The sequence below is a fragment of the Mauremys mutica genome, chromosome 22 (assembly GCF_020497125.1).
Source record: "Mauremys mutica isolate MM-2020 ecotype Southern chromosome 22, ASM2049712v1, whole genome shotgun sequence".
Taxonomy (NCBI): Eukaryota; Metazoa; Chordata; order Testudines; family Geoemydidae; genus Mauremys; species Mauremys mutica.
Window position 1 is genome coordinate 17,538,484 of NC_059093.1, and position 234,570 is coordinate 17,773,053.

The 234,570-nt window shown below is 55.9% G+C and overlaps 1 protein-coding gene across 2 annotated transcripts; it reads left to right on the forward strand.

The window, feature by feature from the left end:
- Positions 1-27,501: 27,501 nt before the first annotated feature.
- ROBO3 (roundabout guidance receptor 3) lies at positions 27,502-218,159 on the forward strand. 2 transcript variants are annotated; one of them, XM_044997243.1, is made up of 28 exons: positions 27,502-27,529; positions 109,649-109,975; positions 163,205-163,362; positions 163,955-164,075; positions 167,123-167,261; positions 167,973-168,100; positions 176,003-176,127; positions 180,186-180,357; positions 197,339-197,544; positions 202,685-202,766; positions 203,449-203,617; positions 203,982-204,148; positions 204,778-204,899; positions 205,270-205,486; positions 206,107-206,225; positions 206,437-206,608; positions 207,131-207,325; positions 209,578-209,601; positions 210,335-210,377; positions 210,483-210,637; positions 210,990-211,265; positions 211,605-211,767; positions 213,005-213,232; positions 215,114-215,295; positions 215,593-215,700; positions 215,988-216,164; positions 216,771-216,925; positions 217,731-218,159. In XM_044997243.1, exons 1-28 carry the CDS (start codon positions 27,517-27,519, stop codon positions 217,740-217,742), a joined length of 4,155 nt encoding a protein of 1,384 aa, XP_044853178.1. In that variant the 5' UTR covers positions 27,502-27,516; the 3' UTR covers positions 217,743-218,159. The 2 variants fall into 2 exon arrangements, with proteins under 2 accessions (XP_044853178.1, XP_044853177.1); XM_044997242.1 differs by lacking the exon at positions 27,502-27,529 and adding an exon at positions 81,821-81,973.
- The last annotated feature ends 16,411 nt before the right edge of the window (positions 218,160-234,570 follow it).

The following is a 234,570-nucleotide window of genomic DNA, read 5'->3' on the forward strand; positions in this document are numbered from 1 at the left end:
AACCTGACTTTTGGGAGAGATTACAGTGATGGGGATGCAGGTAAAGGGGGAATTTTACCCGGCCTGGCAGATCAGAGGAGTAGGAACAATAGCAGTCAGGGGGCTCTTTTCTCATTGGAAGCGCCACTAAAGAGTGTTTGGACATTGGAGGAGAATGGTCACCGCTCCTGCTTACACACGGTCCCCTGCCCTGCACCTGCTGCTCAGAATGCCCTTTCCTCTTTCAATGATTACTGAGGAGGTGTATACTGGGCACAGGCCCTTTATCCATCTTCTCCCGCAGTGTGAGCATCCAGCCACATCAGACCGATGACTCTAGGGTCCTAGGCCAACCTGGGTATTCCACAGCTGCTGAGTTTGTCACTGATTCCACTTCTGGCCCCAACATGAAGCTCCTCTAATTGTTTTCCTAAAAAAAAACCCTGGACCTGATCCTCTGTGTCCGTGAGCATAAATCAGCACATTGACTTCAGTGGTGCTGTGGTGATCTACACCAGCTGAGGCTCTGGGAACCAGCTCTAAGCAATGCAGTGTGACCTGCCTGAGCCAGCAGCCAGCCAGAAACAACAGGTGTGAGCAGTGTGACTAGACCGGGGGTGAAAGTAACTCACAGGACTTACCAGTACGGCCGGAGTCCTGGGTGGGGTGGCCTCATCTGGAAGAGGTGGGGCCTCAAGATTTAAAGCCCCTGGGGCACCAGCTGTGGCTGGGAGTCCCAGGGCCTTTAAATCACCCAGGGGGCTCCCAGCTGCAGAGGTGGCTGGTAGCCCCCAGGGCGAACTAAAGGGCCCAAGACTCCAGCCGCCATGGAGCTCCGGGGCCTTTAAATGCTGGCCCGAGCCCGCCCGCCCTCTAAATCCCTGCCACAGAAGCTGATGCGGTCCGGCACGGCGTACTGGCTCCTGCCGGTATGCCATACCGGACCGGACCAGCTTACTTTCACCTCTGCCCTTTCAGGTTGCTGGGGTGTTAACGCTGCAGCCCAGGGATATTAGTGGTGAGCTTTACATGGTCAGCTGTTTCACTGATGGCCTTTCAGCCGTGACACAGCCAGTGGTTTTCTTCCACAATCCCAGATGACCTCCCCAGGCTGCCCCTGCCCAGCTGCTTAACCTTGCTGTTTCTGCGGCGCAGTTAATGTCTTTAAGGACCGAAATGGGTTTGTTATCTTGCTACAATTTCTCATCCCCGGCTCATCCTTAAGGTCCCATGGGAGATCCTTTGGTACTAGTTGCAAAAGTCTGAAGCTCCAGCATGGGGCGGGGATGGTAGATCTCTAGGGGAACCTGCCCTGTAGCTGTAGAGGGGTCTGGGTCGTTGCCCTTGTAAACTCCAGGCGTAATGCTGCTCCTGCTCCTGGCCAGTGTCTGTTAGGGGAGAGAGGAAGGCAGGAGGTCTGTGACTAAGAAGTGTCTGGTACAATACAAGGGGCAGCAATGCTGCCAGTTAGCCCTGCAGCCTCCTACTGAGCTGCTTCTGTTCCCGCAGTGAACAGCGAAGCCGCTCCAAAGGGCTGGCAAAGCTTCATGCATGGGGGTTGTGTGGCACAAGTGGGGAATGCTGGCGTCACCTTTAGCATAAGCTTTTTATTAGGGTGATTTGGCAGCTTTTCTGGACAGTTGGAATAACAGAGCTGGGAGCTGTCTGTGGAAACCATTAACCTTAGGGAAGGAAGAAGAACTGCATGAAGACCCTTTGCAGACCTGGCCTGGCTCCTGCGGAGCCAAATTCCCAGCAGTCTTTCTGTTGGGCCCATGGTGGGCTCCCCTTGGGGACATGCCACAGCAAACTGAACAAGACCTGCAATTCCTAAAACAGGGAGGAAATGGCTCCTGCCACCTGTCCAAATTGGCAAAGGGTCACATTAGCTGAGGCCTTGTCTACCCAGAAAAGTTGCACTAGATGTACTTAAGGTGTGAATTTAAACTGGTTTAATTAAATCAGTGCAAACCCCTGTGTGGACACATTTGACTTTAGTTTAGTCAGGAGTTGTTTAAGAATGATTTACTAGAGGTCCAAAAAGCTACAATCAAGGAAGAAGGCCGGACTGGTTAACAAGCTGACCTGGTTTAGAGGGGACGTCAAGAGACACACACACACACACACACACCCCACCCCACCCACACACACCCCCCACACACACCCCCAAATGGAAGAAGGGAGAAGTCGGTAGTAATAAATATAAATCAGAAGCTGGGAATTGTAGAAAATTGATAAAGGAAGCAAGGGGACAGAAGCAGAACTCTATGGCCAGCAGAGTTATGGACAATAAGAAGGAGCTTTTAAAATATCTTAGGAACAAAAAGAGTCCTAACAATGGCATCGGTCCCTTACTAGATGGAAATGTAGAATTACTAGTGATAATTCAGAAAAGGCAGAAGTGTTCAGCAAATCCAGATAACTTGCATCCAAGAGTTTTTAAAAAAAAAAAAAGCTGTCTGAGAAACTTGCTGGACCATTCATGTCGATTTTTTTTTTAAATAAATCTTGGAACACTGGACAAGTTCCAGAAGACTGGAGGAAAGATAATGTTGTGTCAATATTCAAAAAGGGTAAACAGGATGACCCAGGTAATTCTAGGCCTGTCAGTCTGACATGGATTCTGGGCAAGATAATGGAGCAGTTGATAAGGACTCGATTATTAAAGAAAGGTTATATAATTGATGCCAATCAACATGGGTTTATGGAAAATAGATCATGTCAAACTAAGTTGGTCTCTTTTTCTGATGAGATTATAAGTTAGGTCGATAAAGGTAATAGTGTTGATGTAATATACATAGACTTCTGACTTGGAACTGCATAACATTTTGATTAATAAAACTAGAACAATATAAAATTAACATGGTACACATTAAATGGATTAAAAACTGGCTAACTGATAGGTCTCAAAATTTAACTGTAAACGGGGAATCATTGACTGGGTGTGTTTTGAGTGGGGTTTCGCAGGGATCGATTTTTGGCCCTACGCTATTTAACATTTTTATTAATGACCCAGAAGAAAACATAAAATCATCACTGATAAAGTTTGCAGATGGCCCCAAAATTGGGGGAGTGGTAAATAATGAAGAGGACAGCTCACTGAGACAGCGTGATCTGGATCGCTTGGGAATCTGGGCGCAAGCCAACAGTCTGTGTTTTAATGTGGCTAAATGTAAATGTACTGGAACAAAGAATGTAGGCCATACTTACAGGATGGGGGACTCAGTGACTCTGAAAAAGATTTGGGGGTCACGATGGATAATCAACTGAGCATGAGCTCCCAGTGCGATGTTGTGGCCAAAAGGGCTAATGCGATCCTTGGATTTATAAACGGGGGAATCTCTAGGGTAGGAGGAGAGAGGGTTTTTAACCTCTGTATTTGGCACTGGTACACCTGCTACTAGAATACCGTTTCCAGTTCTGGTGCCCACAGTTCAAGAAGGGTGTTGATAAGTTGGAGAGGGTTCAGAGAAGAGCCATGAGAATGATTAAAGGATCAGAAAACATGTTCTTGGGGCCACACTGCTGCGGATCTGGGAAGGTGCGACCTGCTCAGGGAGAGTGCAGGGGCCTTCCTGGCTTTGAGGAGAGCAGGGCTGCTCCCAGTGCAGCCAGGTGACCTGTTCTGTTGCAGGCAGGATGTTGTAATGAAGAGTATTTCTTCCATCGCCTTGGAAACTGCTTCCCTCCTGCTGGCGCCTCTCGGCAGGAGGCAGCTAATCAGAAGGCGCCATGTTGAGCCGCCTTTGCAGCCCTCTCACACGGAACTTGCACGGATGCTGCCCAGGTTACGACTGCACGTGGCAGAGGTGAGGGCCAGGAGGGTGAGGTCAGACATCAGGCCTATTGGCCTGGGAGGCCAGAGGCTAACAGCACGTGGGCTGCCTGCTTCCAGCTTTGTGTGCGTGGATCAGTGGGACAGGAGGGAGGAGCTGAGCATGCTGGGTGGAGACTCCCACGTTTCCCTGCCTCAGGAGGTCTCATCAGGGCTGCGGGAATTGGAGAGCCAGGAACCAGCTGGGGCAGCAGCCAAGGGGGGTGTGTGCAGGCAGGGAGGAGCGATTCCCGGCCATCTGCAATGCACCCAAGGGCATGAATGTGTCACAAGTGCCCCAGGCCCTGTTAGGGAGCTGCACTGGGGGCCCCTGGCAGAGATTCTCTAAATCATCCACTTCTGAAAACCTACAGCCTGCGGCTTGGCCCTGACTGAGGGCAGGGGGAGCCGTCGGTCTTTCTATTAAAAGAGCTAAACTGCCTGAGAGCCAGGTCTGCACAGAGAACAAACTGTTCTCTGTTCCCGCAGGGGCAGGAAAGGGTTAATGTTCACACTAGGATAAGGGGAAGCCGCTGACCTGCCCTGGAGAAATGAACTGAGCTGCTAGGCCTGGGCTCAGCCAGAGCTGGTTGTCTGCTGCTGAAGAGCATCAGAACTGACCAGTCCTGGGGAGAGAGGAAGAATGGCCCCATCGTGTATGGCCCATCCCCTAGGGAATTGACTCAGGGTTTCCTGCTCTGCCACAGACTCCCTCTGTGGCCTTGGGCAAGGCTTTTAATCTGTCTGCACTCAGCTCCCCCTCTGCATGGTGGGGGCAATGGCCTTGCCCTGCCCCACAGGGGTTGTGTGATGGTTGTGAGGTGATGGGAGCCGTGAAGGTACCACTTATGCTCTGGTGACAGCTTGAATTGCCAGGGGAGGCAGATGTGATTTCCTGGCTCCATCCCTGCATGGTCTAGGACAAGCCACTGCCCCTCTCTGGGCAACTGATCCCCATGTGTACAGCATGCCTGGTGAGGGCCAGTTTAATTAGTGTCTCAGGTGCTTTGAGATCTCTGGAGGGAAGGGCAGAGTGTTGTCATCCCCAATGACAGTGCGTCTTGGGGAGTTAATTTCTGTGCCATTATGGAGGAGAGCAGGGTTTGCTTGACAAGCTGAAGCTGGGGGGAATTGTTGTTTTCCTTTGCGGGGGAAGGAGGGTGTTATCTCCAGCAGGGAGCAGATGCTGGTTTGACATGCAGCATGGAAAGCAGGGCCGGACCCGGGATCTCTCCCGCATCCTCTGTGCTGGACATTGATGCAAAGAAACCGTTTCACCTCTTAACAGTGTCCTCATCCTCCTTAACTGTGCCCTTTGTCCCTAGCTGTCCAGTGCCTGCAGGCTCTCTCGCGTGTTTCTAGCTTCTGATAGAGATTTTCTTGTCTGCTCATTTTTATGTCTTTTGGTGATTTGCTGGTCAGATTCCCTGTTACGTCCTAATTTCCACCTTTGATTTCCCCTGGCTGGTGATCCAGAACTCAGGGCACGTGCCTTTGGTCATCTGATTAGTGACCCTAGAGCTTGATCTCTGGGTTTGGCTCTTCAGCTTCACATGGAACCAGGCAGGTGTGTCTCTGGTCTACATGCCTCCTTCCGTGTGTGGGTGTGTGTGCGCCTCCAGGACTCGGGGATGGGTCCTTATGTCACCTTCATACTAGACCCAAGTTTTTAATTCCCTCACTTTTGCCTTCAGGACTTTCTGATGAACCTCCTCCTGTTCTGGAGTCATGTGGCTCCTGACTACACTGGTCCCTTCCTCCCCCATCCCTGTTGAGCTTAGACCTTGGCCGCACGAGGAAATGAGGTTGGTCTAACCACGTCACTTGGGGTGTGAAGAGTCCACACCCCTGAGCGACACAGTTAAACTGACTTCACCCCGGTGTAGACGGGGAGAATTCCCCATCGCCCTAGCCATCACCTCTTGGGGGAGCGCAGCGGGAGCATGTCAAGTGTAGACCAGTCCTTAGTTATACTGTGGGAACTGGTGTTTAGTGGCTCAACAATTGTCACCTCTTGAGCCAACTCCTCTGCATGGTTCTTAGGACTGAGTTGCGTGTCCCCTGCCCGCTCTGGAGAGCTGTTCCAAGGGGCAATCCTTTAAAGTGTCATAGAATCATAGATCATTAGAGTTGGAAGGGACCTCAAGAGATCATCTAGTCCAACCCCCTGCTCAAAGCAGGACCAATCCCCAAATCCCTAAATGGCCCCTCAAGAATTGAATTTACAACCCTGGGTTTAGCAGGCCAATGCTCAAACCACTGAGCTATCCTGAGCTGCTTCTCCAGCTCCTGTCCTGCTGTGAGGTTCGACCCCTGTATAGGTGCTATGTGAACTCCTCCGTTGCTGTCACTTTATTCAACTCTGCCTCCAATCTCTCCAGCGTTGCAGCCTCAGTCTCCGGTCCTTGGTTTGCAGGCTGGCAGTACAACCCCATGCGGTATTTCAATTCCTAGGACTTGGGATTTGCCTCCCTACAGATTCTACTGTGGGATCCAAATGGGATTTCATTAAAGTCTATGGAAACTTCTAGGTACAGTGACAGCCCCACCCCCAACCCCAAACCTGTCCCTGGGATAGCTCATAGCCAGGTATTGCAGTTCCCACTGAAGTTTGTCATTCATGGGTGCAGCCAGCTGCAGTCTGGTGGGGTATGTATGGGGTTGTGTTAGTAAAGGAAATGCTGGCTGCCAGCCTCCTCATTCTCCTGGCATGGAGAAGGGGTTGGATTAGCCCCGGGGGGACTGCCAGGAACATAGGCTGGTAAATCACTGCTCCCAGGGGGGCTGTTATCCCCCAGCACATGCTGGCCCGTGGGCCAGCCCCACTGGCACACAGATCAGCTAGGCTGGGGCAGGAGGAGCCAGGAGGCAGGCACAGCACCCCTGGGGCAGGTGTGGGGTTTCCTGCTCTGCTGTGTGAGGGCAGAGTATTGACAAAGGGTCAGATGATCCCCAGCTGCTGTGAATCAGCCTCCCGCGGTGTTTGCTGTGTTGCTTTACACCCGGTGGGATCTGGCCCTATATGCCCCTCCGTAGGGCTGGCTGCGTGGGACTCAGCTAGCCCAGAGATGGGGCTGGGCAAGAACCGAGACCGACTGGAGAGAAAGCCAGCGGATCTGGGGGATTAGCTGCCATGGCAGGGCTCCTTCCACGGGAGCTGGCCGCTTCCCTCGGCAGCGGCGGGGTTAATGGGCTGCCGGTCAGGTGCTGAGGGCCCTGCTGGTGCTGTGTCATGGGGGTCCCTGTGGTGGCTCTGCGTGGGGCACAGGTGTGCCTGAGGCCAGGCCTCTCCGACCTGGCTGAGCAGGTCCCCTCCGAAGGGCCTGTTAGTGAGAGGCTGCTGAGGCACTGGGCTCGGCAGCTGGATTACAGCCCCCCCTCCCCGGTGAACTTTCTCACTAATTAGCTCCAGCAGCAGGAGTGGAGCCGAGGTGGCGCTGGGCTGGTGGGGGTGAGGAGATAGCAGGGCCGAGGGGGAGCACCAGCCCCTGGCACGTGCAGCGCGCTGGGCCTGGCTTTGAGCAAGGGCCCTGCAGGGGCTGCCTTTGCCCAGGGCTGTGCTCTCTGCTCCCCTCTGGTGCCAGGGTAACACTGCTCATTCACTGCCCCACCTGGGCTGGTGCCTGCCCTGCCGGGGTCTGGAGCAGGTGTGTGCAGCGCCGGGGGGTGAAAATCACATCAGGCTCTGAAAACCATGAGAGTGGCTGAAAACTGCCAGCTTGGAAATGCCAACGTAGAGCTCATCCCTCTGGGGCCATGAGCTCGCCGGGCTCCAGCTTCACATCCCAGCCCCCAGGGCTAAAACATATTAAAATTTGAAATGGAAGCCAGGGTTCTCCCAGGATCTCCTGACTCCAGATGGATGGAGCTAGGCTGTTCTCAGTGGTGGCAGATGACAGAACAAGGAGTAATGGTCTCAAGTTGCAGAGGGGGAGGTCTAGGTTGGATATTAGGAAAAGCTTTTTCACTAGGAGGGTGGTGAAGCACTGCAATGGGTTACCTAGGGAGGTGGTGGAATCTCCTTCCTTTGAGGTTTTTAAGGCCCAGCTTGACAAAGCCCTGGCTGGGATGATTTAGTTGGGGTTGGTCCTGCTTTGAGCAGGGGGTTGGACTAGATGACCTCCTGAGGTCCCTTCCAACCTTGATAGTCTATGACACTGAGCGTTTCAGCCTGGCCTCATTGCTGCGCTCTGGGGCACAGAGGAAGAGCCCAGCTCCCCAGAGTGCTGGGGGTGGAGGCCCCCAATCTGGGCTGAGCTGCGCTTCCCACCGGCTCTCTCTGGGATCTGCATGCTGGACTGTGGCTGCAAGCCCCTTTTCCTGCAGCTGGACTCCTGGCAGTGCCGCCCAGTGGTGAGCCAGCCCCGGCACAGAGGCACAGCTCAGCCACATCTGCAAGCAGAAGCACTGGGCTGGGTCAGTCGGGGCTGAGGTTGACACTAATGCAGCCTCATAAAAGTGCCTGTCCCACTGGGACCCAGCCAGGAGCCTCACCCCGCCCACCCTCCCCTGCCCTCATGCCAGCCCTGCCCCACTCCCTGCCCTGTTCCACACTCCCCAGCTGTCCCTGGCTGAGCCCAGGAGCTGCTGGCCAGACTGCAGGGTTAGGGGTGTCGCAGCGGGAGTGAGGGGAGAGGTGAGGGGTGCTGGGGGTGAGTGGGGGGCACTCGGGCACCACAGGACACAGCAGTGGTGTGGGGGTCTGGGTGGGGCAGCGGCCTGTCCCATGCTCTAGGGGCCAGAGTGGTGCTCCCCAGGCGCTCTCACCCTGACACCTGCCAGTGGCCCCCATAGATGTCTGGGGCCTGGCTCTCTCCTGCTGCATCTCACGGGGATCAGCTGCGGTAGCGTGACCAGAGACTAAGTGTGAAAAAATGGGATGGGGGTGGGGGGTGATAAACGCCTCTATAAGCCAAAGCCCTGGATAGTGGGACTGTCCCTATAAAATCAGCTCATCTTGGTGCCGTGAGCGGGGGGTGGGTTTCACTTCCCCAGACAAGGAGCCGAGCCTGCCCCGGGGCACATGACACCCATTCCCTGTGAGGAGAACCCAGCTGGGCTCTAGGGGCACCTGAGTGGGAGTCCCCCAACTCGCCCCCCAGGGGAGCCTGGTTGGGCCCATGCAGGTGCCCCCAGTGGGTGGAGCTTGGGCAAATACTGTCCCTTATGTTTGCACTCCCCCCGCCCCCAATCTGGGACAGCCCCTGTGAACCCACGTCACTAGGGCCCGCATGAATGTCCAGCAGCTGCGGTGATGGGAGCTGTAGGAGTGTGTCTGTGACATAACCCTGGAGGCTCAAACATTTATTGCTCCAGCCAACTCCTGGGCTGCACATCCACTGCGGGGTGCCCCATGCCCCACAGGAATGGGCCTTTGCCAAGCGGTGTCCTCCCAGAAGGGGGGGGGGTTGAGGGGGGATGGCCCTCGCTTGCCAGCCCCATCATGTCCCGCCCACAGCATTTCCTGTGCTGGAAATGGGACCGGGAGCCTGGATTCCTTTGGAAGGGGAGGGGTGAGTGTGAGCATGCACGTGAGTGGTGTGCGTGGATGAGCACATGTGTGTGTATATGCGAGTGAGAGCACACAAGTGTGAGCATGCACGAGATTGGTGCGTGGGTGAGCATGAGCGTGAGCATGCGTATGTGTGATTGGTGCCTGTGTATGAGTGTAGGGTGACCAGACAGCAAGTGTGAAAAATCGGGATGGGAGGTGGGGGGTAATAGGAGCCTCTATAAGAAAAAGACCCCCAAATCGGGACTTTCCCTATAAAATCGGGACATCTGGTCACCCTAGTATGAGCGTGAGCACGTGCATGTGCGTCTGCATCTGTCCCACTGAGCCCAGGTCACTTGGCGGGACCTGAGAGAACGGAGCAGTCACCATTGCCATAGCCGGGGAGGTATGTTGGGTAATGGTGACACCCAGTGGCCATTTGGGGTAATTACAGCACCCTGCTCGGGTGTATTGGGAATGCTGTGCTGGGATAGTTCAAGGAAGGAGACCCCCCTACCCCCCAAGCATGGAGTGCAGATTCCCAGAACACCTTGAACTAATGAGAACGGTCTCTTTAAGAAGAGAGGAAGACTGGCCCAGTGGTTAAGGTGTTGAGCTGGGAGACCAGGCCTGTCTGTGCCTCAGTTCCCTCTGTGTGCAGCCGAGAAGCCAGCACGGCCTTGTTGCACCGGGTGTGAGGCTAAATCTAGCAGTGACTGTGAGGTGCACGCACTGCAGCAGCGGGGCCCATGTCACTAGAGCCCTAGAAATCCACGGAGATCTGCTTTATATCTGCGGGTATCCGCATCCACGGAGGCGAATATCCGCAGATCCTTTTTGCGGATCGGATGCGGATACAAATTTTGTATCTGCACAGGGCTCCACATGCCACTGCCTCTGAGAGATAAGCCCAGGGTGTGGCACTTCCCTGGAGAGGGGGCTTGAGGCTGTGAGTGCCATGCCTGTGTGCGCTCAGATCCCGACTGTCACGCTTTCTCGGGGGGGCCAGGACTGTGAGTCACTTGTTACCCCTCCCCCCCCAGTGAGAGAGAGAGAGACTGCTGGTGCTGAGCTGGGTGCCAGCTCCTGGATCCCCCCCCCACACACACACACACTTTCAATCACCCAAACAATCTCCTTTGGGCTCTGCCAGCCCTTACATTGCTTTGCAGGGTAACAACAAATGCACCTCTGGGTCCCTCTCGCTCCACTGAGAGGATCCCCCGGCATCCAGCCCTTACCCACTAGTCACCCACAGCAATGACCAGGTAAACTGTCCCTGAAAGAGATGGCGTATGCACAGCGTGATTGGCACAGCTCTGGGCAGGTCCATTGGCACAGCACGCAGATATGCGTACAGTGAATCAATCATACCTTTAGTCTCAAAGGTTAAGTGTTAGTGAGGGAAGATGAGACGTGGAAAGAGAAATGGTGACACACACAAACCCAAACACAAATGCAACCCTCGCTCTGCACTTGTCAGTGGTTACCTCTCTGCTTCCTAAGGGCCATTTTCTCCTAAAGATTCAGCCTCTGGTAGGGCTGCCAGTTTCCATGAATACCCCACACCCTTCCAGGGGTTTCCTCAGTCAATGTGTCCTTTTGCCTTCCCCTTATATTACCCCCGAGTCAGCAAAATCCACTAATGCTTCTTCTCTGGTGCCTGTTGACGTGTCATATCCCTGTTCTTTCTTCGCACTTGGTTCAAGCTGGGGATGGAAGCATGTGAGTGAGCTAGATGGCCTGGTCTGGGAGAAAACCTGTCCCTGCTAGAGGCTCAGACCTTGACACAGGCTATATTTTTTGCTACGTACACATAACTTTTAGTCTCATCTGTATATACAACTCGCAGTGACATTGAAGACTAGTGTGGCATCGGCTTTCCTTTGGCAGCTTACACGGCATTCTGTCTGGATAAATATTATGACAGCAATGTGCTGGGCATAGTGAGTTTGTCAGGCCTGTTAGAAATTCCTGCTGCTGAGCAGTGAACCCTTTGCCAGCTGGCTCCACTGTCTTGCACTGATGTGATGCATGTCTCTGCCCGGGAGTGAGCTGGTGTGAAGAACTGGCCTTCTCAGTGCACGAGAGGCCAGAACTCTGCTCTGTGTGCTCGAGTGCCACCTGGTGGCTATGTACAGCCATACAAGCTATCAAGCCCCCGGTAACCTAACCCCAGCTCGGGCAGGTCTTGCATTAGCTGCCTCAGGGTCTCACTAATGCAGTGTGGAGCCTTTCCTCTGTAGGGCACCGCTTTGAAACCAGCCTAGCGCAGCAGGGGTACTAGCCCTGCCTAGCTAACAGCCACTGGTGGGTCCCAGGTGCAGCTCCCCCATGCCAGACTCACCCCCGGGCTTTGCACTGGATTATGAGCTCTGCCAGGGCCATGCCCAGCAGAATGGGGCCCTGATCTCAGCTGGGGGCTCCTCCTGCAGGGGCCAGCATCATTGCCACATCCATGGGGGCGGTCAGTGCAAACAGCCCATCACACAAACCCCACCCATCTGCTTTGGTTTGCAGTGTTGGCCACAGCATATGAAATACTTTGATATGCGGGGGGCTGAGCTGGATATTGAAGGTTTGGGACTGGTGATGCGGCAGCAGAAAGACATTGCTCCTGCCACAGCTCTAGGTGCGGTTCTGCCAGCAAACCCCCCCCCCCCCGGCCCTGAGGTCATTCTGCCCCGATTACCTGTGCCACCAGCTGTGACACCTGTAAGCCCCCTCCACAAAGCAGGTCCCTGTCCTGTCCCTGGCGCAGTGCTGTCCCCTGGTGGCCATGCAGTGCCACTCACTCCTCACCACAATTCCTTTTGCAGGGTACATCTACACACTGAGCTGGAGGGGTAAATTCCCGCTGGTGGAGACGTACCTGTGATAGCTCTCATCCAGTAGTGCGCTAACAACAGAGTGTTGCCGCAGCAGCGCACCGGGCTGGCCACCAAGGACAATCCTGGCCCTTGGTGAATCCGTGCTGACTGTTCTTGATCACTTTCCTCTCCTCTAAGTGCTTCAGAATTGATTCCTTGAGGACCTGCGCCATGATTTTTCCAGGGACTGAGGTGAGGCTGACTGACCTGTAGTTCCCTGGATCCTCCTTCTTCCCTTTTTTAAAGGTAGGCACTACAGTAGCCTTTTTCCAGTCATCCGAGACCTCCCCCAGTCTCCATGAGTTTTCAAAGATAATGGCCAATGGCTCTGCAGTCACATCCACCAACTCCTTTAGCACCCTCGGATGCATCACATCCGGCCCCATGGACTTGTGCTCATCCAGCTTTTCTAAATAGTCCCGAAGCACTTCTTTCTCCACAGAGGGCTGGTCACCTCCTCCCCCTACTGTGCCGCCCAGTGTAGTAGTTTGGGATCTGACCTTGTTGGTGAATATAGAGGCAAAAAAATCATTGAGTACATTAGCTTTTTCCACATCCTCTGTCACTAGGTTGCCTCCCCCATTCAGTAAGGGGTCCACGCTTTCCTTGACCTTCTTCTTGTTGCTAACATACCTGAAGAAACCCTTCTTGTTACTCTTAACATCCCTTGCTAGCTGCAACTCCAAGTGTGATTTGGCTTTCCTGATTTCACTCCTGCATGCCTGAGCAATATTTTTATACTCCTCCCTGGTCATTTGTCCAATCTTCCACTTCTTGTAAGCTGCTTTTTTGTGTTTAAGATCAGCAGGGATTTCACTGTTAAGCCAAGCTGGTCGCCTGCCACATTTACTATTCTTTCTACACATCAAGATGGTTTGTTCCTGCAACCTCAATAAGGCTTCTTTAAAATACAGCCAGCTCTCCTGGACTCCTTTCCCCCTCATGTTATTCTCCCAGGGGATCCTGCCCATCAGTTCCCTGAGGACTGTTAGTCTTTAAGGTGCCACCGGACTCCTCGTTTTTGTGGACACAGACTAACATGGTACAGTGTTCCCCTCTAATTTTTCCCACCCATGTGCGGAATGAATTTGGTGATATGCACCAATATGGAGATGATGTGTGACAGATCATCTTCATATTGATGGACATAACAAAAGTCATGGGGTGGGGGTGGGACCCGGGCTCAGCTCTGGGGCAGAGGTTTGGGGTAGAGGGGTGTGAAGGCTCCAGCTGGGAGTGTGGGCTCTGGGCTGGGGGGAAGAGGCACCTATGCCTGGGGCCGGCCTGGGCCACACCACCCTGGCCACAGCTGGGGCCATGCCTGGGCCCGATCTGGCCAGAGCTGGGGCCGGGCTGCTCCGGCTGTGGCAGGTCCGGGCTGCAGCGTGAGTTGTGGCTGGGGGAGGGGTGCCCCTCCCGTGGCAGGTTGGGGACCAGGCTAGGTGGGGTCCGGGGGAGGGCGTCCCTCCCCTGGCTGCAGCAGGTCTCTGAGCAGGTTCCCTAAGCGTGGCGCTAAATAGCCTGCTGCGTAGCCGCGCAGCTTACAGGGAACTTAGTCTGGCACCTCAAGCTGGCGTGACCCCCTGCTCAGTGCAGGCGCGCCCAGGGAAGAGGGTTATCCCACCTCACGGGAGAGCAGGTCCACAGGTACCCAGGTGCCTGGCTCCAGCTCATAGGGCCTCTGTGAGGGGAGGGAGGGGCAGCGGAGGCTGGTGCCAGGGTCGAGTTGGAACAGAAGAAACAGACAGGGCAGCCTGGCCTCTGGCCAAGCCCAGCCTGTTTCTCCTCCCACAATGCCACCGGGCCACATGCTCCATTTGCTGCAGCAGGGAGCCAGTTCCTGCTGGCCAGTGGGTCACAGCAGGGCAGGGCTTCCAAGGTGCTGCCTCTGCCAGAATCTTGCTTGACCTGGAGAGTCTCCATGGATTGGATTGTGCCCTGTCCCTGTCCCTGTCGGAGGGCCAGACAATCTCCCAGTCCCAGAAGAGCCCCTGAGCTGGGCTGGGGGAGCAGACACAGGCCAGCTGAAGATAACCCCCAAGAGCCCCTGCCCTGTGTGCTGGTGCTGGCCCCTGGACCAGCTCCCACTCAGCGGGTGCCCAGCCAGAGCACCAGACCCCACTGGCTCTATGGGGGGAGGAGCGTTATTGTGAGCTGATGTGAGAATGATTTTTCTTTACATGCAATTTCCTTAAAATCCCCCATGGGTCCTTGGCGATGCACACCTGGGCCCTTAGCCTTGCACGCTTGGGCCCTTAGCATCACATTCCCGGGCCCTCGGCCTTGCACTCCCGGGCCCTCAGCCTTGCACGCTCGGGCCCTTAGCATCACATTCCCGGGCCCTCGGCCTTGCACTCCCGGGCCCTCAGCCTTGCACGCTCGGGCCCTTAGCATCACATTCCCGGGCCCTCGGCCTTGCACGCCCGGGCCCTCAGCCTTGCATCTCCAGGCCCTTGGCTAGAGAGAAGGTGCCTGCCATCCATGTGCTCCTACTCTAGTGCCCTTCATCCCTGGGGCGCCCTGCTGTTGCCATGGCCGACCTGCTTGTGCCACATCCCCTGGGCGAGAGCAGGAGGCCCCACCTTTGAAATGCAAAAAAGCCAGTATCCCCACCCCCGACAAGGCAAGCCTTCCGCCACCCCAGCCCCCAACCACAAGGCAACTCCGCAGTTCCCCCTTCACCAGCCCTTAGAGAGAGAACACGTATAGATCCGATTGATAACAGTGCACGTCTCCGCGCTCTTTCCTGACTCAAACCCTCGCTCGCATGCACACATGTGGTGCACGTGTGTGTTGGTGGGCAGGCAGCTGCTGTATTTTCAACCGTTTTGATTGGTTATCGCTTAAACTGCGGAAGCGGGAACACTGCAGCATCTTTAGCTGGACACAGAAACTGTTCACAGTAGCTATTCCAGTGTATTATTATAATAATGCAAATCTTTAGACCCGCATTAAAAAACCCCCAGCAGATTAAGTTATTTTTCTTGCCGCTAGCCAGGCCGTAACCCTAGCTCCACCGGCTCGGGTATGACCTGGAACCAGCACTCCAAACCTGGGCTGGGATTTCACAGCCATTCGTATTGATCACAGTGGCTGGGAGCAGAGGCTGGCTGCATGCAGCAAGTGAACCGGGGAGCAAGGGGAGACAAAGGCATTTGCCCAACTGGGTGCCTGATGCCCACGGGAGTAGTGGAAGCAGTCTGGCAGGCGCGGTGCATGGGGGAAAACTGGGAGTGTGCTGGGGGCAGGTGTCAGTGATCCGGTTGTTACCCAGAGCCTCTTGCACATCGAGTTTCTGAGGCCCAGAACTTCAAGGGTTCCACTAAGTTTGAACCCTGGATCCCCTGGAGGCTGGGCCAGAGAGGTTGAGGAGCCAGCTCCGGCTGGCCCCGGGGGTCTTGGCGGATGACTGAGCTACGTGAGCAATGAGCGTTCAAACCCTGGGGCTGCCGGGGTAGCCACAGGGCTCCAGGAGTCTGACGTGGGGCAGCTCCGTGGAGCCCACCTGCTCCAGTGCTGAACTGCCTCAGTCCGGCCTCCCTCCTGGACCAGGGCTACCTCTGCCCCCCACTCTGAGCCCATCCATAGCACAGGCTAATGGACAGTGCTGATGACAGTCCTCCCCTCCTGCCTGCCCTCACTCTGCGCCGCTCCCAGAAGCGGCCGGAACGGCCCTACAGCCTGGGGGAGGGGAGGGGGGCAGGGGGTCTCCAAGTGCTGTCCCCGCCCCGAGCACCGACTCTGCAGCTCCCATTAGCTGGGAACTGCAGCCAATGGGAGCTGCAGGGGCAGTGCCTGTGGGCAGTGGCATGCGGAGACCCTTGGGCCACTCACCTAATTGCTGCTGCCAGAAGGGTGTGCCAGTCATTTTTGGGAGCCGCCTGAGGTAAGCACTGAACCCCTGACCTCCTCCTGCACCCCAACCCCCTCCCCTAGTCTAGAGCCACACCCAAACTCCCTCCCAGAGCCCGCACCCTCTCCTGGACCCCAACTCACTCCCAGAGTCTGACTCCTCATCTCCTCCTGCACCCCAACCCCCTGCCTCAGCCCAGAGCATGGGGTGCACCCAAACTCCCTCCCAGAGCCCGACCTCTCACCCTCTCCTGCACTCAAACCCTCCCAGAACCTGCACCCCGCACTGCTTCCTGCAACCCCCTGCCCCAGCCCAGAGCATGTACTCTGCACCCAAACTCCTTCCCAGAGCCCAACCTCTCACCCCCTCCTAAACCCAAACTCACTCCCAGAGCCTGACTCCTCACTGCCTCCTGCGCCCCAACCTGGTGAAAATGAGTCTGGGTGGGGGAGAGTGAGTGACAGAGCGACGGGGAGGGAGTGAGCAGGGGGTAGGGCCTTGGAGAAAGAGCGGGGTGGGGGGCAGGGCAGGGGTCTTTGGGTTTGCACAGTTAGACAGTTGGCAACCCTACCGGGCGGGCATGTGGAACTTAGCCCTGGCCGTGCCGGAAGAGCGCGCCCAGCAGTGCAGCCGGCAGCTCGCCGGGCACCAGCCAGCACAGGCGCAGCACCGCCCAAATGTCAGGCGGCCTGCGTCTGGGCGGGTGTGGGGGCCCGGCATTGCTGTCGGCGGGCCTGATTGCAGTAACGAGCGCAGAAGCTGCTGCCGTCCAGCCGCCTTCCCGTTCCCAGGTGGAGCCACCCACGCTGTGCAACTGGACCCACGCAGCGGTCCCAGACACGCCCAGCTCCCGCGTCCGTCCTTTCCAAAGGGCGAGAGCAGGCAGCAAAGAGCCTCTCTCTCTCTCTACCCAGCTGCACCCCAGGGGAGCAAATGCTGCTGTCTCCACATCCCACAGCAGAGGGCGCCAAAGCCTCACCAAGTGGTTTCCTTACCACTCTCTGGAGCAGGGCTCATTGCTGGACTAAGAAAGGAAGCGTTGGCCGTTTACTGTTACTTTTCCTGCATATAAAATTCATGGTGAATTCTTATCCCCTGTGGTCAGCCAGGCGCTCCGTTAATGCGACAGGGGCCCGAACTGTGTCGATGCAGGGACAGGTATCAGAGGGGGAGCCGTGATCATCCGGATCTGTAAAAAGCAACAGCGAGTCCTGTGGCACCTTATAGACTAACAGCCGTATTGGAGCATGAGCTTTCGTGGGTGAATCCCCACTTCGTGTGACGCACGTCTGATGCAGGGACAGAGTGACGGAAAGGGAATGCCCGGAGCAGAGCTGGGCAAAGAGGATGAGGCTTGGCAGGGACGGCAACACCAGTTTGTGAACAAAACGCTTTGCTGTCTGCATCCTTGTTTGCCCTGTGCTGCAGGTCAGCGCAGCCGAGCCCCCCCGTCGCTCCCACGGAAGCAGTGCATATAGCCTGGGGGAGGGGGGGGGTTAGCAGGCGGGAATGCTCCTGGGAACAAAGAATGGAAAGCTGGTTTTGCAGGATAGTCACTGAAAGTGAATTTTAGTCCCGTGGCTCTAGGCATTCCCCAAGGGGAGCTGGAGCCAAGAGCGTATCCCCCTGGGTGAAGGAACAGCTCACCTGAGCTGTCCCCACCCAGCGCCGAGCCCAGACCCCTGACATGGCCTGTCCCCACCCAGCTCTGATCCCAGACCCCTGACATGGCCTGTAGCCACCCAGCACCGAGCCCAGACCCCTGACATGGCCTGTAGCCACCCAGCACCGAGCCCAGACCCCTGACATGGCCTGTCCCCACCCAGCGCCGAGCCCAGACCCCTGACATGGCCTGTAGCCACCCAGCACCGAACCCAGACCCGTGACGTGGCCTGTCCCCACCCAGCTCTGATCCCAGACCCCTGACGTGGCCTGTAGCCACCCAGCACCGAGCCCAGACCCCTGACGTGGCCTGTAGCCACCCAGCACCGAGCCCAGACCCGTGACGTGGCCTGTCGCCACCCAACTCTGAGCCCAGACCCCTGACATGGCCTGGGGTGTGGGGATCCCCCCAGGCATAGAGGGAGCTTGCTAGGCCCCAGGGCCGCCTAGAGGATTCAGGGAGCCTGGGGCAAAGCGGGGGAGCTGCGGCACTTGTACTCACCCGGCAGTGGTCCGGGTCTTCAGTGACATTTCAGCGGCGGGGGGCCTTTCAGTGCTGCCGAAGATGCGGAGTGACTGAAGGGCCCCCTGCCGCCAAAATGCCACCAAAGACCTCGACCGCCGCTGGGCCAGGGCTCGTGTGGCCCCTGCGGGGCCTGGGGCAAATTGCCCCACTTGCCCCCCCCCCGGCGGCCCTGCTAGGCCCAGGGTATGGGGGAGCCCCACGGGCGCAGCGGGAGCTGCCAGGAGCAGGGTGTGGGGAGCCCCATGGGCACAGATAGATGCTCTGGAATCAATGATCTGGAAGAATATATAAAGTTTCTGGTAAAGTTTGCAGCTGACAAATGAGTGGGGCGGTGAATAAGGACAGATGGGTTCTACAAAAGCAATCTGTCACGTGGGAAACAGACATTTCAACAACACAGAGCAAAGCAAGGTCATACATCTGGGACCAAAGAATATGGGTCACGCCTGGGGGAGGGGAGCCCGCACCCTGGACTCTGAAAAGGCCGTCAGGGTCACATGCTCCTAGCGCAATGCTGTGGAGAAGAGAGCAAACGCGATCCTTGGATGTACAGTGTAATGTTGGGTAGGGAGGTGGCACCAACTGCATGATCTTAGTGAGACTGCTACCGGATACTGGGTTCAGTTCTGGTGTCAGCCCTCTGAGATAAGGAGGAGGTTTTAAAATGTATTAGGAACAGAAAGAACCCTGACAATGGTACGGTCCATTACTAGCTGGAAATGGTAGAATTATCAATCATAATGCAGAAAAGGCAGAAGTGTTCACTACATATTTCCGTTCTGTATTTGGGGAAAAAACAGCTGATAGTCTCATCAAATGGTGATGTTAACGCTCTTTCCATCCCACCAGTATCTCTGGAGGATGTGAAACAGAAGCGACTACAGTTGGACATTTTAAAATTAATAGGTTCAGATCATTTGCATCCAAGAGTTTTCAAAGAACTGGCTGGATTTCCAATGAGTCTTGGCGCACTGGGGACATTCCAGAAGACTGGATGAAAGCTAACGTGGCAATTTTAAAAAATGGTAAACGGGATGACCAGGGTAATTACAGATCTGCCAGCCTGACATTGATCTTGGGCAACATAAGGGAGCGGTTGATGATAGGATTTGATTAATAAAGAATTAAAGGAGCATAATATAATTAATGCAAATCAACATGGGGTTATGGAAAATAGAGCCCGTCAAACTAACTTGACATCTGGTTTGATGAGATTACAAATTTGGCTGATAAAGTAAGTGTTGATGTAATGAACTTGTGCTCCCTGTGTGCCCCCACTCCGCTGGCTGCTCCAGCCGGGAGGGTAATGCAGACCCCTACTCTAAAAGACCAGCTAGGTGGCCCGGCTGCCTTCTGTTGCTCCTGGCGTGGAGCAGATACACCTCTCCCCAAAACCTCCCTCCCTGCTCAAGGCCCCTGATCTGCATTTGTTCTCCGCTGATTAATTTCTCCCCGTGCTTCCAGGAGGAGGGCAAATGCCAGTGATGAATTGCAGACTCTGACCTTCAGGATGACCTGTCAATAACTGCACTCTGTGATCACCCATGATCTCGCATGGCACCTAGAGCTCCCAGGGACCCCGATTCCCCCTTCCCACCCACTCTCCCCTCCCAGCAATAACCAGATGTTTCCCGGAGCAGGTGCCCCCATCTGCGGGTCATCGTCTGGCCCGCAGGCTCTGTCCCACCTAGCCATGGAGGGGGGCTGCACTGACCACTGGGCCAAGCTGCCTCCTGCGGACCTGATCCAGAAACACAGAGTAGGTGTGGAGAGAAAGGGGAGGGGGGAAGCACCAGAGAGAGGGCACCATCCTCACTACAAGCAGCCGTACCCCCAGGGCGGGCTCCGTCGCCCATCTGACCCCCCAGTCAGGCTCCATCACCCCTCTGTGGGCACTCCTCCCTCCACCCCCACTTGGCCGCCTCACCTGGTTCCACTATTCCACGTCCCACCTGTTCCCTGCTGGCAGGAGCGAGTGGCAGCTGCCCCTGCCGTGCCAGCACTGGACGAGCGGCAGAGCAGCTCTGCTGGGAAAGTTACCCCTTGTTCCCCGTTGCTGGCCAGGGCATGGAGCTGATACCTTATGGGCAGTGGAATCTCCTCTGCAGGCTGCATTTGTCCTGGGGCTCCCACTTTCTCTGGCTAGCCCGTTGGTTTGGAGGTGGGGTGTGGAGGGCCTGCTCCCTACTAGCCCAGACTGCTTCTAGCAGCCCCAGAGCTAGCTGGGCTCCTTGCCTTGGGAGCAGGGTCTCTCCTGCAGCTCTAGGCCTGGGGTGTGGGCAGGAGCTGGGGCTCCCTGGGATTGGAATTGGAGCTGGGCCACGGGGCCCCCTGAGAACAATCAGAGCTGGAGTTTCAGGCTGCTGCTCTCTGTTCCCATGGAGGCCATTAGGTGACAGTTTAGTGACCTCTAACCGGGGTGTAGCTATGCAGATGCCTGCCCCAGCCCACCTGCCCTTCGCTCTCCCTCCCTCCTCTGCTGTGCTGCTCTGGTCCCTGGTAAAGATGGGGGAAGGTGTCAGCGAGGTGCAGCCCAGACATAGCTGCTGCATCATCTTTTATCTCCTCTAACAGGGGCCTGGGACTCCGAGCACATCTATTATCGAGCTGCTCAGAGACAACAGAGCAGCACCGGCCAATCTCCAGTGCAGGCCCAGCCTGGCAGAGGTGTGTCCCCTGGGAGGGGTCGCTGTCTGTATTGAGCATGGGCTGGGGCCTCACCAGCCTTGCCGTGCTGCCCAGCCCAGGGAAGGGGCTGATGTGAGGGTCGGGGGGTGGAGGGCTGCTTGGAGGGACTGAGTGTCTGGCTGGGGCTCCTCACCCATAATCCCGCTCCGCTCTCAGGCCTGTGTGGGGCAGGGACACAAGACTACCATAGGGCACTGGCACTGCAAGTCCACAGAGGTGCCAGCTGGGTACCTCCCACCTCTCGAGGTACCTGGCATTTACACAGGGCCAGCGTGATGGGTCAAACCATTCTGAGATAGTACTTTGCAGTGGTTCACAATCAAGCTGGAAGGGCATATCAAGTGGGGTCCTGCAGGCACCAGCTCTGGATCTGGTTCTGTTCAATATCTTCATCAGTGATTTAGATAGTGGCATAGAGAGTACACTTATGAAGTCTGCAGACAATACCAAGTTGGGAGTGGTTACAAGTGCGTTGTAGGATAGGGTTAAAATTCAAAATGGTCTGGACAAACTGGAGAAATGGTCTGAAGTCAATAGGATGAAATTCAATAAGGACAAATGCAAAGTGCTCCACTTAGGAAGGAACAATCAGTTGCACACTTACAAAATGGGAAATGACTGCCTAGGAAGGGGTACTGCGGAAAAGGATCTGGGGGTCAGAGTGGATCACAAGCTAAATATGAGTCAACAATGTAACGCTGTTGCAAAAAAAGCAAACATCATTCTGGGATGAATTAGCAGGAGTGTTGTAAGCAAGACATGAGAAGTCATTCTTCCGCTCTATTCCACGCTGATTAGGCCTCAGCTGGCGTATTGCGTCCAGTTCTGGGCATCACATTTCAGGAAAGATGTGGACAAATTGGAGAAAGTCCAGAGAAGAGCAACGAAATGATTAAAGGTCTAGAAATCATCACCTATGAGGGAAGACTGAAAAAAACTGGGTTTGTTCAGTCTGGAGAAGAGAAGACTGAGAGGGGACGTGATAACAGTTTAAGTACATAAAAGTTTGTTACAAGAAGGAGGGACAAAAATTGTTTTTAACCTCTGAGGCTATGACAAGAAGCAATGGGCTTGAATTGCAGCAAGGACAGTATAGGTTGGATATTAGGAAAAACTTCCTAAATGTCAGGGTGGTTAAGCATTGGAATAAATTGCTTAGGGAGGTTGTGGAATCTCCATCATTGGAGAGTTTTAAGAACAGGGTAGGCAAACACCTGCCAGGAATGGCCTGGATAATACTTAGTCCTGCCATGAGTGCAGGGGACAGGACTAGATGACTTCTTGAGGTCCCTACCAGTCCTACGATTCTAGGTGTCAGAGCCTCAGTCTGGGACAGCTCTTCAGATTTGGCACCTAAAAAGAATGGTTCAGGTGTGGGAATCTCCCTCATGTTCTCTGCAGTGAAGACTGATGCAAAGAATTCATTTAATTGCTCTGCAATGGCCTTGTCTCCCTGGAGTGCTCCTTTAGCATCTCGATCGTCCAATGGCTGCACTGACTTTTTTTGGCAGGCTTCCTGCTTCTGATATTGCTGTTAGTATTTGAGTCTTTTGCTAGTTGATCTGCAAATTCTTTTTTGGCCTGCCTGATTGTACTGGTCCACTGGACTTGCCAGAGATTATGCTCCTTTCTAAGTGAAAGAATAAAATGGATCTAAAATCTGAGCAGAGAGGCTGGTCTCCACATTGCTCAGGTAGGTGAGTGCGGCCAGCGCTGGGCTCACTCTTTTGGGCACCAGGGTGCGTAGGGTGTGCCGGTCTGAGCACCGGGCTGCACAGTCTCACCAGGTGATGCCAGGGGCAGGGCAAGGCTAGCTAGAGAGGCAAGGTGAGGAGAGAGAAGAAATGGAAGGAGGAAGGATGGAGCTTGCCATTAGGGCAGGGACTGGCAACAAAGGTTGGGGGGGGGCAAAATCTGAAACTGAGGCCCTGCCCTTCCAAAAAAGTGACCATGGATATGAAAGAGTTTAAGAAGAGGGGAGCGGAGGGCAGGGGAAGGGGTCAGAGAGGGCCCAGGCCTGTGGGGTTGCTCCAGCAAAATGTCGGTGAATTTGAACCAAAGTAACCAACATGTCCCCACTGGCATAGCAGGTGTCCAGTCTGGCCAACTCCCATAATGCCTTCCATGAGTGACGGGATTGGCTGCAGCTGGAGCCAGTGTCATGAGGGCAAGTGACATTCCAACCTTCTAGCCAATTTGAGCCATCTGATAGGCTGCCTGCTTCATTTGCCCAGCTCTTGGGGGCAGAGTAACCGAGCTGCTGCAGGGAGAGTCCCCGTCCCCGCTGCCCCCTGAGCAGCCCCAAGCAGTTCCCAGAGGAGGGAGGGTGAAGAAGGAGCTAAAGAGCCCAGCAGTTCGGGGCAGCCCTGCACCCTCCTTTCCCTCCCCCAGAAGGTATCTCTGCTCCTCCCCTCTGCAGAACTTGATCTTGAACAGGGCAGAGGGGGGTGAAGATCCCCTGAAACTGCCCCCCCGTCTGGAAATGGGGAGGCCTGGGATAAAGGGGTAAAAAGCTCCGAGAGGAGCAGAAGTGTGCGTGTGTGGGGCGGGGAGGCTGAGCTAAGGGGAGGGGCTGGGGAAGCAGAATTAACTACTGGGCAAGGGATGGGCAGATGTGGGGTGAGATCTGCAGCAGGGACAAAAATCACCTCACCCACTAACGTTGGGATTGGGGGCAAGACATTGTCACTCACGCACTGGGGATGGGCAGGAGGGTCGTTCCTCAAAAGACCGGTAAAAACCCACAATATCATGTGTGTAAAAAACCTTGAGATTTTTTGAGCCATTCATGAATTTTGGGGGGTGTCTGACTCTTGGTTTTTGATCTCTTGAGGTTGGCAGTACTAGGTGTCACCCATGCAAATTAAGTCTGGTTAATTCAATTTTTTTCCTCCGGTTCATCAATAGATGTCAGCAGAGAGCTCCTTCCTCTGAGAGCTCCAGGCCACAGGGCTACATAGTAGATAGATTAGAAACTGGCTAACTGATAGATCTCAAAAGGTCATTATGAATGAGGAATCATCCTCCAGTGGAGGTACTTCTAGTGAGATCCCACAAGGTTCTGTTCTCAACCCAGTGCTATTGAATATCTAGATCAATGATCTTGAAGAAAATATAAAATCATTGCTGGTGACATTTGCAGGTGACATAAAAATCATGGAATGGGGAATAGTGATAAGCACAGGCCAGTTCTACAGAGCAATTGGGATTACTTGGTAAACTAGGTACATCCGAACATGTTTTAATACAGTCGTGTACGGTTGTACATCTAGGAACAAAGAATACAAGTCACAGACATAGGATGGGGGACAGGCAGTGATTCTGAAAAGGACTTTGTGGAAACATGAGCTCCCAATGTGATGCCAAAAGAGGTCATCCACAATCGTTGGCTGAATCAGCCGAGGAATATGAGTAGGGAGGTGTTATTACCTCTGCATATGGCATTAACGAGACTGTTGCTTGATACTGTATCCAGTTCTGGAGTCCACACTGCAAATAGGATGTTGAAAAGAGCTACAAGAATGTTTCCGAGTCTGGAAAACCTGCCCCAGAGTGAGACTTAGGAAGCTCGGTCTGTTTAATGGCCCAAGAGAAGGTTAACCTTAACGAAGAAGTGACTTGATCGTGGTCTGTGACTGAACACCTACATGGGGAGATGTTTCTGATAGCAGAGGGCTCTTTGGTCTAGCAGACAAAGGTCTAATGAGATCCAGTGGCTGGAAATTGAAGTTAGTTACAATCAGCCTAAAAATAAGGCACAATTTTTTAATGGTGAGGGTAATCAACCCTGGCACCGCTTACCCAGAGCTGAGGTGGAGTCTCCATCACTTGATGTCTTTACATCAAGACTTGGCTATCTTTCTAAAGGATACCCTGTAACTGGGCCTGATGCAGGAATCACTGGGTGAGATTCTCTGGCCTGTGTGATGCCGGAGGTCAGGCTCATGATTGGGGCCATTCTGACTTAAGCTCTGTGAATCTCTGAGCATTTGTATAAAGTTTTGACAAGGTACCGTATGATCTTATCTCTAAATGACTGCCTTGTGGGCAAGACATTGGAGCTGAGATGAAGGGTAATGGCTACACTGTGTTTAAAAGCCCACAGCTGGCCCGTGCCAGCTGACTCGGGCTAAGGGGCTGTTTAATTGCAGTGTAGCTATTTGGACTCAGGCTGGAGTTCTAGGACCCTGCGATGTGGGCAGGTCCCACTGAAGCCCGCGCTGAATGACTACACCGCAAATAGCCCTATGATCCCGAGTCAGCTGGCACGGGCCAACCGCAGGTGTCTGTCCTCTGCCACAAACTCACTATGCAGCCTTGGACAAGTAACGTTGCCTCTTTTGCCTCCGTTTTTCCATTGTAAAACAGGAATAAATTCCCGACCCCGTAGGAGTGTAGCGAGGCCAAATCCATTGCTTGGGAGGCAATAAATGGTTCTGGATGGCACAGGAGCATCCAAAATCAGCACAGGCCTTATTGAACCTCTCAGGAGCCCCTTCTGCCATCGGCTGGGATGTGCTGTCCTTTGGCAGCAGCAGAGAATGAGAGGTGCAGTATATCTGCCAAGAATGTCACAGACCTCGGGGAATTACTGACAAACCGGCTTTGCTGACAGGCTGTGACCTCTGACCTCAAGTCATGGATTAAATTTGGGACATATCTGTTATTCCACCTGGGAAATATGTAAAGGTCAAATGACAAATGGAGAGATTTTTCTCTTCCCCCTCCCCACTTCAAAGCTCATTAGAGTGATGCCTGCCAGGCTCCTAAGACAACAGCACGAGATTTCACAGAGAACATACGAGGCGTTTAACAAGGGTCCCCATGGAGCACTGGGGTCGGTGCCCCTCTGCCAACAGGCCATGCCCATGGGAGTGGAATTCTTGTTCGAATGAGTTGCATGTGCTGACTCGGTGGCAGTGAAATGGCATTCCCTGCTCTATCCTTCGCAGCCTAGTGACTAGGCTACGCTAGGGATGGGGGGGTCCTTGTCCCATCTGGGGGTGAGGGGATGTTTGGGAGAGGAAGGACGGTGCAGTGGTTCGTGTGCTGGCCTTGGGAGACCTGGATTCAGTTCCTGCTCTGCCATAGCCGTCCTCTTACCTTGGGCAAGTCACTTATGTCTCTATGTGCCTCTCTTCCCCGTTAGCAAAATGGGGACAAGAGCACCGCCCTACCCCCCACAGTGCTGTGAGAGTTAATACAGTAAAGATTGTGAGACGCTCCGATACCACCGTGACGGGGAAGTACCGAATTGAGATGGACTGCGGTGTCTGTGGAGCAGTCACCACACGCTTGGTTTGTTGGCACCTCTAAGTCCTCGCAGTAGGAAGTTTCATGTTCCTTGTTGCTTGAAGTAAATGCTGACTTGGGTTAGTTCTTGATCTCTGATTTCTGGAACGAGATCCTGGGATTTAGAATAAACAGGATGGCAGAACCCAACTAGGAACTGCAAGGCAGAGACTATAGTCTAATGGAACACGGGAAGATTGCTTCATTGTGTTCAGACCAGCGGCCCAGCTACTCTGTATCCTGTCTCTGATTGTGGCTGGTATCAGATGCTGCCCACAGGGAAAAGCTCTCTGTAGCTTTCAGCAATGAAATCTGGATGTTCTCATTCTGCATATAAAAGTCCAATCCTTTTTTCAAACTTGCCAGCTCTTTCCCTCACAAATATCTTGTGGTAGTGAGTTCCACAGACTAACCTTGCATTGGGTGAAAAAGCAGTTCCTTGTCCCAGTTTTAAATGTGCTGCCTTTCATTTTAATTGAATAGTCCCTCTGCCTTCTATCAGGTGTCAGGGCAGATCTAGGCACACAAATGATCTTCTCTCCCATTCATTAGTGTTTGTACCTTTATCAAGTCCCTTCTTATTTGTCTCCTCTCTGACGTAAATGGTCTCAATTGCCTACAGTTCCTCTCCATAGGGAGCCTCCGAATCCCCTGAATTCATGCTCTAGCCTTTTGGAGCCGGGATGGCTACAATGGCACATAGTGTTCATGGAGAGGGGATACCCATGATTTATAGAATGGCATTATTTGGAGCGGCGAGCGCTGCTGATTATTAAGGTTGCCTGACATTTTCCACAGTAATACTCTACTTTTACTTGCTTAAAACACTGCCAAACTCTAACTGTTCAGGCTGAAATTTTCCATGCTGAGTGTCTGCCTCAGGCCGCTATTTATTTATTTTTAGTGTCAGCCAAAATGGTTCAGCCATTTCCAAGAATAAGGCTGGGAAAAAAATACATTGTTTTGCCATGTTAAAAAACTTGCTTTGAAAAACATTCCCCCTGCCTTTGCCTGCCCCAGTGAATATCCACCCAAATCTGGCCAAGTGATAAGCCTTTGAAAAATTACCATTTGCACACGCTCGGCAGAGACTTCTTGGAGCTTTGCAGATGTCTCAGAAGATTCCATCCACACTGAGCATTCTCAGTCTCCTCACCGCTCCTGGTGCTGAGCAGACTGTGTGCACCATCCCCACAGAATGACTGAGCCCCAGATCCTGGGGCCAGATGGGACTTTCCCTGCAATTGCTGCTGCGGACGGGAGCTGGGCACTGAAACTGAGAACAGGGAGCCTGGCTCTCCTGTGCTCTCAATGACCCCCTGCTGGCATCCAGGCAGCATGAAGGAGGAAGGTACTGTACCACTCGTCAGCACTGCGGGGGACATGAGTCAGATTGTGGGGAGGCAGGAATCGTTTGGGACAAGGAGCTTGGCAGACTGGGGGTGGGGAGAGTGACTGGGAGCTGAGGGGGTTAGGTAGGGGCAGAGGGAGACTGGGAGTGGCTGGGCAAGGAGACTGGGAACCCATGTGTTAGGGAAGGAAATGGGATTGTGGGTGAGGGGACACAGATCTGATCAGGAGCCAGGGTTGCAGGGAGAGAACAGGGACTGGCTGGACAAAGAGGCCGAGACAAGGAACCAGGGACAGGGTGGATGTGGGAGACAGAGCTTGGGTGAGGAGCCCTGGGAGAGAGACTGGGAGTGGGAGGGAGGGGGATGAGGAGGATAACTGGGAGCCAAGCCAACGGGGTAGAGAGACAGACCAGAAGAGGATCTGGGAGGAACTTGAACTGGCTGGGCTGGAGACTGGGATGGGGGGGGGGGGCTGTGATGGGGTGTCTACCCCACACAAGACCTGAAAAGGTTCTGGGGGCCCAAGGGGCCAATTAACCACCTCGGCTATGCCTGGAGGAGGAGCCAGGGGGCAACGAGGACTAATTAAAGTTGAGGCTCAGCTGCAGAGGGACAGGAGGGGCCTGTCGAAAGCCCAGTAGCAAAGAGCAGAAGGGGGCTGCAGAGAGAGAGGCTGCAGGGACACTCAGGGTGAGCGAAGACAAGGTGGGAGGTAGCCCAGGGATACAGCGGTGAGGGTCAGGACAGTGCAGACCCTGATTGCTTGTTGTAGGGTCCCTGGGCTGGAACCCAGTGTAGAGGGCGGGGTCTGGGTTCCCCTTCCAGCCACTGGCTGTGGTGCTGTTAATGGGCAGTGAAAGGGAAGACTGCCTGGGACAGATACACGCACCATCCCCCGGAAGGAGAGGACTCCAGGGACCTGCCCAGAGGGCCAAGCCACGAAGCAGGAGCAGATGAGTCCCAAGAGAGCGAGACTGAGAGTGACGGAGAGCAGCTGCAGGAAGGGGTGTCGGCCTGGCGGAGCTAATCCCCAGGCCTGGCCAGAAGGAGGCGCTGGAGTGGTGACCGGGCCCCAAGGGGGAGACTAGGACTGGCTGGGGAATGAAACTGGGACTGGGATAAGACGCCTGAGGAGTGGAGACTAGGGCTGGCTAGGTGAGAAGCCAGGGGTGGGAAGGGACAGGTTGGAGGCTGTGCCCACTAGAGCACACTCCTTTCCAAGGAGGAGAGGAACCCAGCTCCCCTGAGTCTCTCCATTCCTCTGCTGTCAGCAAACATCTGTGAGCTCCCGGCAAAGCACATCTCATCTTCTCCCGGTGCTGCTCCACGCAGGGAATGACGAGCTACATCTGTTCTCTTAGCTCAGGTGGCAGAGGGCTGCGTGGTGGGTGTAGATGCTCCAGTCCTGTAGATGGCCCATCCTGGCATCCGTATGAAGCCACATGGTGTTTCCCTGTTTGCTTTTTTAAAAACCTAGGAAATCACACACACACACACACACACACAATTATTATATTAAGGTTGCAACGTCAAGCACTCAAAAGCTGGGAAATGCCAGCATGAGGACGGCCTGTGTAACTTATGTCTGGCATTGTGATATAGGCTTGATACAGTGATGGGGAGGGAGGCAGAGAGCTGTCACGTACCAGAGAGTGGCTTATTGATAGAACACAAAAGGCGTCGGTTTTCGTGGTCAATTTTCATTGTGGCCAAAGGGCCGGGGACCATGCGGTCACAAGCTTTGAGCTCACCTGAGAGGCAAAACAGAAGGAATCAGCAGTGTCAGGGTGCAATCAGGGGCGCTGGAATGGGTGGGAGGGGGAAACCAGGGGGCAATGGGCGATGACCTCCCCCTTTTTACCCGCCATAAGGACAAGCGAGGGGGAGGGGTGGTGTGGGGATTGGCCCTTGGGGGAGGAGTGGTGTGAGGATGGGGTATGAGAGAGCAGGGGTGGAGCAGGGGGTGGGGCCAGGGTTCAGGCCCTCATTCCCTCCCCCCCTCCCCCCCTCCCACACACACACTGATAGGAAGCTTCCGCTGCTCCTGGATGCAATACACCCAGCTGCAGGGGGTGCCTGCCTGTGCAGTGCAGTCAGAGAAGGGTTAAAGGAGGTTGTGGTTGATGGGGAGCATGTGGGTTTCGGAATCAGGTCTACCTTGCCAGGCAGAATGGTTTCCATAGACTTGCTTTTGCAAAGACAGGAAAACCACGTACATTATTTTCTCTGGGGGTGTCAGGCTCTTTTGCGTTGTTTCCTTCCCCTCTCCCCTGCTTTCTCCAGCTCTGACACCACCTTCCTTCACAGCCCTGCAAAGGTCAGTCTGAGCAGTGTAACTGTTGGGATGGCAGGCTCTATTAAGCAGAACAACATGATTTAGTTAGGGATTGGTCCTGCTTTGAGCAGGGGGTTGGACTAGATGACCTCCTGAGGTCCCTTCCAACCCTGAGATTCTATGATTCTATGAACAGTCACTGTGGATTCCTGTGACCCCACAGCCTGCTGTGAGCTGTTGGGTTCTAGGCCAGCACCGCAGAATACTGTCATGTGTAATTATGGCTCATAGGGCTGATAGTCGCTCTGATAAAAATGTTACATAGTGTTGGACCAAGAACCAATCTGTGCTGGATCCCACTGGAAACATACCTGCTTGATAAGGAATCCCCATTCACTGTTACACGTTGAGAGCTATTGGTTAGCCAGTTTTTTAATCCATTTAATGGGTGCTATCTTAATTTTATAGTGTTCTAGTTTTCTTTTAATCAAAATTTCATGTCGAACCAAATCAAACATCTTACAGAAGTCTAAGTTTATGATGTCACCGCTATTACCTTTATCAAAAAAGATATCAAGTTAGTTTGACAGGCTCTATTTTCCTTAAACCATGTTGACTGACATCGATTACATTGCCCTCCTTTAATTCTTTATTGACTGAGTTCCATATCAGCCGCTCTATCATCCTGCCCAGATATGATGTGAGATTGACAGGCAATAATTACCTGGGTTATCCCATTTACCCCTTTTAAAAATTACCACAACAATAGCTTTCTTCCAGTTGTTGGGAACCTCCCCAGTGCTCTCAGACGTATTGAAAATTAACATTAACACTCCAGTCAGCTCCTCAGCCAGCTCTTTTAGAACTCTTGGTTGCAAGTTCTCTGGGTCGGCTAATTTAAAAATGTCTAACTTTAGTAGCATGCAGTGTTGTTGTTTAGCAGGCCACTTCAAACTGAATGGTCTCTTGAAATATGTGTTAGCTACTTATGCTAAACAGTCTGTTCCACTTGACACTCTGAGTAGGTTTCCCAGACCTGAAGAGCTCTGTGTAAGCTCAAAACCTTCTCTGTTTGACCGACAGATGTTCCAATAAAATATATTACCTCACCCACCTTGTCGCTCTAACTGTAGTCGCTTCTGTTTAGCATCCCCCAGAGATACTGGTGGAATGGGAAGAGCATTAACATCACCATTTGATGAGACTGTATCAGCTGTTTTTTCCCCAAATACAGAATGGAAATATGTAGTGAACACTTCTGCCTTTTCTGCATTATGATTGATAATTCTACCATTTCCAGCTAGTAATGGACCGTACCATTGTCAGGATTCTTTCTGTTCCTAATACATTTTAAAACTTCCTTCTTATCTCAGAGGGCTGACACCAGAACTGGACACAGTATCCGGTAGCGGTCTCACTAAGATCATGCAGTTGGTGCCATCTCCCTACATTACACTATGCATCCAAGGATCGTGTTTGCTCTCTTATCCCCAGGCATGACCCATATTTTTTGGTCCCAGATGTATGACCTTGCTTTTGGCTGTGTTGTCCAAATGTCCCTGTTTCCCATGCAGGGTGGATAAAAATCAATAATATATTTTTAAAAAACCTAAAAAAATTGATTTTTTAAATTTAAATCAGATTTTTTTTATAAAATACTTTTTAAAGAAAAAACCTATCTAAAGATAGTTTTAATTAAGATACATTATAGCTCAAAGATATCTAGTCATGGAATAGGGATTATAAATTCCAATTCTATAGTATGAGACAATATATTCATGTAATGTTTAAGAAAAGTTTTGTAAATGAGTTCCAATAGTTCATGGATTAAGGACCCAATTTTATGGGGTTCCACAGACTTCTGTATAGATTATTTAGGTTAATCTTTCTATCTACCCAATGGGACTCAGGGCTCAGTCTAGAAGATTCCATCAGAGATGCTTAGTTTTGCAGTTCTCAAACTGCGGATTTGTGTCTCCAGAGATAACATGCTTGTAAACAGCAAAAATGTTTTAAAATAAATAATATAGAGGTGAGAAATAACAGACCTCAACCCTATTGTCCCTCTGCAAATTTGTGTACACAGAGTCTATCCCTTACCTCTCTCAAAGTGCAAAAAATTCAAAAAGTTCAATGAATAGAAGATCGTTGGGGGCGGAATAGATCTGGACAAGGAGAAGTCTTGAGATAAATGTGAGGAGTGAGGAACATATGCTTGTTTTGTTAAAATATTATATGTTTGCTGTTGAAGAAAAAAATCCAGAATACATAACGTTGTTGTTTTAGTTAAATAAAACAATTTAAATGTCTATCTGGTGACATTCTCCTCCTAATACAGCCTGGCAAGAAAATCCTCCAAATATTAATGATTAATCTGTTGAATTGGAGATAGTTCACCTCTCAATGACTTCATAAATATCTGCTTCAATTACCTTTGGTAAATGAAATAACCAATCATTCATTTTCTGATATAGCTGCAAAACTAATCTGAAAGGATTTCAAAATAAATCCCTGTTTAAAAATGTATAGTGTGTACCTTCTAAAAATGAAACCTGCATCTATCTCTGAGTTGTGAAGAATATGTATTAAGGTTATAACAACCAACAAGAATGCACTTTTATGTAGAAAACCATGATTAAATCGAGTCTTCCTGACTAGTGATTTAAATCATGATTTAAGTCAATTTGATTTAAATCAAATCCACCCTGTTCCCATGTGACCCAGAACTGACCTGTCTTTATTCACCGCCCCATCAATTTGTCATCCACAAATTTTACCAGCAATTTTATATATTCTTCCAGAACATTGATAAAGGTACTGAATAGCATCTGTCCATCTGTACCCATGGGGCTCCTGCACACCCTGCTCTTGGCAGCTCCCTCTGTGCCCATGGAGTTTCCCATACTGTGTTCGGAGTGTGGGAGGGGGTCAGGGCTGGTGCAGAGGGTTGGGGTGCAGGGGGTGAGGGCTCTGGATGGGGGTGTGGGCTCAGGAGTGGGGCCAGGGATGAGGGGATCAGGGTTGGAGAGAAAGGACTCCCCACCCCCCAGCTCTGTATCCCTGCAGCAGCACCTGAGCTGCAGGGGAGAGGCACCTCTCCCCCGGCCGAGCCAGGCCTGGGCCAGGCTGGGTTGGGGCTGAGGCACTGTGACAGGTCCAGGGCTTGGGGAGAAGCGTCACAGCTCTGAGCACCTGCGCGGTGCTTAATAGGCAGCTGCATGGCAGCGCAGCTGAGAGGGAACTTAGCTCAGGAGTCCCGGCCCAGGCAGCTGTCTCTGCTGCTGTTGGAATACACGAGCTGTGTCAGAACCCTATGGAGCTGCAGGGTCTTGTAGGGTTTAGTGTCTTCACAGCCACAGGACCCAGACTTGTGCCCCTCAGCCAGCTCAGAGCCTCCCCACATTCCAGATGCTCTGCTGGGTTGGACGCAAAGTTCAAGAAGTTCACGTCTTGCAGCAGCTGATTCTGGCAAATACAGGCTGTGGAGACCAGCAACTCTGCAGAGTTCTCATAGAGTGGAATAGCTCTAAAATGAACCTACCAAAGTCTCCAGAACGTGTCCAAAGCACCAGTCCTCCCAGAGCAGAAGAGCATAAGCCTTCTGTAGATTTCACAGTGCAGGAAATGTTGGCAAGGCATTCGCTCAGTTACCCCAGGCTGTAGGAACATATGACAGAGGAGCACATAAGAGAAAGATCAGGATGGTTGATTAGAACCTGGGAAGGGGTCAGAACAGAGGGGCAACCAGAGCAGGAAAGAAAACTGATCTCAACACCACCCTTCTCCTGTCCTCTCTTGGAGGCTCTGATCTCCATTTGCTCCGCAGATCCTCACCAGACTCACACAAAGACTCTGTTGAACAGACCGAGGATGGGGTTAGCAGGGCAAGACTGAGTTTGTATTTCCTCTCATTGTCATCAAGACTTCTGTCATACAGCATCACTACAGGCCTTGGTGGTAGGGCCTGCGTGTTGCATGATCAAATCAGCTGCTGTTTGTGCTGCAGCCAGGGTCAGATTGGCCCATTGTGGGCCAGGCGCAGTTTCCCACGTACCAGTATTAAGGAGTTAGGCCTGGAGAACTGATGTGACTAGAAAAACAAACACGTGTTGGCCTGTGAGTTCAGGAGGCTCAGGAAGGAGGCGCTATGGATCCATGATGGGTAGGAGTCAAGGAAGGATGCTGGGGTATTGCTTGTGGGCTCACTGGGGCAGGGGGGTTGTTGTGGGACCATTGCATGATGCTCTGAGCTCACAGGGCCATGAGATGGCTCTGTGGACAAGCTTGCACTGCCATAAGTGGACCTGATAGTTCTTCTCCATCTCTAAGGTCTATAGCTCCGGGAGCAGCTGGCCTCTGGGGGTCAGCGAGCTGTGGGGTGCTGGGTGGGCTCTGGAGCCAACATTAGCTCAGCCCCATTGCATGATGTTTGCCCAACTGTCAATTTAACAGAGTCAACAGTCATGGAAAATTCCCACTCTGTGCAATGAGGGCAGGTCCCTGTTAACTTCCCAGTACCCTCACATGGATGTCCTAGCTTTAGTGTTTCTGGATGTCGCCCGATGGGAAAATGCTCCTGCTTATTATCCATCCTTTTAATATAAGTGGAGTGGTACCCTGGGTAATATTAAGGGTGTCTAACACTTCCTATTGCAATCCCCCCTTTTCATGACTTTGGCAAACTAACTGGGCTGAAATTTCCCGGGTTTGGTCACTGTTTCAGGTTGAATTTGTTTGGGACGCTTGAGCCAATGCAGCTGCACTGTTCAGCTCCTGCCATCTCTCCACTCACATCCCCACTATCCCACTTCATCCCAACACAGTACTACCCGTCTTCTCACACTCCTTTGGCAAATCCTCTCCCTGCCCCAATCCCCGGCATCCCTGCTCCCAGACCATCTATTCCTGCTCCCACCTCCCACTCCCTTTCCCTTCCAGCCCAGTCCTCGCTTAGCAGCTTTTCTAAAGAAACAATGTCTCGCTTTAGGGCAGGATTCCCACCCCTGATCTTGCCAAGTGGCAGGAGCAGAGGTGTCCTGGTGTATCAATCACATGGTGAGATTTCCTCTCCTTTTATAGGCTAGGAGACTAACCTGCCTAGGGAGCAGATTGGCTTTAGTCCCTAGGCATTATGATTGCTTTGGGATTTATTCTCTAGGCTGATGAAAAATGGCTTTTGCCCGTAGGGGGTGGAGAGATTGTTCAGTGACAATTGTGCCTGGTGGGAGGCCCCCAGGACTTGCTCCATAGAGGTTACACCAGGGAATAACAATGGAAATTCCTTTGGGGAATGTCCCTAGCAGCATCCGCTGTACTTCGCTGGGTGAGCCTGCAGCTGAAAGGTTCCCTCTGCTTGGCTAATGTGCCACACATCAGACTCACTTCCAGACTGATTGCAAATGTAGCCCTTGAAAAGAGAAGCTGCCACTTCAAAGGCCCATTGCAGCCCATTTGCATTGGGCCAGGTGGTATTATTGACCTTCTCTCCTTCAGGATGTATCTCTGTAATCACAGCCAGGGCAGGCATCACAGGTGTGACCTTTCCCCACTGCCAGCTAATGAGGTTTATTCTAGTCAAGAAACAGCGTTGGCAATCCAATCAGTATTGATGCTTGTAAGTAAAAGCTCCCTCCAAATCCCTCACCAAACTCTTTGTCTCTGGCAGCCCAAGGGAGATTAAAGGCTGGAGGATTCCACGCTGCACAGTGCAAAGCAAATGAGCTTCTTGTAAACAGACGTTTCTCTTGCTCTCAGCCTGGATGGGGTTGGGGTGAGGTGCACATGCTGCTCCAGCTCCCACCTGAGAAGCCGAGGAGTTTGGCAGAGGTGCCAATCAAAGCATTTTCTCTCCTTCAGCGATCAGTTTCTCCAGCTCAAGGATATTTCCAGGGATTCAGTAGCTTCCTCTGTGGGAGAAGAATGTACAGACTGTCTGACCGAGGGCACAGGACAGCGGCAGGGTCCATGTAACCCATGAAATGAGTCTGGCTAGTCGCTTCTCCGGCTCCCCTCACTACAATGTCTGAGCACCTCACAAAGGCCCATGAAATTATCCTCCTAGTCCCCAGGAGGCAGGAAAAGACCATTGCCCCCACGGCACAGATAGTAACAGAGGCAAAGCAGAGTCTAGTGACTCGAAACGTTGGGGGGAACCATTGTTGAGTGAATGGAGGGCGAAATGTGTGAATTGGCGTTTGAACCTGGAAGTGAATTGCAATGTGACCCGGGTGTGCACGTCCCTAAACATCCTCCGCGCTCTCCAACAGGAATGCTGAATGTCAGCTTGACTTTGCGGATATTTGCTGAAACCAAATTGGCAGCAACACAGCGCCAGTTGTGAATATCCTAATCAATACAGCATTCAAAATTCAGGCTTTAAGGCACATAACTAACATGCACTGCTATTACACTCTGAAAAGTACACGTCTTAGTTACATGCGCTGGGGCACACGTTTTGAATTGTGCATTGGATTGTAATTTTTGCAAGTCAATGAACCAAGAACACAGTGCTGAAGAAATTTGCAAATACACTGGAATAACAAATACACTCAAGAATTTCTCAATCTGTTCATGGATAATTCAACAACAGAAAAAAATGGCAAAGTTAATGGAGAAAGATGTCATTTTGGATTATTCACTCAAGTCTAGCAGACATTATTCACTGCAATGCATTGTGTATCCATCTGTTATATATGACAATAAAAGAAACTGCTCTCCGGATAGTGCTGTTTGTGAGCTCATCATTATATTTTATAATACCTCCTCTAGCTATGGCTTGTTGGAACTCACAAGCTAAGCAGGGTCAGGCTGGGTAGGTACTTGCATAGGAGGTCTCCAGGGAACACCTAGGAGTGGTGGAGAGATATTAGTCATGGAGCACAGTTCCCCAGAGTGGAGGAGACGTCTTTCAGATGAGACAGAAGAGTGATGTACTCTTTAAAGATTCCATAGTGCCCTTAGGAAGAGCAGGGCCTGATATTTTGCCAGATTCTGATTTGCTGCTCACCACCACAGAATAGGCTGAATTTCTGCAATAGGGGTAGTGATTCCTAGTGTTAAAATCTCCGTCACTTGGACTCTTTAAACCAAGACTTGGCATTTTTCTATAAAGTCTTCTCTAGTGCACCAAGGTATTCATCTCAGTGCAGGAGTCAGGGGCTGAAGTTCTGCAGGAGGTCAGACTGGATCAGTGGTTCTCAACCCGGGACCTGCTTGCAGCCCAATCATCTCACAGCCCATGTCACATCGTCAGAGCCATACAGGTAGCATATATGTTGTGTGGCTGCAGACCGCATAACACACAGAGAGCTGCATGTGCAGCCCACAACGGTCGATAGGTTGAGAACCACTGGACTAGATGATCACAATGGTCCCTTCTGACCGTCTAGGCATCTGTGAATTAAGAATAAGAATACCTAGCTGCTCTTATACAGCACTCTCCATCCATAGAGCCCAAAACATCTTACCAAGGAGATAAGTATCACAATTATGCCAGGAAGTGGCTACTAATTTAGGTGCCTTCTGTTTTTGGATGCCCAAGTTGAGAAACCAAAGATCTTATTTTCACAAATTTTAGCACGCACATCTCCAGCTGAAGTCAATGGGAGGCCGGCCAAAATTTACAAATTTGCTTTCATTCCAATTCAAAACGAGATCAAATTCACCAGCATTTCCCAGTGAGACAGCGAAATGTCATTTCAGAAACACCACAATAATGCTGTTCCTGACATGAAATGTACAAATGGCATTCTTGTCAATTTCATGTCTGCTATTCTCCGAATCAGTTTCATTGCTGGCATGCCCTCTGTGCAGGGTGGGGGGGATGGCAGCAGGATGGTGGGATACTGTGTTAGGGGGTGGGATATAGTGTGTGATGTCAATGAGATGGTAGGATACATTGTTAGGTTAGGTGTGCATTAGAATAATAGAATCATAGAATATCAGGGTGGAAGGAACCTCAGGAGGTCATCTAGTCCAACACCAACTAAATCATCCCAGCCAGGGCTTTGTCAAGCCTGACCTTAAAAACCTTTAAGGACGAAGATTCCACCACCTCCCTAGGTAACCCATTCCAGTGCTTCACCACCCTCCTAGTGAAAAAGTTTTTCCTAATGTCCAACCCTAGACCTCCCCCACTGCAACTTGAAACCATTGCTCCTTGTTCTGTCATCTGCCACCACTGAGAACAGCTGAGCTCCATCCTCTTTGGAACCCCCCTTCAGGTAGTTGAAAGCAGCTATCAAATCCCCCCTCATTCTTCTCTTCTGCAGACTAAACAATCCCAGTTCCCTCAGCCTCTCCTCATAAGTCATGTGCTCCAGACCCTTAATTGTTTTCATAGCCCTCCACTGGACTCTCCAATTTGTCCACATCCCTTCTGTAGTGGGGGGGGGGGGACCAAAACTGGATGCAATACACAAGATGTGGCCTCATCAGTGCCAAATAGAGGGGAATAATCACGTCCCTCGATATGCTGGCAATGCTCCGACTAATGCAGTCCAATATGGCGTTAGCCTTCTTGGCAACAAGGGCACACTGCTGACTTATAGCCACTTCTCATCCACTGTAATCCCCAGGTCCTCTTCTGCAGAACTGCTGCTTAGCCAGTTGGTCCCCAGATAGGGTGACCAGGTGTCCAGTTTTCGACCAGAACACCCGGTAGAAAAGGGATCCTGGCCAGTCTGGTTAGCTCTGCTGACTGGACCATTGACTGTCCAGTTGGTAGCACCGCACACCAGGGCTGGAAGGCTTCCTGCTAGTCTCCATGATGCGTGGCTACCGGGAAGCAGCCGGCATGTCCCTCCTCTGGCTCCTATGCATAGGGGCAGCCAGAGTGCTCTGCACACTGTCCCCGCCCCAAGCGCCAGCTCTACAGCTCCCATTGGCTGAGAACCATGGCCAATGGGAGCTGCAGGGGCAGCGCCTGCAGATGGGACAGTGCACAGAGCCACCTGGTGCGCCTCTGCGTAGGAGCCGGAGGGGGGACATCCAGCTGCTTCTGGGAGCTGCTTGAGGTAAGTGCCTCCTGGACTCTGCCCCCCTGACCTCCTCCTGCGACCCAACCCTCTGCCCCAGCCCTGATCCCCCTCCCACCATCTGAACCCCTCAGTCCCAGCCCATAGCACCCTTCTTCACCCCAAACCCCTCATTCCCGGCCCCACCCCAGAGCCCACACCCCCAGCTGGAGCCCTCACCCCCTCCTGTACACCAGCCCCCTGAGCCAGCCTGGTTAAAATTAGTGAGTGACTGACTGACTGAGGGTGGGGAGAGTGAGCGACGGGGAGGATGGAGTGAAAGGGGGTGGGGCTTCGGAGAAGGGGCAGGGCATGGGCGGAGCCTCAGAGGAGGGGTAGGGGGAGGGGCAAGGATGTTCGGTTTTGTGCGAGTAGAAAGTGGGCAACCCTATCCCCAGATCAATATACTTTGGAAGTGTACTAAGCTAAACTCCCTGAGCGCACTTAGCGTGCACCCGGGGAGTTAGTGCACTTTAAATTCACACCCTAGCTTAGGGCGCACTGACGTCTCCGTGTAGACAAAGCCCTTGGTCAGGTTTCCCCTGTGGAGAGGTGGCCTTTTAGGGAGTCTCCCCTCAGCCTGCCATGTAGTGGTGTTGTGATAAGGCACAAGTAGCAGCCTGGACAGGAATTGAGTAGCATCCCTCTGAATAGTTTGTGAACCTTCCAGTGGTGCTCGCCGGGTTCTGCTTCAGAAGCCACCAGAACCCAACCAGAGCAGCAGTACCTGGGTAGTTAGGCCAGGTGTGGCTTGTATAGTTAGTGAACAGGTTATTGGGGGCCCCTTTCCTGCGGCGCTCCTGCATATTGGGCATGTTGGGTACAAGACACACCAGGTTAGGGGCTCCCTGCCTGTTGCAGGAAGGGTGTGTCGTCCCCCCAGCCCCACCCTGCTGGCGGTGGAAAGGACCCTGACTGACAGGGAAGAGGCCGAGGAATAGCCCCAGAGAGGGTGGGAGATTGGTGTTTCTGGAAAGGACAATTTGGACTTTTAGCTTGAACAATTGTGACCCTGGAAGGGGTGGCCTAAAGAGTGTGACTGGCCAGAGGGCTGAGTTACCAGACAGAGAAACCCCCATGATCCAGGTTTTTTGCCACCTCCGAGAGGGACCGAGGGACCCACCCCCAAATTACCGCCGAAGAGCCCGACATGCCGCCCCTTCCCCTCGGCCGCCCCAAGCACCTGCTTGTTCAGCTGGTGCCTGGAGCCGGCCCGGCCCATGATGCAGGTCAGGAACACCCATCCACAGGGGTGCCAGCCTGCAAGAAGCTGCTCTGCCACGCCTGGCCATGGCGGCAGGGGTGGGTGGAATCATGGTGAGTAGGTTCTTACACTGTGATGTTATAGGAACTCCAGGGCCGCCATGTGAACCCTACCTTCCATCGGGGAGCAGTTACTCACCTGAGTAGTGCCACTGCCATGTATAACTGCTGGCCAGAGCTAGGCAATGGCATTGCGCTTCCTTCTGTGCACCTTCGCCTCCAAGGCCATGGCATTTCTGTGATGTGCAAACAAAGACGAGCTGCAGCCCTGTTTGCCTTTGGTTTTCATCTGGTGCAAATGGTCCCATCTGCATTCCCCGTCCCCTCCTGCCTTAGCTGCTTTTCCAGGACTGCCTCAGCCCAGCCTCCCTGCGGAAGCCGAGGACATTATCCCACCAGCTCTCAGGGCTTTAGGCGGATGCTAATGATCCCTTTAATTACTAGTTTGACTCTTGGCATGACCAGCTTTTTGGGTGGCTGTTCATCATTCCAGCCGTTTGCAACTGATGTAACATTGACTTTTGCAGCCGCCGCTTTGCCCACTAATTTCATTAATATTTGTTTGTTTTCCCACTCGGAACAGTTTGTTCATTCCACAGGGAGCCTGGTTCGGGGCTCGGATCTCCGCTGCCTGTGCACCGCTGTCTCACAAGCTTCAAATGCCATTTGTATTTCGCTCAGGGCTCTCACTGACTATCAAGCTGCTGTTATTTAAACAACAGCATATTTCTTATCCCACTGAGTACTGGGCATGTGAGATGAACCTCTGGGAGACCTGTGCAGGATTTCCTATGTGAGGGGGGATCATTAGGAGGGCTGGGACTCAGTCATCAAACAGAATAATTGGTGGGAAATAAGTGGGATTGGAGTGGGGCTTGCAAGCTGAAGCCAGCTTTGATGTATAGGGAGAGCAGTGCCCAAAGACACATCTAACCCAGTGCTGGGAGAGCTGGTCTGATGGCTCTGCTCTGAATGATGCCTATTTTTTATCTTGTGTGTCAGCGCTCAGCCCTCATTATCCGTGTGTGTGTGTGTGTGTGAGGAGCTCAAGCACATTACCACGGGCTGCTCTCGGGCCCCACAAGCGCACTCGTCTTGCAAGCCATCGATAAACAGCCCCATTGTCCACACGGCTGACAGTTTGTCTCGAAATCGTTTAGAAGCGAACGTAGTCTGAAAGCAGCTCAGCGGTGCACACACGTCCTGTCTGCTTGTAAAGATCAGCACCTCATCCTCTCGTGGTGGTTGTGGAACGGATGTTCAAATTCCAAGGGGCTTGGTTGCCCACCGTGTCCTCCTAGAAAAGGAGTTATACCATGGGGGCTTATTACTTCACATCAAATAGCCTCACGGGGCAAGAGCTCCACATAAAGCAATTACCCAGACTGTTAAAGGGATTGATGTACTGGTAGTTGTGCAAACATTTTCAGCAGCGTTAACAACGCTGCTGGGGAAGAAAAATCTAACCACTATGTTCCTGCTTAGGAATAGTTCCGATATTTCTGTTGCAGGCCAGATGAAGGCTCCTGGTTAACGCTATCGAAGTCTCATTTGTTACCTGTCCAGAGCAACCTGCTCACTGGCAGATGCTGGCTGTGGTGTGCACCTGCCGTCTTCCATCTTTTCCAGCAGAACCCGTTATTAAGCTGCATCAGGATGAGGTGATGGCAGATCTTCCCCCCAGCTGCTCCTTGTCTGAAACACAACTTGGGAGATTTCTGCCCGGAGTGGTTTAAACACAGGAAATAACCCAGTGTTCTTCTTCGAGTGATTGCTCATGTGTATTCCACAATAGGTGTGCGTGCTCGCCACGTGCACTGGTGCCGGAAGTTTTCCCCCTAGCAGTACCCACAGGGGAGCGCCCCTAGCGACACCTGGAGTGGTGCCTCCATGGCGCGGTATAAGGGGCGCTGCGTGCTCCCCTCACCCTCAGTTCCTTCTTGCCACCAGTGAAGGTGCTTCTGAACTGCTCTGCTCCAGCTTGGCTGCAGGTTGCCTCTAGAACTCTCGTTCACTCATCCAGGGGCAGCTCTAGGGTTTTTGCTGCCCCAAGCAAACAAATTTTTGCCCGCCCCGCCTTTTTTGTTTTTTTGGCTTTTACACATGATTGCACTTTGCAATTTTTTTTTTGACTGTTTAAAATTTAAAGAAAAGAAAAGGGAATTTGTAGTTAGCGAAATAAAACAATTTCCTACTAGTGCACTCATTTCATTTTAACAAAATCACAATTACAAACACTGATACTGGTAATGTGAACAGAACGCGTAATGCTATCGCAGTGTTGGGAGGGAAAGAAATCATTTCTTGCTATAAATTCTAATACTTTTAGAGGAGAAGTTTTAGGACTTATTAGCTCAGCTAAAGCTATGTCTGGTTCAGACGCAAGCAGCTGCCAGCAACTCCGGACCCAGAGAGGCAGCAGCGCACACAGATTCCCTCTGTCCTGTCACCCCGGCTTAGTGGAAATCGGCTATATGGGTGGGGGGAGGGGGACACCCCGCCATTAATCAGCTCCCACCCCCACACCCCGCAGAGCAGACAGGAGGACGCTCCCAGTCTAGAGTGGTCAGGGGTGACTCCAGGGATGAACAGAGGACTGGGGGGAGGGAAGAGGACAGGAACAGCAGCGGCTACACATGGAGCAGGGCGGAGGAGGGGCTCCCCCTGCTCTGGAGCAGTCACCTGGCTCCGATGGCTGGTTGTCCAATTGCCCCCTGCAGCTCAGGTCTCTCCCCCTCCCCCACGCTGCCAGCCAAGCAAGCCTCTCGGCAGCAGGTCCGTGGGAATGCAAACCCTCTGCAGGGCAGAATGCCGCCCCTGGAAATGTGCCGCCCCAAGCACGTGCTTGCTTTGCTGGTGCCTAGACCCGGTCCTGCGTTCATTGTGGTAGGACCTGTAGCTGAAGTAGTTAGATTAGTGTAGTTTAGTGCACTCGGGTCAGGGCAGGCCCTGTGCCCTGGGCTTTAAGTCGTGTGACACTTGTAGGCAGCCGATACGCTGTTGGGTGAAACCCATCTCAGCGATCGCTGCAAGATTTGCAGGTCTTTCAAGCCTTGGTCCAAGAGAGAAAGGGACATTCGGCTCCGGGCTATCCTGATGGAGTCGGCGCTGACCCCGACTCCAGTGCTCCGCTCCGAGTCGGCACCGGGTACGGCGGTGTCGGTGCACGGTGACCCCTTGGTGCCATTTACCAGTCGGCACCGCTCCCTGTCCACGGGCACGCCAAGAAGGCTAAGAAGAGGCCTTCTCTGCAGCAGCACCGGAGCAAGACTGGGTGAGAGGCTAGAGCCATGTTGGGCAGTCCTCAGTCCCCATCAGCCTTCAGGCCTCCGACTCAGGTCGAGCAGAGTAGCCCGGCCCAGTTGGAGCAGGCTTCCCCGGATGTCAGGATGCCCTCCACGCTGGAGTCCTGGGATGTTATGTCCCTGCAGGATTCAAAAAGGGGTTGGACATTTGTCTGAATAACAAGACTATCCAGAAGTATCATGGTTGATGCAGTCTTAGATTTTTGAAGGGATATTAACCCTCATACCTCAGGGTTTAAACCAATCTCTAGTTACTAGCAATAATGATGGGACCTAATGTGGGGGGCTGTTTATCCCAGATCCCACTGCATGCTACTGTGGGGTTCTTGCATCTTCCTCTGAAACATCTGGCATTGGCCGCTGTCAGAGACAGGAGACTGGGCTGTATGGACCCGGGGTTTGATCCACTGTAGCAAGTCATGCATTGCCTATAAAGAAACAAGGGAGTGCATTTTCAAAGGGGCCTATGCCAGCCCTCTTCAGGGGTAAACATGCACACATGCACCTGTACTTGGTGCCTGCAAAAACCTGTGCGTACGCTTTCATTGGTGCAACTCAAGCCCAGCATGCAGGAGTCATAGCATTGTGCTGGTATGTGCCTGGGCCAGTCTGAGCACAAGGAGCAGCAACCCAGAAAAAGTACCCAAAAAAGGAGAGAGCTGCAGGAAAGAAAACGTACAGAGGAAAATAAAAGTCACTATCCCTATGAAATCAGTGTCACAGCAATTTCACACCCATTTTTCTCCAATGAAGGCGCCCTGAAAAAGCGTTCAATATTATAGACAAAGAGGCAAAGCAGGCGATTAGCACTGTACACAGTCCCCAGCCAATCGATCAAATGATACATTAAAAATCCATATGGCATTTCCAAAGAAAGGGGAAGGGGGCGCTTTCTAGTCATGGGCTGCAGCGTTAGTATTATTCTCAGTGACACGAACACGGTGAAAAACAAAGGAAACCCAGGTCGTTTTAAGCCACAAACACCCTGGCAGCTTGGGTACTAGCTGCTGAGCTGAAATTCAGTAGGTTTAGCAATTCCTCTCCCTTACGTTTTCAGGTGCTTTTATCTGAGCGATGCAGAAACTCAGTGATTCTTCGGAATTCATAAAACAAACTTTATCATGGAGATAGCAATGTTAAGCTCTTTTGTGCAGCGCTTTTCCCACACAGATCTCAGCATGGTTTAGGAAAGAAGGCTCCAGTCAGCGCCATTTCACAGACCCAGAAACTGATCATTTAAAGAAAAATATGTTTAAAAACCCCAAGAAGTAGTTTTAGTTCTGCAGGGCATCATCTGTACTGCCGTGATCTTAGCTAGTTCTGGTTTGACCCAATGTGCAGGAGGTGACGTGAAGAACCATTTATTTCTTCTCATTCTAAATTGTGTTTATTACAGGAGTGCTAGGTTCTGTACAAAACCTGAGTAGCAAACAGTTCCTGGTCCGAAGAGCTTGCAATCTAAAGAGACCCAGGGAAGGGGAGGGGAGATGTATAGCACATCAGCAGAGTGATGGCAAGAAACCTGGCACGTTGGTGCCATGACTTTTTGGGGAGAGGGTTACTTAAAAGGGGATCAGCAAACAGGAGCAGCTAACGGGAGTTTTGTGAAGGAGTTTAGAGCAGGAATGTGAGGGGTGGACTAGATACACTTACATTCTTTAAACTTAAGGCCCAAAACGCCCCCTGATAAAAACAAAACATCAAGAAAGGAACAAGCTGCAGGAGTAAAAAGAGAATGCAGGCAGAAGTCCAGCAACAGAGTGGGGGCTATCCAATTTATTGCACCCAATGCAGCATGTGTGATTACCTGCCCTATGGGCAGGTGGCGTATGTGTGCATTCGGTGCAAGGAGCTCCTGGCCCTCAGAGACCACGTATGGGCTTTGGAGACCAGAGTGGCTGACTTGAAGGAGCTAAGGGAGACAGAGAGGTACATAGATGAGACTTTCCAGTCCCACCCCTGGTCTGACAGCCTCTGTGCTGTTGAGAAGGGTGAAAGTCTTGGGGAAGGAGACCGTCCAACTTGGAGCAGAGGGAAACGATCCCATGGTTGGAACCCTCCTTCCAGATGATGTTGTGGTGTCCTCTCTCACTGAGGATACCCCTCTGGGGGAGGGAACTGCAGTTATTAGGAAGAGACAGGTATTAGTAATGGGCAATTTGAGCATTAGAAACATAGATAGCTGGGTTTGCGATGACTGGGAGAACCGTAGGGTGACTTGCCTGCCGGTTGCAAAGGTTGTAGATCTCTCAAGACATCTAGTTAGGCATATGTGTAGTGCTAGGGAGGAACAAGTGGTTGTGGTACATGTAGGTACCACTGACATAGGGAAGGATAGAGAGAGGTCCTGGCGGCCAAATTTAGGCTGCTAGGTAAGAGATTGAAGTCCAGGACCTCCATGATAGCATTCTCTGAAATGCTTCCAGTTCCACATGCAGGGCCAGTTAGACAGGCAGAACTGCAGGGTCTCAATGAGTGGATGAGACAATGGTGTAGGGAGGAGGGGTTTCAATTTATTACAAACTGGGGAAACTTTTAGGAAAGGGGGAGCCTATACAGGAAGGATGGGCTCCACCTAAACCAAACCAGAACCAGATTGTTGGCCCTTAAAATTAAAAAGGTCGTAGGTTTTAAACTAAAGGCTGGGGGAAAGCCAACAGGTACAGAGGAGCACATGGTTCAGACAGAGACATCCCTTAGGGGAGGATCTATTAATGGAGATTCTCTATGTTCCATTAAGGAGGAGAGGATGGAAGATGATAAAATACAGGTAGAATCTGATGAGAAACAGTCAAATGAAAAAAGAATCCCATTCAATTACATCACATAAGGCAGAAAGCTAAGAAGTGACAAGTTTTTAAAGTTCTTATAGACAAATGCTAGAAGTCTAAATAATAAGATGGGTGAACTAGAGTGCCTTGTTTTAAATGAGGATATTGATATAACGGGCATCACAGAAACTTGGTGGAATGAGGATAATCAATGGGACACAGTAATACCAGGTACAAAATATATCGGAAGGACAGAACAGGTTGTGCTGGTGGGGGAGTGGCACTGTATGTGAAAGAAAGCGTAGAATCAAATGAAGTAAAAATCTTAAATGAACCAAACTGTGCCATAGAATCTCTATGGATAGTAATTCCATGCTCGAATAATAAGACTATAGCAGCAGGGATATACTGCCGACCACCTGACCAGGATGCTGATAGTGACTGCCAAATACACAAGGAGATTAGAGAAATTTGAAAATAAATTTATAAATAAGTAAATAAAAAAGTTTTAAAAAATCAATAATAATGGGGGATTTCAACTATCCCCATATTGACTGGGTACATGTCACCTCAGAACGGGATGCAGCTATAAAGTTTCTTGACACCTTAAATGTCTGCTTCTTGGAGCAGCTAGTCCTGGAACCCATGAGAGGAGAGGCAATTCTTGATTTAGTCCTCAGTGAAACACAGGATCTGGTCCAAGAGGTGAATATAGTTGGACTGCTGGGTAATAGTGACCATAATATAATTAAATTTAACACCCCCGTGGTGGGGAAAACACCACAGTAGCCCAACACTGTAGCATTTAATTTCAGAAAGGGGAACTACACAAAAATGGGGTTGTTAGTTCAACAGAAATTAAAAAGTACAGCGCCAAAAGTGAAATCCCTGCAAGCTGCGTGGAAACTTTTTAAAGACACCATAATAGAGGCTCAACTTAAATGTATACCCCAAATTAAAAAACAAAGTAAGAGAACCAAAAATGTTCCACCATGGCTAAACAACGAAGTAAAAGAAGCAGTGAGAGGCAAAAAGGCATCCTTTAAAAAGTGGAAGTTAAATCCTAGTGAGGAAAATAGAAAGGAGAACATAAGAATGGCCATACTGGTTCAGACCAAAGGTCCATCAAGACCAGTATCCTGTCCTCTGACAGTGGCCAATGGCAGGTGCCACAAAGGGAATGAACAGACAGGGTTATTATCAAGTGAGAGGAGTGGTAGATACGCTGGAGGGTAGGGCTAGGATACAGAGGGACCAAGACAAATTGGAAGATTGGGCCAAAAGAAACCTGATGAGGTTCAACAAAGACAAGTGTAGAGTCCTGCACTTAGGAAGGAAGAATCCCATTCTCTGTTACAGACTAGGGACCGAATGGCTAGGAAGCAGTTCTGCAGAAAAAGACCTAGGGGTTACAGTGGACGAGAAGCTGGATATGAGTCAACAGTGTGCCCTTGTTGCCAAGAAGGCTAATGGCATTTTGGGCTGTATAAGTAAGGGCATTGCTAGCAGATCGAGGGACGTGATCATTCCCCTCTATTCGACATTGGTGAGGCCTCCTTTGGAGTACTGTGTCCAGTTTTGGGCCCCACACTACAAGAAGGATGTGGAAAACTTGGAAAGAGTCCAATGGAGGGCAACAAAAATGATTAGGGGTCTGGAGCACATGATTTATGAGGAGAGGCTGAGGGAACTGGGATTGTTTAGTCTGCAGAAGAGAAGAATGAGGAGGGATTTGATAGCTGCTTTCAACTACCTGAAAGGGGGTTCCAAAGAGGATGGATCTAGACTGTTCTCAGTGGTACCTGATGTCAGAACAAGAAGCAATGATCTCAAGTTGCAGTGGAGGAGGTTTAGGTTGGATATTAGGAAAAACTTTTTCACTCGGAGTGTGGTGATGAAGCACTGGAATGGGTTACCTAGGGAGGTGGTGGACTCTCCTTCCTTCGAGATTTTTAAGGTCAGGCTTGACAAAGCCCTGGCTGGGATGATTTAGTTGGGAACTGGTCCTGCTTTGAGGAGGAGGTTGGACTAGATGACCTCCTGAGGTCCCTTCCAACCCTGATACTCTATGATTCTATGATTCTATGATAAGTGATCCATCCCCTGTCACCCATTCCCAGCTTCTGGCAAGCAGAGGCTAGGGACACCATTCCTGCCCATCCTGGCTAATAGCCATCGATGGACCTATCTTCCATGAATCTATCTAGCTCCCTTTTGAACCCCATTATAGCATTGGCCTTCACAACACCCTCTGGCAAGTAGTTCCAGAGGTTGACAGTGCGTTGCATGAAAAAACACTTTCTTGTGTTTGTTTTAAACCTGCTACCTATTAATTTCATTTGGTGGCCCCTTGTTCTTGTATTATGAGAAGGAGTAAATAACACTTCCTGATTTACTTTCTCTATACCACTCATGATTTTATAGATCCTTATCATATCCCCCCCAGTCGCCTCTTTTCCAAGCTGAAAAGTCTCAGTCTTATTAATCTCTCCACATACGGAAGCTGTTCTATACTCCTAATCATTTTTGTTGCCCTTTTCTGAACCTTTTTCAATTCCAATATATCTTTTTTGAGATGGGGTGACCACATCTGTACACAGTATTCAAGTTGTGGGCGTGCCATGGATTTATATAGCGGCAATATGAGATTTTCTGTCTTATTATCTATCCCTTTCTTAATGATTCCCAACATTCTGTTCACTTTTTTGACTGCCACTGCATATTGAGTGGATGTTTTCAGAGAACTATCCACAATGACTCCAAGATCTTTCTTGAGTGATAACAGCGAATTTAGACCCCATCATTGTATATGTTTGGTTGGGATTATGTTTTCCAATGTGCATTACTTTGCATTTATCAACATTAAATTTCATCTGCCATTTTGTTGCCCACTCACCCAGTTTTGTGAGATCCTTTTGTAGCTCTTCGCAGTCTGCCTGGGACTTAACTATCTTGAGTAGTTTTGTATCATCTGCAAATTTTGCCCCCTCACTGTTTACCCCTTTTTCCAGATTGTTTATGAATATGTTAAATAGGACTGATCCCAGTACAGATCTCTGGGAGACACCATTATTTACCTCTCTCCATTCTGAAAACTGACCATTTATTCTTACCCTGTCTTTCCTATCTTTTAACCAGTTACCAATCCATGAGAGAACCTTCCCTCTTATCCCATGACTGCTTATTTTGCTCAAGACCCTTTGGTGAGGGACCTCGTCAAAGGCTTTCTGAAAATCTAAATACACTATATCCACTGGATCTCCTTTGTCTGCATGCTTGTTGACCCCCTCAAAGAATTCTAGTAGATTGGTGAGGCATGATTTACCTTTTCAAAAACCATGTTGACTATTTCCCAACAAATTATGTCCATCTATGTGTCTCACAATTTTGTTCTTTATGATAGTTTCAACCAATTTGGCCAGTACTGAAGTGAGGCTTACTGGCCTGTAGTTGCCAGGGTCACCTCTGGAGCCCTTTTTAAAAATTGGCATCACATTAGCTATTCTCCAGTCATTTGGTACAGAAGCTGATTTAAATGATGAGTTACAGACGGCAGTTAGTAGTCCTGCAATTTCACATTTGAGTTCCTTCAGAACTCTTGGGTGAATACCACCAGGTCCTGGAGACTTATTACTGTTTAGTTTATCAATTTGTTCCAAAACCTCCTCTAATGACTCCTCAGTCTGGGACAGTTCCTCAGATTTATCACCTAAAAAGAATGGCTCAGGTTTGGGAATCTCCCTCACATCCTCAACAGTGAAGACCAATGCAAAGAATTAATTTTGTTTCTCCGCAATGGCCTTATCGTCTTTGACTGCTCCTTTAGCACCTCGATCATCCAGTGGCCCCACTGGTTGTTTAGCAGGCTTCCTGCTTCTGATGCATTTAAAAAAAATGTTGCCGTTACTTTTGGAGTCTTTGGCTAGCTGTTCTTCAAATTCTTTTTTGGTCTTTCTAATTATATTTTTACACTTCATTTGCCAGAGTTTCTGCTCTTTTCTATTTTCCTCATTAGGATTTATCTTCTACTTTTTAAAGGATGCCTTTTGGCCTCTCACTGCTTCATCTGGTCCGAGCTAGGGTGACCAGATGTCCTGATTTTATAGGGACAGTCCCGATATTCGGGGCTTTGTCTTATAAAGGCACTTATTCCCCCCTCCCTCCCCCAGGCCTGATTTTTAACATTTCCTATCTAGTCCCCATGCTCTGAACAGCTATTTGAATCTGAGGGGCTCACTGCAGGTGTAACTTGCAGCTGGCTGGCCTCCCTCTGCTCCCAGGAAGCAAGCAGGTGGCTGCGCTCTGGCTGATGCACAGCCCCTCTCTCCGTGGGCTTATGGACACAAACAATTTTGACACCATGTTTATTATTAAAATGCACGTCCCAAATCATCTGAATGCAAAATAATCTCCAGTGGACTGCTTCTATAAAGGCCACGGCACTCACCCTGTACCCCGTGCACGGAGCAAGGAGATAAAGTGCTCTGATTATTCCTTGCTAATGGTCTGTGACCTGCTCCAAAGGACGAACTTCAAACGTGCCATTTGAAAAAGAAAAGCAGCCCTTTGCTTGTGTGTGAAGTGGAAATTCGCATGCCCTGAAAACTTCTGGGGAAAGGCCTGGCTGCAGGACGGGAGCCCTGACAACCACTGCCTCATACAAAATGAATGGGGCTATTGATTGGGAGCTCCTTGTGCTGGAAGCAAACAGATGAGGGTGGCCAAAGGGTCACTTGGACCCTAAAGGCAACGGGCAGCAGTGGCGGTGTTGTCAATTCTTGCAAATAAAAGTTAATGCACTGACTGTAGCCGCAGTGGTTTGATAGTGCAGAGCACTGAATTGAGAAGTGAATGTGGCTGTTGGTTTACTGTATTTTTAGTGTTGGTATTTTGGCTGGTGGGAGCTGTTCCTTTATGAACAGGGTGGAGAAGAGAACTGTACCGGAGAGCATGTCTGAGGCTGAGAGCGCCATAGGGGAGATGTTGTCCACCAGGGTTGCCCGGGGGGTTGGGGGGGAGTGGGTCAATTTGCCCCAGGCCCCGGGTCCTCCAGGGGTCCCCACGAGAATATAATATTCTATAGTATTGCAGCTTTTTTTTATGGAAGGGGCCCCTGAAATTGCTTTGCCCCGGGCCTCCCGAATCCTCTGGGCGGCCCTGTTGTCCGCAGCTCCAGGAAGATCAAACTTGATTTAATAAATGTATCTTTCCAGAAGGCAGCCTCATTCTCCCATTCTTTCCCAGGGCGGGGGAACTGCCACACCAGCATGCTGTGCCGTCCCTGGAGCAATCTGTATGGTTCAGAGCCAGCTTCTAGAAAGCATCTGCAGGGAGCTGCACAGCTGGGGTCACCCATTTGTGCAGAGGTGAGCACTCCACGAAGGGTACAGATGGGTAAATATTCAGTATTGCTCCACACTAACGAGGCCTGGCTAGACCCAGGAGGCAAACCCTGTAACTGTAGACAGAGAGACACGCTGGTGCTCACGGTACATTGTCACGTGTGAGCAGCAATCGGGCGTCGGCAATGGGGGTGGCACTGGTATGTGGCGGAGGCCCTGAGCCCAGGGGAGGGTGGCTCTGTGGCATGGGCATGGCCTGTGACTCCAGAGACAGCCGTTCAATGCCTTGCTCTTCTACGTACTTCTAGCTGGAGCTTGGGCAAGCAGCTTGATGCTCCAGTAAAATGGGGTGATAATAGCACATGCCGACCTTGTGGGGTTACAGGGAGGTTGAGTTTGAGGGGTGCAGCTGTTGTGGTAACAAGGGGCCATGCAGCTCCCTTAGATCTTTGCTTTTGTTTCTTGTGTGTTCTCTGCTCCCTCTAGCAAGGGGGACCCTTGTCTGATTCCTCTGGAGTGTGAAAGGGGTCTGAGGGCACCGGAGATGGGACTTCAGCCCAGTCTATGGCTTTGCTGTCACACCCCATGCAGGGCAATAGCGTAAGCATGGGAGTCCATTCCCCTGGTCACACATCTCACCCACGCTTCACTCTCACAAAGGTTTTGTGTGGGAATTTCCTTGTTTATTAATGAGCCTAGTGCCAGCTGGATAGGAGCCCTCTTCCTGCAAGCCATAGGAGGCTGCCAGAGGGGCTCATCTTGGGGAAGACGCTGGTGCTCTTCCAAGCGCCACCCACAAAGTAAGGTCCGCCCACGTGAGTTGCCAGAATGAGGCGCCACTCCCAGTCAATTGTTCAGAATCGGAGTGTGCAGCTCCCAGAGCTGGCCCCCTTGCTGGGGCGTGACTGTGTCCATGGGCTCTTGATTGGTGGGGGGCGAAGAAGTGGCAGAACTCTCCCCAGTGTGACTCACTCGGGCACCAAAATGAGTGGGTTTCACCACGCTGCGACCCTCCTGCTCTCTTCTCACAGGGGATGGCAGAGAGAACACTGAGTGTGACGGGCGGCTGGGCTAGCTCCCGCTCAGAGATCCAGCAGATGCTGAGAGGGGCTCAGGGGTGCGGCGGGAAATCTCCTGGTCCCGTTGGCTGTCCAAGCCCTACTCCCCTGTCCCCAGGCACTGTCCTGGGGAGGGGTTGTTTTCACATGGGAGGCAGGCTTGGTTCTAGCTCTAACTCTCTGGAGCACTGTCAAGCAGCCCCACCTCTTACAGCCTTAACTGCCCCCTAGCGACGGATTTCGCGGAGGAATCGGCCTGAGAGCCAGAGCCAGAAACTGAGCAATGCAACGGAGTTGCACGGTTACTGTCAGCTGCTTTGTTTCCCGATGGAGGACATTAACAGGTTACGTTCTGCGCTTAGCGTGCACCACCTGGGGCCCAGGAACCACTGTCCCCAAGGCAATGCTTTCCTGTAGCTGCCATTCCTCCTCCTTAACCTCCCCTCTCGGCTCCTCCTGCAGTCCCCAGTGATGCGCGCCAGTTCCACTAATTGAAATGGCCTCCCCAGTCAGGAACGATCAGGAGCTGGTGGAACAGGGCTCCGGCCAGGGTGACGCTGGGGAGGTGGAAGGAGCCATACATATTTATGAAGCTCTGATGAGGGATCTGATCTGTAATCCCACCTCGTTTATGGGGAGGATTCTGGCAGAGTCCGGTGACAGGGGCTGGAACCATCCCCGTGTAGCAGTTTGTGGTTTATTGCGGTTACGGCGCTCTGTGAAACCCCAAGTTCTGTTTCTCTAACGCACTAAGGCCTTGCTGAGGACTTTCAGAGAGCAAATGCAGAGTACTCGCCGGATGCCCCAGGGAGGTGACAGTGAGGCCGTATTCCCCTCTTATCCAGGGCTAACACCAGCACACCCTGGGGAAATCCAGAACCTGAGCTGCAGCTAAGAAGTGACCAGCTGAGGGTCCCCCATCAGCATTCAGCCCCACAGCCAGAGCGGGGAGTGGGGCGGAGGGGCAGAGCCTGCGCCTGAGGGTGATGGATGGGAGGCAGCTTGCTGTGCTTTAACTCACCAGCCAACCCCGGGCCCAACAAGGGATAAGATGTTAATTAAACAATTGTTCACTCTTACAGCTAGAGCTGGTCAAACATTATCTGACAGTGCAGGTTTCTGTTGGGAGATGCCAACTGGATGGAATTAACACATTCCACAGGAGTGTGTCAATCCCATCAAACTTCCAGTGGAGACCAGGCAGGCAGACTGGATCCCTGAGCTCCCCAGCTAGATGGCTCCTGGGATGTCTGGCAGGCAGGCTCCCTGGGCTGCCCGGCTTCCGGGCTGACAGGCTCCCTGGGCACTTGGCTTTCGGGCTCACAGGCTCCCTGGGCACCCGGCTTTCGGGCTGGCAGGCTCCTTGAACTGCCCAGCTTTCAGGCTGGCAGGCTCCCTGGGCACTCGGCTTTTGGGCTGGCAGGCTCCCTGGGCACCCGGCTTTCAATCCAATCCCGTTTTCTTTAAGACAAAACAAGAGAAACACGCAAAAGGGGAGAGAGAAGAACAGCCCAGAGAAAAGGCAGCTTCTGTCTCTGGTGCTGACTTCCCTTGCAGCCTCACTGCTGCAGAGAAGCACAGACCCAGCCCTCGGTTGGCTCAGCCGCTCTGAGACCTGGCAAATCTGTACCGGGGTCGGGCTGTTTAAGATGTTGCTTTTAGCTGCCTCTCTGGTCGCAGGCTCGCAGCAGTGCCGCGGAGGGAGGCGTTGTCGTGTCAGGGCAGCCGGACTCTGACTAGACAGAGGCAGAAAGAGGAGATAGGAAAGAGGAGAAATAAGGTGGGGATGGAGAGTGACACACGGGAGGAAAGTGGGGGTGGGGTAACAGCAGGAACCCAAGGTGCTCACATCCTGGATGTTCGTCGGGATTTAGCTGCAGCTGGTGGAGGTGGTGATGTCATCTGGGTCCCTCCCTCTGGCCCCGTCTGGACAGGACAGTTCTCAGGATCAGGACAATGAAGGCCCAGTGGTGTCATGGTGGATCCCGGTGTCATGCTGGCAGCCATGATGGAAAAGCTCCTTCTCCTTCTCCTTCTAGGCCACATGTCCCCCTGCTCCCTACTAGTGACCCCAGGTAAACAATGTCCAGGCAGAAGTGGCAGCCCCATCACATCACATTAACCAATCACAGCACGTTTCGGTCATTTCTGCTATAAACATTTCCTCCCCCTTCTAGACCCCTTCAGCTCATTGCAGTGCCAACCCCCGACTGCACCAGAAGCCTTGCAGACCCCTTGGCACAGCTCCTTTATCTAGACCCGTCCCATCTGTTTGCCTCCAACTTTTGCTGCCTCTTCTGAACAGTTTTCGATCCCAGGCAGAGATGGATTTTTGTTCCCTTGGACACCTTAGGGTGCAGGCCCCTGCACACCAGTATGGCCACTCTGGCACCAGGAGTGAGATGGGACATTGAGTGTTGGGAAGGAAGTAACCCTTGTGGAGGAAAAGTGTCTCTGAGCGCTCTAGTGAGCACAGGTTTGGATCTGGCCAGTTCTGAGCCTTGGAGGGTCTCGTTTCATGAAGGCACAGTACAGTCGATAGGATTTTTAGCCGGTTTTGAAGTGAAGATTGGCTCCATTGCAGATGCTCCTAGTTTTTGAGTCCCTAGTCTGAGCCCAGCTGGACCTTATTTCTCAGAAGAGCTGAGCATCCACATCTCTCACTGACTTCATGTAGAGCCAGGTGTGCTCAGCAGTTCCAGACATCAGGCCCCAGGTGCCTCAAGTTGGGCACCCAAGAACTGAGGCCTCCAAAACGAAGGCCACTTGGAAATGTGAGCTTTAGTATTGATACTCAGCCTACCCTGGCTGGGCTGGAAATGACACTGCTGCTTGCCTTTCTAGCAAAGAGAACTGGCTTTGAATTACCTGTTTGTAACTGGAAAGCCCAGACCCAATGTCTCCCCGCCCCCAGTCACCACAGACCTCTGCCCAGGTCACTAAGGCTGCACATTCTGAGGGAGGCTCCTCCTCCAGCTCTCCCAGCTGTGCCCTCTGATGCCCGCCTCAACCAAGTGCTCAGAGATGTGCAGAGAAACCACTGCTGTGTAGCTCCAGGTGCAGTTTACATTTGAAGAACTGAGACATTCGGGCAACAGGAGCAGCGCTGAGGGGCACAGCTTTGACATGGCCGAGGACCCTGGTTTTTGGTAGTATTGTAACATCTCGGCCCCATCATTCTAACCACTGCACTGATAGTCGCTGCCCCAAAGAGCTTATCGTCAAAACAGACAGGTGGAGTGATTTGACTAAAGCCACGTGGCAAATAATTATAGCAGAGCTGGGACCAGAACCCAGAGTTCTCACCACGCCCCCTCTCCTCTGGACCACGCCATAGCCCTTGAATGGCGGTAGCCAAAGGTAACTTTCCAATGGTATTCAAAGAGCCTCCTTTCTTCATCAGCCAGTCCTTCTCACGGCCCCTGCTCAGTCCTGTTGCTCCGGAATGAACTTCCTCCGGGAGTCTGCCAAGTGCTACATACTGATCAGGTGGCTGGAGCACATGACTTATGAGGAGAGGCTGAGGGAACTGGGATTGTTTAGTCTGCAGAAGAGAAGAGTGAAGGGGGATTTGCAGGGCCGATGAGAAGGGGGGGAAGCCGGTACAAATTACCGGGGCCCGGTGGTCTGGAAGGGGGCCCAGGGCCTGGCTTCCCTGGTTTCGTCGGCCCTGTTTAGCTGGTCCGCCCTTACTGGGGGGCCCGACATTTTTTTTTCAACCGGGGCCCGAACCCGCTCTCGGCTGCCCTGGGGATTTGATAGCTGCTTTCAACTACCTGAAAGGGGGTTCCAAAGAGGATGGATCTAGACTGTTCTCAGTGGTAGAAGATGACAGAACAAGGAGTAATGGTCTCAAGTTGCAGTGGGAGAGGTTTCAGTTGGATATTAGGAAAAACTTTATCACTAGGAGGGTGGTGAAGCACTGGAATGGGTTCCCTAGGGAGGTGGTGGAATCTTCTTCCCTAGAGGTTTTTAAGGTCAGGCTTGACAAAGCCCTGGCTGGGATGATTTAGTTGGGTTTGGTTCTGCTTTGAGCAGGGGGTGGGACTAGATGACCTCCGGAGGTCCCTTCCAACCCTGATATTTTATGATTCTATGTTTGCACCCTGCCTGATCCAGGACGTGAGGCCTCGTGCATCCAGCCACGCATTCTGTCACTTTTTTTTTCTGACGTATCACATCCCAAACTGATGTCTAATTAGATGTCCACTCACAGCCCTAGGTCTTTTACAGCAACCCTGTTTCCTGGGTTCCTTCCATCCACTGAAGGTCTGTGTTTCAGATCGTTCTTCCCCAGGCATATCAGCTGCATTTTGCTAAGTCCCCCTAATTTTGTTATTTCCTGTCCATTCTCTGGTCTCTGCAGGTGGCTTGGAATTATGTCTCTGTCCCAAGTTGGTGCCCATAGCTCCTGCTAAGTTAATATCATCGGTGACTTTCATTAATGTGTCCTTTCCTCCCTCTGCCAAATCATTAATGAGGATATTAAATCCAGTGGCTCTTAGCACTGAACACTGTCATTTATCATTGCCCTTTGTTATTGGTCTTTTATCCAGTTTTTGATCCACACTTGTTCCTGTCCAAGCCAATTTTAATTACATTTTTCATTAAGATTTCATGAGACTCCACTTCAAATGCATTAATAAAACAGATACAGCATATCCACAGCATGCCCTTTGTCGATTCATTTTGTAATTCAGGCCAGAAAAGTAATCACATTTGTCTGGCAAGACGTACTTTTTATGTCCCTCTGTTACTGTGGAGCAAAGTTCCGTTTCTTTCAAGATGAGTTTCCTTCTGGTTTGCTTCCTCCTTTCCCTAGGGATGGGGGTCCTGGGTTGCTATCTGCCGGGATTGCATTGTTTCCGTGGCTGGAGTATTGGTGTTTGTTATTTCCTCTGCCAGCATGGGCACTCATTCCCTTAGCACACAGGGGTACGTGACACACTGTGTCATAGAATCATAGATTATCAGGGTTGGAAGGGACCTCAGGAGGTCATCTAGTCCAATCCCCAGCTCAAAGCAAGACCAATTCCCAACTAAATCATCCCTGCCAGGGATTTGTCGCCGGGCCTTAAAAACCTCTAAGGAAGGAGATTCCACCACCTCCCTAGGTAACCCATTCCAGTGCTTCACCTCCCTCCTAGTGAAAAAGTTTTTCCTAATATCCAACCTAGCCCTCCCAAACTGCAACTTGAGACCATTACTCCTTGTTCCGTCATCTAGTCTCACCAATGTTGAATAGAGGGGAATGATCATGTCCCTCGATCTGCTGGCAATGCCCCTACTTATACAGCCCAAAATGCCGTTAGCCTTCTTGGCAACAAGGGCACACTGTTGACTCATATCCAGCTTCTCGTCCACTGGAACCCCTAGGTCCTTTTCTGCAGAACTGCTGCCTAGCCGCTCGGTCCCTAGTCTGTAGCAGTGCATGGGATGCACTGGCTGATTCATGTGAGAACCATTCCAGGAGTGCTGTGTAACCGTGTATCTGTAATCAGGTCGTCAAAGCTTCCAGGTGCCAGCGGGTGTCGCTAGAGGGCAGGTAGCAGAGTTCATGGGGGGGTGTAAAATCTTGGTTTTACCTGCAAATGGCTTCCTCTGTGCCACTGTGAACAGAGGACAGACCTGCTTGCCAGCCACAGTTGTTTACATGGGGCTTCCCAGATAGGGCTAAATCCTCGGCAAGGGTGAATTTCACCCAATGCAGAGAGGCCAGCACAAGGCCTAGGCCACACCTCATCCCCTTAAACCCTGTTTTGAGGCCCTCTGCCCGGGATCAGTTTCACCCGCTGGGACCCAGCTCGTTGCTTGCTGTGTGTGCAATGCCTGGCACTGACACTATGGTGCTGGGCCCGGGGCATGAGTGACACCCAGGTCTCGGCCTTGGCTCCTGAGCTGGGGCGCAGCGGCTGCACTGCCCTGAGCAGGAGTGACCCCGAGGCAGCCTGCAGCGCCTGGCTCCTGCAGGAGCCCGGTGCACTCAGGCAGTTTAGGACTCTCTCCTGGGTTTGTGTCATGTCAGGGACTGTGCCTGTGATGGCACAGGGCACCGGCCAGCCCCCGGAGAACCTCTTGCTGTGTCTCAAGCGTGCGGTGCTCAGAAGAACTCCTGGCTTTAGGCGCTTCCTGTACCATTCTGCTTCGTTGCGCCGATGAGCTCCGTTTGCATGTGCCTTGCTGAGAGGAGCTGGCGCAGAGAGAGAGCAGCAGTCCCCACGATTGTGCAATCAGAGAGAAACTGGGGATGAGAAGAAGCAGCTGCCACGTGCTGTGAGTGTGATGGGGACAGGGACAAGAGCAGCAATGGCCGCTGAGTCACACAGCCGGGGGCTGTGCTCCCCTCACTCCATGCGGGTGGGTGGCGGGGAAGCCATCGCAACCCTGGGCAGTGGCTGGTGCAAGGGCGGGATGTAGCTGTGTGTGGCAAAGGGCTGCCAATGGGAGCAGTTTGATTCATGGCAGGAGGGCAGAAGCCTGCAAGTGGCCTGGAATGAAATGAGCGAGTGGGGAGCCCGGAGAGCCCTGCCTGGGAAGGGCGGGTGCTCTGAGAGGTGGAAATACCATCTGAAATCAAAGCTAGCGATGGAAAGGAGCTGCTATATCGCCAAGCCCCTCTGTGTCCAGCAGCAGCATATGCTGGGTGACCTGGGTAGGTGGCTGGATAGATGGTGACAGTGGCTGCATTTGCTCCCCTGACGCTACATGTAGCTCATGAGCCGAGAGGAAGCAGTGCAGGGCTCTAGCCGTTGGCAGAGTAACATTCCAGCAAAGAGCCGAGGAGACCCGGCTGGGGATAGAGAATAAGACTGAGAATATATGATTGCCCTTATATAAATCCATGGTACGCCCACATCTCGAATACTGTGTACAGATGTGGTCTCCTCACCTCAAAAAAGATATTCTAGCACTAGAAAAGGTTCAGAAAAGGGCAACTAAAATGATTAGGGGTTTAGAGAGCGTCCCATACAAGGAAAGGTTAAAGAGGCTAGGACTCTTCAGCTTGGAAAAGAGGAGACTAAGGGGGGACATGATAGAGGTCTATAAAATCATGAGTGATGTTGAGAAAGTGGATAAGGAAAAGTTATTCACTTATTCCCATAATACAAGAACTAGGGGTCACCAAATGAAATTAATAGGCAGCAGGTTTAAAACAAATAAAAGGAAGTTCTTCACGCAGCGCACAGTCAACTTGTGGAACTCCTTACCTGAGGAGGTTGTGAAGGCTAGGACTATAACAATGTTTAAAAGGGGACTGGATAAATTCATGGTGGCTAAGTCCATAAATGGCTATTAGCTAGGATGGGTAAGAATGGTGTCCCTAGCCTCTGTTTGTCAGAGGATGGAGATGGATGGCAGAAGAGAGATCACTTGATCATTGCCTGTTAGGTTCACTCCCTCTGAGGCACCTGGCATTGGCCACTGTCGGTAGACAGATACTGGGCTAGATGGACCTTTGGTCTGACCCGGTACGGCCGTTCTTATGTTCTTATGTATGTTCTTATGAGACCAGGTCCTCATTTGTAACAACAGCTTCCCGAGCATTGACTGGAGCTTGAGAACAGCCCCACCACCGTAGGGTGACCAGACAGCAAGTGTGAAAAATCAAGATGGGAGTGGGGGGTAATAGGAGCCTATATAAGAAAAAGACCCCAAAATTGGGACATCTAGAACTGGGTGAAGTCCTCTCTGAATGCAAACATGAGCTGTGCATTGATTAATGCTCCCGGGAGCCAGCGAGCAGGTGAGAGGGCCAGCAGAGGGCTGGTCCCAGCCTCAGGGTGCGGCCTCCTCCCCTGGAATATTGACTAGGCTCCTCCTGGCCCCTCTCCAGGGCTGCATCGGTCGGGTTGGAGTGTGCAAGAAGCTGCTGTTTGCCAGCAGATTACGTCAGCTGGTATTGATCATCCCGCCCATTTATTACCCCATCGTTCACTGGGAAGAAAATGACTTTGCTGCACATTATGGAGTAGTTCCAATTCCTGAGCCGGGCTCCAGGCCAGGAGAGTGGGACACCAATGGTGAAGCTTAGGGGAGCTCTAGGTCTCCCCCTGCTCCTGCAGTGATAATAGAGCACACATCCGACTCCAGGGGGATTTGCACGCACTGTGCAGGGTGGGGCAGGAATCTGGGGTCCCCACTTATGCACAACAGCTTGGCAGCCCTCTCTGTGCACACAGCTCTTGCTCTCCTGCCCTGTGCATAGCAACATGGCTCCTTGCTGGGGCAGGCAGGAGTGAGTGGAGGAGCTGGCGTCCCCAGACACTTGGGAGAATTGCTCCTTCCACCCAGGCTTAGAGCCCCTGGGTTGACCAGGTCCCCAGGTGCTGGCAGGGGGCTGGAGCCCAGTTCAGCCCATGCAGAGCAGCCGTCCCCATCTGCTCACGTCTCTCCCATTTGCTGCTGCTGTGCCCAGCTGGGCAGGCAGCTCTTTGGTGATGTGCGATGGGAACCCAGTGGGAGTGAAGTCCAGCCCCGGAGCTCCCCTGCTCTGCCCAGGCCTCAGGCCGTTTGCACCCCATTGCAGCCTGTCCTGCACCCGCCACCCGGGTCCCGCAGCTCTGCATCCCCTTTCTGACCGGTCACAGAGGTTCCCTGCGGGCGGGAGGGGGGACTCTTCCCACGCTCAGGGCGATGAAGTTCCTTCCTCCCCATTGGCTGCTTGGCGGGGGGACACCTGCGCCACATGGCTGGGGAGGGGAGTGCCATCTCGGGGGACATGGGGCATTCGGCCACCTGCTCTGCCTGATGTGTCTGCCTCAGGCAGGCGGCTCTGGGGCCTGGTGCTCTGGGTACAGCCAGCTGCCCCAGTGGTGCTCTGGACCCTGACAGGGCAGGGTGGCTTGTGGCGACCGTGAGCACTGTGCTGCCTTCCCAGCTGCCCCAGAGCAGAGCAGCGTGCGAGGAACCGGGGTGAGGTGACAGGGAATCCAGAGCCTGGTGGGGGCTGAGGAACTGGACAGGCCCGGCCGGGGGCATTGGCACACCTGGCTGGCATTTCAGGCATGAACGATTCTCCAGGCCGTTCCTGTGGCCTTGAGCTCACCACATCTTTCTAGATCTCGGTAGAGGTTTCACAAGACAACCGCTCTCATCAGCGGGCGTGACCAGGAGCTCCCCACCCCCCGTGAGCGGAGACGCCTCAGAACAGGCTGGAATTGGACCAGCTGGGAATATACAGCAATAATGATAATTGGATAAAAATCGGCCCAGTGTCAGTTCTAATGGCCCAGGGTTGACACATGCATAGACTGAGCCTGGCTGCTTGGAGCTGAATAGAAACTGACTTTCCATTTGCTGAGTCCCTGGAGAGGACAGGCCCCCTCGCACGTATGACGTGGTGTTTGTGTGCCTGAGTCGGTGTGGGTGTGTGACAGAGTCCGTGGGTGGCAATGCCATTGTGGGTGGGTGAACAGCTCCGGGGGCTGCTGGGAGGTAATGGAACAGGGCGTGGAGGTTGTAACGATGCTGCCTTTGGTGAGACACTTCTGAGAGTATCAATTCAGGACAAATTGCTTAGAGCGGGGCAGTTACAGCCCAAGGCTGGGAGTCCTTCACTACTAAGGCAAACCAAACCAGCCAGCCAGAAAGGACTTTGGTTTTACCCCACTGGCTAACCAGAAGTCATACAAGTAATTTCCTTAGACACTCCAGTTTCCCAGTATCACCATCAGTGCCACTTGTTATGGGGACGAATGGTTATGAAAACCAACACCCCAGTAAAAGGGAAAAAGGTTCTTCTGATCCGAAAGGACCAAGCCCCAGACCCAGGTCAATATACAAATCAGATCTTACCCACAAATCACGCTGTTGCCAATCCTTTAGAATCTAAAATCTAAAGGTTTATTCATAAAAGGAAAAAGATAGAGATGAGAGCTAGAATTGGTTAAATGGAATCAATTACATACAGTAATGGCAAAGTTTTTGGTTCAGGCTTGTAGCAGTGATGGAATAAACTGCAGGTTCAAATCAAGTCTCTGGAGTACATCCCCCGCTGGATGGGTCATTCAGTCCTTTGTTCAGAGCTTCAGTTTGTAGCAAAGTTCCTCCAGAGGTTAGAAGCAGGACTGAAGACAAAATGGAAATGATGCAGTTGCCTTTAATCTTTTTGCCATGTGGCTTGTGCTTTCTTTGTTCCAACCACAAGCCGCCCAGCACTTGGCATGGAAAAACCTTAGAGTTCTGTTCATAGCCATGTCCCTGCATGCCTTGCTGAGTCACAAGGTGTGTCTGCCTTCTCAGTGGGTCAGTTGTATAGCTGATGGTCCTTAATGGGCCACCAAGCAGGCTAGGCGGTGCTGACGCCACATTGTCTGGGGTGTCACCCAGAAGCAGAGCACAAGTTTGAAATACAGACAGTATAGAGCCAATACTTATAACTTTAAATACAAAAATGGTACATGCATACAGATAGCATAATCCTACATAACCTTGTCATAGACACCTTACTTAACCTCCTTTGTACAAGATTTGGTGCCACTATATGACCTTGGTTGCAACAATGATCTATACGGTTACAGTCCATGTCAATAACATCACAGAGGTGGAGCTGCATGTTACTGCGACCATAGATCTGAATATAGCTCTATCTGTGTGCACGGGAATCAGTTTCCACTAGCTGAGGATTGAGCCCATGAGTGGGAGGGTCTGTCTAGATTAGGGAGAGTGGCTGAGGGTCAGTCGGGGTAGCTATCCTGTCTCGGCCCTGCTCCCGCTGGGTCAGCCTTCAGAGTGATGGGTGTTAACCTGTGTCCACACTAGGGAAAATGCTGAGGTTCTGCCAGAGCCCAACTGCCCAAGTATCTCTTCTCGGTTCCCATGGTGCTCTGTTCCCCCATGAGAAAGTGCCTGCAGCCCAGCCCCATGGAGCCATCACAGGACACCACTCTTCCAGCGCAAGCCTATGGAGGATGGGACAGAGGTGACGTGTGGGGGGGCATGTGGTGTCATGTGCCGCACCCATTTGCTGATTGGCTTGTACTGAGCACGCTCACACGGATTGAACATGCTCAGTAACACTGCTGAAGCCAGCTGCCTTCACTCTGCCCCCTCCTCCCCCACAATCATCTCTCCAGGGGAGTGGGTGGAGAAGTGGCTGGATTCTCTCCTGCCTTGTGGCCTCAGGCTCACTTAAACTTGTGCAAAGTGAGTACAACAGGCGGCTGAAGCAGCGTGGTTGCACTTTACATGCACTTTGCACAGCAATGAGTGGCGGGTGGGGGAGCGGGACAGGGAGAATCCAGCCAAAGGAAAAGAACAAAGGAGCTGGAAAAGTGGGACAGAACAATAGAGAGAACAGCAGACAGACTGAGCCTTGTCTACATTAGGAAGGGTTTGCTGGTATAGCTATACCTTCCTAGTGCAGACACATACTGTCGAAAGAGTGCTTTTGTAGAACTTAAACCAGTTCCCCAAATGGAGTTAGGGACTTTTTTTTCCTGGAATAAGTGTGTCTACAGCAGAGCTTCTGCCAGCACAGCTGTGGCGATCAAGTGTGTGTGTGTGTGTGTGTTGGGGGAGGGGGATCACACCCCAACAGACATAGCTTTGCCACCAAATTATATAAGTGTAGACCAAGCTTAAAACAGATGAGAGAGAGAGTTTGTACAGAAGAAAACACAAATGGAAGCAACAGAGCCTGGACTGAGGGTAGCCTGTGGCACTCACTGTCACAGCTCCTTGAGGCCAAGAGCTTAGCATAGTTTTGAGAAGGTCCGGACAGCTCTGTGGGTGATGAGAGAGTATCCACCACTACATGAGCAGGCTTAACATTTCAGGATTTACAGCCATAAAGCAACCTGTAACTGCTTAGGGTTGGGAGGGAACGTCCTTGTACAGGTTATTCCACCATTGTCCACTAGGGGGTCTCGGTCACCTTCCTCCAAACATCTGGTGCTGGCCATTGACAGAGACAGGATGCTGGTCTGATCTGGTCTGGCAATTCCTGGCATCCTTTCAGGAGTCCATGGCAAGGGGGCCTCCAGCAAAGCTGGTTTGCAGGCGCAGGCTGAAATGTCCCGGCCCATGCTGGGGAGGGGCCCAGAGAAGTGTCACAGGGATCAGAGCTATGGCAGCTTCACTTCCTCTTCCAGATCATTCATAAAGAGAATGAGGCCGTTCGCAGATCACAGCACATTGGAAGGTGTTGGGGGCAGCAGTGAGCACGTGGAAATAATACGAAGAGACACAGGCAGGAAATCCCACGCACCCACGGAGCTCTCTGGGGGAAGTGATACGCTGACACGCTCCCTTTCCGCCAGCAGTGATGTTGAAAGAAGCCAGGGCTGGAGGCTGGAGAGCCTGCAGCAGGACATGGGCACCAAAAAAAATAAATAAGATAAAAGCAAATTTGGGCCCATGGGCCTGAGGCAAAGTCCACTGCACTCAATGGGAAACCCCTGGGTAGACGCATCAGACCACAGAGCCAGACTGTCTGTGTCTGCTGGGACCCAGTTCTGGGCACCTCAGGGAGAAACAACTACTGACGTTTGCTGGAGGGCCTGGCTCAGGTGGGGTGGGGGCACGTCACTGAAAGAGCTCTGGTAGTTTGGCTAAGACTGGACGAGATCCTGCTAGCGGCTGAAAGGATAATCCCCAAGGAGGAGATAGCTGGGCTGGGGGAGTTGAAGGGGAGCAATGAGGATGGAATTAAGGAAGACACAGGGCAAATACAAGGAGACCTCCCAGGCAGAGGGCTTGCTACTGATGATGTAGTCTAGGAAATGTACAGGGTGCGTCACTGTCCACGGAACAGGGCACATCCCGGCACCAAGAAGCTGATAGATCCGAGCGCTGACCCACTCCCAGCAATGTTCATAGAATCACTGGAATATCAGTGTTGGAAGGGACCTCAGGAGGTCATCTAGTCCAACCCCCTGCTCAAAGCAGGACCAATCCCCACTGTTGCAGCTGGGGGAGGCTGTGGAGACCCTAGTGAAGGGAGGAAGTCACATGGAGGTGATATTTCAAGGAGGAAGGAAGATGCCTAGCAGATGTGTGTGTGTGTGGGGGGGATTGTTCCAGGTGCAGAGGTTCAGGCTGACAGAGCGATCCCAAGCTGGGGCAGGGGGTGTAGGGAGAGCCCGAGGAAATGAGCCCAGAGGTAGGTGTGGTGAGGGGAGACTGGCAGGGCCTGGGGGGGTGAAGATAAGGAGCTTGGCTTTGATGCAGTAAAGGACAGGAACGTGGAGAAGGGGGCGCTGTGTGGGAGCCGTGGCTGAGTGGGACAGTCCTGTAGCGTTCAGCACAGACAGGCAGGGTTGCAGAGCTGTGGAATCATCTCCCAAGGGAAGTCCTGGAAACCGCATCCCTCGGGACCCGTAGCCACAGGCTGGATGCCCCCCTCAGAAGTGCCGTATGGAGCAGTCCTGCATTGGCTAGCTGAGCTTACTGGCCTTTTCCATCTCTAGCACGCCGATCCTCTGCATGAGCAAGGGCCAGGGCCGGCTGCGATGGGAACGCAGCAGCTGGTGCCCGAGTGCGGAACACTTGCGCCGACGGACAAATAGACATGGAGCTGCCAGAGTGAAAAGCCCAGGAGGATGCAGAAAGGCTGGAGCAATGAGGAGAGGAGGGAGGACACAGAAGGAGAAAGGGGTCCTCAGAGCATAGAGAGACCAGGGACCACCTTTGCTTCTCTGGGGATTCACAGGCCAGTGCCTCTGCTGGACTGATTTTACCAACCGCCCTATTTTTTGCTCCCTGCCTGTCACCAGTTTCTCTCCTCCACTAGGGGGAGCTGCTGTTGTCACCACAAAACCCCTCTGACGACTCCATTCCTACTGCCTGTCCCCAGGCAGAGACCCTGCTTCCAACAGCCCTTTCTTGTGAGTGTGAAGGTCTGTGGGGGTAGGCGGTGTGTGCCTGTGTGCATACACGTATATACGTCGGGGTGTGTGTAGGTTTTAGCACCAAAAGTATCCTACAAGGTAATGGCAGTTTTCTGGCTTACGGACAGATTTCCCCCATGCAGTCAATGGAATGGCAAACCCACCTTTGATAATGACAGGGTTAGCACCACCCCAAAGCGACCGATCGAAGCCACAGTCACACTGCGTTCTAGGCTGGGATTTCCAAGGCAGCCGAGGCCAGATGCCTGCCTGCCCTCCCTCCCCTGACTCCATTAGAGCGATCAGCTGCTATTAATATCCTTGATCACAAAAGGCCATTGATGGGCTCTGGCAGAGTCACACTTCAGTAGCTCCGTTCTTTTACCTCTGGGATGCCCGAGCCGCTAGCACCCTAGTGCTGGGTGATGGCCCGTTTACCGCAAAGGCTCTCTCATGCGGGGTCTCTTTAGCTGCTCCTGTGCAGCACTCATGCATGTAAGGCTGCTAGGGCTTGCAGTGTGACAGGCTTGGTTCCAGAGCACTCAGCTCCGTGTCTCTGTTTCCTCTGAACTGGTTGGTGAGGTTGGGCCACTTCCCATCTGACTGGGTCTTATGTGAGGCAGCACTGGGTTAATCCCCCGCACCTCCACCCCGGCAGGGGCCTTTCCAGCTGGGAATTGCAGATTCAGGCCTGGCCAGGCTGGATTAGCTCTGTGTGCTCTGCTCGGGGCTTCCCCCTCTCCTGCCCCTGCCCTGCAGAGATTGCGCCGACTGCCACATCACTTCCCCGGGCAGCCATAAAAGCCCTTTGGGACTTGGGCCCTGTGTGCCGTGCTGCCTCTCCTCTCCCTCCGCACTGGGCCCCCACAGCGGAGATCGGAAGCTGCTTGTGCCTCCTCCGCAGACCTGTCGCCTCATGGGCCGGGCGCTCTGGTATTCATCCCCACTTGCAGCCCCTGCTGTTGTTGACCTCCTGGGCATGCACCAGGCCTCTCTCTCTCCCCCCCCCCCCAGGCTCTTTGGGAGCAGGGGAGGACATTTAGGGGGTCCTTGGGGTGGCAGAAGAGCATCTGATTGCAATTGCTGATGCTGGGGGGCGGAGGTTCCATCCTATTAGGTTGTCACTCTAAGTGCACATGGACACTGCTGGGGCATCATAAACTGCGTAAATAAATCAGAACCAGGCCCTGATTTCCAGCCTGACCCCAGTCTTGTTAGAGATCATAGAATCATAGAATCTCAGGGTTGGAAGGGACCTCAGGAGGTCATCTAGTCCAACCCCCTGCTCAAAGCAGGACCAAACCCAACTAAATCATCCCAGATCAAAGCAGGCTCAATGGCTTGTTAGCCATCCTGCTGCTCTCAGGCACATTGCAGGCCATTGGGGGGATGGATGCTGCTTGGCTCCTCAGTGCCCTGCCTTTCTGTGCTCTGTGTGCAGAGGGCGCCCTTTCTCCACCTTCTTTTATCTGAGTCTTAATTGTGCTGGGCTCCTTCCCTCTGGATCTCTGGATGCAGTTAACAAGTCTCCTTCCACGGGCGTCCCCTGCAGCTGATCATTGATTGCAGCCACCCAGCACATGTTGCCTTAGGGGAAGTCCGCCGGAACTCACAACAATTTCTCCGTTATCTCCCTCAGAATCCTCTCCATCTCCTTACAGGAAATAGACTCTGGGCTCCAATTCTGAAATATCCTGAACAGAGAGAGAGGGGGGAAAAACTTCTTAGCAAAGAATGTGGCCCAGGGGTCAGCTGGCTACGCAACCAATGGAAAAGTTTTCAATCTCATCTCTAAGAATCATAGAACAGTAGCCGACGAAGGGAGACCCTTGAATTCTCCCGTTAGACCCCGTGGCTTTTTCTCCCGCTGCCAGGATGTCACTTTAAAAGAAGAGAATCTCTTAAATGAATTTCTTTGTACATGTGGATTTGATCAGGCAAGGTGTAAAACCTCACCTGCTTTCTGATCCCAGTGGTTGAAAGCAGCCCATGAGGAGCCCAGCCAGCCAGGGACAAGGGAATTTTGGCAAAATTGCCAACAAAAATGTGCAGTGGTCTGATCCTGTCTCTTTAGACTTCCTGCTGAGTGTTTTACCCACAGGAGTGGGGTTTCTCCCTTCTCTCTCCTGTTCTGCTTGCCCTCATTCTTCCCAGGAGAAATCATCCCATTGTAATTTGTAGGAGATGGGAGGGGGGTATTAGTTTAATAGCATAAACAGTAATCCAGCCCAACCTCTCATCGCATTCAGGTTGTAAACCCTCCCTCCCGCAGTACGCAATGAGAACTTGTAGCAAACTGTCCCCGTTTGCAGGGCAAGTCCTATCGCACACTCAATTAACCTCCCCAGGGCCCTTGATATAACTGACTTTGCAGCAGGCGTGAGGAACGAACGAGAGATTTCTACGCTGCTTGAGAATGATGAACCCATCAATAATAGCACATTGCTTGCTCCCCAGACCTGAGGCTGGGCCTGGGAGCTTACTAATTAAATATCTCTCTTCACATTTGTAAGTGCCCAGGTTAATAGCATTAAATGGTTGGTGAGTTTCATTAATGTGCCCGCAATGTAGTAGCTGTGCAGGTCCCAGGGTATGAGAGAGACAAGGGGGTGATAGCTTGTATTGGACCCACTTCTGTTGGTGAGAGAGACCAGCTGCGGAGCCGCACCCAGCTCGTCTTCAGAGTTATGTTGTGTCGTTTAGCAGAAGTAGTTAAGTAACTGCTCATCTCTCCCACCTTCTATTGAGCTGTGACACTCCCGTACCCGAAGCAGAGCTCTGCATAGTTCGAAAGCGTGTCTCTCTCACCAGGAGAAGATACTCCCTACCCCGCCATGTCTCATTAAAGAGGTAGGTATTTTAGCCTTGGACAAACTGGCTTGGAAACGTGGGTGATGGGATGTGGTGGGATCTGCGGGGGGCACTCGCCTTTTTCGGTAGAAGAAACAAACAAGCCTTTGTGAGCGGCTCCACCAGCTGTAGGCTTTGCATCCAGTTATGCGCCATGCCCCTGACAGCAGGAAGGTTAGATGTGGCAGCATGAATACAGGTGTCCCTGGAGACTGCTGGCAACATGGACCCAAAGAGCACTGAATGGGCTGATGTGCCAGTTGATGGGGGTTCCTATGTGAAATGAGATTCAGGTACCGAGTCCAAATAAACCCAGATCTGAGCCTCGGTCCTCCCACCCTTCACCCTAGATACCCTCTTTCCAACAGGCCCAGACGCTTCTTAGGGTACCTGCCATGGGCCAGTGGCCTTGCCTTCCACATCTATCCAGATGTCTTTGGACCCCCTCTCCTTGCCTGAGCTCTTCCGGATACTGGGCTGGCCACTCCTTCAGCCTCTGTCTTTGAAGGAGATGGCAAGGAGAGCCTGGCCTCTCCCCTAAGTCCTCTGGCTCTTCTGGCAGCCTCGCCCCCACACCCTGCAGCAGTGAGGTGGAGGCTGCTGAATGGGGGATGTGGCCTGCTGCCCAGAAGATGCCAGGGGGCTTGAGGGGGGTGTCTTACCTTGCTGCCTCCCAATGATAGAAGATGGAGGAGAAAGCCAGCCAGCCCCCTCCAGCCCACCTAATGAGGCACATTGAGAGACGGCTGGAGGCTTCTTCTTGTTAAAATAAACTCAGTAGCCCAAGCTGGAGAGCTGGGAGGGCTTTGGAGACCCTGGAACCTCTGGAGACCTGGAGTTTGGCTAAGCAGGCCCAGTGCCTGAGGCTGCATGGCAGCCTGAAAGCTGGTGCCGTGAGGGATGAAAGGAAGGGGGGGGATCTGGTACAGGTTTGCCATTTGTGCTCCACTGATGGGTTCCCACGGGCGGTGGGACATGGCTGACAGTGCTGGCTTTAGAACGAGGGCCCTGGTGAGATGAAAGGACGACCTTGTGACAGCTGTTCCCAGATGTGGCAGTGGATCCCAGAGAAAGGCTCTGTGTGTGTGTTGTTGTTCCAGCACAAAGGCATGATGTTCAGTAAAGGCGGCTCACATCCAACTGCCACCAGCCACGTTAAAGCATTAGGAAATTCACAGCGCCTATGGGAATCATGATCTTCATGTGACCCCACCCCTGTGCCATCCATCTCAAACATAAGCAAACATACCGCGACAACCTTAACCACCCCCGTAGTGAGGCCAGCCTCCAGACTTCAAGTCTTTGTTCCTTTCATACCTGCAGTCTTGTTTTAAAATGACTGTTTTCACAATTAAGGATTTCCATAAAATCATAGAATATCAGGGTTGGAGGGGACCTCAGGAGGTCATCTAGTCCCACCACCTGCTCAGAGCAGAACCAATCCCCAACTAAATCATCCCAGCCAGGGCTTTGTCAAGCCTGACCTTAAAAACCTCTAAGGAAGGAGATTCCACCACCTCCTTAGGTAACCCATTCCAGTGCTTCACCACCCTCCTAGTGAAAAAGTTTTTCCTAATATCCAACCTAAACCTCTCCCTCTGCAACTTGAGACCATTGCTCCTTGTTCTGTCATCAGGTACCACTGAGAACAGTCTAGATCCATCCTCTTTGGAACCCCCTTTCAGATAGTTGAAAACAGCTACCAAATCCTCCCTCATTCTTCTCTTCTGCAGACTAAATATCCCAGTTCCCTCAGCCTCCCCTCGTAAATCATGTGCTCCAGCCCCCTAATAATTTTTGTTGCCCTCCACTGGACTCTTTCCAAGTTTTCCACATCCTTCTTATAGTGTGGGGCCCAAAACTGGATACAGTACTCCAGAGGAGGCCTCACCGATGCCGAATAGAGGGGAACGATCACGTCCCTCAATCTGCTGGCAATGCCCCTACTTATACAGCCCAAAATGCCATTAGCTTTCTTGGCAACAAGGGCACGCTGTTGACGCATATCTAGCTTCTCGTCCACTGTAACCCCTAGGTCCTTTTCTGCAGAACTGCTGCCTAGCCGCTCGGTCCCTAGTCTGTAGCAGTGCATGGGATTCTTCCGTCCTAAGTGCAGGACTCTGCACTTGTCCTTGTTGAACCTCATCAGATTTCCTTTGGCCCAATCCTCTAATTTGTCTAGGTCCCTCTGTATCCTATCCCAACCCTCCAGCGTGTCTACCACTCCTCCCAGTTTAGTATCGTCTGCAAATTTGCCGAGGATGCAGTCCACGCCATGATCATGGGTAAAACTTTCCAGCGTACCCAAGTGACTTAGGAGCTGAAGTCCCATTAACTGTCAATGACAATTAGACTCTTTCATGCCCGAGTCACTTTTGAAAATGAGACTTCAGCCCTTAGTCATTTAGACACTTTAGAAAATTGTGGCCCATGCCTCCAGTGCTATTTCCTAGATTCATAGAGGATCCATTGGGCTTATCTAGTCTGAACCCCGGTAGAACACGGGCTAGAGAACTTCACCCAATGACCTCTACATCAAGTCCATAAGACCTGGTTGAGCTTGATGGCTCTACTAATGGTTTTGGATATTTATGGGTCTAGTAATTTTTCAGAGGGGCATTTGGCTCTGTGCAACACAGAAATCTGCTCCCTGCCCAGCAGGACTTAGAAGTGCTAAAAAGCTAACGCCCTGGGTTCTGGAACCGTCATCCAAGAATTTCTCCCACTCCTCGAGGCAACTCAGCTCCATCCTAGTAATTATGAATGTTAGAGAAATATGGCTGTGATTTATGCAAATCCAATAAGGGCTCCCTAATGCCTTTTAGATCTGAATCAGGATGATGTTGAGATGTGTTTTTTCAGGCTGAACGGTGCCCATCTAACATTAATCCCCTGCAACAATCCCCTGGTGTGCTTTCAAAGATTCACATACATAACAACCCTATTCATGAGGGATAGTCAGGAGAGGATAGATTATGCTGGAGCAAGTTGGGGCTCTTCTGATTAGAATTTAAAAGTCAGGAAAGTCTGTTGTTAACTATGCTAATTAGCTGCCTCTTTTTCTTGATCCAAATTCTACAAAGCAGCCTAAAGTTCTCCCAGGCCTGTGTGATGTCTAATGAGGGGATATTTGTGTTTTTGAATTAAGAAGTTAGCATGCTACAGTAAGCATTTTACAAAACAAATCAACAATTACCATGCTACGGTGTTTGACCTCACTGTGGCATCTGCAGTGTTCCCTATACACCTCTACCTCGATATAACGCTGTCCTTGGGAGCCAAAAAATCTTACCACGTTATAGGTGAAACCGCGTTATATTGAACTTGCTTTGATCCACCGGAGTGCGCAGCCCCTGCCCCCCCGGAGCGCTGCTTTACCGCGTTATATCCAAATTCGTGTTAGATCAGGTAGCGGTGTATTTTGAAGGAGAAATACTGCCACATATTTAACTGCCACAGGTGGGATAGATTTTTGTATTGCATTTGGGATATACAAATATAGAAACATTTAGGGGATGATCAGAACTTGCTGAATATTCTATCAGAGAACAGAAGTAAAAGGAACAGGGAGTTATATTATATTTTAAGATGCTAAGAAACCATGACTACCAAATTTGATCTGTCTTCTACAAATCAATCATATTTAACACAGGAATTAGAAGTGACAATAGAAGACTTTCCCTTACATTCAGCTAATCTGCATTACAGATTTCAATACCAAATACTAGCAATAGTTTAGGCAGCAGATTTGATTGGCTGGAACACAACACAGGTATCTCTTGAGTACGGCAATGGAGTTACCGCTTAGTAACGTCTCAAGACACGTAAATCTAGGCCCCTAGTTTAGCAAAACTTTGTCACCTGGGGTTGTTATGGTGCTTTTGCTCTCAGCAAGTTACAGTAAGGTTGACTCCATTTTCCCATCTCGGTAATGTGGCCTTTGTCGGTACAGTCAATAGACTGCAGATAACCTTCGATCCACCATAGACATCAAGTTCTGTATCCTAACCCTGTGCCAGAGACTTGGTCCTGTGGGTTGTTTCCAGAATGTACAAAAAAGGGTTAAACATAGAGGGTGAAATCTTGGCCCAATGACAAAATGCCCATTGACTAGGGGTTTTCTCCGAGTCCTTTGCCAACTTGGGGTGTATGAAATGGTGGCTCAATGTCCAGAACAGCAGCTGCCTAGACAATATATGTGTCGAGGTGACTGATAATCACATAGGAGCATTTTTAATGTAGATCTGGCTTCATTTTGTTCAAAACTGGAGGGAAATGATCAAGTCTGTGCAGTGTGAAGTTGCAGATAGAGACTTCAGAGGGCTGTTGAATTGGTTTCTGCCACTGATTACCCATAAGAGGAATTTGAAACTTCTGGAGTCGGTGTTTGGAACGTGGGATATATACGCACAAGAGTTCTCAGTGAAGAAACTCTGCCATGGTGATAGCTTGTGTGGGCTCAGTGCCTGTTGAAGTGTTTCTACTAAATGCTGTTCCTTGATCAGCAAATGATCTAGGGTGTTTCTGACTTGTAGGCACATAGAGAAGTCCCTGAAGGCAGACTACAACTGATTGTGAGCTGGTTTAGGCCCCGGAAAAAGTCTCCAATGGTCACCAGACTTTGGGCCCATCCCACCTTGTAACACAAATGACTTCCTGACCAGGAGGGGAACCTGGTACCTGGCATCTTGGAAAGTCAATGAGAATGTTGGCACTGGACCAGGTATCTGATTACCTCCTTCCATAGTTAGAGAGTGCTCTCTTGGTCAGGGTGTTGTCTGGTCTCCTGAGGGAGCAAAGTGTCTTTGCCAGACACCAGGTTGGAAGGACTAGAAGAAGGGGAGCGTAGAAGAAGGTTCAGAGCGTTGCCATGTGGGACTCCAATTTTGGAGTTTCTGTAAAATAGAACCAGCTTCACACATACCAAGTGACAATGTTCCAGTTATGGAATTCCCGCTTGGGAAGGCCAATACCTCCTTAGGTTTTCTGTCTTTGGAGCCTCAGTAAACTAATTCCTGTCTCTCGTCATTCCTTTTAAAACTTCTGCCTCTTCTCTCTCGCTCTGTTTTATACCAAGTAGCTAAAGGTGCTGGCAGGACTTGTAGGCAGAGCAGCACTCAGGAATGCCCCTCCCTTTGGACTGAGTTGACTCAGTCAAACAGAGGGAACGGTGAGCTGTATCCCTCGAGGGCTTAGCGTTAAGCTGGGTCAAAGGGGCTGTGCATTTAGCAATATTAGTTTAGGTGGAAAACGCTGATGTCTCTTTTTATGGGATGGATAAAATCTCATCTGATGAACTTAGTGCTCTCCAAGCCCTGAGAGTGATGCTAGCCCACGCTGTATGTAAAATCCGCCTCAGGAAGGAGCCGGCCAGTGTTGCTGGAAAAAACTTTCCATGGAGCTAGATGGTAGGAATCCTAGTTGCGGGTTTCCAGGATTTTTGACATCTGCCCAGGTGCCGTGTGCCTGATTCAGCTGAGGAGCCAGGCAGTGATGTACGGAATACCCAAGGGAAGGGGCAATGGGTGGCAGTCGGATTACATGGTGGGCCTCCACGACAGGGTGTCAATTTAACTGAGCGACAGAGTTTATGTTAATGCTCTTCATATTCTTCATTTCCTGCAAGTCCATCTTCCCCCTTAGTGTGCCTGTTGTCAGCATATGCCAGAGCCTCTGCTCACTGCTCGCTCCTGGAGAAGCTTAGAAACAATCCCGAAGCAGCACTTTTGTAGGGCCTGTAGTGTCGTGGGCTGTGCTGCCAGAGAGGCAGCAGCTTAGCTAGCGTACGCTCACAGATGCCGGTCCCACACTGGCTCTGTCATAGTCCTGGACTATGGAACTAAAGGGAGCAGAGACACGTTGGCTTGTGCTCCACAAACAGAGCAGGAAAAAGATCAATGTCGGTCAAGTGGGAAAGGATGAGAGCAAGAGAGAGAAAAAGGCTCCTAGGAGACAGTTCCCTTATACTATGACTCAATTAAAGAAGCCTCTGAAAAGGTCTGTGGGTGCCTCTCCTTTAATTAGTGGTGTCTTAAACCACAGAATTTTCGGCTTGCTAATTTGTGCTCCGGAGGCCAGCAGCAGTGGGAGTCCAGGAAGAGTCTGAGTGGGTGAACAGGCCGGGCGTATGTAGAGGTGTAAGCTAGCCAGGTGAGAACAGAAGCTCTCTGGCGCCTTCTGTAGGTGAAATGAGAGAACTGAAGGGTGCATCCTACCTGCTGCCAGGTATAATTTGCCTGCACTTCAGAGGAGTCCCATGAAGTGCCCAGCGGCACCGTCTGGAATTTCCCTGTGTCCCACTAACCAGGCTGTGTAGCTGCAGATGTATGCGAGGGTGAGAATTCCTGGTGCTTGTTCAGAGGGAAGCGGAACCATCCTGAGCTGGAAGCTGGGCCCAACATGGCAAGTAGGAAGAGTGGTGATTTCGTGTGGAGTCCAAGTTTGGCTCTGGCAAACGACGCTCTGATTAAGCACCTTGGACTCCATCGGCCAATCGGACGGGACCTGGCAGTGGGAGCTGAGCTGAGCAGGGAAGTGGTAGCAGCAAACTGGAGGGGAACGGTCCACGGGTTGCTGCGGGCCAGAGAAGACCAGATGGAGCCAGTATCAGCAGGCTGGAGCCCATCCCGCTCTGCTCCTGGGGACACTTGCCTGAGGTGGGATTGGATGGAGTGGTGGGGGAGGGCTCCCACTCTCCCCCAACGCAGCAGGGTGCTTCAGAGTTAATTCCTAGAGCGGCAGTGTGAATGGGGTTCCAGATGGGGCCAAAGGCCCCACTGCAGCAGGGACCTCAGACACCCTGTTGAACCTGTCCCTTGCTGCTATTGAAGGTCACTTAGCACGACCTGAGCAGTGAGGAGGAAGCTGCAGAAAGGGGTCCCGGAGGCAGCCAAACACCTTACTTTGTTTCTATTTTAAACGCATTAAAGCAGCCAGCATGTTCGCTGGCTGCTGAACAATTAAATTACACACCCGACTGGGCGGCCACTCAGCACGGCTTTGACACAGTCAAGGTCCAGCGAGCCGAGGAAGCAGCACTTGCGATGCAGGCTGATCAGAACTAGAGATGGGGTCTCTCCCCTGGGGAGGGCCAGGTACATGGCGAGGTTGGTTAGAGATTAAAACATATTTTCCAGAAGTCATTTCCTACTGGCATTAGACAAGCAGCCCTTGCCTGTGCTGATCAGGCCGGCATCTGGGCTGAAGGGTGAGCCTGGGAGTCATTTTTAAATGGATATTTTTGACGCCTCTGTAAGAATTCCTTACCATTCTGAGTGCCACTGGGACACAAGCAAACGACATTGCAGCACATGACAATGCCAAGTAAAGTCACTTGTAGCCTGACTGACTGGCCTTAGCATTAACATATTCTCTAGGAATTAAGTCAGGGCAGGTCTCTGGCCCGTGTCCTACGGGAGGGCAGATTAGCTGGTCACAGTGGTCCCTTCTGGCTAATCTGAGCCTGGTAGGACTTGCTCTGCCCTGGCAAAGTGGAGATTTGGGTCTGTGTGTGTCTGACTGGGGAAGCTCATGATTTTATAGACCTGCTTGTAGTGATCTGGCTCGAGTCACTGCTGCTTTTGACTGGCTTTGGGCGGTGGAACCCAGGCATAGGACCTCTGGCAGCAGCAGGTCTGTGTGGAGGAGGATACAGTGGCACTGCCAGTTGTTTGGTGGGGCCCATTGGTGCCTCCCAGGCCATGAGTCAAATCTGCCCTCCCCGGGTAGAGGCCTCTGTGAAGACAGCAGTCCAAGCATTCCCTGCCCTCCGCAGAGGGAAAGCCCCCAGAGATGCAGCTGCCCCCATTGGCACAGGGAATGCCAGGTGCAAGATACCAATAGAGGCAGACTATGGGAAGCATGGAGGTGCTTAGCAGGTAGGATCTCAGCTGCGTTAGATGTGCACAAGGAGGAAGGATGGAGAACTGTGGCATTGAGGAACACCAAGAGGAGCTGGAAAAACCAATGTGAAATGTGTGTGTGAGCCTAGAAGCCTGCTGTCGGGCCAGGGCCGGCTCCAGACCCCAGCACGCCAAGCACGCGCTTGGGGCGGCGTGCCGCGGGAGGTCCGCTGGTCCCGCGGCTCTGGTGGACCTCCTGCAGGCGTGCCTGCGGAGGGTCCATTGGTCCTGCGGCTTCGGTGGAGCATCCGCAGGCGTGCCTGCGGGAGGTCCACCGGAGCCGCGGGACCAGCGGACCCTCCGCAGGCACATCTGCAGGAGGTCCACCGGAGCCGCGGGACTGGCAACTGCCAGAGTGCCCCCCACGGCATGCTGCCCTGCTTGGGGCAGTGCAATTCCTAGAGCCGCCCCTGTGTCGGGCCCCTCCCTTGACAAGATGAGCGGGGATCAGGCTGAGAAAGTCCCAAGGGAATTTATTAATTCCCCAGGAAGAAACAGCCAACGATTCTGATCAGTGGCTCCATAATGGAGAACCAGGCAGGAAATATGAGGAGGAGGAGGAGGAGGATGAAGCTTATCTTGGAGGATGCTGGGAAATTCATGCTTATTATAGATCATGTGGAAACAACTCATTCCCCGCCCCCAATGAAGGGAGTTTTAGTACAATCAATAATAGCTGCAGGGAAGTAAAGACAGGATTGGCAAGTGCCAAAGAATGGCTGATACTGGAGAACAATTGGTGGCTGTGGTGATGGTACAGACATGTAGGTGCTCTGGATTCACGGAGTGAAGTGTGTCTGCTGTTCAGAGTGGACAGTCACTGTTTATGCAGAAGGGTTATGCTCAGAGCCTGCAGGGCTAACTGGGTGGGCTGTAAACCAGACAGGAAAAGGGCATTAAAGATCATAGAATATCAAGGTTGGAAGGGACCTCAGGAGGTCATCTAGTCCAACCCCCTGCTCAAAGCAGGACCAATCCCCAGACAGATTTTTACCCCAGTTCCCTAAATGTCCCACTTGAGGGCTGAACTCACCACCCTGGGTTTAGCAGGCCAATGCTCAAACCATTGAGCTATCCCTCCCCCCTCTGATCATGTTTAGATCAGATAATCCAGCATACCAAACATACCAACATACCAGCTGAGACTCAAGATGACATCACTCTGCAACAAATTCAATAAATAATAAGACCAGGTGTGTCAGTGGACTTAGGCGCATGTACACAAATGACAGGAGGGTGGGAAGCAAACAAGAGCTAGAAGTGGATCTAAAGGACAGCGACCCTCCCTCTGGGCATGAAACCTGGGTGGGGGGAGAGCAGGGGCATGGAAACAGAGGCAGAGGAGTGAGACTTTCCTTCCAAAGTATCTGCTAAGCCAGCGGATGGTAATGAAATGCTTTTGATAATGATACAAGGGATTTGGCACCGAGGAGGAATTCCAGACAGCATCTGCACCAGGTCTGACAGAGTAAGAGAACCACAGGACACGTGTTAGATTATTAGGGTTGGAAGGGACCTCAGGAGATCATCTAGTCCAACCCCCTGCTCAAAGCAGGACCAATCCCCAAATGGCCCCCTCAAGGATTGAACTCACAACCCTGGGTTTAGTAGGCCAATGCTCAAACCACTGAGCTATCCCTCCCCCAGTTCTCCTGGGGGACTACCTGCGCTAACAGTTGGGCATGTGCCATCAAGAGGTTCTTAGGATCCATGGAGGGCTGCGTTCTGACCCAGAAAGAGGAGGAAGCCACCTTGCCCTTTCCTCCTCACAGTGAGAAGGAGAGAGGACAGAAGACTGTTCCCACCGCTCACTCACCAATACTGTAAAAGCAGCAGAGTGTCCTGTGGCACCTTATAAACTAACAGATGTTTTGCAGCATGAGCTTTCGTGGGTGAATACTCACTTCGTCGGATGCAAGTCAATACCGCAATACCGATACTGGTGCTCAATGCAGTAAGGAATTATTACACAGAATGCCACCGTACATGGATGTTGGGTTTCAGGAGGGAAAATTGGGGGGAATTAAAAAAATCCCATTAAGAAGAAAAGAATCAGGACAGGTAGGAGACCAGCGCGCCTCGGCCTGCGTGTCGCTGTGTCTGAATGCCACTTCCTGTGACTGGTTCAGACTGGGAGCTTGTTGGAGTGGGAACGTATTTTCTTCCATGTTTGTGCAGTGCCACTCGGACAGCGCTGGTCTATGAATTCACCAACCCCCCGAGGAGGGCTTGGGTATGAGCACAGCTGAGTACAATGAAAACTGCCCCAAAGACCCCAAACAAAAGCAGTGTATGGAGTTCCCATACAGAGGAGAGGTGCCTCAGGGTCACAGCAGCTCTGGCTTAATGCTTTCCTGGGTCATCAGGAAGAGGGAGTAGGATGCACAAGAATTAATCTTGCAGATGATGCTAACCTGGGAGTAGCTCAAAACAGGACCAATCCCCAGACAGATTTTTACCCCAGTTCTCTAAATGGCCCCCTCAAGGATTGAGCTCACAACCTTGGGTTTAGTAGGCCAATGCTCAACCACTAAGGTATCCCTCTCTCCCAAGTCCCTAACTGCAGGAGCTCCTTACATCAAGGGCTGGATTCTGGGCTCTGCTAAAGCCACCTTGACTCGCATGAAGGAGTTTACACCAGTGCTGACCCGGCACAGCTCTAGCTTTCTCCAAGGGTGGGCAGGGAGCCCTGACTGGCTCACTTGGATGCAGTGGAGAAGTGGAACCTTTGGATTAGGGTGCTGCATAGCTATAGAAGGTAACATTCATAATGGGCAGTCACCGCTCTCCAATAGGAGTGTGCATGCTGCAGGGTCAGCTCACCTACAGCCTGTGTAAACATCAAACCAGGCTCTTGACCCTGCCATAGTGCTGGGAACGGGCCCACGGTAACACTCACTTCCGTGTACGCATTCCACATGCTCCTGCCCGTAGTATCCGAGAGCCTCACAAACACCCAGGGGCTTCCCAAGGGCTGCTGAGAACTGGGGGTCTTGGGCCATTGATGTGGCCTGAGGTCACTCACCCAACTGCTGTGGCATGTGAGTTTGTTTTCAAGTGCTGCTAGCAAGCCAGGGTGTAAAGCTGTCACAGCTCCCTATACCCCCGCCAGGCTGGTGCCCCTTCAGGTATTAGCAGGTTTGCCTTTTCAGCACTTCCTTGGCTCGGGGATGAACATCCATTCTGTGCAAGTTTCACCCATTGCTGGATATTTAATTATTTGCTCAAAACCTGCGGAGAATGTTGTACTACAAAGGGCCATTTCCATCTCAATCTCTTTCAGTCTGCCTCCCAGACAGCGGCTTTGCTGCAGCAGGATCTCTTAGGCAGGGCTGGCAGCAGAGGAGGAATGAATGAACTGTCTGCTCTCCTGTGCCGATGAATGTCACCATCATCTCTATAGTCGAGCCAGGCAGCATTGCAACCGATTTCATCTTTGCCTCCCTTCATTAAGAGCTCCTCGCTTCCTCTCCATCACTCTTGCCCTTCATTTTAGGGTGAGAGGCTCCGGGAAAACGTTCTCCTTATCGCTGTGAGAACCTGCCATTAGTATGTCTCCTTGCTGGGCGATCTGCCGCTGCCCTCTTGCCACTGAAGGGTGCATCAAAGGCCAATCCATCACTTGGCAGAGCCAGAGCGCGGGGCGGCTCCTCCCCAGGGCCAAAGGGCACAGGAGCTGCGGTGACACGTTTAAAAAGTGATCGCGCTGGTTCGGAGCGGATCAATCAAGGACAGGACCCTCCCGGCTGGAGCTGCTGTCCGCCCCGGTGCCAGGCTCGCTTGGCACAGCCTGCGGCTAAGGCGCACGTGGGGAGATCAGCTGGGGAGCCTGGCATGGGGCTGGGCCAAAAAGGAAGCAGCAGCTCTGCAGGGCAGGGGGTTCCCGTGTGTGCACGGGGAACGGGGCTGCCGCCCTGGCCTCGCTCATTGAGATGCAAATGCCCGTGTGCCCGGGAGGCTCCTCGCCTCGTGCGCAAAGCAGGCGCGGTCTCCAAGCGTGCCCGGGGCGCCAAGCCCCTAGTGCACCCCCGGGGTGTGTGGGATACCCCGGCCCCAGGGGGGGCCAGAGGCAGAACCGCCCCTACCCAGCAGCTCACGCCCCCTGCCCGGCTCCCGAGACTCCTGCCTTGCCCCTGCGCGCTGGGGGGCTGGTCACACACACCCCGGAGCAGGCTCCGGGGCTGGTGCGTGGCCCTGCGGCGAGGAGAACAGACCCCCCCCCCGCCCCGGCCCTGCAGGCGGAGCCCCCGCCCCTCCCCGCGCGCCGCTCCTGCCCGGCAGGTCGGTGTCTCTTTAAGGCGGCGGGGGAGGGCTCAGCCTGACAATGGGCCGGGGCAGCCGAGTTGGAGCAAGTTCCCGGCGCGGCAGCCGCCCGGGCGCGGGCTGAGCGGCTGCGCCTCTGCGGTGGATCCTCGCCGGGAGCCCCCGGGAGCAGCGGATCCTGGTGCGGGAACGGGGCTGGCGGCGAAAGGATGAATTAATCCCCTGCCCCCACCCCCTCCCCCCGGAGTCCCCCCCCTCCAGTGCGCGCCGCCCCCTCCCGCCCGACCCCCGGGACCGATCAGCAGCCCCCGGGCTCCAGATCCTTCCACCCGCCAGTGCGCCTCGCCCCCCCACACGCGCGCCCCTCTGCTGGGTCTCCCGTGCGCCCTTCTTGCCGCCCGGCTCCCGGCGCTGTCTGCGCCCCGCCCGGATCAACGGGGCTGAGGATTTCCCGGCTCGGCTCGCCCTGCCCCTCGGGCTGCGGCCCTGGAAGGACGGGGCCATGCGGCGGCGGCTGCTCTTGCTGCGGAGCCTCCTGTGTCTGGTGCCGGCCCTGGTGGGACCAACTTTCGGTAAGACCCCGCCGGAGCGGCTCGTGCGCCCTGTGTCTGGGGAGGGGCCCGGAGCGCCCGGCCCGCCGGGTGCAGCTCCCCGGCCCGGCCTGAGCACCCTTCAGGCCGCCCTGGGGCTGGGCACCTCTCCCGCGCCCTGAACGCCGCACCCAAAGGTGCCCTGAGTCGGGCTGGTGTCGGCTCCCGGCTGCGCCTCCGGTCTGCGGGCTCCGGGCCAGGCGGGAGGGAAGCCGAGAGCTGCCGCCAGCTCCGGGCAGCGGCTGCAGCGAGTGGGACCCCCCCGCCTCGTGTGCGAGCTGAGTGGGCACAAGCCCTGTGCAGCTGCTCTGTTCCCTGCGTACCGACCCCGGCTCTTGCCTGGCGCCCATCACCGTCTTCTCTGAGCCTGGGCTAGGCTGGATGGGGCCCTGTGCGCAGCACCCGGTGAGCCTGTCAATGCTCAGCTTGTGCAGGTGGGGAAACTGAGTCATGGGGCAATGAAGTGACTTGTCTCAGGTCACGCTGTGGGTCAGTGGCAGTAGAACCAGCTCCCCCCAAGTCCCACCTGCGAGGCCGCCCGTCTGCCCCGGGGAGTTGCCTGTGAGGCCGCCCGTCTGCCCCGGGGAGCTGGCTGTTGTGGCTCTGCCCCTCCCTTGGCCATCGGTACTGAGCACCTTTCCTTCGCTTGGGCTGCTGGCTGTACATTCACCAAGAGGCGGGAGGGTTTGGCTGGTGCGGTGCCATGGGCAATGTGCCCTGCCCCCAGGCAGTCCTGTGCTTCTTTGCTGGCAAGGAGGGAGGGTTGCCAGCGCAGGGCCAGCACTGCCCTAGGGCTGGGTCCTGGTGTGATAAAGGCTCATGTAGGGTGTGGGTCATGCGAGGAGGCCTGGAGTGGTGGAGTCAAGGGAACTCTCTTCTCCTGCTCCCCCACCCCCTGAAATCCGAGCCATTGACACTGAAATGTCCCCACTCCAAGCCTTTGATTTGTTGCCTTTTTTACTGAATTTACCATCACTGGATCATAACCAACCTATTTCCAGTGTCAGCGGCTGCGCTGGCCTTGTCAGTTCTCAGGCTGGAAAAGACTCTGGCTGCCCTCAGCAGTACAGAGGACAGCAGTTCTCCCACTGGCTGCATCTTACCAACAGTGTCACTGCAGCTTGAGTGGCAGCAGCAGCGGGGCTCTGCAGCATTTCTAGGGGGATGTGTGAACTCAGGAGCCAGGAGGTCCCCTTTACACTGTCTCTGCAAGTCCCTCAAGGGGAGCGTGTCTCCTTTTAAAAGAGATGGTACTGAGAGCAAAAGTGACTGAATCCATCCACTAGAGGAAGTAACAAGATCAGTGCCTCCTAGAGCTCATCAGCCAGAAAAGCCCAATTAGTCAAAACGAAAACTTTTCCCCGGGAGCGTCTGGGTTTTGCCAAAGCTTCCTCAGGTCCAGGATGGAGTTTCGGACAGATAGGTAGACGGACCCGCACCCCAGAATAGCCAGGAGTCCAGCCGTTGTGACACTCGCCTGAGCTGAGTTTGCCCAGTTCAGAGCAGGGACTTGATCCTGAGTCTCCTACAGCCGAGCTGAGTGTCCTGACCATTGGGCTAGAGTCTGTCTCTCTGGCTCAATGAATATTTCATTATTTATACCGAGTCGGGGGAAGGGGCGAAATACAGGTTCAGTTCCCTGCTCTGACATGGCCTGTTTTTTGTTCCAACGAAGAAGGAAAACAAATGCTGAAACCTCAACATTTTTTTGCAAAACATAATTATTGTTTTCTGACCAGCCCTAGCTTCAACCCTGTCATTTCTGGGAGCTAGTGCTCCACCAGCACCAGAGGCAAGCCTGAAATGTAGTGCTTGAAACAAAGCTGGAAACCAGGTCATTATTCCAACCAGGGCCAGTCGTTTACCATAAATAGAGGAACATGCAAGGGGGAGGGGATCTGGGGGGATGATGACATTGAGTGACATGAAGTCTAGGCAGGATTCCTCTGCCACCATCCTCCCCATCCCCCACTCCCCCAAGACCCTCAACAATTAAAATGATTTCAGCACGGAGTTAGTCTATGCTCCAGATGTTGCTCTCACTAGTATCAGTGCTTCTATTCTGTGTATGACGAGCCCGAGAGGAGCACTGTTAATCTTGAAGGGTAACGTTCTCTCTATCAAAAAGGCCTGATGAATTCGCTCTAGCATTCAGAGAACAAGCAGTGACTCTCTGGTACAGCTGTATGTATGTGAGCAAACATTCAGGAGTTTGCAGTAGTTCATTAATGTTTGCGTGCAGGAAGCGATCCAAATAGATGGTACAATGACCAGCGCAGAGTCTGTAGGCAAACCTGTTAGAATGAGCTAGCATGCATGTTTATAAAGTCACATCTTAATGTGATGGAACTGGTACATCTTCCTCTGCAACTTCTAGGCTGCTGTATTGTTTGCAAGAGTTTTTGCATGTTTTTTTAGATAAGATATAGGGGAAGACGGGGCTCTCACAACAACAAACATCATGCAGGGAGGTTGTTTGTGAGCATCAAGACACAAGAGTGTCATTCATTATAAATGCTGCCAGTTCTCAATAATCGTTTCTTTCCAAACCAGTCTCCTTTTGAAATCACAGTCCATCCCTTGGCCTCCGAGGTTATTCACTGAGTTACATCTCTGGGTTTGATTGTCCTTGCAGCTCGTTGTATTTATTTATTGATGTCTTCAAAAATACCCCAAGGGAATCTGGTGCTGATGAAAGTGCAGCCTGCAAGCTCTGCCCCAGGTAATTTGTGTAGGCAAGTGCTGTGCACATCCCCTTATGCATTGCCAGTGCACCTCAGTCCTGACCTGTAGCACCCCCCATTGATCTAGACATAGACAACTCTTGCCATGGGCTAGTTGGGCTGGATTATGCAATAGTTTTGGGATGTGGATTATAGGAGTCTAGGATGAGATGATCAAACTTCTGCTCCTAACCACCTCCAGGATCTGATCTTGAGCTTTCTAGCAGTGAACCATTGGGGCCAGATTCTTTCAAAGGAGCTCAGTGCATTGGGTGCAGGTTGGGGGCTGAGCTCTGAAAATCTGACCCTGTGGGCACTAACCCTTGCTGTCCTGCCCAGTACACCCCTCCTAGAGGAGCTGGTTTCTTGTTGTTTGTAAATATCACTGCATTGGGATTGGGATAGCCCTGAATGTTGCAGCTGTTGGTTCAAGACAGTGTCTTCTGTTGGATGCTGGTAGGTTTGTATGGTTTCCTACCATACCAGGGAAAGAGAGCAGATACAGTTGGTGCTGAGTTAGTTCATTATGTACTTATTCCATGGAATATCAGGGTTGGAAGGGACCTCAGGAGGTCATCTAGTCCAACCCTCTGCTCAAAGCAGGACCAATCCCCAGACAGATTTTTGTCCCCAATCCCTAAGTGGCCCCCTCAAGGATTGAACTCATAACTCTGGGTTTAGCAGGCTAATGCTCAAACCACTGAGCTATCCCTCCCCAGTAAAGACAGCTGCTGTGTTAATGAAACTCAGTCATTCTAAGGTCCCAGGTTGCTTCGCAAACTACGGAGGAATCTCTTCACTCCCTCAGAAATGCAGCCATCTGCTGCGCTTTCAAGTCGCCAAGCCACGCTCCGGGACTTTCCCCACACTGGAGCAGTGTCCACACAGGTCATTACTGCACAGCAAGCTGATGCGCTGTAGATTCACACACCTGACTTGCCGTGTAGACAAGCCCGAAGCACCCTGGCCAAATTCTAACTTGGGTAGTTACAGTCCTCTTTAAACTAGAACAGGAAATGAAGGAGAATCCTGTAGCCAGGGGAAATTTAAGGAGGCAGATTTGGCTGGGATGCCAAGGTTAATGCTGCTACTCTTATGGCATGGCCTAGCTAAGACCACATCATTTTGATGGCTGGCTTACGTCTAAATCAGACTTTTCCCCACCCCAGGAGCACAGGGTCTCCGAGTCCCGGGCTCGGCACGGAGCAGGGCTTTCACCATAGCAAAGACCACATCTTAAGAGAGCTCACCACACCTCTCCCATATCAGCCCTTTGTCACCTAGATCAAATCACTTATAGGGAAGGTCATATCGGGAAAGCGACTGTGTCTTGTGCTGACTTTAAAGCGCTGAGTGTTTGGTCCTTTTTGGAGTGAAAACATTCTTTTTGCTCTTCATTTCTTCTCCTTTAATCTGCAGCAGAAGCCCATGCTAAGGGCAGCGGGGCTGGCTCGTCTGTGTTTTCAGTTGCTTTCACAGGCCTTTTAATTGCAGTGAAAAGCTTGGACAGCTGTAGAAGCCAAGGAGCCAGGACCATGTTACCAGCCAGCTTCCCAGGGACCATCAACAATTACTCCATGGATCGATGTGGTCTGTGAATAACAATTGAGGCGTTGCTTATATAAAGCAATAATAGAAACCCCCTGATTCTTTCGCTTCAAATCTACAAAGATCCAAACACACACACACACACACACACACACACTCCCATCCCGTTTGGAAGATCCAGAGAGAAACCTGGGGTGTATCTGGATGTTTTACATCTCAGCGGTGCTGGGTTGTCCTGGCTCTGCAGTTTACGATGGTGGCAGATTAACCTTGGTGAGATGACGGGGAGGAATGATGTGGCAGCCCTGAATTTCTCTTTAATCACTCGCCAATACTTTTGGGTCGCTTTCCGAGGCTGACGGGGGGACTCCAGGATGGCTGCTGGCTGGGAGACAGGAAGATCCCCCCTGTATGTGTTTTATTGGGGTGGTGCCCAAGGCAGCAGAGGCTGAGACCTAGTCACTGATGTTCTTGGCACCCTTTTTTTTCTGGATAGTGCTCACACTCTGCGCTCGTTCTCCTCTGCTCTGACAGCAGGAGTCCAGGCTCTGTCGGGGGATTGATTGGTACCAAACAAGAAATGACAGTCGGCAGAGGCTGCAAGTTGTCTGGTCTTTTTTTTTTTAATGTCACCCTTAATTAATTTAAAATCTTCTAGAGGCTGAACCCTGATTTCTAGAGTGTTGACGTCCGATCCCTAAGTGTGTGAGAGTCATTTGTAATGTGCCTTGTGACTCTTCAGGAAGAAAAGCTGGTAAGAAGCACCAGCTGTGGGAGACTGCTCATGTGACAGCAGGAGCCAAACAGTGGCTTTGATGTCGCTCCAGAAGGAAGAAATACGCACTGCTCAGGACAACAGCTTTTCGCTGGGCTCGGGCCTGTCTGATGGGGACACACGTGGGGTGTGCTCGGTGAGGAAGCTGATTGCATGAATGGCTGGTTCTTTTGTGCATCATCGCGCCGTTCAGCGCAGCCCACGCGGCAGCACTCTTTGTGTCTGACCCCTTCGGGCACGTCCACGTGGAGCTGTGTCTGTGCTGCTGCATGCTGGGACTCCCGTGCATCACCCATAGTGCTCAGCCCCGCTGCATGCTGGGATGCGGCCGTACTGAATCCATAGGAGCCAGCTATGTTGCCGGGAGTGTGGAGGCTTTGGAGAGATTTCAGACTGCCAGGCCCTGTACTCTGGGACGGAGCTGAGGCTGGTTTGCGGCGCTCTCTGCAGCTGGGCAGTAATGGGGCGTCCCAGTGGCCTGTGGTGGCTGGCGTGGGTAGGAAAGCGCTCAGCATGGCTCTCGGCTTCTGGGGGCAGGTGAGGCCGGCTAGGGCCTCGGGCCCCGGCTCCTGGAATCGGGATCCCAGTGGAGTCGCTGCTTAAAAACAAAGTTTCCAGCCTTCAGGGCTGTGACGAAAGGCTTGAGAAGGAGCCCCGTGTTACCGAGGTAGTTTGTCCGTGAAGCCTGTGAGCATAGCTCTGAGTGGTAAAGAGTCCTGTGGCACCTTATAGACTAACAGATGTATCGGATCATGAGCTTTTGTGGGTGAATACCCACTTCGTCGGATGCATGACGTGATGTGACCTGCTTCATTCCTCTCTGGGGGTGCTGGCTCCGAGCCCTGAACCCCTGATGGCCCAGCCAACCCCCAGCAGAGGGCTCCCCGGTCCGGTCTTCACCAGGGAAAGTGGGTGACTTTAGGCTGGGTTTAGATAACTCAACCCCTTCTCCTAGTCAGGGCAAACCCTGGTGTGGCAGGAGGGGAAGGGTGCAGCCCCTCCCAGCAGAGCCCTCCCAGCAGCTGGGATGTAAGTATTGGGGGTACACCTCCTGCCTCTCTGTGCAGGGGAGGAGGCGTCTGCTGCCACTCCTGGGGAATAAGTAGGTTCTGTGCAGCTGCCCTTGCTTCTGTGGGAGGCGACCACCCACCCACACACACTGCTGCCAGCGTGGTGTCCCCACAGTTATTGTCTAGAGCCCCACTTCGGGGGGACCCACGCCCGCCATGCTGCCAGCGGCTCCAGCAAGCAGCACAGCTGGGTCGGAGCAGAGCACTGGTTCTCTAACACTTGACACTATCAAAACTCTCTCACTCAGCCACACCTACTGTCCTGCCCCAGTCCAGCCGCAGCTGGTGTGAGTCGGCCCAGCAAGAGCTTCAGTACGGCACTTCGGTGCCTACGGAGGGTCACCGAGCCTGGCCTGGGAGCACAGGCTCAGGGGTTTGGGGCATTCCCACAGACCCAAGGGAATATTTCTGCAGTGTTCTGAAGGGGGAACTGAGGAGGATCGGGCAGAGCAGATAGCTATGCTGTGTCTGAGCTGAAGCATTGCAGAGGACAGCTCTCCCCACTGTGGAATGTCCCACCACAGAGTCCATTAAACCTTCTCCTCGGTTCTAGAGGCTGGGAGCTGCCAGAGCCTTGTCTGCACTGGGGCTCTCGCTGCCCCCATCACCGCTGGGGGACCCCTGTAGAGCTCCCTCATGGAGGCACTGCCTTGGGCCTCGCCTGTGCCTGCCACTGACAGTGCCCCGGCACCCTGTGCCACTGAGCTCATGTTGAGCCCCACTTGCCCTGGCTAACGCTCTCAGTTGGACTGTGATGCTGGGCACCAATTCAGCTGTGCCTGCCACTGGCGCCCGCGGCTGGGAATGGGCAGCTCCCTTCCCCCAAGAACACTCCTCCCCTCCTGGGGCAGGGCGAGGAAAGTGCTTTTAAAATAAAGGGACTGTTCCTTTGGCCAGAGGTGCTGGGTGACCTGGAGCTGTAAGCGGGTCCGGGCGTGGCTCTGGTCTGAGGGACACCACTAGACAGAACAGAGAAGGGACGTAACATTCAGGGCAGGGCTGCGGACGTCGCCCTGGAGTGGACTCGCTGGCTCCTAGCAGCCAGCGATGGCAGTTTGTGCCGGAACTCAGTTCCCTAGTGCCAGTTCCCCCTGCCTGGCGCCTGCGCGTGCTCCCACAGTTCAGGATTGGGCCCCACCCTTAAGCTGCTTTCTAAACCGCCAGCTTCCCTTGTGAAGGGAGTTGGGAGGAGGGGATTCCTGTGGTGTAAAAACTGCGGAGGGGATAACCCAGCCCTCCTATTGAGAGTGGCCTTCTCTGTGTTCTCCAGGGAGTACGGCCCAGAGCCCCTCAGCAGTGTGAGTTGCCTTCTTCCCATGCTAAGAGTTTGCTCTGCTCCCTGTACGATGCCTGCGCAGCTGACAGCAAAGGTGCAGGGGAGATGTTGGAAATAAATTGAATTGGTCATAAACCCAGGGTTGCGAGTTCAATCCTTGAGGGGGCCATTGAGGGATCTGGGGCAAAAATCTGTCTGGGGATTGGTCCTGCTTTGAGCAGGGGGTTGGACTAGATGACCTCCCTGAGGTCCCTTCCAACCCTGACATTCTATGATAAATCACCCAATCTGTCCACACTATGTCATGCCAGTCCCAAAACAACTGCGAGTGGAGCCCGGTCAGCTCTCTCCCCTGCTGAGCAGGGGATGCTGGGGGTGGGGGAGCTGGGTAGGGCTATCTCCTGCTTGTTCTCTGGGAACCCCCGTTTTGTCTGCCCTTAGTTGTTGGCGGAGGGGGGGTGCTCTATTGAGAAGCCCATTCTATTTCCGCTGCTCTAATCAGGGAAGGTGAATTTGCAACTGAATTCCCAGGCTCAGTTAGGGACAGTAAAGAGGTGGGGGGGGGTGTAAGGGGGTAGGTTGACTTTTTTTCAAGAGGAAAGCAGCATTGTTGTGGGGTCGGCGCATTCTTTGGCCGTTGGGATCAAGACAGATTAGCTGGTTTAGGGGCTTTTTTGAGACATGGCTATAGCAACAGCTGCAGTCGGGATCAGAATGTGCGAGGGCTCCAGGACCCTGAATGCCGAAGCACCAAACAAGTTGAAATTTACATGGGAGCAACAATGGGGGTCAGCTAATGAGTAACCAAGGGCGTCCCTCTCAGATGCGACTGTTTCCTTCAAGGACTCCACGGGGAGGTGGGGAGAGCCAGGGCTGCAGAGGTGGCGAGGGCCAGGGTGGAGTTTGTTAGCTTTAAAATCAATGTAGGTGCTCTCGGGGATGCAGGCCCAAGCTGGCTGGGATCTGAGCTCTGTGCTGCAAAGTCCTTCCCGGGCCTGAAGGGTTAATACGCTGGAGTCCTCTTGATTTCATTTTCATAAACATCTGCTAAAAGCAGGCGATTTAGCTTTCCTGTTCCTAGGGGATTTACGGGGCAGGAGTCAGATCTCTGGGGAGGTTTATTCTCATCCCGGGATTAACCATCTCCAGAGTTCTGATAGCTTTGCCCATGTGACGTACTTAGCAATCAGCTGTGGTTAACGGGCTGGGCAGAGGTTCTTTAATGCAAAGCGTTTCATCCCAAAGGGCTGTGGGTGTTGCTGGGGGAGTGTGCAGGAGTAGAGCCCCTGGGATACGCCATCCTGCCAGAAATCTCCAGGTGCTGCTGGGTGGGGATTGCAGGGCTCCGGCAGGAGCCATGCTTGTTCCACAAGGCCAGCGTGGGCGCTCGCCAGCATGGGGTCACTCTTAGAAGAGCTTTCTCGTTCAGACCGCACCAAAACGCTCTCCGTGCCAGAGTGCCGCTCGCTGCCAAGCTGGCCCGTGGGCAGGCCCTCTGGGAACCTGCAGCCAGACCCCCTGAGGCTGGCGCGACGCAGGCTCAGCTGGAGTGGGGTCCCCACAGAAAACCCAGGTGTGCAAATTGCCCGGAGCTGCATCAAGTGCCCTTGTTGAGACCTTCTCCTCAGTCACTGCTCTACCCAGGAGCAGCAGGCGTGTTGGGTAGAACAGTAGTGACCGTGCCCCACATGCTCCACAAGTACCAGGAGCCTGATTCTACCTCTCCCAGTCTGGCGGCCGGACGGTGGGTGGGTGGGTGTCCCTAGGGCAGGCACTCCCATTAGGAGGTGAAGACCCTGGTGGTCACAGTGCTGGCCTGGAGGATGAGAGGGGCTGAGCAATATTCTCTCTGTCCCCTCGTCCCTCTGGGCGTGTGCTGCAAGCAGTTTGTATTTCTCTCCTCCTCTGTCCAGCACTGACCTTCCCCTCCCAAGCGCTGGCTCTTCCTGGGGGGTGGCCTTTCCCCTTCCACTGGCGGCTGTGGGGCTGAGCTGGTGCTGAGGACACTGTCCCATGCTCTCCTGAGTCTGGGTTCCTTCCCACGCGGGGCTGCCTGGAGACCACCTCAGCCCTGTCAGGCCTGCCTTAGCACCATTTCTGCAGCTACGCCCTCGCCTCCCACAATCCCCTCCCCTTGCTTCAGCTCAGGGATGGGCCCTGGCTGCTCCTGCTGAAGATCCCTTCCCTCTGAGCTGGCACTGGTCCCAATGCCGCTTTGTGGTGGTACAATGGCGCCGTCAGCCACCCAGTGCCCCCTAAATTCAGATGTAAATCCTAGGCCCTAACCACCTGTGGCCACTGGAGCGCACCTGTCACTTTTCATCAGCCGGGGCTGCTAACTCTGGTGCCCAGCTAATTCCACTGTGCCTCCCTCAGTTCCTCTTGTGCTTTGCCTTGGACGCAGGGGTGCTCGGTGCCTGCCCTAAAATGGTTTCCAAATCTAAAATAAATGCTAGCTGCATATTGTCAGAGGGCTGCAGCAGAAGGCTGGACGCACCCTACAAAGTAGAGGAGGACAGTAAGTCTGTCAGCGCTGTGGAAGGGAAGGCATACTGTGTGCGTGGCCAAGTGGATTGCATGGTTCCTGAAAGGTGCTGACTTCGAATGTTTGTGACATCAAGTTACTCAACCAGTTTCCTTCAAACTTGGCTTCTTTTGTAGATTCGTTGAGGCCATCAAGCCAACCAAGTTAAGAGCTTTTTTTTTTTTTAAACCCTGTTCATGGTTTAAGCAGGCCTCGGGGTTCACCTGAGCTCATTTGTCCTCGTGGTATGCACAGTAAACTCAGATGAGTAGAAGACTTTCCCTGGCGAGTGGGGACCTAAACCATTGCCTTCTTCAAGACTTCATTCGCTCTTCAATGAAAGCTCAGGTTTCTGTCGCTGGGGATTGGGGTGAGAGCTGATGCAGTGCCTCCTTCCAAGTCTGCAGACAGATCGCGCCGCTGCTGCTGCTTGCTGATCTGGCAAATGGCAGCTGGGTGAGATTAGCAAGACTCGAGTTCTGCTGCTCCTCTGTTGGACCCTGTGGGCAGCCAGGAAGCTGGATAAGGCCGTGAGCAGCAGCAGAGAGGCAGATGTTGAGCTCTCAATGGAGGAGAAGGGCACAATAGGGGGATTAGAATGGCGGAGCCCCTCCCTCCTGTTCCATTTCCAGAGTGGCAGCAGCTGGAAGGCCCCAGGGGAAAGGCTCTCCCTTGCAGGAGCCCGAGGGAAGGTGGGCATTGGATTTCGGAGAGCCACCCGCCGGAGAGTGCAATGGAAATGTTGGATAGTCCGTGCGCAGGGCTCAGAGACCGCACCTGGCAGGAGCCCCAGCACCTCCCTCCCAACAGCTGGGCTTTCGTCCTTGAGCATTGCCTTGGCCCTTGCTGTTGGGAGGGCGTGTCCGGTGAGCCCTTCAAGCCTTGGAAGTCCACCCTCAGCCTACAGGACTTGGACCATATTCAGCCTCTGCCTGAGCGCCGAGGGGTACGGCCATGCTGCAGCTGGAGAGTGAGCCTCCCACAATCCCCTCCCCTTGCTTCAGCTCAGGGATGGGCCCTGGCTGCTCCTGCCGAAGATCCCTTCCCTCTGAGCTGGCACTGGTCCCAATGCCGCTTTGTGGTGGTACAATGGCGCCGTCAGCCACCCAGTGCCCCCTAAATTCAGATGTAAATCCTAGGCCCTAACCACCTGTAGCCACTGGAGCGCACCTGTCACTTTTCATCAGTCGAGGCTGCTAACTCTGGTGCCCAGCTAATTCCACTGTGCCTCCCTCAGTTCCTCTTGTGCTTTGCCTTGGACGCAGGGGTGCTCGGTGCCTGCCCTAAAATGGTTTCCGAATCTAAAATAAATGCTAGCTGCATATTGTCAGAGGGCTGCAGCAGAAGGCTGGACGCACCCTACAAAGGAGAGGAGGACAGTAAGTCTGTCCGCACTGTTTTGAACTAGCTGGGCTGAGCTAGTGGCTGCACCGGTGGAGGCTTGGGCTAGCTTGGGTGGCCACACTCTCTTTTTAGCCCAGCTGGAGCGAGTCTGTCCACCCCGGCTGGGAGGCTTGCTCCAGCTGCAGTGTGGATGTTCCCTGGGTGGCCTGCAAGCCCAGGGCTGCTGATGGGCACCGGCTGGAAACTAGGCCTTGTTGGTTGTAGAACTGGGGACTCTGGGTTCCCCACCTTTCTAAAACAACCCCGGTTACAGCAGCAGTGGGAGACCTGGGAGTTCAGGGCAGGGTTTTGTGCCAAGCCTGCTCCCCAGTTTACATTCATCCCCGCGTGCTGCAGCTCAGCGCTCTCAGCTTCCCTACATGTGCGTTTAAGGCTGGAGAAGGAACAGAGCTCTCCATGCAACGTGTGCTCACGTATCGTCGTTCGTGCCTGCGCTAATACGGATGCGATGAGATGATGGCGTTAAAGGCTGGATATGCGCCACAGTCTCCTCTCCCGCTGCTGGGCAGAACCACTGAACCTAGTGTCTGTGTCTTTGGATCGCATGTGGAGGAGAATGGAGGTCTGAAGGGATGATGCTGCAGACCTTGCAGTCTGGTAGAGCGACTAGTATGTAGCCCTGCCAGGGTGAAGGATTGGCTGCATCTTGGGTTCAGGATCCATTGATCAAGTCACCAGAGATTCAGTTGTGTCCTTCGGGGCGGCTCTCAGATAGAGAAGGCCCAGGAAATGGATAAATCAGCTCGTTCGCTGGGGTATGCGGAAGCCTGGGAAGCTAGTGGGGCCTCGCTGTAACCTGGGGCTGTTACTAAAACCCTGATTCCTGCAGCAGTCCAGCCCCCAGTGCTTGTTCTCTTCTGGCTCTGTTCACCCAGTCGGATGCAAAGACTCCAGGTGACGCAGGAGGATGCGTGCTCTGGTGTCAGCTGGTTCTACTGTCGGAGTAGCCCAGGCGAATCCCATAACTCGGCAGAGCTGACATTCCTTGCCGTTGCTTTGAGATGACGACGTCTAAGAGTTCACACAGATGCTGCCAAAGGGAAAACCTCCAGACGGGCTGTTTTTGTGCTAGTGATTCTGAGCGGCTGGCAGAGTTCATTAGCGGAGCGAAAGGTTGGCTGGAGGAGGGGCACTGTGATAGCCTCCTACTTGGGATGCTAATTGGACAGTCACAGAGTGCAAGCCGCTGGCTCCAGCAGCAAGCCCTGCTTGGAGCAGGCCTGCCTCCCTTGCTGTAGCTGCGTGTGTTTGAAACTGCGTCGTTCCGTTAATGAGAACTTTGCTTCTGTGTGGGTCTCTGTTATCAGCAACGGCAGCAGTTTAATCACTATCAAACTTTGCAAACTATGGCAGGTACATTTATAGCCTTCTGGGATCCTAACGGCTCCCACATGTGGCTAATTTGAAACCTGTTCTGCTCCCCGTCACTTGTCACTTTGAAACTGCTTGTGTAGGACCGTGCGGTGTCTACGTGGCTGCTTTGCAAATGTGCCCTCAGCTTCCCGTCTCCAGGTGAGACTCACTAAGAGAAGGCAGCGTGGAGCCCAGGTGCTACATGAGAGAGCATGGCCTTTCTGGTAAGGTGCCGGACTGGGACCCAGAATACCTGATATCAATGCCTGGCTCTGCCACAGACTCTCTGTGGGACCCTGGTCAAGTCACCAAGTCTCTGTGTCTTAGCACCCGTCCGGCTGGGAAGAGCCAGCCTTCCTTTCTCCCACCCTTTGTCTTGTCTATTTAGATCACCAGCAAGTTGGAGCAGGGATTGGCTCTTGCTCTGTCTGTGCAGCGCCAGGCGCAATGATCCCCTGCTGGCAGCTGGAGCCTAGATGCTGCTGTAATATGGTGTCTGGTCTGAGGGAAGAGTGCTGCTAGCAGAGCGTCACTGGCCCCTGCGCTCAGCAGCTGCAGTTGCTGCCCTGAGTCGGGGTTCCGGGGTGACGTTCACGCTGGCTGTAGGTGTGTGAAAGGGGGAATGTCACTTCTTCAGCCCGGTGATGGACCCTCCTCCCTGGCATTCTGTGAACTCTAAGGCAAAGTAAAGGATCCAGGTGATCCTGAACTCCTGCGGGGGGACGAGATTATAAACAGCTGCCAAGACGGCGATGCCCCTGCTGGAACATGGCTTCTCTTTGCAAATGTAGTAACCCTTGAAAGGGCTGGAGCAGCAAAATAGCCAGTTACATCCTCACCAAAGCTCCAGAGAAGCACGTTGGAGTCTCCATCCTGGGTTCTCTGCTGTCCCAGCCACCCAGCTGCTGGTGCCTTTCGTAGCTGGGGCGTCCCGAGTCTGTCAGACAGGAGCAGGAGTGCTGGGGCTGGGCCTTGAAATGGCACCCTGGAGAGTCCTGACTCCTCTTTGTAATTGAAGGGTCTCTAACCTTCACCCGGGCAGTCCTCTGGGCATAGGAGGAGGGTGTATCATACAGAGACCCCCACAAAAAGGGGTCAGAGGGCTGGGATTAGAAACCCCGAGCTCCCTGGGAGGACTCCAGGACACATGGGGGCATCCCTTCAACTCCTTAGCACTTGTGGGCAATTCATCAGCTGTCTGCAGAGCTCACACATGGCTGCTAAGTTCTGGGCCCGCCATTGGACAGGGTATGCAAATGACTTAGTTTGAGTTAACTTGGCTATTTGGATAGCCACAGCCCTCACTCAGCCTGCGGGGGGTGGGGGGCGAAGGAGTACGGCTGGGAGGTGCCTGTCTGACAGCCCTCTGGTCACCCCACAGACCCAGTCCTGCCAGCCGGCTTCACCCCTATTGGGGGATACTGGGGTAATGGGTGACTCTCTCTCCAGTTAGCTCTTGGCCTCTGCTTGCTAACTGGCCCACTCAGCAAAGCGTGATGAGGAGTTTGTGACATGGGAGCTGGGCCTGAGAACCACCAAACTCATCTCATCTCAGGGCCACCCAGCATTGGTCAGATGGGAACAGGGCGGATTTGATTTAAATCAAGTCAGGAATACTTGATTTAATCATGGCTTTCTACATAAAAGTGCATTCTTGTTGGTTGTTATATCCCTTAATACAGATTCTTCACAACTCAGAGACAGATGTAGGTTTCATTTTTAGAAGATACACACTATACATTTTTAAAGTGATTTATTTTGAAAACTTTTCAGATGAGTTTTACAGCGATCTCAGAAAATGACTGACTGTCTGATTATTTCACTTACCAAAGGTAATTGAAGCAGATAGTTCACCTCCCAATGACTTCATAAATATCTCCAATTCAACAGGTTAATCATTAATATGTGGAGGATTTTCTTGCCAGGCTGTATTAGGAGGAGAACATCACCAGACAGACACTTAAATTGTGTATTTAACTAAAACAGCAACGTTAAGTATTCTGGATTTTTTTCTTCAACAGCAAACATATAATATTTTAACAAAACAAGCACCTGAGTTTTTGAATTTAGTAAAACATTCAAGTTTTTTTTTTAAATCGGGTTTGTTTTTGTTAAAATTATTTTTAACTAAAATAGTTAAATGAAATAGTAAAAAAAAAAATTAAATTGACTATGTCAGCCAGGTCAACATGAGAAACTTAAAATATTGGCTTCTGCAGCTAACTTAGTCACCTTCACCTTCATTTTCCTGTTTGTTCATAATCTGGAAAAGAAAAACAAGCTTTCCTGCTTTTTCAGGTCCCAAACGATTTTGTCAGTTTGGAATGAATTAGTCCAAAGGAAGAAAATATTCTTTCTACACCGGCAGAAGCAGCTACTGCTGTTAAAAGTGAGATTATCACTTCAACAGTCTCTGAGTCCAAGTGCTTAAGTGACTTCCACCAGTTCACTGGTGTGACTTGCTTTAAAACATCATCAGCAAACCTATATTTCTTGAATGGTTCTTATTCCCAAACTGGGTCTCTCTCATGGCCTGCTGCCATTATAGGTTTTCCCTTCCAGTGAGAGAATGGAATGGTAGATCTCAAATCAATGAAGGCTGCACTCAGAAAGACCTCAAGACTTCTGGAATATGCTGCTCAAACAGTTTCAATTTTGTTTTTACTGCCTGTCCCTCCCTTCTCACATTTATCTCCAGACTTCTCCTTGTCCAGATCTATTCTGCCCCCAACGATCTTCTGTTCATTGAACTTTTTGAAACTTTGCACTTTGAGAGAGAGGTAAGGGATTGACTCTGTGTACACAAATTTGCAGAGGGACAATAGGGTTCAGGTCTGTTATTTCTCACCTCTGTTTATTTATTTATTTAAAAACATTTTTGCTGTTAACAAGCATGTTATCTCTGGAGACACAAATCCACAGTTTGAGAACTGCAAAACTAAACATCTCTGATGGTATCTTCTAGACTGAGCACTGAGTCCCATTGGGTAGATAGGAAGATTAACCTAAATAATCTATACAGAAGCCCCTGGAACCCCATAAAATTGGGTCCCTAATCCATGAACTATTGGAACTCATTTACAAAACTTTTCTTAAACATGACATGACTATATTGTCTCATACTATAGAATTGGAATTTATAATCCCTATTCCATGATGAGATAGCTTTGAGCTATAATGTATCTTAATTAAAACTATCTTAAGATAGATTTTTCCCTCAAAAAGCATTTTATCAAAAAAATCTGATTTAAATAAAAAAAATCCGATTTTTTTTTATGTTTTTTAAAAAGAAATTGTTGATTTTTATCCATCCTGGATGGGAACAGTGTCTAATCCTGGCTGGGCTGGATTCAAACCGGTGACCTGCAGGGTCCCTCCATAGCACATTAGCAGGGCCCCCAGTGGGAGAGCTGGGGTGGGGACACAGTTCTATTCGGGGGCAGGAGCCGTGCCCTCAAGGCTTTGTCCTGGGCACCCCAGGGTCACAAGTTGGCTGGCCCATTCCTGGCACGCTGCCGCTCCATGGCCCAGCTGTGCTTATTGACGCTGGCAGTGAGGTTTTTTTTGGCCCACTGCGTCTGCCTGTTAACCACGCTCAGCTCCCAGCCGTGGTGGTGCCACGAAGCCCTAATCCGGCTGCGTCTCTTTGGACGCAGCTGCTGAGCCTCTAATCACTCTTGGGGAGGAAAGGGAGGTGCTCTGTAATTCTCCCTCTCGCCAACGGGTTTAGCCCGGATTTGCTGGGGGTTTCCAGCAGCACTCGGTCGCCCCATGAAGCAGGGAGGTTGCTCTTTGGGCCGCTGTTCCAATATCAGTGGCAGCGTGACGGTGTCTCTGGGAGCCCTGCAGAGGGGGTTCATGATAACTGCATAGCCCGCGCCGTGCAGTGCCTCCTGCAGGCAGATGGGGGCACTGGGTTCGCAGGAGGACTTTGCGGGGAGTTACGGGAAATCCAAACTAGAAGCCAGAAGGAAATTCCCTTTCCGAGCAGGACAGGCTGAACTGCAGCTCCCAGGAGTGAATGACCCTCCCAGCCAGCCTCGGAGCTGCCAGACCAGGATTGCCAGGCGCAGGAGAGGAGCAGGAGGATCCAGAGCGGGGTCGGGTGCGAGGGCTGTGGGGTGGGGCATGGGAGCGGCTGTGATTGCTCTAGCTGGCAGCCTGGTCTCTCTGCGGCTGATGGGAACGGCCCAGGGGGGAGCCGGGCACTGGCCTGCATGTGTCGGTGGGCAGGTGATGCCCCCTTGCTGTGTACAGTCTGGGCTGGGACCGAGTATGTTGCTGCCCTTGGATCATTCCACTCCCCCAAACACACTTTCAGGGGGAGGGGACAGTGGCTGGGCTGGAGCCGCACTCATAGTGGGGGGAGGGCATCATTCAAGGGGCAGACTTCCCCCGAAGCTGCATGGCCAGGCCAGGGCTGTGCTGCTGCAGCAGGTCCTGGGGGAGATGGGAGCTGCTTGGGGGACGAGGACACTGCCAGGCTGGCGCGTCTCAGAGGCGTTCCTCCAGAATGAGCGCTCAAGGCCTGACGCCAGCCCGTCTGGAGTGTGGTCTCACCCCCAAGTGAGCAATAAACAAACCAAGCTAAGCTCAGCCCTTCTCCCCATGCTCCTCCCTCAGGTCTGCTCAGCCCACACCCTAGGTCCCCTCTCCACAGGGATCTAATGCCAACTCTGCAATATCTGGGAGGGGTATTGAGTCAACAGAACTCACGGGCTGGGGTGCTGCAGGCAAATACTGCTGACTTGTTAGAGTCTGGCTGGGGGAGGGAATGGCACCCGGAATTTAATTAGCCAAACCTTCTGTCTTGCTCACGAGAAGTGTCCTCCAGTTGAGCATAACACAGGGATGGGCAAACTACAGCCCATGGGACCATCCTGCCCGGCCCCCGAGCTCCTGGTCTGGGAGGCTCGCCCCCGGCCCCTCCCTTGCTGTTCTCCCTTCCCCGCAGCCTCAGCTTGCTCGCTCCGCCGCTGGCGCAAGGCTCTGGCCGGCAGGGCTGTGAGCTCCTGGGGCAGCGCAGCTGCAGAGCCCAGCCTGACCTGGTGCTCTGTGCTGCGTGGTGGCGTGGCTGGCTCCAGCCGGGCAGTGCGGCTGTAGCACCGCCAGCCACTGGTGCTCCAGGCAGCGCGGTAAGGGGGCAGGGAGCTGGGGGGTTGGATAGAGGGCAGGGGAGTTTGGGGTGGTGGTTGGGGTGTGGATGATGGTTGGGGGGGAAGAAAGGGTTGAATGGGGGCAGAGGTTCTGGGGGGCAGTCAGGAAGGAGGGGGATTGGATGGGGTGGCAGGGGGCAGTCAGGGTCAGGGGTTCCAGGGGCCATCAGAGGACAGGGAGAAGGGGTGTTTCGATGAGGCAGGGGTCCTGGGGGGGCCATCAGGAATGAGAGGAGGCATTGGATGGGGCAGTAGGGGTCTGGGGGCAGTCAGGGAACAGGGGTCCCAGAGGGGCCGTCAGGGAACGGGGGGGTTAGATGGGGCAGGAGTTCCGGGGTCGGGGTGGGGCCAGATAGGAGGTGGGGGCCAGACCACGACTCCCTCCCCTAACTGGCCCTTCATACAATTTACGAAACCTGATGCGGCCCTCAAGCCAAAAAGTTTGCCCGCCCCTGGTGTAACAGCTCACCCCTGGTGTAACAGCTCACCCCTGGTGTAACAGCCCGCCCCTGGTGTAACAGCCCGCCCCTGGTGTAACAGCTCGTGAGCTCTGCCAGTTGAGGAAAAAGCTTTTCTGCACAACGGAATCTGGAAGCGCTCACTTCGGGAAAAACCTCCCTACCAGCGCAGGCTCCTGTAAAGGCCTCCGAAAACACAGCTGCTCACTGTGATCCGTGCCGCTGGGACACGGTACCGCTTGCTGTCCCCCCCTGATTCGGCGTGTATTTAAGGAAGCTGCTCCCTTTAACGCTGTGAAATTTGAGGCAGGCCACTGGCAGCAGCATGCTGTTGAGATGATTTTGGTGGGCTACAGTAAGCTTAGGCCTTAACGTGGGTTGTCGTCATTTCAAGTTGGAATCGGTTTATTTTTCAGCTCCCGGCCCGCCGGGTTGGTATGACTCGGTAGCTCTGCTAGCCGCCTCCAGCGGTCACTGGTGCTTGGCACTGTGCGGCTGGCCCCTCGGTGCCCAGGGCCTTGCTGTGCCGGAGGAGGAAGGGTCCCAGCGCATGGCGGGTGGGAGAGCCCGGCCGGGGTGGGGCGAGGCTGAGCGTGGGAGCAGGCAGAGGAGAGGTTCTGGAGGAAGGTGCTGCGTGAGTTGTGGAGCCCGGCGGCTGCAGCATTGGGCGGGACGGCTGTTCCAAGCAGGCAGCAGGGAAGGTAGGCTCAGTGCACGAGTGGGGCTGTGCCTGGCGGGAGGCACCCGCCCTTCTGGCCTGGCCCAGAGCAGGGACAGGCCGGCCCCGTGACCTCACGGAGAAAAAATGCTTTAAGTAAATATTTAGCCTTGGCCCTGCCATGGTGCAGGGGGATGGGGATGCGGGGAGGGGGGGTTGTTTCCTGTATTCCCAGCTGGAGGGCCACATCCGGCATCTGACCCACTGAGGGAGGCGGGAGCAGCGGGGAGCATCTGCTCTCGGCAGCTGGGAGCCCTCTCTGACGCTGTCAGCCCGGCCCCACAGTGCAGAGCTTGGCGAGGGGCTGGGGACTGGCTCACGTGCCGAGGAGATTGGGCCGGCTGAAGCCAAGTGCGGTGTGTCTGAGAGAGGGAGCAGGAAGGGAGGGGCCCAGGTGTTCTCTTGGAGACTGGCTCGTTTGTCCCCCGGCCAAACCTCTGTGCCTGGCACTGCAGGAGGATTCACAGCATCTGGCGAACGTGGGCCGCTGGAAGCAGACAGGCTACGGAAGCGGCTAGTGCAGCATTCTGAGCCAGCCCTGATGGCGTGGGCCAGCCCCACCGAGCTGCTGTGGGAGCTGGCAGTGCCTGGGGCGGTCTGGTCCGTGCTCAGTGGGGACTGTGAGATCTGACAGTCCTGCAGGGCTGATGCCGTGTTATGTGCTCTTGCTTCTGAACACGCCAAGCTCTGGGGCTCTGACCACCTTCTCCTGGAGGGGATGCTGCAGCCTGATGCATCTCGCTTTCAGGGCGTTTTTCCCAGTGTCTTAGCGCAAACTGTGTTACTCCCAACTCTTACCCAGCTGATCCTTCTGCCTTTGGGATTAGCACTGCTCCAATCCTGTGGGTTCCCACCGTATGCCCGCCATGCCCTAGCTGTCTGTCTGCTGTGCTGGCTTCCCATTGTACCTGCTTCTCCTGCCCACTGACTGTGGGTCCGATTCTTTCCCCAGAGGCATTGGTTGCACTGGTTTCTAATCTCTCCCGTCCCTGTGCTACTTCATCCATCTCGCAAGTTTCCACCACTCCTCCCACTTCAACTCTTGTCTTTTGCTCATTCCACAACTAATAGACTACGAAGAACCCACCTAGGCGCTGGGCTGTGGGGGGGGAGGTGTGCCATGTCAAAGGAGCTACTGCCTCCAGCTGGGATCAGACCGATGTTTGCTCCCCTCCCTGTCTGTGAAACACAGTGCGCCCGACCGCTGCTCCCCGTAGACCCTCCCTGCAGTTTTCACTCCATGTCCCGGTCCAGGCCTGCTTGAATTAATTTGTCCAGGGTGATGTGCGCTGCAACAGCACATGCTTGGCTAATGTATCCCACATGCAGCCGCTTCACGGCAGAATTGTGACGTTCCCGACTCCGTCTGGCAGAAGCTGTTCTTCTCAAAGGCCTCAGATCCGCATCTGCTTCCTATTTCCTGGCCCTCCTGTCTCTCTCCCCGGGTTTGCTCTGGTCTGTTATTAGTAGCAGAAGTTAGAGGCAATTGTCAGGATTGTGCTGCTCCAGGGTTTGAAAACTGGACCACCCCACTGAGCCCTGCACCTCCCGGCTGTCTGATGTTTCCGCAGGGGCCGTGTGTCCGGGAGCTTGTGAACAGGCTCCTTGTCGGGCAGGAGAAGTGGCAACAAAGACGCTTGAGCTTGAAGCAGAAAATCCGTATTAAAGTCTGAGGCTTTGGGCTGGAAAGCTGGTTCTCGGCTATTCCCAAAGCTGGGCTGGGGCCAGTGCAAAAACAGCCTGCGGGGCTCCGAATCTGCACCCCAGGGCTCCACATCGGCTGTACTCAGTGAAACCGAAAGCTGCCTTGTGTAGCTGCTGGCCCTGCAGTCTCTGCCAGGCTCGGAGAGTCACGCTGGGTGCTCTCGTCCTCGCGTGTTCTCCCCACCGCTATGAGGCTTTGCAGGCTGGATGCAGCCCTGGGGGATCTCCGTGCCTCCAGCCATCATAGCGGAGGGCATAATTCTGAGCCCATGGGCCCCACCGGGATGGAGCCGTAATTCATCCTGCGGCTCCCTTCCTGCTGGCGAGGATGCTGGAGAAGGAAAAAGTCCAGCGTGACTCTCGGATGCCCGGCTGAGTCTGCAGGGCTGGTGGCTAGAAACATGCCTGTTTCCCTGCTCCCAGATCCAGTGTGTGAAGCCAAAAACCTTAGGAGCCAGCAGTGCTATTGCTAGAGAAACTTCCTGAGTGAATACGTCACTAGGGAAACCCCACTGCTTTCCTGGCTTGTTCCACTCGCCTCCGAACATTCCCTCCTTCTGGGATGTCCCGTGAAGGGGGTTAGCGCCCACACTGTATTAGGGCTCTGTTTATAAAGAGTTAATGCGTGGCTGAGATCTCTTTCCAAGCACAGAGGTGAGCGGTAGGATGTGCTCTAGGTATAAGCAGCCTGTTGGAGTCTCACAATTGATGAACCGTTTATTAAAACATCCATAAATAGTTTATTAACCTGGGGTATCTGGGCCCTCAGCTGGCAGCATGCCCTCGTCAATTACAGCATTAATGTATACAGCACCAGCTCTGCCCTTCCCCGGGGGCCCAGCTCACTAGCCCGGGACCTGGCTTTAAGGCTGGATCTTGCCCAGCACCGAGCACGTTGGCACTCAATCGACGTGGTGTATTTTGTGTGTTGTGAGAGGCGTGTGCCGTGCTCCTGGGGGAGCCGCGTGACGCGCAGGTGGAGGGACACGTTCCCCGCGGACGGGCTGGTTGAGTAAACATATGGTGAACTGGTGTGGATGATGGCTTGGCACAGATGCAGACGCCAGCTTCTCCTTCCAGCCCGGGACAGTAGGAAAGCTATTGCTCTCTCTTGCCATGAGAGACGCAGAGCCCAGTCCCACCCCCTGGGCGTCCCTGGGGCTGGGTGGTTGGCAAGCTCCTTGGCTGCCGTTCGCCGGTGAGACGCCAGCGCAGCTGGGAGGCGCTGGCAGGCCCCCAGGGGCGAGGCAGTCAGTGGCTGTGGGTTTCTCAGCCTTTTTGTTTCCAAGCAGATCCTGGGGATGTTTTTCAGGCTGTTGTGGGTCCTGGTGGAAGGATGTGAGATTTGGGAGGGGGAGGGGATGCAGGAACAGAGGAAATAAAACGGGGGGTGGGGAGAGGAGCAGGAAGGAAGGGGACGTCACAGGCGCGGGGGTGGGGAGCAGAGGGGAGAGTGAGGAACTGGTGACTGAGCTGACTCGTGGGAGGCCTGGATTTCATTCTCTTCTCTGCCACTGACCTGCTGTGACCTTGGGCAAGTCCCTTCCCGGCCCTCCAACTTTGTCTGACTTGTCTAGTTAGGGTGGGATTTTCCGAAGTCCCTGAGTCACTTGGAGCATGTGGCTCAATGGGACCTGTTCTGAGGAGCCTGGGAGCTCCTGGAAATCTGACTTTGGACCAGAAGGGAGTCTGTCATTGTCTGTGCAACCCCCAGCACCGGGAGGCCCGCTGGACATTCCTGTAGTGCACAGAATTAGCAATAAAAACGAGAGGGGCCAGGTTCTCTGGCGTTAACGCTGAGTTGAGTGTTGGAATTTGGGCAGGTCAGAGAACGTGGATTGCTTGGCTTAAGGTGATTGAATGCCCCACCCCTGCCCTGATCTCCCAGGCAGAGGGTCTAAGACTTCCCTGGCATGAGGTGGCCAGTCTGTAGCCGAGATGGGAACCGACAGCTCACTGCTGGGTGAGTCCAGGTCAGACGTGCTCCATCCATGGGTCATCGCCACAAACTGGGCTGGGGCTCTGGCTCTGAGTTCCTCTGGATTCTGTCCGCCGGTGCATCCTCACCAGGGACAGGCTCTGCTCTCAATTATCTCCCTGTCTTCAGTAGGGCTCGGAGGGCTGAGGGCAGAACTGGGCTCAGCAGTGGGAGCTGAGTTAACCGCTCACCTAGGGGTTCTCAGGGCTGAATGGATCCAGCTTGCGATGGCAGTCGCAGTGGCTCTTCGGTTTTCAGGTGTGTCCCCGGGAGGTCCCCGCCGGAGTGCGACCCCTCGTGCTGAGCTCTGTGCAGCTGCTGGGGATGACGCAGGCCTTGCCAAGGAGCTGGCAGTCTGGGCTACACACGCCCACCTAGCAAGGGGCGGGGTAAGGGCTAGATCTAAAACATGCCCCTGGTGTGTGTGTGTGTGTGTGTGTGTGTGTGTGTGTGTGAAGACAGACACGTACGTTTGCCGTGCCCTACCGTGCTTTAGCCAGCTGATGATTGGGTGGGCTCGAGGAGGACTCTGCAGGGCTACCAGGAGGAAGAATCAGAGCGGTGGCCCTGTGGCCACAGAAGCAGCTCTGAGACACAAGCAGCAGGCTGGGCTGGGCTGAGCTGGGCTGGTGTCCCAGGGAGAGCAGCATGCACTTTCGGGCCAGAGGAAGGAACAGACTGAGCCGTCTCACCACAAGGGGCCCATGAGCGGGGAGGGAGCAGGGCTTGGTGTGAATGGATCAGGGCTGCGGGGTGGGGGGATGCTGAAGAGGGGACGAGCCAGAGACCCTCAGCTGACGTCTCTGGCAGGGACCCAGTGGGGCTCCAGGTGGTGGCTGTTCCTACAGCCCGACTGGGGACCAGGCTGCCCGCGCACTCTGGCGACGTCTCCAGCCAGCCAATTGTTTCTGAGCTGGGGCCCTGCCGTGGGAGTCCCTGAGTGGGAGCCTGGTGTCGACAGGGCCGGGGGCCCTCGGATGTTGTGAGGCTTTTAAACGGACTCATTTCCAAACAAACTTTCTGAGAGAGCCCCTTTAAACAGCCCATCCCAGATCGTGTCCACAGAACTCCTTCACTGCTCAGCAGGGATCTTGGCTCCTAATGAGGGGTGATTAGATGAGGCAGAAACTGGCTAGACAGGGCAGACAGTGCCCCAGTTCCACGCCCGCTGCTTCCTAATGCCCAGCGCGAGCAAAGCAGATGAGTTGAGAGGTGTCGATCTCTCACCAGTACAGCCCTGTGACCCATGGCTGGGGTTCCTAGGCATTACCCCAATGCAAGAAGAGCAGGTGCAGGCTTTGCAGACAGCAACGTGGCTGGTTGTGTTAGGTGGTTGATGTCCCTTTAAAAACACCCTGGCTAGGGATGTAGCTTGTTTAGGGTCAGCGAAGCCCTTCTGGCGCTGGCGCTGGAATCCCTGGGTCAGGCCGGGGATGCAAGCAGGCCGTTGGCGTTGCTTGTGATGAGCAGGGGGGAGGTGGAGGGAATGGGGTGTTAAAAGGTGTCTGCCCTAAGTCCTCCCCCTCAGTGAATCTCCACGCGCTCCTAGCTAGCGCTGCACTTCCGGTGGGTGCGGGGACCAGAGCTGTTCACTATGTCAGCCTCGGGTGGCTGGGAAGGAAGGAAGTGGCCGCAGAGTCAGCTGGTGACGCTGTGCTGTGCAATGCTCTGTCTAAGGTGCTGAAAACGTCTCGGCGTAGGCTCATAACCACCGACTAACAGGGTTAGTACAGTCTGGAGCGCCCCTCGGACTCTCCTACTCCAGTCGCACAGCTGTCTGGTGAACGGGGCACACCCCACACAGCGAGACACCAGCGTGTTACATGCCGTGTCACATGGCGTCATGTGTCACAAAGGGGACCCAACAGACATCCTGTCGCTTACGTGCGTGGGCAGCACTCCGCACAGGGAGGGATCCCGGAGAACCGCACCGATCCGCCCCCTGCGGTGCCTTAGCCAGCTGCCCAGATACCTCGCACGGCAAACGGCTCCTGCGAGTGGGTATGTTTGGCCGACAACGTCTCAGCAGGAAGGCCTGGCTAGTGGTGTAGATACCAGAAGTAAGGGCCAGCCTGAGGCAGGGGGAGGGGCACCGAGATCTCCGGCGAGGTGGGCAGAAAAGGTTTTGTAAAATTATGGTTTTGTTTGAAAAGGCATTTTCTTGGGGGGGGCGGGTTGGTTGACCATTACCGCAGCCCTGCTAGGTTTTCCCGTGTGCTGAGCTGTACTGCCTGTCACACACTGCCATCAGCCCGGCAGCACTGAGCTTACTGGGTAATTATGCCTTGATAGTAATCAGAGGTTAACTTTCAATAAGAACAATAATTTCTCCTTTGTGGGGACATGAGGAGACCATGTGGGGCCAGCAGGAGCGGCCCCAAGCATCCTAAAAGTGGGGGGAGCATAGACCTGACAACGGAGTTCCCTCTCCCCTGAGCTGGCTGTGATGTTCTCAGTGCTCCGACAGCAATGGCCAGGTGCAGGGAGCAGTAGGGATGCCCCATCCTAACCGGCGTCCAGACTTTGCTGGCACTGACGTGCCACAGGCTGAGGGTGCAGTCTCCAAGGCAGGTTGCAGGCATGAGCCGGAGACTGGAAGCAGCCTGGAGCGGTCGAGAGCTTTCCCCATGAATCCTATCAGGGAAGCGAATAAAATGCTCCTGTCTGAGCATGTCCCAACCAGCCAGCTTGCTAGGCTCTTCCTGGGAGCTCGGGCAGTGTGGTTCTCCGCTGCCATGGAGCAAACGGGGCAAGATGGCTGAGCAGGCTGTGAACCTTGAGGGGCCACTCGCTTGGCCTAGCCCGGTGTGTTGGGCCCATAAGAGTCAGCCGTTGCCCTGCTGGCTGGGGGAGCCTGTATTCCAGCCTGGCTGAGCTGGGGTGTCGGAGGAGGACGATGCAGTGAGAGCTGGAGCTGTCGAAGGAAGTGCTCATCTGCAAGCTGCTTGTGCGTGCGACTTCCCGGCCCCTCTCTTGTAATGCCCCCGGGGGTTTGCCCGGAGCTCAGCAGATGACTGGTGTGACGATTGCCGTGCTAAGAAAGGCCTCCTGGTGTAAAGGGGTTGAGGCTCCCGCTCTGCCCTCAACAGGGCAGGACGCTGTAGGGCAGCCAGCTCAGTGACGGTACTTGGGACACTGAGTTCCTGGGGTGACTCCTCCGGGCACACCTGTGCTGTGGTGCTGTTTCCCAGGCTGGGTGCAAGACAGGGCTAAATATAGATCCAGAGCCACCAGCTGCAGACAGCCAACTTCCACCAGGGCTCCTGGTCGCCACCCAAGGACTTATCGATACTGGTCAGCTCTTCCAGCCCCTTCACAGGATCCCTGTGCACTGGCCCCGCCTGCCTTGGGGTTCCCCTTCTGCCCCCCTCCCCAAGCTGGAAAAGCTCCTTTCCCCGTCTCCGAGTCTGGGCTGTAGCGTGTTCTCCCAGAAGGGGTCAGGAGAACTTGGCTTCAGTGAGACAGTAGGTCAGAAAGCGAAACGAACGATAAAAGGAACAAAGAGCTCCCCAGGTCCCGGGCCCCAGGATTCCAGCATGCAGAGAGGCCATCGGGAAATGGTACAGAACCCCTGGGAACGTGAGCCTCTCTCTCAGTGTTTAGTGTTTTTGGCACTGCCTGGGTAGACTCCTGGAGTCCCAGCCCCTTGTGATGGGATCCCCCGGGATACAGCCTGAAACTGGGATACTGCTGTGCCCCCTTAACTCTCCAGCCTGGGCTGGCTCTCACAATGCTTTGCTAGTGACAAGCAGCAAACCCCTCCAGGCGCTGTTATCACTCAGTACAGCAGCATGGGGAGCCCCACACCCAGCTAGCTCGCATGAATGCTCCCAGAGCCACCCACACACAGAAAGGCACCAGCCAAATCCCCCCCCACCCCAGCTCTGCAGCCTTACACCCCAGAGCGGTACTACCGTCTTGCCCTGGTCAGAAGCCTGACCAGTGTAAGTTTATTACCCAGTCCGCCCCTCCCTCAATGTGGAGAGGACAATGCACCGGCCTTTGTAAACTGAGCTGAGATTGCCCAAGCTCTTCAACCAAGACACACTGTTTTAGGTAAAATAGAAACCAAATTTTTAACCACAGAAAGACAGATTTAAGTGATTATAAGTGGTAGGTATGAAAGGTCAGAGAGCGTTACCAAAGAAAATAAAAGGTAAGCGCACAGTCTAAATCTTAACCCTTATTACACTAGGCAGCATTTGGATCAAGCAGTTTTCTCTCCCCGCTGGATGTTACAGTTCTTAATACTCAGGCTTCTCCCGTAAGCCTGGGACCAGTCCCCTCAGCTGAAGTCTTTGTCTTCCCAGCATTCTTGTTGCTTCCAGCATTGGTGGGGGGAGGAGAAAAGCCGTGGCATGATGCCACTGGCCCTTATTTTATACCCTCAGTCCACGTGCCTGGAAAATTCTGGCCCAGACGTGTGCTGGTGGGCTTTGCAGAGTCACAGGTTGGAGCTATCCCCCGGCTTGGTCTTCTGCAACTGAGTCCGAGTTGAGCAGTTCCCATTGCCTGATGCTCATGCCACTGTCATTGAATTGTAAATCCTTTGATTATGACTCCACTGCTGATTAATTATCATTGAACACCCTCCTGGGAGTGGTTCATCTCCTTTGTATGGCGCTAGCAAATTACAACATATTTCAGTAACACTGGCAACATACATACTTGGACAGAGCAATGGGTTTCAGCAGATCCTGACTTTTCATAAGATATTTTACATGGTATGCTTTGTATGAAATATACATAATTGTATGACAGGGTGAATATTGGTGTTCCAGGGGGCTGCTTTGAGGTACAGAGTGCCACATCCCCTACTCCAGCCATGTGGCCGCACAGCCCTGTGAGCTCAGGACTGCGGAGGGCCATTATCTCCATTCCCAACAGCGTGGCTGTTAATCCCCTTGGGAGCTCTGCCCTTCCCAGCTGGAGCCCTCACCCTGATCTCTGCTCTCTCTTCTGCCTCTCAGGCTCCCGCCCTCGGCTCGAAGACTTTTCTCCAAGGCTAGTCGAGCACCCCTCCGACCTCATCGTTTCCAAGGGGGAGCCGGCGACGCTGAACTGCAAGGCGGAGGGGCGCCCCACCCCGATAATCGAATGGTACAAGGATGGGGAGCGGGTGGAGACGGACAAGGAGGACCCACGATCCCATCGCATGCTGCTGCCTAGTGGCTCCCTCTTCTTCCTGCGCATCGTCCACGGCAGGAGGAGCAAGCCCGACGAGGGCGTGTACGTGTGCGTGGCCAGGAACTACGTGGGCGAGGCTGTGAGCCGGAACGCGTCGCTGGAGGTGGCCAGTGAGTGGGGTTCTGGGCACACTCTCAGGGGGTTAACACATGTGATGCTTTGCTGGGTCTGCACCGTGCAGAGGGCCCGGGCTGTGGAAAGTCGTGTTCTGGGCTCCAGGGCAGAAATCAGCTGTTTCGCGGTGCAAGCGCTGGGAGCTAGGGGGAAAAAGCGGGCATGCAGCGTGCTCAGGGGAGGAGGCAGAGCAGAGGCGGAGGTGAGTTGGGCGGGGGAGTAGGGATCTGCCGGTGGGTGCTGAGCACCCACCAATTTTTCCCCATGACCCGGAGCTCCCACGGAGTCGGCGCCTATGACTTATGCAACAGACCAAAACAATAAAAGAATCAGACAGAGACCACACAGATAAACAATAGAAAAGTAGGGTCCACAAAGGCCAAACAATAGAAGTAGATTTCACAAATACAACTGTTGATAAGTGGTTCCTGGCCAGGCAGAATGCTGTCAAACAAAGTTTTCTTTAAACGCCTTAAGATCTGTTTCTTTATCCGGTGACGGTGGGTACTCTTAGGACAGGAGTGCCTTCCTAACAGCCCGATAATACACTGGTTTGGTGCAATTTAGATGGAACGTGAGGATGTGACTCTCTGCACCTTAGCTCATGGCTGCTGTTTTCACTGCAGAAAAAGGCCTCAAACCTGATGGGGGGGTGAGCATCCTGCAGGAACCTGCCTATCTCACATGCGCAGCTCCATCCCTGCCCTACTCTCTGCCTCTGGAAAGCAGAGGATGCTTCCTCCCTGGGCATCCTGAGTGCAGATATCCAAGGGGCTCTTCTCCACTACAGTCCTGCAGCCTCATCAGTCCTTGTGCCTGCTTGGGACAAAGCTTAACCCCATCCCTGCCACAACCCAAGCGGGACCCTTCGTTACGTCGCCCCATTACCCTGTTCCCGAGATCTGCACTGATGCTAGTTGGAGGCCTCTGTGTTCCATGGGATAGGCTGCAGAATCCATTCCTCGCCGAGGGGCCAGGTTCCATTTTGCAAAAACATCTGTTCCTAGCCTTTGTGGCTGTTCACACTTGATTCCAGACAGGATGTGAACTGATGCAGTGCTGTCTGCCTGAGTCTGCAGCCAGCCTGAAACAATAGCTTTCAGAGAGCTGTGACTGCCCTATTCATTTCAGTGGGACGTTAACGCTGAAACCTGAAGGGAGTCGTTTCAGTGTCGTTCAGCTCCAGTATTTCTCCTACTGTCTCAAGATGCCCTCTCCCCAGCGGCCTGACCCTCCACGGCTCCCTGCCGCTGGCTCCTGCCGTGCCTCTGCGTGTTGCGCACACCAGCTCTGCCGCGTGTTACAAACTGACCATGGGGGTAGGGGCTGCGTAAAGCGAACAGAACGAGGTATCAAAGCAATAACAGCGGCTGCTAAGCTGACTGAGTCGCGTTCTGTTCTGTAGAACCCGCCAGTTCAAACTTCAACGAAGCAGGTACAGACTCTCCCGCCAGTGCAGAACCCAGGGGCCTTGCCCTGGGAACTGTGGGATAAGCAGGGCTTTGGTGAGCGCGAACTATAAGAAAGACAATGGCAGCTGACAGCACCTGGAAGCTAAAAGGACCTTGCCGGCTTGAAAAGTCGTCAGTTTCAAGAAGTGAGCTGAATGTGGTTTCAGAGCTGCGCCTGTCCTGAGACCCCCCACACTCCTCTGGCTTTAACAGTCCCATTGACTGTGTTGATCTCACTCACACACGGAGGTAACTGACAATTAACCACACACAGGGGCGAGGCAGCGCCTGTGCCTCCTCTGATGGGTCTAGTGTGCTGGTGCTGGCACGGCGACCTGCTTTGTGGGTCCCGCTCGAAGCTGGGCGCGCTGCACAACTGGAACAGGGTCACAGATTACACTGGAGTCTGTCGGTCTCTTGGCTGCTGGGGTGCTGGTGCTGCTTGGTGACCTGAGAGCTGCTGGGGTGGGTTACTGATCTGCTTGCTCTTCCCTCATCGCTCTAAGAGCTGCAGATCTGACATGCTGCTCCTAATTGGCAGAGGCAGCCTCTGCTCTTTAGCCTCGGTTAGGGGAAGGGTTTATCCTGGTTAGATTCCTTTGTGCTCCTGAGCTGTCGGCGTATGACCAGCCCAGTCCATCAGTCACCCGCTCCTGACGTGGGGTCTTTGCACATGCCTTCAGGATTAGCCTCCGAGAATTCCCCCAGCCCGATAATGGGCCAGAGCCTTGGGAATATCTCTGTCCCCAGGCACCCAGGTATGCGCTCCCCTTTGGCTGGAAACACCAACCCTACAGAGAGAGGGACTCCTATCTGCGATCAGATTCTTTTCTCTGGCCTATCTGCAGCTGTTCCTTTGTGCTCCTGACTCTGAGGTGAACAAACACTCCTGATTAGTCAGCTTTGTCCACAGCCGTCAATGGCAGGCTGCATTCCAGGCAGGCTGGGATGTGTCTTTTCTAGCTCTCTGAGGGGATTCTGGGCTCCTCCAGCCAAAGAGACCCTGGCTGTATTTATCTGCCCTGACCTCCCACCCAGTCTCCTCTGTGCTGTTCCTTGGTGCCCTGACCCCATTGTCTTCCCTAATGGCTCGACAGAGACAAAGATCTGCAAACAAACAGTGCAAACCCCAGCCCGGGGACCGTGGCACAAGATGAATGGCCATGTTACCTGTGACAAGGCCTTGTAAAGTCACCCGCCGCATAGGAAATGAAATGTCATTTCTGCTAAGCCCTTGAGTCGCTGACATTACAGGCTGGGACCCGGCATTAGCAGAGCTCAGGAGCAGACAGGGCTGATAGGAACCCAGGTGATTTGTGGCTGGGCTGATAAGTCACAGTCTAAATAAAGCTATCAAAGGAGCGTGCTGCAGCCAGGGTAATTGTTCAAAATGCAGCCATCAGATAAGGGAGATCTATAAAAGGCTCCCGAGAAGCAAGCGGTAAGGAGCAAGGACTTGCGTGCAGCAGCTTTGGAGGTGCTTGGATTTGCTCCCAGCAGTTAGTTTGTAGAACCCGAATCCTTTGGAACGTGGAAGCGTCCAATAAATAAGCGAAACGGACACTGAGTCAAATGAGGCTGCGATTCCTCCAGCTGCCCCTCAGAGCGGGGCACATGCCCCAGCCCTGAGCCCGTTACAGCTTTACAAACCAGCTCGATTCCCGTCACTTCCCCAGTGCCCCAGTATCAGGGAGGGGACAGATAATAAGAGAGAAAATCTAATGCCACTATATAAATCCCCGGTACGCCCATAGCTTGAATACCGGGTGCCGTTCTCGTCACCCCGTCTCAAAAAGGATATATTAGAATTGAAAAAGGTGCAGAGAAGGGCAACAAAAATGATTGGGGGTATGGAACAGCTTCCATCTGAGGAGAGATTAAAAAGACTGGGACTGTTCAGCTTGGAAAAGAGGCGACTAAGGGGGGAGATGATCCAGGGCTGTAAAATCCTGGCTGGTGTGACGAAAGTAAATAAGGAAGTGTTATTTATCCCTTCCCATAACACAAGAACTAGGGGGCACCAGCTGAGGTTTAAAACAAACACAAGGAAGTATTTCTTCACACAATGCCCAGGCAACCTGTGGAACTCATCGCCAGGGGACGTTCTGAAGGCCAGAAGTATAACAGGATTCAAAGAAGACTTCGATGAGTTCATGGGTGATAGGTCCATTAATGGCTATTAGCCAGGATAGTCAGGGACACAGCCCCACGCTCTGGGTGTCCCTACGCCTCTGACTGGCAGGAGCTGGGACTGGATGACTGGGGATGGATCCGTTGGAAGCCCCTGGCACTGGGTTAGGTGGATTCTAATGTTCTTAATATGGGCATGATGCAGCAGTGCTCCGCCACTCCCCACCCCCTCCAAGGCAGCGGTGCCTCTCTCTCCTGGCTGGCTGCCTGCAGGGCAGGGCATGCTCTCTCCTGGCTGTGTGGGCCTGAGCTGTTCTCTTTGCAGGATACAGGTGGGGGGGTTCCCGATGTCCCTCATCTACCACATGCTCCTCTGGGGAGCTGAGCCGAGAACCATGGACCTTCTGCTCCAAAAGCAAGGCCCCTCTTGCCTGCGTGAGCCGTGGGAGAGTCCCTGTTTTCACTAGTGCGTGTTGACTGGTCTCCTGGAGTGCAGCGAACGCAGCAGCCCCGGAGTTACAAAGTGCTGGATCCAACAGTCCTGCCCGAAGGCTGGAGAGGCCTGGCTTTCATGTTCAGGGGAGTCCTGCCATGCCCTGAGCCTGCTGCAGCTGCTCCTGGCAGGGGGGGGGAATAGACCGGCCCTCTCGAGGTAATGGGCTCCAAGCGCGTTAGGCCAGTAAAAGCGAAGAGGAAAGGAGCTGCTGGGGGTGTTGTGGGGGGAGGGCAGGGGAGGGGAGGAGCGTGTGGGTGGCCAGATGAAGAGAGAGCTGGAAATCTGGGTCCGGCTAGTATCCCAAGTGAGCAGTTGGGACTAGGGTGGGGGTTCTTAGCTCAGGCCTTCAGTGCACCGGCCCCTGGCTTCCCAGGCCGTGCTAGCCCCCACCTGCCAGTACTGACGCAGCCAGGTGGGGCAAGCCCAGCGAGCACCTCTGACCTTCTGGCCTTTGCCTGGTGCCAGAAGCTCACCGGGTTAGATTTGGGGCTGGGGGAAGGGAAGCCGGGAAGGGCTGTGTGTGACTGAGGACACGCTGACAGCTCCAGGCAGAGCTGCCCAAGCAGCGGCTCGGAACAGCAGCCGGCCATCTCCAAACGGGAATTATTTATTGATTTTTGTGTCACGTCTCAGTCCATTACCCAGACAGGAGGCGTTTATGTAATTTGGAGAGGGGGCAGCTGCGGGGCAAACAGAATAGCAGCAGCTCCCCCCCCCCCCGCCCCCGGCCGGGGCTGCCCTGGGAGAGGAGGGAGCTGGGGGACAGAAGCAGTCTCGGGGGGGGCTGGGGGGAGCCGTGACTCGGTGCCGACAGCCCGTCAGGGCGTTGGCGCTGGCGCTGGAAGCAGCGGCTGGAACCTTGCACGGACAGGCTAATTTTAGAAATTCCTAATGGATTTCAGATGTTCCGACCTTGTGATTTTGAAATTGGGGGCTGTGGAGCTGGCTGAAGATAACAACAAACCAGTGCTGCAAACACCCCGGAGCGCTCTGTCTTCCCCTGGCGCAGTCACAGGCAGGGCTCTGGCAGGAATTACTGTCTAGCGCGGCCACTTACCAAGCCTTGTAATCAGGCGGCCGCCTCGCTGACAAGCTCTTCTCCCACTTGGCCAGCAGTTTCGCTTCCCAGTGCTTACAGGACCTCCCAGTGGTAAAGTGCAGCCGCTCCAGGAGGGGCGAGTGGAGGAGAGCATGTTATTAGAGCTCTTCCTTGAAGGGCTTTCAAACCAGGGGGAATGGGAAGAGAGCTGCTTAGCTGGGGCCTGCGCTAGGAAATGAGCGCTGGCTACCAGGGGGAAGGAATTAAGTCATTTCCTAAGTAACGGGAGCCCTTTGGGTGACCCTCTTAGCCTCCCGTCCGCAGGCAGAATGTGCTTGGGCAGATTAGACGCTTTGTGTTTGAAACGTGAAAGGGTCACTTGGGTTCCGAGTTAGAAACTCGGAAAAACTCCTTTCCCTCGTGGCCACAGATTGTGGTTGTTACTGAGAGAGGGGCAGATGTGGCTTGATGATTTTCGCCTGTTACATTTGGGCCAGAGTGGTCCGGTCTCGCTCTTCTCTTGCACGTTCCAGCCGAGGATGAGAAATGGTGGGGCTGTTATTTGCATTACAGATTTCCACTGCTTGATAAATCCACCCTCTCCCCTGGCTCCGAACCACCAAAGTTGTTGTGTGCGCGCTCAGGTTTGGGGGGGTGCCGCTCCTGCTAGCCAATGGGAAAATCATTTGCATAGAGTTAATCAGCGTTTCCAATGGTGGGTGAAATTGATTGTGCTGCAGCCATGCAATCCCATTCTCCTTAAAGAGGCTCAAAGATGTGTTGATCTGGTGCCTGCATTGATTGCCACAAAGGCTTGATCCCATGCGAACTCTTCCGGCACAGGTCCGCACAATGGCTGGGCTCCCAAAGGCTGCTTTCTAGCTGAAATGTTTTCAAGGTCAGTGTAACGTGTCCCAGAGGTTGCAGATGCTCCTGTTAGCTCAGAGGCATCCACTTGCATCCGACGAAGTGGGTATTCACCCACGAAAGCTCATGCTCCAAAACGTCTGTTAGTCTATAAGGTGCCACAGGATTCTTTGCTGCTTTTGGAGATGTAAGCCATTCCCAGTGCCCGGTGGATTTGATGCACAGAGCTATAAGTGATTCGGTGGTGGGCATTTGCAGCTATTGATTATAAAGTAAATCTGAGTAGAAGACCAGGTCCTGTCTACCCTGGAAGACTCTCTGGCTGAGCAGAGAGCTGGTGGGGTTAGAACATTGGAACCTGCAGGAGAGGGGAAGGAATTTATTCAGGTTGTGTGCAACTCTTCTTGTTCTTAACGCCTCTGCAATGCTTGTCTTAGCTCAGGGCTAAGCACGACCCCCTCTGCACCTGCACCGGGCGAGCGCGAATCATATTTCGTTCAATCTGTTTAAAGTTGCCCCGTTGGTTAAACTGGTGCAACTGTCTCCTGTCGGCGAGGCCTGAGCAAGCCCGGAGTTTCGCCAGCACCAGCGGGGAGAGCAGGCGTCGTGTTCTGAGAGTTTCTAAGGCAGTAAGACGAGCAAAATGAATGTAAAGGGGGAATCAGGAGTAGAACTGGCCATTGTGATGGATCTCAGGGTACCCAGAACTCTGAGTCGCCTTGTTATCCCCCTGCCTCCAGCGTGAGGGAGTTTTGTCTGTGGTGACTGGGTGTCCGCTCCCTGGTAGCGCCAGCCTTTCAGCACTCCTGAGGGTTCAAAAAAGAACTAGAGAAGTTCATGGAGGATAGGTCTATCAATGACTATTAGCCAGGATGGGCAGGGATGGTATCCCTAGCCTCTGTTTGCCAGAAGCTGGGAATGGGCAGCAGGGGATGGATCACTTGATGATTATCTGCTCTGTTCATTCCCTCTGGGGCATCTGGCATTGGCCACTGTCGGAAGACAGGATACTGGGCTGGATGGACCTTTGGTCTGACACAGTATGGCCGTTCTTATGTTCTCCTCTGGGCTGTGCCAGTCCTGACTTCACCTTGCAGTTAGCAATAGGTGCACCCCAGTCGCCGACTCCCCTTGAAGCACGCCCCTGTGATATCCAGCCCCTGACACTGATTACTCAGAGAAATCCCAGAGCCTCTGACCCCAAAGGTGCAGGGACCCCAGTTAAACCACAGCTCCTGTATAACGCATGGCACTGGTACTGAAACAAACGAAGGGTTAGTTAAGGAAGGACAGAGATTCTACTAGAAACAAGAGCGTGATGGAAACAAATGGCTGCAATACAAAACAAAATAATAAAACACGAACTAGGGCCGACACTTATTAACGGTTCCCTCTTCTAGCTGATAGAGCGGGTTTCCCGCATCCCCAAAGCTCAGTCTGTTGCAGAGCTGGCTAGCTTCACGGGAACCAGGATCTGATCTTCCATGAAACACGCCCCGCTCCACAAGCTGTCTCCTCAGCGAATGGACCCACTCGATGTTACACTGAAACAGTCTTTTTCTGAGTCCACAGTCAGGCGACCCCCATCTGGTACCATGTCCCTTCTTCACCTCCAAGTGGTTTTGGTTGTTTGCAGTTGTCTGTGATGGTTTTCCATTGACTGTCCTGGGATGGGGCAGCGGTGGAGAACTGAGCCTAGCATACCATCACCAGCTGACAGGGAGGGGTGGCAGCTCTGCCTGCATACAGGCCGTCCCCTAGTGATATCACTGCCTGCTGATGCCCCTTAGCTTTAAGCCCATAAGAGTATAAACCTTGATATAGATACATTATTCCTTAAGGGTCACCCATGCACACATCCTGCCATGGTTACGAGCATCAGAAAGTTCAATAACCTCAACTTTCGGTAGAGATCGTCCATGTTGTCCTTTATGGACGAATCCCCTGCAAGCCATGTATTTGATGTAGTGAATTTGTCAGGTCTGAGACAAGAGTTGTTTGCAAAGACCAGGGGACCCTTTGTCAAGGGGCCTGTTTGTCACAGTCGGAAACTTGGTTTAGTCAGAAAATGCTGGTTCACGGTGTTGGCCAGCTATAGATACAACTTCCAGGCTTTTGTTCTCCAGCCTACAGAAGCCTAAAAAAGTACACACCCATTTCTCCCCTTTGCAGGGCGCATCACAGTCCCAGGAAACGCCCGCTGCAGACATGCCTCGGACCTCGCTTTTAGGGATCTGAGCACTTCTCATCTGGGCTCAGCTTCTTAGAAATCCCATTGAAGAGCTTGGCAGTTTGGTGTCGCACCAGAGATGCAGCAGCACCATGGTGCTGGCCTCCGGCCACCTGGCAGCAGGCTGAGATGCTGTCTTGGGGGGTGCGCTCTGTTCCGGCAGTGAAGGAGAGCAGTAGCTGGTACTGGAAGCCACATGTGCATGTGGGGACTGCATGTTGAGCACCCCTATATGCAGTGCTAGGTGATTTCCAGTAAGTAAACAGATAAAGGACAAGAAAAGGCCGCGGGGGGCAGGGGCCTGGGGGGAGGCTTTGGCAGACTAGCAGTCCTTGATTGTTCTTGCAGCGCTAGCCTGTCTCAGCGCTAACGATTGCCTCTCAAGGGGAAGCTTGCTCAGGTTCTGCCCGACACCCCCAATCCTGCCAGCCTGTTCACATGGCTGCCCCCACCCGAGGTGTGGACGGGGTTTGAATTAAAGGAGCATTTCACTGTCTTGCACGTGTGTGTGTGGGGGGGAGACGAGGGGGGGAGGGGAATGAAGAGACCTGACTCAAGCAATTTCTCCTTTTGAATCACACAAATGGGAAGCGCATTCTGCTTTTCTCACTTCAAATATTTCTCTAGCGGGGCTTTTTTTTTTGGTTCCCTAAAAACATCCTTAGGCTGCTGAATGTTAAAATGTGCAGCCAGGTTTGCAGCAAAAAGGCAGCGAAGGGCAGTCGTTGTGAGGGGGAAACGGAAAGCAGCGAAGACAAAGCAGTTTGATTTTTGCTTGTATGCACATTAGGAAACATCTTCGCTGAGTTTGGATTTGGGCAGCCGCTGCTGGCACAGTGGAATTGTCTCTCAGCAGTGAGTGGTGGTGGACTATGGGGGAGGAGTGTATTTTAAAAAAAAAAAAAATCTGGATTTTTTTTTTTTTTGGCATACTGTTGACCTTACAATGTGGCCTTTGTTCCTGGTGTTGTGCTGTGCTCGGTTTTGGAAAACAAACAAAAATCTGTTGTGGGGAAGCAAACTGGAGCTGGCCACATTTTTTCAAATGAAAAGGGTTTTTTTTTTGTTTTTGTTTTTAAAGGCCTTTTTTTCAAAAATGAAATTTTTCACCAAAAAAACCATTTGTGAACATGTTTTGTGCCTTTCACAATTAAAAAACCACATTAGCAAACAGACAATTGAAAAGTTTTGTTCACCAAAAATCTGGTTTTAGGTCAACCAAAAAATTAATAGTCATTTTGAATGAAAAATATCAGGTAAACCTGCCTGAACCCCCGCAATTGGGTCTGTTTTGACCCTTTCTGAACAAAAATAACGTAGGAACAAGGCCGGCTTTAGCAAGTGCGGGGCCCAATTTGAACAGTTTCGACGGGGCCCCGGCAGGGATGACTTAAAAAAACCAACCAAACAAAAAACCAAATACCACACACACGTAAAAAAACACGTGAGGCTTGTACTCACCGGCCGGTGCTCCGAGTCTTCGGCGGCACTTCAGCGGTGGGTCCTTCACTCGCTCCAGGTATTTGGCGGCACTGAAGGACCCACTGGTGAAGTTCCACTGAAGACCCGGAGAGAGTGAAGGACTCGCCGCCGAAGTGCCGCCGAAGACCCGAAGCGCCGCCAGGTGAGTAAAAATTAAAAAGGCGCCTCCTGCCAGGGAAGGGATTCTCACTGGGTGCGGGGCCCTCTTAGGCGTGGGGCCCTATTTGGGGGAATTGGTAGAATAGGCCTAAAGCCGGCCCTGCATAGGAAACTTTTGCAAAACTAGTTTTTCGGGCTGGCTCTCTTGGGAAGAGACAGTTGTATTCTCACTTAGCCCTTGGCAGCAGGCTCTGGGACATTTTCAGAACTGTTTGTTTCTCTGCAAGTTCTGTCTGACTATTTCTAAGCTGCTGGCAGGAATGTTGAGTGCTCTGGACTCAGAGTTTATGGGGTGGGAAGAAAACCACCTTTTTTTGAGAGCAGAGAGGGGAGCATCCCTTGCCCTCCTGCCAAAAAAAAAAAAAAAGCAGGGAGCAGCAGGAGAGCAATGGCACTGCACAAGCTCCCAGAGTCGGTGAGCAGGAAATTCTTGCCTCATCCAGGGTATCTTACACCATTGCCCAGCTATCCGATCATGTGTGAGGATTTCCATCAGGGAGCTACAGCTCTCTGCACAAATACATGAAATCTGCATGTGCGTGACGTGTCCTTCCTGTGAGAGGAATCAAAGGGGAGCGAATCTGGGGTGCTGGAGGCAGCTACCACACAGTCTCTTTCCTATCTCTGTGCCTATGGCTGATGTCTGTTAATTCACTGGGGCAACTGCTGCTGGAATCTGTGCCTGGTTCTGCTGCCCGGTTCTGCTACCCACAGTTCAAGAAGGATGTTGATAAATGGGAGGAGGTCAGAGAAAAGCGACAAGAATGGTTAAAGGGTTAGAAAACCTGCCTTAGAGTGATATGCTCAAAGACCTTGATAGGTTTAACTTAACAAAGAGAAGGTTTGACTTTAGATCTTGACTTTAGCAAAGCTTTTGATACGGTTTCCCACAGTATTCTTGCCAGCAAGTTAAAGTAGTATGGGCTGGATGAATGGACTAGAAGGTGGATAAAAAGCTGGCTAGATTGTCAGGCTCAACAGGTAGTGATCAATGGCTCCATGTCTAGTTGGCAGCCGGTATCAAGCGGAGTGCCCCAGGGGTTGGTGCTGGGGCCGGTTTTGTTCAATATCTTTATTAATGATCTGGATGATGGGATGGATTGTACCCTCAGCAAGTTGGTGGATGACACTAAGCTGGGGGGAGAGGTAGATATGATGGAGGGTAGGGATAGGATACAGAGGGACCTAGACAAATTAGAGGATTGGACCAAAAGAAATCTGATGAGGTTCAACAAGGACAAGTGCAGAGTCCTGCACTTAGGATGGAAGAATCCCATGCACCACTACAAACTGGGGACCAACCGGCTAAGCAGCAGTTCTGCAGAAAAGGACCTGGGGATTACAGTGGATGAGAAGCAGGATATGACTTAGCAGTGTGCCCTTTTTGCCAAGAAGACCAATGGCATATTGGCCTGCATTAGTAGGACCATTGCCAGCAGATTAAGGGAAGTGATTATTTCCCTCTATTCAGCACTGGTGAGGCCACACCTGGAGTATTGTGTCCAGTTTTGGTCCCCCCACTACAGAAGGGACGTGGACAAACTGGAGACTCCAGCGGAGGGCAGCGAAAACGATTAGGGGTCTGGAGCAGATGACTTACAAGGAGACGCTGAGGAAACTGAGATTGTTTAGTCTGCAGAAGAGAAGAGTGAGGAGGGATTTGAGAGCAGCCTTCAACTACCTGAATGGGGGTTCCAAAGAAGATGGAGCTCGGCTGTTCTCAGTGGTGGCAGATGACAGAACAAGGAGCAATGCTCTCAAGTTGCAGTGGGGGAGGTCTAGGTTGGATATTAGGAAACACTATTTCACTAGGAGGGTGGTGAAGCACTGGAATGGGTTACCTAGGGAGGTGGTGGAATCTCCTTCCTCAGAGGTTTTTAAGGTCAGGCTTGACAAAGCCCTGGCTGGGATGATTTAGTTGGGTTTGGTCCTGCTTTGAGCAGGGGGTTGGACTAGATGACCTCCTGAGGTCCCTTCCAACCCTGATATTCTATGATTCTATGACTTGATCACAGCCTATCGAAGGGGTGGGCAAACTTTTTTTGGCCTGGGGGCCACATCTGGGTATGGGGTGCAGGCTCCGGGTGGCGCTTACTGTAAGCAGCTCCCGGAAGCAGTGGCATGTCCCCCCTTCAGCTCCTATGTGGAGGTGCAGCCAGGTGGCTCGGCATGCTGCCCCATCCACAGGCACCACTTCTGCAGCTCCCATTGGCCACAGTTCCTGACCGATGGGAGCTGCAGAGCTGGCGCTTGGGGCAGGGATAGCGTGAGGAGCCCCCTGGCTGCCCCAACGCATAGGAGCCGGAGTGAGGACATGCCGCTGCTTCTGGGAGCCACACAGAGTCATGGCATGGACCCTGCTCCCCAGTCAGAGCTCAAGGTCTGAATTAAAAGGACTGATGGGCCAGATGCAGCCCACGGGCCATAGTTTGCTCACCCCTGGGCTAAATGAACACAATGGTCCCTTCAGGCCTTGGAATCTATGACTTTATGAGTGTGACTGGCTTTTACGAAAGCCACACTGCAGTATGGAGGAGAGACAGTCCCTGTGGGAGCCAGGCTGCAGAACCTGCGGGTAAAGTTATCCCTGTCTGAGTGTGGTGGTTGTCAGTGCAAAGGAAGGAGGGCGAAGCAACAGAACAGTGAAGGGTCAGCCGTGATCATGAGCAGTGGGGACAGACTGAGCCTAGGGCCTGGGGAGATGCACCAGGAACATCTGTTTCCTTTTTAAAAGGAGCTTAAAATAGCAGCTATCAAAGCCCATGTCTCATGCTCCAGTGGGGGTTACACAGAGATGCCAGGGAGGAGCGTTGAGTGATGCCCAGGCGCTGGAAAACCCAGGCATCCCACCTGGAACAGCAGCCCCTGCTCTCCTGGCAGATCCCTGGCCACAGGAAAATGCCCAGTGAAAGGCGGCCCGCGAAGGGAATACAAGGCTGGCGCCTTTTTCTGCTCCTCTCCGATGTCGGCGACAGCCTGCTTTTCTTAGGAGCGGTTTGGAATTTGGAAACCTTGGGCAGAGCACCAGCCGGTAACGAGCCACGCTGAGCCTGGGAGATCCTGGCCGGGATTCTAGCTCCACAGACACCGGTAGCACCCGGGCGAGATGTTAAACATCCCTGCGTAGCAACAGCCGCAGCCTCACTGAGTGCAGAGCACCCCAGGGCACCCTGCAGCTGCGCTGCTTGGAATGGGTGCCGGTCTCCTGGCTCCCAGCGCCCCGGCTGAGGAGGTGTGTCCAGCCATGCCCTTGCTGGAGCAAACCTCTAGCCATCCTGCCACTAGAGTGCGGTATATGCCATGCCCAGGGCCGGCTCCAGGCACCAGCTAAGGAAGCAGGTGCTTGGGGCAGCCAATACAAAGGGGCGGCACATCCGGGTCTTCAGCGGGAATTCGGCAGCGGGTCCCTCAGTCCCTCTCTTCTTCTTTGAGCTGCCGCCAAAGTGCTGCCAAAGAGGAAGAGAGGGAGTGAAGGACCCGCCGCCGAACTGCTACTGAAGAACGGAGCTGCGCGCTTGAGCTGCTGCTGAAGTGCCACCGACTGGGTTTTTTTTTTGCCGCTTGGGGCGGCAGAAAACCACCTGCATTAACTCCACCTCTCCCCGTGTGCATGTAGCAGGCTCTGCTCACCCTGCACGTGCTGCCATTTGGTGCAGGCCCCAGGCATGGCCTCATGGCCCGTTTCTCTTCTTTACATTTTCCTGTTTTGTGGTTTTTAAATAAAAGAATCCCCCTGTCATGTTGAGGGGCACTGTTAAGCATGGAATCATAGAATATCAGGGTTGGGAGGGACCATAGGAGGTCATCTAGTCCAACCCCCTGCTCAAAGCCGGACTAATCCCCAAACATAATCTTACTCCAGTTCCCTAAATGGCCTCCTCAAAGATTGAACTCACAACCCTGGGTTTAGCAGGCCAATGCTCAAACCACTGAGCTATCCCTCCTCCCCAAACATGTGCCCAAGGAGACACTGCAGCTAAGGTCCAATGTTCAGCACGAAGCCAGATCTCTGATGTGCCTTCCTGGCCTGTCAGGCTGGGCGGGGCACTGCACGCTGGCACTGGGGGAGATTAGGATCTGCTAAAACCTTAACAGGTGCCTACTTTACCCACTGAATGCCTTTAACTGGCTGCCTTCACGGCTTGCCCAGGGCCTGTGAGCAACCAGCCTTCCAGTGCTCCACACCCAGCTCGCTTTCCATGAACTCCACGAAGGCTGCAGGGATTTTCCTCAGGCTTCCCACCAGAGCTGGGCCCTGGGCCTGGAGCCAGCAGCAGAAGCTCTAGAGCCAAGGCGCAGAGTGAGCCAGAGCCATGAGCATGTGGAGACAGGTTCGAATGGGAGGCCCAGCACATGGGTGGGAAAAGCCTGGCGTGGCCCATCTATCCTGCGGGGCCTACACCACATTCTGCTGCCTGGCTGGTGCTTTGCTCAAGGCTGCTAAGTGTCCTGGGGCTCCCATCAGTCGCTTGGGAGGTTACTTCAGAGCCCGCTATGCCTTGCCGTGTGGGATCACGCCAAAAGGCCCAGCATAAACAGTTCCTTCCCTGGTACACGTCTGGGCACTGCCCACAATATCTCAGCCCTGCAGGTCCCTGTCCTGCACAAGCTAGACACAAATTTAGCTCTTCCTCCTAAACCAGCCCTTCCAGGACCTGCTGCTGCTTTCTTGTGGTTCTCACTCTGCTCTGCACTCCCCCCGGTTGGTCAGTATTCCCCGTGCAGTCATGCCAGGGCCACCTGGACCAGGTGTCCCCTCCCTGCCAGTCATCTGCTACCCAAGAGCACCTTGGTCTTTAATGCACTTGTGCAAACTCCCCAAACCTGCTTTTGCACTCGGTCTCTCTGTTGGCCATTCCCGTTCCCTCTGCCATAGGATCATGTCTCTTCCCCCTCCAACACCATTCACGCCTGGGAGGTGCCTGACTCATAGAACTACATGTAAATGCAAGCCTTTTTCCTGCTGTTTTCCACACTGGGAGCCTTGGTTCATGGTGATGGAATCCTGCCCGGTCAGGTAGGACAAGGATCTGCTGAAGGGGGAAGGTGGAGCCTGGCAGCTTGGTGGGCCATGAGGGTTTATTACAGGGTTCTTGGCGGCTGCCTCTTCCGTCCCCACCCGCGCTGCAGCAGGGCTCCAGGCTGCACTTGCGTTAAAGGGAATGGCAGATTGGCTTGGAAGTGAGGCTCTGGTCCATGTGGGCTCAGGAAATGCAACCATGCATTGCAGTCATGGTGGATGCCTGGTGGAAAGAAAGCAGGTGCAGTGCAGACTCCTGCCTTTAGGGGGCTGCTCTGTGCCCAGCTGTGTGGGTGTGAGGCTGCAGCTGGCTCTGCCCCTCCCTGCCTAGACCTGATGCCCATTCATGGCTGGCCTGGAGTGGGCAGGGCAGGGGTGCAGGCAGCCAATCTCCTCCCTTTAGACAAGGGAGAGGTGACAGTGGGGCTCTGGGGTGGGTGGGCAGGGGGATGGGAGGGGGAGAGGGAAACGAGGTCACAGCTGTTGGAATGAGACTCCTGTGCCCCACTCCTGGATTTCCCCGTCTGGGGCTGGCAAAGGCTGTGGGGGAAGTTTCCTTTACTAGTCTCACCTGCTCACCACTCTACATCTCACCTGTCTGGCTGAAATACACCAGGTCTTCCTGCTCTCCGGCCACATGGAGGGGTTTTATTGGCAAGTTTGGAGAAGCCTCCTGGGCCGTCGCTGACCCTTCCCCGTGTCAAAATTATTCAAGCTGTTGCATTGTATTGTGCTTGGCATGACTCAACAGTGGCTCAAGTGTGAGGCATGAAACTTGGCAGGGGACAAGTTCCCGGGGCCGCTTAGGGCACTGCCGTGTTCTCAACCAGGGCTGTAAATCAAGTGAGGAGTGTCTGAATGGAGCAGGGTGGCAGGCCCTGCACTCTGCACCTGAGCTGGGGGCTTAACTCCATGCACCCCGCCCAGCAGCTACTCCAGTGCCTCCTCCACGAGCCCCTCTTGATCTGCCAGGACTCCTGGTTATAGAATCTGGCCTCTGCCTGATTTGAAACCATCCTCCCCCAGCAATCGCCGCTGCTCTCACTAAGGAGAGATGCCGCCTCTCCTACTGCTCTGAAACAGTGGCCCCCGTCCTGCCCCATCTGCCCCACTGAGTGCAGTGTGACGCAGTTATTGACATGTTCCAGACCGAAGGCCAACACCTCTCCAGTTCCTTCTTACTGCCCTGTGGCCTGAGTCGGACTCTCTGTGTCCAAAGATTTCTCCAGCTTTCATCTTTGGCCTCTAAATACATTTGTAAATAATCACATTACCGTAGTGAGTTTTTAGTGTAGTTAGTATAAGTCATTTTTCTCCCCATACAGGGACTCCATCCCTGCAGTCTGGGACTATGCCCAGAGTCCTGGGTTTCAGGAGCTGTCTCCTGCTCTCACTCCTTCTCCACAAGGGCCGAGCACCAACGCTGTCACTACTGTTTGGGTGAGACGCATGTTGCTGCAAAGTGCAGTGTCTGTCGCTCTTTTCTGCTGCAAACTTGCAGTGCTTCTGAGCTTAGATTAAGAAAAGTCCTTATGGAGCATGCTCTGAGGCCTCACTCTGATCTGTGCCAAGGAGACACCCGGCACGTCAGCCCAGTGGTGTAGCCAGGTTTTCGGCTTAGGGGGAGCACAAAACATAAAAAAGTGCCCCCCCTTGGCTCCCCCTCTGGCCATGCCCCCAGACTGGACCCTCCCCCCCCCCACTCACCTTCCCTCCTGCGCTTCCGAGCCGGCCTGCCGCCCTGCAGCTCTCCGCGCCGGGCTGCTGCTGCCGCCCCGCAGCTCCTCCAGCCATGTGGCCGGCAGGTGCCGCTTCTGCGCCTGCCGGCCTGAGCGGAAGCAGCTGCTTCCACTGAATCCCACCAGCTACGCTACTGCGTCAGCCCCATCAGATGAACAGCTCTCTGCCAAGCACAAGCCCCTCACTCTGATCTGCCAGGAGAGGGTTAAAGACAGGACAGAGCTCCCAGCTGGCCCAGACCATTTTGGTTCACGGAGCTCCTGAGGATGTCAATCCGTTCTATCAGGATTCGCCCCATCCCGGGTCTCCTTACTGTGGAAGGTGGAAGAATCAGATGCCCCAGTCCAGAGCCACTCCAGCTCATGGCCTGGTGTTTGGATGAGCATCAGAACTAGAACACTTATGCTCAGCACCCGTCTGAGCTATTCTTACTTGGAGTAGGAAAGACTCAGCTAGAACCTGCTACCCAGCTAAGGGGAGATGCTTCTCAGCCGGGGCTAGGATAAGCTGCTGTCTCCACGTTCTGCAGATATCCCAGTCATTTTAGAGCTCCTCCTGTTTATACAGAACTCGGGAGTTTCCATTAGCTCACTGCAGGTCCATCGTGCAGCGATCGGTGCCTTCCTTCCTCCAGTAGATGGACGTTCCATCTTTCCTCACCTTACAACAGCGAGGTTTAGGAAAGGCCTGGTTAGGGCCTTTCCACCAGTCATCAAACCTACAGCGCAATGGGACCTCAGTCTCATCCTATCACCACTCACTGGGCCGCCATTTGAACCCTTGGCAACAGGCTCCAGGTCCCACCTGTCTAGGGAGGTCAGGTTCTTAGTGGCTATTACCTCAGCCGGAAAGGTGGGCAAGATGGGAGCCCTCATGACACTCACCATGTACTTCACAAGGGAAAGCTCTTTTCATTTGCCTTCTGAATTCCTCCCCCACGCCAGCCAAGCTATCCACTTTCCTGTTCTCCTCCCCAAGCCTCTGCCTCTGGTGAGGAGAGGAAGCGTCCTTCCCTGGATGTCAGGCGTGCCTGGGCGTTCTACCTGCAGAGAACCAAATCTCTCCAAGGCTCCAAGGCTATTTCTTGCCATAGCTGAGAGGTCGTGGGACGAGCTATCCGCTCAGGGGATCTCTGAATGGATTGCTGGGCATATCACCCATGCCACCAGTTAGTGCGTATCCCTCCCCCTAACGGGGTAAGGGCACCCTCCACTAAAGGACTCCTGAAGGACCATCACCAGACATATGCAGGGCGGTGGCCTCGCGTTCCAGTCACACACTCATCAAACACTACCTGCTAGTCAAGCCTCCGCTGCGGACGCAGCACTGGGAACTGCCATATTTCCAGCATCATCCTTGCCAGCATCTTCACCGCCCTCCAGTCTGAACACTGCGTGTCCGTCACCCATGGTGTGAATACACCATGAATACACACCCAGAGAGGAAACGGAGTAACCGGAGATTCTCTGTGGTGCGCAGTTCCTATCTGTGTTCCTCTACCTACCTTCTATTTCTCTGTTTCACGTCCGGTTGGATTGCAGTGAGGAGGAACTGGAGAGGCGTTGGCCTGCATGGCCTCTCACGCCCGCGGTCTGGAGTGCGAGGTGAAGTACTGTGCATGTGCGAGCCAGCGGACACCACTGGAGCCTCCGCACTCGGGTGCGTGGAGCACAGATAGGGCCCACACCCCTCGAAGCACTTCCAGGTACACAGCCCCACAGGAGTGGTTGGCCTGCTATCAAAGGGGCTGAGCAACTGCACTTCTTACTGGCTTCCCTGGAGTTTACAAGGGCTCGGCCAAAATGGTGTGACAGGCTGGAACTGTGTTTGCTTTTTTTAAACTTGGGGGTCGCCCACTTTCTCACTCCAGTTCATTGAACAGCCCGGGGGCTTGTTGCCCTCTCCATGGCTCCCTGCGTGCCACCCTCCCCTCTCCCCCCAACCCTGCCATACCAGCTGTGACAGACTGGTAATGTCCTGACTGAACGTACTGGCTGGAGTTAGGGTTAACACCTTTGGGGTGCGTTGTACTGGAAATGCAAATGTTTATATGCTAGTGTGAGATTGTGTGGAACTTCTTTAGCAGTTAGACAAGATCACTGGAATCTCTGGAAGTTAGGGGGAAGTTCACAGGACTTTTTGGAGCAGTGTGTGGGAGGTGGATTTCCTTGGAAATACCTTGAGGTGAGAGGAATGCAAAAGGATGCCCTCCAAAGCAACCTTTGGAAGAGACGCCCTGGGGAGAGAGACCCTGGGCAACTCCAGGTCAAAGACCCCGGATCAGTGTAAAAGGGTGGACTGCCTGTGTCATGGGTGTGCTTGTTCTGAGCTGAAGCGGTGGTGAACTGGTCACCCCAGGGGCTCGCCTAGGGTGCGGGTCTGTGTGGGTGAGAAGGGTTTATCCTGCAAGAATCCAGGTTGGGGTTGGGGTGAGCGCTGGTAAGCTGATCAGCATGCCTGCAGGTTCCTTTAGTGCTGTTAGCATGTTTTCTCTGTAATGCTGTTATCCTAAGAATAAGTAGGCCTGCCGAGAAAGAGCTGTGCAGTGACTTATATCCGTAGCCTCTGTTATCAGTCTCTGCAGGGAAGTCAAGCGGGTCTGTGCCGGGAAGCAGGCAGGGAACTGTACAGCCTGGGGATTTCCCAGTAGGAAGGGAGAGACGCGCGTCTGCCCCCGGAAAGGCGCTGGCTGGGGAGCTGAGAGTGGGTGCCCTTGCTGTACGTGGAGAGGCAATATAGGTGCAGTTGCCCTGACTTGTGTCAGCAGGGGCGCTGTGGGCCTCTCATTACACACAACCTCCCCACATGCCAGGGGCTCTGTGTGCCGGAGAAACGCCATAAGGCGGGTGGGTAGGGCCTTGGTTGGCTCAGACCAAAAATGATATGGGCCATAAGTCGCCATGGGTGTGACCGTTAGGTTGCTGGAAGGGAAGGGTGGCCTTGTGGTTAAGGCAGGGGCTGGGAGTCAGGAGACTGGGGTTCTCCATCTAGTTCTGCCTGACTCCCGGTGTGTGACCTCGGGCACGCTTCCTCTGTGAAATGCCGGTTCCCTCCCAGCGGGGTGTGATGGAAATCAGCTCCACAGTCTGGAAACGGCCCCTTGAGCACACCTGCGTTTCCCTTTAGAGGGTCGCATGGTATTCCTCAAATGATGCAGGGAGCAGTTTGCTTTGGCCGCAAGTGCAGCGTCGTGTAGCGCATTTGTCATTCCCTGCAGTGCACGCGTGCAGGAATCTTCTGTACGCTGCAGGAACCTGACTTAAATGAGTGTGTCGCCTCTGCTGTTGTGTGACCAGGGTGACTTTCCATGCTGTGCACAGAGAGACCCCTCATTCATTAGATTGCTCTCCACACGTTCGTTAGAGAAATACCCCTGGAGCTTGGCAGCTTGTGTGGTTTCCCTAGGAATACTCTGCCATTGGTCATCCTTTAGTTACCTCCGGGGTCTAACCCCAGAATCTCTCCCTAAAGGATGAGCTTTAGCGTCCCCGAGGACTGGATGCTCTTTCTTTAGAGCCTGGAAAATCATTTCTTTTACTTTCCATTTCAAAACCTGTCTCAAATTGACCCTTGGGCCCAACTGCTAGGGAGGCGATGCTGGACCTCTGCTCTGGGCATGCCTCGAAAAAGGAACCAAAATCCTGTGTGTAGGTACCTAAATGAAAGTGGCCTGCATTTCTGAGCTACTGAGCTCCCCCAGCCGCACTCTGGCTTGGGGAAGGAGTGCCGGAGCTCGGTCAGTCGCGCCAGTAATAGTGACACTGGGCTAGCTGAACAGTAGTTAGTTGAAATTGGCGAGCACGCCGTGCATAGGCGCCTACTCCATGGGTGCTCCGGGGCTGGAGCACCCACGGGGAAAAATTCGTGGGTGCTCTGCACCCACCGGCAGCTCCCAGCCCTGCTCCCCACCCCAGCTCACCTCTGCCTCCGTTCCCTCTCTGCCGCCTCCTCCTCCCCTGAGCGAGCCGCTGCGTCCTGCTTCTCCCCCCTCCCTCCCAGTGCTTGCGCCGTGAGACAGCTGTTTTGCACAGCAAGCCTGGGAGGGAGAGGGGAGGCGGGGGAACATGGCATGCTTGGGAGGAGGCGGGGCTGGGGTGGGGATTTGGGGAAGGGTCCAATAGGAACAGGGAGGGGTGGAGTTAGGGCGGGGACTTTATGGCAGGGGTGGAGTCGGGGCAGAGGCGCGAGCACTCACCGGCGCAGAAAAAAGTTGGCGTCTGTGATGCTGTGAGACCTGATGCTGCCAGGCCTGAGGGCTGGGTGTTTGCTATTCCAGCCCAACCTGGCGACTCAGGTTGCTGTTTGCATGGCTGGAAATCACTCAGGGATGGAAAAGATCACTACCATGAGGCAGGCCCTTTGCTGGAGCAGGTTTGTTCCATACTCTCTGTGTTTCAGGATTTAATTCCGGCTCCTTCTAACTGGCCAAGGCCCAGGGGTTCCACCTTTCCCTCTGAGATGCTGCTGAGCACCTCAGAACTCCCGCCCTGTGCACCTCATTCCTGACATTCGCCCAAATGCAGGGTCCCTTGATTTAATCTCATTTTCCATCATGTGGAGCCCGCTTTTCCAATTTAACTGTTTGCCGCGGGTAAGGGTCACACCCTCCCTGTCTTCTGAATGGCTGGGCAGCAGTTCTGCAGAAAAGGACCTAGGGGTTACAGTGGACGAGAAGCTGGATATGAGTCAACAGTGTGCCCTTGTTGCCAAGAAGGCTAACGGCATTTTGGGCTGTATAAGTAGGGGCACTGCCAGCAGATCAAGGGACATGATTATTCCCCTCTATTCAACATTGGTGAGGCCTCATCTGGAGTACAGTGTCCAGTTTTGGGCCCCACACAACAAGAAGGATGTGGAAAAATTAGAAAGAGTCCAGCGGAGGGCAACAAAAATGATTAGGGGGCTGGAGCACATGACTTATGAGGAGAGGCTGAAGGAACTGGGCTTGTTTAGTCTGCAGAAGAGAAGAATGAGGGGGGATTTGGTAGCTGCTTTCAACTATCTGAAGGGGGGTTCCAAAGAGGATGGATCTAGACTGTTCTCAATGGTACCAGATGACAGAACAAGATGTAATCGTCTCAAGTCGCAGTGAGGGCGGTTTAGGTTGGATATTAGGAAAAAACTTTTTCACTAGAAGGGTGATGAAGCACTGCAATGGGTTACCTAGGGAGGTGGTGGAATCTCCATCCTTAGAGGTTTTTAAGGCCGAACTTGACAAAGCCCTGGCTGGGATGATTTAGTTGGGGATTGGTCCTGCTTTGAGCAGGGGGTTGGACTAGATGACCTCCTGAGGTCCCTTCCAACCCTGAGATTCTATGATTCCTGGGTGTTTCCCCCAATACACGCGGCCTGGGGCCCTTGTGTAGCCAAGCAGCACATACTTAGCTCTGCTAATTTCTCCTCCTGGACCAATCCCTCCAGCCCTTTGATGAGTTGTGTGAAACCTACCTGGGAACATCTCCATCTCCTTCCCTCCTCAGGAGGAGCCGAGAGTGGACACCACTGTGCTGTGCTGGTTGGAGCTCTGGTTCAGTACAGGTCTGCCCTGGGCATGCTGGAAAGGCAGCACTGCTGTTTGTGGGGGGGGAGGGAACATGCTTTGTTAGCAGGTGCTGCTGGAGGCAGGGAGGGGGTTAATGAATAGCTTCCAGCTGGGGTTTTGCTCATCCCAGATTAGAGCCATGCAGAGGGCAGGGCTCGCTGGCGGCCATGGTACAGCTGCTGCTGGAGCTGAGCTGCCAGCCCCAGGGAGCTAAGGAATGTGCCCCTCCTCTTTCGCTAGGCACCCCTGGCTGCAGCATCTGCCTTGGGATGCTTCCAGTGCCACCATGTGCAGCGCTGCATGGGGCAGCCTGGCTATGCTCTTGGTAGGGACACACACCATGCAGATGCCTCCCCAGGGGCCTGGCCCACGCACCTGGGCAGCAAGGGGCCTGACTCTGCTCTCCCCACTTCTCACACGCAAATTGAGGCTTTTGCCCCTGGCTCCCCGTCAGCCTGCCCAGGTGTGTGCTAGGAGTGGCTGTTCCACGGGGCCGCGGCCTCCTGCGCTACCACCCACTGGGAGCCGCTGGGGAGCCAGCGCTCACCACCAGGCAGTGCTGCCTTGGGAACAGCCCCCGGGTCAGGCTGCCCTGCAGCTCTGGTCTAGCGGGGCTGGGAGGAAGCAAGCCCCTGCTAATGCCCACAAGAGCTGCAGGTTTTAAGCCTCCCTCTTTTCTTTGCAGTGTCTCTAAATGAAGTGGCGAAGCCCATGGGCTTACCATGCCCGTCTGCTTTGCTGCTGGGATCTTCCTGGATGAGATTAGCTGTAGAGCTCGGCACTGTTAACTAACTCCCTGAGGAGTAATTAGAAGTGTCTCCCCGTCCCCCGAGCTGGGATCCCACCAAGCAGCTCTCCTGCTGGAGGGCTCCTCTCTCCAGGAGGGGCACGGGGAGCTGGGGAGGGTGGGGACGTGCTGCCAACACAGGGCAGTAACGTGACTGGCCGGTGCTTCGAAGCATGGCTGAAGTCCAGTGTTGGTGTGATTAACTATAAGCCAGCGCTGGCAGCAGCCGCAATCACTACAGCTAAGAGGAGACTGGTGGGTAAAAGCCTCTGAGCCGTGGAGCAGTCCTGAGCCAGAAGGGCAGTGCCGCCAAAGCCCAGCCACGCAGAGCTTGGATCTGGCTCCCACACCCTGGCCAGCCACGGGTGCCTCTGCAGGCAGCTGGGATGTAAGAATGGGAGAGGGAGGGAGAATGGCCTGATCCTAGGAAGGGGGAAGAGAGCCCCAGGGACTGATTGAGCGTGTCTGTTTTAGCCTCTGCTGCGTAGCTGGGTTCTGAGCCTGCCATGGCTTTGCTGGGCCGGGCCAGCCCTCTGCCTCGTGCCTGGGATTCGAGAGGCTGGCTGCCATGGTAACTGATCATTCCCCGAGCCAGTGTGATGTCAGGAGGCCATGAAACGCATCCTGCACCAGGGGATAAGCTGAGCTGTAAGTGAAGGGGCTAAGGAGACCTTCCTCTGAAGCGTCGGTGCTACCACTGTCGGCAGGAGCATGGGCTAGACAGACGTAGGGTCTGGTCTGGCAGGCCGAGGGAGGCTGAGCACACATGGGCTCTGGTCTGGCACTTCCTAGGTTCTGTCCCGAAGGATCCAAAGCTTAAATCGATACCGAATGCAGCCGCTGTCTGAGCGCGACTCAGGACATAGTGTGTTCTGAGAATTTCCTTAGTTCTCCTTCTAAACATCTCTTTGCTGAGCCAGTTCTCTGCTCCACCCACCAGGGCTTTGATCTTGACACCGGGAAACTCCAGTGAAGGGGAAGATCTACCCAACCCAGCCAAGGAATCCACCCTATTCCTTTGCAGTCTCTAAACCAATTCTTTCCTTGGATTTCAGTGCCTGCCAGGTGACTGAGCTAAGCACTGCCTGCCGGACTCCTTGCTGGCTGGAGCATTTAATTGTTTACAGTCCAGCCAGCTAGGGAATTGCGGTGTCCTCTGTCTCCTTCCTTCTCAGAGGGCCTGGGCCCCTTTCTCCTGCTCTCCCAATCTCCTTGTGCCAGGGCTGCAGCTGGCAGTGAAATGGCAGTGTCTGTGCAGTGCTGACGCTGGAAAGCCTGCCCCCGGCCCTGCGCGTCTGGAGCCTGGGGCCTTATGGGGTTGCATGGAACTTTCTGAGGCGCCAAAAACACAATTGAAAAATTAGCCCTTGTCCTCTCCCACCGGCCCTGCAGTGACTAGTCCTCACTGAGACCAGCGCGATAAACCAGGCTGGGGACCCAAGCGCTTTGGGAGACAGGAATTCCTGCAAAGTATATATTGGAGCACAAAGAGGGAAGAGTCAGTTAGAGCACTGGAGTTAGAAGAGGGAAAATTCTTACCTGGCCCAGCAATCTAGGGGTTACCGAGGGAGGTGGTGGAATCTCCTTCCTTACAGGTTTTAAGGTCAGGCTTGACAAAGCCCTGGCTGGGATGGTTTAGTTGGGGATTGGTCCTGCTTTGAGCAGGGGGTTGGACTAGATGACTCCTGAGGTCCCTTCCAACCCTGATATTCTATGATTCTAACCCTCAAATATCAGAGGGGTAGCCGTGTTAGTCTGGATCTGTAAAAGCAGTATCCGAAGAAGTGGGTATTCACCCACGAAAGCTCATGCTGCAAAACGTCTGTTAGTCTATAAGGTGCCACAGGATTCTTTGCTGCTAACCCTCAAATGTCCCTTAAATCTCTGCTCTAGCAGGGGAGCCCTGGGATTTCTCTCTAGCGAAGGGACACGGAGTGGGGCAGAAATCGAGAGCTGGCTGGTTCACTCACTTCTCTGGTTCTATGCTGCTGTAACTCTTTGCATCCATGGAGCTGTGTGGCACAGCAGTGCAGTAACGGGGCCTCAGGCCTCGTCATCACGTAACAATTGTGTCCCCGTGCCATGGTGTGAGGAACGTTTGCTGCATGAGCGCTAGGCGTTGAGTGGGATGTAGGGGCTCATGAGCCTGTCTCCCTGCACCTGCCTTTATTGCTCTCTATGGGAGGGGCAGGGTGGCAGCGGTCACACCAGCCCCTCAGGCTCCCCAGCCACGAGCCTCTCCCACTGCCAGCGAGCTGGAACGAGCAGGAGAAGGACCTTTTGCTGGGCTTGGAAAGTGAGCACTGGGGGTTGTTTCTGTTGGGGGTGACGGGCAGTTCCCACTGCAAGCAGGGAAGCTGTCATCTCACATCTGCGGGGCGGGAGGGATGGGGACCCTTCTCCCCCGAACCACTCATTCAGCTGCGGGGCACGTTCCAGCAGGGCCCCAAGGTGGGAGTTGAGAGAGATGCAGGGCAGTGATTAAGCCCAGGGATGTCTGAAGGGTTGGGACAGGAGCCAGGGAGGTGAGGCCGCTGGAGGGTGTGCCTGGCTCTCAGGAGGGAGAGCTGGCCTGCAGGTCTCACACTGAGCATGCACCTAGGGACCCCAGCATTGGGGCAGTGGCTGGATTTCTCCTAGGATCCCGGCTGGGCATTCCCCAGCTCACAGCAGGAAGGCTGGGGTGTGTGGAAAGGCATCCCGTGGCATCTGGCAGCCCTTCCAGCATGTGAAGGGATCCGGGAACACACAGCATGCAGTGCTGCTCTCCTCAGCTCCTGCTGCCTCGAGGCAGGAACGTACTGGCCAGCAGAGCATTTCCAGGCTGGTTTCTTTCTGGGTTGGGTTTCTCCCCCCCGCTGAGCAGCACTTAAGCCTGTGGTGCCAGGAAGCGACACGTGTCAGACAGCAGGCATGCTGCTGCCAACCTGGGCAGGGCACGGTGCCAGATGGCAGCGCCGGCTGCATTCCTAGCCAGGCCCGAGAACATCCATCACTGCAAATGGCATCTGTCCTGCGGGTAGTGCGCTCCCTCCCCAAATCAAACCTCGCCACCTCGCCACCCCCACCGCCCTTTCTTTGCGCTCCTCCCTCGGGGCACAGCAGGCGCTGCTGGGCTGAAGGGGAGCAGCTGGCCTGGGTGGCACGCTGCAGAGCAGATCGTGCGATTCCCCTGGAGTCCTGCTTGCCAGCTCTCATGCACCAAGTCACGGTGCATAGGAAGATACAAATCCCGGCTTCGAGGGGCTGTCAGCCCCTGCCAGGCTGTTGGGATGTGGCATAGGAGGCTGCTGCAGTTGCCTGGCCAGAGCTGCTCTCCCTCTGCTCCCCCCATGGAAGGAGCTCTTAGCAGATCAGGGTGGGACTTATCCTTTTCTCTCCACCACTGACGTTGTTAGTGGCCGACCCCAGGAGATTGCTGGGCAGCCAGCAGGATGGTCCCGGAGACGAGCACACAATGCTGCGGAGCAGGGCAGGGCCCGGCCAGGGACGTTCCTGTTCAGAGGTCAGGCCATTCACATAACTGTGGAGTTCGTCAATGGCTAGCGGAGAAGAAAGCACATTCCACAGCCCGGCTCCTGCTGGGAGCAGTCCCGCCACAAGGAGCTGGCTCCTTTTCACAGCCGCCTGCCTGGGCCCTTTGAACGAACTAAGGGAGCCCAAGGGCTGGCATGTCTTTGCAGCACCCCTGCCACTGGCAGGGGGATGTTTTCATCCGGGGCCGCGCAGAAAGGGCTCTGTAATGTTTAAAACCCTCGTGTGCCAGGGCCGCTGGAGTCTCTGGCTGCCCAGCGTGAGCTGCTCCCAGTCCAGGGGTGTGTGTATAGGGGGAGGGGGGAATACAGCCCCATCTGTGCCTGCTGCATGCCCGACACTCTGCAACTCTCTCCTTCCAGAGATGGTTCACACCCCAATTCCCGTCCTTGCGCGTCCAAACCGGCGGTACCCCTCCCTTCAGCATTAGCCAGCCAGATTGGATCCTGCCCTTTTAACCTCTCCAGGGGGGTCGCAGGGTCATTTTGTAGAAGCTGAATTCCCCTGACTGCTCCTGGGGTGCAGCCTGGCCCGCTGGCTCCAGCTCTCACATTCCTGAGCTAGGAGCGCTGGGGAGAGTCGCCCGGCTGGCTCTGCAGGAGGGGCAGCAGCTTGCTTCATCCTTCTCCAATCCCCCATCTATTAACAGGGCTATGCAGGTGCCTGCGACATGAGGGGGGCTTCCCTGGGCTTGGGGACGCAGCTCCCCCGGCCTCCTGCATAGCTGTGAGTTCTCCCACAAGGCAGGTCCCCACCTCTCCCCTCCAGCCACCCTCCCTCTGGCTGCAAACTCTGCTTCTTAAACTGCAAAAAGTGACTCACACTTCCCCTTTCATTGCCACTAACCGAAACTGAAGCACTGCAGGCAGGGCGAGCTCCACGCGGTGTGCGTAGCTGCTCCGTAAAACCAGTGGTCACTCTGCCTAGCGAGTGAGTGGTGGAACGGGCTAATGTGCACTCTGCAGCTTCCCGCACAGACCTGCCGCCCACTGCTCCGCTTGGCTAGCCATTGCCCCTCACTCCTGATCCGCTGCACTCGCTACTCCCAGCCCTGAGCCCTCACCCACCTCCCTGCCGATTCTGCCTGCAGCCCTGGGCTCCCCGCTGTGTCTCCGTCCCTCTCCGCTGCTCTGCTCCTGGGCTGGTAGGGAGCAGTGCCACGGGGCCCGGCTAGCTTTGTGTGAGCTGGACTCATGGCTGTTGCATGGTGTAAATCCCAGCCCTGCAGATGGGCCACCCTGGCTAGGCCGAATACGCTGTACCCGCTCGGCCTCCCCTTTGCAGATCAAGGACACGAACAGCCAGCACGTTTCCACTGAATGGGAACTGCTGTCTGTGTGGCCTGTGCTCTGCAGCCCGGGCCTGGGCCGAGGGGCCAGTGTTTGCTGATCCAGGTATTGCATCTGCTCTGGGGCTCAGGTGCTTGAATCAAAGAATCATAGAATCTCAGGGTTGGAAGGGACCTTAGGAGGTCATCTAGTCCAACCCCCTGCTCAAAGCAGGACCAAACCCAACTAAATCATCCCAGCCAGGGCTTTGTCAAGCCTGACCTTAAAAACCTCTAGGGAAGGAGATTCCACCACCTCCCTAGATAACCCATTCCAGGGCTTCACCACCCTACTAGTGAAAAAGTTTTTCCTAATGTCCAACCTAGACCTCCTGCTCTGCAACTTGAGACCATTATTCCTTGTTCTGTCCTTGGGAACCTGTTCCCTGCACCCCTCCACTGAGCGGCGATGGCGTAAAGGGGCTTGTGTCGGCTCTGCAGGCGGAGGGGAAGGGCTCTGCGCCCACCCAGCCCTTTGCCTCAAGGAGACCAGCTGCTAGTGCAGCAGGCTCCTCTCCTCCCGCCTCTCACTGGAGCCCTTGGCAGGAGGGAGGCGTGAGGGGCACAGTGGCGGCGTGGAGGGAGCAAGGGGAGCTGGAGACAGACAAACGTGTCGGCTCTCCCCCTCCCCGCACGCCCAGCCCCGCCCCGTCCCTGCTCCTTCGGCTCAGCCCATCTCCTGCCCTGGATCCCCTTCATTTGCTCTCTCACTCTGCAGTCTGGAGCCCTCTCGGCCGCAGGTGCAAGGCGCTGCTGGGGGCCCTGCAGGCCGGGACACGCACCGGGCAGGTCTCATCGCCTTGTGCCCAGCGCGGGGGCGGCCAGTGTCGTGCGGCCTTCTCCTCCCGTGTTCCTGGCAGTCCCAACGGTCTGGCTTGGGTTTGTCGGTGACATGGTGGAAACGGGGCCTGCAGCCGGGACAGCTTCTGGCTCCGCTGTGTGTCTGGGGGCCCCAGGGAGGAGGAGGTGGGGGGGGACCAGCTCAGAGTCCACACCTGCAATGCTGTTGTGCTGGCAGCAGGCAATGGGCATTCTCATCCCCCCCGGCCCTGGCTAAGGGGGGCACAGGGGAGGGTCACTGCTGCCCGCACCATCAGCCTCCAGGGCATCATGTGCTCTGGCCAGGGAGCGGTTCCGAGCTGGTTGGGCTGCCAGGGGATCAGGCTGGCATGGGAGGGCAGGGTCAGGGAAGTGCCACCCCTCGCTGCCCACCTGCTTAGTGCTTGGAAAGGGAATGGCCCCTCCAATCAGCCCTGACTTCCGTGGGTCGCTGCCCTGTGCTGTGCCAAGCACAGGCATCCACCCTCCCACCGCACAGCACAACCTCGTAGTTGTGGGGCTCCGGCTGTAGTCGCTGAGGAGCTGCAGGGAGGCAGGTATTTGGGAGTGCAGGCCCCAGTCCCTCTGCAGGGCCTGGCAGGGGAAGCCATGGGTTCCATGGGACCATAACAGGCTGGGTCCCATAGCTGCCTCCAGCTCCCAGCACGTCCCCTCCTTCAACTGTGCAGCCTGGCGGGAGCCTGGGAGCTGAGGGGCCACGCATGGAGGGCGGGGAGAGCAGGTTCTGCCCCTGGAGCAGAGAGCACTCCCAGCAGGGCATGAGTCACCACCAGCTGAGAGCATGGACCTGGGCACGGCCCGCCCGGACCCTGCAGTGCGATGGGCCAGGGCTCATCGATTGAGAGGCAGTGGAAGGGTGAGGGACCGAGAGAAACTTGCACACGGGGATGTGCCACACCACGGGGACCCGTGCAAGCACCCAGCAGTGTCCCCAGCTGGTGGGGACCGTCCCGTCCCGTCCCCCTCCAGGTGAGGCCTCTCTATTGTTGGAGCCGCTGTGGTTTTTGGCAGTGGGCACGGCCCAGTCGTGCTCAGCCCCGTTGGCTCGCCAGGAAGCGCCGCTAGCGCAGACACAGGATGTGAGCGGAGCTGCTGCTCACTCGCTCTCCCCGCCCCCGGGCCAGCCCGTCAGCTTGTCCTCCGGTGTGTCAGCTCTGAAGGAATGCCACTGTTTGTGTGCGACTCCTTGATGGCTGGGCTGCTAATTAAAGGGCTACTTCCCTCAAGGAAGTGAGCTGAGTGGCTGTCTTGGCCTGAGCGCGCCCGGGGTCCCCGGGGGCGTGGGGCCATCTGCTGCCGCTCGCGCTAATGAAGGCCTGTTCCTGTAACAGTGGGACGTATTGATTGGAATGTAATAGTCACACATCAGCCGACCTTTGTCTGACAGGCCACCTTCTGCCTGCCCCGAGCAGAAACCCAACCGCAACATGGGCTGGGCTGTTCTGGGTCCAGGGCTGCAGGCTCTGCCCTGGGGGCCGTGTCTTTGTGCTAAGGGAGCACAGCCCTTCTAGGGGGCTGGGATAGCCTGGGACAGGCCCGTGCTGCGGCCGGTGCCCTGCAGGGAGAGCTCAGAGGTGGCATACAGTGCCCTGTTCTATCCCCAAAACTCCTCCAGAGGAGCTGCCTGCATCGCGTGCATCACAGCGGGCAGGAGCCCAAGTCCTGGATTAGGGCCAGGTTATGCTACAGCCTCCTGGCCTGAGGGCAAGACAGGGAAAGTCCCTGATCCTGCTGTGCTGTTAAAATGGCTAGGAAGTTACAACTTGGGGCCGGCCAGAGTTCTGTGCCCCAGGCCCTCTAGCCGCAGCCCCGGCTGCTGGCTCTGCAGACCCCGTGTGAGGAAGTGGGAATGTTCCTGCTGTGTTATGTGAATGCTGAGTGGGGAGCATTGACCTGGGAAGGTTGCAGGGGAGTTGGGCTGGGATGTGCCTTGGGGAAGGGAGCATACCTGAGCGTGTAACCTGAGAACCCAGGAGGGGGGTTGGAGGCCAGGTGACACCTCTGCCCCGAAACTGGACAAAGGACACAAAGGCTGGGGGAGGAGCCGGGGGGAGGCTGAGTGAGAGGGCCGGAGGGAGTGTCAGTATGGAGCTGGCTGGGAAATGGAGAGGGGCGCCCCCACGGGGCTTGGGCTTCCCAACGGGGCTGTGGCTTCCGTGGGACCCCCAGGTGGACCTAACTAAAGGGGGTCCTGTTTGTACCGTCAAGCTCTGTTTTAGAGCGTGTTCCTGTCTAAATAAACCTCTGTTTTACTGGCTGGCTGAGAGTCACGTCTGACTGCAAAGTGGGGGGGGGGGCAGGACCCTCTGGCTTCCCCAGGACCCTGCCTGGGCGGACTCACTGTGGGAAGCGCACGGAGGGGCAAAGGATGCCGAATGCTCCAAGGAGAGACCCAGGAGGTGAAGCCGTGTGAGTTTCTTGCCCTGAAGACAGTCTGCTCCAAGGGAGAGGAGGCTCCCCAAAGTCCTGCCTGGCTTTGTGGGGAGCAGTTCCAGAGCATCGCCCGGGGATTCCGTGACACCCCTCCCCACAGACTCACTGCTCTCTGGCCAGTTGGGAGCTGCAGCTCCTAGCACCAGCCAGCTGGCATGCTGCTTGCAGTCTGCTGGCAGCCTGCAGCACCCTCACTCCCCCAAGCTTCCCCATCTGATCAGCTGAGGGCGCAGCCGGGACCCCAGCCTGGATGGCAGGGCTGATGCCTCCAGTGCTCCCGGCACCCTGTTGGGTTCCCGGCCAACCTGAGCTGCAGCCCGGCTCCTCCCATCCTAGGAAGCTGCCAGCATGGCTCCTAGCCCCTTTAATGATCCAGCTGCACGTCAGCAGATTGTGGGGAGGACACATGGCCATGGACAGATAAGAGGGGTGCAAAGCCCACGCGCTGGGGAGTCAGCAGCACTAGGCCTAGGGGAGAGCTCAGGGGAGGGGTGTCAGAAAGAACAAGGAACAGTCCAGGGGAGGGGAGCAGTGACAGGCCACATGGCCATTTCCCTTGGGTCCCAGGTCCTGCCTGTATCGGGAGCCCTGGTGGTCACTAGCACTCAGTAGAGTTAGTGTGATGAGTTGGGCAGGGCAGCAGCTGTGCTCCCAGACTGCACTGCGCTTTGGGAACGTGGTGACCTGCAGTCGTGTCCCGAGAGCCGCACAGCAGATCCAGTGGGTGGATGGCACAGGGTGTGGGAGAATACAGGAGGAATGTAATGGGGGAGGCGCTGTCTGGGGTGGATCCCCCGAATCCAGGAGGGGGCAGTCTGGGAGGGGAATGTTGGAGGGCACATTGTGATTTGGGAGGTGCCCGCAGAGTATGGCCGGGCCCACGATCCAGGAGGTGCATGTGGAGTGCAATAGGGGGTGCTGCTGTCTGGAAGGCAGGTGAAAACAGGGAGAGCAGGGGGCGGGGCCACTTGGTTGTAGGGCTTGTCTGCGTGGCAAGTTACACCGGCATAATTACCCAGCTCGTTGAACTGCTCTAGTTCCGCCTGTCTAACCCCCGGCTGGGTGCTCTGATCAGCTTGTTCCAGTTCATCCCCAGATTCCAAGACCAGAAGGAACCTTTGTGATCCAGAGCAGATAATTCCCGGAGCAGAGCTTTTAGAAAAAACATCCAGTCTTGATTTAAATCTTTCCCATGGCGGAGAATCCATCACAATCCTCGGGAAATTGTTCCCGTGGTTAATGACTCTCACTGTCAAAAAGGCGCAGCTTATTTCATGTCTGAATGTGTCTAGCTTCAACATCCAGCCATTGGATCACGTTAGACCTTTCTCTGCTAGACTGAAGAGCCCATTAGTAAATATTTGTTCTCCATGCAGGTACCTATAGACTGTGATCACATCACCCCTTCACCTTCTCTTTGTTAAGCTAAACAGACTGAGCTCTTTGAATCTCTCACTATTAGGCAAGTTTTCTAATCCTTTGTCATTCTGGTGGCTCTTCTCTGACCCCTCTCCAATTTATCAACATCCTTCTTAAACTGTGGACACAGGATTCCAGCAGTGGTTGCACCAGTGCCAAATACAGAGGTAAAATAAGCTCTCTATTCCTACTCAAGATTATGCATCCCAGGATCGCATTCGGCCTTTTGGCCACATTGGGAGCTCACATTGGGCTGATTATCCACCACAACCCCCAATCTTTTTCAGAGTCACTGACAGCTTAAACAACGTCCAAAGTGCCACAAATAAACCAAAGAAAGGCCTCTTTGACTGCACTGGTTGCTCTTGCAGCTGCAGATAGGGTGATCTTACACCCTGGCCCCCTCCCTGCTGTCCTGTATCAATCTCTTCCAGCCCAGAGCCCCTGGCTGCAGTCAGGGGTGTGCTGCAGCTGGATAGATGTGTGCATTCTCCCCTGGCCAGGCACTGCACAGCTGGAGCTAATGCAGCGCTTTCTGCATTTGGATTAGCCGCTCCTTACAGGAGCCTTTGGGGAAGCGGGTCTCTGCAAACCCATGGAGATGCAGAGAGGAGTAGGAGCAGGATGGAATGAGCAGGAGATTTGGGGGTGAATAAGCAGTGGCGCGGTGCCTTCTGCTGCAGAGCAGGGAGGAGGTGCCCCAAGGCCTGGGATATTTAACACCAAGCTGACCCAGCTGGGCTCCTTAACCCTGCAGGCCTGAGACTTGCCAGTGGGCAGATGCAGAGGCAGATTTGTCCCAGGGCGTTGATAGGAATTTGAACACTGCTTTTCATTGGTTTATCCATACTGGGCTCGGTGCTGCTAGCGGGGTGACTGAATGAGCATTCGGGATGAGTCTTGTCCAGGGAGCCTGCTCTGTCCCCTCCATCCTTTCCAAGCCCGGATTGGGGCCTGGGGATGGGATCTTGGAAAGATTTAGTCCACCCATCGGAAGGCAGCTGGTTGTTTTAATCAATTCTAATTGGCCATTCTGGAGAGGGATTAAACCACATTTTTTTGCATTTAGCAGGGAAAGCCCGGGGGAGAGGGGGGCAGAGGTCAGACTCATAACCCACCAGGGTCTGCAAGGCATTGTGGGTAATGGCAGAGCCCATAAGGACTGTGCCTAATACATTTTGGATGAGGAGAGCTGAGCCGGGAATGGAGCTGTACCACGTGCGGTGCTGTACCAGTGCCATGGTGCTGCTCAGCACTCGCTCGCCTGTAGCTCTTCCTGTGTGTCTGAGTAACCCCTGCGGGAGCGGGCAGGCGTGCCAAGGACTCAGCTGGCGCTGCCAGCCTGGGGTGACCCGAATGAGGGAAAGGAAAAGCACCCAAGGGCCTCACACTCCCACTGTCAACACAGCCCCACTTTCCACCATGCCGGGGCAGGTGGGAGATCCATGCTAAGGTGGCAGGGTCCTGGCTCTCCAGGGGGCCGTGTCTGAAGGTCCCAAAGGGCCCTCACCAGTGACTGCTGCCTTTGCAGTGGGAATCCAAGGGCATGTTCAGTGCAGGGGTTTCAGTAGGGTCCCTGGCCATTGCTACGCCAGGTTAGCCTGGGTGGTAGGACTGAGGAAGGTTGCTGGTGATGAGGAGATTCTGCTCGGCGCGGGTTCAGCTGGCTGCCTGGGCACTGAGGGGGAAGAGGGCTCCCCTCCCTAGGAGCTGGTGCCTGTTGTTTTGCCATCCGGGCGTGCAGGGAGGTTAGAGCGACACCGAGGGGTGAGGAAAGAATTTGGACCTGTTGTGTTGGCGATTCACAGCCAACCCTTATATCCCTACGGCCGGTCATAGAATCATAGAATAGAATCATAGAATCTCAGGGTTGGAAGGGACCTCAGGAGATTATCTAGTCCCACCCCCTGCTCAAAGCAGGACCAAACCCAACTAAATCATCCCAGCCAGGGCTTTGTCAAGCCTGACCTTAAAATCCTCTAAGGAAGGAGATTCCACTACCTCCCTAGGTAACCCATTCCAGTGCTTCACCACCCTACTAGTGAAAAAGTTTTTCCTAATGTCCAACCTAAACCTCCCCCTCTGCAACTTGAGACCATTGCTCCTTGTTCTGTCATCTTCTACCACTGAGAACAGTCTAGATCCATCCTCTTTGGAATCCCCTTTCAGGTAGTTGAAAGCAGCTATCAAATCCCACCTCATTCTTCTCTTCTGCAGACTAAATAATCCCAGTTCCCTCAGCCTCTCCTCGTAAGTCATGTGCTCCAGCCCCCTAATCATTTTTGTTGCCCTCCGCTGGACTCTCTCCAATGTATCCACATCCTTCTTGTAGTGTGGGGCCCAAAACTGGACACAGTACTCCAGATGAGGCCTCACCAGTGCTGAATAGAGGGGAACGATCACGTCCCTAGATCTGCTGGAAATGCCCCTACTTATACAACCCAAAATGCCGTTAGCCTTCTTGACAACAAGGGCACGCTGTTGACTCATATTCAACTTTTCGTCCACCGTAACCCCTAGGTCCCTTTCTGTCCTGGGGCTGGAGCCTGGCCTCGGGAATTCACAGCCCGTCGCCTCCTGTCCGGCCCAAAACCTCACAGTCTATGGGGCCGCAAAGGGACTCGCAGCCAGTGCAGAACACAGGCCCTGCCCAGCCACGCCGAGCCCTGACCCCTGCCCTCCGCTCACCCGCAGGGACTCTGAAAAGCCAGCCTGAAGGCAAGATTTCCAGGCCCTCAGCAACCCCAGGCTTTGGCGCCTACAAGGTGCCTGAGGCGCCGGGCCTTTGGCCACTCCTCAGGCTGAAAGGAATGACCCTGAAGCTCATCTGGGTCAGGGACGGGGCAAACTCGAGCCAGTCCAAAGGTGGATTGAATGATCCAGGACCGCAGGGACCTCAACCCTGTTGCTTTTCGGTCAGAGTCCTGGGGCCAGTTCACCCGGCCTGCGCTAAGCAGAGCACTGGCATAGCCTTTAAAGAGAAGCCCCTTGAGAAGAGAATGGCAGTTATTAGCCACGTGGCTTTGTGCATGGCTGAAAGGCACCCGCACCCCCGGTGGCGGGACCAGGATAGACAGAGAATGCTACAGCTCAGCCCACAGACCGCGGCAGGCGGGTTTGTAACCCACCAGAGCCCATGCTGTGTGCGTCCAGCAGCAGCCCTGGTCTGCGGAGCAGCGCTCAGCACAGGCCTGCGCATGCTGCCAAGAGAAACCCTCCCCTCGTTAGCAGAGCCTGTTTCACCGGGAGGTTAATTTGTAACCAGCAGGAGCCAGACCCTCCATTGTTACTAACTCTATCTGTGAGGCCTGCATCCAAGAATGCTTGTCCCTGGTGCCTTTTGCATGGATCGGTCCCCTTTTCTAACCAGGTCTTTGCACCTGCTCATGTGAAGGCTTGTTTGTCACTCTGTCCCCAAGGAAGTGCTACGGTTGGGTGGTTTAATAACCCCCAGGTGACTGCTGGAGCCCAGTGGCATTTGCCAACAATACTGGGTGCACAGGAGCGCCGGTCCGACCCTCTTGTTCCTGGCTGTGTCTGGGAAGACAGCGCAGCTCACCTTATTTTACAAATACTTTACTCCAGTGCGGGACATGTGCTGGGATGATGCTACATTGGCGTCTCTGCCGCTGAGTGTCGGAAGGGCTCTGGGGGCCCTGGCTGCTCTTTGAGGCAGAGAGGTCCAAGGCGGAGCAGGCAGCTTTACAAGCCTTGCTCTACATGAAGAGAATGGGCGTCTCTCCTCTAGCCCCAGAGCAAGGGCAGAAGGGCTGGCTGGGGGCACCCCGCTGCCCTGGCGATAGGCTCAGAACAACCCATCCCAGGCGGGATTTATCCAGCAGTGAATGGGGTGGCAGTTGGTGCTTTGATGACTCTCTCTGGGCATGGTGGCATCTGGGCCTGTGCTACATACCAAAGACAAGCAAGGCATCCCAATGGCCCAGGGCCGCCCAGAGGATTCAGGGGGCCTGGGGTCCCTGCCGCCGAATTGCCGCTGAAGACCCACCCCGGGACCTGCTGCTGAAGTGCCGGAAGGACCCCCCGCCACAGGTCTTCGGGGCACTTCAGCGGCGGGTCCCAGAGCAGAAGGACCCCCCACCACCAAATTGCCGATGACGACTCGGAGCGGAAGAAGCTCCGGGGGCCCGGGCCCCCGGAGTGACTGAAGGACCCCGCTCCAGGGGCCCCAAAAATTCTTGTGGGGGCCCCTGCAGGGCCCGGGGCCGGGGGCAAATTGCCCCTTTTGCCCCCCCCCGGGCAGCCCTGCAAAGGCTGCCCAGGTCAGTGCAGCCTGCCCCCTACCCCTCCCTGCCCCAAGCACAGATCTCTGGGTGCCTATCCGCATGCCTGGTAGGCTGGTAAGTTCACTCTCTGGCTAGCACCTTCTGTGCTTAGGGGCACACACCAGGCTGTCAGCAGAAGCCCCTCGTCTGGGCTGAGCTGAGTCCATAGTGCCTGAGGGGGGAGGGAAAGGGGAGCTCCTGAAGGCAGGTGGGCTCCCAACACGGAAAGCTTCAGACCTGCCCCTTGAATGGCTGGCATGAAGCTGGTGCCATGCAAGGAATCCCAAGGGGATGGGCTAATGCCAACCTGACCTGCTGAGCAGCCCAGGCTGCTGCAGTCCCTGCTGGAGCCGCCTTCCAGGGCAGCCCGCGGGAGCCCCCGCTGAGTGCTGCACTAGGCCAGTCTGCAGGGCAGATGGAACGAGCCCCACCAGCCCTTATTGCTGCCTGGGAATCCAACAGCTGGAACCTCCTTGGCACGGGCATGGCACACCCGACTGACAGACGGAGCAGCCACAACCGCTGCCAGTCTGCCAAATTGCTTCCCCACCCACCCCCATGATCACCGTCCTGTGCGGAGCAGCCTCCCGCCAGACCCTTCCCCAGGCCTCGGCTAAGTGACTGGGACAGCAAGGCCGTAGGAGCAGCCCCCAGCACCTCGGAGGGACAGCTCTGCTCAGGTCCGCCCTGTGCTGCACAGTCACCTCTGCCAGTGACAGCTGCTGAGGGCTGTGTGTTTGGGGGCGCTTGGCCTCGTGCGTGTCTGCAGGGAGAGCAAAGTGCAGTGGACACCAGGGCCGCCCAGAGGATTCAGGGGACCCGGGGCAAAGCAGGGCAGCTGCGGCGCTTGTACTCACCCGGCGGCGGTCCGGGTCTTTGGCGGCATTTTGGCGGCGGGGGGCCCTTCAGTGGCTCTGTGTCTTCGGCAGCACTGAAGGGCCCCCCACCGCCGAAATGCCGCCGAAGACCTGGAGCGACTGAAGGGCCCCCAGCCGCCGAAGACCCAGACCCCTGCCGGGCCAGGGCTCGCGGGGGCCCTGCGGGGCCTGGGGCAAATTGCTCTACTTTCGCCTCCCTCTGGGCGGCCCTGGTGGACACGGTGACCAGCGCAGAGGCCTTGGGGAGTGGGTTCTGGTCTCTCCTCTGTGACCGAGCTGCGGTGGGAGCAGGCAGGGCAGCCCCTGAGAACGCACTGAGGGCACTCGCCCGGGAGGGAGGCTGTGAGGGCGTGTGTGCGAAAGAGCCTGGCATTCCCAGGGGCTCGGGGAGGCTTTGGAGTCCCAGCGTCGCTCAGCAGCCCCTCGTGTCGGAGGGTGAAATCCCAGCACGTTTGGCTGGGCGCCTGAGGAAAAGTGCGTCCTTGAAAAGTCCCATAGCAGGAACAGCCATTCCCATCAGCCCTGTTGAGCACTCATGGGACAGGGTGTGATCCCTGCCGGGAGCTGGGGCCGTGCTCTCCCTAGCAAACTGGAGCCCAGCCTACTCAGGGCCTGGATAGCTCTGCTCACTCCATCCATGTTGGCCAGCTGCCCCATCGTGGCGGGGAGGCATTGTGCTAGGGGGTCATAACCCCCCCCGAGAGCACTTTCATAGGAAAACACCCATCACCACTGGCCTCCTGGCTGCCTGTCAAGTTGTGTGCTTCATTTCTGCCTCTGTGTAATCCCCCCTGTGCTTTCTGCCGGACATAGTGCTCCTAGCTCTCTGCTGTGTAGCGATGCTGTGCGCTGGTAAACAGCTGCTGCGTGGCACCCTAGAGGTGGCTGCATTTCAGGCTGGCCTGATGTGCTAGCCCTGGCAACGAAAGGTGTAAGACTCTGGCAAACGTGGATTGCTAACAATCCCTGCCCGTGGTGGAAAGCTGATTGGAGCCCAGGGATTCAGAGTTCCCATTCATCACTCCTTTCCCTGGAGTTCACGCCAGCCCTCCCCTCCCCCATTAATCTCAGGGTCCCTTACGCTCTGCGGCGGTTGTGCCGTCTGCGGGAGAGCGATGCTGCTGGGCGTGCGTGGTTTGAATAATTCCGGGCATTAGCCCCCACCCCGGCGTGGGACAGAAGGAATTATTGACTGAAAGGTCAAGTGGCCGCTCCGTCAGGATCTCACAATTCAATTACACAAGGGCAGAGTGAACCCAACGAGCGACCCGGCCATGCTGCGCTGAGCCGGCCTCCCCTCTCCTGGGGGATGCTCAGGGAAGCTCCCTGCCCCAGCAGCACAGGACACGCAGCTGCCCACGAACGCTGTCCCCTTCTCTCCAGTGGCAAGACGCCTTCAATTTGCACAGCCAATTAAGCAACTCATGCTAATGACACCCGGACCTCATTAAGAAAGATGATTAGCACTTTGCATAATGATCCCCATTACGGAGGGAGCCTTCCTCCCAGCACCCTGCAATTATGGAGAAAAACAGGATTGTGTAGCGTTTAGTTCTGCTAATCAGGGAAAATTGAACTCTGAACAAAGGCCAGCCCTGGCCTGGCCCCTCCTATCTGAGCAGCCCCCCGGCCTAGCCCCCTGGCAAGCGCTCTGCGGTGATACTGAAGGACCTCACAGGCAAACAGGTTTGGGCTGGCTCCGTTTCTGCCTGGGGAGGCTCCAAGGAGCAGGCAGGGAGTGGAGTTGGTGATGTAGCAGGTGACATCTTCCCTCGCCAGGGCTACCCCGGTGCCTTATGGGGTCTGTGCTGCCCAGCGCGTTTACAATGAGGGCTCTGACAAAGGGGACGTCTACACTTCCAGCAGGAGGGGCCGTTCCCAGCTCGCCACCACACACCTGTCATCACTGTGCTGGAGCTGGCATGCTAAACAGAGCATGTGGCCATGGCAGCGAGTGGCCAGAGGGGCCAGCCGCCCCGCATGCTTACCGGTAGCTATGCTCTGCTTTTAGCACACTAGCTCCCTCCAAGTGAGTGCAAGTGTCTCCTTGAGCTGGGAATTACACCTCCAGCTCACAGTGGGGACTGTCCCCAAAACGTGTCCCTGAAAACTCCCGGGGGGCTGTCTGCAGAGCCCAGGTGTTACTGCCAGGGACCTGGCTGCATTGGAACGCAGGGATCCGGGTTCTGCCCCTCCCTGAGGGGGTCGGGAAGCTCCCGTGTTGCTCCTGCTGTCATTTGACCTGTGCATGGGACGTGTGTGGTGGCCATGTGGACCTCATCTATCCTGGGAAGATGCCTGGTGCTAGGTCATAGAATATGAGGGTTGGAAGGGACCTCAGGAGGTCATCTACTCCAACCCCCTGCTCAAAGCAGGACCAATCCCCAACTAAATCATCCCAGCCAGGGCTTTGTCAAGCCGGGCCTTAAAAACCTCTAAGGAAGGAGATTCCACCACCTCCCTAGGTAACCTAGGTCCTGCCCATGTCCCTCGCTCACTTCTCCTCCTCGACAGTGGCCTTTGCCTTTGCAAGCCCAGACCTTCTCCTCTCCCAACAGACCATCTCCTCTCGCTGCCTCCTGTGCTGAGTCTGAGCTGGGTGCCTCCCGGCCGGTGGCTAGGGGAGCCCGACAATCCTGCTTCTCTGTCATGTTCTGCAAATTCTGCCGCAGTCTTTGATGCATTAAGCACAGGGAGCGTTGGCATTAATCATCTCTGAGGGGCTCTCTCCCTCGCTGACAGCGTGGTGACACAGCCCCGGAGAGGGGCTGGAATTCGGTGTAATGAACAATTAGAAGCTGACTGGGAAGGTTGAACTGTCATAAAGCAACTGTGTTTATTGCTTTGAATCTGAATAATTCAGCTGGCGCTCACTGCGGCACAAATGGCAGCAGAGCTCTCAGGGAGTCAGCTTGTGAGGACACAGCACGCAGAACAAGTGCTCTAACGTGTTCCTGAGGCTCGTGGTGCCCGGCAGTGCCCTACATGGTGAGAGGCAGCCACAGGCTGGCTGGGAGTTTGATCCGAGACAATGCAGGGAGTGGGAGGGTGAAGGTGGAGAATGTGCCGCTGCTTTTCTTGCCCTGGCACTGGGATGAGAAGCAAAAGAGGAGTCGGAGTCGGTGTGTATCCACACCCTTCGTGCATGCACGTGCCCACGGGAATGTCACACTAACCCATCCCCATCCAGAACTTGCTTATCTACATGAGGCCATCCAGCCCTGAGTGATTCCTGCTGTTAGTAGGAGACCGGGGATTTCTTCCAGTTTGATTAAAATAAGCGGATTTCCTCCCAATTATCCCTTGAATTCTTCAGTTACTAAGTGGGCTTGCTGGAAATGATGGACCCAGCTGTGCACATGTCTGGGGCTGTGTGTGGGGAGGCAATGGGCCAGGTTTTGCGTGTCTGGCGCTGCATGTGAACATAAGAACGTCTATACTGGGTCAGACCAAAGGTCAGATACTAGCCCAGTATCCTGTCTTCTGACCGTAGCCAATGCCGGGTGCCCCAGAGGGAATGAACAGAACAGGGAATCATCAAGAGATTCATCCCCTGTCACTCATTCCCAGCTTCTGGCAAACAGAGGCTAAGGACACCATCCCCGTCCATCTTGGCTAATGGCCATTGATGGTCCTATCCTACATGAATTTATCTAGTTCTTTTTTGAACCCTGTTATACCCTTGGCCTTCACAGCATCTTCTGGCAAGGAGTTCCAAAGGTTGACTGTGTGTGGTGTGAAGAAATACTTCCTTTTGTTTATTTTAAATCTGCCGCCTATCAATTTCATTTGGTGACCCCTAGTTCTTGTGTTAGAAGGAGTAAATAACACTTCCTTATTTACTTCCTCCACACCAGTCATGATTTTATAGACCTCTATCATATCCCCCCCTAGTCGTCTCTTTTCCAAGCTGAAAAGTCCCAGTCTGGTTAATCTCTCCTCATATGGCAGCTGTTCCATACCCCTAATCATTTTTGTTGCCCCTCTCTGAACCTTTTCCAATTCCAATATATCTTTCTTGAGACGAGGCGACCACGTTTGCACGCAGTATTCAAGATGTGGATGTACCGTGGATTTACATAGAATCAATATGATATTTTCTGTTTTATTATCCATCCATTTCTTAATGACGCCCTACATTCTGTTCGCTTTTTTTGCGCAGCACACTGAGTGGCTGATTTCAGAGAACTGTCCACAATAACTCCAAGATCTCTTTCTTGAGTGGTAACAGCTAATTTAGACCCTCTCATTTTGTATGTACAGTTGGGATTATGTTTTCCAATGTGCACTACTTAGCATTTATCAACATTGAATTTCATCTGCCATTTTGTTGCCCTGTCACCCAGTTTTGTGAGATCCTTTTGTAGCTCTTCGCAGTCTGCCTGGGGCTTAACTATCTTGAGTAGTTTTGTATCATCTGCAAATTTTGCCACCTCACTGTTTACCCCCTTTTTCCAGATCATTTATGAATATGTTGAATAGGACTGGGCCCAGTACGGACCCTCAGGGGACACCACTATTTACCTCTCTCCAGTCTGAAAAACTGACCATTTATTCTTACCCTTTGTTTTCGATCTTTCTGATGGGGAAGCAAAGGGAAGCCACAAGAGCGGTCATGTGACCCTCCCCAGCAGTACGTTTCAGGTGCCCAGAATAGCGGGCAGAGAGGTAAATCACTGTGAGGCAGGAGGCAGGACTAGGGAAGACCCGGCTGGTAGCCCCAACCCTGTGCCGAGTTCAGCTGTTAGTCCAGGCTGGACTGGGGAGGATGGGACTTCCTCTTTCCCTGCATGGCATCCTGGGCCAGGTCAGACCCACACTCAGATTTCTCCCCCAGCTGCAGGAAGCTCTTCAAACTCCTCCCCCCGCGCTTCCTGCATTCATCAATCCTCAGCTGCAGGGGGAGAGATCCCTGTACAGAGAGCTGCTCCCCCATCCATCCAACCCACCACCTCATACCCAGGACGTTCCACTGAGCCTCACTCCTCTGCACTCAGAAGCCCCGTCCAATGAGCCCCACTTCCCCCACACCTGGACCATCCTGACAAGGCGCCTGCACCCAGATCCCCACCCCACCAAACCCCAACCAGTTGCACCTGGATACCCACCACACTAAGCCCCACTCCCCCAGCATCTGAACCCCCCACTGAGCCCCCCACACCCAGACCCCGCTGCTGAGCTCTGTCCCCCCACACTGAGCCCCAACCACTTTCACCTGGACCCCCCTGCAGAGACGCATTACCATTGCACCCAGAACCCCCCATCAAGCTCCTGTGCATCCAGATCCCCTCCGCACCCGGATCCCCCACTGAGCTCCCTATGTAACCCCCACACCTCCTGGGTGTGGTGTTCTGGCCCATTGGGGGGGGGAGGGGAGAGAGAGAGAGAGAGAGAGAGAGAGAGAGAGAGAGAGAGAGAGAGAGAGAGAGAGAGAGAGAGAGAGAGAGAGAGAGAGAGAGAGAGAGAGAGAGATCTGCTCTACAGCCTTAGCAAACAGACAGTTGGGTTTTAGCTCATGCAATAGAGGCTCATGCACTAAGCTCTAGAGGTCCCAGGTGTGATCCCACCTGCTGATGACCGGGGTCTGTCGGCGTTACACCCACACACAGAACCCTCTCAACCCACACCTGGATCCTCCACACTTGGATCCTGCCTTGCTGAGCCTGCCTCCCGCACCTGGCATGGAGGGGTAGGGCCCTGGGGTGTTTCTGGAGCAGGCCCAGTCCTTGCAGTGTCAGGGTTGGGTGCAGCCTCACGGCTGAGTCCGTGTCTCAGTGTGGGGAGCTGCACAGTGATCTTCCACCTGTGTGCAGCCAGTGGCCTGTGCTCCCCACTGCCATGCTGGAGCCTCCACATTTATTTGACAAATAAAATTTGCAGAATTTTAAAATATTGTGCGCAGAATTTTAATTTTTTTTGGGCACAGAATGCCCTCAGGAGTAACAGTTTCAGACCATTATCTCTTACTCCAGGGGGTCCCAGAGACGTGTCTTGGGGCCTTCTTTTGTTTGTGTAATTCCTCCCGCCTGCACCTGGTCCTGACAGTAAAAGTAGATGTCTCCACAGATGTCCCCTTTTCTTAGTGTTGATGGAGTGAGCCCGGAGACCTGCCTCGCCTCAGGCGACAAGTTTCACTTCCACAGTTTTGAAACCCAATTTTCTACATTTTACATCTCTGACGCTATTTCCAGTACACGCATCTTGCAGTAATCATGACCCTCAGCTAGTTCTTTGCCTTCAGTGAGACATTGAGAAGCTGGTCGGATGCAGGGGTAATATCATAGACCAAAAGGGACCGCAAGGGTCATCTAGTCTAACCCCCTGCCAAGCTGCAGGATTTGTCGTGTCTAACCCATCCAAGCAGACGGTCATCCAGCCTCCTTTTGACAACCTCCAGTGAAGGAGCTTCCATGACCCCCTAGGTGTCTGTTCCATTGTCCTACTCTGCTTACAGTTAGGGAGTTTTTCCTGAGATGTTATAGTTTGGATATACCTGCCTTGGCATGTCTGGGGGTAACTCCGAGGGCAGTGACTGTGTGGGGACTGTGGGGTCTCTGGCTTTTGGGAAGGGCAGTCAGATGGAGACTGGCAGGGACAATACCCAGCCTCGCTCTCTCTCCTGGCCCTGCCAATATCTCCTGCCACCCCCATTGTTGAGCTGTGCCCCGTCTCGGGCTGGGAAGAGGCATTGTGCATTGGCGGCTGCAGCAGGAGTGAGGCAGAGCTGGCAGGGGGACAGGGAGGGGGCCCCGGGCACAAGAGGGAAGGTTGTCAGGGATGTGCGGGGGAAGGGGACCCTTGCCAGTGCTGCTCATGGAGCCAGGGAAGTGCTGGGCAGCCTAAGGGGTGATCTGCCCAAGGGTGGGAGCCAAGTCTCATACCTGGGTTCAAAGGGTGATAGGAAAATGCTAGTAAAGTCCTGCACCCAGCACCCCATGGGGCTGATCTGGCACTCCCAGCTCGAGTCACCTCCATGGGCTGAGCCCCAGGAGGGATCCTTCCCCAGGGCTGCCATGTCCCCCTGCAGCGGGCAGGGAACTGACAAAGAGCCTGGACGGTGCTCTCCCCCCAGAGCACTGGGGGTTTCTTTTAATGTAACTTTCTTTTGTTTCCTCCCTGCTACCAAGACGGACTCGCCCGGCACAGGGGAGGCTGCCAGAGCAGGTGCTCCATGACATGGTGGAGAGGCTGCTGCAGCCGCCGCCGGAGCCCCTGACACCCCTCGGGGGCAGCAGTGTGTGTCGGTCATGGGCAGTCGGGGGGCGGGGGTGGGTCTGTTGTGGTAACTGGGCTTACAAATGCACCCCAGTTGTGAGCTCCGCCGTGAAAACGGAGTGACCGTTCCTGAAGTGTCACAGGATCCGGAACAACACATGGTGACGGGCAAGAGAACTCAAGGGCTGGGTTAAGATCGGAACAAACAAAACCAGTGTGAGGCTAGAATCAGGGAACCAAAACTGGTGTGTCAGCAATTAGGGCTTATCAAAGTAACGAGAGGATGGGCTAATCCACCTAGCACTTCCTTTCAGGTTCTTAACAGACCTTGGGGAGAAAAACTGGCTATTGGAGGGTGCTTCCCCATGGCTGCCACCCCGCTGTCTCCTGGGCCCCTGGGCCTTCTTCATCTTTCACCTCCACCAGCTCTTGCTGAATCCCAAATACCATCTGGGATGAGAGAATTGTCTCCCCGCCTGCCCCCGTGTATCCTTTTCCTTCCTCGGCTTCTTTCTTCTCTTTCCTAGCCCTCTCCTTCTTCCCTCTGCCTAAAAAAAGTCTGGCTTAGCCAGCCAGCACTGCATCCTTTGCAACACTGCAGCGAGCCTGTGACCAGAAAGCGCCCCAAACAGTCCCATGCTGGTACGAGTTTGCCAGGTCTCAGAGTAGCCGATCAGACCAGGTGCCATCCCTCTGTCTTTTAGCTGTGAAACTGGAAGTGAAAGTCCTTCCCTTTTCGTGTGTGTTCGTCTGGCTTTGTCTTCTAAGACATGGGATCGGACTTTACTAACATCAACAGCAGCTCCAGCTCAGCTCAGCTCACTTCTCTTTTCCCCATCTAGACAGTTATTACCATGGTTATAGCATCTAAGAGACTCCCGAATAAGGGGGATTTCTCTCTCCAGCTACAGGGAAAGGAAACAACCGATGTTTATGTATGCATGGGGAGACACACGCGCGTGTATGTATAGATTGTGTGCGTGATATGCATAGTTTCGTGGTGGTAGAGGCCCTCCCTGACTCATGTCAATAATACCTGTGTCAGGGTCTCTGTCTAGGGCCCGGAGAGCTGCCTCAGAGGCATTTTTACTGTCATGTTCTCACCAGGATGACTATGCTGCACTGAGGCTAAGCCAGCAATCAGGGCCAATTTGAGACAATCTAGCCCTGGCAGCTGAGCCTTCTGGGTGACAGTCCCTTCCCTGGCTGCGAAGTCCTTGCTGGATAAAACTGAGCCAGCCCCAGCACCTGTGCTGAGATCGAGCTGTAAGACACAATACAACCCCCGACAAGCAGTCCGGCGTGTGCAGATTCGGGGCCCTCAGCCCAGTGGGAGACAGAGAAAAGCACCATTTTGCTCTGGGCTTGGTCCTGTAGCCCCAGGGGATGTGTGGAGCTGGTGGGTGGGTAGCTGCAGAGCTGGGAGTACAGCTGAAGGCTTCCTGCCCCCCCGCTGCACTCCCACAGCTCTTGTCCACAGGAGGTTAGAGAGCAGCATGCCCCCATGAGAGGGTCTTGTAGAAGTCCCATATCAGAGGGGTCCGTGTAGCTGGCATGAGGTGTGCAGTGTCTGAAACAGGTCCCCTCCTTGGGAGCAGGAAACATGGGACATGGGCAGGGGGTGAGCACGGCGCAGGGCCACAAAGGCGATGAATGGATCCGCGGGACGAGGCCCCAGAAGACACTGACAACGCTGGTATTCTCTGGCCTCCAGAGAAGCTGCGGAGAGGCAGCCTGGTTGGAGTGTCTGCACTAGAGGAGGGTGTTGGGTAATGAAGCGTGAAGCTGTTTGAGGTCAGTGGAGCTGGGAGGGGGTGTCTCTCAGAGGAGTTGGGGGGAGGGAGGGGGGCTGGCTCCAGGTAGCATTAACGTGGGTTTCACATGTTCAAGGGTTCTCAGACAGAAGGTGACTCCCTGGCAGGACAGAGGGATGAGGATGGGTGGGGATGTTGGAATGTGTGCCTGAGGGTGCCTCTGTTTTGGCACGAGAACTATAAAAGCCTATAGGGCGGTGATGGCAGGGCTGGCATCGGACAGTGGCCAGCTCTTGGCTGGGTGTAGCTGTGATGTGGCAAGGAGTCACCCAGATGGGCCGTTTCTCTTTCCTCAGCGCTAGCCAGGGCTCATGACTCTCCGTGACTGATCTGAGCCCAGCCAGGGGAAGCCACAAATCCATCACTGAAGCAGCCTGCGGGGGAGTCAGGGGGTAAGGAGACAGACTCAATTTAACACTTCATTAAGGACACAGCAGCCATTGATCTAGATTATCAGGGTTACTGCCAGCTAATTGCATCTTTCTGTATTTATTCATTATAGTGGGAGAAAGGAGAGCAGGGCTCAGCCCTTCTGCTATATTTAGAAAAGCTCCAGCAGAGAAATAATTACTGAGGAGAACCTCCACTGGAGCTGGGCGAGCCATTGCCGCTTTCTCTGAGCAAGGGGCCTCCCCTCCGGGGCAGGGACTCTGCCCTTGCTCCCCTGCCTACCGCGGCCCGTGAGGTTAGACCCCATGCAGCTGGGGATGTGCTGGTTGCAGTTAGGGTTAGTGGAGAACGCTCAGTCGTCCGAAGAGCAGACGGACCCTTTGTTTTGCGCCCTTGCTGTGTTCCTGGGTGTGAGACTCTTGGAAAGCAGCCAGCCTGGAAACGCTCCTGGATTAGGTACATAAATACTTAATAAGCAATACACCCATGTTTTATTGCTCATTACTGGCAGGATTATTTGAGTGTATTACCCTTGAATACAAATATTTATGGTGTATTACTCCCACGAAGTTAAATGGCTTATTGACAAGCTGTTCACGTCTGGAAAGTGCTGCGTCTCCATTCAGCCACCAGGAGCTTCTAGGAACCTGGCAACATTGCGTTCCCTTGGCACCCCGGGGCTCACCTCAGCAAGTTTGCAGATGATATTAAGCTGGGGGGAGAGGTAGATACGCTGGAGAGTAGGGATAGGGTTCAGAGGGACCTAGACAAATTGGAGGATTGGGCCAAAAGACATCTGATGAGGTTCAACAAGGACAAGTGCAGAGTCCTGCACGTAGGATGGAAGAATCCCATGCACTGCTACAGGCTGGGGACCGACTGACTGGCTAAGCAGCAGTTCTGCAGAAAAGGACCTGAGGATTACAGTGGACAAGAAGCTGGATATGAGTCAGCAGTGTGCCCTTGTTGCCAAGAAGGCTAACGCCATATTGGGCTGTATTAGTAGGAGCATTGCCAGCAGATTGAGGGAAGTGATTATTCCCCTCTATTTGGCGCTGGTGACGCCACACCTGGAGTATTGCATCCAGTTTTGGTCCCCCCACTACAGAAGGGATGTGGACAAATTGGAGAGAGTCCAGCAAATGGCAACAAAATGATTAGGGGGCTGGGGCACATGACTTATGAGGAGAGGCTGAGGGAACTGGGGTTATTTGTCTGCAGAAGAGAAGAGTGAGAGGGGATTTAATAGCAGCTTTCAGCTACCTGAAGGGGGGTTCCAAAGAGGATGGAGCTTGGCTGTTCTCAGTGGTACCAGGTGACAGAGTAATGGTCTCAAGTTGCAGTGGGGGAGGTCTAGGTTGGATATTAGGAAACACTATTTCACTAGGAGGGTGGTGAAGCACTGCAATGGGTTACCTAGGGAGGTGGTGGAATCTCCATCCTGAGAGGTTTTTAAGGCCCAGCTTGACAAAGCTCTGACTGGGATGATTTAGTGGGTGTTGGTCCTGCTTTGAGCAGGGGTGTCATGAATAGTTAGTAAAGGGTTAAAACATAGTACCTGGTAGACACCTGACCTGAGGACCAATCAGGGAAGAGAATTTGAAATTCCTAGGAGGGAACTTTTTCCCTCTGTTTCTGTGTGTGTTGTTCTTAGCCATTTGGAATTACAAGGGTCCAGATGTTTTAATCAAGTCTACCAGTTTCCACCTTTCTGAACTAATTTCTTCTAGTCAAGATAGTGAGTATTAGAAAGGTACTTTGTGTCCTCATCTAATAATCCTATGTTTGCAATTCTGTGTGTTTGTTATTGATTATTCTTCATTCTGCCTGTATTGTTTGTACTGGGAAGGAGAGAGGATTCTCTCCAGAACTTAGCAAGGTTATACCCTATGAGTGTCCAGCTTGGACTCATAGAGATTCTGTATTTTCTTGTTTTTCTTTTAATAAATTCTTTCTATAAAGATTTGATTAAATCCCTCTATTGTGGATACAGGGGGAGGGGCTAAGAAACTCTCTCTCGGTGGTGAGACAAGCTTATCTCCGGGCAGAGAGGGGAGTGGGGAGGTTTCTCTCTCTGTGGGTTGATCTGTGTTTCCCCAGGGAACATCTTTGGAAAGAGGAAGGGGGGAATACAGGGGTGTCTCGGCCCACGTGAATCGACCGAGTGGTGGCAGCCAGAAGGGGACCTACCCTAGGATTTTAGGGTGGGGGAATACATGCTGGTCCTCAACTTGAAACCCCCCAGTTTCAAGTGAGGGTAAGACCATGACAAGGGGGTTGGACTAGATAACCTCCTGAGGTCTCTTCCAACCCTGATATTCTATGATCCAGCAGAGGGGATGCAGAGAGGAATTCTGCATGGCTTGAACAATCGCCCTGGCCCTGGCAGAAACTGACCTCGCCTCTGTGCTTGTCTGGGTTTGCCGTGAGAGCCGGGATTGGACATGCCTATCCTTTGCCTATCAGCACCACACCCATCTGACTGGCACGGAGAATCCCTTAGAAAACCAAAGAGCCTGGCGCTTGGGGGAACCCACATCTGGATGTAGCTCATGAGCATTCGGGTTCCACAGCTGCAGTGGGACCCTGGGAATGCCACTGTCAGACATGCCCAGGCCTCCCTGTTTACAGGGGAATTACACAGGGTGGGAAGGGACCTGCTGGATCCTCGAGTCCACACCCTGCTATCACAGGCAGCCCTGACATCCAATCCTGGTCATGAACTGACCCAGCTCCAGCTGAAGCCCAGCCACCTTTTCCGCCGCCGCTGCTCCTTTTGGGAGGCAGTTCCAGAACCTCTCTCCTCTGACGGCGAGAAACCAGCTTATAATTTCCAGCCTAGATTATTCCGGGCCAGTTTATCCCCATTAGTTCTTGTGCCCTTTCACGTCCATTAGCTCTTCTCCGTCTCTGGTGTGTCCCCGCCTGCCCCATGTCTTCACCCAGAGCAATCCGATCCCTTTGCAGCCTGCATTTGCTAAGCTAACCCAGCCTCACTCTTTCAGTCTCCTCATGCAGGATCGGTTCCCCATTCACGGAGCACCCAAAGAACCTTCTCTGCTGTGCTCCCTTTGGATTTCAGCTGGGTCTGCAGGGCCCCTTTGCACACCCGAGTAGTTACCAGGGCTTTTTCTGGGCCCTTTATAAGTTGGCTCCCACTGCCTGAAATGTCAGTGTCTGATGACACCCAGGGCCTGTCCTGCTTGGGTCAGAGGTCCTGATACCAACAAGAGGCCTTGTGCTTTACACATCATGTTGAGGAGAGTCTCAGCCTCTCAGTCAGTATTCCTCTGTCCAGGAGGCCAGTTTGCATTGTCCCAGGCCGGGGGAGCTAAGGGCACTGCCCCGTTCTGACCTGCTTTGCTGGGAAAGCCCCATTGCTCCCCTGCCCTGAGGGGAACTCTGAAAGGGTGTGACCATGCCACACCTCTGCAAATGGCCAGGACTTGTTGTGGGCTCCTCTCCCACGCCGTGCAGCCGATGGGCATCCAGTTCTCCTGTGAATTCCCCCCCGCCCCCTGTCCTCATGTGCCCCAAGGTAGCATCCCACGCCACAGAGCCCGGTGACAGGCCAATGAGGGCTGCTGGCGTCTGGGAGTCACGCGTCCTGGTGCGGAGCCCCTGGTTGGCCCAGGGCATATGAGACCCCTGTGCGTGCGCATTCATCTGCAGTCTGGTCTGTGTGGTAACTCCTGGGCTGCTGGGCACCCTCGCAGAGTCTACCCCCGGGCTGTGCAGGCCCAGCACATCCATGCAGGTCAGGGTCTCCCCATCCCACAGATGTCCTGTACCTAGGGGACACGGTGTCAGGGCGTGGAGGAGTAGCCAAGGCCACCTTCACTTCATTCAGAAAAAACAGCCATGGTACGCTCAAGCCTTGCCGGGGGCTTGGGGGAGGCCTGGGAACCCTTCGCCCCAGGCCAATGAACCTGGCTAGTGGGCTGGCCGCAGGGACCTCCGCTCTGCTCCCCCGAGCTCTGGTTCTCCCTGTACAGAGCAGCTGGTCTGTGGGCTCTGGGTCCCGCTCTAGCCATGACGCAGGGTCCAGACTCTCAGCTCGGGGAGCACGGGGCCAGCCTGAGTCTGGGGGTGTCACCACGGGAGACGCAGCCCCTTGGCCACAGCGGAAGCTCAGGATGTGCCAGGGCCTGCCCCAGCAGCCACCAGTACAAAGAAAGCAGAAGTGGCTTCAGACACCCACCGTCCATTGGACCCACCGCGAATGGAGCTCCCGGGGCATCGGCCTTCCCAGACTAGCCCCCTCGTGGGTCGAGCTTTGTATGAAAATCCCAACGGTGCCCCCAGCTGAGTCTCCGGGGGCCAGTGGCTGGATGCGCTGGGGTGATGCTTTGTCCCCCAGCTCCCTGGGGCCTCCCCTCTGGCTGTGGCCTCCCTGTGGTGCCCTTTGTGCCTCCTGCTGCTCTGAGTGCTAACCGGCTACTGCGCGAGTCCCCAGGGTGAGCGGCCGGCTTGTAAATGCAGCTAATGAATTGTTGTTCTTGCTGCAGTGGCAGCGCAGTTGCATTTGACAAGCAAAGGAGCAGTAAACGGCCCCACAGCCAGTTGTGCATTAAAGGCCTGACACTTTTCCGTAACGGTTATAAACGCTGGGTTATTCTGGCCAGCGCTGGGTGATTGGAGAGCTGCCGGGAGCAGGAGAACGAGTGCTGCTGCAGCACAGTAATTGGTGGATTCTCTGTAACTGGGAGTCTTTAAATCATGATTTGAGGGTGTCAGTAACTCAGCCAGAGGTGAGGGGTCTATTCCAGCCGTGGGCGGGCGAGGCTCTGTGGCCTGCGATGTGCAGGAGGTCAGAGAGAATTCAGAGATGCAGGGGGGTGGGCAGGAGGCAGGGCAGCAGCAGGAGGACTGGGGCACATGGAGGGCTCTCCTGCCTTGTCTGTAATGGCAAGTTCTGTGTGTTGAGCAGGAGCAGTGACCTGGGGGAGCTCTGAGTCCCTGGAGCTCTGGCTGGAGCCTCTGGTCGGGGGCACAGCGGGGACGAGCTGGGGTTTCTGACGGCTTTGGAGTGAGTGAGAGTCCTGGAGAATAGCCACTGCACTGCACTGCACTCCTTCCCACCCCCCAGCAGCCTTCAACTACCTGAAGGGAGGGTCCAAAGAGGCTGGAACTCGGCTGTTCTCAGTGGTGGCAGATGACAGAACAAGGAGCAATGGTCTCAAGTTGCAGTGGGGGAGGTCTAGGTTGGATATTAGGAAACACTATTTCACTAGGAGGGTGGTGAAGCACTGGAATGGGTTACCTAGGGAGGTGGTGGAATCTCCTTCCTTAGAGGTTTTTAAGGCCCGGCTTGACAAAGCCCTGGCTGGGATGATTTAGTTGGGGTTGGTCCTGCTTTGAGCAGGGGGATGGACTCCTAATTGAGTGGTGGCAGCTTACTAGATCTAAACTAGGATTTTAGTTTAGAGGGAAACCAAGTCAGGTCCCCACATTGGAGCCCAACAGTTCCAAGTGGGGGTGAGACCTTTGACATGGTGGCATGCGGGTCCTCACCTTGAAACCCCCCAGTTTCAAGTGAGGAGGTCTCCTCCAACCCTAATATTCTATGATTTTATGATTCTAACAGCCCCCATCCCAAAGTGCACCTGAAGCTTCGGGCAGGCAGAGCGTCCCCAGCTTGCTCTGGGCACTTGTGTGGGGGGGTGCTTCCTTCCAGATCCGGTGGGGATCAGCCCTCACCCACAACAGGACATTTCCTGCCCCTCCTGACTCCTGTGGAAGGCTCCAGGCCTGGGAACCTAGCCGTGGGATTTGATTCCCCCTCTTGTGGCGTTCGCTCCCCGGCTGGCTCTGCCTTGTATGAGGAGACTGCCCCTGCTTGCCGCAGGTCACTCACGCAGATTTGGGCATGCTGGCAAAGCGAGCCAGGCTGCGCCTCCTGCTGGGATTGGACGCACCGGCCATGGGGACATGGCTCCCTGCAGGGCTGTCCTCACACTGGGCTCTCTGCTCCCACGGGCACTGGCTGGTGACAGGACAGCGAGGCAGGTGGAGAGGAGGGTGGGGGAGGCGGAGTATCCATGGCCATGGTTGTTTCTGGAGGGTACCTGCAGTTTTCTGCCCCTTCGCTGCCCGTGTGGCACCTTGCCCGGGAGCCTTGGCTCACGCACTTGCGGTTCCCTTTGCAGTTCTGCGCGACGACTTCCGGCAGGCCCCCAGTGACGTGGTGGTGGCGGCAGGCGAGCCGGCTGTGATGGAGTGCATCCCGCCCCGGGGGCACCCCGAGCCCACCATCTCCTGGAAGAAGAACAGCATCCGCATCAGCGATAAAGACGAGCGCATCACGGTGAGGCCTCGCCCATCCCACGGGGCCGGGCAGGGAGGGGGCGAGCAGCGGGAGTGGGTGTTTGGGGGGAGGGATAGCTCAGTGGTTTGAGCATTGGCCTGCTAAACCCAGGGTTGTGAGTTCAATCCTTGAGGGGGCCATTTAGGGATGTGGGGTAAAAAACTGTCTGGAGATTAGTCCTGCTTTGAGCAGGGGGTGGGACTAGATGACCTCCTGAGGGCCCTTCCAACCCTGATATTCTATGATTCTATGATCTGTCCCAAGGTGTAGAGGGCGTAGGGCATGCTGGGGGAATATGTCCTGGAGGGTGTTGGGATAGCGTGCAGCGAGGGGGCTATGGGAGCATCTGTCCTGCGGGGTGGGGGAACTAATGGTGGTGTCTGTCCCATGGGAGCAGGGTGGAATGCAGGGAAGGGGTCGTGGGAACATCTGTCCTGCAGGGTGCAGGAGCTAATGTAGGTGTCTGTGCCATGGGGGTGGGGGTGGCATGCAGGGAGGGGGGCATCTGTCCTGCGGGGTGACATGGGGACAGCATGTGACTCCCCGTACCGCGGCACGGCCAACTACTCTGAGCTCTTCCTCTTTGGTGCAGATCCGGGGGGGGAAGCTGATGATGTCCAACACCAGGAAGAGCGACGCTGGCATGTACGTCTGTGTGGCTACCAACATGGTGGGGGAGCGGGACAGCGAGCCGGCCAAGCTGGTGGTGTTTGGTGCGTAGTACCTGGGGCCTGGGTGGGGCGGGGCTGGCCAAGGTGGGTGGCTGGGTGTCATGGAGCTCGGCTCCATGGCTGTTCCCCCGCACAGCACCAAGCCTGGCTGATGAGCTAAGCGCTTCGAGACGTAGCCCAGGCACCGGAGCTGAGTGGCCAGGCATCAGGCTGGGAATACCCAGACTACATCTCAGCAGCCTTTCCCCCTAGGTGCAAGCCGGTCTGGCTGGGTCTGGCCCAGTGTGCGGCCCCCAATGGCCGCTTCCCTGCTGCAAGCTGGGACTGAAGGCTGCGCTGCGCCCCAGAAGTGGCTGCATGGCGGCCGTGCTGTCTGTACGTGGTTAGGGCCACCCGGGGTGCCAGACGTTATTAATCAAACACCCTAAACTCACAAACAGGATCTATGTGGGAACATTTGCAAGCTGCCCCCAGGAATCTCCAGCCCAGAGCAGCACCACTGAGTCGCTCCCTCTCCATCGTCAGTCACGCCAAGGAGCCTTCTGTGTTTCCACTGCTGGAGGGGACTGAATGGCCATTAACGACCATCCTCTTCTCCAGGCCCTGATTGCCTCCTGCAGATCCAAGCCAGAACCCACCAGCCAGCTAGATCCAGGGACTTGGCTTCTGCAAATAGCAGCCCTGGCCCCAGCAGCCTGATGCAGCTCAGAGCTCGGGACTGTTCGAGGTCCCATCCCTGCTTGGCCCTTTCCTAGCCCTCTAGCTCAGCCCTGCCATTCTCTGCTACTTGCCTAGTCCCAAACAGGCTCCTGGTCCTAGATCCGCAAAGGTACTTAGGTGCCTAACTCCCATTGATCTCAGGGGAGCCCAGGAGAGCAGCCCTGCCTGGGAACCCTGTGCCTCGGGAGGCAGAGGTGCCGTGCTGGGAGCTGGAAATGGTTTACTGCTCTGGCCAAAGGAGCCATAAATGAGGCAAGGTGTTTTTCTGAGCAGCCCTGGCCGGAGCCCGAGTGGGAAACCAGTTCCTGCCTATGTTGTTGCCAGTCTTGGATGCTGAGATGTTTCTCCCTCTTCCTTCCATTGCTCCATCCCGTCCGCTGGCTGGGAGGCGGTGGGACCTCTCTGTGCCGGCTGGGCTGGCCAGGCCACAGCCCTGCACGTTGCTAGCACAGCAGCATCCCACGCGATTTCCACGCGCTGATTTCCGCAGCTCTAGAGCTGCTGGTTGGCAGCTGTGGACTGGACAGGCAGCTGCATAATGGGGACTAATAACCCTGTGGCCCCAGACAGGTCCTACAGGGCAAGTGGGCGGGGCTACAGAGCCAAACTCCGTGGGCAGGGCTGGGCCACGCCGGCTGGGTAGGTACCGGGAGCCATGGGCACCAACTTCTCCTGGTGCCAGTGGGTGCTCGACCCCCTCCCTGCCCCCGGACCCGCCCCAACTCCACCCCAGCCCTGCCCCCATTCCAACTCCTTCCCCAAATCCCCGCCCCAACTCCACCCCGGCCCCGCCCCCATTCCAACTCCTTCCCCAAATCCCCGCCCCAACTCCACCCCGGCCCCGCCCCCATTCCAACTCCTTCCCCAAATCCCCGCCCCAACTCCACCCCGGCCCCGCCCCCATTCCAACGCCTTCCCCAAAGTCCCCGCCCCAACTCCGCCCCGGCCCCGCCCCCATTCCAACTCCTTCCCCAAATCCCCGCCCCAACTCCGCCCCGGCCCCGCCCCCATTCCAACGCCTTTCCCCAAAGTCCCCGCCCCAACTCCGCCCTGGCCCCGCCCCCATTCCAACTCCTTCCCCAAATCTCCGCCCCAACTCCACCCCTGCCCCGCCCCCATTCCAACTCCTTCCCCAAATCCCCGCCCCAACTCCACCCCGGCCCCGCCCCCATTCCAACTCCTTCCCCAAATCCCCGCCCCAACTCCACCCCGGCCCCGCCCCCATTCCAACTCCTTCCCCAAATCCCCGCCCCAACTCCGCCCCTGACCCGCCCCCATTCCAACTCCTTCCCCAAATCCCCGCCCCAACTCCGCCCCGGCCCCGCCCCCATTCCAACTCCTTCCCCAAATCCCCGCCCCAACTCCCCCCCTGCCCCGCCCCCATTCCAACTCCTTCCCCAAAGTCCCCGCCCCAACTCCGCCCCGGCCCCGCCCCCATTCCAACTCCTTCCCCAAATCCCCGCCCCAACTCCGCCCTCTCCCTGCCCCATTGGACTCCTTCCCAGCCCCAGAGCACTCATGGAGTCGGCGCCTATGCCGGGAGGCAGAGCCTGATGGAGGAGGCGCTTGTCCTCTCACTGCTAGACCCACTGTGTGACTAGAGCCCTCTGAGCTCCAGGCCCATCAACCTTCCAGCAGCCACTGGGGGGGCAGAGCCCCCAGGAGCAGGGGGTGAGGCTGTGTGAGCCCCCAGGGAGCAGGGGGTGAGGCTGCATGTGCCCCCAGGAAGCAGGAGTGAGGTTGCGTGAGCCCCCAGGGAGCAGGGGGTGAGGCTGTGTGAGCCCCCAGGAAGCAGGAGTGAGGTTGCGTGAGCCCCCAGGGAGCAGGGGGTGAGGCTGCGTGAGCCCCCAGGGAGCAGGGGGTGAGGCTGCGTGTGCCCCCAGGGAGCAGGGGGGGAGGCTGCGTGAGCCCCCAGGGAGCAGGGGGGGAGGCTGCGTGAGCCCCCAGGGAGCAGGGGGTGAGGCTGCGTGCGCCCCCAGGGAGCACGGGGGGAGGCTGCGTGAGCCCCCAGGGAGCAGGGGGTGAGGCTGCGTGCGCCCCCAGGGAGCAGGGGGTGAGGCTGCGTGAGCCCCCAGGGAGCAGGGGGTGAGGCTGCGTGTGCCCCCAGGGAGCAGGAGGTGAGGCTGCGTGTGCCCCCAGGGAGCAGGAGGTGAGGCTGCATGTGCCCGTCTGACCAGCAGAAGGAGGCTCCGATCCCATGGGACTGGCTTCTCCGACATTTTCCGTGTGCATCCTCTGAGTCTGGCACCACTGCCCATGCAGGGGTCGGACGCTGCGGGGCGGCAGCTCTGTGGGGTCTCTGCACTTGGTGTGGGCCGTACGGCTTCTGCACTCAGTCCTGACGCTGCCTTGCTGGCCTGTCTTGGCAGAGCGCCCCACGTTCATCCGCAGGCCCATCAACCAGGTGGTGCTCGCTGACGACAGCGTGGATTTCCACTGTGAGGTGCAGGGGGACCCAGTGCCGACATCCCGCTGGCGCAAGGAGGAAGGGGAGCTGCCGCGGGGCAGGTAAGAGATGAGAGACGAGGCCCTTTCCTGGGATGGGGTGCAGCAGGAATGTTCCAGGCCAGGCAGGGCTGGGCTGCCTGTGCGCTCCCGGCTTGCTCCACGCACACAGCTGCACAGGAGAGCTAGGGCTGAGATGCTAAACGACATAGCTAAACCAGTTCTGTGTTGTGTGTGGACACCCCAGGGCTGCTCTGCTTGAGACATGCACCAGGTGAACACAAGGGTGACTTTAACCTGGATGGACACGTGGGTTCCGGTCTGAGCAGCTTATTCTAGTTTAGTGAACCCTGTTCCTACCCAGAATCAGAGCGTCCACACAGGGTCTGACAGCTTTCTCACCAGATAAGCCTGGACTGCCTGGCTCATGAGGGGTTCACCATTAGAGCCATTCAGTCTGACTCCTGGAGTGAATGTGGTCCCAGGACAGGACTCATAGTGGAAATCCCCACCTACTCAGAGAGGATCGCTAGCCCTCAACTCCCTCCCGCTTACCTAGATGGGTCTGGAAACCAACGAAGGCGGGTGTGCACATTAACCAGGCCCGAGGCTGGGCCCTGACCAAGGAAATGCCAGGCAGCATTTCTCCCCCAGGGTGGGCCGGGTGGGAATGGTCTCCGGGTGCAACACTGGCACCAACGTGGCACTGGCACCCTGGGCACCGGTGCTGGTGCCAGGCCGGGCTCTCACAGCATTTGTTTCTGTCAATCCCAGGGCAGAGATCCAGAATGACAACACCTTGCGGATCAGCCGGGTCAGCGCTGAGGACGAGGGCACCTACACTTGTGTGGCAGAGAACAGCGTGGGCAAGTCAGAGGCCTCTGGCTCACTCAGCGTCCATGGTAAGGGGTCGCTCAGGGGGCCAGGCAGTGATGGGGGCTGCTGGTGGTGGGACATACGGAGTCGAGGAGGAGATGAGCAGCCCCGTTTTCTCAGCACCCAGGAATGGGGAGATCCCAGCCCAAGGCCCGAGTGCTCCTCAGAGGCGGCTGACACTAGTCGGGCACTTAGCGCGGCCGGGGTGTTAGATGTGAATCATTTCCAGTGCTAGGGGCTGGCGGGATGGAGGGAGCTGGGCCAGGCTCCCTTGCTGAGCCAGACCAGTCTCGGTCGATCCCCTCTGGTTACAATTCAACACCAGCAACTGGGCCCAGCTACCCACAGCCTCGGTACCGACTGGCTGGGCCGAGGTTAGTCCCTGGGAAGGCGATTCAGCCTGGCCATGTAGGCAGGCCCCCGCCTCGCACGATCCGTCTGTTCCATGCTGCTGGCACACAGCAGGCTCAGTCGCTGGGAGGCCGAGCGGGCCCGGCACTCGGCAGAGCCGAACGCGGCGGCGCAGATTCACTCTGCTTCTCGGCCCCTCGTGCGTACTGTCCCCGTAACGCTCCCCCGGCTTCGCTGGACCCTGCTCATCTCACGCCTGTTTCTCTGTGTTCTCTGTTCCAGTGAGCCCATTCCGTGAGTATCCATTTCATCTCATACCCTGGGGCATGCGGGGCGGGGCCGGGCTGTGCATGTGCCATTCCTGTGGGCTCATGAGGCCATAGTGGGAGACGATCTATGCAGGAGGCTCTGTGCCCGCTCTCCACAGGCTGCGGCGCTCGGGCCAGCTGCCTGTGTTCGCGCATCGGAGAGCACTCTAAAACCTCCCGGCGGGGACACCCAGCCCTGGCTCTCAGCAACGCGCCTGGCTGGCCTACAAGGGCTTTTCCAGCTCTCCTTTCTGGGAGAAGAGGGAATTCAGAGCAGCCTGCAGTGGGAACCCAGCTGGCCTTCAACTGGCTGCAGAGCATTTGGCTAGTGAATCTGATCAGGTCTCTCCCACCATGGACACCTCCCTCTCTCCCTCCCTCCCTCCCTCTCTCTCTTTCTCGGCTGAAAAGCCACTGGGTGCCAGCATGGAGCTTGGGAGTTAATTAACACTAGCCCACTCTGTGGCCCTGTGATTGCCCTCTGGCCACAGAACCGCTGTGCAGTGTGCGAACCCGCAGTGTCCCTCTCCCGTCTCCAGCATGGGGACCGGCCACGTGTCAGCCCCGTGGAATAGCGACTATCTGGAGTGCATTAAGTCAGAGACACAGGACACCCCCCCGCCCCCATCGCTCACATTACAGCAGTAACTAGGCCTGGCCCTGCGGCTGATGCAGCCAGAGGGTGCTGGGAGCAGGCTCTGGGCAGGGTGCGGTTGGCTTCAGCCCGTCAGGTGTGTATTGGGGCAGCCCTTGACAAAATGGCTTTCCTTGTAGTGGCGAAAATGAGGGCACGACGGTGAGCTAGTGAAGGGGACAATGCAGAGCCTGGCTCCCTTTTGGCAGCCCCCAAGTCCAGTCAGTTTCTTGCCTCTGATCTGCCCCCTCCGATCCGCTTGGGCCCCTTATCAGCAGCGCCCGTTCAGGGCTTCCTGGGGCACCCACATCATTTGCCCTCATTTCCTCCTGGCCTTTGAAGTGGAGCAGGAGCAGAACATGGGGGTGGATTTCCTGAATCGGTCTCCATCGGCCCTGCTCCAGGCGGGCGCCTGGCCCCTTTGAAGCCCAGGGGGGAGCGGTACTTTGTGAAGAGGCTTCTCCGGCACCGCTGCTGCTGCCCCCTCCCTTCCAGCCGCGGCCATTGAGATGTGATTGTGGAGCAGGTGGTTGCACAGACACAGGCTGTTGCTGGGAGAGGTCACAGGTCGCAGGATTTGAATCCAAACACTGGGCAGAGCCAGCTGAGCTCCCTTTCCAATGAGCCTCCCACAAGAGCATACAAGGTGCATCCCACTGCTCTGGACCAGGGGCAGCCTGCCCTCCAGGCAAAGGGGAGGGGGCAGCATTGGCTTCCTCCAGCTGCAGATCTGCTTCCCAAGCCAAGCCGGGCCTGCGGGTTCCTGGCACGTGCCAGCTCCCTGTCCTGTGTGGGGATGGCTCTGGGAACTCGGCTCTGGGGACTTACTGCACTAAACAGACTTTGTGATGGGAGCCAGAGCCTCAGCTGGTGTAAGTGAGCAGAGCCATTGGTGCAGAGCACTGGGCCCTGCTCTGGATTTGCCCCGGTCTGGGCCGCACAACCCCTGGTCCGTCCCACATGCAGATCAATAACAATTAAACAGCCCCAGGTTTTTCTTTTCCTGCCATGGAAATTCAGCTGGGGAGAGCTAGCAGCTTTGTGGGGGCGGGGGTCGCGTTAGCATGGGGGTACCTAGCAATCCATAACTTCATCAAAGCGGTGCCTGCAGGGATCAGCATGACAATGGCACACCTGAAGCTCCATGTGATAGCGCCTGGTGCCCCATAAATACTTTACAGCTCTGCATTGTCTCCCTGCTCCTGGAGGGAGGGGGAAGGGGCGGGCAGAGGGGAGATAAGACGGGCAATTAGCATTTGTAAAACCTGATGTCATTTGTCTTCCATTGAGAGGAAAGAAAAGGCTTTGAACAGCCAGCGGTGGATGGGGGAGGGTTAGTTATTTATGGGACGGTGGCTGATTTAGGAGACTTTGCTCCTTTTCTTCTCTGTCCCTCCTCCCTCTTCCTCCTTCCATCTCCAAATCCTGCTCTAAGGGCCCGGAGGTTATCAGGAGGCACATCAATGCTCCTTCCCCTGAGCTCTATTCAGGAGAGTCCCACCGCCACATCCTGGGGCCTTGCCTGGCTCCCTCTTATCTCTCCCCTTGTAAATACCTTGGCGGCTGGTTTAGAATTGTGCCCTCTAGGAAGCAGGTGTGCCAGCCAGAGAAGAGTATGAGTCCCCGGTGCTACTGCAGGCCACATGCACCACACCGAGTCACACCGCTTCCTTCACGGGACACAGGCGGGCACCCAGGGCTCCGCGCTAGTCTGCTCAGGGAGATCCCCGGCTCCTGTAGTCCTGTAGACCTCTGCAAGCCAGGAAAAACCCAAGCACTGCCACTCACAGCTGTGGTTTCACTTCCACCGCCCACCGGTCGGTCTCTCCCCCGCCCGCACGGCGCACCCCACTCGGCTGCTGAGGCGCTGGGTCCTGACTGCCGGGAAGGCCAAGCGGGTGCCGGACGCTGCGCATTTGGAGTGGACAGTTGTGTTAAGGGGGCTGTGGTGGATGGTTGCTAACAAAGGGAATGGCTCGGTATCCAACTGGAGCCAGCTAGCGAGTATCTATTGCTTCTCACAGGTGCCAGGAGCTGGGACAATATTTTATTTGGGCTGTAGAGTAGCTACTTTCTCAAACAGATTCCTTTGGGGCTGGTGTTTTCCATGCTCAGTCTCAGCCAATGTCCCCCTAATTTTTTACATCCAGGTGCAGAATGTATTTTTTTTATGCACACCAATATGGAGGTGATGTGTGGTGGGGGTGGGGCCAAGGGGTTCGGGGTACGGGAGGGGGCTCAGGGGTTGGTGTGCGGGGTGGGGTTAGGGCTCTGGCTGGGGCTGAGGGCTCTGGGGTTGGGCCGGGGATGAGGGAGTTGGGGTGTGGGAGGGGGCTCAGAGCTGGGGCAGAGGGTTGGAGTGCAGGAGGTGAGGGCTCCAGCTAGAGGTGAAGGCTCTGGGGTAGGGGCGGGGATGAGGGGTTTGGGGTGCAGGCTGCCCTGGGGCTGCGACGGAGAGAGAGGACTCCCCCCAGCCCTCTTTCACTGCAGCAGCCCAGGGCTGGGGGAGAGGCGCCTCACCCTGCCTGCGTGGCACTTGATAGCCTGCTGCATTGCCGCGCGGCTTTGAGGGAACTTATGTCTCAGCCCAAGGGGGGAGAGGGGTGTCTCTGTCTCTCTGTCTGTCTGTGTGTGCACTAGAAATGTCAGAGGGCCAGATTCTGATCCTCTACTCATCAGTAGAGGTACTATGGTGATGAGGCTGCTACAAAAACCTCCATTGAGTAGCACCTTACTCCACAACTGACCTTGCTGATCTCACACCCGGGAGGTCACTTTGGGGAAAGGTGCCACTCAGCTGAGCGAGGGTGTCAGAATCTGACTGAGTGTAGAGTCCAAATACTGGGCTGATCTTGGCCAAGGCTCTGGCGGTTCAAATGGGGCAGCTTTGCCCGTGGGTTGGGGTATTCTGCATCCCCCCAGTGTTTTTAACCTCGAGTTAGTCAGATTATTGACCAAGATGCTCAGCGAGATGTTCAAGGATTTAAATCCAGAATGTCCCACTAGCCAGGCTGGGGGCTTCCAGCACAGACATAAGCTTTCACGGACCTGGGACCTACGAGGAGGATTTCACAACAGGAAAAAAGAATTATTCCCAGTGTTAGCGACGTTCTTCCTGTGCAGAACGTGGCTCGCAGAGCCAGAGCTGGGATTAGTGCAGGGTGCCCTGGCCTGGGCTGTTCCTCTTTAGGGGACGGGTTTAGTCTCAGGCCTGTTCTTGCTTCTTCCTCATGGAAGACATGGAGTTCTGTTTTTCCCCCCCCTACAAATATGAGGAAAATCAAGTCTGCCCTGGCTGGAGAGGTCTGTCTGGAGAATGTTTACTGGGAGCTCTTGCATCTGAATGGAAGGGGAAATGATGTGGAACCATTAGCACAGGCTTCCTTTATCCAGACTGTTAATTAGACATTGGAGTTAAATGTGTTACCGTAAAACCCCTACATCCAAAGGGTTTTACAGTCTGGCTAGGAAACCAGCCCCTCTGTTCCGCTTCCACTCTCTTGATTAACGTGCTGCTGCCTTTCATAGCGTCTGCCTTTTGTGCAGCTCTGTGTGTGATGTTTCTTATGGATGAAAGTGTTGCCAGTTCTCTCACCCTGCCCCAAGCAGCAGCAGGGGGCAGGACACGGAGCTATTGAACATGTGGAAGCTATGGTTGGGGCCGGTAAGGCCTGGGGGGGTTGGTGGTTTGCTAAGTGAGTGGATGGGTGCTGGGGACGTAGGAGGATGAGTGGATGCTGAAGGGAGTCACTGGGTGTCTGGGGTATCTTGGGGGCAGCTGGGGGCTGGCTGTTCTGGAGACTTGGCAGGAGGTAACTGGGAAAGCTGGTTGGCACCAGTACTAGCCCCCCTCCCTCTTCTTCTGCCCTCTCTCCTTCCTGCTCCTTCCCTACTGGGACCCAGCCTCGGGAACAGGAGTAGAAGCAAAGGAGCTGCCTGGCTGCCTCCAGAATAGGGCCACGGCAGCCGGCAGGTGCTATCACCGGCGTCCCCTGCAGCCTGGGCACTGTGAGGTCCCAGCAGGGCTGCAGGGAGGCGTGGCAGGGCTGCCTGTGCACAAGGGCCGAGCAAGATGCCACATTCGGCAACGCTGCCCGTTTAGCCTGTTCTCTGGGCCCAGGCAGACAGTGCTAGTGTCAGAGAAAAGAAGTATCAGAGGGGTAGCCGTGTTAGTCTGGATCTGTAAAAGCAGCAAAGAGTCCTGTGGCAACCTATGGACTAACAGACGTTTTGGAGCATGAGCTTTCGTGGGTGAATCCCCACTTCGTCGGATGCATGCCTCCGACGAAGTGGGTTTTCACCCACGAAAGCTCATGCTCCAAAACGTCTGTTAGTCTATAAGGTGCCACAGGACTCTTTGCTGCTTTTAGAGAAAAGAAGGAAGAAAATGCGGCCCCCTTCCGGCCTTTGCTGTGGGTGACAGAGAAGAAACAAGCTCCCAGTCCCACTGGGCAGCCTCTGCCAATGCACCCCGCAGCTCTGGGCCTCTCTCCAGGGACCCGGCAGCACTCCTGCTCTGTCAGAGAAACGGAAGGCCAGGGCTGCGGTATCTTTGTGGCTGTTCTCCTCTGCAAACAGCCCATCAGACGCCCCGGCACCTGGGGAGAAGGCCCAGGGCTTCCCAACTGTGCTGGATTCCCCAAGCTCAGGCTGCCATGTTACCACAGAATCATAGAAACGTCAGGACCCTTGAGAGGTCATCGAGTCCCACCCCCTGTGCTGAGGCAGGACCAAGTAACCCTAGACCATCCCTGATGGGAGTTTGCCAGCCTGGTCTTAAAAACCTCCAGTGCTGGGGATTCCACACCCTCCCTTGGAAGCCTGTTCCAGAGCTTAACTACCCTGAGAGTTAGAAAGTTTTTCCTGATATCTAACCTACACCTGCCTTGCTGCAGACTAAGGCTATTGCTTCTTGTCCTGCCGTCAGTGGCCATGGAGAACAATTGATCACTGTCCTCTTTATAACAGCCTTAACCGCTATGAAGGCTCTCAGTCTTCTTTTCTCAAGACTAAACACGCCCAGGTTTTTTAACCTTTCCTCCTAGGTCAGGTTTTTTAAACCTTTGATCATTTTTGTTGCTCTCCTCTGGACTCTCTCCAATTTGTCCACATCTTTCCAAAGCGTGGCACCCAGAACTGGACACAGTGCTCCAGCCGAGGCCTCACCAGTGCCAAGTAGAACAGGACAATTACCTCTTGGGTCTTACATGCAGCGCTCCTGCTAATACACCCCAGAATATTGCCTTTTTCACAACTGCATCTCGTTGTCTCACATTCAATTTGGAATCCACTATAACCCCCAGATCCTCTCCAGCAGCACTGCCACCTAGCCAGTTATTCCCCATTGACTAGTACTGGACCCAGGACTGATCCCTGCGGGACCTCATTAGAAACCCTCCCGGTTTGGGAGCGGACCATGGATAACTACTGTTTGAGGGCGGTTTCTCAACCTGATGTGCCCTCACCTTACAGTAAATTCCTCTAGAGCACTGCCCTAGTTTGCTGATGAGACTGTCACGCGGGACTGTGTCAAAAGCTTTGCTAAAATCACGCTCTAGCTCATCTCTGGCTCCCCCGCAGCTCCTAGGCCAGTGACCCTGCCACAGAAGGGAATGAGGTTGGTTTGGCATGGTTTGCTGCGCCTCCCTTGCGCTTGCTGCCCCGACGTTAGCTTAGGCCTGACATGCAGCATGGCAGAGCCCCAGTCTCCAGGAAGGGCACTGGCTCCGGTGTCACTACCCCTGCGTAGATGCTGTGTCCTGGTACGGTACCATAGGCACCAACTCCGTGGGTGCTCCGGGGCTGGAGCACCCACAGGGAAAAATTAGTGGATGCTCAGCACCCACCAGCAGCCAAGCTCCCCTCACCCCCCACCCCATCTCACCTCCTTCCTGCCCCGTGCGCTGTGTCTCTGCTCCTCCGCCTACCTCCTAGTGCTTCCCGCCCAGCTGCCGCCAAACAGCTGTTTGGCAGCGTTAGCATGCTCCGGGAGGGAGGGGGAGGAGTGGGAACGGGGTGCACTCAGGGGAGGAGGTGAGGAAGAGGCGGAGCCGGGGTGGGGATTTGGGTAAGCAGTTGGAATAGGGGTAGGGAGGGGGTGGAATCAGGGTGGGGACTTTGGGGAAGGGGTTGGAATGGGGGCGGGGCAGACATGGGAAGGGGCAGGCCAGGGGCGGGGCCTCATGAAAGGAGTGGGTTGGAGGCGGGACTGGGGGCAGAGGTGGGGTCGAGCACCCATGGGGAAGTTGGCACCTATGTCTGGTACCCCATTAGGCTGTGCCCTGCAAGCCCAGCTTTGCCCCAGTGCAGCATGTCAGCATTAGGGGTTTGTTCTGCGGTCCCTGTAGCCACACAGCTGTGTGCTGTGAGCTCCCTTGCTGCAGACAGGCCCAGCGCTCCAGTTCCTGGTCAGCTGCCTGGAGGCTCAGAGAAATGTACAGACCTCTGGGCTATGGAAATATGTTCTGCTAGCCAATGCAGCGTCCCCTCCCCACCTCCTGGGGGAGCATTTCTGCAAAAAAGCCCCAGGCGCCCCGAGCCCCAGTGCCTGGCGACCCCATGCTGTTGGGCAAAACCCCTTCTAAAGTTTTGCAACCCGTGTCTATTTGTTTCTCTTTCTTTTCACCCGTTCTCAGTTCCACCCCAATTAGTGACGCGCCCTCGGGACCAGATTGTAGCTCAGGGCCGCACCGTGACCTTTCACTGTGAGACCAAAGGAAACCCGCCACCGGCTGTGTTCTGGCAGAAGGAGGGCAGCCAGGTAGGTTCTGCATGCCCCCCTCCCCTGAGCGTGTACCAACGCCTACCCATGCCCCTGTCCCACGCCCTTGCCTGGGGAGCTCTGTTCTCCCAAAGCCAGATTGCGAAGCTCTGGCTGCCTAGCCCAGGACTCTGAGCCCATCGGGAGGCTGTGACCTGCCCTCCAGCCTCAGCGGGTGTATTCACATCCGGGGACCCTGGCCAGTGTGATCACAGTCCCCAGCAATGCTCCCAGGGCACAAACCTGGTCCTGTCCCACCCGGAGCCAGGAGGGACCCAGTCCCTGGGGACAAATGAAGCTGTGTGAGACAGCGTCTAGGCCTCTCTGGACAAGCAGCTGGCTGATTCTGCTCTTGTGAGCTGGGCGGCTAGGGCCCGTGGGGACGTCTAGGCTGCAGCGGGGAGGCGTCAGCCCCAGGGAGGGTAGACTCATGTTAGCTCAACGCCCAGCTAGCGCTAAGAATAGCTGCCCGATGCCTTGGTGTGAGCTCAGCAGCTCACCTGAGCCACTGCGGGTACAACAACATTCACGCTGCTGGAGCGGAGTGAGTGCGAGCTGGGAATCCCGCTGTCCTTGGCGAGCGTCTGCGTGGCAGGGAGCAGGGGACCCTGCGCTGTGGCAAAGTCACCAGGAAGCCGGGGAAGGAACGTCCTCCGCTGGGCACTACACGTGCGAGGCCTGGCTGAGTCAGTCAGGCAGTGACTCCCCTCCCTGCCTCCCCCGAGGCTCCTCTGCCCGCCAGCCTGCTGCCTGTCCCCTGCGGGCTGCCCTGGGATCCAGCCCTTGGGCTGTGTCAAGCCCAGTTCACTCTGGCTTGGATTCGGGGAGATCTCCCAGGCATGGTCCTGCTGCCCAGTTCCAACCAGGTCATCCTCGCAGCTGAGACGCCTCCGTGCCCAGCCCCGCTCCTAGGCCCTGGCTTTGGGTGGCTCCCAGCATGGGGCCACTTGGTCCATCCCTGGAGCTTTGCTCAGCTGTTTAAGTGGCCCTGGCAGTGGGGCTCACCCCGCAGCGAATCACCCCCAGCTGCCCTGCTGCCTGGAGCGGTGCCGTGGCCGTGCCAGGGCTATGCTGGGGGTGGTTGAGGCTCCTGCAGGCGGGCGAGGCACTGGCGAGACCCACTGCAGGAGTCAAGAGGCCAACGGTATTGCCCCAAGAGGGTGAGGCATGAGGAAGGCAGCCCCTGGGGTGAGGGGGGGAGGCAGCACTTTGCCTATGGAGGGGGAGGAGTGAAGGGTGGGGTGGGGAGGTCAGTGAGTGCAAGGCGGGGGGTACAGCAGGGCCAAGGGGGGCCAGCCCAACAGTGTATCTAGCTCTCCTCCTCTGCCAGACGCTGCCCCCTCATGCCATGGGCCCCTGGCCTCGGCCTGGGGGCCAGCTCTTTTCTGCTGCCCCCTCAGGGTGCCGTGTCTTCCTCCGAGTCAGGTCTTCTCCACCCGACCCAGCTTCCCTGCACCCACCCGGGCTCCCAGGCTCCAGCTTGTCCCCACTGCCCCCCACACCCCCCTGGGCTCCCAGGCCCCAGCTCAGCTCCCAGCTTGACTCTGTCCTGGCTCCCTCCCCCAGACCCTGGCTCAGTTGAACACTGACCCACCCCCACTCCCTGCCTGGGCCCTGGCTCAGTTCAGCCCCCTGGGTTCCCCTCCCCAGGCTCCCCCAGCTAAGGAACTTGCTGCTCTGCAGTGCATGTTTCTACAGTGACTGTGCCCGGCTGCCCTGCCGGGGCCCTTGCCCGCGAGTGCAGGGCTCCCCCCTTGCCCACTGGCCGTGCAGAGCCGAGGGAACCGTACCGCGTGCGTGAGAGCAGTCTCGGCTGGAGCGCTCCGGGAGGGGCTCAGTGTGCAGGGACCCAGGAACCTGACACCAGGGCCAGTGAGCACCGAACCCCGCTGGGGACAACCATAGGAATGAACCAAGCCCCGGAGACAGGGCAGCGCCTTGGCCCGGGAGTATCGGAGCCCAGGCTGGAGAGGCAAAGGGATCGGAGCTCAGGGACTGAAACAGGGGAATGCTCTGCTCCCTGGGGTCCCGCAACAGCTTCTGGCCAGTGGAGCAGGACGACTCCGTTCTGCTCGGCAGGGCCTTGCTGGGGTCTGCAAGCAGATTCCAGTGTGTGCTCAGCTTCCCTCTGTCAGAACTGCCGGGTGAGCTGCGTGCATGCCTGTCATGAGCTGTCTGCCAGCCTGGCACCCAGGGGCCTGCATGACACCACAGGCTACACGGCTCAGACGGGCAAGGCAGTGTGTTTGCTTTTCTGTGCCTAGCGCACCAGCTGCCAGATCTCCAAAGAGCCGCACCTGCCTGGCAGCTGCTCTTTCCATCTCATCCCTTCTGTTTTGCTCAATCGTCTGTTGTCCATTTCCTTTGGCTCCTCTGGCATGTTTGCAGCAGAGGCCCAGAACTGCCCCCAGGGCCTGGCGAGGCCAGAAATGCTGCGCTGTGACGTAGCCTCTCTCTGCCCACATGCTCGGTAGGAGGAGAGGAGGCGTCAGACAGGGATTGTGGCACACCAGGGCCTTCTGCTGTACACAGCTCCCTCCTCACCCAGGAACAGAAACCCTGAGGGAGGGTGGGGTGCAGCCATCCCCATCCTCCAGCAGCCATTCTCCTTGGGGAATGCTTCCCTTGTTAAGGGGAAAGCACCACAAACGCGAGCTCCACGTGATTTCCAGATGGAGTGGGCCTGGCTGCACGCTCTGACAGCTAGCGGGAGAGTCCTGGCTGCACGCTCTGAGGGCTGGCGAGAGAGGCCCGGCCGCGCGCTCCGAGGGCTGGCGGGAGAGGCCCGGCCGCGCGCTCCAAGGGCTGGCGGGAGGGGCCGGCCGCGCGCTCCGAGGGCTGGCGGGAGAGGCCCGGCCGCGCGCTCCGAGGGCTGGCGGGAGAGTCCTGGCCGCGCGCTCCGAGGGCTGGCGGGAGAGGCCCGGCCGCGCGCTCCGAAGGCTGGCGGGAGAGGCCCGGTCGCGCGCTCCGAGGGCTGGCGGGAGAGGCCCGGCCGCGCGCTCCGAGGGCTGGCGGGAGAGGCCTGGCAGCGCGCTCCGAGGGCTGGCGGGAGAGGCCCGGTCGCGCGCTCCGAAGGCTGGCGGGAGAGGCCCGGACGCGCGCTCCGAGGGCTGGCGGGAGAGGCCCGGCCGCGCGCTCCGAGGGCTGGCGGGAGAGGCCTGGCCGCGCGCTCCGAGGGCTGGCGGGAAGGGCCGGCCGCGCGCTCCGAAGGCTGGCGGGAGAGGCCCGGTCGCGCGCTCCGAGGGCTGGCGGGAGAGGCCCGGCCGCGCGCTCCGAGGGCTGGCGGGAGAGGCCTGGCCGCGCGCTCCGAGGGCTGGCGGGAAGGGCCGGCCGCGCGCTCCGAGGGCTGGCGGGAGAGGCCCGGCCGCGCGCTCCGAGGGCTGGCGGGAGAGGCCCGGCCGCGCGCTCCGAGGGCTGGCGGGAGAGGCCCGGCCGCGCGCTCCGAGGGCTGGCGGGAGAGGCCCGGCCGCGCGCTCCGGGGGCTGGCGGGAGAGGCCCGGCCGCGCGCTCCGAGGGCTGGCGGGAGAGGCCTGGCCGCGCGCTCCGAGGGCTGGCGGGAGAGGCCCGGCCGCGCGCTCCGGGGGCTGGCGGGAGAGGCCCGGCCGCGCGCTCCGAGGGCTGGCGGGAGAGGCCTGGCTCCGCGCTCTTAGGTTTGGCAGTGGCTTTGTAGGACTGTTATTCATGTTCAGTGAGATTGAAGGTGAATCTGGGAGCCTGAAACTCCCCTGAAAAGCTCCCAGAGTCCAGGCTGGCCCCTTGCTGCCCTGCCCTGCCCCACACCTCAGGCCATGAGACTGTGCCGGGTCCTCTGTCTGTCTATGCACTGGTGCAGGGACCTCTGCCTGATGTCATGAACAGCCCCTCCGCCTGCCCTGCATAGCATCTGGGGAGGGCTGGCCTCAGTGGTGTTTCCTGAATTTGGCTGGCCCTGGGCGGGGCACTACCAAAATCAGCCCAGCCGCTCCCTGCAGAGGCCCTGTATACCCCATGCCTCCGGGCCGCCCTCGGCTCTCACTAAGTGGAGAGTCGGGGGCTCTCCCCTTGTGTCTGCCCTGCAGATCCTGCTGTTCCCCAGCCAGCCCCCTCAGCCCATGGGCCGCTTCTCCGTGTCCCCGAGTGGCGAGATGACCATCACGGAGGTGCAGACAGCAGATTCCGGGTACTACATGTGCCAGGCCATCAGCGTGGCGGGGAGCATCCTGGCCAAAGCCCTGCTGGAGGTGGAGGATGGTGAGTACTTGTGAGTGTAAAGGCTCCAGTAAGGCCCTTCATGGTCAGGGAGAGCCCTTGGTGTGGTCCCCAGGCCAAGCACTGCGGAGTGGGCCCGGGGGCACAACCCCCTGTAACGCACAGGCCCCGCAGCAGGCTAAGTGCCCTGTAGGAGCTTGGAGTCGTGTGGTCGGCGTATTGCAGAGCTGAGGGGCTCTGGGCCCCGGAGCTCAGGGTGGAGCTGGCTCTAGGGGAGAAGTGGGGGGAGCTTGGCATCTCCGTCCATGAGCGCTGGAATGTTTGCTGAGTTCCCAGGGTGCTGGTGAGGGAACGGCAGAGCGCAGGGGTGAGCCTGGCAAGGGGGCTCTGCCAGGGGGCTCCAGTGGGTTTCGTTCATTCAGGCTGTCAGCTGGTTAGGTCCGGTAGTGCTCCCTCTGAGTCTGGGCGAGGTGCCATTCGAACCCCGCCCCTCTGTCTGGGCGGCAGGTTCTGGACCGTTGGAGCTGAATCCCCTCCGCCTTGCTGAGCTGGGGGCAGGGGCCAGCCTGAGTGCTGAGCCCCTTGGAGCATGCCCCCTTACCCACAGCACGCTCCCGTCGTGGCCCCTTGCTTGGGGTCGCAGGGCTGTGTTTCAGCAGCTGGTTAGTTTAGCCTGCAGGCTGCATTTTCAGGGGCTCAAGGCTTTGAGGTGTTTCCCACCTGGGAGGAGAGCTCTAAACCTCCCAGCTGCCCAGGTACACACAGGGACTGTGCCAGCAGGGCCCTGGGGTGTGAACCACAGATACCCAGAACAATGGAGTGCCCAGGATCCTAACCAGCTATGGCCATTGGGACAGCAGCCTGCCTGGCACCCTGAGCAGGGAATGAGCGAGGGGCGGTGAAGGGGTAGGTCGGGGGAGGAAGGGTCTGGTGCAGGGCACAGGAAAAAGGCAGGGGAAGATCTGTGGGGGCAATATGGGGAGGGGTGAGAGAGGAGCATGGAAGAAGTGGCTTATTGCTGGCTGCAGCTCTTTCGGCCTGAGACGAACATGGCTGCTCCGCTCCCGGCATGGCCAGATCCGACCGCACCCCCCGCTACACCAACAGAAGAATGCTTCTGTCATTCAGGGAGGTGGTGTTCCTACACCAACGGGAAAACCCCTTCCGTCGGCGTGGGCTGCGTCTGTACGACAGGCTTCTGCCGGCAGAGCTCCGGCACCCCAGCCCCAGTGGTATGGTGCCCGTAGCTCTACCCTTGGAGAGGGAGCTCCTGCAGCAGCTGGGTCAGCGGTTCAGGGTCCCCAGGTTTGCAGTGGTCACCCCTCACTCAGCCCGTCTCCAGTGGGAACACAGCTGTCAGCTCACGAAGGCTTGCTGGGGCCCTGACACCACACCCCAGCTGGGTGTGCAGCAAGGTTTGGCGGCTCTGCCCTGGTTGCTTGCAATGGGGTTTGGTAGGGCGCAGACCAGCCCTGCTCAGGCCCCCAGCTGGTTCCCTTGTGGAACTGCAAAGAGCCCGGGAATGTGTGAGCAGCGAGGACGGGAGCGGAGCTGCTGCCCCTGCCTGGGAGCTGCAGCCCGGTCTTTGCCAGTGGAATTTGTTCCTGTGAAGTTTTCTGGCATTGTCTCTGAACTCTCCTGCTGTGAATTTCATTTGTCTGAGTTTCCTTGGCATTAGCCAGGACCCGGGAGGTGTAATAGGAACCACGGCTTCGAGCAAATCCTTAGCGGAGAGGCTCTCCTCTTACCGCAAATAAAATCCTTGCCTCTCTCTAAGGGGTTTCTTGTTAAAACCCAGCTGAACAGGCAGGCTTCCTTCCCACCTTTGTGGAGCCTGTCTCCCCACTGCTGGCCCTTCCTGCAGGCATCCTGCGCTTTGTCCAAACAAATTATTCTCCCGTGAAACGCTGTCAGGTGCCAAGGCCCGTGTTAAAGGGCTGGGCCCTGCCAGTGTGTGCAATAATGCCTTGGACTGAGAGCGCTGAAAGGATGGGGCCATATCATAGAATCATAGAATCTCAGGGTTGGAAGGGGCCTCAGGAGTCATCTAGTCCAACCCCCTGCTCAAAGCAGGACCAACCCCAACTAAATCATCCCAGCCAGGGCTTTGTCAAGCCTGACCTTAAAAACCTCTAAGGAAGGAGATTCCACCACCTCCCTAGGTAACCCATTCCAGTTCTTCACCACCCTACTAGTGAAAAAGTTTTTCCTAATGTCCAACCTAAACCTCCCCCTCTGCAATTTGAGACCATTACTCCTTGTTCTGTCATCTTCTACCACTGAGAACAGTCTAGATCCATCCTCTTTGGAACCCCCTTTCAGGTAGTTGAAAGCAGCTATCAAATCCCCCCTCATTCTTCTCTTCTGCAGACTAAACTATCCCAGTTCCCTCAGCTATTTGCCTTCCTCTCTGCGCAGCCCAGACGGCGTCCTGCTTTGTCAGTTCCTGTGTGAGTTCCCTTGGCAATCCGCAGGCGCTAGCACCACGCTGCATCGGTTGTTACAGATGGCGCAGGGGCCGGGTTACAGGCGGGGACTGAAAAGAATTCTGTTAGTGCTGTTCGCTCGTTTGGTTTGTTTAGTTAAACCTACATTGGGGGACCAATCCGTGAAAGGCAGCGAGTGTCACTTTGAAACCCCATTGACGGGAGCCCAGCTTGGAAATGCCGACGGAGGGCTGTGCTCTCCAAAGGCCATGCTGACAGCTCAGCATGCCAAGGTGCGAGCGGTGCTGTGCTCAATGCCGGCTGCCTCAGGGCTTCACCTCACCGTGTGCACAGTATGGATCTGAAAACTCATCCTTTGCAGGAGATGGAGTGGGGGGGATGCAGTTATACCAGCACAACTGTGCTTGCCACCAGCCAGGAGGGAGACAGACAGCCCAGCACCATTTCCTGAACCCAGCTCTGCACTGTGGCGGCATGGGCCCAGCGTGTGCAGACACCTTGCCACAGCCCACAGCCAGGCCTCAACCCTGAGCTGGAGCGGCCATCTGTAGATACGAGAGGGCAGCCACCCCCATGGCACGTTACGCCTCTGGCATCTGCTGGGGCTGCCAGTGTGGAAACCAGCTTCTCCCCTTTGTGCTTCCCACCAGACTCCTTGCACGCAGGCCAGTGAGCGCCCAGCAGATGGTACCTACTAGAGGAAAAGCCTTTGTGTTCCCTTATTTCGCCCCTGAGCTGGGCAGCACGGGAGTTCCATCCCTGCACTCCCTGGTGATTTGGGTTTTCTGGTAACACCTGATCCATCAGCCCAGCTGACAAGGGCGAGGTGATTAATGGCAACTGTTGGACAAAGAGAGTTGTAACCTAGAATCCTAATTCCGCAGCACAGATGGCTTCCTGCAGCGAGAGGGTGGCTAGACGGCACAGCACTCCGCAGTGGCAGATGAGCCGGCCCTGGCCTTTATGTGACACTTCATGTGTCTGTATCTTGTGGAGCGCCTGTTCCGACCAGGGGCCTGTTAACAAGAGTCACAATCCAGAACCGGGAGCCAGGCCTCTGCCAGATGAGAACACAATGCCAGGGCAGGAGGCAGCTGTGGCCTGTAGCATCCTGCTTGTTGCGCCCACGTCACCAGTGATGCTGTCAGGCACTTTGCCTGCTGCGCGGGAGGCCAGGGAAATGCCGGTGAGCCGCCCCCCTTGCGAGTGCTGAGTGCGGCGCCTGCCTGCTGCCAGCTGATTTCTGTCTGAGCCAGCTCCTTTACCTTGGCTGGGGTTTGTTCTCCTTCTCCCTTGCTGATTGTTACGGGCAACTTCAGTTCTGTGTGAACTCTCCGGGGCTCTTTGTCCAGCCACTGCTTCCCAGTCAATGGAGAGTAATTAGGGTCATAAATAATAGGCGGATCCTGCAGTCTCCTGGGCTGCTGAGCTGAACGTCTTTAGGGTTAAGCTTGTCTGTACATGGTTGGGGTAGTTAGGGTGGGGCTGGGTCAACGTTAATGCTGTGGAGGGTGCCCCTTATGGGCGTCACCATGGTGACACTCGCAGCAGAGTGAGGGGAGAATAGGCCTGACTGTACTCTGCACCCACCCAGCCCACTTCAAGGTCAGCCACTGAGGAACCCCAGGGAGATCACAGGAGAAGGCTGCAGTTCATCTCTGACTCTGACAGCACCTGGTCCTCTCTGCCCACCTTGCCCTGTTCTCACCGTGATGCTTATAGTGACTGTGGCCGTACATGGGCTTCCCACTGCCCCGAGGGACCTACCTCGCTCACGCCCAAACCGCCTCACTCTCCCATGTTTGCAGCGTGTGCTCCGATAGCGGTGTTCTGTGCAGAGAGAGGGGCAGGGACACAGCTGGCAGGGTAGCATCAGTGTCGCAGCACCGTGAGTTCTTGGAACAATAATAGAGGGGAAAGGTGGCTCAGTAGCTAGCCTGGGCCATGCGAGAGCTGGGGCCAGTTCCCTGCCCTGCCACTGATTTGCTGCATTACCTTGGGCAAGTGCCTTGGTCTCTCTGTGTCAATGGTCCTCTGTAAAACGGGGGGATAGCGCTTCCCTGCCTCCCAGGGGTGATGTGAGCTCACCGACTGTGAGTGCCCAGGGACAACAGGGATGGGGGTAGTTAAGGACCAGGTGTACAATCCAGTGCCTACCAGGCCCTGTCACAGGTTGGGCACCTGAAATTTGAAGCAGGGCCGCCCAGAGGATTCCGGGGGCCTGGGGTCTTTGGCGGCAGGGGGCCCTTCCATTCCGGGACCCGCCGCCGAAGTGCCCCGAAGACCCGCGGCAGGGGCCCCCCGCCGACGAATTACCGCCAAAGTGGGACCCGCCGCCGAAGTGCAGCCGGGTCTTCAGCAGTAATTCGGCGGCGAGGGGCCCCCGCCGCGGGTCTTTGGGGCACTTTGGCGGCGGGTCCTGGAACGGAAGGACCCCCCGCCACCGAATTACCGCCGAAGACCCGGCTGCACTTCGGCAGCAGGTCCCGCTTCGGCGGTAATTCGCCGGCGGGGGGTCCTTCCGCCCCAGAGCGGAAGGAACCTCCACCGGTGAAGACCGGGAGCGGAAGAAGCTCCGGGGGCCCGGGACCCGTGACAGTTTTCCGGGGCCCCCGGAGTGAGTGAAGGACCCCGCTCCAAGGGCCCCGAAAAACTCTCGTGGCGGCCCCTGCGGGGCCCGGGGCAAATTTCCCCTCTTGCCCCCCCCTCTGGGCGGCCCTGATTTGAAACATCTGTAATGGCTAGTCAGACCTGAAACCACATCCGTGTGGGTGTGGGGCGGTGGGTGCTGGGGACCCTTTGAGAATGAGGGGCACAGTGTTCTGTGGGCTGTGACACAAAGCACGGCGTTGGGAAGGTCGCTACACACACAGCATGCCTGACACTGACCCACAAAGGCAAAGACGTGGGGAGCTGAGCCCCTCTCAGTGCGTCCCCCGTACACCACAGCCCACAACCTTGGCTCTGCCCCGAAGGGATGGCACCCGCCAAGCACTGCACTGCCCCATCCCCACGGCCAGACAAGCCCCACCCCCTTCCCCACACTGCCCCTCCCTGCTCTATCCAGGGTGGAGGCTGGGTGTGTTTCGAGCCACCCCCCAACCTGCACGAGATCCTTCCAGGCTCACAATCCTACCTTATCTACACAAACAGGGGCCTCCCCCACCCCATCCGCTGGGCTGGGGAATACCAGGCTACCCTGCCCTCCCCTATCAAACCCAGCCTCCCCCACCCAGTCTTCAGCCCCCTCCCCATCCGCTGGGCTGGGGAGTACCAGGCTACCTGCCCTCCCCTATCAAACCCAGCCTCCCCCACCCAGTCTTCAGCCCCCTCCCCATCCGCTGGGCTGGGGAATACCAGGCTACCCTGCCCTCCCCTATCAAACCCAGCCTCCCCCACCCAGTCTTCAGCCCCCTCCCCATCTGCTGGGCTGGGGAATACCAGGCTATCCTGCCCTCCCCTATCAAACCCAGCCTCCCCCACCCAGTCTTCAGCCCCCTCCCCATCCGCTGGGCTGGGGAATACCAGGCTACCCTGCCCTCCCCTATCAAACCCAGCCTCCCCCACCCAGTCTTCAGCCCCCTCCCCATCCGCTGGGCTGGGGAATACCAGGCTATCCTGCCCTCCCCTATCAAACCCAGCCTCCCCCACCCAGTCTTCAGCCCCCTCCAGATCCGCTGGGCTGGGGAATACCAGGCTACCCTGCCCTCCCCTATCAAACCCAGCCTCCCCCACCCAGTCTTCAGCCCCCTCCCCATCCGCTGGGCTGGGGAGTACCAGGCTACCTGCCCTCCCCTATCAAACCCAGCCTCCCCCACCCATTCTTCAGCCCCCTCCAGATCCGTTGGGCTGGGGAATACCAGGCTATCCTGCCCTCCCCTATCAAACCCAGCCTCCCCCACCCAGTCTTCAGCCCCCTCCCCATCCGCTGGGCTGGGGAGTACCAGGCTACCTCCCCTCCCCTATCAAACCCAGCCTCCCCCACCCAGTCTTCAGCCCCCTCCCCATCCGCTGGGCTGGGGAATACCAGGCTACCCTGCCCTCCCCTATCAAACCCAGCCTCCCCCACCCAGTCTTCAGCCCCCTCCCCATCTGCTGGGCTGGGGAATACCAGGCTACCTGCCCTCCCCTATCAAACCCAGCCTCCCCCACCCAGTCTTCAGCCCCCTCCCCATCCGCTGGGCTGGGGAATACCAGGCTACCCTGCCCTCCCCTATCAAACCCCGCCTCCCCCACCCAGTCTTCAGCCCCCTCCCCATCCGCTGGGCTGGGGAATACCAGGCTATCCTGCCCTCCCCTATCAAACCCAGCCTCCCCCACCCAGTCTTCAGCCCCCTCCCCATCCGCTGGGCTGGGGAATACCAGGCTACCCTGCCCTCCCCTATCAAACCCAGCCTCCCCCACCCAGTCTTCAGCCCCCTCCCCATCCGCTGGGCTGGGGAATACCAGGCTATCCTGCCCTCCCCTATCAAACCCAGCCTCCCCCACCCAGTCTTCAGCCCCCTCCCCCTCCGCTGGGCTGGGGAATACCAGGCTACCCTGCCCTCCCCTATCAAACCCAGCCTCCCCCACCCAGTCTTCAGCCCCCTCCCCATCCGCTGGGCTGGGGAGTACCAGGCTACCTGCCCTCCCCTATCAAATCCATCCTCCCCCACCCAGTCTTCAGCCCCCTCCCCCTCCGCTGGGCTGGGGAATACCAGGCTACCCTGCCCTCCCCTATCAAACCCAGCCTCCCCCACCCAGTCTTCAGCCCCCTCCCCATCTGCTGGGCTGGGGAATACCAGGCTACCTGCCCTCCCCTATCAAACCCAGCCTCCCCCACCCAGTCTTCAGTGCCCTCCCCATCCGCTGGGCTGGGGAATACCAGGCGAACCTGCCCTCCCCTATCAAACCCAGCCTCCCCCACCCAGTCTTCAGCCCCCTCCCCATCTGCTGGGCTGGGGAATACCAGGCTATCCTGCCCTCCCCTATCAAACCCAGCCTCCCCCACCCAGTCTTCAGCCCCCTCCCCATCCGCTGGGCTGGGGAATACCAGGCTACCCTGCCCTCCCCTATCAAACCCAGCCTCCCCCACCCAGTCTTCAGCCCCCTCCCCATCCGCTGGGCTGGGGAATACCAGGCTATCCTGCCCTCCCCTATCAAACCCAGCCTCCCCCACCCAGTCTTCAGCCCCCTCCCCATCCGCTGGGCTGGGGAATACCAGGCTACCCTGCCCTCCCCTATCAAACCCAGCCTCCCCCACCCAGTCTTCAGCCCCCTCCCCATCCGCTGGGCTGGGGAATACCAGGCTATCCTGCCCTCCCCTATCAAACCCAGCCTCCCCCACCCAGTCTTCAGCCCCCTCCCCATCCGCTGGGCTGGGGAGTACCAGGCTACCTGCCCTCCCCTATCAAACCCAGCCTCCCCCACCCAGTCTTCAGCCCCCTCCCCATCCGCTGGGCTGGGGAATACCAGGCTACCCTGCCCTCCCCTATCAAACCCAGCCTCCCCCACCCCGTCTTCAGCCCCCTCCCCATCTGCTGGGCTGGGGAATACCAGGCTATCCTGCCCTCCCCTATCAAACCCAGCCTCCCCCACCCAGTCTTCAGCCCCCTCCCCATCCGCTGGGCTGGGGAATACCAGGCTACCCTGCCCTCCCCTATCAAACCCAGCCTCCCCCACCCAGTCTTCAGCCCCCTCCCCATCCGCTGGGCTGGGGAATACCAGGCTATCCTGCCCTCCCCTATCAAACCCAGCCTCCCCCACCCAGTCTTCAGCCCCCTCCCATCTGCCCTCCCATTCTCCCCACTGTCTCCTGGGCTTCCCTTGCCCTTCCGTTCCTCTCAGTCTCCCTCTGCTTCTCGTACTCACCTGCCCCCCCTGTCTCCCTTTACCCCCCCCCCATACCTGCAGTGTCCCTCCCTGGTCCCCACTTTCCCCCAGCGCCCCGGTGACTTGGATCCCCCTCCCCTCCCAGTGTGCCCAGCATCAGGGCTGCCATCAGCGCTCAGGGCAGCTTGGCTTTAGAGCAGGGCTCTTCTGTGTGGCCCGCCAAGCTCCCTGCGCCGCCCCGCTGCCGACCTCCAGGCCAGGGGTGGGCAAACTGCAGCCCGCGGGATCGCCCCCCCCCACCCCCTGTGGGGCCGTGAGCCCCGCGCCGCTCCCTTAGGCGGCTGGCAGCACGTCCCTTCGGGCCAGAGGGGAGCGGGGAGGAGACAGAGGGCTCCTGCGTTGCCTTGCTTCAAAGTGCCGCCCCCCCACAGCTCCCATTGGCCGGGAACAGGGAACTGCGGCCAATGGGAGCTTTGTGGGAGGTACCTGGAGGAGCAGCGGCAGAGCCCCATGCCCACCCCCGCTCCCCCAGGGGCTGTGGTTCCAGCTGCTTCCTGGAGTGGAGCGGCGCGGTGTGGGGCCGGGAGCTTGCCCTGGCCCCGATGGGCACCGCTGCCACCCCGGAGCTGCTCTAGGTAAGCGGCGCCGGGCTGGAGCTCACACCCCGCACCCCTCCTGCACCCCAACTCCCTGCCCTGAGCCTCCTGCCGCACCCCACACCCCTCCTGCACCCCGACTCCCTGCCGTGAGCCCCCTGCCGCACCCCACACCTCTCCTGCACCCCCACTCCCTGCCGTGAGCCTCCTGCCACACCCCACAGCCCTCCTGCACCCCGACTCCCTACCGTGAGCCCCCTGCCGCACCCCACACCCCTCCTGCACCCCGACTCCCTGCCCTGAGCCCCCTGCCGCACCCCACACTGGTCCTGCACCCCAACTCCCTGCCCTGAGCCCCCTGCTGCACCCCACATCCATCCTGCACCCCGACTCCCTGCCCTGAGCCCCCTGCTGCACCCCACATCCATCCTGCACCCCGACTTCCTGCCGTGAGCCTCCTGCCGCACCCCACATCCATCCTGCACCCCGACTCCCTGCCCTGAGCCCCCTGCCGCATCCCTTCTGCACCCAACTCCCTGCCCTGAGCCCCTTGCTGCGTCCCGCACCCCTTCTGCACTCCCTGCCCTGAGCCCCTTGCTGCACCCTGCACCGCAACCCCCTGCCGAACCCTTCACCCCTCTTGCACCCCACACATCAACTCCCTGCCCTGAGCCCCCTGCCACACCCTGCACCCCTTCTGCACCCCCTGGTGACAGGGAAGGGGCAGCGTTGGGGTGGGGACTTTGGGGAAGGGGGTGGAAAGGGGCAGGGAAGAGGTGGGGCAGGGGCGGGGCCTCATGGAAGGGGTGGAGTGGGGGCAGGACCGGGGACAGTGAGGGTGGGGGTGTCAGTGATGCAGCCCTTGGGCCAATGCACTAGACCTCATGTGGCCCTTGTGGTCATTTGAGTATGAGACCCTGCTTTAGAGGCAGTTGCCAGTTTTACTAGGGGCTGCCTGAACAGCATCCTGCCCATGCTGTAAGGAAATGTGTGACATTGCCCAGGGTACACTCTGGACAGATGGACAGTTGTCTCCCCTGAAATCTCCAACCTGGGGTGCCTTTAACAGTGCTTCGCTGTAAGAGCTACCACTCCTGGCCTGCTCACACACAGTCTCTAGCATGTAAATCACTCCCAGCTGAATTGTGCGAGTGTTACAGCTAATCACGCATGAATTACATTACAGGGCGACCCCAGCAAAGTCCCACTCCCAGACTTGCCCCCTGAAATGTGTGTCTTGTACTGCCCAGCTCTTTCCGTTACTCATCTGGAGGGTCCCAAACACTTCAATCCGAGCACACACTGGTTTAGATAAAACAATAAAACAAGTTTATTAACTGCAGGAAGATTTTAAGTGATCACAAGTAATGAGGCATAAAAATCAGAGTTGGCAGGTAAAACACAAACTAAAACTAAAACACAAAAAGATAAAACACAAACTAATACCTAATTTAGCGAGCTAAATGAATTCAAAGCAAAGGCTTTTCTCGCCACCTGCTCTTTACAGTCTTTACTGGCTGAAAGCCTCCAGGCCAGGACCTGTCCCCAGTTCAGTGTTTCCTCAGGCATTGATACTGCCGGGAGCAGAAAGGAATGGAGGAGAAAGGTAGTTTGTGTAGTGTGTCCTCTATTCTTATACCTTTCTCTCCTCTTTGAGGATTATCTCCAGCAGGGGTATAGGCGACAGCTAGTTTGACACACGGGAACCCCCGACCCAAAATGTAAATTCTCGTTCACACCCTTCTTCTTGCCAAACAATGGCCATTTACACAGCTTGATTTTGTTGGCACCTGGCTGAGGTGTTGACTAGTCTTTTGTTTTTGAGGAACTGGTCTGAGGCTGTTTTTCTAAACTTGGAACATGTCTCAGCAATGTCATACAGTAGAATTTTATAATTTTACATACAATGACGCCACACGTATTTTACCTAGACAATAATGCTCAGCAGATTATGAGTTTCTAATTGATACCTCACAAGGCATACTTTGCACAAAATGTATCAGAGTTTTGTAAAAAGGCTGAGCATAGGAGTACGGGCTGTCACAAAATGTCCCATTGTGTTTGAGGGCAGCCTGTGGTCCTAATCTCACTGAGAACAGCGGGTGATGATCACCATTCTGCAAAAGGGCCGTTCCTTGTGAGCGTCTGCCAAGGAAATGATTCTCCAGCCCTGGCTGTTGGAGCACGGCATAAAAACCTTCACGGGAGAGAAGAGAAGAAATGTTATGAAGTATAATAGTAAACCGTGGCCCTTAGTCTTACATGACTCTTTTCTAACACTGTCCCTTGCCCCAGATTACTCCACGTTCACCTATCTGCCAACTCCATGGAGCTGAACAACGGCTTGTAAAAGATGATCTGTTGACAAAACCTGTTCTGGGCCATCAGCCTCAGACCAATTTCAGACCCTTCCTATTAAACATTTATGGAAAGAAACCGAGCCTGACTCATACGGAGACGCCAAAGGGCGACAAGTACCACGTGAGGAGTTTCACGCCCAAAGGCTGCCCCGGGTCCTTGTGCTCCAGTTCCCAACACAGCCTTGTCACTGGACTACGAGATTAGGGCAGAATGGTGTTAATTTTCCTCTCATCCCCTGTCTCTTTGGCCCTGTTACCCACGGAGAGGCCTGTGGACTCCCCAGCACCCGTCCTCCGTCTTCCGTGTGGATTGCCAAGTTGTTCGGTGGATGATAATGTGCCAGCTTCTTACAGGAACAGTGACGCTTTATAAGGCAGACAGAGCACAGAGAGGGAAGCAGCTGTGTTCCATCACTGCCTCTTTTGTCCTGTTCTGGGATATGATTTTCTGGTGCATGTCTGTGCAGTTGATGTGAAATGAGCTGGCATCTCTGCCAGCAGAGGCCCTGGCAGTCACCCTCGTGGCCCAGAACACTGATTTATGCCCCCAAAGCCACGTTTCCCAAATTAGGATTAACACTCTCAAAACCCCCAGGGTTTAGAAAGTGGCCCCATGTGGCTGGCCGCCATTTTAGCTGAGCTGTTTGCTGATGTCCTTGTAATGCCAGCCAGGCCAGTGGCTGAGGCGCTGAATACTGGTTGCCAGCCAGTATGCAAATTGGAGGCCGTCAGCCAGCCACTGAGCGACGATGACATGTGAGCCACCCGCCTCAGTCTTGTTTAAAAATTAGCATAGATCCTGATTAGAACAACAACAGCCACATTTCTGGTGCAGCTGGCGCCTGCCAGACAGAACGGGAGTCGAGTTGTTTAGCTCCTGAGGGGCGTTGTCAGCTTCTGCATAAAACAAGCCACGTCACAGAAAACCTCCCAGCATTAGGGCTGCAAAAGCAAATTCCCTGTTTTGCCCCAGCCCCAGCAGTTGCTGTTTCATTGTTGCAATGAGCATTCTCACCCACGCCTAACAGCAACTCAGAGCCATGGGGTGCAAGCCCTGTTCACATCTGTCATGTCCCTGTACCAGAGCTTGCTTCTACACCTCAGCTGTATTCAGCATCTAGGGTGACCAGTCCCGATTTTGGGGTCTTTTTCTTATATAGGCTCCTATTACCCCCCACTCCCTGTCCTGATTTTTCACATTTGCTGTCTGGTCACCCTATCAGCATCAGATCCTTTAATGCTGTACCAGGATTACTGTATAATACAGTGTAGCATTCCACTACATCTCCCCCTTTAAGTTCTTCTCCATGCCTACCATTTATAATATTTACATTATCATGCTGTCTCTGAAGCTCAGTATGTATCAGTTTGTTAAGGATCTCTGAATCGTACTGGGTTTTTTAATTACAGGACCCAAACACGTAACAACTTGGTCAGCTGGCTGTCCGGTAGTTACAACAGCTGGCTGTGGTCAGTTTGGAATTCTTGAGTCATCGTCTTGTTTTGTGTCCGCCAGCTGTAGAGTTTGCTCTGTGAATTGTTCTGTCTGAGGAACAAACTGTAGATGTCAGCAGTTTCTGTTGAACTCTCCACTGTCGGTCTCAATCGCATAGGATCTGGGCAATGAATTATTTTTCTTCATGACAGCTGGGTGTCCTTTTTCTCCATCTGGTTTGACATAAACACGGTCACCAGGTTCTAGACCTGGCAGTTCTCTGAGTGATGTCTGTTGTAAAAGTGTTCATGGGCTTTTTGCTTTTTATCCAGTTTGGCTTCATGCCTGGCCACTGTGGAAACAGATTATTTTCCAAAGTTGGAACAGTACTTCTGAGTTGTCTTCCCATCAGGAGTTGTGCTGGACTATATCCAGTAGATGCTATTGGAAGAAGAAGAGCAAGGAGTGGATCTTTCTGCTGTGGATCTTTCTGCTGTGGGATTTTCTTGGTTGCCTGTACAGCTCTCCATTCACTACTAGTAATATGATCTATATCGTATTTCCTTCTGAATGACATAAATTCTGCTGCAGTGAATCGTGATCCATTGTCCATCAGTTGTTCTCTAATACAGAAGTGATCAAAAGTGCACTTCAGTTTCTCAATAACATGGTGACATGTTATGACTTTCAAGTACATTATTTCTATATAACTGAAAAGTCCACAACGACCAGGTAATGATGTCCCCTGAATCTGCATAAATCTGCCACTAGTCTCTTCAAAGATCTGGCTGGTACAGGTGTTCGTATACTGTATGGTCCAGCATTGTCTCTCAAACTGATTTTTACTGGATCTCCATTCAAAAGGCCAATATCATCAAATTCTCAATCAAGTTCTTCCACCTTTCTTGCTAGGCCCATCATGGCTGCCACACTGCGGCCGAAAAGGTTGTTGGTCTGTCATCTGAATGCAAAGCTTTTGTCTTCGTAAGTTGTTTCTGTGGTGAACTGGCCCATGCAGTTCAGAATACCTCCAGGGCTAGTCAAAGCAGTGTCAGGTGACTTCAGCTCTGGGAGCCATTCCCTTCTGAGATGACTGATGTCTGCTCCTGAGTCAATTTTAAAGTCAATAGTCTTGCTGTGAATATTTAGTTTCACTCTCCAGACAGGATTTGTGTCATCACAAATGAGAGATCCCAGAAACAAAGGCTCTGAATTGTGTGTAATATGAGTCAACTCCCTGACTGCTTTGATGCAGCAAACAGCTCCAAAATGTCCATATTTTATACATTTATTACACTGCACGCCTCTGGCTGCACATGCATCATCTCTTGGGATATGACTTTTTCCACATCTTATGCATGTACTTTGTCCCTCTTAGCCTGGCAGTTCTCTACATGACTTTGAACACTCAGGTGTCTTGTTCACAGCTTCTAAGCTAGTTTTAGGTTTTTATGTTAATGAAATGCTTGCCTCAGGTCTCACCAAACAGGCCTCCCTTTGCCCCTCATGCTGGCCTGCCCCACAAGATACGGTGCCCACAGGCGTCTCTGCACCCTGGCTACTGGCAGCCATGTTGTGCGGCAGCACTGCCAGCCCAAAGCCAGCCCATTCTGACAGCTTGACAAGAGTCCTGCAAGGGCTGGCGACTAATAACCTCCCTCTCTGCTGCCCGTGCTGCCCCTTGGGCCTTCCCGCTACCGACAACAGATGTGCTCTGGTGTGGAGGACATCACACCAGATGTCCACCACACCAGAAACAGGCCACAAATGCCTGTTTCTAACTGACCCACAGCCTGCTGAGTGAGCGGGTGACCCTGCCCTCCAGCCAGCTCTTGCACTCCTGGGCTGCCTTGGGCCCACAGGCACGGGGTATGTCCTGCGTCTCGCACATGGTGTGTGAGTGTAAATGACGACACTGGAACCAGGTGCTGGGTTCCCGTCTCTGTGTGTGCCAGCTCTTCCTGTCCTGCGTGCTCCAGGCCAGATGGGGCCTGCCACTCCGCCCCAGATCCCCTGTTAGCTGTGGTTCCCCACTGGTCACTTTCCCAGCATAGGAGGGGCCAAGGAGATGAATCCGCCTCCCACTCTGTTCCCCAATCTCTGCACTCTGGGTCTCCATGGCCTGGCACCCACCATCTAGCTATCTGAGTTGTGTGCTTGCTCTCTGGCTGCCAGCAGTGACTGCTGGCACAACATGCTCCCCCATCTCCTGGGGCTGGCACATTGCTGGCACGGCTCTCCAACCTCAGCTGCCCCATGCCCTCCCCTGCAGCCCAGTCAGCACAGCCTGAGCTCCAAGGCCTGTACGTCCACCACAAATGCCTGTTTCTAATTGGCCCCCTGATTTATGGGTCACAGACAGGCCAGCAAAGGAAGGTGAGCACGGAGCTGTCAGCAGGGTGCAGCACTGGGGGTGCATGCGGAGAGATGCTCAGAGCTTCCCACAGTCTGTGGGGCAGTAGCACAGGGAGATGGGGCACCAGGGGTCAGCTGTGCCCATTTAGGGTGACCAGACGTCCCGATTTTATCGGGACTGTCCCGATATTTGCTTGTTTGTCCTGCGTCCCGACCAATGTTAGGTCGGGACACTGGACAAACAAGCAAAGGCTCCGGAGCCTGGAAGGGCTCGCGCCCTTCCCCGCCCCGACTCTGCCTCCTCCTTCCCCAATTGGCTCCCTCCCCAAATCCCCACCCCCATCCCCGCCTCATTGGCTCCCTCCCCAAATCCCCGCTTCTTGCCAAGCACACCATGCCCAGGAGACGCAGGGGAACGTGGGGCCGGGGTGAGTGTGAGTCCGGCCTGGCCCCGAGCAGGCAGGACTCGGGCGCGGTGCCTGGATGGAGAGTAGGGGGTGGCCTGCGGGGCCAGTCGGTGGCTGTTCTCCCCACTTGGGCAGCGGGACACGGGAGCAACCGCTGCTGCAGCTCCCACTGCCGCGGGGGGAGGAAGCGGCCAAGCACGTGGCGCCCGGGCCTGAACCCGGGCCTGCTGCGGGGACCCAGCAGCACGCACACTGCGCCCCGCCACTGGCCAGTCGCGTCTGGGCTGGCAGCCCAGCTGGTGCAATCCCGCAGCGGAGGCATCGGCAGCCCAGCCCCGTTCGTTCCCCTGTGGGACCCGAGCGGGATGGGGGGGATGGGGCCTGCTGCCCCCACTCCAGGGCCGCCCGTGGGATTGCACCAGCTGGGCAGCCAGCCCAGACGTAACTGGCCAGGGGCTGGGCGCACGGTGTGCGTGCTGGGTCCCCGCAGCAGGCCCGGGCTCGGGGGGTTCATGGGCACCAGAGCCGCAGCCGCCAAGTTTGGCCAGCGGCCGCTTCCTCCCCCCGCGGATGTGGGAGCTGCAGCAGCGGCTGCTCTCAAGTCCCGCTGCCCAGGTGGGGAGAACAGCCGCCGCCGCCTGGCCCCGCAGGCCACTCCCTACTCTCCCTACAGGTACCATGCCCAAGTCCTGCCTGCTTGGGGCCAGCCCGGACTCACACTCACCCCGGCCCTGAGCTCCCCTGAGTCTCCCGGGCCTCCCTCCAGCGCTTGCGGAGGGAGAAGGAATCGGAGGTGGGGAATTTTTTTTTTTTTGCTCTGCCGCCATTTTTTCCCCCATTCCCCCACCCCCCGCGTCCCGATATTTGACCTGGGTGATCTGGTCACCCTATGCCCATTGCCCTGTTCAGAGGAAGCCTGGTGCTCCAGAGAGCGGAGTGTCAGGTGCCTAGTGCCGTCTAAGGAGAGCCCTTGGGAGGGGCCGGGGGGGAGGAAGTGTCGCGGTGCTGCCCATGGGAGGGGCCTCGGGGGAGAGGGGGTGTCACGGTGCTGCCCATGGGGGGGGCCTCTGTGGGAGGGTTGTTGCGATGCTGCCCACGGGAGGGGCCTTGGGAGGACGGGGGTGTCGCGGTGCTCCCCACGGGAGGGGCCTCAGTGGCAGGGGGTGTTGCGGTGCTGCCAACGGGAGGAGCCTCAGTGGAAGCTCCCTTGTGCTGGGAGGGGCAGGTCTGTTTGGGACGAGTTTGGGGCTGCTTGGGGAGTCTCTCATTGCCATCCCAGAGGCAGGGTCTCTGGGGGGCTGGGCTGGGTGGGCTTCTTACTGCAGCAACCCTGCCACCAAACGGACACTCCTGGGCCCATGGGGGAGCCGCAGCAGACAGTGCAAGGATCAAATGGGCCTGAATCTCAGCCCTCTCCCAGCGAGCCAGGCTGGCTCCTCGGGGCCGGGTGGGCACCATGACCGGGTGAGGGGCATGGAGCTTGCTCACTGCTGCCTATGTGGCACCTGCTGAGGAGCTGCCCAGAGGCCTCTGCGCTGTCACGGTGGGGCCGGCTAACCTGGGGGGGGGGCAGGAGAGCCGCTAACACCTGCTCTGGGCTGTTTCCCTTCAGTGACATCCGACCGCATCCCACCAATCATCCGCCGAGGCCCCGCCAATCAGACGCTGGCCGTGGATGCTACAGCCCAGCTGCAATGTCACGTGACCGGGAACCCGCTGCCGAGCATCCAGTGGCTGAAAGACGGGCAGCAGGTTGTGGGCAGGGACCCCCGGGTCAGCCTGTTAGACAACGGGACTCTGCAGATCACCAACGTGCAGGTAAGCTGCTGCCGCCCCCCCACACCCCCCAGAACTGCGCCTGAAGCCCCGCAGCATGCACCAACTGGGCAAGGGCTGCGGGAGTCTCGGGGGGCCCCTCCTGTGAGTCAGCCTTTGCCGAGCCCCAGCTTTGTTACCTGGGGAGGAGTTCGCAGCTGGTGCTAGCTCTGTTATTCTTGGAAGCGCAGTGGGTCCTGGTGGGGTGTAGAAATCACAGAGCCCCTAAAGCTGTCGCTGCTGTTCTGACTCTGCTCACGCGGCGTCTCTTTGGCAAGTTTGAGACCCCTTGCACACACGCATTTGCAATCTGCCACTTTACTGGGCCTTTCAGTGTTGTCCTGTTGATGCTCCAGTTGGAACTGAGACATTTTGCGAGTACTCGGGCTTATTTAATTTGCTGCGTGCATTGGTCCACCTGGCATAGTACAGCTTTCCTGGCTGCGTTCTGCGTTAAATTGACTCCCCCTTCTTGGTAATACCGCCGTGCACTTATTCGTAGAGGTGCCCTATCAGGTCTCACGGTGCATGTCCCTGAATCCCTGCGTGGCCACAAAGTGCTTTATCCTCACAGCCCGCATGGCAGCTGAAGCACAGAGGTGGAGGGCCAGATTTGTAAAGGTATTCAGGGACCAGGCGAGGCAGATTGAAATCAGTGGGAGTTAGGCACTTTTGAAAATCCCACTAGGCACCTAAATACCTTTACAAATCCGGCCCTAAGTGCTTGAGGCTGTGCAGTCTCTAGGGTAGAGCAGGGACTTGGGTGCAGGTCTCCTAAGTCGTGCGCGAGCGCCCAAACGGCTGGCCCAGCCGGCCTCGCCAGTGCAAGCCACCAGGAGAGAAAGGAACGAGTGTAACGGACAGGAGCCCAATCGGCGGCTGGGCCGGTACAAAGAGCCCTGACAGCAAGGGCCAGGGGCTTCCTGTGTGGGGATGCCAAGGGGGGTGAGCGGAGGACATATTACCAGGTGCTTGGCTGGAAGGGAAGGGGCTGCAGGAATCAAGGCAGCAGCAGCACAGGCAGTGTTAGCAGCAGGAGCCGGAGGATGGAACAGCATGTCCCCCACCCAGATGCTGGGCCAGGGGAGCCAAGCATCTCCCTGGACTCTCCCCATTGCCCTGGCAGCCTGGCTCCGACACAGACAGGGGAGCGGGGGGATAATGGGGACAGGCTGGGGCAGGGGGCTGGGCAATGAGCCCATCCAGTCTTCTCCCCACACCTCCAAAAGCCCCTGGGATCCCCTCCCAAATTGACCCTGACGGCCACTGCATCCCACTGGCTTTTCCAGGCTCCCCTGGTCCCACCGGGCCCCGCTTGTGTGAGGTGCGAGGGACGGGTGTGGAGCTGGAGTGGGCAAGGGCTCTGGATGGGCAGGGAAATCCTGCCGCAGTGCCAGTGCCGCTGCCCCGGGCAGAGGAGGCTCTGGGAGGGAGGAGCCCCAGGGCTGAGCTGGGACAGGGAGAGTCGTTAGCAAAGCAGAGGGCAGGGTTGGAGCTGAGCCTAGTGCAGGAAGCCAGCGTGATGCCAGGACTCAGGAGGCTGCTGACTGCGGCTGGGGGCCAGCCAGGCTCTCGCTCCCTGCAGGGATGGGTTTGCTAGGTTGGCCTCTCATGGTATGGGCTTATGGGACCTGATTCCCGATTGCCCTGCCCTTGTGCACCGCGGGCGTGAAATGCTGCTGCTCCCGTTGGGCAGCATTTCACACCCGTGCACTAGTGTCCATGGCTGCCCAAGGGCAGGCACGGGGAAAGCAGGCCCTTTGTTCACCACAGCTATGGAGGGTCACGTTTATGTCTAGTGACTGAGTACCTTGGCGTGCTGTGAGCTTACTCCTGGCTTGTTAGTTACACTCAGCCTCGGCGTCACTGTTTGAACTGAATCAGGGTCGCGACCCGTCACTGCACTGGCCCATAGCGGGTGGGAGGAGATGGAAGCTGCTTTACTGGAAGAGGAAGACACATTGATTTCCTCACCTGGCTTGCCAGACTGCCACGCTCCTCAGTCAGGTGGATTGGCCAGGGCTCTGTTGTTCACAGCACTGGTTCCGCCTGTGAAATACCCCAGGAGAGAGTCAGATGGAGGCGGAGGGGTCCCCAAACTGGCTAAGCTGGCAGGAGGAGGCAGAGCAACACAGGGCGTGCACCTTCAGCAGATCCAGGGAGCAGGATCCCTGAGCCCGCCCTGAGCAGGAGAGTCCAGCCAGTGTCTGGGGCCAGCGGCACTGGGCTGACTCCTGGGAGCACACTCATTCTGCTAGAGGAGTGACTTCTACTGCTCCTCGAGCAACAGAAACTAACCCCCGAGCCCTGTTCTACCGGGCTGGCCAGTGTAACTACAGTCATCCCAGAAACATCACAGTAAAGGGGTCTTCTTCCAGGATCCCTGATTCTCCTCCCGGTGCTGGAACAGCAGCAATGGGACAGAGCACCCTTCTCCCCTGAGAACTGTACACACCTGGGGACGGAGGAGAGGCTGCTACCACCTTTGCTCTCCCAGTACAGTTACACAGGTGCGGTATTTGTGTGCAAAGGCCTACGTTTGGGAAGGCGTTTTGGTGTTGCTTAGCACTGCAAAATGCCATAAGAGCCCAAATCCCATTGACTTTCAATGAGACTTACAATCCGAAACGGGCTGCGCTCTGAAATTAGGTCAGTATAAACCCACCCCCCTGAGCAACCCAGTTAAACCATCCTGGGCCCTGGAGTCAACCCAGCTAGGGCCTCTCTGCTGCCGCGTTTGGTGTGCACACAAGCCCTAAGTCATTTTGAAAATGAGACTACGCCTAAAACTTTGGTCGACCCAGCTACAAGCGTTTTGTTCCCTGAGCACCACAAGTAGGTAGCCCTCACCTCAGTGCTTCCATTGATTTACCTGCATCGATAGAAAAACCTCTTCCATCGATGTAGGAAGGATCTACAGCTCAGCGCTACAGCGCATCCCTGTTAAGTGCAGAGCCACAGCATGCAGCGTAGACATGCCCTCAGGCTCCTAAGTCACTTAGGCTGAGCAACGCTTAAACACGTCTCAAAATCTGGCCCCCAGGCCTAACTCAGTCCTAGTTGAGTTAAACGAACCCAGGGTTAGACGTCCACCTAACCTTGCACCAGGGCAGGGCCTGGGGTCGGTGCAGTGCCTGGTACCCTGGGGCCCTGCGCACCTGACGGTAATGGGGCATTCGGCCATGATAACAGCCGTGCGCAGGACTACATACGCTGGAAATCACATCGGCACTGAAGGTGGTGCCGCTCTCCTGTGGAGACAAGGCCTCGCTCAGCTGTGGGGGTTTGGCCCTAGGGATGGCACTTCCTCTGAGCGGCAGTGGGCTGGGCGGGGGGGAAGGGAGAGCCGTGCTTTTTTTTCCATGTGTGTGTGCGAATTACGCAGCAGTAGAGGCTTAAAGTGTGTGTGCACCTGTGGGGGTGGGGGGTGCACACAAGCACACGTGTGTGAGCGTGTGCACCTGTGTGTCCATGCATGCACCCATGGTTTCTTTTTAAAGAGCAGGTTTGGCGGCGGGTGGTGAAGGAGAACGAAGAGCCCCGAGCACCCTTGGGAACAGCAGCTCTCTGCAGGGAGTGCAGGCTGGCGGGTTCCAGGCACTAAATGCCATTTGGGACTGGGCCTCATTCCAAAGAACGCCCTGCTCCCCATGGGCGCTGAGTCCCCCGGCTGTGCACCACCTCCTGATGTAGCCACAATGTGCTGCCACGCCCTCCCTCCCTCACCCCCACCTGTCTGTTAACCACACCTGTTGCAGCCTTCCCTACATTCAGATGGGGGAGGGCAGGGCCTGGAGTCGGTGCAGTGCCTGGTACCATGGGGCCCTGCTCACCTGTCGGTAATGGGGCATTCAGCCATGATAGCAGCAGTGAGCAGGCCGGCTCCTGTCTCTGGGAGGCGGGTGTCAGGCGCTGGGCAGGCACGGCTGGGTGCAGTAGGAGCTGCGTTCCACCCCCTGGCTTGGAGGCAGACTAGGCGCGTCTGCAGCCTGGCGCGGCAGAGTCAGACGCGGCGCCGGGGTAAAGTGGAGGTTATTCATAAATTACTTATCAAAACACCCAGCTCACGCTAAACAGTGCTTTAAAAATTGATGGCAGGCGTCAGCGGGGAGCGAACTGTTTCACATTCGCTTTGGGCCGTCGTCGTGTGCGAGTCAGGAGGTTAATGCATCTGCCGGCTCCCGGCACACCTAATAGCATCGGTGGATAGCAGTTGTGGCTCTGTGCCCAGGAAGCAATGAGAGCTGTCAGGCGGCTAGCAGGGCTAGCATGAGTTAATGGTCCCCGGGGACGGCCACCTCCTCAGGCCATGCTGCTTCGTGGGGAAAAGTGGGGCAGCTCGTGCCACACGGACAGCCCCACCTGACGGGCGTGTTAAAGTGTTCCCTCCGTTCCCCTCTGTGCATGCTGCCCTCCTGTCCCCCAGGCCTGCTGCCTCCCTGGCCAGGGCTCCCCCGACCCTCTCTGCACAGCCTGTCTGCAGTGCTGCCCCAGCCAGGGACATCCCACCCTCTGCCCTGCTCAGAAGACATTGCCCCAGGCCTTGCTCTGCCAGTGGAGCTCCCCATACCCTGCAGCCCTCACCTCCCAGCTCCAGCAGTGCGGAGCGTGCATGGCAGCACCAGGCGGTGGCATCCCAGTGAGCGTGGTGCCAGGGGCTCACTGCGGATAGCAGGCTGGGCTGTGCAGCTCTCTCGTGCCAGGCCCTGGCACCTCCGGCAGGCAGGCATTCCCTGAAGCTCAGGCTGAGAAGTCCCTGGACACTGATGGGCCATTTCTTGTCACTGGGATCTCGGAATGGCACAGCACTGCGGGAAGGGCCGTGGGGGCGGCTCAGAGACAGGCTCAGTCCATCACTGCGCTCAGCCCTTTGCCGCCGCAGGGAGCCTGCGGCTCTGACCCTCCCTGCCCAGCCCTCAGCCGGATGTGTTCCCCAGGGAACTCCTCCCCAGGCCGCAGCCTGGCTGGCCCCGAGGGCATGGGGGGGGGAGCAATCCCGGCGCTACAAAGGGATCCCCAGAACGGAGCCTCGTGCACAGCACCCTCTGGGTGTGCAGACAGTGTCCCATTCCCCCCAGCTCATCCCCCCAGGGACTCACCCACGGCAGCTGCACGACTCACTGGCTCCCCTTGGTGTGCGCAGGTGACGGACTCCGGACTGTACGTCTGTGTCGCTACCAGCTCGACGGGGGAGACAACATGGAGTGGGGCCCTGGCAGTGCAAGGTCAGTAACGGACCGGTTCAGCTGGGCCCTGCAATGTAGGGGCAGGTCGGGGGGCTGGGAGCAGGGAGTGGGGGCGAGTGGCCCAGACACACACAGTAGCTGTGCACCAACCAATTTTTCCCCAGGGGTGCTCCAGCCCCAGAGCACCCACGGAGTCGTCGCCTATGGTTCAGATGGCTGTAAAGTCCCCTCCACTGCAGGAAGCTCTGAGCCCACGTTCCCTTTGGCTCCTCCTGGGGCACGTCACCCAGCGCTGGCGACTGAGTGGGCCCTGCCCACGTGCCAAGCTTGAAGAACAGGACTGCGGTGCCAGCGCTGCATGGGGATGGAGTGCTGGTGAGCCACACTGCACTGGCAGGCCTGGAAACTGACGTCCCTCGCCCGCAAAATGGGCGCAGCACAAGCAGCTGGCCTGGCCCTGTGTCTCTCCCCTGCCACGTCCCCCTTGGCCTCCTCTGCCAGAGGTAGCAGTTGTGGCAGCCCAGCTCAGCTCGCGGGTGGTGGAGTTGGCAGTGCCAACACGGGCTGAGTTTGCAGCAGGGCCCGTGCACGGAAAGGCTCTGAATTTGCCGGCCGGAACCAAGTCTGGGAGCTGGAATCAGGTCTGGAAGCACATGCCCCCGGGCTGGACTTGGTGCCTCCCCGGAGCTCACTGTCAGCCTGTCAATCTGTCCTTCTCTAGAGACTGGGGCTGACCTCCAGGTGCAGCTCTCCGAGCCAGGCCACCTCCCCGGGCCCCCCTCAGTGCCGCTGGTCACCGATGTCACCAAGAACAGCGTGACCCTGGTCTGGAAGCCGAGCCCCCAGAGAGGGGGCGCTGCAGCCACCACGTACATCATCGAAGCATTCAGGTAACGCCTCGCGCGCTGCTGCCCAGGGCGCCCACCAGAGAGGCCCCCAAAAGCAAAAACCTGGGGGGCCCAGAGAGGGCCTGCTTTGGGATGGGGGAGGGGGGGCCAGGCTGGGAACACAAACCCAGCCCGAGTGCTCCTGGGCTCCCCGCCCGATCCTATCCCACCCCCCATCTCTCGCTGGCTGGAGGAGCCCAGTGTGGGCCTGCTGGACTCTGGAATCGCCCTCACATGGCGAGCCCTGGCTCTGCTGCTGCCCTCCTGTGCCGGGCCAGCCCCGGGCACTGCCCAGCCCTGCCCGGTGCTCAGGGAGGTGGCAGATGACCTGGCTGTGGCTCACCCCTCTCCCCATGCCCCATTGCAGCCAGTCCGCAGGCAGCACCTGGCAGACCGTGGCCGACAACGTGCGGGTGGAGAAGCACACGGTGAGCGGCCTGAACCCCAACACCATCTACCTCTTCCTCATCCGCGCCGCCAACGCCTACGGGCTGAGCGACCCCAGCCCCGTCTCGGAGCCGGTGCGCACGCAAGGTGAGGCAGCCCGGGCACAGGGCAGAGCACGGGCCGGGGGTGGCTGAGCAGAAGGCAGGGATGGGCAGAGCCAAGGGGTTCTCCTGGGGGGATGGGCAGGGCCCAGGGGTCTCAGTCGGGGGGTGGGCGAGGTCAGAGAGGAGGGCAATGGACGGGGTTGGGCTGGGAGTGCTCAGCAGCAGGGGGCTGGGCTCAGTTGGGGTCTCGCAGGCCTAGCCATGGAGCAGGGCAGGGGCTGGATGGCAGGACCCCCGACGGCTGCCGAGTGTCATGGCCTGTCCTGATGCCCCCGCCTCCCCCATCAACACCTGCACTGGGCTTTGGGGCCAGATGTCTCCCCTAGGCCTGCCCTGCGGGCTCTGCTCCAGCAGCACAGGGCAATGGGGTGTGTCCAGGCAGCCGAGAGGTGGGAGCTGGCTCTTGCCACTGGTGCAGCGGCCCCCGCAGAGGGCAGGGGCTCCTGGCCGTCCCTGCAGGCTCCCTGGGCAGTCGAGCTTAGTGGGCACCTGGAGACAGTTATGTTCCCAGCCCAGTGGCTAGCTTGTGGGGCACCTGTGCCCGAGCCTGGGCCTCTGTCCTGTGCCCTGACCAGTGGGGTGACACCGCGCTCACGCTGGGTTTGTTGGCAGACGTCAGCCCCACCAGGCAGGGTGTGGATCACCGGCAGGTGCAGCGCGAGCTCGGCCAGGTCGTGGTGCAGCTGCAGGAGCCCGTCATCCTCACCTCGACCACCATCCAGGTGTCCTGGACGGTGAGTACCGGCTCCGGCTTGGCCCGGGGGTGGGGAGGTGGAGGCGGGCATGGAAGTGTAGAGAGAGCCGGGTGGGCGTGCCAGGGCATTGTGGATGGTGCGTTGCTGGGGGTGGCATAGAGGGGCAGGGGGCAGGGGCAGCAGGGGGCCTGGAGGGGCAGGGGCGGCACAGAGGGCATGGGGAGGCTAGTGGGGGGCATGGGTGGAGGTGTGTCAGTAGGGAGGGAGGGGGGCAGTGCAGTAGGTGGGGGTGGGGCTGCACGGCATGCGGACCAGCCTGGTTCCAGCTCTCCAGAGGCTGGGGGCCATGTTGGGGCCACGGGCGAGCGCTCCCCAATGCTGTCCCATGGCTTGGCCCCCCACTCCCCAGGTGAATCGCCAGGCCCAGTTCATCCAGGGCTACCGGGTGCTGTACCGCCCGCGGGGCGGCGCCTGGCTGGTGCAGGACGTGCCGGCGCCGGCCCAGCGCAGCGCCGTGCTGCTGGAGCTGCACAAGGGCCAGGAGTACGAGCTCAAGCTCCGCCCCTACTTCGACGAGTTCCAGGGCATGGACAGCGAGGTGCTGGTGGTGCGCACGCCTGAGGAAGGTCAGTGCGGGGGGTGGCAGCCCCAGCGCGGGGCCGGCATCTCCCCAGGCAGCTGCCGTGCCGTGGGCCAGCGCCGGAGCCGCCTGCAGGGCCTCGGGCTCCCTGACCGTGGGGCCGGGATCGCCCAGCTGGCGCTCCCTGGCGTCCTCGGGCAGAGGAGCCCGGCGCTGAGCAGCGGGGGAGGGCAGGCTGGGGGGAGGAGTGTGACGCACATCTGGGCATAACGCTGACCTGCCTGCCCCATGGACGGGCTGTCCCATAATGCCGACCTCGGCTGGCCTGACAGCTCCCCAGGCCGTGCGCTGTGGCTGCCTACTGCCCGTCATGGAGCCAGCGGCCATGCTCTGGGACGGGCTCCCTCCCCGGCCTCTGCCGACAGGGTGTTGGCTTATCAGAGCCGTGGCCGAGCAGCCACCGCCTGGGCTGGGAGCAGGGCTTGCTGTCCCCCCTGGTGTGCTGGCTCCCTAGGGCTGGGCCAGGTCCAGGGGCCCCAGGAGGCTCTCGGGGCCAGGCACGGTGCTCACGGTTGGCCGGTCCCCTTGGCGCCAGTGCCCAGCTCAGCACACAGGGGGCAGCTCCCCCTCAGTGCTTAGCACTAAACCCTCTTTCCTCCCTCCCAGCCCCCAGTGCCCCCCCTCAGGCGGTTGCCGTGGTAACAGTGGGCAACAGCACCAGCATCAGCGTGTCGTGGGAGCCGCCCCCCGCCGGCGAGCAGAACGGCATCATCCAGGATTACCGGGTAAGGTGGTACTGCAGGGGGCAGGCAGCAAGTGAATCCAGTGTGCCGGGCACAGGTGCTGCCGGGAGGGTTCGCCCCCACTGGCACGAGTCACCAAGTCCCCGCACTGCCTGCATGCTCTGGCAGGGCCGATGCCAGGCACCTGGGGGTGGGGGCCGCTGCTCCGTGTCGTCCCCGAAGCCACGGGTAACCAGAGTCTTCTCCCTGGCAGATCTGGTGCCTGGGGAACGAGAGCCGCTTCCACATCAACAGGAGCGTGGAGGGCACGGTGCACTCAACCGTGCTGCAGGGGCTGGTGCCCGGGGTGCTGTACCGCACCGAGGTGGCCGCTGTCACCAGCGCCGGCATAGGAGTGAGGAGCGCGCCCGTCACCATCCAGATCAGTGAGTGCGCCCGGCAGAGCGGGCACGTGGCGGCTCCCGCCCCAGGGCCTCCCTTTGCACCCCTCCCTGCCCAGGCTTTGCACGTCTCTCACCCGTGGAGTCGCTGCAGCGCTGTGCTGAGCTGGGCACTGCCCGTGCGCGCTGAGGGGCAGAGAGGCACTGGAGTGAGGGTGAGACGACTCTGTCTGGACACGCTGCCGGGGCGCTGGGTTGCTTGGAGCTCAGCAGACTGCAGGCAGGGCAGGCAGGGAGGGGAAGTCTCTGCCGTGGGTGTCAGGGCTCAGTGCCTGCTAGGGTCAGAGGGATGCTGACTGCCGGGATGCTGGGTGTGTGTGACATGGCACCGGTGGCGTTCACGGGGTTGCAGCAGAGCCACTGGCCACGTGAAGGGGGGTTGTGGCATGAAGGGGTACATGTGCCAGCTGCCCTCCTCTGCCCTACAGGCAGATGAGTCCTGCAGCCCCAGCGGGCCATGCAGACGCCCTCTGACTGCCTTGCCTTTGCCACCTGTACCCACCGCAGAGCCTGCCCTGGACCAGGGCTCGGTGCCCATCAGCAGTGGGGAGAACGTGAGCCTGGCTGAGCAGATCACAGACGTGGTGAAACAGCCGGCCTTCATCGCGGGCATTGGCGGGGCCTGCTGGGTCATCCTGATGTGCTTCAGCCTCTGGATCTACTGGCGCCGCAAGAAGAGGAAGGAGCTGAGCCATTACACGGGTGAGGGGCCAGCTCCCCTCCACCCCCACCCCAACCCCCATCGACACGCACCAGGGACCACCCTCACCCCAGTGTGCCAGGGACCAACCCCATCCCAACCCCCACCCCAGTGCACCAGGGACCGCCCCCATCCCAGCCCACATCACCATGTACCAGGGACCGCCCCCACCACCACGCACCAGGGACCACGCCCAGCCCAATGCACCAGGGGCCACCCCCACCCCAGTGCACCAGGGACTGCCCCCATCCCAACCCACACCACCATGTACCAGGGACCGCCCCCACCGCCACGCACCAGGGACCACCCCCACCCCAGTGCACCAGGGACCGCCCCCATCCCAACCCACATCACCATGCACCAGGGTCTGCCCCCACCCCAACCCACACTACCACACACCAGGGACCGCCCACACCGTCACGCACCAGGTTCTGCTCCCACCCCAGTGCACCAGGGACCACCCCTACCACAACCCCACACCACCACGCACCAGGGACCAATCCCACTCCAGTGTGCCAGGAACAGCCCCCACCCAATCCCTACTCCACTGGCCCCAGGCTACACAGGCTCTGCCCTCTGGGCCTCGTACGCCCCACACTCTCTGCAGGACAGCAAGTAGCACCTTGCAACCCCCGAGCCCTCCTGCGCCTCCCTGGAGCATCCAGCCCCTGTCCCCGGCTCTCTCAGTGTGCCCAATCCACTGCTCCCAAAGGTACAGTGCACCCAGCTCGCCTGTTCCCCTCCACTCACCGCCCTGCTTCACGCTCACCTGGTTACATAGCAAATGAAGTCCGAGCACGTACTCGAGAGCCTCGGCACTCTCCCGTCTCATGCAGCAGTGGTTCTCAGCCTGTATTCTGTGGAGCCCGGGGGCCCTGCACACTGTCTGTGGGGGCCGCGAAAGACAGACTGAAAAGTGATGGAACAGAATTCAATTATATACAGACAATTGGCTTCCAAAGGGGTCTGCAAATGAGAAAAGGTGGAGAACCACAGTCATACAGTACTGCTCGGCCGTGCTTCCCAGCCAGGCCGGCTGCGCCCCTCGGCCAGGAGAGCACGGCGGTCAGTGAAGGATCCAGGGGCCTCTTGGTACCCTGAGTACATCAGACCAACCCGTTGGCCCGGTGCTGACTGTCCATTTTTGGAGTGGAACGCCCGGTCGGAAAGGGACCTGGTGGCTCCGGTCGGCACCACTGTTAAAAGTCCAGTCAGCGGCGAAGTGGGGGCCCAGGGCTAAGGCAGCTCTGCATGGCTCCCAGAAGCGGCCACCAGGACCTTGCATCCCCCACATCCCAGCCCTGAGCCCCCTCCTGCACCCTGAATCCCTCATTTCTGGCCCCATCCAGAGCCTGCACCCCCAGCCCAGAGCCCGTACCCCCCACCCCCGCACTCCAACCTGGAGCCCTCTCCCACACCCCAAACCGCTCAGCCCCACCCCAGAGCCCTCCCGCCCCTCCCGCACCCCAACCCCCTGCCCCAGCCCGGTGAAAACGAGTCAGGGTGGGGGCGAGCGAGTGACAGAGGGAGGGGGGATGGAGTGAGCGGGGGCAGGGCCTCGGAGAAACGGCGGGAATGGGACGGAGCCTCAGGGAAGGGGTGTTTGGTTTTATGCCATTAGAAAGTTGGCAACCCTAAGTATGGAACTGAGGGGGGCAGTACCCAGTGACCGGGCAGAGACAAGCATCTGTTACCACCCCCTGAACGAGCTGCCCCCTCCTGGTGACCGGCCTTAACTCCCCGTCCTAGGAGCAGGCTTCTCCCTAGATATATGACTTCTGCAGCATTCTCTGTGGGTCCATCTCGCAGAGCTTATGGCGACCCAGGGGACTAGTGGCCCTCAGCTGAGACCTCACAAGCCACCCTTTGGTGAACCCTTACGCAGATATCTGCCATGGGGATCCCTGTGCCCGCTGCCCGTTGGCTCCCAGGGGTCCCGGGATCACAATGGAGGTGGGGGAGGGCGGAGTAGGGCTCCTCAGCATGGCTGCTAGCACCAGACAGCTGGGATGGAGGCAGCTCCAGGGGAACAAGGCTGGGACCCAAAGGGAGCAGGGCCTCTGTGTCACCCACCCCCTGTCAATACAATGTCCCAGGCTGTGGGCTGGGGTCTGACGGGGGTGAGGTGTGCCATGGGAATGCCCCTGTGCTGCCCTGTGCCTGGCCCCAGCTCCCACCCCCTGCCCTGCCGCTCGCTCCCCGGCTGTGCCCTGGCATTCTGCTGCGACTGACCGTCTCCCCTCCTCTCTTGCAGCCTCCTTTGCCTACACGCCAGCAGGTAAGGCCCTTCCCTCGCCCCAGCCACGGGGCTCCCCGGGAACGTGTCGGGGCCCCTTGACCCAGCTGGAGTTACAGAGATTATCTACAGAGTCCCATTTCCCTGAACGCAGGAGGCGGCGAGCAGCAGGAGCCGAGCCTGCTGTCACCTGCACCCAAAGAGCTTTCCTCTGCTCGGCTTTCTCGCTGCTGCCGTCTCTGCCATGTCTCTCACCCCCTTCACCCAGTGGTGCCCGGCCGAGCCCTGTCCACATAGGTCAGAGCCCGGCCCGGCCTTGGAGCTGTCTTGGTCCTGGCCTGTGACATGGGCCTGTGTTTGGGGGGGGCGGGGTTCGGGCTGCTGAACTGCGGGAGCTGCCTGCTTGCCACAGCCTTGTCACCGTGCTCTGCAAAGACAGCTGGGCCCGACCACCAGCCCCGAGCAGCCGGATCCCACCCGACCCCCAGCAGCCGGATCCCACCCGACCCCCAGCAGCCGGGTCCCACCCGACCCCCAGCAGCCAGATCCCACCTGACCCCCAGCAGCCAGATCCCACCCGACCCCCAGCAGCCGGGTACCACCCGACCCCCAGCAGCCGGATCCCACCCGACCCCCAGCAGCCGGGTCCCACCCGACCCCCAGCAGCCGGATCCCACCCGACCCCCAGCAGCCTGGTCCCACCCGACCCCCAGCAGCCGGATCCCACCCGACCCCCAGCAGCCGAGTCTCACTGCAGCGTCTCTGTCTCTTTCAGTCTCATTCCCGCATGCAGAGGGGCCGGCCCGCGGCAACAGCAGGTGAGTGCAGAGACCCCCCCACTCCGCAGCTGCTGGGGAAACCCTCCAGCAGTGCTACCCAGCATGCAGTGCACCTAGCCCCAGCCCTACCCTCTCTCCCTGCAGACCGGGCATGCTGGCCATGGCCACCAGCGCCTCCAACTACCCCTGGCTGGCAGACTCGTGGCCCGCCCCCAACCTGCTGCGCAATGGGAATGCCAAGGAGCCTGGCACGGGCTGCTGCACGGGGATCCACGATGCCACGGAGAGATATTACAATGGTACTGGTGGGGCGTGGGGAGCTGCGGGTGGCCAGGCCCTGGCAGGGGGCTGGGCTTAGAGCAGTCAGGAGAGAGGCCAGGACTGTGGGAGCTGGGCGGGTGAAGGAGCCGACCTGAGTCCCTCTCTGGGGGCCCAAGCCGGCTTCGCTGTTGCTGGCTCTGGGGAGCAGCTGGGCCGAGCCCCTGGAGAGGGGCAGGAGAAGTAGCCCAAGGCAGCTGGGCCAATGCTGGCCACTCTGGGCCAGCAATAGCTTGGACCCCACATGGCGGGCGGGGTAGGAGCCAAATGGCCCCAAACGCGGCTGAGCTGTCCCCATAGCGAGGTGTCCTGTGTCTGTGACTTGCCCCGCAGAGGCCGGGATTTCCAACTACCTCGCCCAGACGGAGAAGTTTGGGGCGGGCGCGTCGGACGGGCCCATTTACAGCACCATTGACCCTGCCAGCGACGAGCTGAGGACCTTCAACGGGGCCTTCTCGCAGCACACCACGCCTTACGCCAGCACGCCCCTGGTGCCGTACGGGGTGCCCAGCCTGCCCTCCCCTGATGTGGAGGAGAGCCCACGGAGCCCCCAGCCCGGCCCCTCCGGCAGCCAGTACGCGCTGCCGGAGCGCAGCAGGGCTGAGCAGGGTAGGGACGCTGGGTGTGGCAGCTGGGCGGGCTGTGGGCCCAGGGGACGTGGGGTGGGGCCCCGTGACCTGGTGCCAGGGACAGAGTTCTCTTCCGGCAGCTGGGCCCAGTCGCCCTCTGGGCATGGGAGCCACATTCCGCTGCCAGGAGCACCCCAAGGACAGTGCAGAGTGTCTCCAAAGGGGATCGGCTGGACCCTGGGCCCAGCCCATGGCCTCAGCAGCCGCTGTGGAGCCCCCTCCCTGCAGGTGAGCCCTGTGACGCAGGAGACAGGGGGCTCGCTGTGGGGCTGCCCCACTCACTGTGTCAGAAACGCCTGTCTGGCTCCGGTCTCTCTAGTGGCGAAAATCAGCAAAGCAAAGTCGATGGGGAAGCCGGTGAAAACGCCCTCTCTGAACTGGATGGAGCTGCTGCCCCCTCCGCCTCCGGCCAGCGAGCTGAGCCAGTACACCGAGGAGGAGGAGGAGGACGAAGAGGAGGAGGAGGAGGAGCTGGCTGCCAGGTGAGCACAGTTACCGCTCTCTCTGTCCTAGCCGGGACGGTGCCAGCAATGCCATGGGCAGGATCTCAATGCCCTTGGCAACACAGAGTCTGCACCAGTGGCTGCCAGGGCCAGGCAAACATCGCCACCGGCACCAGGCTGCCCCAGCCCTGCCAGAGACGCCGCAGGGAGCTGGGAGGGTCCAGGCAGACCTGTGGCATTGCCAGTCTGCCCTGGACTCGCCCAGGCCCGCCTGGGTCAGGTCAGAGGCTCGGTCAGGAGAGTCTATGGTAGAGGCTGATTACAGCTGTAGCCGTGGGGCACCTACCACTTCAGCCTGGCTTTGCCCCAGCCCAGGATGGCAACGTGTACTACTGGGGGGCTCAGGGCGCCCTCACATCAGCCCTATCAGAGCCTCAGCCATGGGCTCCGGGCAGCACAGTGGGTGTCACCCCTGCCGCGGCCTCTCCAGAGTGAGGCAGGGCGAGGCTTGAGCCATGGCCTACACACGGGAGCTGGGCCAGGGGGCCGTGTAGAGCTGGGTAGGGTGGGAAGCGCGGCGGGCGGGGCGGGGCAGGGCAGAGCAGAGAGATGTGGGAGGCATGTGGGGCAGGGAGGCACGTGGGGAGGCATGTAGGGCTGAGCAGGGAGCTGCATGGGGCTGGGCAGGGCGAGGGAGGCACCTGTGGCCGGGCCGGGAGGAGCGTGGGATGGGTGGGGAGGCGCAGGGGGTGGGCAGGCGTGGCGTATGCAGCTGGCTGGGGTGAGAGAGGCACATGGGATTGGGCAGAGAGACCTGTGGGGTCGGGTGGGGAGACACGTGGAGCCAGATGGGGAGGCGTGTGGGCCAGGTGGGGAGACACGTGGAACCAGATGGGGAGGCGCGTGGGATGGGTGGGGAGACACGTGGAGCCTGACAGGGAGGCGGGTGGGCCGGGTGGGGAGACACGTGGAGCCAGATGGGGAGGCGTGTGGGCCGGGTGGGGAGACACGTGGAACCAGATGAGGAGGTGTGTGGGGTGGGTGAGGAGACACGTGGAGCCAGACATGGAGGTGCGTGGGACTGGCGGGGAGGCGCATGGGATGGGCAGGGAGACATATGGAGCCGGACAGGGAGGAATGGGGGCCGGGCGGGGAGGCCTGTGGAGCCAGGCAGGATGAGGGAGGCCCGCGGGGCTGGGCGGGGTGGCTGTGAGAGCCAGAGGCGCCATCCAAGCCTGTGGTGCCCAGCAGGGTCTAACATCCCCCCCGCTTGCAGCATGGACGCAGAGGAATGGTGCCCCCCGCTGCCCGAACGCACCTACCTGATGGAGAACGTCCAGGAGGAACAGTGCCCCCTGCCCCCGCCCCGCGGCGACATCGCCTCACCCGCCCACTCCTACGGGCAGCAGTCCACGGCCACGCTGACGCCCTCACCGCGCGATGAGATGAGAGCTGCCGAGGACATCCCCAGGCTGCATCACTTCGAGATCCCCCACCTGCCCCGGTAGGAGGTGTCCCCGCCCCTGGGGCTCATGCTCCGGGAGCTTCCCCGAATCCTTCACGGGAGAGAGAAGCTGTGCGGATGGAGTGCCAGCCTGGGTCACGCCAGCTTCCCCGCTCAGCCTGTGCTCCTCAGTCCCGACCTGCCGCCCCCTGATAGCCCAGCCCTGGGCTCCCCCCACACACGGCAGAACAGAAGAATGGCCAGACTGGGTCAGACCAGTGGTCCGTCCAGCCCAGTGTCCTGTCTCCTGACAGCAGCCAGGGACAGGTGCTTCAGAGGGCAATTATAGTCCAGTCCCAGCTCCACAGGCAGAGTTAGGGACACCCAGAGCATGGGGTTGCTGCCCTGACCAGAGGCGCCAACTTCCCCTCTACCCCGCTGGGTGCTTGACCCCCACCTGCCCTTGGCCCACCTCTTCCCGCCCCTGCACCGCCCTCACCCCACCCCCATTCCACCCCTTCCCCAAAGTCCCCACCCCACCCCGCCTCCTTCCTGCCCCCATTCCACCCCTTCTCCGCCTCCTCCCCTGAATGTGCCGCATCCCCACTCCTCCTTCTCCCTCCCGGACATTCCTAAGTGCCGCCAAACAGCTGTTAGGCGGCGGTGGGGTTGCGGGAAGTGCTGGGAGGGAGGGGTAGGAGCGGGGAGGCAGCGCACTTGGGAGCGGGGGAGGAGGCGAGGCAGGTGAGGAGAGCTTGGCTGCCGGTGGGTGCCGAGCACCCACTAATTTTTCCGTGTGGGTGCTCCAACCCCAGAGCACCCACGGCGTTGGTGCCTATGGCCCTGACCCTCTTGGCTAACAGCCATAGTCAGACCTATCCTCCATAAACGTAGCTCATTCTTTTTGGAACCCCATTATAATTTAGCCCTCACAACATCCCCCGTGGGCAGCAGGTGGACCCACCCTTTGGGGAGGCTAGCCCCAGCTCAGCCCCTTCTGCCCACGCCCCCCGCCCCCCCGCAGCCAGAGCCCCAAGAACCCCCCTCCTGCCCAGAGGAGGCCTGTGCACCCACCCATCAGCCAGATCAGTTCCGGGCCACCTGGCGCCCTGAGGGACCCCTGCCCCCCCCACACCTGCTCGGAGGTGCCCCAAGACTCCCCCCCCGACCCCCCATGGCCTGAGGAGTCCCAGGCCAGCTCCACCCCCCGGCCCCAAGCTGCGTCTCTCTGGTCCATCTCTCTGCTATGCCCCATGCTGGTTCCGGGGCGGCTGAGGAGGCAGCATTTGTTACTCAGCTTCCTGGGTTCCTCCGTAATCTCCCTTGACTCCCCAGGCCTATTATACCCGCTGCCCATGACATCCCCTGGCAAGGAGTTCCACAGGTTGACAGTGCGTTGTATGAAGAAGTGCTTCATTGTGTTTGTTTTAAACCTGCTGCCTATCAATTTCATTGGGTGACACCTGGTGCTTGTGTTCTGTGAAGGGGTAAATAACACTTCCTTAGTCACTTTCTCAATCCCGACCCGCAGCCCCCTGCTACCCCAGCCCCTGCTCCCCCAGCTCCACTGTATCCTGACCTGCAGTGTCCACGCTTACCCTCGCCTGGGACAGGGCTGTGCTGTGCTGTGCTGTGGCTTTAGACTGGGGAGCAGAGCTGAAGTTGAAGGGGCCCTGAGCGGTCCTGCGGCATGGCCCTTGTGCAGCCAGTGGAGATGGGTTGCTGGCTCTTGGTCCAGAGCAGAGTTGTGTGCACCCCTGAGGGGGCCGAGAGGCTGGGCTCTCCTCTCAGCAGGGCCCATTGGCAGGGGGCAGCTGTAGCAATGGCTGGTGTTTGCAGGTCTGCCCGGGTGCGGTGGGTGGGTGCCAGAAGCCCTGCCCCTGGAGCCGCCTGCTCCCAGGCAGTGCGTGGGTTAACTGGGCTGTTCTTGCTGTTTTACAGGCGATTACCGAATGGCTCGGGGGCCTTGCCCAGGGCCCCGAGCCCGCCCCTGACTCAGTCCGACCCAAATCTCAATGCCCTCGCGGACGGGGCCGATGGCCACACACCCAGACACGGGCACAGGCGCAACCTGAGTCAGACCCCAGCGCACAGTGCTGAGAACGTCAGTTCCCCGAGCCCAGGTGAGTGCAGCCCAGCCCCCGACGCTCCCGCAGCAGCACCTGTGCCCAGCCGGAGGGACCGACACCCCCTCTCCCGCCATGGTCAGCCTCTGCCAGGCCTGGTGCCTCTGCGGGTGCCAGGGTGGGATCGGGCGCTCCGGCTGCGGAGAGCCTGCCCAGAGCTGGGGGAGCAGCGAGCCGGGCGCTACGGGCACATGCTGGGGGTGCGGGCGAGGCCCGAGCGCTCAGCCAGCAGCGCCCGTGGGAGGAGATGGGCGACGGAGGCATGTCGGGGACTCACGCTGCCTTTGCCGACAGGTAACGCCCATCCCGCCCCCGGCGATGGGTTCCTGCCCCCGGCACAGAAAACGAGAACGAAGAAAAAGGCCAAGTCCAGCCACTACCGCCGGGAGAAGAAACAGGGAGGTGAGTGTGGGCGCGGCACGTGGCAGCGCCAGCGGCTCCTTCTTCTGGCAGCGAATGCCCCGGCAGCCCAGCCGGTGAAGGAGCTGCTAGCTGTGATGCCCGCGGCAATGCCAGCCGGGCAGCACTGCTCCTGGCTCTTCTGTCTGCCGGGGAGCCGATGGCCCCATTGGTGTAACCCCCGTGTCAGGGCCCGCTCCCAAGTCACACCAACCCCCCATCAGGGGCTCTGCTGGGAGGGGCACAGCCTGATTGGCCCACTGACACAATTCCCTCTGCTTCTCACACAGATCTGCCACCGCCCCCACTGCCACCGCCCAACGAGGACCCCGGGGCCTCTGCTCAGCCCCCGGCGCCACCACCGGCCTGCGGCGCCTCCTCTCTGGAGAGGGACGTGAGCAGTGCCGGCGCCGCAGAGCGGAGAGCCGGCCATCGGACCGCGCTGGGCCAGCACCAGCACCGAGACGGTAACGCCAGCCACCGCCCGACCGCCCCGGGGGCGTCCCAGCTCGCTCTCGCTGGGCTGGGGGCTGGTTCCCAGAGTGCTCTGGGCCCCCCTGTGCAGCACCCACCCGAAATCAGCCACCCTCGGGCACGGACAGGCATGTGCCTGGTGTGATTCCATTGCACAGCACCCTGCTAGCCATACACGGAGCCCGACCCTCCCGATGTCTAGCCCCACAGCTGGCTTCTGGGAGGGCCCACGTGGCCCCGGGGCCGGGCTGCGGGATGGGGCGCACGTGGTGGCAATGCAATTCCATGGCAGGGCACTGCGGGTCTCCGAGGTGCCCTGCAGCCAGACTCCAGAGGAGGCCATGGGCATCCAGGCCCCTGCCCAGGAGCTGTGGGCACTGGGTACATTAAAGATCAAACGCCAAGGGGAGGCAGGGCTTAGCCACGGGTGCCTGAGCTGCATCTGACCCTGAGCGGCTCCGTGGGCCCGTCCCCTGCCATGTGCTGCAGGGGGCTCCCTGCAGGGCCCCGTCCCACCGGGCGCATCCGCTGCGCGTGTTGGGCAGGGGGTGCGGGAGGCAGCGCCAGCCCTACCCACGCGCCTGCCCCTTCCCTTGCAGCGGAGGAGATCGCCCCGTACAGCAGACCCAACTTCCTCTCCAGAGGCCAGGTGTCAAGCAACTGCTCCACGACCGGCAGCTCCTCCTCCAGGGGCTCGACGGGGTCCCGGGGCCACGGCTCCGGCCGCAGCAGGACAGCCGGGGACCGGAGTGAGGTGAGCCAAGGCGCGTGACTTGGGGGGCCGGCCACGCACTGGGGAACAGGATGAGGTGGCACCGGGCAGCGAGCTGCAGGGACAGTGTCTTGCAGCATGGCAGAGGCAGGGCAGGACACGGGGCCCCCTGGGGTGGGGCTGCTCTGTGGGGTACCGAGCGTGGGCTGGATGGGGCTGGCTCCCTTTCCCTGCACTGCAAACTGCACCGGGGCTGGTCTTCTGTCCTGGAGCTCCCGCCGGTGTGGGAGGGGGTTTGCTAAGAGGGGCAGGGGGGGCTCAGAACAGGCTGCCTAGCCAGGGGAGTCTCCTGGCAAAGCCAGACCCGTTTGGGGGCTTTAACCTTGCCCTGGGGGAGGGAGAAGCCCCATCCACATGGGCCCTGCTATGCTGCGGGGAGCCCCGGGAGGGGCCCGCTGGCTCGGACACGGCTGGGTGGTGCTGTGGTGGGCTGGGCGTGGCGGGGGGCGTTCCCAATGGATCCCACCTCAGGGCAGCAGCCCCAAAGGAGTCCTGGGGAGGGGAATGCCACGCCAGGCCCCACAGAAAGAGCGAGCTTGGATCCCCCCAGCCATGGCTGCCAGCGACAGGCGGGGCTGCTGTGGCATTTCCCCATGGCCTGTGGGCATCGCCCCAGGAGCTAGCGAGCTCTGGGGCTGGGGCCCGTGCTCTCCGCAGCCAGGGACGGGGCAGAGGGGCCCGGCCAAGCCGTGCTGCAGCTGGCCCGTGCCCGCGATGGCCTTAGCCCCTCCCAGGTCCAGGTCCGGTCCCGGGTCCCGGCCCTGCTGACGATTTTCTCTCTTTGCAGGAGAAGAGATGAAGCCAGCGCCCCTGGCTGAGTGAGCGGAGGCAGGCTGAGAGCAGGGCTCTGCCCTGAGATCTGGGCTTTGGTTTGGTTTAATTGACGACACTGTGACTGGAGCCGGGCGGCCCAGTCCCTTGTAAATAGGTGGGGTTGGGAGCGGCAGGCCAGGGCCCAGGCAGGCTGCGGGTGAGGCCTGCATGGGCCCGGTCAGTACCAAGCCGGCAGTTCTGCAAAGGAAGGTTTGCGCCCAGCAGGGCAGGGGCAGGCAGCTGGGGCAGGAGCGCCCCCCAGCCTGGCGCAGAGAGCAGCCCACCCGCACGGCACGCGTTGCCCGCGGGGCACTGCCAGCCCAGCCAGCCCCTCGTGTGGGCAGGGCTGTTTTTTGGTAGCTAATGAACCCTTTTGTAAAACCACCAATAAAGCTGTTTGTTACCCTGGACGGAGCGACGGGCTTTGCTTATGTGGGGGGGACAGGGGAGGGCTGGGCCCTGGGTGATGGGCGGCAGCAGGGGCTGCCTTGGGGCGGGGGAGGGCATGTCCTAGGCCTCAGAATATTCCCTAAACGTGCTCAATGCCACACTGCCAGGCTGGCACCCGCTGCTGTGTGGGGCAGGCTCCTCGCCTGCACCGTTAGTCAAAGCTCAGATTATCGCAAGTGAAAACGTAGCAACCATCTCACCTGTTCCCCACCTGGTGCCATTTACCCGCTGGCCCCTGCCCAGGGCGGCCCTGAGTTCGTTCTGTGTCTCGTCCGTGGCACTGCCGGGCTCTGGCCCCTGCCCCAGCTGAGTGAGGGGTCACTTCAAACCCGCGTCACCAGCGGGCAGGGACAGGGATCAATGGGGCTGGCAAAAGCTTTCTATAAACCCTAAATTGGGGCTTGGCCCGGGGGCCGGATGCAGTACTCAGAGAAGGGGGAGGGACAGCCCAGCATGGCACTCAGCACCATGGCAGCTCACTAAGGGCTGAGCCTGCTGTGCGGGCATGAGGGGGCGGGGGGTGGGGGGACTTGGAGCTGAGCAGGCGGGGCACTTGGGGCACTGTGAGATGCCATGTCTGCCAACACGCTGCCTGTGCCAGCCTGTGCCTGTGCCCAAGCCTGGCCTCCCACACGTCCATGCCCAGCCCACTGTGAATCTGGGCACAAGCTCACCGGAGCAGGAGACGTGCTACTGCTCTGGGACGGGCCTTGTTCCCCCTCCCCACCCCGTGCACGTATCCGCTGCACCATGCTGAGCGCAGCCCTGGCCGTGTCAGCTGAGCCTGCTCGGGGCACGACTAGGGCGCATGGGGGTCAGAGTGCTAGTGCCCCGGCTACTCGTGTGTCTGGCGAGTGCAGCTGCCCCAGGGCGATGGCAGGGGGTGGCAGCAGGTCACAGCTTGGCAAGTGCTGAGCCGAGGGGGCTCTGTGTCTCCCCTCACTGCTGGGCCAGCTGTACCTCTGCCCATGGGGCCAGCATGCCATCCGCTGGCAGTGCCGGGCCGTAGGGCCAGTGCAGGGGGGAGCTGCAGACACAGTGTCTGCAGGCACCAGAACATGTCCTGGAGTCCTGGCAAGCCACTTGCAGCTGCGCCGGGGACGTTCAGTGCAGGGGGGGGAGCTGCAGACGCAGTGTTTGCAGGCACCAGAACACGTCCTGGAGTCCTGGCAAGCCGGGGATGTTGGGAAGCTGAGGTGGCTGGTGCTGACCTCCTGCAGCGCTCCCTCCCTCAGCGGCCCGTGAGCGGGGAGAGCGGGGCTGACGGTGTAGAAGTCACCAGCGCTCCCAGCAGCATCTGGGCGAAGGTCCCGGGCTAGGGGGCACCGCTGCACTCAGCTCTCGGCTGCTGGTGCTGCTGTGCCCAGACTCAGATCCCTGACTGGGAGTTGTGCCCAGGCCTCCTAGGAGCAGCAGGGCTGTGGGTCACCTCCCATCACGCCCCCTCCCCCCCGGTTATCTCCCTCCCTGCCCCCCCAGGAATGGGGGGGGGCGGCAGCAGCAGAGTGAACATCATCTCCCAAGTCCCACATGCAGCCCTGCCTGTGTGCAAATCCATCCTGCTGCTCTGGGGGTGAGGGGCATAAACAGGAATCGCAAATAGGAGCCGAGAGGGTATCTTACCTCTGTATTTGGCATTGGTGGGACTGTGCTGGCATCCTGTGTCCAGTTCTGGAGGCTGTGGATAAATTGGAGGGGTCAGGGACGAGCCACTAGAATGATTAAAGGATGAGAAAACTCGCCTGGGGGCATTCTGCATGAAAAAATTCTGTGCCCAAACATTACAAATTCTGCGCACGGTATTTTAAAATTCTGCAAAATTCTACAAATTTTATTTGTCAAAACAACACTACATAATCCCACCGGTTTCATTTATTTTCATAATTTATTTCAAAGTACCTGTCAGCAAGTATGTAACAATACAGCCACATGCAAAATTTCCCCCAGAAGTAGAGAGTTAAAGAAACCCCCATGACAACCCAGAGCCTGTTTCTCTGCCCCCTTCCCCACTTCCTCAGAGCCCAGCCGGGGGGGGGGGGTCAGACACCCACAATCCACCCCCCCCCCAGTCCAGCCAATGCACCCCAAACCCCCTCTTCCCAGAACCCAGCTGCGGGACCTCTCCAGCCCAGATACCAGCACCTGCACCCTCACTCCCTGAGCCCAGCTGTGCCCCCTCCCAGCCCAGACACCCCCTGCCCCCCCCCCCCCCCGAGCCCAGGGATTCAAAGGGAGAGGCTTGCAATTGCATGGAGTTTCCTGCATACCTCCCTCAGGGCATGCTGGGAACTGCAGCTGGCAGGAGCCCTCTAGGCCTCCCCCAGTGTCTTCTATGTGCGAGCTGGGTTCTGCTGGGTCCAGTGGCCCCTAGTGGTGGCCAGCAGCACTGCAGCCCATTTCTGTGGGGGGGAAAGGAAATTCTGCACGCACGGTAATTTCTGCAAAATTCTTCATTGCGCAGCGGTGCAGAATTCCCCCAGGAGTAAGTGATGGACTCAAGGAGCCAAAGTTATGACACTGTTAAGCTAATTAGTGATGACCATCCCGATGTGCAGAAAGAATAGCAAATATGGCAGGTGACCAGCTTGGCTTAACAGAGAAATCTTTGGTGAGCTTAAACACAAAAAGGAAGCTTACAAGAAGTGGAAACTTGGACAGATGACATGGGAGGAGTATAAAAATATTGCTTGAGCATGCAGGGGTGTAATCAGGAAGGCCAAAGCACAATTGGAGTTGCAGCTAGCAAGGGATGTGAAGGGTAACAAGAAGGGTTTCTAGAGGTACGTTAGCAACAAGGTGGTCAGGGAAAGTGTGAGACCCTTACTGAATGGGGGAGGCAACCTAGTGACAGAGGATGTGGAAAAAGCTGAAGTACTCAATGCTTATTTTGCCTCAATCTTCACAGACAAGGTCAACTCCCAGACTGCTGTACTGGGCAGCACAGTATGGGGCAGAGGTGAGCAGCCCTCAGTGGTGAAAGAACAGGTTAAGGACTATTTAGAAAAGCTGGATGTGCACAAGTCCATGGGGCCAGATGCGTTGCATCTGAGGGTACTGAGGGAGTTGGCTGATGTGACTGCAGAGCCATTGGCCTTTATCTTTGAAAACTATGGTGATTGGGGGAGGTTCCGGATGACTGGAAAAAGGCTAATGTACTGCCCATCTTTAAAAAAGAGAAGAAGGAGAATCTGGGGAACTACAGCCCAGTCAGCCTCTCCTCAGTCCCTGGAAAAATCAAGGAATCAGTTTTGAAGCATTTGGAGGAGAGGAAGGTGATCAGGAACAGTCAACATGGATTCACCAAGGGCAAGTCATGCCTGACCAGCCTGATTGCCTTCTATGATGAGATAACTGGCTCTGTGGATATGGGGAAAGCAGTGGATGTGATATATCATGACTTTAGCAAAGCTTTTGATATGGTTTCCCACAGTATTCTTGCCAGCAAGAAAGCTGGCTAGATCATCAGGCTCAATGGGTAGTGATCAATGGCTCAATGTCTAGATGGCAGCCAGTATCAAGCGGAGTGCCCCAAGGGTCGGTCCTGGGGCCGGTTTCGTTCAACATCTTCATTAATGATCTGGATGATAGGATGGACTGCACCATCAGCAAGTTCATGGATGAGACTAAGCTGGGGGGAGAGGTAAATACACTGGAGGGTAGGGATAAGGTCCAAAGTGACCTAGATGGATTGGGCCAAAAGAAATCTGATGAGGTTCAACAAGGACAAGTGCAGAGTCCTGCACTTAGGATGGAAGAATCCCATGCACTGCTACAGGCTGGGGACTGACTGGCTAAGCGGCAGTTCTGCAAAAAAGGACCTGGGGATTACAGTGGACGAGAAGCTGGATATGAGTCAGCAGTGGGCCCTTGTTGCCAAGAAGGCTAACGGCATATTGGGCTGTATTGGTAGGAGCGTTGCCAGCAGACCATGGGAAGTGATTATTTCCCTCTATTCAGCACTGGTGAGGCCACATCTGGAGTATTGCATGCAGTTTTGGGCCGCTCACTGCAGAAAGGATGTGGACAAATTGAAAAGAGGCCAGCAGAGGGCAACAAAAATGATTAGGGGGCTCAGGTACATGACTTATGAGTAGTGGCTGAGGGAACTGGACTTATTTAATCTGCAGAAGAGAAACGTGAGAGGGGATTTGATAGCAGCCTTCAACTACCTGAAGAGGAGTTCCAAAGAGGATGGAGCTCGGCTGTGCTCAGTGGTAGCAGATGATAGAACAAGGAGTAATAGTCTCAAGTTGCAGTAGGGGAGGTCTAGGTTGGATATTAGGAGACACTATTTCACTAGGAGGGTGGAGAAGCACTGGAATGGGTTACCTAGGGAGGTGGTGGAATCTCCTTCATTAGAGGTTTTTAAAGTCAGGCTTGACAAAGCCCTGGCTGGGATAATTTAGTTAGGTTTGGTCCTGCTTTGAGCAGGGGGTTGGACTAGATGACCTCCCGAGGTCTCTTCCAACCCTGATATTCTATGATTCTATGATTTGATCACAGCCTATAAGTACCTATATGGGGAACAAATATTGACTAAGGGGCTCTTCAATGTAGCAGGGAAAGGTCTAACTCAGTCCATGGGTGGAAGTTGAAGCTAGACTAAGTCAGACTAGAAATAAGGGATGGATTTTTGACAGTGAGTAATTTCCCAAGGGTTGTGGTGGATTCTCCATCACAGGCAAGGTTTAAATCCACATTGGCTGTTAATCCAAAAGCTCTGCTCTAGGCATTATTATGGGGCAGATCTTTGACCTGTGCTATGCAGGAGGCCAGACTAGATGGTCACAATGGTCCCTTCTGGCCTTGGACTCTATGATTCTCTGCCCGGCTGCCCCGTGCCAGGTGGTGAGTCTGGCTCTGCAGTCCAAGAAGGGGAATCGTAAACTCACAGGACTAGTCCCGTCCCCTGCACTCGTGGCAGGACACAGTATTATCTAGACCATCCCTGACAGGTGTTTGTCTAATCTGCTCTTAAAACTCTCCAATGACAGAGATTCCACAACCTCCCTAGGCAATTTATTCCAGTGCTTAACCACTGTGACAGAAAGTTTTTCCTAATGTCCTAAACCTCCCTTGCTGCAACTGAAGCCCATTGCTTCTTGTCCTAACCTCAGAGGTTAAAGAGAATATTTTTTCTCTGTCCTCCTTGTAACAACCTTGTATGTACTTGAAAACTGTTATCATGTCCCCTCTCAGTCTTCTCTTCTCCAGACTAAACAAACCCACTTCTTTCAATCTTCCCTCACAGGTCATGTTTTCTAGACCTTTCATCATTTTTGTTGCTCTTCTCTGGACTTTCTCCAATTTGTCCACATCTTTCCTGAAATATGGTACCCAGAACTGGACACAATACTCCATCTGAGGCCTAATCTGCACAGAATAGAGCAGAAGAATGACTTCTCGTGTCTTGCTTACAACACTCCTGTTAATACATCCTGGAATGATGTTCAGTTTTTTTGCAACAGCGTTACACTGTTGACTCATATTTCGCTTGTGATCCACTATGACCCCCAGATCCCTTTCCGCAGTACCCCTTCCTAGGCAATTTCCCATTTTGTATGTGTGCAACTGATTGTTCCTTCCCAAGTGGAGCACTTTGCATTTGTCCTTATTGAATTTCATCCTATTGACTTCAGACCATTTCTCCAGATCACATTGAATTTTAGTCTTATCCCCTAAAGCACTTGCACCCCCTCCCAGTGTGGTATTGTCCGCAGATGTTGTCAGTGTGCTCGCCGATGCACCGGTGCCCTCCTCACTCAGGCATCACCGCTCCCGGAGGATGTGCTCGCACTCCAGCGCCCAGCCCATCGATCGCCCCGGAGCAGCACGATTGATTCTCACACGGGCAGGGCTGTTCGAGTGACTCGGGAGGTGAAGTGAAGTTCACTGAGCGCTGGCACACCCAGCGGGGCAGGCGGTGGGGGTTGGGCAAGGTGGGCCACGGCTCAGGCTAGGCCTGCCAGTGGTCTGGCTGTGCTGGGACCATGGAGCGAGCACCGACAGGTCAGGCCGGCCTCACGCCTGAGCTCCCACCCTGAGCAGCAGCCTCCTTGCAATGAACGGTGCCCACAGCGCTGGGGCTCAGCTCTGCTCCATGTCCTGCACCGAGGGGGGGACCAGCCGCCTCCTTCTGCTTCAGTTCTAACCATCTGAGCTGGACAGCACAACTGGCACTGCCAGCCCTTCTGCCCTGCAGCCCCCGGCCCCACAGGGGCTCCAAGCACAGCCGGCTGCGGACACGGCCTCCCCGCTCAGCCCCCTGCTGCTCCTCACCGGCTGCCCAGACCGGAGCCGGGCCCAGCTTCGTGACAGTCCCGGGGTTTGTGCTCCCTACGCCGTGCTGTGTACTCGCTGCCAGCAGCACCCGGCACGTGAGAGGCCAGAGCACAGAGACCCCCAACAACCACCCCACCTACATGGCCCCTCGCCCCCCTTCCCCCCAGCAGCCGGCCTTGGGGGACCAGCTGTGTCCAGGCAAGAAGGCATCTCAGCCTGTGCCTCCCTCACAGAGCCTCCATCCCCTGCTTGCCTCCTCTCCTGGCCAGCCCCTGGGGGGTTGTGTCCTCCATGTTGCCTCTTGTGTGGCTCTTTGGGTGGCAGTTTATATATATCCTTCCCCCCATGCAACAGCTGTGGTTCTCTGTCTGTTTGGGACCTTGCCACACACACACACACACACGGTGCAGAGGCACAGGGTTTCCCCTTGAACGCAGTCACCCTTCAGCATAGCGGCTGTGGTGAAAGCGTTGGCATTACTGCTGTCTGCTGCCCCAGCGTCTGCAGGCCAGGCAGGGCTCCACAATAGCAACCCAACTGTATCCAGACACGTTCCCAGTCGTCACAGCAAGGCCAGGCTGGGCATCGCATGCTCAGCGTGGGGGAGCTGGGCCGAGCTGGGCGGGGTTAAGATTTGGGGTTACGACCGGCTAAATGCAGGTGGGTGCCAACATGGCGGGAGGCAGTAGACTATGTTTACTGTGGCCAGCGGGTGGGTTTAAAGGTGCCCTGCAAAGAACCCAGCTGGGGCTGGTTCTGCCTCTCCACTGCCGGCTAAAGTCTGGTTTGTGTTTTCAGAACAGTTTGGTTTTTTCCCCCGGAGGCATGTCCGGGTGCCAGGGCCAGTCCTGCCTGGCTTGGGCTGTGGCCTGCGCAGTTACTGGTATGTGAGTTAACGAAGTCCAGTGTCTTTGGAGCAGTCAGAGTAACAATCCCCCAGCCACTCACAGACCATCAGGAATAACAAGGGAGAGGAGACCTAATGGGCAAACTAGGAGAAATCCCTCTTTTCTCCCCCATCCATGGGTGCTTTGTGCCCAGCACAGCAGCCAGCAGCCTGGATGCCACCCGCCTGATCTGCCAGCCGCCTTCTGCACTGGGGCTTTACCACTCAGAAAGACGCCGGTTGGGGCTTTGTGTGCAGGTGAGCGTACCATGCTACCATGTTGGTGTTCGCACCCCAGTGCGCGCCCATCAATAGCCGTGTCTGACTGGCGCTGGGGATGGATGGGTGGCATTTCTCTGCCATGCCAGGGCAGAACTCCCCCATCTGGGGATGGCTAACCCAGCCCTGCCAGTTGCACTGCACTGAAGGGAAGATTTCCCAGCCCAGCGAGACTCCTCAGCCCATCAGTAAGTGCCCACCAGACTCCCCACTATTTTCTCTCTAGGACATAAAAAAAACCAGCACAAAATTCCCTGCCCAGCTGTGTTGTCTCCAGAGGGGCACTGCCAACACTTGGCAGCAGACTCCACGGGCCCGCTGGCTCTGGAGAAGGCCTGCAGTCCCAGGAGGAGCTGCTGGCTCCTGAATGGAGTTGACGTGTTTTCCTGCCTGGCCTGCAGACGCTAAACTCAGCCTCCCCAGCCCCACCCACCCCAGGTGCGGGGAGATGTTTGCGGCCTAGAGGGAAAGGGTCTGAATGATTGGGCACAAAGGCTGATGATTGGGTGCCCTGCTGAGAGCCTGTGCCCTGTTCACAGCCCAGCCGGAAGCCTGCCAGGAGCGCCGATAACCCCGCCAGCCCTGGCTGTCCGCCCGCCCGCTGCACGCACATGGCAAAGGCAGAGGCTGTCACTCACTGGGCGGCTGGGCTGGCCCCGCATGGAGCCTGCCTGACCTCCGCAGGACCTGGTTACCCTGAGGTGACGTGTACGGGTTCCTGTACAGCAGCGCGTGGATTTCCCCAGGCAGCCAGGCTGGGGCAGGTAGTCAGGTCCCTGGAGACGCTGCCGGGCTTGGGACCGTGCGTGCGACTCTCCCAGCAGCAGGGCAGACGTGCAGAGGCCTGGCTGTGGCTGCAGATCCCCTGGCTCCAGGTCTCTCTGCTCACCCAATGCCGATCTCTGCTCATCCCAGCCCAGGGCGTCGGGGAGGCAGAGCCAGGGGGCCCCCAGCACCGGTGCTGTGAGCCAGGCTGCCTGCACCGGACCTGGGGCGCCGGCCGAGCTGTGCTCCAGAGACCTGCACACACAGGCGGTGGCCACGCTGGGGCCTCATCTGCCCTGCACAGGAGCAAGCCCCCAGCCCAGCGCTTTGACGTGCAGCTCAGGTTGCAGCTCAGCCTCTTGGCCCCCCTCCCCCACCCAAGCCACCCCATCCAGGTGCTGGCCACAGCTGTTTAGAGCGCTAGCCCGAGGCTCTTGAGCTGGGCTGGGAGGTGTGCTCCAAAATGCTGTGTAGACATCATCCTAGAGCCCCAGCTCCATGCCCAACCCCCTGATGCAGGGTCCAGGCCCCCCGGCCCAGACACCCATTGCCCAGCCCCCAGGAGCAGAGCACTCGCTAGGGCAATGCCGAGGGGAACGTGCCTCTCGGCCCGACCCGGAGCCGTGCTGCTGCAGAGCGGGGATTAGCCGCACGGCCCCAGTCGTGGGGAGGTGTTGGCAGAGGCCTGGCCCACAGCCCAGCTCCTGGGGCAGTTACATGTGCCTGGTTTCAGGGTCACAGCAACTCGTGCTCAAGGCTGAGGCATGTGGGACAACGTGCGCTGTGACCCGTCCTGCAGGGCCGCCCCGGGGGGGAGGCAAGTGGGGCAATTGGCCCCAGGCCCCGGGCCCCGGAGGGGCCCCCATGAGAATACAGGATTCTATAGTATTGCAACTATTTTTATGAAAGGGGTCCCCAAAATTGCTTTGCCCCAGGCCCCCTGAAGCCTCTGGGCGGCCCTGCCATCCTGAGCGTGGCTGCTAGGCAGTGACAAGGCCTGGGGACTGGAGCGGCCAGAACAATGCCCCACCTGCCCTGGGTGGTGCGCCTCAGGGAGGTGGGGACACGGGCCACAGGCTGCTCTTGGGCACTCCAGCCCCCTATCCAGGTGTGACGTTATTGATATAAATGGGGACCATATAGAACATGGGTTGCAACCAAGGTCCTGTAGTGGCACCAAACCTTGGGTAAAGGGGGTCATCTAAGGTGTCTAAGACCAGGTTCTGGGTTGCTGGTTATGATTATGCTCTCTGTATGTCTGCGTATCATTTTGTAGTTGAAGTTATAAGTATTGGCTCTGTAATGTCTGTATTCTGTATTATGCTCTGCCTCTGGGAAGTGTCCCAGACAAAGCTGATGTTAGCCCGGCATAGCTGGCTTGATGGCCCATTAAAGGGCCATCGGCTACACAATTGACCCATGGAGAGAAGGCAGACACGCCTTGTGACTCAGCAAAGTATGCAGGGACTGGCCCATGTGACTCCAGGCTCCATTTTGCTGTAAATTTCCACAGTGAAGACAAAGAGATTCTTACACCTGGAAAAGTCTATATAAGGCTAATGCCTCATCTCCATCTTGTCTTCAATCCTGTTTCTGACCTCTGGAAGGACTTTGCTACAAACTGAAGCTTTACACAAGGGACTGAACGACCCATCCCAGTGGGGGATGCATTCCAGAGACTCAATTTGAACCTGCAGTTTACTCCAGCACTGCTGCAAGCCTGAACTAAGAACTTTGCCATTACTGTATGTAATTGATTCCATTTAACCAATTCTACCTCTCATTTCCACCTTTTTCCCTTTGTAAATAAACCTTTAGATTTTAGATTCTAAAGGATTGGCAACAGCGTGATTTGTGGGTAAGATCTGATGTGTATATTGACCTGGGTCTGGGGCTTGGTCCTTTGGGATCGAGGGAACCGTTTTCTTTTATTGGGGTGTTGGTTTTCATAACCATTCATCCCCAGGACGAGTGCACTGGTGGTGATGCTGGGAGACTGGAGTGTCTAAGGAAATTGCTTGTGTGACTTGTGGTTAGCCAGTGGGGTGAGACCAAAGTCCTTTTTGTCTGGCTGGTGTGGTTGGCCTTAGAGGTGGAAAAACCCCAGCCTAGGGCTGTGACTGCCCTGTTTGAGCAATTGGTCCTGATTTGGCACTCTCAGTTGGGTCCCGCCAGAATCGCTCCGTCACAGTGGCGTAGTCGGCAGGATCCACAGAACCAGGTCAATTAAGCTTTGGGTCAGAACCCCACGCTATCCAAATTTTAACTTTGGGATTGAGAGTTTGGTTGGTTAAAGGTCAGTGACCATGAGACAGAAAGCATCAGGAAAAGCAAGGAAACTGCAAGCCTTGAGAGACAGCCTGCGGTTTGATTATGAGCAAGAACTGGCAAAAATTCGAATGGAAGAGAAGCAAGTCTTGGCCCAGCTGGAGAGAGAGGCGGCTGAGAGAAAGAGAGAGGCAGCTGAGAGAGCGAAAGAGGCTGCTAAGAGAGAAGAAAAAGCTCGTAAGGGACGTCTGGAGCTGCTGGCTGCTGAGGAGGAGACTCACAAAATACAACAAGAGACAGCTAGACTCCAACTCCAAGTCAAAAAAGCAATGGAAGAACGGCAGAGACTGTATCCTCTGGAAAATCCAGTTTATAACTGTGTTGATATGTGGTATTACTCTGGGCAGTTCTCTGTGTTTAACCCGTTTTGCTATGGCTATGGAGAGGGGGATTCTAACCTGGTGGGAAATAGCTGTTTGTCTGTGCAAATAAGCAGTGTGTCTGGGAATGAAGTTTCTGAATGTCTGTCTGATGTCTCAGAAGGAAATCTGGAGTTAGATCAAGAGCAGAAAGATCTCATTGGTGAGGAAAAGGTTTCTCAGGAGCAGATTAAAGTAGATGGTCAGGTTAAAGCCCTAACTGAGGAAGGAAAGGGTAAATTTGTAATGGGTAATGGATTGTTGGCTAGTGCAGCTTGTAGAAGTAAACCTGAAATGGGTAACTGTGATTTGCTAAAAGTAGCTCAGTGTAGTGAAAAGAGCAGCAGCTTATCTGTTGGGAGAGGCAATGTGCCTGGTAGGGAAAGTTTGGAGGAGCCTAGGCAGCCTTGTGAGCTGATGGCTTTGTCTAATCAGCAGTTTGGGAAGGGAGGGATAGTGGAAGATGAGTGTCCATATCCCTTACCTGTTTCCTGTGTGGAGAAATGTGACAGTGAAGGGAATGTGCCTGTGTCGGTCGGGGATATTGACTTGCCTATGAAGGAAGCTATCTCGGTCTCCAAGCAGTTGTCTGTGAACAGCCCTGTGTGCTGGGACAAGGGAAATGAGATCCCAAGCTGTGTGTCTGGTGAAGGAGAATGTGTCTCCGGCTCTTCTGTGTCTGTGGAGCAGACAGAAGGGGCCTTTCAGCCTGTGATGGTTGAGGGTGATTCAGTTGTCTCGAAGTTGGTTGTAAATACAGCTAAAGCCCAGGAAGAGAATAGTCCTGAGTTTGTGTCTGCTGGGGAGAATGGCACTGTGACTAGGTTGCATCCAGTTAGTGTCTTAGCAAAATCCCAGAGACCAGACAGTACTGGTGCTTGTAGTTTGCCAGTTGCTAATGTGTGGTTGGAAAAGGGTGCAGCAACTCTGTCTGATCAGGGTGATACCCTAGCCGGGGCACAAGGAGAGCATGAAGGTGATTTAAGTGTGTTACCTACTAACAGTTTGACAACTTGTAGCAAGAAGGAAAAGATTCCTGAACTTGTTCATGGCCAAGGGAAGGAGACTGCTTCGGACCTGTTATCTAGAAAGTCTGTAGGTGTGCCTAAAAGGGGATTGTGTAGAAATCCGCCTGTGGGGCCTGAAGTGAGTCTAAGTGTAAGTGAGACCCAGAAAGCGGCTGTGGTTGCTCAGGGAAGTGTTCCTGTAGAGCAAGCCCTAGGTGAAGAGGGGAAGGGCAGAATTTCTGTGAGGGGTGAATTGCTGCTTAGAGAAGCTCCTAGGGAAAGGAATCCTCATGGTAGCCTGTGCAAGCAGTTTACTGCAGCTGAAGAGTTAAAAGCTAGTGTCTGTGTTAATGCAAATTACTTGGCTGGCAGGGAGAAGAAAGAATTGCTAATAGCTGTTAGCACAGAGGGCCCACCCCATCAGCCAGTGAATTCGGTTAAGCAAGAAAAATCAGGGTTTAATCCAGAAGGAAAGAGAAGACTCAATTTTGCAAAGGGAAGCCACAGGTTAACCCTAAAATGCCCAATCTCCAATGGTATTGAGCCAAGGGTGTGGCATGACAAATATGATTGTAAATGGACACTTGCAATGAATTTGTTGTTATTACTAATGCTAAATTTTGTAACTAATGTGTTGCTATTGCCAAGAACTGTAACAATGTACAATGTGCCTAATCTTTTGGAAAATCCCTTAAACATGTTGAAAGGAATACATGAAAACACACTTTATGTTAAAGGGCCTTGCTATACTGATGTTTCACAGTTAATGCATGTAAACAGTGTTGGAACTTTTCACAGGGGAAAATACATTCCAGACCTGATGTGCTGCATGAAAGGGGAAACTGAGGCACACTACCATATTGCTTTCATGGCTAAATGCCAAGAGTCCTGTACTATGAACAACATCAATATCTCCATTGGTTTAATGTTAATTGGGTTCAAAACATTGGCCAAAGCTGGTATGGATAAAGCAGCTGTTTTCTTTAGCTCTTGGCAAGATCACATGAAACATACAGGAACCATGCTGCAAAAGCTAACCAAGTTATACCTTAAGTTTGTAAAGAGATCCATTCATGTTATTGAACATGACTTTGATAAACCATTTCGGTTATACACTGGTACGGCCTCTAGCCCAACACTAGCTGTAGTGAGACAGACCCAAGGAAAGGGGGCTCTTGGGATGCAGTCAGCGATGTTTTGTCATCCCTTCCTGCATCAATTTTGCGTTGGGGGTGTGACGTTATTGATATAAATGGGGACCATATAGAACATGGGTTGCAACCAAGGTCCTGTAGTGGCACCAAACCTTGGGTAAAGGGGGTCATCTAAGGTGTCTAAGACCAGGTTCTGGGTTGCTGGTTATGATTATGCTGTCTGTATGTCTGCGTATCATTTTGTAGTTGAAGTTATAAGTATTGGCTCTGTAATGTCTGTATTCTGTATTATGCTCTGCCTCTGGGAAGTGTCCCAGACAAAGCTGATGTTAGCCCGGCATAGCTGGCTTGATGGCCCATTAAAGGGCCATCGGCTACACAATTGACCCATGGAGAGAAGGCAGACACGCCTTGTGACTCAGCAAAGTATGCAGGGACTGGCCCATGTGACTCCAGGCTCCATTTTGCTGTAAATTTCCACAGTGAAGACAAAGAGATTCTTACACCTGGAAAAGTCTATATAAGGCTAATGCCTCATCTCCATCTTGTCTTCAATCCTGTTTCTGACCTCTGGAAGGACTTTGCTACAAACTGAAGCTTTACACAAGGGACTGAACGACCCATCCCAGTGGGGGATGCATTCCAGAGACTCAATTTGAACCTGCAGTTTACTCCAGCACTGCTGCAAGCCTGAACTAAGAACTTTGCCATTACTGTATGTAATTGATTCCATTTAACCAATTCTACCTCTCATTTCCACCTTTTTCCCTTTGTAAATAAACCTTTAGATTTTAGATTCTAAAGGATTGGCAACAGCGTGATTTGTGGGTAAGATCTGATGTGTATATTGACCTGGGTCTGGGGCTTGGTCCTTTGGGATCGAGGGAACCGTTTTCTTTTATTGGGGTGTTGGTTTTCATAACCATTCATCCCCAGGACGAGTGCACTGGTGGTGATGCTGGGAGACTGGAGTGTCTAAGGAAATTGCTTGTGTGACTTGTGGTTAGCCAGTGGGGTGAGACCAAAGTCCTTTTTGTCTGGCTGGTGTGGTTGGCCTTAGAGGTGGAAAAACCCCAGCCTAGGGCTGTGACTGCCCTGTTTGAGCAATTGGTCCTGATTTGGCACTCTCAGTTGGGTCCCGCCAGAATCGCTCCGTCACACCAGGGTAGGTGGATGGTCTGGGGCGCCCCACAGCAGCCTGGGTGCAGGAGGGCAGCAGGCAGCTGCAGCCGGGAGGGGTGGCCGCCTTTCCAAACACCTCCACTGCATGCTGGCCTGCTGGCCCAGGGCGATTTAACTACTAGAGGGGACTCGCACAGCGCTGAGCACCCGCAGCCTGGGGTGCTGGGCTGGGACACCCCCAGAGCCCCTGCTTTAGTGCACGTTGCAGTGACTGCGGCGGCAGGGCCCCCCACACGCAGAGCCCCGCGGAGTACAGGCTCCCTGCACGCTGGCCAGACAGGAGCCAAGGGCAGCCATGCCAGCGGGCGTGAACTGATTGCCAGAGACGCGAGTGCTGAGGCAAATGAAGCCCCCTGCAGGCTCTCCGATAGAACTCGCAGCGGTCAGGCGTTTGTTTCCAGCCGCCTTTCATTGCAGCGCGAGGCCCAGGCGGTGGAGGGCTCCTGGGGCACTAACACACACGCCCCGTGGGTGCGACCCCCACGGCTCGCCGGGCCCTGTGCAGCGGGTGACTCAGCGGCCAGCAGCTCGCTGGAGAAGCTCTCTTTATTTACAGGAATAAGGCCCCAGCACTGGGCAATCAGGCAGGTTAGGAAAACGCCTCACAACAGCCATGACAGGAAATATTAAACGCTCCCAGGCTAGCGCCCCGCAGAGCTGAGCAAACCCGAACAGGCAATTGCCAAACAACCCCCAGCTTCGAGTGTGGTGATCCCAGCTGGGTGGCCAGGGCCGCCGGGCTCCCAGCTCCATCCTGGGCAGCAACTGCAGCTGCAGGGGACGCCAAACTCAGGGGTTCCCCGTATGCCCCAGGAAAAGCCCACGATGGCGGGTGCCCCAGACAGCGTCAGAGCAGAGATCGGCCCTGAAGCCAATAGCAGGTATCCTGGCTTGGCCCCCACATGGAGCGCCAGCCTGTGAGTGGGGCAGTGGGTGGAGTCCTGCCAGGGACTGGGCACTCGAGAGAAAAGGAGGCAACGTTTGCTGGCAAGAGACGCCTGTGCCAAGCCCCGTGGCCAGGCCATGTTGCGGGGGGGGGGGGGAAGGGGCTCCTCTCCTGCACGCAGCTGGTGTGGAGCTCGGCGAGGCCTCCGTGCTGCCCCATCTGCCTGGCCCTTCCCCGGTCTCGTGCTGAATGTTCCCCCTCAGCGTGTGGGGCAGCCTGGGGAATCCCTTTCCCATGGGATCGCAGCCCATCTTGGGGGAAGCGTCAGAGGCCTTTCATCAGGGATTCTGTTGCCAGGCGTGTCTAGCGGGCACTGGGGGTGGGCACAGTAGTAGCCAAGCGCTCGCCCCCAGGCCCACGGTGCCCGGCGAGTCTCTCTGGGCTTTGGGCATTACAGACGTTGCGCCCGCCTGGCATAGAATGTGCTCGGCTTTCTACGCCTGGACGCCTGTCGCCCCCACGTCCACGGGCTGCAGCACGACCCTGGTCGTCTCGCCCCTCCTGGGAATGGCAGAGCTGTTTGGCATGGGACTGTGGGCAGCGGGGCAGGGGGTCTGGCACTCGCCCATCGTCCCTGCAGTGGGGCTGCTGGACTCCGACATGCAGGCACCTGGAAAGGAATCACCTTTTACTAACAGCGAGCAGCAGCAGCCGAGCAGGCTCAGAGCGTGACTCTGCTGTCCATGGACAGGACAGGCCTGGCATGGTTTGATCCAGCGTGGCAACTTCTGAGGCCAGGCCGGCATGAGAAGGGACAAGGTGCCAGTGAGCACTCAGAGGAAGAGACTGGCTTCTTCCCTGCAGCTTCCCTCACTGCCATCCCCCAGCGAGGCTGCGGCGGGGGAAGCCGGCTGCCCTGCAGCCGGCGCCCGTCTCTAGCCGAGCATCTCACCTGCTCACTGAGGCATGCAGGTGTGCGAGGCTGTACATGCCAGAGTTGGCCAGCTGGCACATTGGCACTCAATGGGGAACCTGGAGGCGCTGGGCAGTGAGGGCTGCACATGCTGGCCCAGCTCCCTGAGCCCCTCCCTGCTCGCAGATGCCCAGTGGGACCCAGGCGGCGATGCCGCACTCCAGACGCACACACCACAGCTACAGGGAGGCCAGCAGCATGCTCGTTGGGCGGCAGGAGAGCTGGCTCGAACTGTGATAGCCCTGGGGTAGGAGGGGCAGTGC

What these genes read in the sequence shown, in the direction of transcription:
- ROBO3 (XM_044997242.1), top strand. Translation starts at nt 81,904, where the DNA reads ATGCGGCGGCGGCTGCTCTTGCTGCGGAGCCTCCTGTGTCTGGTGCCG. An exon ending in GCATCATCCAGGATTACCGG is followed by an intron (nt 206,226 to 206,436) that starts GTAAGGTGGTAC and finishes TCTCCCTGGCAG; the next exon opens with ATCTGGTGCCTGGGGAACGA. An exon ending in CACGGAGAGATATTACAATG is followed by an intron (nt 210,638 to 210,989) that starts GTACTGGTGGGG and finishes CTTGCCCCGCAG; the next exon opens with AGGCCGGGATTTCCAACTAC.